At 42.3% G+C, this 288,358-nt stretch overlaps 1 protein-coding gene across 1 annotated transcript; it reads left to right on the top strand.

The window, feature by feature from the left end:
- Positions 1-89,447: 89,447 nt before the first annotated feature.
- On the top strand, positions 89,448-240,587 carry LOC124556700 (heat shock 70 kDa protein 14-like). Its single transcript, XM_047130673.1, has 10 exons — positions 89,448-89,622; positions 89,784-89,864; positions 90,010-90,244; positions 135,258-135,456; positions 181,992-182,153; positions 198,495-198,753; positions 208,941-209,156; positions 231,948-232,136; positions 240,112-240,170; positions 240,432-240,587. The coding sequence occupies exons 1-10, from the start codon at positions 89,563-89,565 to the stop codon at positions 240,520-240,522; spliced, it is 1,551 nt and encodes a 516-aa protein (XP_046986629.1). The 5' UTR covers positions 89,448-89,562; the 3' UTR covers positions 240,523-240,587.
- The last annotated feature ends 47,771 nt before the right edge of the window (positions 240,588-288,358 follow it).

The raw sequence follows: 288,358 nt of genomic DNA, 5'->3' as shown, positions 1-288,358 counted from the left end.
TCTGGCAATTAATGCCGGCTGCTGAGGTATGCAGTCGCACCACTCTGTACGAAATAGAAGCTTCTAAGTTCATGCAGTCGACATGTAAGGAGTAGTAAAAGTCATGTTTTAGCTATCGAAAATACAATTATTGGCCACATTACGTGCCTTGCAGTCGGCCCAGGACCTTACGATTTAGCATGTACCGAGGTATCTCGGCTAAAATACAGGAGAAAATGCGAGAAGTGTTACTGTGTAGTAAAAACCGAAGTAAACATAGCGTTTTGTCATTTGTTTTCATAAAGCTATGGATCGTAAAACATCTGAAATGTAACGTCCACTGTTCAAAGTGCCGTCAATGTGAACAAGAGGTGACCGAGACGTGTAACCAATGGCACCAAATACCATCACGCTGGGTGATACTCCAGTATGGCGATGACGAATACACGCTTCCAAAGTGCGTTCAGTGCGCTGTCGCCAGACACGGATGCGACCATCATGATGCTGTAAACATAGCCGGGATTCATCCGAAAAAATGACGTTTTGCCATTCGTGCACGCAGGTTCGACGACGAGTACACCATCGCAGGCGCTCCTGTCCATGATGCACCGTCAAGGGTAACCGCAACCGTGGTCTCCGAGCTGATAGCCCGTGCTACTGCAAACGTCGTCGAACTGTTCGTGCAGATGGTTGTTGTCTTGCAAACGTCCCCACCTGTTGACTCGGGGATCGAGACATGGCTGCACGATCGGTTACAGCCATGCGGATAAGATTCCTGTCATCTAGACTGCTAGTGATAAGAGGTCGTTGGGATCCAGCATGACGTTCCGTATTACCGTCATGAACCCACCGATTCCATATTCTGCTAACAGTCATTGGATCTCGACCAACGCGAGCTGCAATGACGCGCTCCGATAAATCGCAATTGCGATAGGCTACAATCTGACCTTTATCAAAGTCGGAAACATGATGGTACGCATTTCTCCTCCTTACACGAGGCATCACAACAACGTTTCACCACGCAACGCCGGTCAACTGCTGTTTGTGTATGAGAAATCTGTTGGAAAATTTCCTCATGTCAGCACGTTGTAGGTGTCGCCACCGGCGCTGATGTTGAGTGAATGTTCTGGGAATCTAATCATTTGTAAATCACAGCATCTTCTTCCTGTCGGTTAAATTTAGCGTTTGTAGCACGTCGTCTTCGTAAAGTAGCAATCTTAATGGCCAGTAGTGTATATAGGAGTCATTTTTTTCCAGTCACTTGGGACTTTGCGTTAGGCGAGAGATTCACGATAAATGCAATCTAAGTAAGGGGCCCATGCCGTAGAGTACTGTTTCTGAAACCGAATCGGTATTCCGTCAGGACCTGGCGACTTATTTGTTACCAAATCTTCCAGCTGCTTCTCTAGGCCATAATGTCCATTACCATGGTGTCGACACGAGAGTTGAACGACTGTATGTTTCTACGATCCTCCTGCGTGAAATATTTCTCAAACATGAAATTTAAAACTGCAGCATTCGTTTTGTTTTCTACTAGCACACCAGGCTGGTCGACGACTGGGCAAAAGCTTCGCCCTACTTAGCGGTTTTACGTAGGACCAGAATAGTCGCGCGATCTCTTCAAGATAATTTGTTGAGGTATAACGGTGACAGCTTTATGCTCGAGCATCGATCATTCCACAGACGCTCGAATCTGTACTAACCTTTACTTGTCGTTAGCCCGCTCTATTTTGAACTGAGAGTGCAACAGTCTTCGTTTCCTCATCATTTTCCGCAATGTATCTTTTCCATCCTTCATTCACTTACTAGGCACATACTTTTCCACAGTACGATTTACAATCTGTTCAAACTTGATCTATAATTACTCTACATCTATCATACTGGAACTAAATAATGTCCATTCGCTGTCTGAGATTCTACCAACCGCTTTTCTGCTCTTTCTAGCAAAACTACTCTCCTAGCTTTCTTGATTGATTTAATAACCTAAGTAACCATCGTCGCCACAATGACGTCATTATCACTAACGCCTGTCTCTGTAGTGACACCGTCGGTGAGTCCAGGCATCTTTGTAGCTACATGCTCTAAAATACTTACATCAAAAAAAGTTTTACATCATCTCGGTTCTTGGAGTTCCGGAACCTGCACAGAAAATTGGAATGTAGATCAACATAAACATAGTTTCCACCCTTTTTATTGCTCATAAAAACCACACATTGCATGTTGTACCACCATACAGCGAGACCTTCAGAGGTGGTTGCCCAGATTGGTGTACACACATGAACCTGTAATACCCACTATCACGTCCTCTTGAATTAATACACGCCTGTATTCGTCGTGGAATACTATCCACAAGTTCATCAAGGTAGATCGCCCCACTCCTAACGGTGATTCAGCGTAGATCACTGTGTGGTTGGAGGGTCACGTCGACCATGAACAGCCTTCTTCAGTCTATCCCAGGTATGTTCGATAGGGTACATGTCTGGAGAAAAATGGTTCAAATGGCTCTGAGCACAATGGGACTTGACTTCTGAGGTCGTGAATCGCCTAGAACTTAGAACTAATTAAACCTAACTAACCTAAGGACATCACACACATCCATGCCCAAGGCAGGATTCGAACCTGCGACCGTAGCGGTCGCCCGGCTCCAGACTGTAGCGCCTAGAACCGCACGGCCACTCCGGCCGGCACATGTCTGGAGAACATTCTGGCCACAGTAGTCGAGCGATGTCGTTATCCTGAAGGAAGTCAGCCACAAGACGATGGGGCCGCGAATTGTCGTCCATGAAGACGAATGCGTCGCCAGTATGCTGCCGATATCGTTGTACTAAAAATTAAAAAAAAAATTAAAAAAATCGGTCGGAGGATGGCATTCACGTATCGTACAGCCGCTACGGCGCCTTCCATGACCACCAGAGAATACATTGGCCCCACATAATGCCACCCCAAAACAGCAGGGAACCTCCATCTTGCTGCACTCGCTGGACAGTGTGTTTAAAGGGTTGAGCTTGACCGGGTTGCCTCCAAGCACGTCTCCGACGATTGTCTGGTTGAAGGTATATATGAGACTCATCGGTGAAGAGAACGTGATGCCAATGCTGAGAGGTCCATCCGGCATGTTGTTGGGCCCATCTGTACCGCGCTGCACGGTGTCGTGGTTGCAAAGATGGACCTCGCCACGGACGTTGGGAGTGAAGACGTGCAGGTTACTGTGCACAGTTTCAGTCGTAACACGACATCCTGCGGCTGCTCGAAAAGCATTATTCAACATGTTAGCGTTGCTGTCGGGCTTCCTCCGAGCCGTAGTAGCCCCCGGGCAGCTTGAGCGAGATATGTCATCGACAGTTCCCGTGTCTCTGTATCTACTCTGTCCGAACAACATCGCTTTCGTTTACTCCGAGTCGCCTCGACACTTCCCTTGTTGAGAGCCCTTCCTGGCACAAACTAACAATGCGGACCGCTGTATTGAAGGTCTAGGCACGGTTGAACTACAGACAACACGAGCCGTGTACCTCTTATGTGGTGGAATGACTGGAACGGATCGGCTGTCGGACACCGTCTGTGTAATAGGCGCTGCTCATACACGGTTGCTCACATCTTTGGTCGGGTTTAGTGACATCTTTAAACAGTCAAAGGGACTGTGATACGATATCCACAGTCAACGTTTATCTTCAGGAGTTCTGGGAACCGGGGTCATGCAGATTTTTTTTATGTGTGTATTTGCGTTGTATGTGCGCTTTAGAACAAGTTGCTCAAGACAGTTTTCGAAAAAACGTGTTCAACGGTACTTCGCAAGGCTACTTATGTGGAAACCTTGTAACGAATCCATAGGTGTCCTAGTCTACGCTCGAAACTAATACTGCACGATTTGGGTGCTTCCGCACTACTGAGCGTAGACTTTCTTTGAATAACTGTCTCGACGGAATCGGGAGGCCGGTAATAACATCCAACATCACCTTCTTTTCACCTACACCTGTCATACATTACCAGATAACTTCACAGCCACACTCAAATCCGACTGGAGTAGAAACAACGTTTTTGTCGCAATCGGTAAACGCTTCCCCCACAGTGGCATTGAATATGTCTTTTCGATACACGTTTCACGAATCGGTAAACATTTCAGAGCTTTATACTTGGAGTCTCAGACAGCTCTCGGTCTCGAGAATAATTTGAGTGTGACTTATTTCCGAGAGGGTAGTAAAGGCGAAATATTAGGGATACGCGATGTCTGTTCTTTCTGACATGTTTGAATAAAGACAACACGCTTTCATATAGCTGATTCGCCTCTACGAGCAATGAATCTACCACACTGAGTGCGGACGCACAGTTGCGTTCGACCTGCCGCGGGAATCTCAGAGTAGGGAGAGTGGAGGGCACAGCCGGGGACTGCCGGTAGGGGGTGTGGGCGGGCTCGGGGGTGCCGAGGCAGCACTCGGCGCCGCGTCCGGCTGCCAAAGTGGTTCACGCGGCGGCTAGTCAGCAGGAGACCCCGGGTTCGAGTCCCAGTGTGGCATACATTTTCCCGCATCGCCGCTGATTCCACGTAAGGTCCCAGGGCAGCTTACCTTAATAGGTCCTTCCGTTTCCTTTCTCCTCACTTCACCTTCAGTCTACATAAAAAGGCGACATAACGTGCGGCTGTTTGGCGTAGCGAAGACGAGCCGCAAGACACAGACGACCTCCTTATACAGGTTGCACGAGAAATATTAGGCACTGACATAGGTAAGGTAGACATTGGTAGGAGTTATTGGATGGTGCGTAGATTATAAGGTGCTTCGAAATCTCTTCTAATAATTGTCAAGTTTGTCTCACACCGAAAAAGGACGCAGATCTTCAGCCACAAGAAGAAAAAAAATAGCAAGGACAGGGCTTGCAATAAGACAAGATCTTACAAAGTACCGTCTAAGGATTTAAAACAGCGCCACACCCCATTTCGGCCTTGAGAATGTACGGACTCTGGACGGCAGCGTAATTAAGACAGCCCCTGAAAAGAATGCATTTACAAACGTGTCAGGACTGAACAACATTAAGAGAAACTAACGCGAGCCAAAGCGAAAACTTAACACCTCTCACCTTAATTTAAGACGAATCTTTTGCAACATCTCTCCTTCTCTGAATAATATCTTGAAATTGTATCAACTCTGCAACTATCTCTGTTTCTGTGCCTTTACCTATTGTTCTTGTAACTGTAACTCCGCAATTGTCTTCCTACTAGTGTCTTCGACTGTTACCATCAACTGTAGTATTACTTAATCTGACACTATCTGCCTGAAATTCTTTACATTGTATGCTATGGCACAACTGCAGTTGTTATTTTCCTGGTTACCTTACTCGCTCACCTACTTGGTTTAAACTGCCGACAGAAATATCGCAATCACTATTATTGTAGTAATTTCCAACTTGTTAACATTCTTCGTTAATTTTATACCGAACTGCTTTTCATCCCCTGTCATAGAGGACACGTCGTATCTGTAGTCGTCGTTATTCTCAACGGTACCCCTTCACGACGAATACTCTCTGCTCCCCGCTACTCCGTATTGTGACTGGGTTTTCTCTGTTGGCGCTGGTCAACTGTCAGGAAGAGAATTAATGGAAAGGGCATTTGATTCTAAAGCATTATGTCAGTGTGAAAAACACTAAATTACTTTTCCTCTCTTAACAACATTTGTGCAGGGTGGGTTCTCCCTTGGCTCAGGTATGAGATAGAATCAAAAAGCATTTTTACATAAGATAACTTTTATCGAAAGCTTTGTACAATGGTTTCCTTACTGGATTGTTTTGGCTGTGAGAGCGGCAGCTGTGTCGTTTGCAAAGCCTTCTGCTTGCGTGAGCGGCGGAGTCTGATTACGCACGGTGGTGTGTATCTCGTGTCGCCGTTTCGCCCAGTTGACTGGAGACGCGCATCGCGAGGTGGCCCGTTTAATTATTGAGGACGAAGTTGTGAATCGGACGGTGATACCTCGGATGTGGCGTCCCAGTGTTCCTCTTCTCTAAGCGGCCGCGTGTGTCGTGTGTCGTGTGTCGTGTGTCGGCCAGCGGAGCGGCGCGAGAAGGCCAGTGTCCCTGACTCGAACGACGGACTCCCGCTTGCCAGTCTTCGGCTGTCAGATCTTCGTCCCAGGTCACACGTGACTGCTGATGTGAGGCCGTCTCCTTCCCGTCCTCATGAGTCACTCGGGTACATAAAAATCAAGCCTCAAATACCTTCTAACTTCTGTCTTCTGGCGCCGAGGCTGCTGCTTGCTATTCCATTACAGCGGCGGACTCGGTGCTTCTGTGTACGATGTAGTCTCTTCCTGCATGACGGTCTTCAGCACCGACTGTACCGGAACTGAACTGAAAGCTACTACTGTCGGGCCCACTGCGTCTCGCGTATTCATTCACTTCAGTTCACTGGAGGTGAACGACTTCACGGTCATTGCCTCTTCTGTCACGCCGAAAAGCTTCGCGAAGAATCTTCTTAACGTCGGTCATTGGCTCTCGGAATGTAGGCGAGGGCCTTTGATCACATGTGACAACTGAGAAACACGTGAGCCGGACGGGCGACAGTTTCCGCTTCTGTGGGGAGGGCGATGGCTTCTCCTGAACGTGCTGACTTCACGGTCATTGCCTCTGCTGCTCTGCCTGCTGTTTGCCAGTGTGTAACTCTTCTAAGCTAAACAAAGTTTTTCATTTATTTTCTAATTTCCACTTCACATTGATTTCACTAATTTATTTACCTGTAGTATCTGTGGACGTGTTATAAGGCAGAAAGAGAAGTGTTAAGTCCAGTCAGAAAGGACATCAGCTTCTAAAAGTTTGGTAACAAATAGCGCGATTCAAAGTCTTATTTTACAACCGTTCCTATTCAGCAGCAGAATCTCCACAACATGTGAAATAAGAAAACTTATAACAAGAGTGTGAAATATCTCACTGCAAGTAGTGCAATCTGTCTTGTAGATTAAACCATTCGAACAAACTCCTTCCTCAGATGGAACGTACTTATACTTATGTAACATCGAATATTAGAGAATATACTTTTATTGCACCGAAGAGAAAGTATCAGATCCTAATAGAAAAAGGAAGACTAGTAATAAAAATATTCGGATCCGCTGAGGCGCAAACAAGAATCACATTACAAGCTACCTCGGCGCGCGCTTTAAATCGGTGGCGACCCCGTGTACATATACGGCCCGGCAGAGTTAATTTTTAGACAAATGTTTTAATACCGTAAAGAATACAAAAGACGATAGCTTCTTCCGAAACACAACGCTATAGAGTAAATAATATTAACATATGAACGTAAGTCAGGATTCTTCTGCAAACATGGGAACCGAATGCCTGTTCATGTGAATGTATGTTCCTCTACTGCTACCCCATAAAGCGCAATGAATCTGTAGAATTTAAGAATTATTCTCACTTTGTGTTTCTACTAAAGGATAGAAGTTTTCTTTAAGGACTGCGTTGATACTTAAAAAGTCTTGCAACACGATGAATGTTTAAAAAGTAACAAGGAATTTACAGTTTCGTATGTTGTACTAGTCCGATTTGCACTATATTTTTTGTCACTGCCTTCGTAAACGTGTCTGAAAAGTATGTGTACAATGTTATACACATTGGCTATTTGCTCTATTGTCTGCTGTCAAAAAGTATACATGTGTTTTGGTAGCATCAACGATTATTTGTTTTGTGTAAAAATAGATTAGAAAATCTTTAATAAAGTTTGTTTTAAGAATAAAGTGTATGGAATTTTAGAAAAGTTAAATACTCATTTGGTGAGTCTATTATGAGTAAAACTGGTTTAAACATGGAAAATGGATTTTTTGTTTCACGGCAATAAGTAGTTTCCGGAATGTCGGCACTATTTTTTGGTTTATGTAAAAGTCCTCCATCGTTTGTGGAAGGATCGATTTTATGAAATTGTCTAAGACGACGGGTTTCCTCCCAAAATTACTAGTTTGCCTTCGTGGCGATCCCTGTAAACCACGCGGTTTATTTTCGCGTTCCGTCCTTAAGCGTCCTATTGTGGCGAGGCTGACGTTTCCATAAATTGGAGCACTTTGCTTGGAACGGTTAACAGTAACCAACAGTTCTTTTCGTGTCACCTCCTTAACACACGCTGTAACATAACATTACAGACGATCGAACGCTCGTTAAATCTACACCTACATCCATACTCCACAAGCCACCTGACGGTGTGTGGCGGAGGGTACCTTGAGTACCTCTACCAGTTCTCCCTTCTATTCCAGTCTCGTATTGTTCGTGGAAAGAAAGATTGTCGGTATGCCTCTGTGTGGGCTCTAATCTCTCTGATTTTATCCTCACGGTCTCTTGGCGAGATATACGTAGGAGGGAGCAATATACTGCTTGACTCCTCGGTGAAGGTATGTTCTCGAAACTTCAACAAAAGCCCGTACCAAGCTACTGAGCGTCTCTCCTGCAGTCTTCCACTGGAGTTTATCTATCATCTCCGTAACGCTTTCGCGATTACTAAACCCCTCTCTCTCTCTCTCTCTCTCTCTCTCTCTCTCTCTCTCTCTCTCTCTCTCTCTCTCTCTCTCTCTCTCTCTCTTCTATCAACCCTATCTGGTACGGATCCCACACTGCTGAGCACTATTCAAGCAGTGGGCGAACAAGCGTACTGTAACCTACTTTCTTTGTTTTCGGATTGCATTTTCTTAGGATTCTTCCAATGAATCTGTCTAGCATCTGCTTTACCGACGATTAACTTTATATGATCATTCCATTTTAAATCACTCCTAATGCGTACTCCCAGATATTTTATGGAATTAACTGCTTCCAGTTGCTGACCTGCTATTTTGTAGCTAAATGATAAGGGATCTACCTTCCTATGCAGCACATTACACTTGTCTGCATTGAGATTCAATTGCCATTCCCTGCACAATGCTTCAATTCGCTGCAGATCCTCCGGCATTTCAGTACAACTTTCCATTGTTACAACCTCTCGATATACCACAGCATCATCCGGAAAAAGCCTCAGTGAACTTCCGGTGTCATCCACAAGGTCATTTATGTATATTGTGAATAGCAACGGTCCTACGACACTCCCTTGCGGCACAACTGAAATCACTCTTACTTCTGAAGACTTCTCTCCATTGAGAATGACATGCTGCGTTATGTTATCAAGGAACTCTTCAATCCAATCACACAATTGGTCTGATAGTCCATATGCTCTTACTTTGTTCATTAAACGACTGTAGGGAACTGTATCGAACACCTTGCGGAAGTCAAGAAACACAGCATCTACCTGGGAACCCGTGTCTATGGCCCTCTGAGTGTCGTGGACGAATAGCGCGAGCTGGGTTTCACACGATCGTCTTTTTCGAAACCCATGCTGATTCCTAGTCTCCAGAAAAGTCATACTCGAACATAATACGTGTTCCAAAATTCTACAACTGATCGACGTTAAAGATATAAGTCTATAGTTCTGCACATCTGTTCGACGTCCCTTCTTGGAAACGTGGATGACCTGTGCCCTTTTCCAATGGTTTGGAACGCTACGCTCTTCTAGAGACCTACGGTACATCGCTGCAAGAAGGGGGGCAAGTTCCTTCGCGTACCCTGTGTAAAATCGAACTGGTATCCCATCAGGTCCAGCGACCTTTCCTCTTTTGAGCGATTTTAATTGTTTCTCTATCCCTCTGCCGTTATTTCGATATTTACCATTTTGTCATCTGTGCGACAGTCTAGAGAAGGAACTACAATGCAGTCATCCTCTGTGAAAAAGCTTTGGAAAAAGACATTTAGTATTTCGGCCTTTAGTCTGTCATCCTCTATTTCAGTACCGTTTTGGTCACAGAGTGTCTGGACATTTTGTTTTGATCCACCTACCGCTTTGATATAAGACCAAAATTAGGATTTTCTGCCAATTAAGAACATAGAACTTTAGTTTCGAATTCATTGAACGCCTCTCGCATAGCCCTCCCTTCTCACACTACATTTCACTTAGCGTAATTTTTGTTTGTCTGTAAGGCTTTGGCTATGTTTGTTTGCTTCCGCAGCAGTTGCGGTACCACGGTGGCTCTTTTCCATCTCTTACGATCTTCCTTGGCACATACTCATCTAACGCATATTGTACGATGGTTTTGAACTTTTTCCACTGATCGTCAACACTATCTGTACTTGAGACAAAACTTTTGTGTTGAGCCGTCAGGTACTCTGAAATCTGCTTTTTGTCACTTTTGCTAAACAGAAAAATCTTCCTACCTTTTTTAATTTTTCTATTTACGGCAGAAATCATCGATGCAGTAACCGCTTTATGAACGCTGATTCCCTGTTCTGCGTTAACTGTTTCAAATAGTTCGGGTCTGTTTGTCACCAGAAGGTCTAATATGTTATCACCACGAGTCGGTTCTCTGTTTAACTGCTCAAGGTAGTTTTCAGATAAAGCACTAAAAAAATTTTCACTGGATTCTTTGACCCTGCCACCCGTTATGAATGTTTGTCTACCGGGTGATCAAAAAGTCAGTATAAATTTGAAAACGTAATAAACCACGGAATAATGTAGATAGAGAGGTAAAAATTGACACACATGCTTGGAATGACATGGTGTTTAATTAGAACAAAAAAAACGAAGCTCACATAATGTCCGACAGATCTCTTGCGCGCGTCGTTTGGTGATGATCGTGTGCTCAGCCACCACTTTCGTCATGCTTGGCCTCCCAGGTCCCCAGACCTCAGTCCGTGCAACTATTAGCTTTGGGGTTACCTGAAGTCGCAAGTGTATCGTGATCGGCCGACATCTCTAGGGATGCTGAAAGACAACATCCGACGGCAATTCCTCACCATAAACTCCGGACATGCTTTACAGTGCTGTCCACAACATTATTCCTTGATTAGAGCTATTGTTGAGTAATGATGGTGGACATATTGAGCATTTCCTGTAAAGAACATCACCTTCGCTTTGTTATGCTAATTATTGCTATTCTGATCAGATGAAGCGCCATCTGTCGGACATTTTTTGAACTTTTGTATTTTTTTTTTTTTGTTCTAATGAAATTCCATATCATTCTAAGCATGTGTGTCAATTTGTGCCTCCCTATCTACATTATTCCGTGATTTATTCAGTTCTCAAATTTATACTGACTTCTTGATCAAATGTCTGAGCACTATGGGACTTAACAGCTGAGGTCATCAGTCCCCTAGAATTTAGAACTACTTAAACCTAACAACACACACATCCATGCCCAAGGCAGGATTCGAACCTGCGACCGTAGCGGTCGCGCGGTTCCGGACTGTAGCGCCTAGAACCGCTCGGCCACCTCGGCCGGCTGACTTCTTGATCACCCGGTATATCTGGCAAATGAAAATCTCCACCCAGAACTATAACATGGTGGGGAAATGTAGTCCGCAAATAGCTCCTCTTGGTTTTCTGCAATTTTCTTGCAATGCAACGTGGTTGTCCAGCACTTCCGGATACAGAAGTATGTCAGTGAGTAGGGCCTACACAACGTTAACTGACTGACACTGGCAATTAAGACCTCACGAACAGAAACGACGTATTGTACATCACTGCACGCCGATCTGCGCCGCTAGACAGGTAACGGGCAACTGATTTTGGGTGCCCCTGTAGGCCAGTGGCAGGGTTCTTCCGGAAAATGCCACTTGCACTACGAAAAGCGCTGTTTGCTCTCGAGTTTACAGACAGACTATACCTTGAAACCAACATCAACTGAAAGCCAGTATGGCGTATGGCGAGTCTGTACTGAAGAAAGATGGCGTGCATGTGACGTACGCGGCGTTCTTCCATCTCGTTGGTCGACATTCACACACACTTTCAGAATATGTCTTGCTAGATATTGCTCCGCACGTTTGGAAAGACTCCCCAGCGTGCGTTTTCCATGCTATGACGGTAGAAACTCGGCATTCTGAATGCTCTACGTTCGAATGAACAGTCCGTGTGCCGACGGCATAACCGACACGTGCCCTTAGTGCCAGGATTTCACCCGGATTAAGTCCGGCCCAAAGGGCCTCCCCTAAACAGCCGCCAGTTCCGCAAACTGGAAGCCGTATCAAAGTTGTTACCGTATCGTCACAGTCCAACACATGTTAGACTGTGTTGAAATTCAGTAATGATAAGAAATTCAAGTTTTTCTGGATATTAATATAATATGAATGTGCCTGAAGGTCTCTCGGGCATGCAGTTATGATTAAGTTATGCTCTGTGCAAAATTCTACCAGGCGGCTTCCTCTTTCATTTCTTAACCCCAATCCATATTCACCTACTACGTTTCCTTCTCTTCCTTCTCTTCCTTTTCCTACTATCGTGTTCCAGTCACGGCGTAGCGTGCCATCATCGTCAGGTTACTCCTGTTGACCGACGTCCTAGGCTGGCGGGTGGTGTGGTATATATACCAGTCGCCTCTCCGCTCCACTGACTCCGCGTATGGACCGAGGGATGTGCAGGCTGCGGTGGTCTTTCAAATTTCAAAGCTTTTTGGTTCAGCTTTCATCAAAAGTGCAACAATGAAAACCGCTATCAAAGGTCTCGAAGCTACTAGAGTATGGCCCACGGACCCGTCCGTATTCACCGATGCAGACTTCCTCCTGGCAGACAAAACTGACATCGGACTTGATACAAATCCTGCTGTAACCGGTAAAGCTAGGATTGATCAAGACGATAGTATTAACCGACAAAATACCGCTAATATAGGTCATAGACAAAAAGAGGGAAGTACGGATAAGTACACCTGATCAAAAGTTCGACAAGCTACAAGATCTACTAAAATCCTTCCACAAAACTTTGTAAGACAAGCAGAAAGTGTCTGAGGCATTGTGGGTAGAGGGAATCGAACAAAACCGGGAAGAACAAGTCGATAATGGAGAGGAAAATAACAGAGCCAATATTTCGTCTGGATCGGAAAACGAACAAGATAGTAAAGTATGTGGTCTGATAACTCAGATCCAAATGTATACAATTTTGGGACATATGAGGACATAGTACGGTAGTATTACCCAGACTATGTAATCACCACACCAGACATAGAAAACAGCGTCGTAATAAATGACAACACAGCTGAAAATATGAATCTGCAACTCACAGTGGCCGATAACAAATATAACGAGTAGAATCAGGGTGCGAGTACACATACACTTAATATACAATGAGACGACTCCCCAGAATGTAAGCGTGAAGTACTGTCACACTTAAAGAATACTTGCCAAGTTCTAAAATCCAAATTAAACACGATTACACAGATGTGTGACGAGGAGACAAACCTAAAGGAAGTAGCAGGGTGGATTTTAATCTTGCAAGAGTATGATTTCTATGTAAAATACGTCCAGGGCCGACAAACACCTTAGCAAATCCTTTTGCCCGGTGTCCACATGGTGCAAACCCAAGTAAAACGAAGTTCGGGGCAGATGAAGACCAAATTGGTATGTACTACATAAGAGGACTTCCTTTTGAAAACTACATAAAACAGCTTTCTCAAAGATTTCAAACGAACAGAACAAAGACCCAGAGGTGTTAAGGGTCAAACATAAGTGGAAAGATAAAAACTCGGTTAACATTTGTCACCATTATTTGCTGAAGAATGACGTGATGTTCTACAGACGAGAGCTAAGTACAAGTTTATGGACATCATGTAGTCCAGAGGTTCCCAAACTTTTGTTTGTCATGCCCCCCTTCTGCTGAAAAGAAAACTTCCCTGCCCCCCCCCCCCCCAATAGAGATTTTTTTATTATCAAGAAACTATTGAAAAATTTGTGATGGTGACGTCAAGTAACATGGTGGGCTGTTCATGTATCGAGTCACAGTTATTACGTCATCAGTCTAGTCTAGTGATTATAAGCCACTCCTAAAGCAAAGAAAGTCCTTGGTAAACAAGGAAAAATAGTTGCGACCTTTGCAGACTAGTGGATGCGGGCCGTTATTTTAAGTTGAGTGTAGCTTATTACTTTCACTCATTATCAAAAATAGTCACTCAGTCACAGTGTTAACGAAAATCACTGATTTGTACACCTATAGCGCTCCCCATTGTCATTGCGCATAGGTTGGCATTTATGTCAACGACGACAGTTACCGAACAGCGACAAAGGCTCAGTTCCCAGAACCAAAAAAAATAAAAAATAAAAACAATATAAAAATAAGTTTTACGAAATAATTTTGCAGACTACACAGAACTTTAAAAAATATGAATATAACAACTTCCTTACCTTGATTATATTCCCTTGCTGCACACAATTTCTTCACCAGTATACGATTTTAGGACTACACTTGGTATATCTAGGATAAACTTTCGCTGTGTCTTCATCCAGAAGAAATACTATTGTTAGTTGAAATAATATACCACACGCTACATCAGAATCCATAGGGATGATACGCAGTATTTGTATTTAAATCAGAATCACTGTTTATTTTATATTGTTTCTTCGAAATACACTCCTGGAAATGGAAAAAAGAACACATTGACACCGGTGTGTCAGACCCACCATACTTGCTCCGGACACTGCGAGAGGGCTGTACAAGCAATGATCACACGCACGGCACAGCGGACACACCAGGAACCGCGGTGTTGGCCGTCGAATGGCGCTAGCTGCGCAGCATTTGTTCACCGCCGCCGTCAGTGTCAGCCAGTTTGCCGTGGCATACGGAGCTCCATCGCAGTCTTTAACACTGGTAGCATGCCGCGACAGCGTGGACGTGAACCGTATGTGCAGTTGACGGACTTTGAGCGAGGGCGTGTAGTGGGCATGCGGGAGGCCGGGTGGACGTACCGCCGAATTGCTCAACACGTGGGGCGTGAGGTCTCCACAGTACATCGATGTTGTCGCCAGTGGTCGGCGGAAGGTGCACGTGCCCGTCGACCTGGGACCGGACCGCAGCGACGCACGGATGCACGCCAAGACCGTAGGATCCTACGCAGTGCCGTAGGGGACCGCACCGCCACTTCCCAGCAAATTAGGGACACTGTTGCTCCTGGGGTATCGGCGAGGACCATTCGCAACCGTCTCCATAAAGCTGGGCTACGGTCCCGCACACCGTTAGGCCGTCTTCCGCTCACGCCCCAACATCGTGCAGCCCGCCTCCAGTGGTGTCGCGACAGGCGTGAATGGAGGGACGAATGGAGACGTGTCGTCTTCAGCGATGAGAGTCGCTTCTGCCTTGGTGCCAATGATGGTCGTATGCGTGTTTGGCGCCGTGCAGGTGAGCGCCACAATCAGGACTGCATACGACCGAGGCACACAGGGCCAACACCCGGCATCATGGTGTGGGGAGCGATCTCCTACACTGGCCGTACACCACTGGTGATCGTCGAGGGGACACTGAATAGTGCACGGTACATCCAAACCGTCATCGAACACACCGTTCTACCATTCCTAGACCGGCAAGGGAACTTGCTGTTCCAACAGGACAATGCACGTCCGCATGTATCCCGTGCCACCCAACGTGCTCTAGAAGGTGTAAGTCAACTACCCTGGCCAGCAAGATCTCCGGATCTGTCCCCCATTGAGCATGTTTGGGACTGGATGAAGCGGCGTCTCACGCGGTCTGCACGTCCAGCACGAACGCTGGTCCAACTGAGGCGCCAGGTGGAAATGGCATGGCAAGCCGTTCCACAGGACTACATCCAGCATCTCTACGATCGTCTCCATGGGAGAATAGCAGCCTGCATTGCTGCGAAAGGTGGATATACACTGTACTAGTGCCGACATTGTGCATGCTCTGTTGCCTGTGTCTATGTGCCTGTGGTTCTGTCAGTGTGATCATGTGATGTATCTGACCCCAGGAATGTGTCAATAAAGTTTCCCCTTCCTGGGACAATGAATTCACGGTGTTCTTATTTCAATTTCCAGGAGTGTAGTTTTTTGTAATTTTACAGTATTACCTATTTGTAAGGATAGTTAGGAGGAAAATAAGTTCTCTTATAATGTGACGTATTTATTATAAAAATATTATTTCCACACACATGGCAAGAAACAAACAAATAAATCAGTGTTAAGGATGAGCTTGCATATTTTTGACAAGATTTTCAATTCTTGGCTGAATAGCAGAAACTGTGCAACGTAAATCATTGGCAATACTGAGTTTGCTTCTAAGCTCATTTTTTATCGCCACTATCTCTGAAAATGCTCTTTTTCACAAATAAGTGCTTCAAAATGGTAAATACAAATGGTTCAAATGGCTCTGAGCACTATGGGACTCAACTGCTGTGGTCATAAGTCCCCTAGAACTTAGAACTACTTAAACCTAACTAACCTAAGGACAGCACACAACACCCAGCCATCACGAGGCAGAGAAAATCCCTGACCCCGCCGGGAATCTAACCCGGGGACCCGGGCGTGGGAAGTGAGAACGCTACCGCACGACCACGAGATGCGGGCCGGTAAATACAGTTTCAGTGCTTGTTCTGCTGTGCTGGGATACACCGTGAGATATTTCACCCAAAATAAAGGCTTATCCATCTTATTAAAGTCATACTTCGCTGTGGAATCATTTTTAATTTCTAAGACTTCCTCTTGTAGGCTGTCGGGCAACACATCCACGTCAACGTGAAATGGATCTGTCGCTAACCTATAATACATTTTATCATCACAACTGTTACGGAAGAGGAGCTGAACGATTGGAATTGCCTTCACCTAGCACACCAGCGAAAGACCACGCCAACAGGTTGGATGATCAAGCTGGCAGGTTTCAGAAAATTTTAACAATGAACTGCCGCCTAAGAATGACCAAGTTATTGAGGCTAATTTTCCTAGTCCTGCAACCGCTAGATCGTACATTTATGGGTGCACTTAAGACTCGCTACAGCGAGAATATTTGGCAGTGGATGCTCCATGAAAGCAAACCTGTTGGATCCTATGATATAGTGTGTCTCTTTGCCAAGGAAAGGAAATACAGTAAAAGAACAATGGGTAGCTTTAAAGGATGAAGTAGTGAAGGCAGCAGAGGGTCAAATAGGTAAAAAGGCAAGGGCTATTAGAAATCCTTGAGTAACAGAAGAGATATTGAATTTAATTGATAAAAGGAGAAAATATAAAAATGCAGTAAATGAAGCAGGCAACAAGGAACACAGACGTCTCAAACATGAGATCGACATGAAGTGCAAAATGGTTAAGCAGGCATGGCTAGAGGACAAATGTAAGGATGTAGAGGCTTATCTCACTAGGGGGTCTTTGGCAAAGTTCTTTTCCTCTTTTTTCTTAATAATGGCTTCTAACTCTTTTATTGTACAGCAAATCAGTTGAAACAATGGTCTCCCCTCTCTTCCGTTCTCGGGAATATGAACATCAGGGCAACATAAGGACCTCCTGCACTCAGCAAACAGATAACAGATGACCATTACTAGAGACCCACACTCTGCAGCAGTCAGAGAACAAATTTGGCGTTTACCTCTGCTCGCAATTACTTGTGGTATCTTAGTCTGAACTACACTAAGGCCTGTTTTGTCAACGTTCCATACACGATCTTCTGGATATTTATGTTTCCAGTATTCAGCTTATAGCAAGTCGTAGAATGGGAAAAGCCTTTTGCTCGAGCATATGATGTTCCAGATGGCTTTCTAATTGAAAGCTTATCTTGATGACGTCGAAGAAAATGGTCAAGACAAGCCCTTCCAGCAATTTCATTTCTGAGGTTTGTTGCAATTCCATTCCTAACTGCAAGTTGGTAGGCCATTTTTCTAACATCCATACTAGTAAAAAGCATAGAATTTTCGTCTCTATATACTGTAAGTAAACCACTAGTTCACTTTCTAGGGCTGCTGATAGAGCTGGTTTTCTTCCAAGCTATTTGGTTTCAACATCTGCCATCTGTGAGGTATTAGCCTCATAAACATACTGGCGCAGAGTTGTTTTTGGGACAGCAAAATGTTTCGATGCTTGCTTTTTTAACTCCCATCGTTTTTCCTACAACAGCAGACACTGCCTCTCACATTCTGTTTTCATCCCACACCTGCCTTTTGGGGGTTCATTTAGGTGCCAGACTAGTCCTAGGCATCTGAAAACAGAAATAAAAACATTTAATGGTCTGCTTATAATATGGACCCTGGGGTCCATATTACAGTCACTTACACCTTGTAAACTAGTGTAAACAGCTTAAAAATGCAATAATACCACACCTTTTACTCTATTTGAAACTGATGCCAATACTTACTAGGTTGTATGCATGGTGCTTGCATCTAAGTATTAACCAATAATGGTACATTAATAAAGTGAAATTCACATACCTCTCAAAATTTTGAACAGGAGCTTGAAAAATATAACCTCACAGTCACTCAACCACTGTACTGACCTGCTTCCAGCGCTCCTACAGGCCAGTGAGCATACTAGTACACTAGTTCCAGCTATCAACACTAGAGTTCAGCTAAATGTTATTAAGATATTAAGGGGGGCATATTTGTTGCAGGGTCCATTTTACCGCCACTTCCTCTACATGGTAATGCAAAGCCGGTGAATCATTTGGATAAAGGTATATTTGCATTCACGTTGCTTGTAACAGCAAATCTGTTTGGCAGGCTCATTGTCATTGTGAAAGAAAAACTAACAAGTAAAATGAAAAACATTCACCATAAGCACAAATTCAGTATTTTGATGAACAAGGACTCAGCTAGAAAGGTAGGCAGAGGTTGGGAAGTACCAGCCACAAAATCACTTGAAGTTTGCTTTTTGGAAGAAAATATTATCCACTGTAAGCCAAATTAGTGGGCACTGACTGTAAAGCAAGCATTCATAGATATTACTACGCATGTATTGATTATAGCATTAAGTTAAATATGTCCAAGCATATACATAATGTTTGCCATGTAGAGAGTACAGAAGAAAATCCGTTTGAAATTTCTGAATTACCAGATGTACTAGTTACAAATGTTGGAGGCATTTCTTTCATTAATGAGAGAGAAGAAAATTCTGAAGCCAGTCAGTTCCTGTGACACAGAGGTACTGGCAGAAATTGTTTCTGGTATGTCAGTTACTAAAGTTCAGCTGGCCAACAAAATGGTAACTTCATTGAAGGCTAGTGTAGGTGCTATTCATGCCAATAGTAGTATCTCTTTCATTAGCACACAAAGGAGTCACAAGAGAAAACGTGCACCACAGAAGAGACTGTTTTCAGCAAAGAAAACAAATTCCTCAAGCTGCCTACCCATGGCAGTTCCTGATACAGAATAAAAAGTTACTGAGAACACTTCTGGATGAAGGTTTACACCACATTATTCAGGAACATGATGGCTTTATTCCGTGTCCTGCCATCCAGTTTTAGGTTTTCCATTATTTCCCTAAATCAATCAAGGCAAATGCTGGAATGGTTCCTTTGAAAGGCCAAGGCCGATTTTCTTCCCCATCCTTGAAACCATCAGAGCTTTTGCTCTGTCTCTGACGACCTCACTGTTGACAGAATGTCAAATGTCGATATTCCTTCCTTCTTCACCAGCCTCTGATACGGCAGTTCTGCTGACACATGGGATCACCAGAAACTGTTCGGGGCTTGTGCCACCAACCTAGAATGCTAGCATCGCTGGGTCAATCCCCTCCCAAGCTGTTATGACTGTGATTGAGGCTCAGTGCACTGCTGGTGATGGCTGCACATTTGACAACCATCCCAAAATTACAACAGAGTGAGTTGCAATCATCAACTTGTTATATGTATTTATTTTTGATCTAGTAACACTAGTACAACTGTTAAACAGATTAAATATTTTCATATTCTAGCAAGGAATATACTAACACCTAATTGTTCACAATAAATTTTCCTGATAATGTAACTCATTTACCAAAAAATAAATTTTGCGAATAAATAATAATTTCAGTATCAGTATAAACACATGCAGTTGGAATTAGTAATGAGTAATTCTCAATGTAGCAATATAACTCAACTGAAAGCCTTTTTGGTTCCAGTTTGCAGTATAATTTTACTTTTTTTTTTTAAATCCCCCTATTTCAAAAGTTATCTGTAACCAAATAACTCTTATTCCAGAATGTTCTATTTTTAACTGGTCATTATTTCCTAAATTTGGGCATATAGTTTTGTAGTTCTAATTTATCAGGGAACAAAAATGCCTATTTGTATTTGGAAACAGGTAATAATTTCAAACTTGTCATTAATGCTAGTAACACCCTGACACAGATGCTAACAGATCAGATACCTAGTCTGCTTGCCTGCTGGCTGCAGATGCTGATTGTCTGAATGAGGAGAGGGACCAAACAGTGACACCATTAGTCCCAAGATCCAAAGTGGCAGAGACTGTGGGAGCAGCAAACCAACAGCACAATCCAGTCGATGGCAAAGCAAAACAGGCAAATGAAGATGCTGACGGAACACTTGGGTGGCAGGAAGAGTAAAGAACTGGAGGGCGGAAGGGGAAGATTATAAGACACCCCAATGGCGCTATGTGTGACATGGTGCTGGAATCGCTGCTAACCCACCCAAGTTTCCACTTCACACCATGACTGCGACACAATGGGGACAACACCAGGGGGAGACGACACAAGAAGAGTGGGTGGGGATGAAACAACTCAAAATGGAGAGGAAAACCTGACCAGCATGAAAGCAATGATGGCCTCCCAAACTGAGGCCCTCCAATTGTGGAAGAGAATTCATGTACTTAAATCTAGGGGACAAACCACTGTTACGATGAAAACCAAAGACAGATGTAAGTATGTAAGGTTGTCTGCTACCATCTGTGACAATGGAGAATGGAAGAGCGTATTTAGTGCAAAAGGCGAAATGATAGTGGAGTCTCGTAAAATATGGTTGACAGTGAGGGGTGGGGGAACAGATCATTATGGAGTAAGAGGCTATGATTCAACCTTGTATGACCAATACGAAGATAGCAGAGGATGGTAGATCCCCAGTGGGCCGTGCAGCAAGAGTCCCCTTATCGCAATAAGTTTATTGGGCAGGGGGTTGGCCTCCAAGAATCAGCTCAAGGCTGAGCAAAAAGGAATCTGACATGAAGCTGCAAACCCAGCACCAGAGAGGTCACAGAAAAGGGCTACGCCCCCAAGCCACAGGATCAGCAGCTCATTACCTGGGATACCCACATGAGTGGGAACCCAAAGAAAGTCAATTGAACAACCAGCATGGTCCTGGGGTCAGATACATCACATGATCACACTGACAGAACCACAGGCACATAGACACAGGCAACAGAGCATGCACAATGTCGGCACTAGTACAGTGTATATCCACCTTTTGCAGCAATGCAGGCTGCTATTCTCCCATGGAGATGATCGTAGAGATGCTGGATGTAGTCCTGTGGAACGGCTTGCCATGCCATTTCCACCTGGCGCTTCAGTTGGACCAGCGTTCGTGCTGGACGTGCAGACCGGGTGAGACGACGCTTCATCCAGTCCCAAACATGCTCAATTGGGGACAGATCCGGAGATCTTGCTGGCCAGGGTAGTTGACTTACACCTTCTAGAGCACGTTGGGTGGCACGGGATACATGCGGACGTGCATTGTCCTGTTGGAACAGCAAGTTCCCTTCCCGGTCTAGGAATGGTAGAACGATGGGTTCGATGATGGTTTGGATGTACCGTGCACTATTGTGTCCCCTCAACGATCACCAGTGGTGTACGGCCAGTGTAGGAGATCGCTCCCCACACCATGATGCCGGGTGTTGGCCCTGTGTGCCTCAGTCGTATGCAGTCCTGATTGTGGCGCTCACCTGCACGGCGCCAAACACGCATACGACCATCATTGGCACCAAGGCAGAAGCGACTCTCATCGCTGAAGACGACACGTCTCCATTCGTCCCTCCATTCACGTCTGTCGCGACACCACTGGAGGCGGGCTGCACGATGTTGGGGCGTGAGCGGAAGACGGCCTAACGGTGTGCAGGACCGTAGCCCAGCTTCATGGAGACGGTTGCGAATGGTCCTCGCCGATACCCCAGGAGCAACAGTGTCCCTAATTTGCTGGGAAGTGGTGGTGCGGTCCCCTACGGCACTGCGTAGGATCCTACGGTCTTGGCGTGCATCCGTGCGTCGCTGCGGTCCGGTCCCAGGTCGACGGGCACGTGCACCTTCCGCCGACCACTGGCGACAACATTGATGTACTGTGGAGACCTCACGCCCCACATGTTGAGCAATTTGGCGGTACGTCCACCCGGCCTCCCGCATGCCCACTATACGCCCTCGCTCAGTCCGTCAACTGCACATACGGTTCACGTCCACGCTGTCGCGGCGTGCTACCAGTGTTAAAGACTGCGATGGAGCTCTGTATGCCACGGCAAACTGGCTGACACTGACGGCGGCGGTGCACAAATGCTGCGCAGCTAGCGCCATTCGACGGCCAACACCGCGGTTCCTGGTGTGTCCGTTGTGCCGTGCATGTGATCATTGCTTGTACAGCCCTCTCGCAGTGTCCGGAGCAAGTATGGTGGGTCTGACACACCGGTGTCAATGTGTTCTTTTTTCCATTTCCAGGAGTGTAGAAACATGATTCCGTGATGTCAAAGATAAACAAATCTTCATATCTGAGTATTAATGGATTTGCTCCAAATACCCAATGGCCAACGTGCAAACCTGCGGTACTGAGGTCAGACTGGCCATCGTGACAACTCTATTTCTCATGCACCACCATCCAGTGAAGTAGACAACACTACCCAGTGCTGTTGACACCATTACAGTCGCATGCTGTATTGCCATGCTAGGGGTCACAATGGACCATAGTGCACACAACTACACACTGCTTACTCTAGAGCCTTGCAAATTAATATTAAACTGACTGAGCATATACTAATTCAGAGATGACTCGCAATGCATTTCAATAATGTGCATAACAGAGAATCAGTTTCATACCTAGCGTGAAATGAAATGACAGTATGGCATTTCTGGCCAGGAGATCGTATGCAGGAGCAATCGGCCGCCTACTGCAAGTCTACATCAGTTGATACTGCTTTTTTTTGCATCTAAATAAAAGGTAAAATGGTGATAAGCGCAACACAACACCCAACGTCTGAGAGGATAAATTCTCCAAATCGGCCAGGAATTGCCCAAAGAACTTATTTGAGAGGAAATAGTGTCAAATTTAAATTTCCTTTGTTTCGTATATTTGCTGTAGTGTCCATTCTTGGCACACAACTGTATATTTGCGTCCCCATAGAGCTTATTCTTGAAAAAAAAAAGCACCTTCGTGTAATCTGAAGTCCCGATAATTGCGACATAACGTGAAATTTTGCATGCCAAAACACAAAAAATTCTATTCAAGTTTTCTTGATAGTGCAAAATTCGTTTAAGAAAGACAGCTACTAGTTTCATCAGTGTCTATTGTCACAATAAAAGAATAATTAAAAGTTTTGAAATTGTATTAACTAACACATTTCATATTGTTAACTAGTTAGAGGTGATCAAGGCATACGTTTTTGGAGTTATAAACATTTAAAGCCTGACCAAACACTAAAGTAAATTCTCTAACAGCAACGTAATTACTAATACATTCTTCTGTCATTGTATCTCTAAATCAGTACAAAAACAATAACGGCACGTAAGACCTTCGTGTTGTTTTTGTTTACATATAGCCAATCTCGTGTCCTTGACAAATTTAAAACTTAATTATTCTTTCGAAACTGATCACGAGTGAGAAATTTCGAAGCTGTTATAGCGTTGTGAGTAGAGGGATTTGTTGCTAATCTTGTAGGAAATATTTTCACTGGGGGAGGGAGAGGTGGGGGGAGATGTAGTGGGGAGAATTTTGGGAGAACAGAAGAGGCTCTCTCCTGGAACTGCAGAGTATGCAAGGAACATATTGATTGGGGTACAGGAAAGGAAAATCTGTGCCCTTGAGGCACAGTTGAAGGAAGCAAGGATGGAACTGATAAGGATCAAGAGAGATAGGGAGGAGGAGGGTGGTTGCGAACTGGCAGCTTGTAGGAGGATAGGAAGAAAGAGAAAGTGATCTGATAGTTTTATCAACAACCCCAAAAACATGCGTCTACCACTGCCAGAGCCTCTGGTAGAAAGAGGAGCAAGAAATGTGCAGCACACTTCAAATGAGGCCAAGAAGCTTAGAAATATACAAAATGTTAGGAAGAAGAAAGTGCTGCTGCTAGGTAGTAGCCATGGGTGAGTTGTAGGCCCCGAGTTACAGGAAAGTTTAGGGGCAGCATACCAGGCCACCAGTATCTTCCAGCCAAATGCAGGGCTAAGTCATGCAGTAGAGGACTTAGGGTCTTTATGTAAGGACTTTACAAAAGAAGACCATGTAGTGATAGTGGGTGGGGCGAGAAACAGTTTGGACAGGGATGGGGCATATGACATAGGTGGTGACCTGGGAAAGATAGCTTCCCTGACTCGTGGCACCAACGTACACTTTGTTGAGGTGTTCCGGTGTCACAGTTGGCCACACCTTGATGGAGATGTGAGGCGAATCAATGTGGGGTTGGGGATTGCTCTGAGGGTAGCCAACTTTGCTCACATTTCTCTGGTGCCTGTCGGGACTATCGCCAGACGGGGTTTCACTAGGCGTGGCCTATACCTAAACAGGACTGGCAAGGAAAGATTGGTACAGCTGATTCGTGAAAGTATACGGGGTGGATCTCGGGCCACATATGGTCAAATACTTGTCATCAGTATGAGGAGTAGGACTTTTTTAGGATAAATCCAGACAACAGGTTCCCCTGCCTTAAGAGTATCTCCAGCAGTTTGAATTAACAGGGCTTGATATCACCTAGATATTAATAATTTTGTGTGTGTATAGATCTCCCAGTGATAGTGTGGACACTGTTTTTCAATAAATTAATAGAATTTCTAAATAATCTCAAGTACAAAGCTCAGCACAATTCTGTGTGGGGACATTAAAATCAACACGAATATCATAAATGAATCCAGCAGCACCCTCATAAATATACTTAAAAGTTTTGGCCTGTCCCTATTGGTCAATAGTGCAACAAGGGTTACTACAATGACTTCATCAGTAATTGACCATGTGGCCACAAATATGGACAGGGAAAAATGTGATGTAGCTGTAAAAGATCTCAGATTATCAGACCATCTCTGTCAAATAACAACAGTAAAATGAGACATCAAATCATTCCCTAAACTACAAGCCTACAAACAACATCCATCAGAAATGAAAATAAAAGATTTTTCAAAGGAACTAGCAAAACAATGCTGGGATGAAGTGTATAAGGAAACCAATGTGAATAAGAATCCACATTATTTAAATTGAACTTTGAAAAGGCATTTCCAAAAGTATGCATGTCTGTATCAATGTCACACAAAAGTAGATGGATAACAGCAGGTATTAAGAAGTCCTTCCAAACACTTAAATACCTCACTTCCATGAAAGAGTCACAATGATCCAGAATTCTTAAATTGCTATCATAGATACAAAAAGATCTATAGGAAGGTGCTGATAGCTGCAAAAAAGTCGTTTAATGACACAGTAATATATAACACAGGGAATAAAAGCAAGGCAGTCTGGGATGTTATAAAAATGGGAATGGGGAGAGGCGAGGAAACACAGAATAACATACTGCTAAGGGAGGGGGATAAGGTAATAAATAAGCCACAACACTTATCAAACTATGTAAATGAGCATTTTTCAAGTATGGCAGGGAAGTTACAACAAAAATTCCCCAAAACAAATATAACCCCTGTAAATGTTGCACTAAATACAATGATGTTACTTCAAATCAGAAATAATGAAGCCAGTAAAACTGTTCAAAAATTAAAAAATAAAAAGTCAGTAGGCTTACATGAAGTACCAATGTGTGTACTAAAACAATGCATAGAGGTTATACAAGGTCCCTTAACACACATAATAAATGAATCATTTACATCAGGGACATTTCCAGAGCAGTTAAAACAGGCAAGAGTTGTGCCTTTGGTTAAGAAAGGTAATGCAGAAAATTACCAGCTGGTTTTCCTGTTGTCACCATTCTCAAAAATAATAGAAGCAATTATGAAAAACAGATTAATGAATTACCTGAATAAATACAATCTTTTAAGTGAATCAAAGTTTCGTTTCTAATGTGGCAAACATATGGAGTCCGCTGTGGTAGAATGCACAAAAGTTGTACTTCATGCTCTTGATAAAGAAGAGTCTGTCAGAAGGTTCCTTCATGATCTTTCTAAGTCCTTTGATACAGTCGACCGCAAGATTCCATTAAATAAATTAGAAGCATTAGGAATAACAGTGGTAGCTAAGGACTGGTTTTGATCATACCTAGCAGATAGGGTACAAAGAATAGTGATAACACATACTTCAAATAGATCTAAACATTTAGTAAAACACTTATCAGAACAAACCTAAGGACATCACACACATCCATGCCCGAGGCAGGATTCGAACCTGCGACCGTAGCAGTCGTGCGGTTCCGGACTGAAGTGCCTAGAACCGCTCGGCCACAACGGCTGGCCAAAAATACTTTAATATGCGATTTCCGCAAGGTATCAAATTATGACCAATACTATTCCTGATATACATCAATGACTTCCCCAGTAGTGTTTCTCATGGCGAAAAAATTCTCTTCGCTGATGACAGCAATATTATAGTCACTGAGAAAACAAGAGAACTACTCTCGGAGAAAGCAAATGAAACTCTCATGGAAGTTTACAATCGATTGATTTTTATTGTCATAGAGACCTCAAAGGGCATTACAAAAGTCAATATTACATAGTATAAATGTTACACAAATAATTACAAAAACAAGAAAATATTACACAAATAATTATGGTACCTTCACACAAAAACAAAACAGAGAAACTTCCGGTACAAATTGATATTGCACAGTAAATTTAGCCAATTACAGACTTACTCATATATAGAAGCATATAAAAACTGATCACAAAGTGTAGTCATACCATATTCTTTGCCTCCCTTAAAAATTCATCAGTTTCATAAATGCTGAGCTCAAGAAGAAATTCTTTTTTTTGGTTGACACAAAGGGAATTAGCTTTACACCAATTTTCAACTTTGACAGTGCTCTGGTCTGCTTCATATTTCACCTTCTGTGCTGTTTCTGCAGTTATACAGACTGCAAGATCATCTGCAAATAAGAACGTCCTAGTTGACGGCCCAACTATGTTACATGGTAAGTCATTTATATAAATAATAAATAGAATTGGGCCAAGTACAGAACATGCCCACAGGTAAGTAATCTGATTCTGCACCATTAAAAACCACCTTCTGCACTCTATTACTTAGATAAGATTTTATCAATCCCAGAGCACTTCCTGTAAAGCCATAGAATTGCAGTTTGTTCAATAAGATTTCATGAGACACAGTGTTGAAAGCTTTTGATAAATCAAAGAGTTCATTCTGAACCACTAGCTTGCTTTCTAGTTGCTTCACACACTGTGTTAAAAGTGATAAGGCAGATTTAACAGTTCCTAACCCTAATCTGGAGCCAAATTGACTGTCAGTGAAGATTTTGTTTTCCTCAAAGTATTTTACTATTTGATTATTTAATATAGCTTCTATCACTTTAGACAAGATTGGCACAATTGAAACAGGCCTAAAATTATCACAACTTGAGAGGCTGCATTTTTTGTGTATTGGAGTGACTTTAACAAACTTTAGTGCCTTTGGGAACTGAGCCTCCAAAATACGTGTATTTACTACATGTGTTATCAATTCTGGCAGTTTAACTGAATCACACTATAACATGGCTGAACTTCAACCATAAACGTCATTACTAAAACTGTTCCTCATTTTCCTCAGTATATTAGTAACATCCTGTACCTTGACCAGTTTAAAGCTAAATATACTTTCAGGCTTTGTGGTGTTTCTCAGGTAGTATTTATGGTCAGTGGCTATGTTGGAAGTGCCAATCACCTTTATTATATCCTGCACGTTCTCAGTGAAGAATGTATTAAGTATTTAACTGTGCAGCATTCAGATTACTGCCTTCAGCCTGTGAAGTCATTTTCCTGTTGCACTGACTGTTAATGATATTCCACATCGCATGTGTCTTATTTTCAGATGTTAGTATTATATCTTCATTTTTTTTTACATCTAGCTTCCCTTAAAGCCTGTCTTAATCTTTTCTTTTTCACTGTGAGCATGTCTTTAAATACTTGAGAACCTATACTTCTATACCAGTCATAATATTCATCACACTCCCTCTTGATCTTCAACACCTTTCCATTCTTGACCTTATTTACTCTTAGTGCCTTTTTATTATTTAGTAACTTAATGGGAAAGGACATCTTAGAATATACAGAAAGAGTAGATATGAGTTCTTCCACCTTTCTATCTATTGCATGTTCTCGATAAACCTGCAACCAATTACTTTTATCAATATGAGACTTAAACATATTTAGATTATCATAATTGACCACACATACTTTCTTTCCTGCCATGTGCACTGAGTCAGTGTTACAATTTGTTATATCTGTTCTAAGAAGTAGTGGCCAGTGGTCAGATACTCAGGTCTTAATTATCCCTGACTTCAGATGCATTAACTCTTTGATACAAATACATTGTCAATACAGGTACTAGTACCTTTATAATGTGGCCTTGTTATTTCAGTGGTTGGAATATAAAGACCAAAAGAATTTAATAAATTATTTACATATGAGTTATAGATAGTGGACAACTGAAAATTCAAATTGAAATCTCCACAGATTACTTTCCTACACTTATACTTACAGACTGTCTCACATAAAGACACTAACTTGTTAATAAAATCATCTGTTGAATTGCCTCCAGTCTTAGTTGAGTACAAAGCTACAACTATTAAATTTAAATCTGTTAACCTAACAGCTGCAATTTCACATAACATTTCTGTAGATAATGCTTTAACTTTTGCTGTTGGTTCATATTTAATCCCTTTTTTAGAAATATAACACACCCACCATGATTTTTATTAGTTCTACGATATTTGTCAGCTAGGGTGTAGCCCTCAGGCCAGTATAGATCTATTTCATCAAGCTTTAACCAGTGTTCTACGAGACAGACTACATCTAAGTGATAAGTCTCCATGACATATTCCACTACTTCCAGCTTATTAGATAAACACTGTACATTCCAGTGAAGGACATTAAAATTGTCTAATCTGTGCCTTGGTCAATAAGCGACAGTGACATTTAACATAACGAAAATGAATGCCATGAATTTCAGTTTGAAGAGGGAAAATGACAATGTTAAATTAAATGTAGATTTCACTTCTATAGACTGTCTAACAAATGCAAAATTTCTAGGAATGAATATTGATTCTCAGTTGAAGTGATGAGAACACACAAAGATACTTGCAAACAAAATGTCATCAGCATGTTATGCCCTTAGAATCCCATCATCAGTGTATAACATGCCAAGTCTTCTAGTTACATACTATTCATAAGTACAGTCAGTTATTAGCTATGGCATTCTGTTTTGAGGAAAAAATGCACAAAATATGAACACAATTTTTGAACTTCAGAAAAGAGCCACAAGAATGATAACCAAAAATAGTAGTTGAGCTCATTGCAAAGATCTGTTCTAAACACTGTGGATTCTAACTGCACCATGTGATCACCTTTACCAGTCAGTTGTACATATCAAAAATAACATTGGTAATTACTGCACAAACCTTTCTGTCCATGACGATGGAACAAGAGCAAGACTCAAGTTGTATTTACCAAGAAAATACAAACATAAAACAAAAAATAGCATTCAATTAAACTTAAATCAAAATGCAGTCATTGTGAATTGGAACAGAAAAGTGACAATGAGGATATTTGAATTCGTAGACGTATCACAAGGCATTTCAGTTTTGTGCATAACACAGAATTAATCTCATACCTAGTGGGCTGTGTGGAAGCTCTTGCTGTCATGGTATGTCAAAAGCTTGCCCCCTCTTACTCAGTGACAGCCACTGTGAGTAAGCAATTAAACATTAAATCAAAATACAGGCATTGGGCATTGGCACAGAAAATTAACATTGAGTGTATTTAAATTCATTGATGTCTCACAAGGAATTTCACTACTGTGCACAAGGCAGAAATAATCGCATACCTGGTGTGATGTGTGGGAGCTGTTGCTGCTTTGGTTGACTCAGTTTGTTGCCCACATGTGCTGACACTTACAGGCTTTTAAATCATGTTCCATACATAGAACAGAAACATGGCACTGAGTATGTGTGAAATAAAAGATAAATTACATGCAGTGTGGTCCACTTCACAGAATTACATTCACATACCAGATGATAAACGTTGCATATCTCACTGCCATGTATGCCATTGAGTTTTCACCCAGTAATTCTATCAGTTCTGCTGGAACCTGCAAATACTTAATCTGCCATACTTAGAAAGCACTGGATTCTCCAAGCATTCACTCAATATGCTGAGTTGTGATAGGCACAACAAAAAGGATTCACACAATTATAGCTTTCGGCCAATGAGGCCTTTGTCAGCAGTGGATATATATACACGCACACGCGCACGCGTGCGCGCCTGCAGTCTCGGCAAACTGAAACCACACTGTGAGCAGCAGCACCAGTGGCAACTGGGTGGTTGTAAGGAGGAGGCTGGGGTGGGGAGGTGGAAGGATATTATGGTGGGAGTGGCAGACAGTAAAGTGTTGCAGTTTAGACAGAGAGCAGGAAAGAAGGTGAAGCGGGTAAGTACCGGAAAGGAGAGAAATTAAGAGAGACTGTCAAAGAGCTTTGCTGTTACAAGCAACATGTATGCAGGTATACCTTTATCCAAATGTTTTACCTGCTTTGCGTTACCATGTATGTATTTCAGTGTCTTATGCATACTAACCAGGTGCATGTCTGTGTTGAGCCGGTTCGCATCCTATGACAATATGCCCTACACTTCACAACTTTTTCATAATACATCTGGAAGTAGTGACTATATTGTGATGTTTCTGAATCACTGTCGAGTTTCTGAAGTGCTTTTATCAAAGATTCCTGAAACACGGCAATGTCTCTTACCTGCATTAACGTCTTAAGGAGTTTGTACACCTCATTTCTCTTGCCAAAATTTTGAATTTTGCTCTTAATATTGGTTCTCCAAGCTCTGTCGACATGCCAGGTACAGAAAAGTCTAATTTCAGGAGGTCCCATTGATTTGTTCCAAGCAATACTATACGATTCTGCCAGCACTGTCATGAATACTTTCGGGGAAATATGTTCAAACTGAAACTTGACACAATTGAAAAATATACTCAAAACATCAGTCATTCCTGTTAGATATGAGGAAAGCACACAGAAATCCTTGCCTCATATCACCCAGTACAAGTAATGTTGTAACTTCAAAATTGTAGCCATTTAGGCTATGAGTTCCATCAACACAAACACAATCACTTCCATATTTTGTTTTTATGTCATTCATTATAATTAACACAGTCTTCACTCGTCAGTGCAGGGTGTAGATCATTGTTTCTTGAGACTTATAGAACAATACACATGGATTATCACTTTGCTGCACTTCTTGCACACAAGCTTCAACACTGATCACATCATTTGTATGTCTGACTGACTTTGAAGACAGTTTATATGCGGCTGAAAATTATGCAAATCCTGCATCATTGTAAGATGCACTTTCTCCAAATTTGAATTGTGAACTATTTCTTCAATTGTTTGGAGGACAGTAGGAAATGAGATTCATGCAGCAATGTCTTCAGCTATCTTCATCCATTCTTTTTCTGTCAGATTCAGATGACCTAGGTCCAGATCGTGACCAACATGAGTTGACACAAAAGTAACCTGGCATTTTGTTTCCTTGTATTAGATTTTAATGTTTGCAGGGCACTTTTCACTGATTTTGTTGCTCCCTGTCAATTTTAGATGTCTGCTCCCATCACCTTCGGAGATAATGACCTGAGCGATGGCAAACATGACAACATTTGGTGCCATCATTGTAAAATTTAGTGCCACAGCTTTTAATGAATTTGGAATGTGTAGCACATTCCATTTCTTCTTTCCATTTTAAAAATTCTTCTTCACTGAAGAACTCTAAAGCTTCTGGTTTCACATATAAGGCATGTGCAGACTAGAAATGATCCATCCAGTACTTTTTAGAATCGGTTTCATAATGTACACATCATGCTGTACAGTGGTTCCACTCATATCTTACATGCCATCAGTAATGTGTAATGATTGAAACAGAGAAGTCACAGAGAAAGAGCTTAGTATCAAGGGACCCACAAGGATCTGTATTGGGCCCATTACTTTCCTCGTTATATATTAATGATGTGTCGAGTATTGTCTCCCACTGTGAATATGATTTATATGCTGATGACCTGCAGTTATACGTAAGTGCAAGCCGAACAAATCTTTGCTCAGCCATCCAGAAAGTAAATGCTGACCTACTTGCCTTATCATGATGGATGCAGAACACTTCATTCACTACAGAAATATAAAAAGATATTTCCTCTCTAACTTAAAAAGAAACTTGTAGAATCACTAACACTCCCCTCGTTGTTTACGGTGATCCTATTCTCTGAGGATTTTCGTGTGAGAGCTCATGTCAGTTGGAACTGACAGAAAAATGCTTCTGTGATACATTTGTGACTCACACTATTTTTACCATATGACTCCTATGAACAATTGCCATGCCTGTGTGCTGATAGACATACACTGTGTTGGCTGCATCGTTCAGATGTTCAAACGTGTGGGAATTCCTAAGGGACCAAACCTGTGAGTCATCAGTCCTTAGACTTACACACTACTTAAACTAACAATACACACACCCATGCCCAAGGGAGGACTCGCCCCTCCTGTGGGAGGGGCCGTGCAAACCATGCCACGGTGCCTCAAACTGTGTGGCCACTCCACGCGGTTTGCTGCATCATCTTCTCAATCATTGCACTCCTGCCTATTTATCTTCAAGTCTTACACTGCTGTCTGAATAGCACAGCAGATATACTCATTCTCAATAAAATAAACTCCTCTCTGCGTCACAACACAGCACTGCCATTTTCTGTAAATCATTTTCTGTATGAGGATCCTGACTTTGGAACAATCTTTCTCAAAAGATTAGAGAAATAAAATCATTTCAAACTTCAGAAGAGAGCTAATGACTCACTTTCTATCACAACAGTGAAGTATCTCTTCTTGCAACTCACTGTCGTCAACCCTCCCTCCCCCTCTACTTTTCCCTCCTTTTGTTTACAGAGTTCTCTGTTGATATTACCTTCTTTCCCACAAGCCATTGTCACTTTAATTTCAACCCTTTCCTCCTCCATTATTTCTTCCACTTCTTCTAATACCAAGGAAGGCTTCAAACTAATCAATATCATTCATAATGCCTCTGTTATTTTATTGTTCTTATTACTATAACTTTATTATTACTTTTTTCCTTTCTCAGACGTTATGTCTGGTTAAAAACGGAAAGTGACATGGACCTTGATCAACTGTGACTTCCTTTTAACTGTACGGTATATGTTACATTGCGTTTATGAACTTTTGGGTAATTGAACATGTATCAGTAATTACAGATTTCTGTAGTTGTATATATACGTTTGGATGTAGCTGTATTGCATTGATGTACTGGTGGATATTGTGTGGTATGACTCCTGTAGTTGACAGTATAATGTCAACTTTATCCTGATGCCACATGTCCTTGACTTCCTCAGTCAGTTGGATGTATTTTTCAATTTTTTTTTCCTGTTATCTTCTGTGTATTTGTTGTATTGGGTATGGATATTTCGATTAGTTGTGTTAATTTCTTCCTTTTATTGGTGAGTATGATGTCAGGTTTGTTATGTGGTGTTGTTTTATCTTTTATAATGGTTCTGTTCCAGTAAAGTGTATGTTGTATGGCAAGTTGTTGATGTATTATTTTTGCTACATTGTCATGTCTTCTGGGGTATTCTGTATTTGCTAGTATTGTACATCTGCTTGTGATGTGATCTACTGTTTCTATTTGTTGTTTGCAAAGTCTGCATTTATCTGTTGTGGTATTGGGATCTTTAATAATATGCTTGCTGTAATATCTGGTGTTTATTGTTTGATCCTGTATTGCAATCATGAATCCTTCCATCTCTCTATATATATATATTGCCTATTCTTAGCCATATGTTGGATGAATCTTGATCGATGTGTGGCTGTGTCAGATGATACGGGTGCTTGCCATGTAGTGTTTCCAATTTACTTTCCTTGTATCTGTTGACGTTATGTGATCTAAAGGGTTGTAGAAGTGGTTATGAAATTGCAGTGGTGTAGCCGATGTATTTATATGAGTGATTGCTTTGTGTATTTTGCTAGTTTCTGCTTGTTCTATAAAGAATTTCCTTAAATTGTCTACCTGTCCATAATATAGGTTCTTTTATGTCAATAAATCCCCTTCCTCCTTCCTTTCTGGTTAATGTGAATCTTTCTGTTGCTGAATGTATGTGATATATTCTATATTTGTGGTGTTGTGATCGTGTAAGTGTATTGAGTGCTTCTAAGTCTGTGTTACTCAATTTCACTACTCCAAAGGAGTAGGTAAATATTGGTATAGCATAAGTATTTATAGCTTTTGTCTTGTTTCTTGCTGTCGAATTTTTTCAGTATTTTTGTTAGTCTTTGACTATAATTTTCTTTTAGTTCTTCTTTAATATTTGTATTATCTATTCCTATTTTTTGTCTGTATCCTAGATATTTATAGGCATCTGTTTTTTCCATTGCTTCTATGCAGTCGCTGTGGTTATCAAACACGTAATCTTCTTGTTTGGTGTGTTTTCCCTTGACAATGCTATTTTTCTTAAATTTCTCCGTTCCAAAAGCCTTATTTACATCATTGCTGAACACGTCTGTTATCTCTGTTATCTTTAGTAATTGCTTGAGTTGTTGATTTGTTGCTGCGAGTCGTTTTACATCATCCATGTATAGCAAATGTGTTATTTTGTATGGGTATGTTCCAGTAATATTATATCCATAATTTGTATTATTTAGCATGTTGGATAGTGGGTTCAGAGCAAGCCAGAACGAGAAAGGGCTTAATGAGTCTCCTTGGTATACTCCACGCTTAATCTGTATTGGTTGTGATGTGATATTATTTGAATTTGTTTGGATATTGAGTGTGATTTTCCAGTTTTTCATTACTATGTTTAGGAACTGTATCAATTTAGGATCTACTTTGTATATTTCCAATACTTGTAGTAACCATGAGTGGGGTACACTATCAAAAGCTTTTTGGTAATCAATGTACGCACAGTGTAGTAACCTTTGTTTAGTTCTAGCTTGATATGTCACCTCTGCATCTATTATCAGTTGCTCTTTACAACCTCGTGCTCCTTTTCAGCAGCCTTTTTGTTCTTCATTTATAATTTTGTTCTGTGTTGTATGTGTCATTAATTTCTGTGTAATGACTGAAGTTAATATTTTGCATATTGGTAGGCATGTTATTGCTGGGTTTGCTGTGTGTGCTTTATCTTTAGGTTTCAGATAAGTTATTCCTTGTGTAAGTGTATGGGTCTGCAATGTAATTGTTAAATAATTTAGTTAGATGTGAATGTGTTGAGGTGGACTTCTTAAGCCAGAAATTTGCTATTTTATCTTTTCCAAGGGCTTTCCAGTTGTGCATAGAACTAATTGCTCGGGTGACTTCATGTTGCAACATGATCACTTCAGGCATTTGTGGTATCACCTTGTATGTGTCTGTTTCTGCTTGCGTCCACCATCCATGTCTGTTATGTTGTAGCAGGTTTGACCATATGTTGCTCCAGAAGTGTTCCATGTCTGTTATGTTTGGTGGATTGTCTATTTTAATGTGTGTGTTATCTATTGTCTGGTAAAATTTCTTTTGGTTTGTGTTGAATGTTTGGCTTTGTTTCCTTCTATTTTCACTTTTTTTGTATCTTCTAAGTCGTTTGGCCAATGCTTGTAATTTCTGCTTCTTTTCATCTAATTGCGCTATTGCTTCTTGTTGTGAGATTTTACCTAACCTTTTTCGTTTTTTTGCTGACATTTCATTTCTTATAAATTGTGTTAGCTGTCCGATGTCTTTTCTCAGTTTTTCTATTCTGATCTGTAGCCTGTGTTGCCATGCTGGTTTTGTGGGTTTCTTCTGTGTGTTGGTTGGTTCTGATCTCTGCCTAGTGTGTATATTTAGTGTAGTGAGTGCTCCTATATAAACCAGTAGTTGTATTTTCATCTATTTTGTTGGGTATGATTGTGTTGATAGTTTTTATTGTTGTTTCGACTTGTGGGTTATTTGGTGGTCTATGCAAGAATGGTCTGATGTCTGTATTTGTGTCTTTGTATTCTATATATGTCAGCTGAATTTTTTCTTCTATATCTAACATGTGTGTCACTTCGTGTTCTATTTGTGCTTGTTCTGGTGGCTGTCTTAAGATTTAGTTTTCCTCTGATTGTTTAATTGGTGCATGTTGTTCTTTGTTTGTTTGCTCTGCGATGTTTGAGTCCATTACTGTATTTTCTTCTTCTCCTGATTGCACATTATTTTGTTCCAGTATTTGTTGTACTTGTTGTTTGATGTTTTCTAATTCTGACTGGGGTATCCTGTTATTTTTTATTATTACACGGATCTGATCAGACAGTCGTTGATCTGTTAAAAATTTTAATTCTGGGTATCTGATTATAAATGTTGTGTATACTTGTGATCAGTATCCAGTTGTGTTGGTTCCTAGGTTTGTTGCTTGGTAATAACAGAGCATGAGGTGTCGATTAACTTCATCTGACCATCTCATCCTCTGTTTTTGTTTTCCTTCTAGGGTGGTTGCAGGAAGCATATCCTGCAAAACACCTGTATTTGGATTTGAATCATTTTCCAGTTGCCTAGCAGTGTCGTTACCATTGTGGGCGGGCATAGGGTTAAAGTGTCATCCCCGACCATGACAGCGCTTGTCCGAGGCTTCTTTAGTTCTGTCCTGAACCAACTAATCACACTAAAAGGGGGGTTGGCCCTATTAGTGGTTTGTTCTTTTTGTCATCTTTTACGACTGGCAGAACATACCGGAGGCCTATTCTTTTCCCAGACCTCCACGGGGTTTATTATTATTATAACTTATTGTTGTTGTTGTTGTTGTTGTTGTTGTTGTTGTTGTTGTGGTCTTCAGTCCTGAGACTGGTTTGATGCAGCTCTCCGTGCTACTCTATCCTGTGCAAGCTTCTTCATCTCCCAGTACCTACTGCAACTTAGATCCTTCCGAATCTGCTTAGTGTATTCATCTCTTGGTCTCCCTCTACGATTTTTACCCTCCACGGTGCCCTCCAATACTAAATTGGTGATCCCTTAATGTCTCAGAACATGTCCTACAAACCGATCCCTTCTTCTTGTCAAGTTATGCCACAAACGTCTCTTCTCCCCAATCCTATTCAATACCTCCTCATTAGTTATGTGATCTACCCATCTAATCTTCAGCATTCTTCTGTAGCACCACATTTTGAAAGCTTCTATTCTCTTCTTGTCCAAACTAGTTATCATCCATGTTTCACTTCCATACATGGCTAAACTCAATACAAATACTTTCAGAAATGACTTCCTGACACTTAAATCTATACTCGATGTTAACAAATTTTTCTTCTATAGAAACACTTTCCTTCCCATTGCCAGTCTACATTTTATATCCTCTCTACTTCGACCATCATCAGTTATTTTACTCCCCAAATAGCAAAACTCCTTTACTACTTTGAGTGGCTCATTTCCTAATCTAATTCACTCAGCATCACCCGACTTAATTCAACTACATTCCATTATCCTCGTTTTGCTTTTGTTGATGTTCATCTTATATCCTCCTTTCAAGACACCGTCCATTCCGTTAAACTGCTCTTCCAAGTTCTTTGCTGTCTCTGACAGAATTAAAATGTCATCGGTGAACATCAAAGTTTTTATTTCTTCTCCATGGATTTTAATTCCTACTCCAAACTTTTCTTTTGTTTCCTTTACTGCTTGCTCAATATACAGACTGAATAACATCGAAGAGAGGCTACAACCCTGTCTCACTCCCTTCCCAACCACTGCTTCCCTTTCATGTCCCTCAACTCTTTTAACTGCCATCTGGTCTCTGTACAAATTGTAAATAGCCTTTTGCTCCCTGTATTTTACCCCTGCCACCTTCAGGATTTGAAAGAGTATTCCACTCAACATTGTCAAAAGCTTTCTCTAAGTCCACAAATGCTAGAAACATAGGTTTGCCTTTCCTTAATCTAGCTTCTAAGATAAGTCGTAGGGTCAGTATTGCCTCACGTGTTCCAATATTTCTATGGAATCCAAACTGATCTTCCCCAAGGTCAGCTTCTACTAGTTTTCCCATTCGTCTGTAAAGAATTCACGTTAGTATTTTGCTGCAGTGACTTATTAAACTGATAGTTTGGTAATTTTCACATCTGTTAACACCTGCTTTCTTTGGGATTGGAATTATTATATTCTTCTTGAAGTCTGAGGGTATTTTGCCTGTCTCGTACATCTTGCTCACCAGATGGTAGAGTTTTGTCAGGACTAGCTCTCCCAAGGCTGTCAGTAGCTCTAATGGAATGTTGTCTACTCCGGGGGGGCCTTGTTTCGACTCAGGTCTTTCACTGCTCTGTCAAACTCTTCACACAGTATCATATCTCCCATTTCATCTTCATCTACATCCGCTTCCATTTCCGTAATATTGTCCTCAAGTAGACCCTCCATATACTCCTCCTACCTTTCTGCTTTCCCTTCTTTGCTTAGAACTGGGTTTCCATCTGAGCTCTTGATATTCATACAAGTGGCTCTCTTTTCTCCAAAGGTCTCTTTAATTTTCCTGTAGGCAGTATCTATCTTACCCATGGTGATATGCACCTCTACATCCTTACATTTGTCCTCTAGCCATCCCTGCTTAGCCATTTTATGCTTCCTGTCGATCTCATTTTTGAGACGTTTGTATTCCTGTTTGCCTGCTTCATTTACTGCATTTTTGTATTTTCTCATTTCAGCAATTAAGTTAAATATTTCTTCTGTTACCCAAGGATTTCTAGCAGCCCTCGTCTTTTTACCTACTTGATCCTGTGCTGCCTTCACTACTTCATCCCTCAAAGCTACCCATTCTTCTTCTACTGTATTTCTTTCCCCCTTTTGTGACAATTGTTCCCTTATGCTCTCCCTAAAACTGTAAACCAGAGGTTGTACAATCAGTTTATCCTCCCCCTGCGGGTCCCGGGATTAGAATAGGCCCGCGGTATTCCTGCCTGTCGTAAGAGGCGACTAAAAGGAGTCCATCCCCCTCACGGGGGTAGTTGGCGCCTGCGTCCGGAGACGGACGGTTCCACGACCTATCGTCGTGGTCCTTTTGGTTTTTTCACTTCTCGTTTCTTCCTTCCTTTTGTTGGTTCCTTTCTTTGCTCTTCTCCACCTCACTGTCTTCCTTACTCTTTCCCTTGCCTTCTCCTTGCCTTCTCATTGCCTTCTCATTGCCTTCTTCTCCTTGCCTTCTTATTGCCTTCTTCCCTTGCTTTCTCATTGCCTTCTTCTCCTTGCCTTCTCTGGTCTCCGCCTCGGCGTTTGAGACAGTCTGTCCTCTTTCTCCCTCTCTCTCTTCTTTTTCCTCTTCTTCCTTCCTCCCTGTGCGTGCCTGAAGGCCGACCCACGCGTTCGCACGCGTAGCCGGTGACGGGGTAACGCGTAAGTCCCCGCCCTGGGTAGACATGTAAGGCACGCGCGTACCACCTGGTAAAGGCCAGGCCCGGGGAGGGGTGATTGCCTGAGCTGATACCTTCTGACCATGCCGATTGGTCCCTCCGTCTGTTTCTCGGGAGGTGTGACCTGAGGTGTAAACATTCACCTAAGGCGGGAGTGCCCTCTGAGAGGGTCCCCACAAGGAAGGAGCGCGCCATCGGAGACGCTGGCAATCATGGGGGATTCCTCCGCAATGGATTCTACTCCATCTCTTTCGACTTTGACCCAAAAACGGAAACGTGACCAGCCAACAGTGACAAAAGTACTACCGCCTGCCCCACAGTTCCTCGTAGTTTCTCGAACTGAGGACGGAAAGGATTTTTCCTCTGTCAACCCTTTCGTTATTCAGAAGGGCGTAGATGCCATAGCCGGATCTGTCAAATCCTGTACCAGGTTGCGTAACGGCACCTTATTACTAGAAACTGAGAATGCCTTTCAGGCACAAAAACTGCTTCGGGCCACCCTCCTGTACACGTTCCCTGTCCGGGTGGAGGCCCACCGAACTTTGAATTCGTCTCGTGGTGTGGTCTATACTGGCTCCCTCGACGGATTGACTGACGAGGAGCTTCAATCATTCCTCGCTGAGCAGGGCGTGACGGCTGTCCATAGGGTCATGAAAAAGGTCAACAGTGACCTTGTACCGACCCGGACAATTTTCTTGACCTTCGATAGTGTTAAGCTGCCATCGCGCATCAAGGCGGGCTACGAGGTTATTTCTGTTCGCCCCTATATCCCGACACCTACGCGCTGCTACCAGTGTCAGCGTTTCAATCACACTCGACAGTCTTGTTCCAATGCGGCTAAATGTGTCACCTGTGGCAGGGATGCCCATGAGGGTGACTGTCCACCTCCGTCTCCTTGTTGTGTGAACTGTCAGGGTGACCATGCAGCATCCTCCCGCGACTGTCCTGTCTATAAGGAAGAACGCTGTATCCAGGAAATTCGGGTCAAAGAGAAAGTGTCCACCTCGGCTGCTCGCAAGCTATTGGCTAGTAGGAAGCCCACGCTGCTCCCAGCGGGGAAATACAGTACTGTCCTCGCCTCTCCTCGGACTACCCGGGAGGTAGCAACCCAGACATGCGATCTGACCTTCAGCACCACGGTCGTCCGTTCGGCCAGTGCTAAGATCGCGCGGTCGACGTCTCCTCTTCCTCCCATCACCCCACAGACACGAGCACCTTCTTCAGCTTCTGCTAAGACGAAGACACCGAAGTCAGATGCACGGGCCTTCAAGAAGGAACCATCCCGTGCAGACTTCCTCCGTACCTCGACCTCACAGCCTTCGACCGGTACTTCCACTACACGTCCTTCCAAAAAGGCGCATAGGAAGCACAGTTCTCCTTCCCCGCCACGGCGCATTTCTTCTCTTGCGCCACCCAGCGGCTGCCGCCCCAGGCCGTCATCCGTTTCGCCTGGCCGCACCGCTGGTCGCCGTACATCTGGCCGTTCACTGGCGGAGGAAGCTCCCCCTCCCGGCCATTCTCCTGAGATGGCCGATGACCCTATAGACCCAATGGACGATGACTGTCCGCCTACTGATAGCAGCGGCAGTGCTCGCTCGAAGCCAGGCCCTAAGCGGCCTTCGAGGTGACCACTTCTCTCATCTTTCTTTTCTTACGATGGCACTTATTCACTGGAATATTCGCAGCATTCGCTCCAACCGAGAGGACTTGAAGTTGCTGCTCCGCTTGCACCGTCCGCTTGTCGTAGCCCTCCAGGAAACGAAGCTACGCCCATGCGATCAAATTGCCTTGGCACACTACACCTCTGTGCGTTTTGACCTACCCCCTGTGGTAGGTATCCCAGCTCATGGAGGGGTTATGTTGCTGGTCCAGGATGATATTTACTACGATCCCATCACGTTGCACACCGGCCTGCAGGCAGTTGCCATCCGCATTACTCTCCCCACTTTTACGTTTTCCTTTTGTACCGTTTACACTCCATCGTCATCTGCCGTTACCAGGGCAGACGTGATGCAACTTATTGCTCAGCTACCTGCACCATTTTTGTTAACTGGAGTCTTCAATGCCCACCATCCCCTTTGGGGCTCTCCAGCATCCTGCCCGAGGGGCTCCTTGTTAGCTGACCTTTTCAACCAGCTCGACCTTGTCTGCCTCAATACTGGCGCCCCTACTTTTCTTTCGGACACATCTCACACCTATTCCCATTTAGACCTCTCTATATGTACTCCCCAACTTGCACGCCGGTTTGAGTGGTATGCACTTTCTGATACATATTCGAGCGACCACTTCCCGTGTGTTATCCATCTCCTGCAGCCTACCCCCTCTCCGTGCTTCTCTAATTGGACCATCTCCAAGGCAGACTGGGGGCTCTTCTCTTCCAGGGCGACCTTTCAGGATCAAACCTTTACAAGCTGCGATCGTCAGGTCGCACACCTCACGGAAGTCATTCTCGCTGCTGCTGAATATTCCATCCCTCACCCTCCTTCTTCTCCACGTCGCGTACCGGTCCCCTGGTGGACCGCAGCATGTAGAGACGCTTTACGTGCCCGTCGACGTGCTTTACGCACTTTTAAACGCCACCCTACAGTGGCGAATTGTATCAATTATAAACGATTACGTGCTCAGTGTCGTCGTATTATCAAAGAAAGCAAGAAAGCCAGCTGGGCTGCTTTCACAAGCACCTTCAACAGTTTTACTCCTTCTTCTGTTGTCTGGGGTAGCCTGCGCCGGCTATCTGGCACTAAGGTCCACTCACCAGTTTCTGGCTTGAAGGTCGCGAATGACGTCCTTGTGGCCCCTGAGGCTGTCTCCAATGCCTTCGGCCGCTTTTTCGCAGAGGTTTCGAGCTCCGCTCATTACCACCCTGCCTTCCTCCCCCGCAAACAGGCAGAGGAGGCTAGGCCACTTAACTTCCGCTCCTCGAATTGTGAAAGTTATAATGCCCCATTCACCATGCGGGAACTCGAAAACGCACTTGGCCGATCACGGTCCTCTGCTCCAGGGCCAGATTCTATTCATATTCAGATGCTGAAGAACCTTTCTCCTGCGGGTAAAGGTTTTCTTCTTCGTACATACAATCGCATCTGGATTGAGGGACATGTTCCCGCATGCTGGCGCGAGTCTATTGTTGTCCCGATTCCTAAGCCGGGGAAGGACAAGCACTTGCCTTCCAGTTATCGACCTATCTCGCTTACCAGCTGTGTCTGTAAAGTGATGGAGCGAATGGTTAACTCTCGATTGGTTTGGCTGCTCGAGTCTCGACGCCTACTTACCAATGTACAATGTGGATTTCGTAGGCGCCGCTCTGCTGTTGACCATCTGGTTACCTTGTCGACCTTCATTATGAATAACTTCTTGCGGAAGCGCCCGACCGCGGCTGTGTTCTTTGATTTGGAGAAGGCTTACGACACCTGTTGGAAGGCGGGCATCCTCCGCACCATGCATACATGGGGCCTTCGCGGTCGCCTCCCTCTTTTTATTCGTTCCTTTTTAATGGATCGACAGTTCAGGGTACGTGTGGGTTCTGTCCTGTCCGACACCTTTCGCCAGGAGAATGGGGTGCCACAGGGCTCAGTTTTGAGCGTCGCTCTCTTCGCCATCGCGATCAATCCAATAATGGATTGCCTCCCAGCTGATGTATCAGGCTCCCTTTTCGTGGACGATTTTACCATCTATTGCAGCGCGCAGTGTACACGTGTCCTGGAGCGCTGTCTTCAGCGTTCTCTTGACCGTCTTTACTCCTGGAGTGTCGCCAATGGCTTCCGTTTTTCTGCCGAGAAGACGGTCTGTATTAACTTCTGGCGATACAAAGAGTTTCTCCCACCGTCCTTAAGACTTGGTCCCGTTGCTCTCCCAATCGTGGAGACAACCAAATTTTTAGGCCTTACATTTGACAGGAAACTTAGCTGGTCTCCACATGTGTCATATTTGGCCGCCCGTTGTACCCGTTCTTTAAATGTCCTCCGTGTTCTCAGTGGTCTGTCGTGGGGAGCGGATCGAACCGTCCTACTTCGTCTATATCGGTTGATCGTCCGCTCCAAGCTGGATTATGGGAGCTTCGTATACTCCTCTGCACGGCCATCCATCTTACGCCGCCTCAACTCCATACAACATCGGGGTTTAGGACTTGCGATCGGAGCATTTTATACCAGTCCCGTAGAGAGTCTTCATGCTGACGCTGGCGAATTGCCACTCACCTACCGGCGCGATATACTGCTTTGTCGGTATGCCTGTCGGCTACTGTCAATGCCCGACCATTCGTCTTATCGTTCCTTTTTTGACGACTCTCTTGACCGTCAATACGGGTTGTATGTCTCTGCCCTGCTACCCCCTGGCGTTCGCTTTCGTCGCCTCCTTCAACACCTTACTTTTTCCCTCCCTGCAACCTTTCGAGTGGGCGAGAGCCGCACGCCACCTTGGCTCCAGGCTCAGGTCCGCGTTCACCTTGACCTCAGCTCGCTCCCAAAAGAGGTCACTCCCAGTTCGGTCTACCACTCCCGTTTTTTGGAACTTCGTTCGAAGTTCATCGACATGACTTTCATTTATACAGATGGCTCTAAGACCAATGACGGGGTCGGGCGTTCCTTTATTGTCGAGGCACAAAGTTTCAAATACCGGCTCCATGGCCATTGTTCGGTCTTCACAGCTGAGCTCTTTGCCCTCTACCAGGCTGTTCTTTATATCTGCCGCCACAGACATTCTGCTTATGTCATCTGCTCAGATTCCCTGAGCGCCATCCAGAGCCTCAGTGATCCGTACCCGGTTCACCCCTTCGTACACCGGATCCAATGCTCTCTTCAGCAGCTGGTGGACGTCGGTTCTCCAGTTAGCTTTATGTGGGTTCCTGGCCATGTCGGTATCCCTGGGAACGAAGCTGCAGATGCCGCGGCCAAGGCTGCGGTCCTCCAGCCTCAGACAGCTTCTTGTTGTGTCCCTTCGTCCGATTTTAGCAGGGTGATTTGTCGGCGCATCTTATCTCTGTGGCATGCCGATTGGGCTGCACTTACCGACAACAAGCTTCGGGCCTTAAAACCTCTTCCCGTGGCTTGGACGTCGTCCTCACGCCCTTCTCGTCGGGAGGAGGTCGATTTAGCCCGGTTAAGAATTGGACACTGCCGGTTCAGCCATCGCCATCTGCTGACGGCTGCGCCGGCGCCGTTCTGCCCATGTGGGCACTTGCTGACGGTTAGACACATTCTAATGTCCTGTCCAGATCTTAACACACTGCGCCTCGATCTTAACCTGCCAAATACTTTCGATGCCATTTTAGCGGATGACCCACGAGCAGCTGCTCGTGTTCTTCGTTTTATCAATTTGACAAACCTCGCTAAGGACATTTGATGATGCTGTTTTTTAATCCTATGCCTGTCAGTCTGTCTTTTATCGTGTTTTCCCTTTTAGTTGTTGTGGTCAACTTGTGCCTCGCGGTGCATTCTTAGAGTAGTCAGGGCGCTAATGACCATTGAAGTTGTGCGCCCTAAAACAAAAAAAAAAACAAAACAAAAAAAAAATCAGTTTATCCAGGTCCCAATCTCCTTAAATTCCCACCTTTTTGCAGTTTCTTCAGTTTTAATCTACAGTTCATAACCAATAGATTGTGGTCAGAGCCCACATCTGCCCCTGGAAATGTCTCACAATTTAAAACCTGGTTCCTAAATCTCTGTCTTACCATTATATAGTATATCTGAAACCTGTCAGTATCTCCAGGCTTCTTCCAGGTATACAACCTTCTTTTATGATTCTTAAACCAAGTGTTAGCTCCAATTAAGTTGTGCTCGGTGCAAAATTCTACCAGGTGGCTTCCTCTTTCATTCCTTACCCCCCATCCATTGTCACCTACTATATTTCCTTCTCTCCCTTTTCCTACTACTGAATTCCAGTCACCCATGACTATTAAATTTTCATCTCCCTTCACTACCTGAATTTCTTTTACTTCATCATACACTTCTTCAATATCGGCAGAGCTAGTTGGCATATAAACTTGTACTACTGTAGTAGGTGTGGGCTTCGTGTCTATCTTGGCCACAATAATGCGTTCACTATGCTGTTTGTAGTAGCTAACCCGCACTCCTATTTTTTTTATTCATTATTAAACCTACTCCTGCATTACCCCTGTTTGATTTTGTATTTATAACCCTGTATTCACCTGACCAAAAGTCTTGTTCCTCTTGCCACTGAACTTCACTAATTCCCACTGTATCTAACTTTAACCTATCCATTTCTCTTTTTAAATTTTCTAACATACCTGCCCAGTTAAGGGATCTGACATTCCACACTCCGATCCGTAGAATGCCAGTTTTCTTTCTCCTTCTAACGATGTCTTCTTGAGTAGTCCCCGCCCGGAGATCCGAATGGGGGACTATTTTCCTCCAGAATATTTTAACCAAGAGGATGCTATCATCATTTAACCATATGGTAAAGCTGCATGCCCTCAGGAAAATTTACGGCTGTAGTTTCCCCTTGCTTTCAACCGTTCACAGTACCAGCACAGCAGGACCATTTTGGTTACAAGGCCAGATCAGTTGCCCCTGCAACTACTGAAAAGGCTGCTGCCCCTCTTCAGGAACCACACGTTCGTCGGGCCTCTCAACAGATACCACACCATTGTGGTTGCACCTACGGTACGGCTATCTGTATTGCTGAGGCACGCAAGCCTCCCCACCAACGGCAAGGCCCATGGAGGGGGGAGGGGGGTTGCTTTTTATTAATATCCAAATTATTAGCATTGAGTTTTTTGTGTCTTAACTTATTGTTATAATATATTATTTTATCATCATTATTAATGTTACTGTTATTATCATCAGTTATTATTTTTCATTAATAATGCAAATTATTATTATTGTGTTTTCTGTGTAATATTGTTTGTATGTGTTGTTCCTGGTCATACATAAGTTAGGGCCTTGAGAATCTAATCTAGTCAGGCTAAATAAGCCATAAGTAAATAAATAAATAAATTTGGGAATTTTCTTGCAAATACTTCAACAATTAACTGATAAAATTTTTCAAAGTGTCTTCACTCTGAATGCAGTCTGATTTTGTTCTCTGCATGTCAACTGATGAGTGTTCATCAGAGTATCTCAGACTACCATCTAGCCTAAAAACCACCATTTGCACCCCGCAAGTACTTACCCGAGTAGCTGCTCCCTTTGTGTAGTGCACCCGGACTTGTCAAGGAGAGTCCTACAATTATCCACCCAATAATGCAGGTCCAGCCAAGACTGTCAGACTGAACAAAGCCTCTGGCAGAGATTGTCCACTGGGCTCCAGACCGTAGGACCCCAGTCAACTCTGGAAACTATACTGCACATCACGAGCTGTGCTTGCACTCCATATGTGAGGCTAGCAGCCTCCACCACCTACACCAGTCATCTGTACGAACTGAGGATGACCTCGGAACCCTTGCAAAAGGCATCGTCGGAACTGATGCCACTCCTCGCAGATGACTGCACCCTGCAAGCTTGATAGCCACAGGCAAAGCCACCTCATCGGGTATGACGCTCCCTGACAGACATACCGAGAGCATATTGGCTATCTTTCTGGCTCTGAACAATATTTCCCTAAGGATCTCCCTAATGTGTCCAACACTAGTGGTCCCAATAAGTAGTAAACCCCTCCCCCTGTGTGCTTGCTCAGATGCCGTCGGAGGAGCGACTCAGAGGAATGGGCGAGGCCGGACAGCCAGCCTCCACATTGACGGTCCACATGCCTAACCGACCAGTGTAGTTAGTCGTTCAAGAGAAATGATGACTTTGCTATACACTGCCTGAATTTACACTTTAAAGTTACAAAAATGTGAGACTGCACCTCTTAAATAGAAGAAAACTAATGGAATTTAAGAATTAATCTACGAAGAAAACAGAAAAATCTAAAGACATAACTAGCTGTTCTCCTCATCTTTCACAGGTAACATCTGTAACCTGTATGTAACTCAGCTTGGTATGGCGGCCACAATACAGGAGAAAATGTGAGACGTGCTACTGTGTAGTAAAAACCGAAGTAAAAATAGCGTTTTGGTCATTTGTTTTCATAATGACGTAATGACAGATGGTCTCATTGGTCGCTTTTCTCAGGGTAACATTTGCATAAATCGTCTGGCAATTAATGTTGCCTGCTGAGCTATGCAGTCGCACCACTCTGTACGAAGTAGAAGCATCTAAGTTTATGCAGTCGACAAGTAAGGAGTAGTACAAGTCTTGTTTTAGTTATCGAAAATACAATTATAGGCCGCATTAGGTGCCTTGCAGTTGACCTACGACCTTAAGATTATCATGAACCGAGGTATGGCGGCCACATTACAGGAGAAAATGCGAGAAGTGTGTTTTTTCTCTTCATGATCTTTACTGTGTGCAGTAAAGTTGTTCTGTGGTCTGTCACAGGGGCTTATTATCCAATTTTTTTCAATAGGTGTTTCATGACAAGGACATAATCTTCCCTCCAGAAAATTGCCAGCACTGAGGATATGAATTCCAAAAGTAATTGGAAGTCACATGCAGAAATACTGAGCCATCCTGCCTCTATACCCATTCTTAATTGTAAAAGAGTTGCTGATCCAGGATTTTTGTACATGAACTGACCTCTCAATTACATCCCATAAATGTTTGACAGGATTCATGTCAGGCAGTCTGGGTGGCCAAATCATCTGGTCATATCATCCAGAATGTTCTTAAAATACAAACTACTGTGGCCCAGTGACATGGTGCATTTTCATCCATAAAAATTTTATCATTGTTTGGGAACATGAACTCCATCTATGGCTGCAAATGGTCTCCAAATAGCCAAAAAAAACCATTTACATTCAATAATTAGTTAAGTTGTACCAGAGGACCCAGTTCGTTCCATGTATGCCGAGCCCACACCATTATGGAGCCGCCAACAGCTTGCACAGTGGCTTGTTGACAACATGGTCCATGGCTTCGAGGGGTCTGTGACACACTCGATCCCTACCATCAGCTCTTACAAAGTGAAACTGGGACTCATCTGACCAGGCCTTGGTATTCCAGCCATCTAGTGTTGAAGAAGACGCACTGCAGGTGATTTAGTGCTGTCAGCAAAGGTATTCGCATTTGTCATCTCTCCCACAGCCCAATAATAGCAAATTTCATCACACTGTCCTAACAGATACGTTCGTCATATATTCCACATTGATTTCTGCGGTTGTTTTTTTTATGCAGTTTTGCTTGTCTGATTAGCACTGACACACTACACAAATGCCACTGCTCTCCATCATTAAGTGAAGGCCATTGGAAACTGTATTGTCTGTCATGAAAGGTGATGCCTGAAATTTGGTATTGCCAGAAAACGCTTGACACTGTGGATCTTGTAATACTGGAGTCCACAATGATTTCTGAAATGGAATATCCCATGAGTCCAGCTCCAACCACTGTTCTATGTTCAGTCTCTTAAATCCAGTCATTCAGCCATAATCATGTCGGAACCTTTTCATTTGAATTACATATGACAGCTCCATCAATACACTGCCCTTTTATACCTTGTGTACACAATTCTACTGCCATCTTTACATTTTCATGTATTACTATCCCATGACTTCAGTCACCTCAATGTACAACACAATATATTCACTGATCTAACACAAACTGTTATCTACTACCCACGATATGCTCAGATGTTGTGATATGAATGTACACCTACATCATATTTTTTACATGATGTTCTTACTGCTCATATTTCATTAATTTTAATGTTATTACGGCAATGTCAAAGAGAAACTCCCTGTCGGTTAATAAGATGAAATAAGTATGATTATGTGAATTTGCAGCTGCAGAATTTTTCAGTGTGAGCAGTAGAAAGATTTCCACCCTGGACCATTAATTAACAGTTAGTCTCACTTTTTCTTCCTGTTAAATTCAAGCAGCAAAAAGTAATATCTCTTACAAAAATTTCACATAAAAACTTTTGTACATTAATGGTATTCCTAAATTTTTCTCTCAGTTCTTGATCTACTTGTTTGAGGGGTATCCAAAGTTCATTCTAGAACCACTACAGAGCTCCAGGTGTGCCATCATGAGAAATATTGCAGTGTGCAGAGTAGCCTGATAGGCACTGGAAATCACAGGTTTTGTGTGTAGGTCTATGCCATAATCTATGGTGGGTATGTTTCAAAAATTTGGCCTGACAAGATTTATAATTTAACGGAACATCGAGTTCTCAAATGTTGTTAAATTAAGTGTTACTCATGAATGTAATACAATGCCGTAAGAAAAGAAAATGTTTACATTTTTTTTTATAGTAGGGAAGAGGGAGTGGTGCGTAAGCTACTATTATTACCATCAAATAATTTGATTTCCAATTCCATGAAAATAAGGATAAATTTGAAGAATTCCATATGAACTAGGAGATAAGTGATACTTCTACTGTGGTTCTCCCTCATGCTTGCTCCTTATGTGACACCTTTGACTATTCTTGTCAGCTCTCTCAAGAGACTGATAATGCTACTGATCTGGTCCAACCAAACCAGAAGATGAATAACAGCTATTCTCCAGGAATCTTTTTCAGTCTAAACCACTATTTTTTAGACTGTGCCTTACATGCTGCCCTGCAAGACAGGCATGTTGTGTAGGGGTAATTTTGGCCTGTGTTATGAAGATAATTTTCATGGCAGGCTATAAGTAAGAGGCAAGAAAAGGTTTCCCAAGCCTCAGATATGTAGGCTGCCTCACTCACACATGATACGTGTGTTGTGGGAGTAGTATTGACCTGCTCTTTTGACCTGTTAGACAGCAGCCATACATGCGGATGGGACCACATACGGGAATGTCGAAATGAATAGAGGAGGAGATGGACAGAGATAGATAGCAGGAGAGAATAGGTAAGGACAGAGGGAGCAGGAAGGGGGAATGAGGTGGACACAAAGACAGGAGGACAAAAAGTTAGAGATGGGAAGGGGGGTGGAGGAAATGTGTAAAATCCGAACATGTTAAAGGCCACAGGGGAAAGCCTATTCATAAAATACTTTCATTATATTGCTGCAGCTAAAAATCTAAATTTTTAGCAAGTATCGAGTGCAAATGGTGCACCAGAGTAACGTTTACATAACCTTAACACTGATTAGCCAGAACACTATGACCAATAACCCACCATCGATATAAACCCTTCCAGGTGACAGCAGAGTGACGTGTGTGGAATGACTACTAGTCAGTCATATACATGGTGCATGTGGTATCAGTGAGTGTGCTGTCCATGTGCAGAATGAGTAAGGCACACCACCTGTCTGAGTTTGACCAAGGGCAGATTGTGATAGCCTGGAAGCTCAGCATGAGCATTTCAGAAACTGCATAACTTTCAGGTGTTTGAGGAGTGCTGTGGTGAGAGTCTTCAACATGTTGCAAAACCAAGGTAAAACCACATCCAGACACTGCGCAGTTGTGCAACCACCCCTCATTACAGGTGTCAGATGTCATAGGCTGGGCATACTGGTAAATTAGGACACATGGTGGACTGGGGCAGAACTAACATCAGACTTTAATACTGGTCAGAATACAAGTGTGACTGAACGCTCCTTATGATGGGAGTCTGCACCCGACAACAGATACATGTGCTAATGTTAACATCATGATGTTGACAACTGAAACTGAAATAGATACGTGATCATTGGTACTGGAAGGTGGGACAGTGTCAGAGTGGCACAAGGTCTGATGCTGATGAATCCTGATACCTTCTTGATCATGCCAATGGGAGGGCGCAAATCAGTCATCTTCCAGGAGAACAGCTTCTTGACAGCTGTACCGCAGAATCAAGACAGGGCGGTGACAGCTCCATTATGCTCTGCGGAACATTCACGTGGGCATCCATGGGTCCAGTTGAGCTGGTGCAAACCATCAAGATGGGCAAGGATTATCGTACACTGGTTGCAGACCGTGCGCACTGCTTGATGAGGATAATGTTTCCAGACAGCAGTGGCATTTTCCAGCAAGATAATGTACCATGTCACAATGCCAGAAGTGTGACAGAGCTGTCTGAAGAACACAGCAGCAATTTCCAGTTAGCACGCTGGCCCCCCCAACTTGCCAGATGTGAGCCCGAACAAACACATCCAGGATGTGATTGAACGTGGCGTCGGAGGACATCGCCCCATCCCAGTAATTTACGGGAATTAGATGACTTGCGTGTGCAGATGTGGTGCCAGCTCCCTCCAGCGATCTAGCAAGGCCCCGCTGATTCCCTACCATAACGCATCATTGTTGTTATCAATGCCAAAGGTGGACATACAGGCTTTTAGGTAGGTGGTCATAATGTTCTGACTGATCAGTATATGTCAGTAATGTCAATTTACTTCCAAAATGGGTGCCTAACAAAATTCACCACTGTAAAAGTAACTTCCATCATAGGGTGCACTTCAACTGAACACTTCATAAAAGTGACTCTCAATTTGGAGTACCAATAAAAACGAAATAACTTACTGAAAGTTGACACATAAAGTTGGTTTTCTAAGTTCAGTCACAGTTAAAAGAAATGATTAAAACCTATGCACTTGTGAAAGTTTGCAAGAATCTACAGCAATTTCTACACTCTCAAATTAGTCATGTTCGTATTAAAAGATGTAAAGCAGTTTTCATTTACTTTAACATCTTTCATTAGAAAAATTTCTAAGGAAATGATAATAAAGCCTCTACCAGATTAATGCACTGTGTACATTGTATCCACATGAGGCTAATAATGGATAGATGAAATGGGAAACAAGGTTGTTTTAGTGGTGATGCTTTTGTCTCCCTGCAAAAAAAATCATGTCTAGTAGTAGATGCATGAAAATGCAATTACCTGTCTATAATCTGTTTTAGTAAATTTAAAAAATAATTTTCACTCAATATGCCAAGAACATACTAAAGTTCCTCACATTACACATCAGTGGGGGATGCGAACATAAAATTATTTCAATTAAACTTTGAACTGATGCGTATTATCATTCGTTTCTTTCATAATCTGCCCTAGGCTGGATAAAGGACGACATGTATCGTTACGAAGATATTCAGATGTCATAATTCATACAGTGAAGTGTTGAAATCCACACCAATAAAAGAACAATGCCACACCCATATGTAAACAGCACATAACTGTGTCACAGCAATAGTTTATTTAGAAAGGACCACTTAAGGAACATGTATCAGCATGAATGTAACATAACTGCAGTGAAATCTCCATTTACAGGGTTTAATTAATCTGTCTCTTCAAAAATAAATAAGTTAAAACTGTTGATAATTAAATAAACTGACAAAGATTCTGAACATTTCCTTGGGCAGTGTCATGAACACATTGCATTACTTGCTTGAGCAGCACCTACACTAGGTCAGAAGTGCACTTGTTCAATAGTAGATAAGAATGGGGTTTGATTACACGCTACTTACAGCTGAAATTGGTTAGAATTCTCTCACTCCCACTCCTATTAGTGTTGAAAGTAGCCTTTATCATTAACATTGGGCCAATAAAGTCAATTATGAAGACACAAATTAGACAGCATCTGATTTTCCATCAGCTTTGAGTGGCATAAAATGGCATTTCTAGCATTCATTTTCCCACATCCATAGGTTAAAATGGGACTGAACATGTAACTGTGGCAAAACTTAGTGGGAAACTTCTATGTCAGTATCTCACACTGAGAAATCCTTCATCCAAGCTATAGTTGATCTCTTTCTCCACGCTTTTACAACTAAGCTGACTCCTTTTCTAATGAACTCGATGACAGTGTGATGCTAAATTAGCTTCTCAGTGTTAGCTGAAACGCTGTTGAAGATGATTTTAGCAATGTTTTGAAGTAAATGACAAATATCAGATTATTAAAATGGAGAGTTACGAGTCTGCAAGGTATGGTGCTTCATATTAGAGATGGTGTCTGCCAGGGAGTTATCACGTAAAAGTGTATTTCTTAAACAGGAATGAATGTGTGTTTGTTTGTAAGTGTGTGGGACTGGATTGTTCAAAAATAGTTCAAATGGTTCTGAGCGCTATGGGACTTAACATATGAGGCCATCAGTCCCCTAAACTTAGAACTACTTAAATCTAACTAACCTAAGGACATTACACACATCCATGCCCGAGACCGGATTCGAACCTGTGACCGTAGCAGCATCGCGGTTCCGGGTGGAAGTGCTTAGAACCACTCGGCAGCAGCTGCCAGCTGGGACAGGGTGAGTGGTGGTAGTATGTGGTGAGAGAAATCTTTATACACCATTTATCCCCTCAATGAAGGTAGATTCTCATGATATTAAAATAACTCATAAATTGATCTGGATGATCAATATTTGCTCTAACTCCATTGGCTACCTCTGTAAAGCTCACACACTGCTTGGAGAGTAAATAAGTGACGAAATATCATAACAGATATTGGACACCAATAATAAATTAATACTTTTCAAGGCATTTAAAGTAAATCATAATTTTAAACAATAATGGCAGCAGAATCCTGGTTTGTTGGTATCAGTACTATTATGACAAGAAGTGGCCATTGACATGATCAAATAGTATTAACTTCCATGTCAGAGACAGTAATGAAAAGAATTTTTTTATATTACTGAACAATTAAACAAATAAGTGTAAAAACATCTGCATGATGCTCTCTCCTGCTTTTGATGCACTGCAGCTTACTGGCTGTGAGCCTGGCGTTGCATAGTATTTAATATCTGTAGTTAGATTAAAATTTGCGCCTATACATGGGCAGCGGAATTATATGGTACTAAAATCTATATTCATACTCTGTAAACCACTGCTAACTGCATGGCAAAGGGTATGTCCCATGATACCAACACCAGTTACTACGGCTTTTGACTGTTCCACTCACACATGTGGGAAGAATGACTCTTGAAATGCCACTGTGTGTGCCGTACTTAATCGATAAGTTTGTCCTCATGATCACTATATGAGTGATAAATAAGAGATTGTAGTACATTCTTCAGGCCATCATTTAAAGCCTCTTCTCAAAACTTCGTAAGCAGACTTCTGTGGGCTAGTTGATGTCTATCCTCAAGGATCTGCCAGTTCAGTTCTTTCAACATCTCTGTGACATTCATTCAGAGATAAAACAAATCTGTGACCATTCCTGCTGCCATCACCTGTATACATTCATTACTGCCTGTTAGTCCCATTTGGTATACAGGCTCCATACACATGAGTAATATTCTATGATGGGCTACACAAGTGATTTATAAGCTATTAGTGTCTCCTTAGTAGACTGACTGCATTTCCCTAGTATTCTACCAATAACCAAAAGTCTGCCACCCTCTTTGCCCATGATTGAGCTTATGTGATCGTTTAATTTCATGTACCTACAGAGTTACACCCAACTATTTGTATGATTTCACGGATTCCAACTTTGACTCATGAATGTTAGTGTCATAAACAGTTTCCAAGATCATGACGAATACATGATGAGACTACACATAAACATCTGCAGTAAACAGAAATCCCATAAATACATATCCTTGACGCTTCTGCAACTAGGTGAACGTACCTGGCCCTATTTCAAATAGGAAGAGTACTTGAATGTGGGTGAGAAGTACAGCAGAGAATGCTTTACTGACAGGACTGTGTGAATTGTGCGGTTTTTTTATAGACCTACGTACCTTGCATTGCATAGTAGTAAAAGAAAAACTCATTCCCTTTTTTTTTTCTTCATTTGGATGTGTGTCTTCTTGAGGCTTTTGGTCCCTTGGCTGACCCAAGAAATATTGAAGAATGATTTTAAATCTTCTGCACGAAAAGAGAACTCCCCAAGCAGTGACAAACAAAGCCATTGCGTACATAGTTATTTCCATAAACATCATTCTACGTTACGTAAGTAGCACCTGTCCCAGCACGAGTACCTTAGGCCTACCACTGGAGTGGTGAATGTCGGTTGGAATTTTGAAACAGTTGACAGCAGTCTGCGATAGTAAAGGATCAGAGAAGTAAAAACATTTTGCGCGATCGTTGGACTCGACAGAAAATACTGTTTTCTTATTAATTTAATGAAAACCACTCCAGATGCTGTTCGAAACTACTGCGTCCACGTTGTCCCTCTGCACAGAATTTTTCCGAAGAACTTAAAAATGGCCTGACGCAAAATACGAAACCGGTAGTGGACGCAATAAAGTTCTCAATGCAACTTGAGCGATATTCATTAAAAAAGGAAGAGGGTTGCGGATTCAGCACATCTTCCGAACATGGAGCACATGATTTTATTAGTGCAGACGTTTATTAGTGCAAACTTTTGATGTACCGGTAACATAGTAATTGTAGCCATTTTCCTGAAGCAGCTGTTTTGTCCATACAGCTTGCTTCCATGGCTATTCAGCTCGAGTTCATGCACAATTGTCCCACATGAATATGATTCAAATGTCACATACAGCACTGTAGCCGTAATTCATGAAACAAGAATAGTCACAAATGTATAAGTACATGGTATAACATAACAATCCGCCAGTGTGAACGGTATTTGCTTCGTGATACATTACCCGCGTTGAAATGGACCGTTTACCAATTGCAGAAAAGGTAGATATCGTGTATGGCTATTATGAACAAAATGCTCAACGGGCGTGTGCTGTGTATACTGCTCAGTATCCTGGACGACTTCATCCAAGTGTCCGGAGCGTTCGCCGGATAGTTACGTTATTTAAGGATACAGGAAGTGTTCAGCCACATGTGAAACGTCAGTCACGACCTGCAATAAATGATGATGCCCAAGTAGGTGTTTTAGCTGCTGTTGTGGCTAATCCGCGCCGGCCGGAGTGGCCGAGAGGTTCTAGGCGCTACAGTCTGGAGCCGCGCAACCGCTACGGTTGCAGCTTCGAATCCTGCTTCAGGCATGGATATGTGTGGTGTCCTTAGGTTAGTTAGGTTTAAGTAGTTCTAAGTTCCAGGAGACTGATGACCTCAGAAGTCCCATAGTGCTCAGAGCCATTTTGCTAATCCGCACATCAGCAGCAGACAAATTGCACGAGAATCGGGAATCTCAAAAACGTCGGTGTTGAGAATGCTACATCAACATCGATTGCACCAGTACCATATTTCTACGCACCAGGAATTGCATGGTGACGACTTTGAACTTCGTGTACAGTTTTGCCACTGGGCAGAAGAGAAATTACAGGACGATGACAGATTTTTTGCACGCGTTCTGTTTAGCGACGAAGCTTCATTCACCAACAGTGGTAACGTAAATCGCCATAATATACACTATTGGGCAACGGAAAATCCACATTGGCTGCGACAAGTGGAACATCAGTGACCTTGGCGGGTTTATGTATGGTGCAGCATTATGGGAGGAAGGACAATTGGCCCCTATTTTATCGATGGCAATCTAAATGGTACAATGTATGCTGATTTCCTACATAATGTTCTACCGATGTTACGACAAGATGTTTCACTGCATGACAGAATGACGATGTACTTCCAACACGATGGATGTCTGGCAGATAGCTTGCGTGCGGTTGAAGCGGTATTCAGTAGCATATTTCATGACAGGTGAATTGGTCGTCGAAGCACCATACCATGGCCCGCACGTTCAACGGTTCTGACGGCCCCTGATTTCTTTCTGTGGGGAAAGTTGAAGGATATTTACTATCGTGAACTACCGACAACGTCTGACAACATGCGTCAGCGCATTGTAAATGCATGTGCGAAAATTACGGAAGGCGAACTACTCGCTGTTGAGAGGAATGTCGTTACACGTATTGCCAAGTGCATTGAGGTTTATGGACACCATTTTGAGCATTTATTGCATTAATCTGGTATTTACAGGTAATCACGCTGCAACAGCATGCATTCTCAGAAATGATAAGTTAACAAAGGTACATGGATCACATTGGAACAATCGAAATAAAATGTTCAAACGTACCTACGTTCTGTATTTTAATTTAAAAAACCTTCCTGTTATCATCTTCAGCTTTTGTAGTCCTGTCTTCCTCAGTTGCATGTGATATTACGGTATATCGGTAATTTTTACTTATGGACCGTCTTACAGCTGTCAAGCATTCCCTGTCAACGTGCACAACAGGTTCAAGAAAATACATCTGAAACTCCATAAGACGATACAGCACATAAAATTCAACAAAACATGCAAAAAGAACGATTTAATTCCAAGTTACATTAATTTAAAGGTTAAAAACAGTTCTACAGTGGCACAAAAGTCGAAATCATTTGCAGGACGATATTGGTTACTACATGAAATTAAGATGCTCTTTTCGAAAAAACAGCACCTAAACATGATGCTCTGAGACTCATCTAGAATTGGCAAAAAACGTAGCTAACGCCGCAGTTTTCATGGCAATAGCAGAAAAAACTGAACACAACACATACACAGCAATGAAACATTTACAAAACAAACATAAACAGAAGATAATGAAACGAACAGTAAAAAAAGACGCAAAATACATTAACATTTTAAATGTGAAACCACATGAACACCAACACACATTCCATCCACGCTTAGTTAACCTAACAGACACAGAATTATACGAAAATGAAAAAAATGCTCCTGGAAAAAGTTTTGAAACACTGCACCAATAGCAAAGTGAACAATCATTACATAGAAAATCTCATAGTAGAAACTGAACACATCCTTACACGTGAAGAACAACAAAATAATTATGAAATAAACATAGGATTGACAAGAGAACTAGTAAAAGAAGAAATAAAATGCGTAATTAAACACACAGCAGACACCCAATAAGAACAACCAAACAGAAGCAGCCACTATGAAAAGGTTAAAACAAAAGTTAACAAACGATAACATATTAATAACAAGAGCAGACAAGGGAAATGTAACAGTACTCATGGATAAAGAGCAATTCATCACAAAAACCAAGGAATACATAAATACCAATGCCATACAAAAACTGAAGTCGGATCCAACTGAACGATTACAGGCAAATGTGAAACGAACACTGAAAACCATTGAACACACACTCACAGACAAACAGAAATACTACTTAACACAGAAAAACCCACAAGCACCAACCCTCCGCAGTCAACTGAAAGTACATAAAGACAGAATGCCAATGAGAGCTGTTGTCAACTTCAAGAAAGCCCCAACATACCGCAGAGCCAAACATCTCCAAAAGTTAGTTACAAAACACTATAAAGCAGAAAACAACAGAACAGTGATAAACACAGGAAACCTAATAGAAAACATACAGAACATACAGGTACCACATACAGCATCACTGATTTCATTCGATATAGAAAATATGTATACCTCCATCCCTATCAACGAAACAATAGGAATCATAGAACAAAATCTCTCATCCCACAGCAACCTCACCACAGACGCAATAAAGAAAATAACAGATATGCTCAGACAGACAACTGAACAAAACTACTCTGTTTGAGAAAGAATATTATCTACAAACTGATGGACTGCCCATGGGATCCCCAGTATCAGGAACACTAGCAAACATTTTCATCAGTCACCTAGAAAATCAGATATTTGAAAAGATAACCACAAATGAAAGTTTCAAAATCACATATTGGTACAGATATGTGGATGACATTATTTGTCTGGTAGATAAGCCAAGTGAAAAAATAGATGAACTCCATTCAGAAATAAACAAAGCTCATCAGAACATAAAATTCACACTTGAAAAAGAAAAAGAAAATCAAAAAAATTTTCTTGACATTACAATTAAAAAATAAAATGGCAAACATACATTTAACATCTTTAGAAAACCAACAGCCACAGGCACAATAATACATTCCACATCTGACCACCCCCACAGCCAAAAACTTGCAGCACTAAGACACATGTTACATAGATTACACAGAATCCCACTCAGCAAGAGAAACTATGAACAAGATATGAGTACAATCATACAAATAGCTAGGAACAATGGGTATAACACACATGTGGTACACACGATCAATCAAAAAATAAAAACACAAATACAAAACAAACACAACATTTCCAGAATACAAATGAACTCACAAGCTGAAAACTTACAAACACACTCAACAAACACACACAATGACAACACCACATGGAAAAGAACCAGATGATACACCATGACCTAAACACATAAACTAACACACAGAGGTGCAAACATCCGAAAGAGACAGGGTTTCAAAATAGCATATAAGCCTGGGCAAACCCTTCAATCACACCTAAGCCAGCCAGCTACCAAGAGGGACAAATTCCAACAATCAGGAATATATAAACTTGACTGTCAAAGTTGTGATGCAGTATACATAGGCATGACATGCAGGAATTTTGAAACAAGATACAAAGAACATATCAGATGTTGGAAGTATGAAACAAACCATTCCACTTTTGCAGAGCATTTAAAACATTATAACCATAATCCTACAAACATGGAACAACAAATGAAAATAATGAGAATAAGCAACCATGACAAACATCTTATACAAATGCAAGAAAACTTCCACATCCAGAAAGCCATAGCAGAAAACAAACATGTGATAAATGAACAAATTCACATCAGCACAGGCTCCCTACTACACTTAGTAAAGGAAATAACATAAAACAAAAAACTCTTCCCCACACCATCTGGACACACACACACACACACACACACACACACACACACACACACACGAACAGACTACAGATACTTCAGTATATACACCAATAGGGTTGGCAATAACATTCGATCTTTGGCAAAAACATTTGACAGTCGGCAACAGAAACTAAAACATTGCATTAAAACAAGCGTTCAGTTCACAGTGCTGTGGAATGTGGGGAAAAAACCGCAAATAGGCGTTCATAAGAAGAAGAACAACACACAAAATGCAACAGGAGCGTAATATGTAAGAAATTGTCCACGCAACCTGTAAGTACAGTTCAAAACATTACTACTTAATAGGAAATACCAACCACCAGAACTGTTTATAACCTATAGGCACAGTGACAAAAATGTAAATTAAATAGCTAACATATGTACATATTCCAGGCCACTGATGCCTTGCAGAAAATAAAGGCGAAACGCTTATGGCACTAAAATTGTGTTTTATTCAGTTGCTGTCAGACGGTCCATAAGTAAAAGTTACCAATATACCGTAACTTCCTGTTATCAACTAGTGACTATTACAGCACCATCTATCACAAAGCGAAAAAAGTGGTCCAACTAAAACATTCATATTTCTTTCCATACTACACGAATATGCAATAAAAAATGGGGGTTCCTATTTTTAAAAAAACGCAGTTGAGATCCTTTTGACCTGTGGCAGCGCCACCTAGTGGGCCAACCATAGTGCCATCTGGTTTTCCCCTTCAAGCTAGACAAGTTTCGTACTTCGAAGTTTTCTTCGTTTGACGCTTATTTCGTGAGATATTTTGACCGGTCACGATCAGTGGAACACCCTGTATATATATTTTTATTTTCTTTCACTTATTTACTTTTTAAATTTTTAAAATTAAATTAGTCTATGTACCAGAATTCCAGGAGTCAATAACGCCTCTGATTGGCGGAACGTCCAAATGTGTCTTCTTGAAAATTTAATGGAGATTCTGTTTGTAGTGGCTTCAGAATATCATGTCGAGAAAAAGGTATCGGCATCTCATGGCTGGAAGGCGGGTCATGAAAGGCGCATTGTGCCTTTAGTATTCCATCCCGATGCAATTTCTCTGTTTCAAGGTCAATGTGAAACTCCAAGGGTTACAGTAACCCTGCAGTGGTGCATCGGAATGTACTACTGGTCTGCCAGGAAAGTTTCATATCACAGGCTGTATGAAGCGTTACTAACAATTTCTGTGTTTCATTGTCAATGTGAAGGCGCAAGGGTTACAATAAACACGTCGTGGTGAATCATAATCTAATACTGGGCACCCAGGAAAATTTTTAACACAGATTGCTTGAGGCGTTACTCCCGCTGGACACAAGTGTGTATTGTATTCAATCCTAATGCAGTTTCTTTGTTTCATCGTCAGTATGAAGGTCCAAGGTTTACAGTAAACCTGCAGTGGTGCATCGGAATCTAATACTGGACTCCCAGTAAGGTTTCAAAGCACACGCTGTTAGAAGAGTTACTCCCATGACCAGAAGTCCTCATTGTGCCTTTTGAATTCAATTCCGATGCAATTTGTGTGTTACATCATCAGTGTGGACGTCCAAGCGAGACAGTAAGCCTGCCGTGGTGTATCGGAATCTAATACTGGTCTCCCAGGGAAGTTTTTAACTCAGACTGTTTGAAGCGTAACTCCCCTGGTCACAAGTTTGTATTGTGCCTTTCGTATTCAATCATAATGCAATTTCAGTCTTTCATCGTCAATCTGAAGGTCGAAGGGTTACAGTAAGCCTGCAGTGGTCCATAGGAATGTACTACTGGACTCCCAATAAATGTTCAAAGAGCAGACTGTTTGAAGCGTTACTCCCCCTTGACAGAAGCCGGAATTACGCCTTTTGTATTCAATCCTGATGCTATTTGTGTGTTTCATAGTCAATGTGAAGGTACAAGGGCTACAGTAAACCTGTAGTGGTGCATCGGAATCTACTACTGGACTCCCAGTAAAGGTTTAAAGGACAGACTGTTTAAAGCGTTACTACACCTGGACAAAAGTTCGCATTGTCCCTTTTGTATTCAATCCGGATGCAGATTGTGTGTTTGATCGTCAATGTGAAGGCCCTAAGGTAACAGTAAAGCTGCAGTTGTGCTTCGGAATCTACTGTTGTACTCCCAGGAAAAAACACAGACTGTTTGATGCGTTACGTCCCTTGGACAAAAGTCGGCATTGTGTTATTTTGTATTCAATCCCGATGGAATTTCTGTGTTTCATTGTCTGCATGAGTGTAGAAGGTATACAGTTAACTTGCAGTGGGCATCGGAATTTAATACTGGACTCCCTGGAAAGTTTCGAATTACATACTGTTTGAAGCGTTACTCCTCCTGGACAGAAGTCGGCATTGTGTATTTTGTAGTCACTCCAAATGCAAATTCCTGTGCTTCATCGTCAATATGACGATCTAAGGACTACTGTAAACCTTACAGTGGTATATCGGAATCTACTACCAAACTCCCAGATAAGGTTCCAAGCGCACACTGTTTAAAGCGTTACTCCCCCTGGACAAAAGTTGGCATTGTCCCTTTTGAATTCAATATGGATGCAGTTTGTGTGTTTCATCGTCAATGTGAAGGTCCAATTGATACAGAAATGCTACAGAAGTTTATCAGAATCTAATTCTGAACTCCCGGAAAAGGTTCAAAGCACAGACTGTTAGAAGAGTTACTCTTCAGGACAGAACTTGGCATTGTGCCTTTTCCATTCAATGCAACGGAATCTACTATTGTACTCAAAGGGAAGGTTCAAAGCACCGACAGTTTGAAGTGTTCCTATTTTAAAAAACGCAGTTGAGGTCCTTTTGACCTATGGCAGCGCCATCTAGCGGGCCAACCATAGTGCCATCTGGTTTTCCCCTTCAAGCTAGACAAGTTTCGTTCTTTGTAGTTTACTTCGTTTGACGCTTATTTCGTGAGATATTTGGCCCGGTCACGATCAATGGACCATCCTGTATATGAGTATCTGTTAGTACTGACTTAAGGGTTAACGACCATATAAACTCGAGCCTTGGGAAGAAAGATGCAAGACTAGTATTTAAAGGAAGAGTTTCATCGATGCATGGGCGTCTGTAGAAATTTACCTAAGTATGAATGTAAGGAGGGGCGAGTTCAGTTAATAGACGTTTCAGTTTAGAAGCGAAGAATACTATCTTCTCTGTGAGAAAATACCGGTGATGAGAGAGTCGAAACAAGGCACTCGATTGTGGAGGGCTGATTTCTTTCCTTTGAGGATCTTTCCTCTTCATTGTTTTTAAACTGACTGCTGTTTAGCTTAAGGCTAAGGGTAAGGCTATATGGGCGTTTTTAACTGTAGCAGTTTTAGGAAAAATGCCGCAACGTTTTCTTACTGCAGATACGTGGCTATACCATACGTTAAATAACGAGTTTTGTGTAATAAAGGACACAGGTTAGGGAGCATACCGGCTACACCATGTATTGTTGACGTACCGGGTGGTTATAATTAACCTTTCCCTACTTAAAACGTTATAACACGGAACTAACTATCAATCTTGGCAGCATTAATGTCAAGTACATGGGAAAGAGAAATAATACAGATTCACTTCAACTGAAACACTTTTAATGTGCTGCTATGCAACGTCATAACATTCGTACCTGTACCATTACTGCTACAAAAGGATCTCAATATTTCACTATTTCACTGTCACACTTCCCACAATTTGCATTTTGTACGACAAAACTGTAACTTTTTTCGCTTGATCACTATGAACGACCACACTAGACGCCATCTTGCCTGAGTATGTTGTCAACTAATTTCCAAGTGATTTATTTAATTATTCTGGAGTTTGAGATAAAATATCTCTCAAGTTCATTGTCTATTATATATAAAACTTTATCATATACTAAATATTTGAAACCAGTTGGTTATACAGGTTCCAGAATGTCTTTATTCAGCAAATCACAAACCTATTAATCACCATGTTTTGGCAGCTTTCGAATTCTACCAAGAAAAGCAGAGTCTTTGGGAACGTCAGCACCTAGTTTTGTTGCCATATCTACACTCTTTTTCCATACACAAGTGAAACCTAAGCCTGATCCATGCATTTGGTTGAAATGATCACTTGTAGCTTCTACTAAGTTGATTGCAGCAACAATATCACAGTCTTTGCCCTGAAGGAAACCATATACTGATGCACTTTTCTAGCAAACTTGAGAACAGACATAAAAGAAAAAGAAAATAAAAATTGAACTTTGCACAAAACCCTAATGCTTCTAAATCTCGTTCTGAATTTTCTGCCAGAATGTGTATTAGGGTTACAACGGTACCTTCAACTGTCTTATTCGTAGCCAAACATAAGCCATAGTAATAAGTCCATCTAGTGTCACAAACTTTTTAATTTCATTTCTCCCCTCTTCAGTTTTCTTGTGCATCAATAAACATTTTCTGCACTGCTCCCCTACTCATAAAAGTTCCTGCAGTGTCATACAAAAAAAATCTGCTGTGTCTTGATCCCTCCACATGTTGCTACTATGATGAAATTCAACTTATGGTTCATACAGCATGTATATATGGCTTGTGTGACTTCACTGCTTAAGAGCTTGAACAACTACACAAGAACCACTCAGAACTGTAGTTTGTGCAACACAGTAATTTAAATTATCTTCACAGTGTGCTACTTTTTTTTATATGCAGACTATCAAAGGAGACGCGTGTAGTTATTTTGATGGTTCAAAGCCTAGATACCTTCGAGCGTGTTACCATGTAAATAGTATTCAAAAATGGCTCAAATAGCTCTGAGCGCTATAGGACTTAACATCTGAGGTCATAAGCCCCCTAGAACTTAGAACTCCTTACACCTAACTAACCTAAGGACATCACACACATCCATGCCCGAGGCAGGATTCGAACCTGCGACCGTAGCAGTTGCGCGGTTCTGCACTGAAGCACCTAGAACCTCTCAGCCACCGCGGCTGGCAAACATTATTCAATTACAGTTGATAGTTACTCAGTTTTTGAACAGTCTTTTGACTCATCAACTCAGAATACTGGGCTTGTTTTGCTTCATCTGGGATATGTTCTAGCACGATCATGATTATGGTGCTAAGAATTTCATTTTGTAATACGATGACCGGAGCGAGTGTTGTGGTTGGGGTTGTAAGGCGTGGCTGGGTAGAAGAAGGTGGCTGTTATTAGCTATCTTCCTCTTTATTTTTGGTTCTCCCAATACATTTTCCGATAGCTCAACCCCACCGCTCGTGTCGTGGTGGAGACATGCTGATGCGCGCAGTCCGGGGAATGCGACGCCGCGCTGGGTCAGTGGCTGCGCAGGCGTTCTCATGCTACTTATAGGGAGAATTAGACCCAGTTGCTCTTTCGCAAATACTGAAACACTCACTCATAAAACTAACCAATTCTGTTTTTCTGTCTTCAGATTGGGCATGCAATAATCGATACATACAACAAAATGCAGCATCACGTATGATACTATATTCCAGCCATGGGCGAATTTCGTACCAACCTGGCTGGAATTTTCATTTGTCTCAGTACAAATGAAAAGGAAAATGCCATAATAGAGGTTGTTTTGATTCATCAGTAGGTTTTGTGGATGTATCACAAACTCAAGCAGATGCTGGGGCTATTGCTAGGAATAGAAAATAAATCGTTAATTTTATTTTCATTCAGATTTTCATTTTACAACTGTTTTAATTCTTCTGCTACTGTTTCATGATCATAAAAAGGTTTCTATATACTTCATTTCCTGGATCGTGAAATTTAAACTCTTCAGTTACAGACAAAGAGATTGTAATGTCCTAATTTGGTTTAGTAACTTTTCGTTGGCGACTCAAGAAAACTGATATGCTAAGCTGTTCTGTCATGTTACTATGATCACATACAATTCACTACAATAAACAAATCACACACCATGATGATACTAAATATTATTATATTGTTCACAATTAATGCAAACTATAAAACTTACGTGCCAATAGAAAACAAAAACTGGGGAAGAACTGTTGGTTCGATAGATCGATCGACTGGTTTGTTCACTTGTAGCTCAGCATGTAGGCATCAATATATAGGTTGACGTTAGCTTTTCTCATAAAATTCACTTCAAATATATTTGTTTCGGTTTACAGCTATAATACGGGACAATACAAATCTGTTTGACAAATTGATGGCGTGCTTTACCTGATGCCTATAAATATGAAGGGCTCGGAGAGATATAGTCATAAGCCACAACTTTCACAAAATTGAGTTTTTCATGTTGCGGCATGTTAACAATGTCTTCTTCACAATGTGTTGAAAAAGTTCTGTGTTACTGCAACAGATGGTAGGCTATGGTGGAGTGTAGTTCTATGCTGTGCCATCTGGTGGTATTTTCAGAAGATACATAGTCACAAGCCACGGCTAAATGGCAGGTGGGTCAGGAACGTCTGAAGCGTCTTCGGGTCTTCAACGCATATTTGACACAGAGTAGAGGAAGTGAAGAGCTTTACCCTTTGGATCCTAACAGTGATGAATCTTGGCATCCATCAACCAGCTCTCTCAACATTGCCAACGCATTTGACAGCCATCGTGTGTGTTAATGATGAAACTTGTTGGGCACATTTATATTACTGCTTAATGGTGCAATAATGTAGTTTTAAAGGCAAAGGATGTGTAAAAAATATTTTCTCATTAATGTGATTTTAGCGAAATTTAGTATTTTGTGTGGCTTATGACTATATCTCACGCAAATTCTTAGACTATTTTGCTCTTCATATTATAGCTTGAAATAAGTGGAATAAATGAAGAATCACCCGAAAAACCAAAGCCTTCACGAAAAAGAAAGCGAAATATTGATCAGTGGAAGAAAAATAAAGCAAAACGTCGACAAAATGCTGGTCAGCAATATAAGTCTTTAAAAACCCCCAAGACTGTTAAGGCTGCTACTATAGGAAGTCCCTGTACTTGTTTAAATAAATGCTTCGCAAAACTGCTTGGAGAGGAAAAAAACATTGTTCATTCATTTTGGGACATAAGAAACTTTAACGCCCAGAATACTTACCTCATGAGCTGTATGAAAGTGGAACCGAAAAAGCGGATGTCTGTTCACTATTTAAATACAAATGGTTTAATATTTTGTATATTTATTTCAGTTTGTTATATTTGTCATAATTTCTTTCAAAGCTATCCAAAAAAGACTTCCAAGAAAATATCATCCAGGGATGTTACATTTTCTTATAATGTGAGGGTATGCAGAATAGAAATCATGATCTGCAAGGAAGCTTTCCTAAGGGTTCATGGCTTACAGATACAAGCACGAAGAATGAGGAATTTGCAACATCAAATGATGCAGCGATTTTCAGTGCCAAAAGAAGATGGAAGAGGTTTTCATGTTCCTCTGTGCTATAAGTTAGGAATGTACTCAAACTGAGTGCTATACGAATATTCCTGTTAGGAAGAGAATATAAGCTCATCTTTTTTCTCTTTCAGGAAAACATGGAAACTACCCACATAAATTTCAAGACGAGGCTGTACAAAGTGTTAGAGAATTTCTCAACGCCATACCGAAATATAAGTCATTACAGTAGGCAACAGAACCTCAATAAAGTGTATTTGAGAACCTTCAACATCGCAGCGCGTCAGCAATCGTTAATTAATATATTAAAAAACTAGAAACCCGCCTCGAGGTGCTATTTTCGCAATCGAGGTGGGTTTCTAGTTCTTTAATAAAGTGTATTTGGATTGTGATTTCACAATTGCTTCCTTATTTCGAGATAAATACTCAGAATGCTGCAAGGAAAAGCAGGTTCCTGCAGTATCTGAAAGTAAATTCAGAGAAATTATCGTATCTGAATCTAACATTGGGTTCAAACTACCAAAAAGTGACACCTGTTCAGAACTGATGGATTTCTAATTGCAATAAATAACCCAGAACTATGTGCAGAAGAAGTCACAGAAAAGAAACAACAATATGAGCTGCATCTCAAAAAGGCTGACAGAGGACAGAATATGATTGCATTTTTAACTGCTCTGGCTAAAGAAAATTCGAAAGAGCATCATGTGATAGCAATGGACATGGAGCAAACGTTCCCCACACCTAAACTAACAGTTGGTCGAGCATTTTACAAGAGGAAAATATGGACATACGATTATGGTATCAAGGACTGTGGATCAAATAAGGTTATACGTTTCTGTGGAGCGAGAAAGATGGAGGACGAGGTTCAGATGAGGCTGGGAGCTGCTTATTGAAGTACTTGAAGATAATTAATCATCAGACAAAACATCTCCACATAATCACAGACAACTGCAAGGGTCAGGCAAAGAACTGGATTATTATTGCTTTGGAAAGATCCATTGTTGCTACCAAAAGATTTGATTCTCTACAGCATTACTTCCCTGTGGTAGGTCACACCATGCTATCTTGCGATCGTGATTTTGGTCGCATTGAACGGTATGCAAGAAACAGACGTCCAACAGTGTACACTCCAGGTGAATGGGCAGAAGTAATAAAATCTGCGAGTCCAAAACTTTTCATTGTAACTAAAATGGAAATAGAAGACTTCAGAAGTTTGGAAAGCCTGGAGACATTGATCTCAAAACGTACAGAATCGACGTCTGGAGATCCCAACCATTTCCGTGAAGCTACTCACTTTAAGTTTGAGTCTGAAGATCCCTTCAAGCTAAGTGTAAAGCACTCTTATTCAGACATAGGAGCTTTCATGTCAGTGGATATTCGTGTCAAAAAGAAAGGAAGGCTGGTTGAACCAAATCCATATCAGCTGCCAATAAAGTACAGAAAGTCACTACCAATTAACCAGAAAAAAATTGGTGATGTACTGTCTCTTATGATATACATACCTGCAGCAAATCGAGATTTCTTTCCTTCATCTGCTGGAAATAACGTGTACAATGATGAGGTAGAGGAACTTCCTTGATGTAACTGTATTAATGAAAAAGTAATTTATACGTCTCAGATGCCTGATATGTGTATATTAATGTGTAAAAATTATATATTCTGCTTGCTGTGTAAGAGCAGTTAAAATAAATCCTTACAAATTCATACTTTATGTTTTAAACAATTTTTTGGGAGATACAGTCATAAGCCACCGTTGACTAAATCTTAATTAGAATCATTCTAAAATTAATATTTTATAGCATGTAGAGAGTTGACTATTTAACAACATGCTTCGCAATTATTAAGCAAGTGTTTGCAGTAGAAATAAGGTTTCTATTTTGTATCAAACATTTTCAGACCTCCGTGGAACTTTAAATTCGCTGTATCACAAAACTAGTTCGATGTGGCTTGTGACTATCTCTTCGACCCCTTCATATATACAGTTTATTTTAATTTTAGCTTTAGTCTTTTATTCTGAAATTTGACCATCTTTTTTGTGTACATCAGAAGGTGGGCCAAGAAAATTATAAGTGAGCCTGGGCCCACCCTGTTTAAAGTCCAAACAACACAAATCACCACTTGGGGCACCATCATGAGAGAGGTGCCAATGTGGAAGGGGCATCAGAGGCGTCACAACCAAATATTTCTATACACGAAATATCACAATTAGTCCTTTTGCTGTTGCAGACATGCTCTCTCCATTATATGGCGAGGGTGGCTTTTTTATGGCTCTACTACTCACTAAATGTTGGAATGCCCGTGCTGAGAGGTAGCGTTCTGGCCGATACGAAATAGTTACTCTGGTGTCACCGCCAGACGCCACAGTTGCTAGGTGGTAGCCTTTAAATCGGCCGCGGTCCGTTAGTATACGTCGGACTCGCGTGTCGCCACTATCAGTGATTGAAGACCGAGCGCCGCCACACGGCAGGTCTAGTCTAGAGAGACTCCTTAGCACTCGCCCCAGTTGTACAGCCGACTTTGCTAGCGACGGTTCACTGACTACATACGCTCTCATTTGCAGAGACGACAGTTTAGCACAGCCTTCAGTTACGTCATTTGCTACGACCTAGCAAGGCGCCATATTCAGTCACTATAATTACTGTCTTCAAGTATGTATTCTGAACAGATAATATTGTGAATCATGTAAGTCAAGAGCGACGTTCATCATTAATGGATTAAAGTTAAGTATCAAACTAATTACGTCCGCTTTCTGAATTCTCATTCCTTGTCATGTTCCAGACCTCACGTCAGTATAGTTCTTACCTCCTCACGCCAGCCTGCGTGAGCTAAAACGCGTGCATTTCGGCCTCCACTCGTAACACGGTGTTGGCTCTTCTGCTAACACAAAAGTTACCATTCGATATTTCGAAAACAATCAGATGAAAAAAATTGATGTTTGCGCATGTTATAGTCGGATATCTTCACTCAATAAGGATCTGAATTTCTTTTCGCTATCCATCATACTTACTGCGCGACGTCAAATTAAGTAAAACATTGCACAAAGTTTTTAAGAGTCTGCAGAGGTAAAAGTGCATTGCGTCAACGTTGTATGTGGTTAATTTTAGCCCTAAAATTGCTGAGAATGAAATGTATGTAGGATATCGAAATTTTATTTAAAATTGAGAGGAGAACAATATCTCATTTCGTTCACTAGTTATTGGCTTTTATATCCGACGGACGGTCGGGCGCAATGAACTCATTCACATCCTTGCACACCGGGAATCACGTAGTCGTAACAATAGTCATACCTCATAAACGATACAAGATATCGAAACGACGTTTTTTGCGAATAACAACACGCACTAAGGCACATACGTTGTATAATAAATACACCAAACATTTTTATTCAGCAAGACGTGTAAATAACTCGTCCACAGCAGCGGGAACTCAACAGGTCAGGACGCAGAAGTCCACAGCGCAATAGGAAAGCCCAAACGGCAAGCTTATACACGTCCACAGCACCTCGAGATCGGCATAGCAGGATGTGTATACACGTCCTCAGCAGAGAACGGGTTAGTAACGAAAACTAACATGGTCAGATGAGTATGAGAGAAAAGGGGAAGTGAGGTGGGGCACCAAATCATGAGTCACTTGTGTGAAAAAATATTCTCAAACCAGAGATGGGTGAGACACACTCATCACGAAGTATCACTACAAGTAAGAATTTTCAAATTACTAACATATGATAAAGATCATAGCATTTATGAGTAAATGATTTCTATTCGAAATATTGGTCTTTCTTCAATGTGACTGACTCCGTACATATTTTTGTAGTTTATCAACAAAACATTCGTTTCCAGACTAAGTTGTTCCTACAAAATTGATAGGTGCAATTCTCTAATACAAGACAGCGATTGTTGAACACTGACACTGTATTGAGCTAATAGTGCTAGGGACATCAAAAGTGGAAGTAGGTCACTGCATCCACATTCCTGCTCCCCATAGTGGGAATGCAAATTTTGACAGGGACAGGGATTCCGAACAAGGCAACTGCAGTATGTAAAGAGGCATCTCACACCCTCTTGGTAGGAAGTTCAAAATAATCCTATAGACCAAATTAGCAACTGTGGATAAAATTTTGGCAGGGGCAGGAAAACTCGAAACTAGTTCATGCGTACTTAGTTACAATGGAAGATGACCAATCTCACCAAAACTTATGCCAATGCCTGGGAGGCCCTTGTTCAGTATTAGGTGATAGTATTTTTAAAAATTTTAATTTTTCCTCTATTACCCTATTTCTGGTATTTAACGAATCGTTACGAATGTCTTCTTATCTCTAACCTATCAGGATTGTTTCTCAAATGATAGATTAGAGTCTCAGTAATGGTATTCTACCTAAATGCTATTGGTGGTCTCAAATTGTAGAGCAAAGCAATTTCTGGGACAAAATTTTTCTTTGTATGTTACATCGCGGTCCAAGAAATTGGTAAGCCACTTCCTCTTCCTAAGCCATGTCCAGCTCCCTCCCCCCTCCAATCCCTATCCTTCTCCTCCAACCACTGCCCAGTATTATACTGGCTATTAAAATGGAACAGCCAATGATATCCTAGTATTTTACCAACCATTGTAACGAAATAGCTAGTCCTTATCTTTATTCCCTGTACCTCACAGTGGTCAGTGAGCATAGTTCAATCTTTATACTACTCTTATTGCAGGGTATACTGAATGCTAAAGTTAAATATTCTCACATCTAAAATATCTTTATAATATATCAAAATGCTTCTGACACTACCACTGATCAAACTTGCAGATTAAGCTACACTTCTCAAAGACCATATTTCGATCACTGCACCTCACTTGGTGTAAGGCACAATGGACCCCCAAATTAAATATTTACACATCTAAATTGTCACCAAATGAGGTAGCGCAGTGGTTAGCACACTGGATTCACATTCGGGAGGATGATGGTTCAAACCTGTTTAAGGCCATACTGATATAGGTTCTTCATGATTTCCCTAAATCGCTTCAGGAAAATGCCGGAATTTTTCCTTTGAAAGGGCACAGCCAACTTCCTTCCCCATTCTTCCCTAATTTGATGGGACTGATGACCTCGTTCTTTAGTCCCTTCTCACCAAATCAAACAACCAATCTAAATTGTCAGTATTATTATTCTGTAGATGTACAAATCACATGTTAGTTAAAATAATATGCCTATCAAAGGTCATAATGTTAATTTCAAGTCTAAAATATATCTCAAAAATACATAAGCTTCATTAGCAACATAATGTTTATGATAATGTTATTTCCATATCCAAAATGTCTGTCAAAAATACATAAAGTGTGTAACTTGCAGTACTTCCATGTCTTGTAGTATTTATCAATAATTTCTAAGCACAAACAATGATAATGTCAATATTGTTTCCACGTTTATATCATCTGTATTATTGATCTATAAACACATGTTAGTTAAAATGATGTCAGTTACTGAAAGAGTGCAGTTATTGTATAACTTACACTTGACACTTAAAAAATGATTATGGTCTCTCAAATTAAGTGTCACAGTGCTATTTCCAAGTCTAAATTGTCTATATTATTAGTCTACAAAACACGTGCTAGCTATTATAATGTGTCAGCTACTGCAAGAGAGCAGTTACTGAGTAACTTGGACCTGACGCATAAAACACGACTGTTGGCTCTAAAATTAAGTTTGCAATGCTATTTCTATGTCTAAATTTTTCGATAATAGTACAAAACACATGTGGCTGAAAATAAAATGCTGCAGTAGCCGTTGACGCTTCATCCTACACCTAATTGAGGCTGTGTTGCAAGTATAAACTGAGCAAGCATCAGTTTAGGAGAAAAGAAAATGATGCACCAAGAAAAATACAATTAATGTTATTACCTGGCTACTATAGCTTTTTCAATTACTTTAGCTTTTCAATTACTTTTGATCTGGGATCTATCTTTGGTAGCATGTTTAGCCACCATTACGTTTTCTGACCCTTGAACATACCATACTGTATCAAAAATGGCACAGTTTAATGAGCTCTTTAATGCGTTGTATAGCTTAAACTGCAACACAAATATAACTGTGAAAACTAGATAAGGTTCCATACAGAGCGGAAATTTCGATACCCCAAAAATTCGATTATTGCACCAAAATAAAATGACTTATGAAAATATGTAAAGATTTTTTGTACAAAACAGACATGGACTGTATATCATAATATGCAAGTATAAGTGCAGGTCACTGAGCATGGTCGAAAATTCAGTCTTTGGACCAAAATAAAATCGTCTGTTTTATTTATCAAAATATGTAAAGGTTTCACTTACCAAACATACATGTCAGTACTGTCAAACTTTGTTCTATAACATTTTAAAAAATCACATGGTTCACTTATTTGGACTACTGACATTAAGTTATAGGCAAAACTGCACTTGGCAATGAGACTAAATCGATTGTTGTACCACACTTTAAAAACATTAAAAATTGTCTATATTATTTATCAACAATATTAGGGTTTGTTCCATAATATTACAAAACACACTGTCACTGTTGCTGATCTAACTTATAGCTTAAAGTGTGTACTTGTTGAAAACTGCTGTCTCACAGTGGAAAATACATGACACTTTGATGAACTAGCACACTGAACAGTAATAATAGACATTCATATAGGTAAAAAAATGAGGGTTGTTAAGCTGTTGACTACCCACTTTCAACAACTTTTGAGTCATCCAAATATTATAGTGACTCCAAGTTAGTGTATCAACTTCATTTTGCAGTACAAAATGTTTGGCATCTTCTGCTGATAATGCTAACTTATGATACTGCACAATGGAGAGTATATGACAATTTGCCCCATACATCGCCATTTTACAGTAAAATAGCAACAAATTGACCCCCTACACTGCTGCGCAGTCGAGGGCGTCTTGCCATGGTTTGCACTGCTCCCTCCGTTGCAGGTTCGAGTCCTCCCTCGGGCATGGGTGCATGTGTTGTCCTTAGCATAAGTTAGAGTAAGTAGTGTGTAAGGCTAGGGACTCCCCCCATGAACGATAGACCTTGCCGTTAGTGGGGAAGCTCGTGTGCCTCAGCGACACAGATAGCCGTACTGTAGGTGCAACCGCAACGGAAGGGTACCTGTTGAGAGGCCAGACAAACGTATGGTTCCTGAAGAGGGGCAACAGCCTTTTCAGTAGTTGCAGGGGCAGCAGTCTGGATGATTGACTGATCTGGCCTTGTAACATTAACCAAAACGGCCTTGCTGTGCTGGTACTGCGAACGGCTGAAAGCAAGGGGAAACTACGGCCGTAATTTTTCCCGAGGGCATGTGGCTCTACTGTAAGATTAAATGATGATGGCGTCCTCTTGGGTAAAATATTCCGGCGGTAAAATAGTCCCCCATTCGGATCTCCGGGCGGGGACTACTCAAGAGGACGTTGTTATCAGGAGAAAGAAAACTGGCGTTCTACGGATCGGAGTGTGGAATGTCAGATCCCTTAACTGGGCAGGTATGTTAGAAAATTTAAAAAGAGAAATGGATAGGTTAAAGTTAGATACAGTGGGAATTAGTGAAGTTCAGTGGCAAGAGGAACAAGATTTTTGGTCAGGTGAATACAGGGTTATAAATACAAAATCAAATAGGGGTAATGCAGGAGTAGGTTTAATAATGAATAAAAAAATAAGAGCACAGGTAAGCTACTACAAACAGCATAGTGAACGCATTATTGTGGCCAAGACAGGCACGAAGGCCACGCCTAACACAGTAGTACAAGTTTATATGGTAACCAGCTCCGCAGATTATGAAGAGATTGATGAAATGTATGATGAGATAAAAGAAATTATTCAGGTAGTGAAGGAAGATGAAAATTTAATAGTCATGGGTGATTGGAATTCGAGAGTAGGAAAAGGGAGAGAAGGAAACATAGTAGGTGAATATGGATTGGGGCTAAGAAATGAAAGAGGAAGCCGCCTGGTAGAATTTTGCGCAGAGCATAACTTAATCATAGCTAACACTTGGTTCAAGAATCATGAAAGAAGGTTGTATACATGGAAGAACCCTGGAGATACTAGAAGATATCAGATAGATTATATAATGGTAAGACAGAGATTTAGGAAACAGGTTTTAAATTGTAAGACATTTCCAGGGGCAGATGTGGACTCTGACCACAATCTATTGGTTATGAACTGTAGATTAAAACTGATGAAACTGCAAAAAGGTGGGAATTTGAGGAGGTGGGATCTGGATAAACTGAAAGAACCAGAGGTTGTAGAGAGTTTCAGGAAGAGCATAAAGGAACAATTGACAAGAATGGGGGAAAGAAATACAGTAGACGAAGAATGGATAGCTTTGAGGGATGAAGTGGTGAAGGCAGCAGAGGATCAAGTCGGTAAAAAGACGAGGGCTAGTAGAAATCCTTGGGTGACAGAAGAAATACTGAATTTAATTGATGAAAGGAGAAAATATAAAAATGCAGTAAATGAAGCAGGAAAAAAGGAATACAAACGTCTCAAAAATGAGATCGACAGGAAGTGCAAAATGGCTAAGCAGGCATGGCTAGATGACAAATGTAAGGATGTAGAGGCTTACCTCACTAGGGGTAAGATAATACTGCCTACAGGAAAATTAAAGAGACCTTTGGAGAAAAGAGAACCACTTGTATGAATATCAAGGGCTCAGATGGAAACCCAGTTCTAAGCAAAGAAGGGAAAGCAGAAAGGTGGAAGGAGTATATAGAGGGACTATAAAAGGGTGATGTTCTTGAGGACAATTTTATGGAAATCCCCCTGCAGGTCCGGGGTAAGAGTAGGCCCGAGGTATTCCTGCCTGTCGTAAGAGGCGACTAAAAGGAGTTTCAACCGTTTCGGCCTTTCATGCAATGGCCCCCTTTGGGTTTGACCTCCATTTTTCAAAATTCTACGCAAGTACGAGCCTTTTGGGGAAGGACGCCTTACATGGTGTCTCACTGGTCCTCAGTGCACTAAGACCTTGGCACTCAGCATTGTAACGGCGTTGCAACCACACCCACTATTCCTCAAATTGGGCCTAAACGCCTGATGGGTTGCATAAATTACGCCCATAGTGCGTCCCCATCTGCACCTACGATCATGATGGACTTTCCATGGCACCCGAAATCCAGCACGGTAGCCAGCCCGTTGTGGTGGGGTCGTCATGTACCCTCTAGGTTGTAGCCCCCCTGACAACACAGGGATCGTACTGCCGATAACTGAGCTGCACCCTCCCCACGTCAGCCAAGGAGTAGATGCCCGTCTCCTTGGGGCATCAGGACTCCCGGCAACGGTCATCCTGCCAGGTGGCCCTTGCTGAGGCTGGGTGGCGTCTGTGGGGAGAGCCCCGGGTCGGAGTGGGTGGTATCGGGGCGGACGTTTCGCAGATGAAATGTCAACATGTATCAGGTTGCTCTGTGGCCGAGTCTTTTAAAAAGAAAGGTACTGTCTCTGGTTCTGGTTCTCCTGCCCTTTCCCTCTTGGCCACTCCCTGGGAGGAAGGACAGGCCCGCCGGCTTGGGGCGAAGTACTTCGCCCGCTATTGAGTCTGTTCTCGGACCGATGGGGGGACGTTCGCCACCTCCAAGCCCATGTTCTTTGTTCAGCACATAGAGAACATCTTCGGGGAAGTCGAGGCTCTCAGTAAAATGCGTTCGGGGTCCGTTCTTATAAAGACCACCTCCGCCACTCAGTCGGCGGCGATCCAGGCGTGCGACCGACTAGGGGACATCCCAGTGTCCATTGTCCCGCATCTGGCACTGAATAGGACGCAGGGGGTTACTTTTCATCGGGACCTCCTGCTGCAATCTGATGAGGAGCTCAGGGCCAACCTGGAGCGCCGAGGTGTGCATTTCTTCCGGCGAGTCCAGCGCGGCCCCAAAGACCGTCGCATCGACACCGGGACCTTTATCCTCGCCTTCGAGGGGGACGTTCTCCTGGAGAAGGTAAAGGTGATGTGCTACCGGTGCGACGTGCGACCTTACGTCCCACCTCCTATGCGCTGCTTTCGGTGTTTGCGCTTTGGGCACATGTCGCCACGGTGTGAGGCTGAGCCCCTTTGTGGCGATTGTGGACGTCCTCTTCGTGAGGAACATACATGCACCCCATCACCTCGGTGCATCAATTGTCCTGGCATCCACTCGCCTAGATCTTTAGACTGCCCTGCGTATCAGATGGAGAAGAAGATTCAAGAATTAAAAACTTTGGATCGCCTCTCTTATTCTGAGGCCAGGAAGAAGTATGACTGCCTCCATCCCATGACGTTGACAACCTCGTTTGCCTCAGTCGCGTCCACTCCTTCCACAGTATCCTCACCCCTATCCTGTCCCCACTCTACCTCCTCACCCCATCCGGGGTCTATGCCTCCGCCTCCCAAATCCCTCCCTTCCAAATCCTCCTCCCTCGTGGCCCCCGCCCCCTCTGCCCCAGGGGCCACCCTTCCTCCTCCTCCCCCTCCACCGCCTGAGGAGCGATCTTCTTCTCAGGCGTCCACGTTCTGGACCCCGGCTTCGTAGGTCAGGCGTTCCAAAACGGACCCCGCGCGTGAGGACCTCCTTTGGGTCCAGCCCACCATCTCCGTGCGTCATCAGACTTCCCAGAAGGCCTCCAAGAAGAAGTCTTTATGCACCTCTCCACCCCGGCGCGTTTCGTCTGACGCTCCATCCGTGAGTCGCTGCTCCCGGCCGTCCTCAGTTTCGCCGGGACGCTCTGCTGCCAGGTGCTTAGCTGGCCTCTCGTCGGCGAATGATGCTGCCCCTCCTACGCAACCCGGGAAAGCGGCCGCAGCTGGCGACGACTCGATGGAACAGGATCCGCCTCCCCCCGGTTGCAGCGTTGTTCCCTCGAAACCTGGCCCTCCGTGGCCGTCGAGGTGGCCAGCTCTTCCCCCGTTCCATTCCCCCTTTTTTCTGACTAGCGATGGCTTTGTTACATTGGAACATAAGAGGTATTCGATCTAATCGGGAGGAATTACAACTGCCCTCCGCCTGCACTGTCCGCTCGTCCTTGGTCTCCAGGAAACCAAGTTGCGCCCAACTGACCGTATTGCTTTTCCCCACTATACTTCGGAGCGGTCTGACCTCACCCCTGTGGACGGTATTCCAGCTCATGGTGGGGTCATGTTGCTCGTTCGGGACAATGTCTATTACCATCCCATCCCATTGACCACCCCACTCCAAGCAATAGCTGTCCGCATTACTCTTTCTGCCTTTACTTTTTCCGTTTGTACCGTCTACACTCCATCGTCATCCGCAGTTAGTCGGGCTGACATGATGCACCTGATCGTTCAGCTTCCCTCGCCGTTTTTATTGTTTGGCGACTTCAATGCCCATCATCCCCTTTGGGGCTCTCCTGCATCCTGTCAAAGAGGCTCACTCTTGGCGAATGTCTTCAACCATCTCCATCTTGTCTGCCTCAATACCGGCGCCCCGACTTTCCTCTTGGACTCTACTCATACCTACTCCCACTTGGACCTCTCGATCTGTTCTACCACTCTTGCCCGTCGGTTCGAGTGGTATGTCCTTTCTGACACCTATTCGAGCGACCACTTCCCCTGTGTCGTTCGTCTCCTGCACCACACCCCATCCCCACGTCCTTCGAGCTGGAACATACCGAAAGCTGACTGGGGACTTTACTCCTCCCTGCCGACCTTTCCGGACCATGACCTTCTCAGTTGTGACAGTCAGGTCGAATAACTCACGGCTGTTTTCATCCATGTTGCCGAACGTTCCATTCCTCGTACTACCTCTTCTTCACGTCGCATTCCCGTCCCCTGGTGGAATGAGGCTTGTAGAGACGCTATCCGTGCTCGACGACGTGCTTTACGCACCTTTCGCCGCCATCCTACGTTGGCGAATTGTATTGAATACAAAAGACTCCGAGCGCAATGCCGTAGAGTCATCAAAGACAGCAAAAAAGCTTGTTGGGCTTCTTTCACCAGCTCCTTTAACAGTTTTACTCCCTCTTCTGTCGTCTGGGGTGGCCTGCGCCGGCTGTCGGGCATTAAGGCCCACTCCTCGGTACCTGGCCTGACTTCAGGTAATGAGGTCCTTGTTGATCCTGTGGATGTCTCCAACGCCTTCGGCCGCTTTTTCGCGGAAGTTTCAAGCTCCGCACATTATCACCCTGCCTTCCTTCCCAGGAAAGAGGCAGAAGAGGCTCGGCGACCTTCCTTCCACTCGCTGAATCTGGAAAATTATAATGCCCCCTTTACTATGCGGGAACTCGAACGTGCACTTGCACTGTCCCGGTCCTCTGCTCTGGGGCCAGATGCCATTCACGTTCAGATGCTGGCCCACCTTTCTCCGGCAGGCAAAAGCTTCCTTCTTCGTACCTACAATCGCGTCTGGACCGAAGGTCAAGTCCCCATGCATTGGCGTGGCGCCGTCGTTGTTCCTATACCCAAACCCGGGAAGGATAGACACCTTCCTTCTAGTTACCGCCCCATTTCTCTTACAAGCTGTGTCTGTAAGGTGATGGAGCGCATGGTTAACGCTCGGTTAGTTTGGATTCTTGAATCTCGATGGCTACTAACCAATGTTCAATGCGGCTTTCGTCACCGCCACTCCGCTGTTGACCACCTTGTGACCTTGTCGACATTCATCATGAACAACTTTTTGCGAAAGCGCCAAACGGTAGCCGTGTTCTTCGATTTGGAGAAGGCTTATGATACCTTTTGGAGGGGAGGTATCCTCCGCACTACGCACAGGTGGGGTCTACGCGGTCGCCTGCCTCTTTTTATTGATTCCTTTTTAACAGATCGAAAGTTCAGGGTACGTGTGGGTTCCGTATTGTCCGACGTCTTCCTCCAGGAGAACGGAGTGCCTCAGGGCTCCGTCTTGAGCGTAGCCCTTTTTGCCATCGCGATCAATCCAATTATGGATTGCATTCCACCTAATATCTCAGGCTCTCTCTTTGTCGATGACTTCACGATCTACTGCAGTGCCCAGAGAACATGCCTCCTGGAGCGCTGCCTTCAGCGTTGTCTAGACAGCCTATACTCATGGAGTGTGGCAAATGGCTTCCGGTTCTCTGAAGAGAAGACGGTTTGCATCAACTTTTGGCGATATAAAGCGTTCCTTCCGCCATCCTTACATCTCGGTCCCGTTGTTCTTCCATTCGTGGACACAACTAAGTTTCTAGTGCTCACACTGGACAGGAAACTTTGTTGGTCTCTGCACATCTCTTATTTGGCTGCCCTTTGTACACATTCCCTTAATGTCCTTAGAGTTCTTAGCGGTTCATCTTGGGGAGCGGATCGCACTGTTCTGCTTCGCTTGTATCGGTCCATAGTCCGATCAAAGCTGGATTATGGGAGCCTCGTCTACTCGTCTGCTTGGCCATCCCTCTTACGCCGTCTCAACTCCATCCACCATTGGGGGTTACGTCTTGCGACTGGAGCATTCTACACTAGTCCCATCGAGAGTCTCTATGCTGAAGCTGCCGAATTACCATTGACCTACCGACATGACGTACTGCTTTGTCGGTATGCCTGCCAGCTGTTGTCAATGCCCGACCACCCCTCTTATCAGTCCTTCTTCGCCGATTCTCTCGACCGTCAGTATGGGTTGTATGTGTCTGGCCTGCTGCCCCCTGGAGTCCGCTTTCGTCGCCTGCTTCGACAATTGGATTTTGCCCTCCCTACCACCTTCAGAGAGGGTGAGAGCCCGACACCACCATGGCTCCAGGCTCCGGTTCATATTTATCTCGACCTCAGCTCGCTCCCGAAGGAGGGTACTCTGGCTGCAGTGTATTGCTCACGGTTTGTCGAACTTCGTGTGTGACTTGCCAGTCACACCTTTATTTACACTGATGGCTCCAAAACTGACGATGGTGTCGGCTGTGCCTTTGTTGTCGGGGCCGGCACCTTTAAATACCGGCTCCTCGACCAGTGTTCCAGCTTTACGGCCGAGCTTTTTGCTCTCCATCAGGCCATTCAGTATGCCCGCCGCCACCGCCATTCATCGTATGTACTCTGCTCTGATTCACTCAGTGCTCTTCAGAGCCTTGGAGCTCCATATCCGGTCCATCCCTTGGTGCAACGGATCCAGCAGTCCCTCCATTCTTCTGCTGCTGATGGCTCTCCTGTCAGCTTTCTGTGGGTTCCCGGCCATGTAGGAGTGCCTGGGAATGAGGCTGCTGATACTGCAGCCAAGGCTTCAGTCCTCCTGCCTCGGCCAGCCTCCCATTGTGTCCCATCATCTGACATTAGTGGGGTTGTTTGTAAGAGGCTTGTGTCTTTGCGGTGGGATACTTGGTCATCACTTCAAGGAAACAAGCTCCGGGCAGTAAAACCGTTCCCAACTGCTTGGACAAACTCCTCCTGACAATCTCGGCGAGAGGAGGTCCTTCTGACCAGGTTGCGTATTGGGCATTGCCGGTTTAGCCTACCTGCTCTCCGGTGACCCAGCCCCGCAGTGCCCTTGTGGTCATGCATTAACAGTGCGCCATGTTTTATTGTCGTGTCCCCATTTTAGTCAGTCTCATGTTGTCCTGTCTCTGCCATCTACTTTACAGGATATTTTAGCTGATGACGCTCGAGCAGCTGCTCGTGTTCTTCGTTTCATTGCTTTGACTGGCTTGTCCAAAGACATCTAACTCCTTCACTTATTTTATCTGCATCTTTGTAAGAACTTTCTGGGGGTCCCCCCCCCCCCCCTTGAGTTTTACTAGATTCTATGTGCTCTAACACTTGTGACTGGGCGCTAATGACCTCAGTAGTTGAGCGCCCTTAAACCCCAAACAAAAAAAAAAAAAAAAACAAAAAAAAGTTATGGAAATGGAAGAGAATGTAGATGAAGATGAAATGGGAGATATGATACTGCGTGAAGAATTTGATAGAGCTCTGAAAGACCTAAGTCGAAACAAGGCCCCGGGAGTAGACAACATTCCATTAGAACAACTGACAGCCTTGGGAGAGCCAGTCCTGAACAAAACTCTACCATCTGCTGAGCAAAATGTATGAGACAGGCGAAATACCCTCAGACTTCAAGAAGAATATAATAATTCCAATCCCAATGAAAGCACACGTTGACAGATGTGAAAATTACTGAACTGTCAGTTTAATAAGTCACGGATGCAAAATACTAACGCAAATTCTGTACAGACGAATGGAAAAACTGGTAGAAGCTGACCTCGGGGAAGATCAGTTTGGATTTCGTAGAAATATGGGAACACGTGAGGCAATACTGACCCTACGACTTATCTTAGAAGAAAGATTAAGGAAAGGCAAACCTACGTTTGTAGCATTTGTAGACTTGGAGAAAGCTTTTGACAATGTTGACTGGAATAATCTCTTTCAAATTCTGAAGGTGGCAGGGGTAAAATACAGGGAGCAAAAGGCTATGTACAATTTGTACAGAAACCAGATGGCAGTTATAAGAGTCGAGGGCCATGAAAGGGAAGCAGTGGTTGGGAAGGGAGTGAGACAGGGTTGTAGCCTCTCCCCAATGTTATTCAATCTGTATATTGAGCAAGCAGTAAAGGAAACAAAAGAAAAATTCGGAGTAGGTATTAAAATCCATGGAGAAGAAATAAAAACTTTGAGGTTCGCTGATGACATTGAAATTCTGTCAGAGACAGCAAAGGACTTGGAAGAGCAGTTGAACGCAATGGACAGTGTCTTGAAAGGATATCAGATGAACATCAACAAAAGCAAAATGAGGATAATGGAATGTAGTCGAATTAATTCGGGTGATGCTGAGGGAATTAGATTAGGAAATGAGACACTTAAAGTAGTAAACGAGTTTTGCTATTCGGGGAGCAAAGTAACTGATGATGGTCGAAGTAGAGAGGATATAATATGTAGACTGGCAATGGCAAGGAAAGCGTTTCTGAAGAAGAGAAATTTGTTAACATCGAGTATAGATTAAAGTGTCAGGAAGTCGTTTCTGAAAGTATTTGTATGGAGTGTAGCCATGTATAGAAGTGAAACATGGACGATAAATAGTTTAGACAAGAAGAGAATAGAAGCTTTTGAAATGTGGTGCTACAGAAGAATGCTGAAGATTAGATGGGTAGATCATGTAACTAATGAGGAAGTATTGAATAGGATTGGGGAGAAGAGCAGTTTGTGGCACAACTTGACAAGAAGAAGGGATCGGTTGGCAGGACATGTTCTGAGACATCAAGGGATCACCAATTTAGTATTGGAGGGCAGTGTGGAGGGTAAAAATCGTAGAGGGAGACCAAGAGATGAATACACTAAGCAGATTCAGAAGGGTGTAGGCTGCAGTACGTATCGGGAGGTGAAGAAGCTTGCACAGGATAGAGTAGCATGGAGAGCTGCATCAAACCGGTCTCTGGACTGAAGACCACAACAACAACAACAAAGCTAGGGACCGATGACCTCTGCAGTTTAGTCCCATAGAACTTGACACAAATTTCCAAATCCACCCCATACACAGGCCTGTTACAGCAAAATGGCAATTGCCCTATGCATCGTTATGTTACAGCACATTTGTAGCTGATTGCCACAATACATCACCATGTTACATAAAATTGTAACAAATTCCACCATACCCCAAATCAATGGTGACAGTGTGTGTATGTGATATAACCAGAGAGTGGGTGTCAGCTACTGAATCCCAAATAGTATTCTTAACACTGGCGGCTGCCATAATCCCAATTAAGGTGTCTACCATGAGCTGAAACGCATGTTGGATAGTACTAGTGTCATGATAGAAAGTTTACATGATGATTGCTATTATCCTGATCAGTACAACTACCATTACTTGTAATGTATGATTTTACTCAACAATTAAAAAAATAATGCCCTGTCAGTTGGTCCCAGCTACTGGATCTCAAAACTGTATTCTAATTCCAAAAGCTTGTAGTGTATGTGGCATAACCTCACAGTGAGTGTCAGCTACTGGGTCTCAGCTATTGGATCTGGATCTTAAATAGTATCCCAAACACCAAACAAAATTCAAAAAAATGGGTCAATTCATTAGCACTACTTTACAAAATTGTAACAAATTGCCCCATACATCTACGTTGTTGCACGAAAGTGCAAGATAACACAACTCTTACACCAAATTATCAAAAATAGCCACATACATCAACATTCTTGCACAAAACTGTAGTAGACAGCCCTTTTCATTGTCATTGTTACACAAACTGCTAAGAAATTGTTTCATACATTGTCATTTATGCTGATGTCATTTATACATATTCTTAGTTAGCAACATATGGTGCAATGTGTTACAATTTCATGTCATAATGATGACGTACGATACAATTTGTTAGTTTTGTGAAACACGAGGTGTATTGGGGCAATTTGTTATAATTTCGTGTACCAATGACAATGTATGGGGCAATTTGTACAATTACATTTTTGCCTAATCTATAACTGTCTGCCTACGTAAGTGACTGGTCAGCATAAATGGTTGGCACACGGAGGACCTGGGTTCAAGTCCTCCATACTGCCAAGGATTTTTCATTGGTGGAGGACTTGTATGGGATGTACTCAGCCTTGTGATTGCAACTGAGGAGCTACTTGACTGACTAGTAGTGGCTCCACTGTCCAGAAAATCTGCCAAAAGGCCAAGATAGCAGTGTGCTGATCACATGTCCCTCAATAACACATCTGCTTGTATGTAAAATGGGAGAACTGGTTACAATTTTGCTGTATCATGGTGACATACAGGGTATTACAAAAAGATACGGCCAAACTTTCAGGAAACATTCCTCACACAGAAAGAAAGAAAATATGTTACGTGGTCATGTGTCCGGAAACACTTACTTTCCATGTTAGAGCTCATTTTATTACTTCTCTTCAAATCACATTAATCATGGAATGGAAACGCATAGCAACAGAATGTACCAGCATGACTTCAAACACTTTGTTACAGGAAATGTTCTAAATGTCCTCCGTTAGCATGGATACATGCATCCACCCTCCGTCGCATGGAATCCCTGATGCACCGATGCAGCCCTGGAGAATGGCGTATTGTACCACAGCCGTCCACAATACGAGCATGAAGAGTCTCTACATTTGGTACCGGGGTTGTGTAGACAAGAGCTTTCAAATGCCCCCATAAATGAATGTCAAGAGGGTTGAGGTCAGGACAGCATGGAGGCCATGTAATTGGTCTGCCTCTACCAATCCATCGGTCACTGAATCTGTTGCTGAGAAGCGTACTTATACTTCATCTGAAATGTGCAGGAGCTCCATCGTGCATGAACCACATGTTGTGTCGTACTTGTAAAGGCGCATGTTCTAGCAGCACAGGTAGAGTATCCCGTATGAAATCATGATAACGTGCTCCATTGAGCGTAGGTGGAAGAAACTAAAATGAGCTCTAACATGGAAATTAAGCGTTTCCGGACACATGTCCACATAAAATCTTTTCTTTATTTGTGTGTGAGGAATGTTTCCTGAAAGTTTGACCATACCTTTTTGTAACACCCTGTATAGGGGCAAAGTGTCAAGTAGCCTCATACCCTAACAGTACCCATCATACATTCAGGGTAATGGTAGTCACAATGTCAAATGACCATCATTACGTTCAGTAGTATCAACCATGGCAGTCACCATAATTAAGGTTGTGGCAGTCGCAGTCTACTGTTCAGCATGTTATTTCATCAAAGATTCTTGTAGTCTCCACTATGTAATAGCATAAGTTAGCAATGTCAGCAGAAGATCAAGGGGGGGGGGGGGGGGGGGAGTCAAATGGGGGCTGAACTGCACAATAAATCTGGGTTTGGTGTGGGGCGGCAGTGGGGTGGGTGGTCTGCTGTGGTCTGTTGTGGGGTTGTGAACTGTTAGGGCTATGGCAGGACGAAGCCTCTCCATCGTTTCCTGACTGCCAACTCTGGCAGCACAGGCTGGAGTGCAACTATACTGTGAGATAGAAGCAGTAATTTGAATGGGGTGAGGGAAGGGGAAGTGCTAGCAATGTATAGGTTAGGGAAGAAAGGAGTATCATCTTGCGAGGTGTGCAGGTACTAAAACACTATCAGGCACAGCGTCAGGAGGTTGTGGAGCAGGGAGGTGGGGAAAATGGAATGAAAAAGAGAGGAGCAGAGAAAGATGGGCAGGTGCATTAGCAGAGGATGACAAAGAAAGAGTGTGGGTGATGAGAATGGGGAGGAGGTAATAGGACAGAGAGGGTGGGAAATGTTGGGTGGAGGGTGTGGGGACAGAATGTTACCATAGGTTGAGTCCGGGATAATTACAGGATCACAGAATGTGTTGTAAGGGTAACTCCCATCTGTGCAGTTTAGAAAATCTGGTGGTGGATGGCTTGGTTGGTGAAGCAGCCATTGAAATCAGGCATGTTGTGTTCAGCTGCATGTTGTGCCACAGGGTGGTCTACTTTCCTCTTGGCTATAGTTTGGTAGTGGCCATTCATCCAGGTGGACAGCTGGTAGGTAATCTTCATGTAGATTGTTCTTATTCCTATGACATTTAACTGGTGAATAAATAATGCTGAAACTTGTAGTGCAATGAAAGATAGATAGCTCCATGTCATGCATTTAAAAAATGTATTAGTCATTTACAATAAAATTCAGGTACAATGTGAGATATACAATCATAGCACATTACGATGTGTAAATACACCGATTTCCTAACCATATACAAATTACAGGGTGATATTTCTGTTGTCACAATAAACTGCCAGCACATACAAAAATAAGAACTTGGAAAAAATATATATAAACCAGGCCAAAGATATAGCTTGTTAGCCACGCTTTAAAGTTTTCTGTAGAACATTGTGTGTGAATTCCCAGTTGTAATTTAGTTATCAGAGGAAGACTAAATTATTTTTATTTTTGGATGTATCTACTTTTGCATGGATGGGTACACATACAGCAACCTAGAGCACTTAATACATTACATTACATTACCTGAAATGTCAGCAGCTGTTTCCAAAGTGGTAGCTTCAATGTGAGCAATGTTTGACATTCAAGTAAATCAGTTTCCAGAGGATTAGATCAGATGAGGGGAGGAAGGCGGGAAGTATTTGCTTGATTCTGTGAAGAATGTAATGAAAAAGGACATTAGTGGATCATTCTATGTAAACAACACAAAGCAATCCTTTCAAGTTAAACATCTCTGATTTCTGCCACATTTTCTATGTTCAATCATCTTGGTAAGAGATGAACAGCTACCGATCTCTGCCATACACTGTCAGATGGCTTGCGGAGTATGGATGTAGATGTATATGAGAACCCTGTGGAAATTACAGGCCTGCAAACTGAAACTAAAATTTACTAGAATTGTGATTCTAATCTACATAGAGCAATGGACTTACCACCAGAAAATTAATTTAGTAGGCCCTTGCATTAATATGCAGTATGACTTCACATCCTCCAATTAATCTTTTCCCTTCCTATCCCAGACTGTCACCAGCCAGCAGTCAAGGTGACCCTGGGTGTAGAGGAACCTTTCTTAACTTAAATGTGTTGTCTCCTAGAGACTTCCATAGAATAACATGAAAGTGTGTATATGTGCCACTTCCATTTTCATTTATCAGTGCAATATAATGAAACTATCAGGTTTCTTTCCATGCGGAAGGAGGTGCGCTTAGTAACTGTACTAATTTCAAGTAGTAAAGGGTACCCCTTACTACTTGACATTGAAACTAAATAACTCAAAATATACCACACACAGAATATATAAATATACTTTTATAAGGATTGGATAGGAAATTTACGCTTGTATTATAGATTTTAATTAAAATTGTACCAACCATCTACACCTCACACATTATCATTGGCACTTTCGTCAGTGAAATTAATTTCATAATTACGATCTTGAATGCGTAGTGACAGAACAAGCAGTGGCAATGGCCAACCTAAAGTAGTTTTTTTGTTTTGTTTTGTTTATGCCTTCTGGCTGGATCAACGGAAGCGTTCGATTCCACCCGTCTGCTTTGACCCGTGACGTAATGGTATTGTGGTGTGTGACGTCACGACGATGTGGAGTTTTTGAGTTGGTTGTGTTTCTAGGTGCCATGTTGTTATATTTGCTGGTGCCCTCTGCTGGTAAAAATAGACGTGCTGAGTTTAACGGGTAACATTGTGTTCATTTGAGTTTGGGTTGTCATCGTGCTAAAGTAGTTTTGAGTTTCTGTAGTTAATGCGATAACGTGGGTTGTGAAGTATTTTCAGTGAATTATTTAGGCGAATAGCCTAGGAAGAAATTGACTCCTTGCGAGAAAACGTAAAAACTGAAAATTGCGACCGGAGTGTTGCGGCATTTTTTGTAACACAACTAGAAAAAAAAAAGGAAGACCTTAAAGAATATGGTACCATTGTCTAGGTGAAAGATACGTATGCATGAGACAATACAAATTAAGGCTGAAGTTCTGTAGTTCTGTTATTGTTGCCAGTGCCACATAAGCTTTCTGTGTATGTAATTCACACACTTTTAACTTTTGCTGCAGAGTTTTAAAGGTGGAAAGAGAATGTAGCAACGCATCAGGAACATTCGTTATGGTCATACAGTGCAGTATTTGTTTCATGCAGTCCCGCACTGCTAGTATGTTCTTACATCCATGTCTCAATTATTAAAGCACGATAAGATGGGTTGGAATGACACTGACGAAATTACATACAAAGAGTGTTTAACAACAGAGATCAAGGTACTGCGGTGTTTGCTATGACTTTAAACAGCTTCTACAACACTAATTTATCACCCAGCAGGAGCTGGAAATCTTTCGGATACTAAAGACGAACGCAAAGTAAAATGATCTCGCGTTCGTAATACGCAGGTATCACAACAGTTCACAGGGAAAAATTCACCCATTACAAATGCAAATACTAATTAAGTCTGTCATATATGGAAATATCCGACTTATTTCATTACACATTTCTACATGATCCCACTCTTTTGTTCTTTAATTTTGGTGAGATGATAACAAATAAATAGGCAAAACGATTTTGGCTTATTTATGCACAGCCTTGACTTATCCGCGTTATTACCGACAGACGTTCCTTCACACAATTAATTATACTAAACGAGTTGATGGAAAATTGCGCTCATTGCAATTAACAAATATCAGGTTTTTAAGCTACACAGAAAAAACACCATGAAACGCGAAAGATAATATGGATCACAATTTCATTTTGGTTTTTTATGAAAATGTTTTCAATTAACAATTCAGTATTGATATTTTTATTTCTTTAATAATGCGCTATTTCGCTAGTGGCATCTGGAAAAATGAAATTCGTACTAATTACTGAATATTTTCGTATTTCTTATTTTTATGACTGACATATCTCCCCTTCTAACATCCTTGATTACGTCTTTGACAGCAGAATACTTCTTTGAACGCTATGCAGAGAAAAACAAAGACGCGTGAATATTTGAGTTTTGGCGGCAGTAGTGTGTTGTTCGCGCATCGTGTACAGTTTGTTGTCGTCGAAGACTAGCAAAATGGCTGGTGTTTTTGGCATTCACGTGGGGAATTCTTCAGCCTGCTTGGCGTATTGTAAGGTTGGTAATGTTTTTCACATTTGTTGTTCACTGAGAACTTCTAATGTGCCAGAAGTGAAGTCATGAACGATTATTCTTCTAGCTCGAATGTATTCTTGAGAAACGTTCTAATAAGATCATATCAATGTAACTTTGACATTATTTTACGTTTTGTTTCTCAGGATGGGAAAGTTGATATTATAGCCGACGACAGTGGCAACAGAATAATGCCTGCAATAGTCGCGTTTGTAGACGGTGAAGAGGTAAGGAAATTATGTACTAAGCAGCAGTTTATTTGAATAGTGCCCTCTAAGCTGAAATTGCCTGTTACTTCTTAATTTAGTTGGTTTACCACTGTTCCGTAATTCCGCTTCGTGATCAAAATTTAAGAGATCGAATGTGTTTCAGACTGTTGGACTCCCAGCGAAGGCAGCTCTTGTTAGAAATGCCACATGTACAATCGTTCGCAATAAGAAACTCTTAAATGACAGTATTCCTGACGACGAACTTGAGCATCATATCAAGTCAGTGAAATGTAAAATAGTGACTGAAGGAGGCCTGAAATATGAAATCCGAGATGAAGACAAGATTGCTGTGTATACCCCAGAAGGAGCCATGACGTGCATTTACAAAAAGCTGTTCGGTATGTAGAAATGTTTTTATGCGTATCGCCCCGATCTCATATTCCTACGAGTAGCTAGTATGGTTCATTCCGTGTAATCTCGCAGGGGGTGAAAATGTGGCTATTTCAGAATTCAGTCATATTTGGAACATGGATGCCCACATGTCTCAGTAGTAAAACTGCCAAATAGCACTGTTCTAACTCTTGCCATTTTTGATAAATTCAGGTTTGAAGATTCATGGGTGGGTACCCAGTCATTAGTCAGGAACCGGTTTCCGTATTCTCAGACACTTGCTATTCAGTAATGAGGTGACCTACAGACATCAAGTATTTTAGTCATGTACTGTGTGAGTCATTAAGTTGATATATTGCATAAAAAGTAGGATACATCTCTGTTTTTTATGAATACCGTTGAGAATAGCTCTTTCTCCGTGATGTGCATTACATGTGTGATTTTTTACAAATTATAACTTCACAGAGGGAAAAAATGCAGACTTCATCGTACGCACTATAACTCTTTAGTACTAGCATTAAGTATAAATAACAATGACAAGCTTTTGGCACTGAAATTAGTAGTTCTTACCTTCACTTAAAGATGACTCCATCACAAAAAAAGGCCAAATTTGACGAATTTCAAAGTCCTGTGGGGTACATAGACAATTGAATCACAATATTATTTTTTGCTGAAATGTTTATATATCTGTCAGCAATCTTATCTGCAAAGAATACAGGGCATTAATAATAAAAACGTGTATTCCTTGAAAAATTGACCTGTAGGTCAGAACTGTAAACAATTTAGAGCTGAAAACAGTTATGAATCATTTTTCTCAGTGTGTATGTTGTATTTCTCTGTTAAGTGTCTTTCCTGTGTAAAGAATTAAGGGACAATGTGGGTGCACAAATGAGGTGATACATTCATATTCTGTCACTGCAACTTAAAAAGACAAGTTAAATGAAACATAAGAAATGGTGTAAGCAGTAATGAGACACAGTAATAACTTTAAATATGTACTTATATGTACAGTATTAAAAATTTTACAAAGAACATTTTAATAAACAAATTCAAATATAAAGAAGGAAACTAACTTTAAAACCCTTCCACTTTGCATATAACTGTTTTCCTCGACATCTTGATGCAGAAGCAAAATGAGTTCACTTAAATGTGAGAGATATTATTTTTTTCCGAAACACTTGTTGTCATGTTTATACAACTCCTCACTGTGTCTTTGTAATGATGGGAATCTGCCTGACATGTAGTAGCATTGGATAAGGGGACCCAAACAGCATCATTCCAAGCTAGCCATGAAGGGAATTGTAAATCAGTAGTAGGCATGCAGTTAATCTCAACATCTTTAAACTCATGTGATGCCTGGGAAATGGGTCCTGTGTGCCAGATTTTGTTGTATTTGAAAGCCACGTTCTGCCTGACTTGCAACCTTTTCTGCAAACCATTTCATGAGCTCCCATTGCGACACTGCTCCTTTTTTATATGTTGGAAGTCTCTTTATTATAAAGGTGTTAATTGCAGTGAGTAGTAATGTGTGGTGCAATCACATTACTGGAAATGTCATTGCTATACTGTACCTGTGTTCTGAGAAACCTTAATGTTACTTGATCTGTGAAGAAGCAGAGCGTATTAGTGCCCTGTGAACAATGCAACCAATTTTCCGATATAAGGAGCTCCTAACTCAGAAATGTAGAATTCAGCTCGTAATGGACAGTTTCAAGTTTTTATTATCTGCTCCACCTTTATTGAGTATTGTCAGAGTAACTTCTACTGTTGGTGTCCTAGAGCACATCGGACTTGGAGAAAGAACAATTAAAGAGATTCATGGTTTAATTGCTGCTCCAGAATGCAGGAGTGGTCAAAAGATGTTACCTGGAATTGTCAGAGAAGAAGTAGTGATATCTTACGAAAATGATAATATTTCAAGACTTTGTGCAAGGAATTAAAGACTCCTTCCACCATGGTTCATAACAAGAAGATTCACATAAAATTGCATGAAGGTTTCTTGAAATACAGGTACAGCACAGTGACAGTTTCAGAAACCCAATTGAAACAAGCATTTCTAGTCATTGCTACTATCACCTTTCTAATGAAGAGGCTTCCAATGAATGCAAATGGGAGCACTGTTGCTATGGAAATTCGTGAAAATGCTTTTTGGGAACGATTGCAAGTTGAGCAGAATGTGGCTTTCAAATTCTACAAAATCTGGTACACAAGACACATTTTCCACCAATCACGTGAATTTAAAGATGTTGAGATTAACTATATGCCCCCTACAGATTCACAATTCCTTTCATGGTCCAGTTGGAATGATGCTGTTTGGCTACCCTTTGCCATTGTGACGTCTAAGGCAGATGTCCTATAATTACAAAGACATGGTGCACAGTTTTATAAACATGACAATAAGTGCTTTGGAGAAAAATCATATCTCTCACCGTTAAGTGAACTCATTTCATTTTTGCATCAAGATATCAAGGAAAACAGTTATATGCAAGTTGTGTGTGTTTTAAAAATGCAGTTTCCATCTTTGTATTTGATTTTTTTTATTTTTTTTATGAAATTTTTCTTTGTGGAGGTTTTATACCAGCATATACTGGTATATATTCAAAGTTCTTAACGTCTCTCATTATTGCTTGCTGCTTTTCTTACTTTTCACTGAAGTTTGTTTTTAATTTACAGTAACAGAATAAAAATATATCACCTCATTTGTGCACCAGAGTTATCTATTGTAATTCTTTACACTGAAAAGACAACTAACAGTGAAATAATAATAAAAAATCCCGTGGAGGCCCGGGAAAAGAATAGGCCTCTGGTATGTTCTGCCAGCATTGGCCAAACGACTTAGAAGATACAAAAAAAGTGAAAATAGAAGGAAACAAAACTAAACATTCAACACAAACCAAAAGAAATTTTACCAGACAATAGATACCACACACATTAAAACAGACAATCCACCAAACATAACAGACATGGAACACTTCTGGAGCAACATATGGTCAAACCCGGTACAACATAACAGGCATGCACGGTGGATACAAGCAGAAACAGACACATACAAGATGATACCACAAATGCCTGAAGTGATAATTTTGCAACATGAAGTCACCCAAGCAATTAATTCTACTCACAATTGGAAAGCCCCTGGAAAAGATAAAATAGCAAATTTCTGGCTAAAGAAGTTCACCTCAACACATTCACATCTAACTAAATTATTTAACAGTTACATTGCAGACCCATACACATTCCCTGATACACTTGCACATGGAATAACTTATCTGAAACCTAAAGATCAAGCAGACACAGCAAACCCAGGTAAATATCGCCCCATAACATGCCTACCAACAATATACAAAATATTAATTTCAGTCATTACACAGAAATTAATGACACATACAACACAGAACAAAATTATAAATGAAGAACAAAAAGGCTGTTGCAAAGGAGCACGAGGATGTAAAGAGCAACTGATAATAGATGCAGAGGTGACATATCAAGCTAAAACTAAACAAAGGTCGCTACACTCCGCATACATTGATTACCAAAAAGCCTTTGATAGTGTACCCCAGTCATGGTTACTACAAATATTGGAAATATACAAAGTAGATCCTAAATTGATACAGTTCCTAAACATAGTAATGAAAAATTGGAAAACCACACTTAATATCCAAACAAATTCAAATATTATCACATCACAGCCAATACAGATTAAGCGTGGAATATACCAAGGAAACTCATTAAGTCCTTTCTGGTTCTGCCTTGCTCTGAACCCACTATCCAACATGCTAAATAATACAAATTATGGATACAATATTACTGGAACATACCCACACAAAATCACACATTTGCTATACATGGATGATCTAAAACTACTGGCAGCAACAAATCAACAACTCAACCAATTACTAAAGATAACAGAAGTATTCAGCAATGATATAAATATGGCTTTTGGAACAGACAAATGTAACAAAAATAGCATTCTCAAGGGAAAACACACTAAACAAGAAGATTACATATTGGATAACCACAGCGACTGCATAGAAGTGACGGAAAAAACAGATGCCTATAAATATCTAGGATACAGACAAAAAATAGGAATAGATAATACAAATATTAAAGAAGAACTAAAAGAAAATTATAGTCAAAGACTAATAAAAATACTGAAAACAGAATTGACAGCAAGAAACAAGACAAAAGCTATAAATACTTATGCTATACCAATATTGACCTACTCCTTTGGAGTAGTGAAATGGAGTAACACAGACCTAGAAGCACTCAATACACTTACACGATCACAATGCCACAAATATAGAATACATCACATACATTCAGCAACTGAAAGATTCACATTAAGCAGAAAGAAAGGGGATTTATCGATATAAAAAACCTACATTATGGACAGGTAGACAATTTAAGAAAATTCTTTCTAGAACGAGCAGAAACTAGCAAAATACACAAAGCGATCACTCCTATAAATACATTGGCTACACCACTGCAATTTCATAACCACTTCTACAACCCTTTAGATCATGTAACATCGGCAGATACGAAGAAAGTAAATTGGAAAAAGAAAACACTACATGGCAAGCACCCGTATCATCTAACACAGCCACACATCGATCAAGACACATCCAACACATGGCTAAGAAAAGGCAATATATACAGTGAGACGGAAGGATTCATGATTGCAATACAGGATCAAACAATAAACACCAGATATTACAGCAAGCATATTATTAAAGATCCCAATACCACAACAAATAAATGCAGACCTTGCAAACAACAAATAGAAACAGTAGATCACATCACAAGCGGATGTAAAATACTAGCAAATACAGAATACCCCAGAAGACATGACAATGTAGCAAAAATAATACATCAACAGCTTGCCTTACAACATAAACTTATAAAACAACACGTTCCCACATACAAGTATGCACCACAAAATGTACTGGAGAATGATGAATACAAATTATGCTGGAACAGAACCATTATAACATACAAACAACAACACATAACAAACCTGACATCATACCCACCACTAAAAGAAGAAATTAACACAACTAATTGAAATATCCATACCCAATACAACAAATATACAAAAGAAAACCGGAGAAAAAATTGAAAAATACATCCAACTGGCTGAGGAAGTCAAGGACATGTGGCACCAGGATAAAGTTGACATTATACCAATTATACTATCAACTACAGGAGTCATACCACACAATATCCACCAGTACGTCAATGCAATACAGCTACATCCAGACTTGTATATACAACTACAGAAATCCATAATTATTGATACATGTTCAATTACCCGAAAGTTCCTAAATGCAATATAACATATACAACACAGTTAAAAGGAAGCCACGCTTGATGAAGGTCCGCGTCACTTTTCATTTTTGACCAGACATAACGTCTGAGAAAAGAAAGAAAGAAATAAATAATAATAACAATAATAATAGTAATTATAATGATAATAATAATTTATTGTCATTGAGCTCTTACAGCAATAGACGGTCATAGGCGTACATTTCTATATGAACTACTATATCAATGTAATTTAGTTTACATGAAATAGGTAAAACTAGAAATTATATGTTAGAGAGCAGCATTTTCATTTCCAAAACATTTGTCAAGTGGGTAAAGAGGTTGTTTACTAGTAGCTTATACAGAAGCGTCTGACTCCACCCGTCTGCTTTGACCCATGACGTCACAAGTATGGCGGAAACGACCGTCCACTATGACTCCAATATGGCGCCTATGACTTCATTACGTAAACATAACAAACATGAAAATACATCGAAAAACACACACACACACCTTCCACGAAAAACTTAATCAAACTAATGGGACAAGTGTAGGAAATTGGGGGTTTTTGGGTGGGGACAATTAAATCAATTAAATATAAACACACGCCACTAACCCAAACGACAAAAAACACTAAAATGACAAGAACCCACAACTTCCACTACACACAAAATCCACTGGAATCGATCACTTCCCTTGGTCGACAGAAACAACTGCTACCACACTATAAATCTCAGAAATTTCACCACCACCACACCTAATCCTACCACACAAAAAAGACACACACACACACACACACACACACACACACACACACACACACACACACACACACACACACACACACTCTTGGAAATCAAAATTGCAATCAAACACTTCCCTTGACCTGTTATCCTTACGACACATCCACATATAGCCATCCCTGGTCAGAGACGCCAGAACTTTAGTAAGTCTCATTGCTTCACGACACACTGAACACTTCACGACTTCAGCCAACAGCCCGCATTGCCGAAGAAATTGTATTGGAGACAACGCACTGTCCCCCATCATCGCAGACAACCAAAAACTGTTGACCTTGTCAGTCATATCCATACCTACCAAAGACATAAGCAAAGAAATTTACCAAAATTTACACATGAACAGAAAAGAAACTACAGTAACGTCAACATAACAAAACCAAAATCATTAATTCATTGAAATATATTCCACTGAAGGCACAGTCACCACTGATACTACACACATGAAATGCTACAAGTGAACCCCATATGCCACATAACACGCTACCCATAAACACACCACCAGAGAGAACCACCGACCGCAACAATACGCCACCTATAAACACGCCACACACACACACTGAACCAAAAACATCACCTAACATACAAATACACCACTGGAGACCACCACCGATCACATCAAAACAACACCTACAAACACGCCACTCTCACAAACTAAACTCCGCGCCGTGGTGACATCACACACCACAACAGCCTTACGTCACGAGTCAAAGCCGATGGGTGGGATCGAACGCTTCCGTCGACCCGCTTATACAATTTAGCTTTAAAAATATTTATAGGCGATTCTGTAAAATCTACCCTTGGCCTATTAAACATCCTTAATCCAAAGGCTAGGTAGGAGTTACGTGATTTAGATGATGTGTGGTATGGTATGTCTACATATGTGCTGTTTCTAGTGTCAAAACTATGTACATCAGTTCTCAGTGTGAAATTAGAAACATTGTTTCTAACATAGAATAAAACATTATAGATGAATAAGTTTACTGTTGTCAGACATTCCAGTTTAATGAACAGAAGTTTACAATGTTCTGTTTTATCAGAATCTGTCATTATTCTTATTACTTTCTTCTGCAACAATAAAATGTCATTTGCTTAACAACTGCTACCCCATGAAAAAATTCCGTATGATATGATACATTGGAAGAAAGCAAAATTTTGTGATCTTGCATAGTTATTTGGAACATATCTTTTTAAATTTGTAGTTATGAATATAATAGAGGGAAACATTCCACGTGGGAAAAATATATCTAAAAACACAGATGATGTGACTTTCCAAACGAAAGTGCTGGCAGGTCGATAGACACACAAACATACACATGAAATTAAAGCTTTCACAACAAACTGTTGCCTCATCAGGAAAGAGGGAAGGAGAGGGAAAGACGAAAGGATGTGGGTTTTTCCCCCTAAGGTAAGTCTTTCCGCTCCCGGGATTGGAATGACTCCTTACTCTCTCCCTTAAAACCCACATCCTTTCATCTTTCCCTCTCCTTCCCTCTTTCCTGACGAAGCAACCGTGGGTTGCGAAAGCTCGAAATTTTGTGTGTGTGTTTGTGTGTGTTTTTTATTGTGCCTATTTACCAGCGTTTTCCCGCTTGGTAAGTCATGGAATCTTTGTTTTTAATATATTTTTCCCATGTGGAATGTTTCTTTCTATTTTATTTATACTTGCATATACCCTTATACCTATATATACCTTTAGCATACAATACTTTATGCAGTTCAGGATAATTTTTATATTTGCACCAGAATACATTATGACAGTATTTTTCAATTGCCCTAACTCTGGAGTACACCAATCCTTTTTTTTTTTTAAGCTGCTACTAATATTCCTGTAATTTTTCCAGAGGAACGTTGCTTTCAAACATATTTAAAAATGCAGAGAAAAACTCAGTGAAAACAATATCAGAGGAACAACGTTGAAGCCTACTGAAAAGGGAGTCCCAGTTTTAACAAGTGAGGGCATGTCTAAACCTATCAATCTCCTCTTTACTAATTGCTCTAGTAGTCACAGTTTTAGATTTTGGTTTGGAGGTGTTGGAAGTTACAATACTACGTCTAATAAATACTGCATCATGATTGAGAAAGAGACACTAATTACATTAGAGGACATAAAAGTTCTCTTAATATTTGTAAATATATTACCAAGACAGGTAGGGCCTCTTGTAGGTTTACAGTTAACATACAAAAGGTTAAATTGTTGAAGCACATGTTTGAGCTCAGTCACAGTTTTTTTGTGCTGCAGTATGTCAAAACTTGAACTGACATCCCCACTGATGAGAATTTGTCTGTTTCCCATTTTGGTATAGTACAGATGTACATTAAGAGGTCATCAGTGGCCTGTACACTACTCTTACATCTAGCTCAAGACTCTGTTACTAGATGTGATATTTCCAATTGCATTAATGCATTTCAGCACAAAGGGTGTTGAGATATGACCTACCACAGTTTGGCCCAAGAGATGTTTTTATGTGTATTGCTACCTCCTTTCCCCCCCCCCCCCCCCCCCCCCCCCCCCCTCGCCCATGCAAGTGATGAAGACGAGTCCTCTATTATACCAACTAGGTAATGTGTAATCATTCAGTACTTTGTACCTAAGCCCTTCCTTTTTACACCAATGTTCACTTAAATATAAAATGTCCAACATGTTTTCATTTGAAAAATCATTAACTATTAGATTTGTATCTGCCATACCTTGAACATTGAGGTAGCCTGTCCTAAACTCTACTTTTGGCATTACTTTTTTCATATATACTTAATTGACGTAGGCCAATGTTACTATGTAAAAGTTGATCAGGTTGTGTTCATGTGGCACTGGAACATCCAACCTGGTCTAAGCCTGTAAGTTTTTTATCATCTCAGTTGAAACATAACCCAGAGTATTGATCTGTCTTCCTACCTAAGTTTATCCAATAATATTCTTAGACTTGCATCACTTAAAACACATTTACCTAGTTTGTTGAGATGTTGGCCATGCTTGGTATGCCAAACTCTGCGGTAACTACTAGTGTTAGGTAAGGAAACATTCCTAAAGTGTTTACAGATAGCTTTGTACTTCTTCTTGGTTTGCTCCACTTCCTTAGTCACACATGACTACTGAGGCAAATCATGTTGATGAAGCACATCGATGATAATCATATTGGTGTGGGTTAACACTTAGTGTCTTCTTCAGTGTCAATGTAGCTGTCTTCCTCTCATTTCCGCTGATGTTATTCGCTCCAGCCATTACAACTACAAAGTCTTTGTACTAGGGGGCTGTGCTGTCTTTCTTAATAGATGTTGAAACATCTTGCAAACCAGCCCCTAATTTAACAATTCCTTCTATTTTAAACTCTTCCGGCACAGAAGGTCCACTTCCCATTAACATAACTGATAATCCTCGTGCATAACTGTCTGTGTTAATCTTGATTTTACATTTCTTCTTATATACTAGTTTGCTATTTACTAAGTATTGAGTGTCTTGCATTGCCTTATCAGATGAGCGTGCTGATGCGATTTCAATATCATCCATGTTTTGGAATGAATTGTGTTTGTTGTTAATTGATAGAACAAAATCCTTCTCATGTTAATGGGTTTGTAAGGACTCCTCTTTGATTTCATAGTTTCGCATGCTCTGCTGGACCTGTTATTGTGAGTTATTAAAGTCCTACCCTTGCTTTCTGCCAATCCTTCTGGTTTAGATATATTGAGACATATTTGATGATTACTCTCTTCCAAGGTATGCTGGAGTCTTAGGTTTTCATCACTCAGTATTTTTAAGTACTCTTGTAGCTCAGCAATAATTCATAACAAAGAATTTTTATCTTCATCAGATAAGTTTTACAGTGTTACCTAGGACAAATCCACTCTGTGCTTTCTTCAGGTTGGTCATTTGTGGTAATGTTTGCACAAGTGAAGTGATTCCAATGATCCCTCAAATCACCCAAGATACCATTTCTTACATTTCTGTTACATTTTACACACATTTTGGATCAACCTGTTTTTTACGGTAGCTGAATCACTACCTACTACTTCGATCAGTGCCATGTTGTGCAACATATGTACTGAGAAAAAGACTGATAACTGTTTTCAGCTCTGAAGTGTTTACAGTTCTTATCCACAGGTGAACCACACATATATTTAGGAAAAAAAAAATCAAAGAATACACGTTTTTATTTATCGGTGCCCTGTAGTGTTGAATGTGGATGGCATGTGTAAGTGGCATTTTCATTTTCTTCTTTGCACCTAACGTTGTTACCCGATATGTAAAAATTTCAGCAAAAAATAAAGTTGTGATACAGTTGTCTATGTAACCCACAGGACTTTGAAATTCGTCAAATTTGACCTTTTTTGTGATGGAGTCATCTTTAAGTGAAGGTAAGAACTACCAGTTTCAATTGCCATTTATACTTGATACTAGCACTAAAGAGTTACAGTGCATAAGATGAAGTCTGTACTGTTCCACTCTGGAATGTTATGATTTTAAGAAATCACAAATGTAAAGCACATCATGGAAAAGTGTGTTTCTCAACATTTTTAATAAAAAACTGAAGATGTATCCTACTTTTTATGCAATATATCAACTTACTGACTGGCGTAGTAGATGCCTAAAAAACTCGAGGTCTGTAGGTCACCTCATTAGTGAGTAGCAAGTGTGTGAAAATACAAAAATTGGTTCTTTACTAATGACCAGTACACACCATTGTGTCTTCAAACCTGAATTTATCAAAAATGGTTAGAGTTATAACAGTGCTATTTGGCAGTTTTCTATTAAGATATGTAGGTACCCATGTACTGAATATGACTAAATCCTGTCATGGTCGCCTTAGGAGCTACCAAAATATAATTTTAAAGGAATGACCCGTACTGCTCTTGGATCACAGAGATGTATTAGTTTTCTCATCTTTACATTAAGATTTATAAGAAATGTAATTATCAGCTTGAGCTAAATTTTCTTCTAGGTATGGCTGCTTCACACTATTTAAAATTAGATCACCAGCTGCTGGCTGGAGTATGGTAGTGCCACCTATCCCGAAACAGTGATTTTCATGACAGGTTTACATTAATTTGGAAGGCTGCAATTTGATCGTGAGCAGGCAAAGTCAACAAATGTGTATCAAACATAAAGATTTTGATAACAGATTGATATACGGTGTAGCCTGATGTGTACATTTCCACCATATCTAATGCACTTTGGTATATTTGACCTTTCTTGTCATGCAAACTAGAACTGGCGGCTGAAGTCTAGATACCTTTATTGAGTAATAGACATATCTTCTCCTAGCATTCTGGTATGTACAGTGTGGGGCAAATAAAAGTAGCTCGGGCAAGAATATATGATTAGACGACCATTTGTGGCAGCATTGACAGAGAGGGAAAAGACGTACAGTTACTTCCAGCACGATGGAGCAACTCCCCATACAGCCGGCTGAACCTTTAGAGCACATTTACACAGTCTACATGCCTTACTGAGTTGTTAGGAGAGGTCAGTCTTGTTGTGGCCCTGGCTGGCCAAGCAGGTCACTTGATCTATCATTGTGTGATTAATTTGTGTGGGGAGCCCTCAAGTCTAAGGTGTATTGCCACAACCCTCGTTGTCTTCAAGAACTGCAGCAGAACATATCAGATGATATTGCAGTAATTCCAGCAGATCACCTTCGATCCATCTTCAGCACCTTGCTGATAAGGGCCCAAAAGTGCCAAGAGATAAATGGTGGTTACTTTCAAGATCTGCTGTTTTCTGTTAGTACTGTATTTCCTTTTCTCTGCTGTGTTTCATTGTACACTGGAACTATGTTCCCAGTGCTACTTCTGTTTGCCTCACCCCGTAGATTGTAAATGAAATTTTTAAAAAAATGCAAGAGAAGGGGTAAGTTATTTTTCCTGAAAATTTTTGATCCAGTTTAATTCTAATGCACAGGAAAGGGGGGGAGGGAGGGAGGGAGGGAGGGTGGGTATGGGTAATGCCTGACACTGCAAATTTTGTTATACTAGTGATGCCAGTTAAGGGAGATTTGGCGAAGAAAGTTTGATCATAACCAAATCTCTCAAAACTAACTGAAGCTTCCCCACATTTGATGGTTAATCAACTGATTCAAAACCATGTGGTGTTCTGGATAATGTATCACTACCACTCCAGTGTCCGCCAGAAAAGTCTTCTATAGTAGCATAGCTAAGTTGGTGGTGAGGAGGAGGAGGTCAGTTCTCCCTGTGCTAATGTCCTCTTCTACATGAATTGCCAATTAGTCGTTTGCTCATCCTCTGACTATGTATGCACACTGTTGCCGCAACTTCATTTTTACAGTGATTGCTATTCAAATATCGCCATAAGGAGACCATGCCTTTCAGTGGCATACTTATGTGACACTACTTCATCTGATTCATACAGCTGTTAGTGGTACAGTTTTAATTATCTGTTGTTGGTGATTCAGTCATATGTGTGTAGACTGTTTGCAAGTGTTCTTTTGCTGTGATAGACCAAGTGATTTGAACCACCATCCTCCTGAATGCAGGTCCAGTATTTATTACTGGGAAAGACCAAGTGGAAGTTGAACTTTCTTTCTGAAAGATTGTGGTTCACACAATCATCCAATCATTCAGATACAGATCTTCTGGGGTTTCCCTAAATTGTTAAAGACAGATGCTTGGGTTGGTCCCTGTAAAAAGGATGTAGCCAACTTCCTTCCCCACCCTTCTACTTCCAAGCTTGTGCTTCATCTCTTCCAAGCTTGTGCTTCATCTCTAATGACATTTTATTGTGAGACTAAATCCTACTATTTGCACAGAGAGAAAAATGTGTTCCCTCTCTCAATGTCCCAAATTCTCGGTTGAGTACAGTTTGCTGCACTTTCTTAAGAGAAAGCTAACTTTCCAAACTTGTTCACGTATTCTATACTGTTTCTTAATTTTGAGTCAGCTTGAATCAGTCCCAAGATAAATGTACACAAAGGGGGAATCACATAGGAAGTGTATGAATTTATTTATTTATTTTTTATTTTCACCTCAAGCTCCGTATGACCAAATTGAGGAGGAAATCTCCAAGGTCATGGAACATGTCAGTACATGAAATTAAAACATAAAAGTAATAACAGATAAAAATAAATGCTTATGAACCCGAAAAAAGTTAGTCCGTAAATTTGAGTAAACGCAATCAACAATACAACAAGAAGCAGCTTAAGTTTTCAAGGAACTCCTCGACAGAATAGGAGTAGTGACCCACAAGGAAACTCTTCAGTTTTGACTTGAAAGCTCGTGGATCACTGCTAAGATTCTTGAATTCGAGTGGTAGGTTATTGAAAATGGATGCAGCAATATACTGCACACCCTTCTGCACGACAGTTAAGGAAGTCTGATCCAAATGCAGGTTTGATTTCTGCCAAGTATTAACTGAGTGAAAGCTACTTATTCTTGGGAATAAGCTAATATTGTTAACAAGAAATGACTTTAAGGAATATATATATTGAGAGGCCAATGTCAAAATACCCAGACTCGTGAACAGGGTTCGACAAGAGGTTCATGAACCTACACCACTTATTGCCTGAACTGCCCATTTCTGAGCCAAAAATATCCTCTTAGAATGTGAAGAGTTACCCCAAAATATAACATCATACGGCATGAGTGAATGAAAATAAGCAAAGTAGACCAATTTTCGTGTCGAATGATCACTCACTTCAGATACAATTCGAATAGTAAAAATGGCAGCATTAAGTCTTTTAGCAAGATCCTGAGTGTGGGCTTTCCACGACAGCTTACTATCTATCTGAACACTTAGAAGTTTGAACTTTTCAGTTTCACTAATCATATGCCGATTCTGTGAAATTAAAACATCAGGTTTAGTTGTATTGTGTGAGTCTTACTGTGATTTGGAGATAGCTTATTTTCTACAAGCCATGAACTTACGTCATGAACTGCTCTATTTGAAACCAAGCCAATGTTGCACACAACATCTTTTACTACCAAGCTAGTGTCATCAGCAAACAGAATTATTTTAGAGTTACTCGCAATATTAGAGGACGTATCATTTATATGAATAAGGAACTAGAGTGGCCCCGACACTGATCCCTGGGGCATCCCCACTGAGACCCCACATCACAGCCATTCTCAACATTATGAATAATGACCTTTTACTCTCTGTTGCTAAAGTAAGAGGTGAACCAATTGTGAGTAAATCACCGTATTCCATAATGGGCCAACTTCTGGAGCAATATTTTGTGATCAACACAGTCAAATGCCGGAGTTAAATAAAAAAAATATGCCTGGCATTCGAGACATTCTGTTGAACCCATCCAGTACCTCATAGAGGAAAGAGAATATAGCATTTTCAGTTGTTAAACAACTTCTAAAGCCGAACTCTACATTTGATAGCAAATCGTGTGATATAAAATGATCAATTATCCTTACATACACAGCCTTTTCAATAACTGTAGCAAACACTGATGGCATAGAAATAGCTCTAAAATTATCTACATTATCCCTTTCTCCCTTCTTATAAAGTGGCTTTACTACTGAGTACTTTAATCGTTCAGGAAACTGACCATTCCTAAAGGAAAAATTACGAATATGGCTAAATACAAGGCTAACACGTGCAGCACCTTATGGAATTGCTGTCCGTTCCTCCCCCACTCATCCTTCCTTTCCTGTTCTGTTCCCAGACCAAGGACGTTGCCCACCTGATTCCCGCCCTCAGGCGGGTTTACCAGTTGGGCTCTGCCTTGCGTCTCTTCGCCATGATTTTAATGGTGTTCCATTGTGCTTTCGACCAAATTTTATGGGAGTTTTGGGGTGCTGTTGTTTTTTACACTGATGGCTCTAAATCTGCTGATTGTGTGGGATATGCCTTGACGTCCTCTGTTGGCATGGAAAATCATCTCCTGCCAACTACATGTGCCGTGTTTACTGTGGAATTGATGGCAATTTCCCAGGCCCTTACCTTTATTAAACAGTTCCAACTCCACCGTGTTTTGCTATGTACGGACTCGAGTGGCCTTCTCGCTATTGACCGGGGTTTTTCCCGCCATCTCTTGGTCTCGACCATCCACAACTGTCTCGCTTATCTTCACTGTGCTGTTGTTCCGTTGACTTCCATTGGGTCCCTGGTCATGTGGGTATACCAGGTAATGAGCTTGCTGATTGTTTAGCTCTGTGAGCAGTCACTGACGCTCCCCTTCTCTGTAACCCCTCATGGGGCGGATTTACGGCTTCACATCAAATCCCACTTCACACAATCATGGGCCAACTCTTGGGAGGCTACCTCCCTATCTATTAAACTTCATGCAATTAAGGTGACACCTGTCCTGTGGCGTTTTTCCTTCCATCTCTCCCAAAAGGACTAGACCACCCTGTGTCATCTCCACATTGGCCATACCAGGCTGACCCATGGTTTTCTTTTGCGTAATGAGCCACCCCCACTTTGTGATTGTGGAGCCTTCCAGTCAGTAGCCCACTTTTGGTGGAATGCCCCCTTCTTTTGGCTCTGCGTACTAAGTACAGACTTCCCCACACTTTACCTTTAATGTTGGCAAAAGATTTGCGGATGGTCGAACTGGTTCTCTGTTTCCTCCATGAAAGTGGTTTTTATTCTCAGTTTTAAGGTTTTTAATCTCGCTCTGGAGTACCGATCGAGGTGGCACAGTGGTTAGCACACTGGACTCGCATTCGGGAGGACGACGGTTCAAACCCGTCTCCGGCCATCCTGATTTAGGTTTTCCGTGATTTCCCTAAATCGCTTCAGGCAAATGCCGGGATGGTTCCTTTGAAAGGGCACGGCCGATTTCCTTCCCAATCCTTCCCTCACCCGAGCTTGCGCTCCGTCTCTAATGACCTCGTTGTCGACGGGACGTTAAACACTAATATCCTCCTCCTCCTCTCGCTCTGGAGTAGGGGCAGGGTGATGAGGGTTGGGTTGTCTCCCACTGTAAGCTGTGTTTGGAGATCCCTGACTCCCCTCCTTGGCCAAGATCCTCTTTTCTTTCCCTTTTACTCTGTTTTTATCACTTTTTAGAATTGGTTAGTCTCCTTTTACAATACACACTTCTACATTCTAGCAGTTGAACGCTTTTGAATAGCAGGTGGTCTTGCCTGTACTGCATCAGAGGTGGAATATTTCCTGCCTCTAGCATAGCCTTAGAGTTGCTCACTTCTTGACTTCCCTCATTTTGTTTTCACCATTGACAACACGACTGCACTTCTATGTTTTTTAGCCTTTTAGCTTTTCTTGTTTTGACTTTTCTGAGATGTCAGTCTGTCTCAATGGACCGCATTTGAAACAAGGGACTGATAATCTTGCTGTTTGGTCCCTTCAACCCCAATCAAACAACCAACCATTTTTTGCATAGTTTTCTGCTTGTTGAGTTCCTTCCCAGAGGTGAAATCCTCAGTGCAGTACAGTACAGTACAGTACTGTGTAACATGGAGGAAACTTTGACGTGCAATTCAAAACAAAAGGCGTGGAATGCTCAGTCCAGGCATTGTGTTGCTTCATTAAATGCATGTCCCCATTTGCTGGTTTCACACAAAACCTTGTTCAGAAATTCGGTTGGGAGCGGTTCGATCACCTTACTGTACAGCCCTGACCTTGCACCTTCTGGCTATCATTTGTTCTTGAATGTAAAGCTCAAGTTTGGAGGAAGGTGCTTTGACAGCGTTCATACTCAGAAAAACTCTGTTCATCATTGGCTGTCTTCACTGGCAACATCTTTCTATGAACTGGACATAGAAAAGTTGGTTTCCCTCTATGACAAATGTCTGAACAATGGTGGCAACTATGTAGAAAAATAGTCTAAGAAATGCTCTTTCTTGTAAAAATAAATTTTAGTTTGAAAAAAATGTTTTATGAGGTTTTTTATTTTTTCCCCGAAACAATACTTACATTCTGGACATGCCTCATAAATTAATTTATTTATGCAATAATATATCTTTAATAGTATAATTGATATTACCTATCCCATGTGCGAGTTTGTCCTCCGCTATAGCTTTGTGCTCTATTCTGTAAGTTAAACAGCCAGATTAAAAAGGGGTGATTTCCAGTGTACTGATATTTCAGTGAGTGTGACCACCTTATTGCAGCAACTTTCCCAATTTCTTATTCTACTTGGGTACTTCAATCCACACTACCTCCTTTACGGGCATACCACTTCTTCTGGTAGGAGTCTTCTGACTGACCAACTTCTTACTGAGCGTGAGCTGTGCGTCGACAGTGAACCCACTTCTGTGCCCCCCCATGACATCTTTTCGCCTGTCGATCTACCATCTCTTCCCCAATCTCATGGCTTTTCTGTGTTGGTCACTACATGATACTGCCAGATAGATTGACTACCACAGCGGCTGCTTTGAACAGCCAACTGGCAGATGTATAACTATACTGTTACCTTCGCCCCCTCTCTATTAGACTGCATTGATGAGGATGTGCAAGATCTCTGATGCGATCACCCATGCTGCTGGAGCTGCTGTTCCCCATTTTACGGGTCCCCTCCATCACCGACTGGTGCCGTGGTGGACTAAAGACATTGCAATAGCTGTTCAGGATTGCCAAAGTATGTTGCAACATTTCTAGCAACATCTTTCGCAGACGATCTGTACCACCTTTAAGTGACTTCATGCTAAGGCTTACGATCTAATTAAACACAATAGTAAAAAATTCTAGGAGTGCTAAGTCTCCTCCCTGGGAACGTATGCCTCTGTACCTCAGGTGTGGGCCAAGCTCTGTGGTTGACTGGACTGCCAAAGATTTACAACTTTCCATCCCCCTTCATGACGATGGTGGTGACCTCTTCTTATGCGACTGCTTTCAAGATGCGTAAGCGACGAAATGAAAACATCCCCTTATTGTTCACATCTTGGCATGCCGAATTATGTAATGAACCTTTCACTGATAAAAGTCTGACTGTTACTCAACTGCTGCCTTTTCTCGGGATATTAAGCCGTATTTGGCTCAATGGTGTCTTCCCTTCACAGTGGCAAGTTAGTGTCATTGTTCCATCATTAAGCTGATCAAAATCCAATTTCCATTGATAGTTACTATCTGTTTAGATGGACCGATGGTCTCTGCAATCTGGTTGAAAGGTTGGTTGCCTGCCAGTTATGCTGGGATCTTGAATGTTATAACAGCTCTTTCCGTGTGCCGCTCTTTCCGTGTGCCGCTCTTTCCGTGTGCCGCTCTTTCCGTGTGCCGCTCTTTCCGTGTGCCGCTCTTTCCGTGTGCCGCTCTTTCCGTGTGCCGCTCTTTCCGTGTGCCGCTCTTTCCGTGTGCCGCTCTTTCCGTGTGCCGCTCTTTCCGTGTGCCGCCCTCTTTTTCCTCTGCTGCGGTGTTTGGGGCCATTCTTTCTTTCCTCCTTTCCTTCATATCTTTTTTTCTCCTCCCTGTGTGTGCCTGATGGCCACCCATGCGTTTGTCGCATTGCAAGAGACTGAGTAATTGGTAATTCCCAGCCCTGAGTTGGAATATAGGCCCCCCATGTACCCCCTGGTACAGGCCACGCCCAGGGAGGGGTGATTGCTTGAGCTGTTACCTTCCTCCTCTGCCGATTGGTCCCTCTGTCTGTCGTTCGGGAGGTGTGACCTGAGGTGAGGACAATCACCTGAGGCGGGGAGTTCCCCTTTGGAGGGCCCCTGGCTGGAAGGAGCGCACAATCGGAGACGCTGGCAATCGTGGGCGACTTTCTCCCAATGACTGACTTTCCTTCTCTTTGTCTGAGTGTTTCCCGTAAACGAAAGTGGAATGAGGCTCCTGCCTCAATGTCTCTTCCTGTTGCGCCTCGATATCTAGTGGTCTCACGTTTAGACGAAAACCAGACTTTCACTACTGAAAACCTCTTTGTTATACAGAAAGGCGTTGATGGCATCATCGGCCCGGTGAAGTCATGCTCTCGACTCCGTAGTGGTACTCTGCTTTTGGAAATTGATAGTGCTCTCCAGGCCCAGAAACTATTCAAGGCCCAAATCATCCACAAATATCGTTTAAAAGTGGAGGCTCACAAGGACACTTAACTCGTCCCGTGGTGTTATCTACAACTGGCTGTTGGATGGTTTGACAGAGTGTGAAATAACTAATTCTCTATCGGATCAGGGTGTTAATGCTGTTCATCGAGTTATGAAAAAGGAAGCTGCCTCGCACATTGTTCCTGACTTTAGTTCAGTTAACGCTTCCTACCAAGATAAATACAGGCCCCGTGCGCCTGTAAATTCCCAATCTGTTCAGATGTTATAAATGCCACCAGTTCAATCATACCAGAACGTCATGTAGAAATGCAGCCAAATGTGTCACTTGCAGCAGGGATGCACACGAAGGCACCTGTCCACCTCCTTCCCCCCACTGCGTTAATTGTCATGGAGACCATGCTGCTTCTTCTTGTCTTGTCCCGTCTATCAAGACAAGCGGGCTGTTCAGGTGATAAGGGTGAAGGAGAAGGTACCTTTTCCTGTTGCCCGGAAACTGTCGGCAAGCCGTAAATTGACTGTCCCTTTGTCTGGAAGCTACAGCACCGTGTTAGCCTCACCCCATCCCATTAAAAACACGGCTACGCAAACTTGTAACTTACAGTTCAGTTCGATGGTGGCCTTCAAGCTGACACTCCATCTCCCGCTTCCCTGGCTGCGGATTCTGCTACCCGTTCTTCACCCTCACCGACGAAGACAGTTGCAATGCAGCCAGTGAACCGTCAATTCATAAAGGAATATTCCCAGGAAGATTTCTTGCGTACCTCGAGTTTGCAGCTGTCTGGCCATTCTGCCAATTGCCAAAAGCTAAAACAATCATCTAAAGGCAAACAGTCTTCCCCCTCTTTGACTCGTCGGCCCTTTTCAACTGATCGACACCGGGGAAGCTCCATTGATCCTGCTGAATTGATGGACAAAGATCCTCTACCCGTGGATTCCAGTGGCCATCCTCCCTCGACGGCTCACCCTAAGCGGCCGTCGAGGTGAGTGTTTCTTCTTCATTCTCCGGTGTTCCTAAATTTTATGGCCCTTTTACAATGAAATATCCATGGCCTTCAGTCTAACAGGGTGTACCTCCAGCTGCTCCTGCGATCGCAATGTTCACTTGTAGTTAGGGTCATGCTGCTTCTACGAGGTGATGTTTGTCATCATCCTATCCCATTGCACACCCACCTGCAAGCAGTTGCTGTCCGAGTTTTCCTTCCCGAATTTACCTTTTCCCTCTGCACTATTTACATCCCTTCGTTTTCTGCTGTCACTAGGGCAGACCTGATGTAGCTTGTTGCTCAGCTTCCTCCACCCTTTCTACTCCTCGTTGACACCAGTGCCCATCATCCTCTTTGAGGCTTGCCTGTCGCCTGCCCGAGAGGTTCTTTTTTTGGCAGTTCTTCTTAATCATCTTAATCTTGTGTGCCTTAACGCTGGCAAAGTCATGTTTCTCCCTGATTTCACGCACACTTATTCCCACTTAGACCTTTTGATCTGCTGTGCCCAGCTCGCTCGACTTCTCAAGTGGTGTGCGCTTTCCGATACTTAATCGAGTGACCACTTCCCTTGTGTGACTCGCCTGTACACTCATACCCCACCACAGCTGCCCGTTCATTGGTAATTCTCTCTTGCTGACTGGAGGTTATATTTCTCCTTGGCAGTCTTTGACAAACGGCCAATTCCAGCTGTGATTATCAGGTCGAGCACCTCATGGATGTTATTCTCTCAGCTGCCAAATCCTCTAGCCCTCATACTACTACTTCTCTCCATTGGGTCCGGGTCCCTTGGTGGATTGTGGAGTGCGGCAATGCGATTCGTGTCCGACGACATGCGCTTCGTGTCTTTCACTGTCGTCCTATGTTAACGAACTGCATCCGCTACAAGCAACTACGTGCACAGTGCCGTTGCACTATTAAGGAAAGCAGGAAGGCATGCTGGGTTTCCTTTACCAGCTCGTTCAACAGATTTACTTTACTTTACTTGGGGTGTCCTGCACTGGCTTTTCGGGACTACCACCCCCTCCCTGATTCCTGGTCTGACTGTGGCGGGAAACGTCATAGTCGACCCTGTTGATATTTCCAGTGCTTTGGGCCGGTACTTTGCGGAGGTTTCTAGCTCCACCCACTACCATCCTGCCTGCCTTCCTCGGAAACAGGCGGAGGAGGCTCGTGCAACCTCTTTTCTCTCTTTGAATCGAGAATGCTACAATACTCCTTTTATCATGAGGGAGCTCGAGCGTGTTCTCTCCTCATCCTGGTCTTCTGCTCCTGGGCTCGATACAATCCAAGTCCTCATGCTGCAGAATCTTCCTCCTGTGGGAAAACGCTTTCTCCTGAATACCTACAACTGTATTTTGACTGACAGTGTATTTCCCACGCTTTGGCATGAAGCTACTATTGTTCCCCTACCTAAGCCTGGTAAAGATAAAATCTCTTCCTTCCAGCTATCGTCCAATTTCCCTTAGCAGCAGCGTTTGTAAGGTGATGGAATGCATGATACATGGTCGATTAGTGTGGTGGCTCTAGTCACACCATCTTCTCACTAATGTTCAGTGTGGGTTCCGAAAGCGGTGCTCAGTGGTTGATCATCTCGTCACCCTGTTGATGTTCATCATGAATAATTTTCTGCAGAAGCGATAAACAGTGGCCGTTTCCTTTGATTTGGAGAAAGCCTATGATACGTGTTGCCAGACAGGCATTCTACGTTCTACGTACTATGCACACATGGAGCCTGTGTGGTCGTCTTCCCACTTTCATCTTGGAATTTTTAACGGGTATGTGTAGGTTCCTCCTCATCTCACACCTTTTCACAAGTAACAGGGTGCCTCAGGGCTCCTTACTGAGTGTCGTCCTCTTTGCCGTAGCCATCAATCCTATTATGGACTGCCTTCCAGCTGGCATTTTTGGCTCTCTTTTTGTTGAAGACTTTGCTATCTATTGCAGCTCCCAGTGGCTGTCTCTCCTGCAATGCTGTCTTCAGTGTTGTCTGGACCATCTCTATTCGTGGAGTGTCATAAATGGTTTCCGCTTTTCTACTACCAAATCCATTTGCGTCAACTTCTGGTGGAACAAGGCATTTCTTCCACCGTCCTTGTGACTGGGCCAAAATGCTCTCCCGTTCGTGGATGCAATAAAGTTCTTAGGGCTTACGTTCGATAGGAAACTCAGTTGGTCTCCCCACATGTCCTACCTGGCCTCACGCTCCACCCGATCCCTCAATGTCCTTCATGTATTGAGTGGTACCTCTTGGGGAGCTGACTGGACTGCCCTCCTCCGCCTCTATCAATCTCTTGTCCACTCCAAGTTGAATTATGGATGCATTGTCTACTCCTCTGCACGGCCTTCTATCTTAGGCCGTCCGAATACACCATTCGGGGATCTCTCTCTCCGCCAGTGCCTTCTGTACTAGCTCTGTGGAAAGTCTCTACGCAGAAGCTGGTGAACTACCACTGTCATACCAGCATGACATCATACTCGGTAGGTATGCGTATCGGCTTTCTTCCATGCTGCCAGGCCACCCAACCTTTGACCTTTTCTTGACCGCCAGTACGAGATATATGTTTCTTTTCTGTGGCCTCCCGGCGTCTGCTTTCGTCACCTGCTTCAGCAGCTGCAGTTCACACTTACTGCCACTTTCCGAATGGGGGAGAGCCCTTCACCACCTTGGCTTCAGACACAGGTTTGTTTCCATTTTGACCTCAGCTTGTTCCCGAAGAATTTGACTCCCCAGCTGACCTATCGCTCACAACTTGCCGATAGCATATTTTTGTACAATGATGGTAGAACGGGCCACAACAAGAAAAAAATTGTCAGGTAAACGTGGACTCTAAATTGCACATCTTTAATAGCTTTGCTACTGTGAAAGACATCTTTTCTACTAAACAAGGGTTCACAGCTCTTAAGGTATGAATTTTAGAGCCTATGTTTACTACACAATTTTTTTTTTTTGGTTTGGTCCATGCTACCCCCTACCAAAATATGGAAAGCAAAGAGCTCATGGTAGAAGAGATTTGGTTCACAGTATCGAATATGAGGTGTTCATAGCTCTTACGACATGCGTTTTGGAGTCCATCTTTACCAGATTATTTTGCTTCGAATGATCGTTCCTTTAATATTCCTGAATATAGACCATTCAGTGTTGGCTGTGCTTTTGTCGTCGGGACCAATAAGTTTCAATACCGGCTTCTTGACCAGTTCACAATTTTTACAGCAGAGCTTTGTGCCCTCTATCAGGCTGTTCACTGCGTCAGTAGGCACCAGCTCACTCGTTGTGTGATCTGCTCCGACTCTCTCAGTACCCTTCAGAGTCTAGACGATCCCGATCCTTTCAACCCCATCGTCCGGCGGATGCAGGACTGCCTCCATTTGTTCCCGGATGGGAGAGCCCAAGTGATGTTCATGTGGGTTCCTGGTCATGTTAGTTTGCCTGGGAATGACGCAGCTGATGCTGCAGCCAGGGCCGCCGTCCATCGTGGTCAGCCCGCCTCTTACTCTGTTCCCTCCCAAGATATTTGTACTTTCCTCTATTGGCGCATCATCTCACTTTGGCATGTGGTGCTCCCTTCATGGGAACAAACTAAGAGAAGCCAAAGCTCACCCACCAGCCTGGTCGACTTCGTTCTGGCTGTCTCGCCGTACTGTTAGCTTGGTTACGAGCAGGGCACTGCCGCTTTAGTCACCACCATTTGTTGAGTGGTGACCCTGCAACCAGCTGTCCTTTCTGTAGCCAGCCATTAACGGTCAGACATTTCCTGGTCCTCTGCCCATATTTTAGCCACGTACATCTCAGGGTTGCGCTACCACCGCTTTGCCAGACATTTTGGCAGATGACGTGCGAGCTGTGGCTTGCATTTTAAGTTTTTTAAAAAGCAGTAATACGACAAGAGATTTGATTTCGACCTGGTGACTCCAGTGTCTTGTCGATGTCTTTCAGATACTCTTCTGTAACGTCTTGATGTTTCAGATTTTTTTTTTCACCTCGCAACGATTTTTTACCCTTGCGGTCCCAGCATTCTGTGGTTCTCTGCTGGGTGCCCATGACCTAAGATGTTTTGTGCCCTAAAACCCCACAAAAAAGAAAAAAAAAAGACAAATTGGTTAACTTCTGCAGAAATTGTTTTCTTACCACCACAAACAACAAAGCAGTTTAAATCATTTTTAGGACTCTGTAATTACTATAGGGAATTTGTTGAGGAGGTTGCCAAAATTGCTAAGCTGTTGAATCATTTGTTGAAAAACGATGTGGAATTTCCGTAGTCACCTTTCAGACAGCATTTGAAAAATTGAAGGGAGCATTGACAACGAACCTGGTACCAGTGTTCCCAAACTATGAGTGGGAATTTATTATGTCGTGTGACATGAGCAGTCAGGTGATTGAATGTATTCCCAGTTACGATGTAGATGGCAACGAACACTTGGAAGAATATGCATTGACACAGATGAATAAGCAGAACAGAACTATTCAACCACAGAGATGGAAATGTTGGCTGTTATTTATGCTATTACGTATTTCCATTGTTATTTGTACATGAAAAAGTTTAAATTTGTGAAGTGATTGCTGGGACCACAAGAGGCTCGCAAGTATGTCAACGTATTGTGCTCTGAAATCAAGTGAATTCAACTATGAAGTCATACACCAATCAGGAAAGAAAAACAGAATTCTGAGAGCCCAAGAAGGAAGATTTGATTTAAAGCATTTAGGGCACAGCTGCAGTCCGCAAAGCACTTAGGCCTGTTGTGTAGGAAGATGAAATACAGCCCCAGTGTGGTGCCAACTGCGCTTGACATGATTAACGACTATCATATGACCTTATACATGGTATTTCATTACGAATGGTCTATATTCAGGGATATTAAAGGAACGATCACTCGAAGCAAAAAAATCTGGTAAAGATGGACTCCAAAACGCATGTCGTAAGAGCTATGAACACCTCATATTCGATACTGTGAACCAAATCTCTTCTACCATGAGCTCTTTGCTTTCCATATTTTGGTAGGGGGTAGTATGGACCAAACCAAGAAAGAATTGTGTAGTAAACATAGACTCTAAAATGCATACCTTAAGAGCTATGAACCCTTGTTCAGTAGAAAAGATGTCTTTCACAGTAGCAAAGCTATTAAGGATATGCATTTTTGAGTCCACATTTACCTGACAATTTTTTCTTGTTGTGGTCCATTCTACCTTATCCCAAAATATGGAAAGCATGTTTCATAGAATCAAAGATGAAGAAAGCTCATAACTGTTACAGTATGCATTTTAGGGCAAGTACAGTGGCAAAGACAATGGTGAAAAGCTGGTTGCTGAAGTCTAGTGTTCCTGATACAATAATTACAGATCTACATCTACATTTATACTCCGCAAGCCACCCAACAGTGTGTGGCGGAGGGCACTTTACGTGCCACTGTCATTACCTCCCTTTTCTGTTCCAGTCGCGTATGGTTCGCGGGAAGAACCACTGTCTGAAAGCCTCTGTGCGCACTCGAATCTCTCTAATTTTACATTCGTGATCTCCTCAGGAGGTATAAGTAGGGGGAAGCAATCCAGAAATGCACCCTCTCGAAACCTGGCGAGCAAGCTACAGCGCGATGCAGAGCGCCTCTCTTGCAGAGTCTGCCACTTGAGTTTGCAAAACATCTGTGTAACACTATCACGGTTACCAAATAACCCTGTGACGAAATGCGCCACTCTTCTTTGGATCTTCTCTATCTCCTCCGTCAATCTGATCTGGTACGGATCCCACACTGATGAGCAATACTCAAGTATAGGTTGAACGAGTGTTTTGTAAGCCACCTCCTTTGTTGATGGGCTACATTTTCTAAGGACTCTCCCAATGAATCTCAACCTGGTACCCGCCTTACCAACAATTAATTTTATATGATCATTCCACTTCAAATCGTTCAGCACGCATACTCCCAGATATGTTACAGAAGTAACTGCTACCGGTGTTTGTTCTGCTATCATATAATCATACAACAAAGCATCCTTCTTTCTATGTATTCGCAATACATTACATTTGTCTATGTTGCCACTTCCTGCACCAAGTACCTATCCGCTGCAGATCTTGCTGTATTTCGCTACAATTTTCTAATGCTGCAACTTCTCTGTATACTACAGCATCATCTGCGAAAAGCCGCATGGAACTTCCGACACTATCTACTAGGTCATTTATATATATTGTGAAAAGCAGTGGTCCCATAGCACTCCCCTGTGGTACGCCAGAGGTTACTTTAACGTCTGTAGACGTCTCTCCATTGATAACAACATGCTGTGTTCTGTTTGCTAAAAACTCTTCAATCCAGCCACACAGCTGGTCTGATATTCCGTAGGCTCTTACTTTGTTTATCAGGCGACAGTGCGGAACTGTATCGAACGCCTTCTGGAAGTCAAGGAAAATAGCATCTACCTGGGAGCCTGTATCTAATATTTTCTGGGTCTCGTGAACAAATAAAGCGAGTTGGGTCTCACACGATCGCTGTTTCCGGAATCCATGTTGATTCCTACAGAGTAGATTCTGGGTTTCCAAAACCGACATGATACGCGAGCAAAAAACATGTTCTAAAATTCTACAGCAGATAGACGTCAGAGATATAGGTCTATAGTTTTGCGCATCTGCTCGACGACCCTTCTTGAAGTCTGGGACTACCTGTGCTCTTTTCCAGTCATTTGGAACCTTCCATTCCTCTAGAGACTTGCGGTACATGGCTGTTAGAAGGGGGGCAAGTTCTTTCTCGTACTCTGTGTAGAATCGAATTGGTATCCCGTCAGGTCCAGTGGACTTTCCTCTGTCAAGTGATTCCAGTTGCTTTTCTATTCCTTGGACACTTATTTCGATGTCAGGGCACTAATTTTATATCCAGTATGATTAAGCACCTATGTCATTTACTAAGCACTCACAAGCTCAGGACTAGCCCTTGGCTCCCTCAGTCTATCAGGAAAACAGAATACATTCACTGTACAGTTGGTAAGATGTTGAGTAGTTGTTGTGAACTTCCATCACAATGATTGGTACATTTACCTTCCATATGTGTCAGCTTACAATTCTGATGTCCAGTGTAGTGTTGGTCTATCACCATGTGAGGTAATATATGGTACAAACCTGCCTTCTCTTTTTGAGGTGATTAAGCCTAAAATTGGAAAAACTGGGAATCAGTTACGAAGTTTGCAAAGACGTTACATGATGTTTGTAAGAAGTTAAAGAAAGCAAACACAGAAGCACTCGACCGTCAAGAGCAAGCAGGATGACATATTGGCCAATTACTGCAGTTTGGAGCTGGCCAGTGGGTCTTAGTGACGAATCCCTGGTCACCTAAGGACAAAGCAAAGAAATTCCTGACAACACTACGGACCATAGCAGATCATAAAAATGAATTCACTCATTAATGTAAAGTTGTAATTACCAACAAAGACCCCCTCATTGTTCGCGTTGGACATGTTAAGCCATTTAAGGGAACTGTGATGCTCCGCTGCGGATGCTGACATCACCGCCAATAGAGGGCACTAAATCTAAGAAAGCAATGAAGGAAGGATCAGCAAAGTGTTCATTAAGTGCCTTACGCAATTAGATCACAGTGAGGAGTAATAATGATTGTTTTGTTTTGTTTTGTTTTAAGGTGCTAAAACAACTAAGGTCATACACGCCCATGTCAGAAGAGGAAAAAGGAGTTAAATGCAACTACAAGCCCAATTGATGGACAGCCATTCCCTTGGAGAAACAGCCATAAAATATGGAGGTCCTAAACTAAAGATTAACTGTCCTTCACCATACTGCTACAACAGATAAAAAGTAAAACACGGTTGACAGCTCTCTCGCTGCTCACTAATATGGCCGATAATTCAGACAGCAAACATACAGTAGAACATAGGTGGTTAAAAAATAGGGACATTCCATCCGGAAATGGCGAACCATAAAAGTTTGATGACAATGAGCATACAGTGGTGAGGGATTCCACTTAACAAATGGTGATGGTTAAAAAGACAATGCCCAACATGCAACCTAGCTAAAATGACCTTATCATGGTGAGATGACCAAGAGGAGGTCGGCCAAGCTGCTGGGAGAGTTTTAATTCCCCGGATCTTGTTCGCATGAAGGGAAGACCAATGGTCTTACCAAAGTGACACAACTTGCTGACAGATGGCAATAAGGAGATCATCAGAAGGAATGGAAGAACTAGCTAGTCAAGATAGGAGGACTGCAGCCTTGGCAGCAGTAACAGCAGCCTCATTTCCCATCAGACTGACGTGACCAGAAACCTGCATAAACATCACAGTGGCCCCATCAAAAGTGAGGAAGTGAAAGCGTTCCTGGACCCACTGCACTAAGGGATGGATGGTGTGCAGCACGCAAGAGGCTCTGACCCACCCAGGGGGTCCACAACTGTTTTGTGGATGTGTGTGTGGCAAGCACGGGACCCTGAGCTAGTGTAGCTCTTCTTCCTTTCTGGGCTGCATACTTTCCCTTTCTGCATCCTCCCCCCACCCCACCCCGCCCCTTCCCTTCCTCTTCCCCTTCTCCCTCTCTTTGGAAGTATGTTTCTTATTTACATCTGGAGACGGACGCTTGTAATTCTATGACGTGGTTTCTCTTCTTTCATCTCTATAATGGAAAGTCTCTGTCCCTACTTTGTCCTTTTCTTTTCCATGATTCTCCTCTTTATCTTCTTCTCCACTTGGGCTTTTGAGAATTCTTCTCTTCTATCCTTTTTCTTTGTTCCTCCCTTCCTGTTTCTTTCCTCCCTGTGGGTGTCTGAAGGCCGACCAATGTGTTCTCACGTGTAGCCAGTGATGGGGTAATGCGTAATTCCCCATCCCGGGTAGACAAGTAGGACATGTACGTACCCCCTGGTAAAGGTCAGGCCCAGGGAGGGGTGATTAGCCGAGCTGGTACCTTCCGAACATGCCCATTGGACCCTCTGTCAGTTCTTCGGAAGGTGTGATCTGAGGTGTGGACAATAACCTAAGGTGGGAGTGCCCTCAGAGAGGGCCCCCACTTGGAAGGACTGCGCCATCAGAGACGCCAGTAATCATGGGTGATACTTTCGCAATGGTTTCTTCTACTTCTACAAAAGAAAGCTAGTGAGTCTCAGCCACAGAAAACTCTTCCCTCACTGAGAAAGTTCCTAGTTGTTTCTTGATCTTGTGAAGGTAAAGACTTCTCAACAGTAAACCCTTTGATTATTCAGAAAGGTGTCCTGTAAAGTCTTGTTCCCAGTTATGCAATTGGGACCTTGTGGTTAGAAACAGACAGTGCCCTCCAAGCACACAAATTGCTTCGAACTACACTGCTACACACCTTTCCTGTCCGGGTGGAAGCACACCATACATTAAACTCATCGCGTGGGGTGGTTTATACCCGATCACTTGACGGATTATCAAATGAGGACATTCAAAATTACCTGTCTGATCAGGGAGTAATGGTAGTAAATCGAGTAATGAAAAGAGTTGAAAAGGAATTGGTACCAACCCACACTCTCTTCTTGATGTTTGACAGAGTTCAACTTCCATCGAACATTAAAATGGGATATGAGGTAATTTCACTTCACCCGTACATCCCCAACCCTACATGTTGCTATTGGTGTCAGAGGTTTAATCATACCACCCAGTCGTGTTCCAATGTGGCCAAATGCGTTACCTGTGGCAGGGATGCCCATGAGGGCGATTGTCCACCCCCCATCCTCTCACTGTGGCATTCCTCTGGATCCCAGTGCATGTTGGTATCTGCGGAAATGAGGCAGCCAATATATTGGCAAAGGCTGCTGTCTCTCTTCCTCGGCCCACTGTTCGCACGGTTCCCTTTGCCGATCTACAGAGCATTTTGTGTCATCGTGTTGCTCTTTTATGGCACACACATTGGTCTGCACTTCAGGATAATAAATCACGGGACATAACACCTATTCCCTGCGCTTGGACCTCTTCCTCCCAGCCTTGCTGTTGGGAGGAGGTAATTTTAGCTAGACTCCGGATTGGGCACTGTCTTTTTAGCCACTGACATCTTTTAAGTTGCGATCATCCCCCATTTTGTCCCCACTGCTCTCAATTGTGTACGGTGAGACACCTTTCACTTATGATGCAAGCTCACCTTATCGCATCCTTGAGTTTATCAGTGTTAGTGAGAAGACATCGGTTATTTGAAGCTTTCTTTTGGAGAAAACAACTCCCGTCAGTTGCAATTTTCTAAGATTTCCTTCCGTTTTTAGTTTCCCTCCTACTTGAGTTTTGCTCCCATTGCTGCTGATTTGACATACGGTTTTTTACCCTTCACTAAGCCACATAATGGGTGCTTATGACTGTAGCAGTTTTGTGCCCTCAAAGATGATGTGACTTACCAAACGAAAGCGCTGGCAGGTCGATAGACACACAAACATACACACAAAATTCAAGCTTTCGCAACAAACTGTTGCCTCATCAGGAAAGAGGGAAGGAGAGGGAAAGACGAAAGGATGTGGGTTTTGAGGGAGAGGGTAAGGAGTCATTCCAATCCCGGGAGCGGAAAGACTTACCTTAGGGGGAAAAAAGGACAGGTATACACTCGCACACACACGCATATACATCCACACATATACAGACACAAGCAGACATATTTAAAATATATATATAGGGCCAGCTCTGTTGTAAATACTGAGTAGTGTTCTGAAAGCTGATATCAAAAATGTTTAGTGCCAGTGATGAAGGCATACCCAATATCGTGGTCAGTCAGAGAGCCATCAGTGTACACCAATGTACTACCATGAAGTTCCGTGCGAATATCAAGAAACTTATGGGGACAGAGCAAGTCCTTAGGAATCCAATGAAGTAAAAGGTGAACACAGACCACTGCACGAAGCCAAGGTGGTGAAGGGTTCACACCCAAAGAAAAAGTAGCAGGTAGCATGAAGTTAAGCTGCTGTGCATTAGCCGAAAGCAAACTCCAGGAGGTATTAGAGAAGAGGGGCATGCCCCATGCAGGTGGTCAAAGGAGTTATTGGAGGAGGCATAGGATGAGTGGCCAGGTATGGCAGACAAACAGCATGCATATCAGCTGAGGAGAACATGATGTCGGAATGACAGTGGTAGTTTGGCAGTTTCAGCATAAAGACTCTCAACCAGGATAGTGTAAAAGGCGCCAGTGGCCAAACGGATGCCACAGTGATGGATTGTACTCGGACAGCATAAGATGGACGGACGTGCAGATGCGCAAACAAAAGACCCATAGTCTAGTTTGAAATGGACAAGGGACCGGTATAAGCAGAGGAGGGTGGTCCAATCCGTTCCCCAGGAAGTGCCACAGAGAACACACAGTATACCGAGGGACAGGGTACAGCAGGCGGTCAGGTAAGACACATGGGAGGACCAAGAAAGTTTCCAATGGAGCACGAGTCCTAGTAATTTCATAGTTTCAACGAACGGAAGAGCAACAGGCCCAAGATATAAAGATGGTGGAAGAAACTCGTTGTGCCACCAGAAATTCATACAAACTGTTTTGTCAGTGGAAAACTGAAAGCCATTGTCGATGTTCCATGAGTAAATAAGATCGAGACAGTGCTGAAGACACTGCTCAAGCGGACAAGTCCATGGAGAATAACAATTGATGGCAAAGTCGTCAGTGAAAATGGTGCCGTAAACAGTCGGGGGCACAGTGTCATCGGCTTCTTCGGGACAGCAAAAATACTAGCTAGATTCCATTTACTTGTTTTCTCTCTTGGACCTAGGTCCATTCCCCAATTTCCGGCCTAACAGTAGCAGATGGTGTCGTCTTGGACCCCACAGCTGTCTCCAACACCTTAGGTCGCTATTTTCTGGAGATTTTGAGCTTTATCGACTATTGCCCTGCCATCTTCCATCCGAAATGAGTGGAGACGGCTCGGGTGATACCCTTCTCCTTTCATAATTGTGAATCCTGACACCTTTACTGTGAGGGAGCTAGATCACACTCTCGCTTCATCCCGGGCTGGACAATGTTCACATTCAGATGTTGCAGTACCTTTCTCTTGTGGGTAAGGCATTTTCTCCTCCAAACATACAATGGCATCTGAGCAGATTTCCAGCGACTGCCCCATTTCTCTCACCAGCTGTGTTTGCAAGCTGATGGAATGTATCATTAATGCCCGGCTGGTATGATGGCGTGAGTCTCGCAGTTACTAACTACTGCACAGTGTGGATTCCTAGCCTGCCGTTCGGCAGTTGACCATCTCATGGCTTTGTCAATCCATGTCGTGAATGGTTTTCTGCAGAAGTACCAGACTGTGGGATGTGTTTTTTGATTTGGAGAAAACTTATAACACCTGCTGGAGGACGGGTATCCTTCATACTCTCCATACGAAGAGCTTCAGAGGCTGCTTGCCCCATTTCCTTCAGGAATTTTTACAAGACAGAGTTCTCAATGTAACTGTGGTTTCTGCCTTGTTGGACACTTTTAACCAGGAAATTGGAGTGCCTCAGGGCTCCATCCTGAGTGTCATCCTTTTTTGCTATAGCCATTAACTCTATAATGGCTTGTCTCCCGCCAGGCATCTCTGGCTCCTGTTTCAGTGATGATTTTGTGATTTATTGCCTTCAGAGGCATCTTCAGCGATGTTTCAATCGTCTTACTTATGGCACATTGACAATGGCTTCTGATTTTCCACTAACAAATCCGTTTGTATGAATTTGTAGTAGCGCATTGGGTTTCTTCCACCATCTTTACATCTTGGGCCTGTTGCTCATCCGTTCACTGTAACAATGGAATTCCTCAGGCTCGCACTTAATGGAAAACTTTCATGGTTCTCCCATGTGTCTTGCCTTGCTGCATGCTGCACCTGGTCCCTCAGTGTCCTGTGTGTCCTCAGTGGTACTTCCTGGGGAGGGGATCGGACGTTTGTACTGATCCCTTGTCCATTCAAAACTAGGCTATGGGTGTTCTGTTTATGCATCTGCATGTCCATCCTTCTTACACTGTCTAAAAACTCCCCTGCGGGTCCGGGGGTTAGAATAGGCCTGAGGTATTCCTGCCTGTCGTAAGAGGTGACTAAAAGGAGTCTCACATGTTTCAGCCTTTGTGATGGTCCCCTGTTGGATTTGACCCCCATTTTTCAAAATTTTCCTGAAGTGCCCCTTACATGGTGCATCGTGTCCATTGTGCGCTGATACCTATCACATCCTTAGTTGACGTGGATTTGCACTTCGGCTCATTCTTCAACTGTTGGGCGAGGTCACCCTCCTGGGTACGTATTTTTCCATCAACTGTGTAGTATCATTTCTACGCTGACAATGATGATGGACTTGTTTGCTTGGTTGCACCTGATGTCCAGCACCATAGCCAGTCAATTGCGGTGGGGCCACCATGTTCCCTGTTGGTTGTAGCCCCCTGACCACACAGGGATCTCTCTGCTGATCCCTGCGCCATTAACTCTCCTCATATGCCAGGGGTAGATACCCATCCTCCTGGGGTATCGGGACTCCTGGCAATGGCCATCCTGCCAGGTGGCCTATGCTGTGGCTGGATGGCACCCGTGGGGAGCCCCCCTGGTCGGAGTGTGTGGCATCAGGGCGGATGACACCCGATGAAGCGTAGTACATCATCTCTTACTGGTGGTCAAACACCAGTAGTCTTTCAGCGTTCACAGGCTCAATTCAACACACAGAATTAAGACCCCAAATTGTTCCCCTCCCTGACCACACCATGGGAGGGACATCAGGTTAAGGATGGCAGCAGCTCTTATTCGCCCCGCTACTTTATATGTTTGAGAGCTGATCGGGAATCTTTCTTGATAATGAAGCCTCAGTTTTCTGTTGAGCATTTAGAGGAGAAGTTTGGGGGGGGGGGGGGGGTTGAGGGATTGTCCAAGATGGAATCTGAGATCTAGGTCAGTCTTGATCAAAACGGCATCCTCTGCCCCGTCACGGGTGTTACTCACTTGTGACAATCTGGGGGATGTTTCTGTAATCATCGTGCCCCATAAGCGCTTAAATATGGTCCAGGGTATCATAATTCACAGGGACCTTCTTTTGCAGTCCGACGATGAGCTGTGCAGCAGGTTAGAACGGCGAAGTGTACATTTCGTTCGGCGTGTCCATCAGGGTCCGAGGGATAAGCAGGTTGCCACCGGTGCCTTCATCTTGGCCTTCGAGGGAGATACATTACCTGAGAAGATCAAGGTGATGGTCTACTGCTGTGATGTGAAGCCCTATATCCCTCCCCCAATGTGGTGCTTTCAATGTTGGAAGTTCCGTCGTATGTCCATCCAGGGGGCCGACAGTCCCTTTGTGGGTACGTGTGTGGCGTGCACGGGGCTCCGAGCTATTTGCAGTCTCCTTCCTTTTCCCAGACCTGCATTACCGTCCCTGTTCCTCTCCTTTCCTTTCCTGTTCTTGCTCCTTTCCCCCTGCCCCCTCCTTTCCCTCCTGGTGGAATTCATGTCGACTTGGCTTTCCTCCTGGCTTTGTTTTGGTATGTGCTATTGTTTAGTTTGCTGTTTCCATCTCCTTTTCAGCGTTTTGGTCCCCTTGGAGTTTGACCTCCATTTCCAACATTTTCCGTCAGTGTGAGCCATTTGGGGATGAACTCCCTACCTAGTTTCCATGTTGGAGGCTCATCTCACCCTCCCCACCCCTCCATTTTCCCCCTTGCACCCTGGCCCCCCTACATGCTATGTCACCAGCATGGTAGCCAGTCCGTGTGGTGGGGCTGTTAAGTACCCAACTGGCTGAGCCCCCTGACAACACAGGGATCACACTGCTAGTACCTGAGCTGTTAACGGCTTGTGTATGCCAAGGAGTTGATGCTCATCACTTTGGGGCATCAGAACTCCCAGCAATGGCTGCCGTGCCAGACGGCCCTCGCTATGGCGGGGTGGTGCCCACAGGGCGAGCCCCTGGTCAGGGTGGGTGGTACTAGGGCAGACGCCTTGCATATGAAGTGGGAAAGGCTTCAATATCCTGGCCATTCTTTGGCCATTTCTAAGAGTGATAGTAGACATGATAGTCCTTCTGATCCTTTGGCCTTCCCCTCCCTCGCCACCCCATGGGAAGAAGGTCAAGCTTGCCGACTTGGGTTGAAACCTTTCCCTCGGTACCTGGTTTGTATCAGGACAGGTGGTGAGAGTTTTGCCACGACCAAGCCTTTGTTTTTTTGTTGAGGCGATTGAAGATAAGTATCATGAAGTGGAATCCACGAGTAAAATGCAGTCCGGTTCTTTGCTCATAAAGACATCTTCTCCTGCCCGGTCTGCAGAGGCCGGCCGGAGTGGCCGAGCGGTTAAAGGCGCTACAGTCTGGAACCGCACGACCGCTACAGTCGCAGGTTCGAATCCTGCCTCGGGCATAGATGTGTGTGATGTCCTTAGGTTAGTTAGGTTTGAGTAGTTCTAAGTTCTAGGGGACTTACGACCACAGCACAGTCTCCGTGGCACCCCACCAATCTTTGAACTCAGTACAAGGTATCATTTTCTACTGGGATCTTCTTCTCCAAACTGACAAGGAGCTCCATGCAAACCTCGAGCAGCAAGGAGTCCGATTTATCCACATTGTACAGCGAGGCCTTAAAAACAATCACACTGATAGAGACTCCTTTTTTCTGACCTTCGAGGGGGATATCCTCCCAGAGAAGGGAAAGGTGGTGGTGTATCGGTGTGATGTAAAACGTTACATTCCACCACCAATGAGATGCTTTAAATGCTTACAGTTTGGACACGGGTCTTCCCGCTCCACCAGTTATCACCTCTGTGGTGACTGTGGGCGCCCCCTCCATGAGGGGAGTGCCTGTGGTCCCCCGCCTGTGTGCATCAGTTGTGATGCGCAGCTTCCTCCGCACTCGCCAGCATGCCTGGTGTATGTGAAAGAATGACGGATTCAAGAGTACAAGACTTTAGATCGACTTACCTACACCGAGGCTTGTCGAAAGTATGACCGGCTCCATCCTGTGCCTCTAACTTCTGCTTTTGCTTCAGTTACGTCCACTCCCCTTCGTACCCCCTCCTCTTCCAAGCCGCGCCCAAATTCCCCCTCACCCTCACCCTCCCCCTCCCCCTCACCCTCACCCCTTTGGGTGCTAATCCCCCTCCCCCGCCAGAGAAGCGCTCCCCTTCTTCGGCAGCCGATGGTACTGGAGCTCCCTCCCGGGACTCCTCTTCCCGGCACCCCCTGAAAGGCGATCTGCAGCTCCACATAGGCCGCACGATCTGCGGCCGGTGGGGGCCGCTATTGTCAGGTGTAATTCTGTGTCCTACCACACTGCAGTCTGCCCTTCTGTTCCATCACAAGAGAAGCAGCAGAAACACAAGAACAAGGGAACAAGCGCAAGGCCCCTCAGGTACCCCCCTGATGTGCCACCTTCCCCTCCTCCAGCCAATGAACCAACAGTCTGACCCCACCTATATGGACATTATTCCATCCTTATCGGTGATGGATGGCGACTCGGTGGCGTGACCGGCTCCGGTCCGTTCGCTTGCCATTTGGACTCCAGCTTGAGAATCCTCCAGTGGAATTGTAATGGCTATTTGCGTCACCTCCTGGAGTTGCAGCCCCTTCTTTCCTCCTACTCTGCTGCTTGTATTGTTCTCCAAGAGACCCATTTTGTCAATTCTTACTCACCCACCCTTCATGGGTTCCATGCTTTCTGTTGAAACCAGATTGGCCCTGTGCAGGCTTCTGGTGGTGTTTGCACCTTGGTGCATAAAGACATTTTTAGTAAATGGGTTCCCCTCCATACCACTCTGGAAGCAATTGCTGTCAGGGTCGATCTGACCACTCCAATCACAATCTGTAATCTCTACCTCCTGCCTGACAGGCCACCCACATCCCTTGCCCTAACCACCCTTCTTCAACAACTCCCTTCTCCCTCCCTGCTTGTAGGGGACCACAACCCTCTTTGGGGTAGTCACCCGACTATTGCCCTGGGCAGGACAGTTGAATCTGTTCTGGCAGCGCTTGACCTCTGTAACACCGGTACTCCCACAGACTTAAGTGTGGCACACGGCACTTTCTCTTCCATTGGCCTCATCATCTGCAGTCCCAGCCTTCTTCCCTCCATTCAGTGGGGTGTCCACGATGACTTATGTGACAGCGATCATTACCCGATTGTTTTGACCTTCCTTCAGTATGTCTTGCTCCGTCACCCTCCCAGGTGGGCCTTCTCTAAAGCTGATTGGAGTGCCTTCTCCTCTGCTACCATCCCCCCCCATACTACCACACCGTAGTATTGATGAGTCTACACAGACTTTAACTGCCGCCATTCTTGCCACAGCTGTTTCAGCCATCCCTTCTTCCTCGGGGTTCCCCCCTCCCCTGTCAAATGATGGTATGATGGTCCCATAGTGGACTCTGGAAATTGCTGCAATCAAATTTCAGAAACGGATTTGCTGGTAATGGTATGTATCTGCCATAGGACCACACACCTGCTCTTCACAAGACTGGGCAAAACTCAGGCAAATTTTTGGCTATTGTCCCGTTGCAGGAATTTCTGTGCATGGTGTTGTCCTTCCCATCTGTACTCTGTTGCAGAGTGTTTCGCTCAACACTTTGCCCAAGCCTCTGCGTCGACTCAGTATCCGCCCTTGTTCCTCCTCCTCCTCCTCCTCCTCCTCAAACAGCGCTCGTAACGACTGCCTTTGTCTTTCATTTCTCGCTGCTTGGAGCCTTGTAATGCCCCATTTAGCGAGTGGGAATTTGCCAGCACCCTCACCCTTCGTCCTGACACGTCTCCTGGACCGGGTTGGATACATAACCAAATGCTCCATCACTTATCGGTGGCTGGCCACCATCGTGTACAGACCCTTTTCAACCATCTGTGGAGTGAGGGGGTATTTCCTACCCAGTGGCAGGAAAGCATTGTTATTCCGGTGTTGAAGCCTGGGCAGCCACCTCTTCAGTTGGGTAGCTACTGTCCAATTAGCCTTACCAACACCCTCTGCAAGCTCGTTGAACGCCTGGTGAGTTGGCGGCTGTTTTGGATCCTCGAATTCTGCGACCTTTTGTCATCGACTCAAGGTGGTTTCTGCCGTGGCCACTCTACATTGGATAACTTATTCCACCTGGAGTCTGCTATCTGGTCGGCTTTTGCCCATTGGCAACACCTCATTGCAGTCTTCTTTGACCTGCATAAAGCCTACGGCACCAACTGGTGTCACCACATCCTCACCACCCTTCACGACTGGGGCCTTTGTGGTGCTCTGCCCATTTTTATCCATAACTTTCTTTCATGTCGCTCTTTCCGGGTCCAAGTTGGTTCCTCCTACAGCACTTCCCGTCGGTAAGAAAATGGGGTTCCACAGAGTTCTGTACTGAGCGTCCCTCTTTTTTTCATCGCCATTAATGGACTGGTAGTGGCTGCTGGGCCGACAGTGTTCGCGTCTTTGTATGTTGACGATTTTTGTACGTATGTCGCTTCCTCTGTCGTGGGCGCTGCAGAAAGCCGTCTACAGGGGGGCAATCTACCGGGTGCAATCTTGGGCTCTCTCCCATGGCTTTCAGTTTTCGGTGACCAAATTGTACGTCACGCATTTCTGCCGTCGCCATATAGTCCATCCTCATCCGGACCTGTTCCTCGATGGCCAATCCCTCGAGGTGGTGGACACCCGTCTCTTCTTGGGTCTGGTCTTCGATGTCCGGTTGACACGGCTCCCTCGTCTTCGCCAGCTGAAGAGGATGTGCTGGTTACGTCTCAATGTTCTCAGATGTCTGTGCGATACCACCTGAGGTGCAGACCACTCTATTCTCCTGCGATTGTACAAAGCACTGGCCCAGTCTCGTTTAGACTACGGGAGTCTTGTCAATGGTTTTGTGTCACCTTCAACATTGCAGATACTAGATCCCATCCACTATTGTGGGGTCCGACTTGCGACTGGTGCCTTCCGGACTAGCCCTGTGATTAGTATTCTCACAGAGGCAGGGGATTCCACTTCTGCAAGTTTTGCACCAACAACAGCTGATATCTTATGCGCTCTGCATTTGCTGCACCCCAAAACACCCTAATTATGGTATCCTTTATCCAGACACTCCAGTGCTGTAATTCAAGAAAAATAAAATACACTATACCTGTCCATCCCTGGCCAGCACCACTGCTTCCACAACCCACCACTTCACAGCCTCTGTACCTTAGAGGCCCCAGTGACCCCAGGTCGCTATAGTATCGTGCACATGTGTGACCACATTGACGTAATCACTAATATGTTGGCCACTACTGACCTTAAGCAGCTAGTTGTTTCTGGGTAGAATCATGTTCTGTGCCAAGTTTATTCCGTAGGTGGCACAAATCACAGTTCCCCTAGATCGACTATGCAAGAAGGGTGTCAAATTTGTGTGGTTGACCACCTGCCAATTGGCATATCAGAACATTAAGTACAGTTTCAAGGTGGCATTGTGACTGACACTATATGCATTGGACCTGCCCTTGACACTTCCCGATATGGTATAGCGGTTGTTTTGTCTCATAAGGTGTCGGGTAGTAGTGAATGGCCAGTTGCTTTCACCTCTGGAATGTAGACTGTATGGCAGCAAATTACACCTGTTGAGCGACTGCAAAGCTCAAAGCCTTGATTTTGTTGTTTGTGCATTGTTCTAAACTCCTGGAAAAGATGATGCATTGTCTGCAGAATTGGGCATTGTTTTTGATTGGGTATCAATTAAAATCCACTTTCACCCAACTCACCAACGTGAACACCCTACCCCCAATTCCTCTTGGTGCCAATGTGCAGTTCAACCACAAGGAAACAGTTTGTTTCCCCTGGACCAACATCCACAATAAATCCTGGTTCAATTCCTTCTGACTGCACGTGAGGTATCCACTGTGTTGTTTCACGATCCTGTCCTGTTGAAAGTTTTGTCTGAGGTACTGGAGAGGTGTCCAGAGAATGTTTTGAGCCTTACTGATCTAGCCTTTCACAATTATTTCATGTTATGCTACTGATTCAATGCTACAAATGATGTTTTAATGATGGCTGCAGAGGACTCTCGAAAACCTGACCATCATTCTATCCTCGCTCTGTCCCCGCATCCTCCAGCTCCTTTGTGCTTGTCATTGGTGGAGGACATGTATGGAGGCACTAGCCCCACAGCACGTGTACTGGCCCAACATCAATGCAGACATTGAATGCGCATACGGCTCGTGTCATGCCTGATCTCTCAATCACTTGTCCCACGGTCAAGGTTCCTCGTCATGGCCCCATCCTGATAACTTGTCGGAGAAGGTCCTCGTTGATTTTACCGTGACATTTCAGGTTGTTATGTGGCTTTTGATGGTGGCCACCCTCTCAAAACTTCCCTTACGTGGCGTGGATGCTGTTCATTACCACCATTTCTACCGCTTGTGACCTCATGATGGTATTCTACCTTGAGGGAGTGCCACTTATTCCCTGGTGTTGGATAATTAGCCCCCATTTACGTAGATGCAGCTTTAGGCTGTCTGTGGCTGTAATGCGATCACCACCCTGTTTCACCGTGCTCCTAATGGGGAGATTGAGCAGATGGTCCATACATTTAAAACACAGCTGCTGAAGACCTTGCAGACATCATCTGGCTGAAATACTGCATTTGAGTTGGTATTGTACACCATTAGACCTCCTGCATCCTGTGCTGTGTGCCAAACCTGCCTATAGGCCTGCATGTGGGTGGAATGTCTGTCTGGGCATGCATATGCAGTTGGTGTATGGGGTGGACCCAAGGGGTCATCATTGTTGACAGAGAGCATCAGTGGCTTGATGTTAAGGCCAGACATGACTGTCTGACCCACCAACACGAAACAGCTCTGGCTGTGACCACAGTCGCATTTGGCACCCTGTCGTCACTTCCGATGCTCAGGCTGGAACTAAGATGACCCCCACCTGTGCCTTGTGTCCCTTCTCACTGGAGGATGGTTGAGAGGATCACAGTGTGTGTGCCTGTGGAGGTGGGGGACCAGTCCCTCTGTCCTGACCTTCCATCACTCTTGTTGTAACTGTGCAATCTGCTGGCCTCTGCTACCCATGCAGTCCTCAGGCCTGGGTTTGTGTCATAAGAATGAACAAGAAGTAATAATTGCCTTTTGCTACTTTTTTTCCATTTGAAATGGCTGATATGATTACATGTGTTTAATAAAAATGAATCTTTCACTTTACGTTGGAGTGTACATGTAATGAAATTTTCCTTCAGAATAAAACTTTTCACTTGACTGAATCTCAGACTTGAACCTATGCCTTTCGTAGTGAATACTTCTACTCCCTGAGCTGTATGACCACAGGTGCAGTGTGGCTCTCACAGTTTGTCTGCAAATACCCATCCACTCATTCACATGCTGTAATAGTTTAATTTCTGTACCTCGTGCTATTTCTGTTGAATTTATTTAAATTTACGTAATACACATTTATGGGAAGAAATGTGGAGAACTGCGGGATGAACCACTTAAAGTTTCCAATATTCATTTTCATCAATTTGTTGACATATTTCTCACAATGTCTGCCAGATCACATGTGTAGCCTCTGACTTTATCAGAGCTTCAGTCACTCACCCCAGATGGTTGAGGAATATTCCATAGTAAATTTGTAAGGATACCACAGTTTTCCAATATTTTACTAATAAACTGAAGCCCACCATGGACTATGATCATGATGGGACCTTCAGATTATTGCTTTGCTTTGCAGTTGTTATCCCCCATGTGAGTTGCCGTGAAATGCTTGTTACTGACATAACTCTGGTTAAATATCTGAGATGAATCTGTCTTTTTAAGTATGAGTACAGTAATGAATCAAATAATTACCTTGGGAACTTACTGAATTCAAGCATAATTTATCTGTTCAACAAACAGTTATGATCAGGAGTGGTTTTAGATTTGTACATCAAAAACTGTATAGGGAGTGTAAAGAATAAGATGGAGTTTTACCAAAAGTGCGTGTAGACTTCTTTAGGCTTCACTGATGGAATGTGGTGGTTAGTGATCAAGAATGCTGTTCTTGTATTTTGGAGGAAAGTTGTTTGGATCCCAGTCCAGCCAGCCTGACTTAGGTTTCCTGTGGTCCCCCAAATTCATTTTAGTTGTATACATCCAAGTGTACCGTGGAATGGTTGTTGACAACATCTTTGGCCAAATAAACTAATACTTCACCTTTTATGACACAGAGGGATGATAACTTTTTAAACTTTCCATTCTTTACAGTAGAGCTCACCAATGCCGCTACTAAACTAAATTAACAGAGATTGTTCTTTTGTAAGAAAGTAGTGCAAACTTGGTTTTCAGTTAGCAAATTTGTTTCTTGATTAAATGTATTAAGCTACTCTAAGAAATGTATCAAACTGCTTTGCTCCAAAGTAGAAAAATTGTAGTTACATTTTATACTGTCTAGTGTTGTAAGAGTTGTAACTTGTGTGTGTGTGTGTGTGTGTGTGTGTGTGTGTGTGTGTGTGTGTGTGTGTGTGTGTGTGTGTACACAACTTGAGTAGGCAATACAGCTTACTCAGACATCACTGATCACTGTCCACCTTACCTTAGACATTTTTCCTTCTTTTCTTTATCTTTGTCTGAAAACATGGTTGACTGGATTTCCATTATTCACTAATTGCTAGTGTAAGCATAAAAACTACAGACAGAAGCTACAGACATTATTAAGAAAAGATACTAAGAGCACTGACCTTCAGGCACTTATATATGTCGTCTGATAGTTGTTTTCAGAAATCTGTAGCAGTATATTTACTCATACTATTATGATTCTTTGTTTGTCAGTTATGTATTAATACTGTCTGTTTCATGTTTTTCTTATAATACAACTAGTTTATAAACTGACAGTAGGATCTTAACTACTTAATGATCCATTTGGGCATCATAGGAGATATTCCTCAGAGTATAAATTGTATCATTCGACACTCCATTCTTAATACTATACCCGCATTGTTAGATTGTGAGTAGTAATTACTTAAAATGATTCTGTTGTTCAACACACTAGCTGGAAAAAATTGCAACATATCTCTGTTGTAATTAATCCAGAGACTGACAAAGGTGTTATGCACAATCCAGTAACAACAGTGTGACCACTGCCTATGTCTGGAATCAGCATGAATAACCACTCACAAACAGCAGGTGGCAGCGCCAGCGGGGGAGGGTATATAAAGTGTGTTGGGGAACATGGAAAACATTGCAGTCGTTATAATGTGGAAACAGAGCGGTTTATCTGACTTCCAGAAGGACATGATCATTGACTTTCAGGCCAAGGGTGGAAGAATTTCCAAAACAGCTAAGTTATGAAACTGTTTGTGTGCCACTGTGTTTAAAGTATACCGTGCATGGTAAAATAGGTGCTATACAAAACCAGCACAACGGTAGCTATAATGCACTACGGGCCAGAGATGACGGGGTGAACAACGGCTGTGTAGATATGTATGGGTGAGCATCAGACTGCCCAGATAAACCCATGGCTACCAAAAATGTCTCCTCAATGACCGTTCAGCAAACATTGCTGTGTATGGTTCTCTGCAGCAGGTGCCTGGTTTGTGCACTCTTGCTAACTGGTGTTCATCGGCAACAAAGACTGGAATTAGCTCGCCAGCACTGCAGCTGGGTGTCCACTGAGTGGTGACAGGTTGCCTTTTCAGATGAATCACGTTTTATGCTCCATTGGACAGCTGGCCATTGGTGTGCACAGTGTGAATCATCTGAAAGCAAAGGGGTCCAGGCTGGAGGAGGGAGCTTTATGGTCTGGGGAATATATTCAAGGCATTACCCGAGTTATTTTGTCATTCTGAAAGGCACAGATGATTGATATAAGTATGGATCTAGCCTTGGTTACCATGTTCACTCATACATGCAGTTCGTTTTTTCCTTCACACAATGGCATTTACCAGCAGGACAATGTAATGTGTCACAGAGCTCACTGTGTGTGTGTGTGTGTGTGTGTGTGTGTGTGTGTGTGTGTGTGTGTGTGTGTGTGTGTGTGTGTGGTATGAAGAGCACCAGGATGAATTTACTGTACCCCCCTGGCCACCAGACCCTCTGGATTTAAACCCGGTTGATAATCTGTGGGACCACCTCGATCGAGCTGTTCTCGCGGTGGATTCTCAAGAGAAACCCGTCACATTCTGGCCATGGCACTGGAGTCTGCATGGCTCCATATCCGTGTCGTCACCCTCCAGAACTTCACTATCACTATTCCTGCATGTCTCGCAGTGGTCTATGCAGCAAAAGGTGGTTATTCAGGCTTTCGACTGATGGTCACATTAATGTGACTGGACAGTGTATATGTAACATGTCAAAATTACAGTCTTACTTTGGTTGCTATCTTTGCGAGCAATCTGTACAGAATTGGATCCTGACAAGGCAGCCAATTTGAAGAAGTTTTGGGCTTTAAAATTTTATACACATTTTTTGTGCAGGATAAAAAGACATAGCCACCAAAGAGTGGCTACAGATTTTATCAGGTAGTGCAATGGTTAAATACATCCATCCTGTATTATCACAGATATACTTCTATCTTCTAAATGCTGACTTCCTTTGGTGTAGTGCTTTGACATGTTTTGCTTGTAGAAGCTGTCAAGTGGGAATATGATTGCTGAAATAGAGAGAATGATTTGGTCTCGGTGACTTTTCACTCATTTTTTCACACTGTCCTATTACACAAAATGATTAAACTATTAGAGTTTTCCTTTTGAACATGTAACTAATAAGTACTCTCACAGTGGAATCAATACTTTGCAGTAACAAAACTCTTTGGCCCATTCCCAAAATGTTCCTGCCCCTAAAAAAAATGAATTACAAATTTTTGATGCAGGTACCGAACTAATCTATGGGTAGCTTTTCTGATTCTGTAACTTTCGAGGAATTTGGTGGTAGAACAAAGCAATTTACAGGAATACTTATGTTGCGAATGCAAGATCCTGCTTTTAATGGGGTCGCATGTAAATTTAACAAGTTTTCCAGTGCTGCATCATATTTGTACTGTGAGTTTTTTAAGTGTTTCAAATTATTTGATGGAAAAGAATAAGCTGTAGGCATTGACTCTACTGACGACCAGCCAGCTAGCTGTCAATCAACAATAAATATAGTGTTTGTATACAAATATGAAGCTTGTGGTTTGGTAGTAATGTAAAGCATTTCTTTATTTTTTGTTATTTGTTTCAGGCTTTGCTTCCACATGTGTACCTCCAGATACAGATCTGCGCACAGTCCTGTGTGTCCCCTTAAATTTTTCGAAGTGTAGTCGTCGGGCACTGGCACATGCTGCGGAAGATGCAGGATTCGATGTTCTGCAAGTAATTAGTGAACCTATAGCAGCCTTGCTTGCTCAAGGCTATGGTGTTGAGTCCCCAGATGAGAGAGGGTGAGTGCTGTAATGCAGTATGTTATTCTTGGTGTTCGTGATAAGTTATGAAACAATCTGCATGATCTTCAGCTACTAAATGAGGTGTTCAACATTGTTAACATATATTTTAGGGCGAATATGCTGCTCATTATTGAAATTGTTGTTTCCACTATTGACTAGCCTACATAAGATTGGAGGAATGCATGTTTTCTCCTTAGACTTTACTCTGAGGGCTTTGGCCCCAAAACACTGCATAGCATGTGCACATAGGCTGATGTTTTCATCAATAGAGCTGATAAACATTCCACAGTGATACGTTTCAGTGCTGTGTTTTGTGGGTTACATTTCTCCAAATAAATTACTAATTTCTTATTAACAGATGAAACTTTTATGTTAAGATGTCAGTGGTTCAGTTTGTTGAGGAAATCTGCATAAATAGCAGTAAAATATTATTTTATAGTGAAGTGTATATGAGAAAGACATGTTTACTGTTGATACATGAGCCCACATCAGTTGCTTTATCTTTTGACCCTGAGGTCAATGATCCTGCATGATCTAGACTACGGTCAGATTGCTCATTATTAGGTTTCCAATTTAACGCAGATGATGGATCTCCTCGGGGAATAACAATCAGATCATAAAGGAAGTCCTTTGGATATCCCATATGTTTACTGTGGGAAGGTCTCATCTGAGGTACAGAAGCAGCTCTGCAGCCATCTGTTTAGTGCAATGGTTACAGCTGGTTGTAAGTAATGCTTGTCATCATCTTAGTTCCTTTTGGTGGTGAACAGGGTTACTGTCACTCGTCCAATGGAATCACAGTTCACAATTTGTTCTTTCATGCCCAGTATTGATTGGAATCCTTGGTTTGGAGCCAGGTGGATTTAAACTAGAGGCTCCATTGATTTTTTGGTGATCTTGGGTGCAGATTCCTTGACTTAATCTGTATTGGATGTAGAATTTTAAAGTGCCTCCCTGAATTGGTTAGGCATGCAGTACCCGCAGAAAGGATTTCCTTCAATAGCGCAATATGTTTAGTTTGCAGTATAGTTTGCATCCTTTTTTTAGATAAATTACTTTGTAAGCCTGTTTACCTTTAGATGTTGAACACCAAAGAGCCATGATCACTCCACATGTATTTCATATTGAGTTGATCAAATAGCCATATAAGTCAACTGTGAAAATGAAAACTGAAGATTAGGTAACTGGACAAGTATTCAAGGCAAGATCACTGAATTACTGTGACTTGCTTAAACAGCATTGCTTGTGTAGCAAATGGAACAGAAAATTGGGTAAAACTAGAAACAAAATCTTAAATTCTGACTGGAATATATATGTGACAAGTCTCTCTTTGTGTAATGAGATAAATGCAGTCAACAATAGATAATTTGGGTAAAGTTAAGCCTTAAAGGTGGGCCAAAATTTCTTACTAAAACTATCTATTGGTGACACACTACATCAGTTGAGATGGCATGGAATGCTACGGAAGATTTGTGGGAAAAATATTTCTGATAAATTACCTGATCGTGTTTTAGCCATAGGAGAGGTTCCTGTTAGCCAGCCATGCATGACACAGATGGCAGGGATGGTGGTTCAAGTGAAATTGTACTAAATATCTTATCTGAAAATTATCTTGGACAGCCAACTAAGTAGAATACATACGATGTAAGTATACAATTTATGCTGTCAATAAAAAAATGTGAACTTTTCAATTCAGTGAAAATAAATGGATGAATCAACAAACACAGAGCTACAGCAGCATCATTGATCAGTGGTGTTGAATGAAAAGTTGTGCATGATGTGTCAATAAAATGACAACAAACTATCTGAGCAACTATTTACATCTGGGAAGGAGAATATTGATTAATGGGAGAAATTCACAAGCCTTGTCAGAAACATGCTGGTTGAGTTTGTGTGATGGGATGTAGTGAGATGTGGGGAAGGACCCACCAAGGTTCAATGACAATATTACTCATTTAGCCCCTGAGGGCTCACAACTCTCGTGTCAGTACCTACCTGCTTGGCTACCATGGGGCCCCATGCTTTGCAGCATTACTTCGTTTCTGTCCTGCAAGCTTATACTTCCACTGTCCCTTTTTCCCTCTGCCTCTCCATTGTATGGTTTTCTTGATGCAGACCCAGCTCAGATCTCGTTTGTGACTGGGATTAGAGTTTCCGCTTTTTTTTGTTTTCTACAACTTTTCATTAAGTAAAGACGTAGTCCCCGTTGTTAGGTTTGACCTGCCATCAGTTTTCAGATTCTCCAGAGATGTTTACCATGCAGGGAAGGTCACCCAATGCAGTGTAAGCTCCAGCATGGTGGCCATCCTGTCATGGTGGTCATCAAATAGCTGCACAGTGGTAGCCCCCTGGCCATGTGGGTATTGTATTGTTGGTGTCTGAGCTGAAAACTTCCCATGTATGCCAAGGTTTATGTGCATGTGCCCATTGTGACTGGGACACGGGGACTCCGAGCAATGGATTACTGGCCACGTAGCCATTTTCTGAGGCTGGGTGGCGCACATGGCAAGAGCCCCCATTCGAAGTGGGTGGCACCATGGCCGATGAGCCGCAAATGAATCTGATGAAGTTATCTTCCGCCGGGAGCTGTAAGATCCCAGCAGTCTCTATGGAAGGAAAGTACTATTTAAGTGCAGAGAGATATGACCATAAAATGTTTCCTTCCATAGGGCTAAGCGGCAAGCAGAGAAATATCCCCCCCCCTGTCCCCCCAATAATTAGTTTGCTCAAGGATTGATGGGGATTCCTTCTTGGCCACAGAACCCTTCTTCTTTGTGGAGAACATAGAAGTCAAGCTTGGGGAAGTGGCAGCCATTTCTAAAATGAAAAGTGGGTCAGTTTTGATCAAAACAGTATCCTCTGCCCAATCACGGGTGCTACTAGCTCTTAACAAGGTGGGTGACATACCGATGACTGTCACTCCCCATAATAGTCTAAATATGGTTCAGGGCATTATTTTCACAGAGACCTGCTCTTACAATCTGATGCTGAGCTATGCACCAACTTGGAGTGCCAGGGTGCGCACTTTGTTAGTCATGTACATTGGGGACCAAAGGACAACAGTGTCGCTACCAGTGCCTTCATGTTGGCCTTTGATGGTGATTCATTACCTGAAAAGGTCAGGGTGACATTATACCGAAGTGATGTGAAAGAAAGCGTCACTCCCATGGACGCCTGCCCAGATGGACTCTCAGCCGTGTTGACTGGGATGCTTTTGCCTCTTTTGTTGCCCTTGGCTCCCCACTGCATGGAGATATTGATGAGGCAGTCCAGAATACAACTACAACCATTATTTGAGCAGCTGATTTTGGCGATTCCCTGTTCCTTCTGTGCACACCGACAGAAGACAATACCTGGATGGTCATCAGAAATTGCAGAGGCCATTAGAGATCGAAGGCAAGCTCTCCAGCACCATAAGTGGCACCCATCGATGGAGCACGTTATTGCCTTTCAGTGGCTCCATGCCTGGGTCTGCCATCCAATAAAACGATGGAAACAAGAATGCAAGGAACAGTACGCTTCAACCATCAGACCGTGAACCTTCCCTTCATAGGTTTGAGCCAAGGTCAGATGTATCTACAGATACCAGACACCTGCAGGTGTACCTGGTGGTGTTCCGTTGAATGGTGCCATCTACACTAACACAGATGCCACATTTTTCTCTGTATTATGCTAGAGCCTCTGAGTCTGAGAACTGTCAACCCTTTTTTGTGTCCTAAAAAAGTGGGTAGAGCAAAAGCAGTTATCTTTTACTGCACAACACCTGGATCAGTATAATGCTCCATTCAGTGAGTGGGGATTTGTCAGTGTCCTAGCCCACTGCCCCAGGATCGGACCACATCCTCAACCAGATGATCAAGCACCTATCTGTGGATTGTCAGTGTCATATCCTTGCCATCTTTAACTGCATCCTGGAGTGAGGGCGACTTCCCATTGCAACAGCGACAAATCATCATCATCCCAGTACTGAAACAGGGCAAGCACCCTCTAGAGATGAATAGTTATTACCCAGTTAATCTCACCAGTGTTCTCTACAAGTTGTTTGAATGCATGGTGAGCTGGCGGCTGTGTTGGCTCCTTGAGTCTCGGGGTCTTCTGCCTCCATCCCAGGGCGGTTTTTGCCGAGGTGACTCTATACTGAAAATCTGGATTGCCTGGAGTCTGCCATCCAAACAGCTTTTGTCCAATATCAACACCTTATAGCCATCTTCTTCGACCTGAAAAAGGCTTAAGACACCACATCCTAGCTACTGTACACATCTTCTTATCCCACCATACTTTGCAGGTTCAAGTTGCTGCTTCCCACAGTACCACCCCCCACCCCCCTCCCCTCCTCCCCCAATCCGACGAGAGAATGGGGTACCACAGGGCTCTGTTAGTATGGATGTCGCTGAACATCGACTGCAAGGTGCCATAGGAAAGGCGCAGTCATGGGACCTCACCCATGGCTTTCACTTTACAGTGTCGAAACTCATGTTATGCACTTCTGTCAACATTGTAGTGTTCACCCACAACCAGAACTTTACCTCAACAGCCAACTACTCAATGTGGTGGGAACATTTTGGTTTTTTGGACTGGTCTTAGATCCTAAGTTGACGTGGATTCCCCATCTATGCTAGATTGATCGAAAGTGTTAGCTGCACCTTAATAGTCTTCACTGCCTGAGTAACACCAGCTGGGATGCAGATCGTACTACCTTTCCACAGCTTTACAAAGCCCTGATACAATCCCGTCGAAACACCGGAATCCATCCGCCGCAACAGCAGTCCAGATCAAGGATTACAATCGCAATCCACATCCTGTCTCTCCTCTCTGAACTCCAGTTGTTTCCTCTATGACCTCTCCTCCAGGCCCATTCACTACACATTCGTGGTGCATCCCTTGGCCACAGCGTTGTCTTGACCTATCACCAGATCTGAAAGACTCGGTTCCTTCTGAGGCCGTCTGCCACCAATTTTTAGCAATTCTTGTCATATCTTGGGGTTCAGAAGTAGTCTGTACTGGTGACTTAATGGGTGCTGGTCACGTGGGCTTTGCTTATACTCGCATGTGACACTGAACTGTGCTCCCTGCCAAATGGTTGTAATGTTTTCACTGCGGAGTTGGTAGCCATCTCTCGTGCTCTTGAACATATTAGTTTCTGCACCGGTGGATCCTCTCTCATCTTCAGCAACTCCTTGTGCAGTTTGCATCTCTTGACCAATGTTACCTTCACCGTCCCTTGGTAATTGCTATCCAGGGTTCCCTGTATGTCTGGACCCCAGGCCACATCAGGATCCTGGGAAATGAACTTGCTGGTAGCCTGGCCAAACTGGCTACCTGTAAACTGATTTGTGATGTTGGTATTCCAGTAATGAACCTCTGATCGGTATTATGCCGTGAAGCTTAGCGAATCTGGAATGGCTCACTCTGACTTTGCCAAACAAAGTAGGGTGATGAAGGAGACTACAAATCTGTGGAGGTCCTTCATGTGGGCGTCTCTCAAAGACTTGATCGTCCTTTTGCCGGCTGCGTATTGGCCATACTTGGCTAACTCTTGGTCATCTCTTCTGTCGCAAAGACCCACCTCTCTGTCATTGTGGTTCCCATTTGCTGGTGGTCCACATTTTGCTGGACTGTCCGAACTTAGCCACCATGCAGTGGTCTCTTAATCTCCCTCACGCGCTGTCTCTGGTGTTAGGAGACAGTGCCTCAGTGGCTGACTTAGTTTTACGTTTTATTCTTGAAGGGAGCTTTCACCGCTCTCTGCAAGGTAGGTCCACTTACCCATATTGGCCCATTGATGGGTTGGCAGAACACTCTTTGCCTCCTCTGCCAAGTCCGTGCTGTGGCTATCTGGGCATTGTGGTGCAGCCTGGTCCTCACCTTACCTGCTCTTTTACTCCCCACCCCCCCCCCCCCCCCCCCCAATGGTCTGTTAGACTTGCTCGTCTTTTGTCTCTCTGTACTTCTCTCGTCGTGTCCATGTTGCTAGTCTTTCCTAGGTGATTTCTGAGTGGGCTACATCTGGTAAGGGGGGGGGGGGGGACTTGGATGTATGTTCCCTCATTGCATTGCACTGTGCTTTAGGAGGCTTCTGGCTGCTCCCTAGAGGGAACACCTTTCTTGTGCTCTCTCTCTGTCTTTCTTTCTTTCTTTCTTCTTCTTGTCCATTATCTCACCTTCATAGACCTTGGGGTTTTCCTCCCCTGGGTTTTGTGTGGTAGGCTATCTGATCTACAGGCATGTAGACCTGTCTGTCTGAGGAAAAAGGGACTGATGACCTAGTAGTTTGGTCCCTTTAATCATCCAGTCAACCAACCAACAACTCTTAAGAATGTTATATTCTGAAATATAAACTGCCGATTGAATAGGTCATCATCATGAGTCAGAAATTGTGAATCTAGCATACCTAAAATACATAAAACCATGTCAGTATTATGAAAGGGATAGAGTGCTACTCTCCATGTAGCAGAAATGTTGAATTGCAGATAGGCATAATTAAAAGACGGTCAAACAAGTAAGTTTACACACACACACACACACACACACACACACACACACACACACACACACAGACAGACAGACAGACAGACACACACACAGAGAGAGAGAGAGAGAGAGAGAGAGAGAGAGAGAGAGAGAGAGAGAGAGAGAGACAGTCACACACAGTCTCTGGTTGTCGAGACCAGATTGCGACTCAAAATCTCTGCTATATGGTGATTGGCAATCTATCTTTTTCATAATATTGACATTATTCCATCCTGGATTTTCCATTGTTAGATGTTATAATGTCATCATTAATTAAATAAGAATGGTGGTGTTTTTATTGTAGTCATAGTTAAGAACAGATTATTTAGAATAGTAATCCACCAGTCACAAGCTGTGAACAGCTGTTACAAACTACTTGCAAAAAGAGAAAAAAGAAATAATTTCTGTTGGCACTCCTGTCCCACATACAAACTGTAACTTCAACAACACACTAAAGTCATACACGCCCATGTCAGAACCTTTGAACACCAAGATGAAAAAGGAGTTAAATGTGACTGCACGTTAAGCCCAATCAACGGAAGGAAAGGCAGGCGAAACAAGGACTTACTCTTGGAGAAAGGTACATGAAATATGTCATAGAGACTATGAAGACCATGAATTAAATATTAAATGTCGTTCGCTATATTGCTATGATGGATAAAAAGTAAAACGCGATCAACATCCAATGTGCCGTTTGCTAAAACGACCGATACCTCAGACAGCAAACATACAGTAGAACGTAAGTGGTTAAAAGAGAGACATTTGGTCAGGAAACAGCTAATGGTCAAAGGTTGATGACAGTTAGCGCAAAGTGATGGTGGGTCACCACTTGACAAATGACGATGGCTAAAAAGACAGTACCCAGTACGTAACCTAGCTAAAATCAGCTCCTTGTGGCGAAAGGGCTGAGAGAGGAGATCGGCCAAGCTTCTGGGAGATGTTTCATTCCCTGGAGTTTGTTCCCATGAATGGAAGACCAATTTTAATGTCAAAGTGACACCACTTTCTGATAAAAGACAACATGGAGATCATCGGAAGGAATGGAAGAACTAGCTGGATGATGTAGGAGGACTGCAGACTTGGCAACAGTGTCAGCAGCCTTGGCAACAGTGTCAGCAGCTTTGTTTCCTGTCAGACCATCCATCAAGACAGAGCAAGTGGAAGCTTTCTTTGACCTGTTGCACTAAGGGATAGACAGTGTACAGCATACAGAGGCTCTGAAAATCACTGAGAGAATCCGAGCAGATGACGAAATTGAAAAGCCTGTGTCGCTGGATGTACCGTGTGGCCTGATACAGAGCAAAGAGCTCTGCTGTTAATACTGAGCAGTGTTCTGGAAGCAGATATCGAAAATGGTCGGTGGCAATGATCAGGCATACCAGACACCATGGTCATTCAGAGAGCCAACAGTGTACACAAAGGTAGTATCACTAAGTTCCGTGCAAAGGTTGAGAAACTTACACCGATAGATCGAATCTGGAGAAGTTTCCTAAGGAAGCGAATCAAGTTCAAGGTGAACATGGGCCACCACAGAAAGTCAGGGTGGTGAAGGGTACACATCCATCGGGAAAGTGGCAGATAGCGTGAAGTGAGGCTGCTGGAGCAGTAACCAAAAGTGAACTCCAGGAGGTAACGGAGAAGAGGGACACACCTACTGGCGGTCAAATGAGCCGTTGAAGGAGGCGACATAAGATGAGTGGCCAGGTATGGCAGACAAATGGCATGTGTATCTGCTGAGGAGAACATCATGTCGTTATGACCGCAGTAGTGAGGCAGCTTCTGCATAGAGACTTTCAACTGGGCTGGTGTAAAAGGTGCCAGTGGCCACATGGATTCGATGGTGGTAGATTGTATTTAGACAGTGTAAGATGGATGGATGTGCAGATGCATAAACGGAGCATCCATAGTCTACTTTCAAAAGGCCAAGGGATCTGTACAAACGGAGGAGGGTGGTCCAGACCACTCCCCAGGAAGTACCACTGAGGACCCGTAGAACACTGACGGACAGGGTACAGCGGGCAGCCAGGTAAGACATGTGGGAGGACCAAGAAAGTTTCTATCAATCATGAGCCGCAGGAATTTCGTAGTTTCAACAAACGGTAGAGCAACAGGCCCAAGACCGGGTGATCAAAAAGTCGGTATAAATTTGAGAACTGAATAAATCACGGAATAATGTAGGTAGAGAGGTACAAATTGACACACATACTTGGAATGACATGGGGTTTTATTAGAACAAAAAAATATCCAAAAGTTCAAAAAATTTCAGACAGATGGCACTTCATCTGATCAGAATAGCAATAATTAGTATAACAAAGTAAGACAAATCATAGATGATGTTCTTTACAGGAAATGCTCAATATGTCCACCATCATTCCTCAACAATAGCTGTAGTCGAGGAATAATGTGAACAGCACTACAAAGCATGTCCGGAGTTATGGCGGGGCATTGGCGTCGGATGTGGTCTTTCAGCATCCCTAGAGATGTCAGTCGATCACGATACACTTGCGACTTCAGGTAACCCCAAAGCCAATAATCGCATGGACTGAGGTCTGGGGACCTGGGAGGCCAAGCATGACGAAAGTGGCAGCTGAGCAAATGATCACCACCAAACGACGCGCACAAGAGATCTTTCACGCATCTAGCAAAATGGTTTTTTTTTTCCTTCAGTTCTAATAAAACCCCATGTCATTCCAAGCATGTGTGTCAATTTTTACCTCTCTATCCACATTATTTAATGGTTTATTAAGTTTTCAAATTTATACTGACTTTTTGATCACCCGGTATAAAGAAGGTGGAAGAAACCCATTGTGCAGCCAGAAATTCATACAAATGGTTTTGTCAGTGGAAAAGCGAAAGCCATTGTTGATGCTGCATGAGTGAAGACAATGAGACAATGCTGAAGACTTCGCTCAAGGAGACAAGTCCATGGGGAACTGCAATAGGTGGCAAAATCGTCAACAAAAAGGGACCCGGAAATACCCAGCGGGAGACAGGCCATAATAGGGTCAATGGCAATAGCAAGGACAACGAATGTCAGGATGGACCCCTGAGGCATCCAATTTTCATGGATAAAAGTGTCCTACAAGTCACATTCCACACGTGCTTTGAGAAGTCTGTCTTTTAAAAATTCCTGAAGTAAACGTGGCAGGCAGACTGGAAAGCCCCACATGTAAAGAGTACAGAGGGTACCGGTCCTCTAGCTGGTGCCGAAGGATTTCTCCAGATCAAAAAGCACGTCCACAGTCAGTTATTGTTGCAGAAAGCTGTTCATGACATGGGTTGCCAAAGTGGTGAGATGGTCAACTTCAGAATGGCACTACTGAAATCCACACTGTGCAGTCGTTAGTAATTTGCGAGACTTGAGTCACCATACCACCCGGGCATTAATCATATGTTCTAAACCTTGCAAACATAGCTAGTGAGGGAAATGGGGTGGTAGCTAGAAGGAAGGTCTTTGTCCTTACTGGGCTGAGGAATGGGTATGATGAAGGCTTCATACCAGCGTCTGGGGAGCATGCCATCTGCCCAGATGTGGTTGTATGTATTAAGCAGAAAATGTTTGCCCGCAAGAGGAAGGTGCTGCAACATCTGAATGCGACCATCATCCGGCTGTGGGGTGAAAGATAGGGATACAGTGAGAGTGATCAGCTCCCACATAGGAAAGGCTGCATTGTAGCATTTAAAATTCTAAGAGGAGAAGGGTATTACCCAAGCCTCCTCCATTTGTTTCCAATGGAGGAAGGTAGGGCGGTAATGAGTGGAGCTTGAAATATTTGCAAAATAGTGGCCCTAGGTGGTGGATATAGCAGTGGGTTCCACAATGACATCATCGGCTCCGATCAGGCAAGAAATTGGTGAATTGACCTTGGGCCCAGAGAGTCGTTGGAATTTAGCCCACACAATGGAAGACAGAGCGGAACTGTTAAAAGAATTAGTAAATGAAATCCAGCTAGCTCCTTTGGCATCCCAAAGAGGGTGATGACACTGCGCACGCGACTGTTCACATCAAATGCAGTTCTCCAGTGTTAAAAACACTGAGAGTGTCTCTCTGCACATGAATTGTCATGGTACGCGTCAGTCCACCAAAGACTGTGACATGATGTGGTAAAGTGGAAGTGTGAGGAATGGAACAGTCTGCAGCGGTAAGGATAACGTTTGTAAGGTCATCACAACTGGGGAAATGTCGTTTGTCAAAGGTCACCAGGGAGGAGTAAAGCCTCCAGTCTGCCTTTGAAAGCTGCCAATTAATTTAGTAAGTAGATGAGAGAGGAGTCGGCAGATAGGATGTGGTGAAATGGTTGCTCAAGTATGTCTAAAAGGGAACACACCACTCGAGACGACGGGCAAGCTGGGCAGTGCAGAATGAGAGGTCCAAATGGGAATAAGAGTGTGTCGAGTCTGAAAGGAACGTTGGTACTCCAGTGTTAAGGCAGAAGAGGTTGAGTTGATCGAGAAGGTCAGCCGAGAGGGCACTTTACGGACAGGTTCACAAAGAGCTGCAAAGGGGGTGATGCGCATCAAAGTCACTGAGCAGCAAAAAGATTTGGGAATTTCCCAATGAGCTAGAGGAAGTCTGCCCTGCTGAAACCGAATGACAGGGATTTAGGCGGTACAAAGAGAAAAGGTGAAGCGAGGAAGGAGAATGCGGACTGCAACAGCTTGCAGCCGGATGTTGAGTGAGATGGTTTGACTACGAATGGCATCACAAATAAGCAGCACGACTCCACCACGAGATGGATTGCCGTCCTTGGCCATATGTTCCTTTTTTCATAAACATTTTCTTCTCCGGAGAACAAAAAAAAAAAAAATTACTGATAGAAAGAAAATTGGCTTGATATTGTCTACATTGTCTCCATAAGTTATAAAGTGATTGGGTCCCCTGTTCAGCATGTCTTTGAGACAGAGTACCTCTAACATAATTTGTACAGGTCATTTCCAGCCTAATTGATACTTTTTATTTACAGATGAGTCTTTCCACTATTTTAATAACTGATTAAATGTTCATGGTTTTGTTGGGTAGCTGCAGAAAAGAAGGCTGTCTCAAAACACGAACCATGATGAGATGTAATATGATGAGCAGCCACCTACTACTGTCAAACTTCTTTCACTACTTGCATTATAGTTTTAATTTTGTTTAGAGGTCTACTTACTGTGTTGATGCAATGAATTGTTTTATCCTGTATTTTTGTAGAGCTCTTGCCAGATATGCTCTGCAGTATTAGATTTAAATGCCTATGTTGCAATAGGACCCATATCTCTAAATCTGTTGTTTGCTGTTGTGGATGTGAGTGTGTTTCAGTGTTGGGGCCACTCCTGTTCCTTATTTATATAAATGATACGCTGTCTAGTATTATGGGTAACTCTAAAATATTTCTGTTTGCTGATCACGCTAGCTTGGTAGTAAAGGATGTTGTGTCCAACATTGACCTAACTTCATGGCTTGTAGAAAATAAATTAACTCCAAATCACAGTAAGACTCAGTTTTTACAGTTTCTAACACACAATTCAACAAAACCTGACATTTTAATTTCACAGAGTGGGCATATTTAGTGAAACTGAACAGTTAAAATTTCTAGGTGCTCAGATAGATAGTAAACTGTCGTGGGAAGCCCACATTTAAGATCTTGTTCAAAGACTTAATGCTGCCATTTTTACTATTGGAACAATATCTGAAGTGAGTGATCATTCGACACAAAAATTAGTCTACTTTGCTTATTTTCATTCGCTTGTATCATATGGTGGTATATTTTGGGGTAAGTTCTTGTTGTATTGTAGATTGCATTTACTTAAATTTATGGATTGACTTTTTTTGGGTTCATATACATTTTATTTTTATCTATTATTACTTTTATGTTGTAATTTCATGTACTGACATGTTCCATGACCTGGGAGATTTTCTCCTCAATTTGGTCCTATGGAACTTGACATGTAAATAAAATAAATAAAATTAATTTGAATGTTGATTTTTGTGCATCATTATCTGACAGGCCATTACTAAATTTGATCACAATGTGCTTCTCAATTTGAAGACAAGCTATTGAAAATAATATGTATGATCCTGCGACTATTTCCCCACGCTCTAGTTGCAAAGTGTGACATCTTTATCAGATTGGAAGTTTATTAATGTTATTTTTGCTGTAAATTAGTCAATAATATAATATTGAAATCTTTACCAAATTAATGTGATGTGTATCTTATAAACTGAGATTGACAAAGTCCTAAGTCTGGAAAGTAAAGTCATCTCACCGAACTGAGAGGTGAAGTGAAAACTATACTTAAAAATAACCCATCTTTAATCCAGTTTCTAAAAATATGGATTGTACCTAGTAAGATGTCCTAGGTCTTTGAGGCATGTGGTTTACAATATATCATGTGAGTTTGGTGTGAATTATTACAACAGTGTAATCACATTAATAATGAACAGTGCAAGAAACACTCCAAAATGTATAACTAAGACGTTGTGAGAAACCATTCATTGCAAAGCATGGTGTTACCAACACACACAAATTATTATTTGACAACACTGAAATCCTGGCACACACCTTGTGTTACTGGGATTCATTTATCAAGAAAGCAGTGGAGATCCACAAGTGTCCTAAATTTTTTAATGGAGTTGATGGCGTCACCTGAATACCAACATGGAGGAAAGATCTAGAAAACAATATAAACCCCATACTAATGTGAGTGGCTGATCTGTTTCCTTATCATTGTTGTGGTATTATTGGTAAAGCGAGCATAAGCATGAGCATGAGCAGTACTAAAGAAAGCACGAGAGCTTTAAATCTGACAGATATGTGTTGACTAGAGTTTGTTTACATCTTACAGTTTGTCATACCAAGGTATTAAGGAGACATTTTGGGAACTTGCTTACCTGTTTTACCTGTTTTGGTGAATTTCAGTAGTTGTTTCTGTTCGAGTGAGTGTATGTTCAGTGAATTTTGGAAGTAGTCAAAGTTACAGGTTTTTAGTTATTCCAAGATAGATACCAGAGACTTTATGCTCATTTCATTAATAATATATCAAGTTACATCTTCATTTTAATCTTTGGTGGCTAAAATCTGCTTCATTTTAAATGATCAAGACTTTTTATTTAAAAAAAAAAAAAAATTACACGGACTTGATCAAATCTGGTAGAAGTAATATTACTGAATATATTGCTGTGTTAGTCTAGAACAAAATTAGGTAAGTAGAACCCAACAACATACAGATACTAACTTTATATAAATTAATCCATTGAGTAGGAGGAGTTGTCAACAGAAATTATTTCAGTTGTTTTTAAAACTTTTATTATGTGCCTGCACCCTTAATTTGTAGGTGATGTTTTCAAATATTTTTACAGCTGAGTAAGTTAAGTTGTGAATAGTGGAGGCAATTTTTGTTCCAAGTGTTAGACTTACAAACAATACTACTATTTTTAAATTGTGCCTGATGCCTCACAACAAACTTCATAAGAGAGGTTGTTAGGATGCCTTAATTTTTAAACAATTGCCTTCATGAAGTTTGAGGATGACCACCAGATATCCTTACAGAATATTTCTGTGTGATGAATACTTAGTGTCTGTGTGTAGAATTGCCTCAAAAAACTATTTCCAGTCACATCAATGAATGACAGTGTGCAAAGTAAGCTGGTTTTTTAATGCTTTCATTAAAAAAATCTGCAATTACATGTAGAGAAAATGTTGCTGAATTCAAGCATTTTAAGAAATCTGTAATATGTGATTTTCTGTTCACGTTTTGGTCTATATGTGCACCTAGGAATTTTGAACAATTGATTTTACATGCTTCCCATCTCCCAGTGCTCTATTATTGTTGCTGGTGATATATCTTGCCTTGTACAGATTTCAGTGAAGTGTATGTTTTCTAAGTAATATTCCGAGAATCAATATTTTTTAGCATTTCTTTTATTGATCAGTCTGTTGTCACACCTCTGAAGGTCTTGATTTTGATTGTTGCATTATCATCAAAGAACACCATTTCTGCTTTATTACTGTAAGGTGGAAGATCATTTATACATATCATGAACAGGAGTTTTCCCAGAATTGAACTCTATGGAATGCCTGTAATAATTTGTCCACACTCAGGGGGAGATTGATCATTAAAACTTCATGAGCTATCTAACATGGCCATTTTCTTCCTGTCAGTGCAGTATAAATTCAACCACTTAAAGCATTGTACCTTGAAAACTGAACTTTTTAAGTTTATTCAAAACAATGTTGTGATTTACAAAATCGAATGTCATACATACATCACAAGAACGTCTTGGTAGGTATTGACTCGCCAGTTAGATATTTCAGTATGTGGTCAGTGAAACGGTAGATGCCACGTTTAGTGGAGAGACTCATCTGGCATTCAAATTTTGACTGACAGTATATTTGTAGATAGGCATGACCATTCTTCAATACATTACCTTTTGCAGCAACTTTGGAAAATGAAGTTCATAGTGAAATTAGTCATTAGTTATTAACGTCTGTCCTATTACCTTTCTTAAAAAGTGTTATAATATTGTTGGGCTTTGGCTGGTCTCGAAAGATACCTTGTGAAAGTGATGCATTAAAAATATGGATGTAAACATCAGCTGTAACTGAAGTACATGCTTTTAATATTTTGCTTGAAATACTATCATCCTTATGAAAAATTCTTACTCTTGAGAGTTAAAATCCTGGTATCTATTGAAGAAGTTGGAGTGATCTGAAATTTATGCTTTTGATACTGGTTATTGCATATGCTGCAATGCTTTTTCCTTTCTTGAATTTTATGTGATTGGCTGTTCGAGAACTGACAATAGTACTGATGATGTATAGGATAGGTGGGCAACCAGTTGCCTGCAGGCCGGATTCGGCCCATCATTGGTTTCAGTTTGACCTGCAGAAGAAATTTTTGGGGAGAGTGTGAGGCGCTCACATTGTACTCCATCCAAGACCTATTTTTGGATATTTCTGCTGACGCTCACCTTGCCTCGGGTTTGCAACTCGTGACACAGACCACTGTCAGTTTTGCTTACTCTGCACATGCATAATGCAATTATACCACCGCTGACTCCCCCCACATGTTACTTATTGCGTACTGCCTACATCTGTGTTACACATTGATGGATTGTAAACATTGGTAACAGGTGACAATGACATGAAAACTACTGACTACTCAGGAATGTGCTGATTTAAATGGCAGCAGGGTGCCATTCAAAGTGGTGTGTCACTCCCATAAACATTGTCACAGGTGCTACAGTTTTCACTTCCTGCACCTGAAGCACTACCATTGCATCACTTGAAAAGTGGTCTGTGAGCTTAAGTAATTATGTGAATTAGGCCCGCAGGTACCCGTGCCTATCCTACAGCAATGTAGGAGTGTCTGGGGGTGGCACCTAGTAGCTCGAATTCGATTTCCAGGTCTATATGGATGAGAAAATTGAAAGCATGAGTTTCGACTTTTGATTTGTCACAATTAAATAATTTTCATTTCAGGAAAACCTTGTGATCAGATGTGCTGTGCAGTTCTACACTGTTGCATAGTAAATAAGCTATATGCTTTATAAATATCGGAACAGGCATGAAGCAGGATTGAAGACTTGCTTGCAAATAAGAGTCCACTATGTTGTTAGTAAAGGGATCCACAGATAGAAATAAAGTAGCATCCTGTGTACTGAACGGAAGTGCAGTAGGAATATTATTAGAACTGTGGGGGGGGGGGGGGGGGGGGGTGTTGCAAGTCGTTTCTGGATAACTCCCTTGGTAGAGCATTTACACATAAAAGGCAAAGGTTCAGATCTTAATTTGGCACACAGTTTTAATCCACCAAGAAGTTTCAGTAAGATTACTGTTCACTTTATTGTGTTATGTTGTGCCAGATAATACTGACATTAGAAAATTGTTACAAATTCCAGAAAGACTTGTAATTTATCAGTACTTGGTGCAAAGACTGATTACTGACTGTCAGTATAAATAAATCTAATATTGTGCTTCTAGATAAATGAAAAGTATAATAATATTTGAGTACCCAATCAGTGATCAGTCATAGAAATCAGGATGTAGAGTTCATGTGCTTAGTGATATAAGGTGGAATAGACACAAAAATCTGACTTTGGGGAAATCAGATGCCAGCCAGGCTTTTATTTGTTGAAAGGATTTGTAGGAAGTGCAATTTATTCACAAAGGAGCTCACCTATGAAACCTTCATTTGACCAATTCTTTGGCAATTTGGTATCCTTACCAAGTTGGGTTAATGGATGAGATTCAAATAAGAGGTTTACAATTTACATTTGTTTAACCATACCAAGAACATCACAGAAGTGCTTAATAAATTGTTCCAATACAGGGTTGCCCTCAGGAAGTAGTACTTTTTCATTTGGTTATTACAAAGTTTAGCGTATATTTAGACCAGTATAACTTATAGGTAACTGTTCTACACACGTTACCATTATTGAAAAGCCAAACAAAAGTTTATTTCATAAAATGTACATCATTGGTGATACATTGCTAAAGAGGTTTGTGGAAGGTCCTTGTTGAATTCTCAACTATTTCTTGAAGAATTTTCTCTGTGTCTTTATGTATCATGGCTTTCAATTGATCAGTATTGTGGAGCCATGAAAAATGCTTTTTTCTTAAGATGATCCCACAGAAAAAAATTTGCTGCCGAAAGATCAGGTGCTCTCACTAGCCATGGGATAACACTGAATCATAATAGTAATCGATGTGGAAAGTGGCACCTCAGTTTAGTAATTGAGTTAAAAGCCCCATCTTTCTCAAACCATATTGTGTTTATATGAAAACTTCCCTGCACTGTGTGGACTGAAGAAATTATTGATAAAGGCCGCATACTGCTCAGAACTGACACGTACTGACTTCCCATTGTTGTTGTCTTCAAAAAAAAATATGGCCCAATGATTCCAGTGAACTGTCAAAAAGCACACCAGATGATGACATGTGAGCTATCCTGCAACTTTTCATGAATGAGCTACAGATTTGTGTCTAGAGTAATATTGAAAGATTGATTTATTGATAAAACCTATTCATATGAAAGTTTGCTTCATCAAACATCACGAGATTCATCAGAAATACCTCTTACTGGTCAATTCTATCCAGTAACATTGCGTGGAAATTGTACCAACTCACTTTTATCTCCCCGCTGTAACTGTTGAGCCACTTGCAACTTATAAGGAGAAAACTTCAAATCCTATTTCACAATCCCCAGCAAAGACGTGTGAAGGATCTGTGATGGTCTGGAATGGTGACAGACTGATCACTGTGGGCTTTGTTGCAGAGCTGCATGAAATCATTGGATATTTACTGGCATTCAGATTGTCATTTCAGGTCCCTTATGTTTCACACTGGCTCCACAGTCTGTCTTACACCATTGTTTCATCTGTCTGGAACATGGAAAAGGCAGACTCTACCATGGAGCATAGACTGCTGCAATGCTCTGCACGTGACGTAACTCCCCTATTGCCTCAGTATGCATATGCACTGGCCAGCGTTCCTTACTGAACTGAATGGCATATGATGTGGACCTGATTAGATGCAGTAGATGGTGTGAATAATCTACACCTTTGCAGGGTGGCCAATTGAAGATATACTATTTCCTGTGGGCCAACCTTTATAAGTATTTCATAGAAAAAAGAAGTTAAACGAATTTTCTTTAAATATCTGAGCTAGCAGGGGGAAAAAAGTGGCTAATATGGTGGTCTGACATTCAAGAGGTCAGTTTTTCAAATCCCCATATGGCCATCCAGAGTTTTATTTTCTGTGGCTTCCCTAAATCTCTTAAGATAAATCTCAGGATGGTTCCTTTGAAAAGGACACTGCTGATTGCTGATTTCCTCCCCCCCCCCCCCCCCCCCCCCCCCCCAACCAATCAAAGCTTTCGTTCCTACTCTGATGAGATGACTTTGCCCTTGAGAGGACATTAAATCATAATTTTTGGTCCTTTTAAGTATCTTCACAGAGATTAAAAAATGTTACTTGCTCTTTTCATGTCAAAAATTGTGCAGTGGTTGTAGGTTGTGGCACTTGAATAGATGGCATATTTCTTGATTTTTGGAAACTACAATATATTAACAATTTTGCATGTAATGAATAGATGAGATCATGGAATGTGTTTCCAACAATTGTCTTTTCACTTTTCCTTCCTTACGGACATTTCAGCATATTGTACATTTGATGAGTTTATTGGAACATCATTTATTTTTTTCTGTGTGTTTGGTATATGTGATAGACTGTTTCTGTTTATACTGCACATGAGAATCTCAATAAACAATTTAAGCAGCACTTACAGACAGTCCCTTGCTTTGTAGTTTATCAATAAATACTTTCCTTAGAAAACAGAAGGGAAATTGTGTATCTATAGAAGATTATTATTATACACAATGTCTTACGATAGTCTGTAAATGAGGATGAATGGACTGCCTTGAAACATATTGTTGATAAATTCCTGAGTTCAGTTTCCAAATACTGATCTAAGAAGCAGTTTCAGGTAAAAGGGCATATGAAACTACTAGTGTATAAAACAAATTACAGATTGCTATTCATTGAGAGAATATTGAAAGTGTTGATTCGCCAATGGTGAGGCTGGATTTGAAATCCCAGTGCTGCCCATGTCCCATTCTAACCAGCTCTGATAAATGTTTGACAAATTTAGTAATTACTGCCATGTTACAGTATTTGAAGTGGTTGTACAGTTTGCTTATACTGTAATACAGTGCTAAAATTTGGAGATGTTTTGCTATTGCTTTGTTGAAATTGTCGTGAAATGTACTGCTTTCTCATCCAATACTGTTTAGGGGGAAAAAAATTGGAACACACCAGAAAGCAGGTATCTTACTGTGAATGGTCAGTCCAGTGGAACTATAGAAAGGAACTAAAAATTATCTGCATTCTCAGCCAGTTCATAATGAATCATTTGGTTTTGTTTACCTGGGCTTATAACCTGGGAATGCATGTTCGATTGTTGCTGTTTACGCTAGGTATTATCAGAAATAATTGGTAGGCTTTGCTGTATTGTTGAAATTTGCAATACTGCCTGTATTTACTGTGTGGCTTTAAAAGTGATAACTGCACAAACAGTCATGTTGTATATTGCCACAGTTAGTTACTTTAAATTTGCTCACACTTTTCTCAGTCCACAGTTGTGGAGAATATTATATGGGAGGATCAATGCAAAACTGGATGAGCCAAGTATTAAACAATGCATGGTCTTTTGTGTGACTTTACTTCTTGACGCAGTCTCTTAAATCTCTTAAATTCAGTGAATATTTCCTGCACTGCTCTTGAACTTCAAATTTTTTGAAAGGAAGCTCTTCAAAAGAGTGATGTGCAACAGTCACCAAATTGTAATATGGCCGAAATGTTTTTAGGAGCTGGGATTTTGTGCAGATTGTGGCACATAACAGGCAAAGGTGAAATTGAATTCAGCATAATGTTGATGCTATAATGTGTCTGTAAACTGAACAGTAACAAAGTGAGTCCCCACTCTGTGTACACAGCTACATCATAAGTCTGTTTTGCAAAATCATACTGCTCCTGCCAGATTGTCCCTTTGAATTAGTGGTGATGCAGATGGACCCAAGGAGTGTTCATTTTATATTAACACTATATGTTTTTTTGTTGTTGTTGTGGTCTTCAGTCCAGAGACTGGTTTGATGCAGCTCTCCATGCTATTCTATCCTGCGCAAGCTTAATCTCCCAGTACCTACTGCAACCTACATTCTTAACACTATATAGAGTATAGAAATTAATAACTAATATAACTAACACAAGGAACACACACAAGTAGAATATACATTAATCACAGCGAACTTCACTGCACTACTAGGATTCAAATGTCACTGCACTACTGGGATTCCAATACAATTCTAGCATTTTCCGACATTAGCACCCCCCCCCCCCCCCCCCCAAAAATTGAGAGTTGAAATAATGGTAACAATGATTGTAATGGCTCAACAGCATCCAAGGGAAATATCTGTAGAGTTTTAAGTGGGCAGTACCAGTGCATATTGTAATGACCACATTGGTCGACTGTTGAGGTCCCTGTCAGTGATGGGTAGATAAAGGTCAGAAGGTCATTATTAGTCACCCAGGTCAGGGTGAGCAGCTGTGAGGTGAGTGGATACCTGGCAGATTCCTTTTGGGATGTTACGTAAACAGTATTGACAACGTTAACATTTGTTATTCAGAGAACAACAGTAGTCGGGACTGTGCTCCAGCCCAATAGTGCTTGTAGGTCGAGCAGTACGCGCCCAGTCGAGGGATGCTATTGTCAGCTCATGGCCAGTATTGTCGTGGTGATTGATGTCAGAAGCAGCAGGTCATTCTCCTGCTTGTCTGCTGCACTGCCTAGTTGTAGCAGAACATCTCGGCACAGGGTTCGCAGAGGCGTACCAGACCACGTTGCGGCTCCCAAAACAGGAGATGCAACCCCCAGCATTGGAGTCTGCCAACAGAAGCAGAAGTGGGTAACAGGAAGCCCACTTACCCTTGCAATGGTGGAAGTCTGGCTGCAAGTCTCCACGCTCATACTGTAGGCAACCAGGAAACCCGCCGGAAGAGAGGCACTAATATTGTTACATCAGACACGGCACGAATAGTGACACTGTGACTAGCAGTAGTAGAGTTCCCAGGATGGGATTTGTGATTCTGTAGAAGCTTGCAGACTGTTAGATGAGTAGACAGCAGATCAACATAGGTTGCTCTTCGTAGCTGGGTGTCAGTAGACTTAGCATGTCTGGGAACATCTGAGAATAGGGATCCGATACAGGGGCGGTGAAGGGACTACGAGAGTCTGCTGGTCACTTCAGACAGCGGCACCCCAAGCCTGGAAAAGGCAACAAACCGTAGTAGCCTGACACCACTTTCGACTGGTGATAAATAAATTCGTTCTGCCGTTCTTGTTTTGTCATCTCCTGAAGGAACATAACCAGAGAGGTAATATTAACCAACTTCACTCTTTGGAGGCACTGGCTAACATCTTCTGCTTTGTCAGATCCCTGAATGAATGTTCTTACACTCTGAACAAGTTTTTTTTTCTTCATAGTTTGTGATCAACAGAGTGCTGCCACGTCTCTCCATATGTTGCCGTTTTACAGAATTGGCGTCGGACTAGGGCATTGCTTAACACTCATGCTTTCTATGGCTTCTTGCAATACCAGGGAAGGTGTCTTAATTTTTACCTGGCTACACCAAGTAAAATATTTTGTGGTGCCACACACACCTCTCCTTTAAAAAGTATGCCCCAGATTTTGTTTAAAGTGCTTCTGTAACTCTTGATGTATATTCACAAAATGACCTTTGTATATGGGACGCTTTGTTTCTTCCTTATTCTAGTCTGGTCTAAATCACAAGTTCATTGACCATATTCTTAATGGTGAAACATCTTAACTAAGGTCAGTCCTCTGGACAATCTTGTGCCCCCACGAAAATGTCTTCCCACTGAGTTATTTACAAAATAGTACAATCATTTGATCCCTTTCTCGCATCTTAACACATTCTCTCAAACATTTTACAATTATCAATCACACTTATTCCTTGTCATTTAAAAAGTAGGTTGTACTTCTATCTTACTTGGGTAATCCTTAATATCTACCAGTTATCCAGTTGATTGGTGTTTGATGTACTTCTCAGTTCAAGGTTGGTCTTTGGGTTTCTATTTAAGGTAGATATAGAGAACAGAAAATGCTGTCAGAATCAATACAACACTAGAAACTGATGTAGTTAAAACACTGTGGTGTTGCTTATTGCGATGCTCCCATACGTACTGTGCCATGTGTTCAGTGGCTGTCTGTCCCCCTTGTGATGCTGTCAACTCATCTAATGAATTGAGGAGATCCTGGGTGTTTCATTCAGAAAGATTAGGTTCTTAGTAGTCAACATGTCTGGCTGTATCTCCAGCCAATACAATAAATGCTGGGTCAGATTTCTCATCGTTATTCCAGTGATAGTAGCTGGAAGCCGAAACATTGTCCCTGCTACATACCATTGACTAGCATTCCGTCGTCCTGTAACTCTAACCTTGTGATTCCCTTCGGCCTTTCTTGCTCTTAGCAGTTCACTGTTGCCACCTGTGGGGGAAAATACATAGTGAACCTAATTTTGGAAAATATGGGTGCAATGTTAGTGCTCCCTTCTGACATCTGGCTACTTCTGGCTCCTCTGAAAGTAGTTGTATTTCACATGCCAGCACACTAGCCTGAACCCACCTCTTCAGACATACTGTACCGTTCCCTCTTCGGCACGATCGTATGCCAACATCAGTACGTAGGTTTCCTTCCGGTCTAAGACTAGTGACACTTCCTCTGCTTTACCAATACAAATTGTCCTATGGCTCTCCATTTCACTGAGCGCAGATGAACCGTGTATCCCCACTCAACAGTGGGAACTACCCTGATATTTGAACCGTTACCCCATCCTTGTTAATCTCACCAATGCTCGTCGTGCTAAGTCCGTTACCTAATATAACTGTTCCCTCTGTCTCTCGTACAAAAGTCATAACCGCTGGTATTCTCCCTGTATTTTTGTTAATACTCCTTTTTCTGCTTCCCAATGCAATTCCACAAATGTTTCCTGCAGTCTTTGTATTTTGTTCCTTATCTCTTGTGCATCACGTCTCAACTTCAGTGGCAAGAGGTTAAAACTCTTGTTTTGAATTGTCAGTTTTGTAATGTGTCCACTACACCTCCCGTGAAGGGATGTGGAATCACGAGGGTTATTGCACCCGTTTGAATGTTTGTGAAGGAAGCCCCAAAACACAATGCGCCCCCACCCACCCCCCAGGAGTGTCGTCATTCTTTGGCGAGTTCATGCTTGGCTACCACGAAGCCCCAGCCTTTGCAGCATCTTTTCTCTTTCGTGCAGCACGTCTATCCTCTTGCTATTCTTTTCCCCTCCCTTGCGGAGCATGTACGGGATATTTTTGGGAATGTATCCTGCATTTTCAGTAGCCCGATATCATAACAGTCATTCCACTGTGTTTTTTTCCCCATTCTCCTATCTTTCCTCCACTTCAGTGTTTGAGAATCCTCTTTTTCTTCTTCCTCTCTGCGCTCTCCTGAAGGCTGGCCCATGCATCTGATGCATAACAGATGACTGGCTAATGTGTAATTCCCATCCCCGGGTCGACAGGTAGGGTTCACACCTATCCCTTGGTACAGGCCGGGCACAGGGAGGGTTGATAGCCTGAGCTGTCACAATCTCAAATTGCCAATTGGTCCCCCTGTCAGGCATTTGGGGGTGTGAACAATCACCTAAGGTGGACGTGCCCCCCCTCTGAGGAGGGCCACCACAATTGGAAGGAGCGTGCCATCAGAGACGCTGGCAATCATGGGGTATTTCCTTCAGTTAGCCAACGTCATCATCTCAGTACACAAAACATAAACTGAAAGAATCTAACGATTCAATGACCCTCCCAGCTGCACTGCAGTTCCTTGTGGTTTCGTGTACTGAAGACGTCAGTCTTTTGCTACGATTAATTCAGTCATCATTCAGAAAGGTATTGATGCAACCACTGGCCCTGTAAAACCCTGCTCTTGTTTACATAGTGGCACTGTACTTTTGAAGACTACTTGTGATTGTTAAGCACAACTGTGACGAGGCCCGTGGAACACTGAATTCTTCGTTGGTGTTATTTACAGTAGGCTGATCGATGGTCTGTCTGAGGCAGAAATCCAAACTTACCTCTTTGATTAAGGCTTCATTGAAGTCCATTGGGTGATGAAAAAGGGAGATGCATCTTTAGTGCCCGCCCGCTCTCTTTTCCTCGCATTTGGTAGGGTTGTGGTTCTATCAAAGATCAAAGCAGGCTATGAAGTTATCACAGTCTGACTGTACATTCCAAACCCAATGCGCTGCTGCCTGTGTCATCGTTACAACCACACTCGACTGTCCTATCGACACCTGGCCAAATGTTTAACCTGTGGTATGGATGCTCACAAGAACAAGTGTCTGCCTCCTCCTCCTCCTCCTCCTCCTCCTCGCTGTATCATTCCAATGGCTACCACGCAGCCTCCTTCCTTGATTGTCCCACGTATCTTGATGAGTGGGCTGTCCAGGAGATCTGGGTGATGGAAAAAGTACCTTACCCAGTCAGTCGTAAGTTGTTGGCTAGTCAGAAACCCTGCATTTTACCATCCGGCAGTTAACGATACCATTCCTGCTGCATCTCGTTCCACAAAAGATGTTGTAAAATCGCCCTGTCATGGTAGCATCACAATCTCTTTCTGCTCCAACTGTGCAACCGGCCACCAAATTTTCACCTCACTCGGCGAAATCACCTGTTCCACAACCAGCAGGCTGGAAAGAACAGAAGGAATACTCCTACAAAGACTTTTCACGTCCCTCCAGCCAACAAACACCTGAATCATCATCTGCCAACCACAAAGACTCCAAGAAGTAAAACAGAGGTAAACGGTCTTCTCCTTCGCCTGCATGGAGATCCTCATCAATGGTTTAACCATGTGGTACCCTCACCTGGCTGACCTCCGTGTCACCAGTGCGCAACACCAAATGTTTTTCTGCCCTGGACTCCACAGAGTGACTGTGGGAGAATGTCGATGCCTCTGTAGATCTCGTGGAGCAAGATCCTCCAGCCTCTGCACCATTCCCTGTAGCAGAGTATCTTCGAAGGCTGGCACTTGGCAGCTGCCTAGGTGACACCCCTTCACTTATTCTCCCCTCCCCTTTCCCCGTTAAGACCTCTCATCCAGTGGAACATTCACGGCCTTAGATCCAACAAGTAGGAATTATGGATGCTCTTGGAATAGCAGTGTCTTCTTATTCTGTGCTTCCAGGAAACAAAATTGTGTCCTCACAATCACTTTGACCTTTTGCATTTCTTTCTGGTCCACTTTGACCTCCCCCATGAGGATGCCATTCCATCTCGTAGGAGAGTCATGCTGCTCATCTGGGATGACCTTCATAGTCACATCGTCTCCCTGAACACCTAGCTGCAAGCTGTTGCAGTCCGCATTTTCCTTCCTTGCTTCACCTTTTCCCTTCGTACTGTTTACATTCCTCCATCTTTCGGTGTCACCAGGGCAGACTACCTCCAGCTGATTGGGCAACTCCCTCACCCCTTTTTGCTGCTCGATGACTTTAATGCACATCATCGCCTTTTGGGCTCTTTGCAAACCTGTCCTTGACATGCCATCTTGGCTGACCTCAATTAACTCAACCTCATCTGCCTTAATGCTGGAACACCCATGTTCCTGTCAGACTCGACACCCACTGATTCCCATTTGGACCTCTTATTCCGCACTGCCCAGTTTGCCCGTAGCCTCGAGTGGTCTATTCTCTGTGATAAATACTTGAGTGACCATTTACTACTGTGCACTATCCATTTGCTGACTCCTACACACTCCCCCCCCCCCCCACCCTCCCCCCCTCCCACCCCCCCCCCCCCCAATGTGCAAACCAAAATGGCTGCTTTCTAAAGCCGACTGGCGGCTTTACTCCTCCCTAGTGACCTTTGGCAAACAACTTTTCCACAATTGTGATGACCAGGTAGAATCCCTTGCCAAAGTTATCCTAACCACCACAAAATATTCCATTCCTCGCACTTCGTCTTCACCACACGATGTCCCTGTCCCATGGTTGACTGAGGTATACTGTGATCCAATTCGCACACGGAGACATGGGCTCCTCGTTTTTGACCATCATCCTATGATGCAGAACTGTAATTGTTATAAACACTTGCATGTGCAGTGTTGTGTTCTTTGGGATGGCAAAAAAGACAGCTGAATACTAGTTCTTTTAACAGTTCCACTCCCTCTTCCATCGTGTGGGCCAAACTCGGGCAGCTCTCTGGGACCAAGGTCCACTCCCCAGTTTCCGTCCTGACCATAGCAGATGATGATGTAGTGGATCCTATTGCTATCTTCCAACACCACAATTTTGCGGAGGTGTTGAGCTCCACCCACTGTCACCCTGCCTCCGTCCATCGGAAACGAGGGGATGAGGCTCAGGTGATACCCTTCTGTTCCCAGAATTGAGTGTTACAACACTACTTTTACTATGAGGGAGCTAAATCATGTTCACATTTCATCCCACTCCTCCACCCCAGGGCTGGACGATGTTCACCTTTCTATTTCGGGCAACCACTTTCTCCTTCATATGTACAATCGTATCTGGACAGTGGGCATGTTTCCCAGATGCTTACGTGAAGCCACTGTCATACACGTACCTAAGCCCAGTTAGGACAGACGCCTTCCTTCTCTCTATTGACCTATTTCTCTCACCAGCTTTGTTTGCAATGTGATGGATTGTATGAGTCATGACAGGCTGGTATGGTGGCTTGAGTCTCGCAATTTACTAACCACTGTACAATGTGGATTTTGAGCACGCCGTTCTGCAATTGACCATCTTATCACTATGTGAACTCATACGATAATGGTTTTCTGTGGAAATATCAGACTGTGGCCGTGTTTTTTGATTTGGGCGAAGCCTGGGACACCTGCTGGAGGACTGTTATTGTCTCTACTCAATACGTGTTGGGCTTCCAAGGCCACTTGCCCCATTTCCTTCAGGAATTTTCAAAAGGCAGGGTTTTCAAGGTATGTGTGGGTTCTGCCTTGTCGGAGAACTTTATCCAGGAAAACGGCGTGCCTCACTATTCCATCCTGTCGTTCTCATTGCTGTCGCCATTAACCCTGTTACGGCGTGTCTCCCAACAGGCATTTCCAGCTCCCTTTTCGTTGACAATTTTGCCATCTATTGTTATTTTCCATGGACTTGTCTGCTTGCGCAGTGTCTTCAGGACTGTCTCGATCTTCTTTAATCATTGAGTATCGACAATGGCTTTCAGTTTTCCACTGACAAAACTGTTTGTATGAATTTCTGGTGGCACAATGGGTTTCTTCCACCATCTTTATATCTTGGGGCTGTTGCTCTTCCATTTGTTGAAACTACGAAATTCTGGGGCTCATGCTCAATTGGAAACTTTCTTGGTCCCCCCCCACATGACGTACCGGGCTGCCCACTGTACTCTGTCCCTCAGTATCCTGTGTGTTCTCTGTGGTACTTCCTGGGGAACAGATTGGATCACCCTCCTCCATTTGCACCGGTCCCTTGTCCTTTTGAAAGTAGACTATGAATGTTTCATTTATGCATCTGTACATCCATCCATCTTACACCGTCTAAGCACAATCCATCATGGTGGCATCCGTTTGGCCACTGGCGCCTTTCTCACTACCCTGGTTGAGAGTCTCTATGCAGAAGCTGCCAAACTGTGACTGTCTCACAATACATGACGCTCTCCTCAGTGCCCCCAGGGGCTCGGCATTCATGTGCCTGGTACGGGCTTGACGACCCTGGGGTTCCTGAGCTGGGAACTGGTAAATGCCGCCAGTCCCGTCACCGTAAGCTGTGGGCATATTTCAGCGACCACCATGCTGTGCGGCAGTGGAATGTTGTGTGTCTCAGGGAATGGGGATCTCTGCTTGACCGCCCTGATCGTGAGGATGGAATGAACCTCTTAAAAACAACCCCTCAGTCTCAAGGTGTGCTGCGCGCTGATAAGATGCATGGCTGTTGAGATGGAACACTCGTTAGTGGACAACCTCTGGGGAACCTGCTGCACCTCAGTTCTATAAGGCTTACCTAGGCACGCGGGGCTCTGTCTAGGTGGACTTCTAGTGCCCTAGCTGCTCATGGGGCCGAAATGGATCCTTCGAAATCCTCTTTTCCTCCTCCCAGCAGAAAGGGTGGGCTGCTGGAAGGTTCTAACACCCACTCTCGTAAGATGGCTTGTGCACGCAGTCCCCCTGACTCTGGCACTTCTTTGACACGTAAAGTCTTTGGTAACAGAATGCATTCTGGTAATCAGAACGTGTTTCTCATTGTGAAACAGGAGGAGGGTAGTTTCGAGAAGGTTTCACCCTTTTATATACAAAAAAGATTGAAGGAAATCTGTGGCTCCTTAAAATAGATAAAGCGTTTCCGTAATGGAACCTTGCTAGTGGAAACTTCCACTTCCTAGCAAGCAACTAACCTCTAATCTGCTAAATGCCTTGGGGAGTATGCCGTAGACACTGAAATGCACAGCGCCTTGAATTATAGCAAAGATGTTGTGACATGCCGGGATCTAGTCAACATTCCCAGGGAAGAACTGCAACGTGAGTGGCCTTCAGAAGGTATCATTGATGTACAACATATCATGAAGAGAATTGATGGCAATCTTAGCAAATCCAACTCCTTTATTCTGACCTTCAGTAGCACGAAACTTCCTGCCCATGTTGAAGCTGGCTTTCTTTGCCTTAGTGTGAGACCTTATTTCCCAACCCCAATGCACTGTTTTAAATGCCAGCGTTTTGGGCATACCACCTTAGGGTGTAAAGGCGAAGCGACATAGGCAACTGCGGTAAGGCTGCTCATGAAGGAGTTGGGTGCTCGTCTCCAACCAAATGTATAAATTGCTCTGGAACCACCCTGTTTGGAGTAGGGACTGCCGAATATTTTTAGAGGAATGCAAAGTCCAGGAAATGAAACAACCGAGCATATCTGCTGTGGTGAGGCCAAGAAGATGTAAAAGTCAATGCAACCTGCCACATTTGCTACATCTTTTGCATCCATGGTTCAGAAGTCTACTCCAATGGCCGATGCCTCTACGCAGACAGAGGTGGTGAGTGTTAGCACTAACACCAACACCTGCAGATGTCAGTGCACGTGCAACGCAGCCAGTGTTTGAGCCTGTAGCCCCTACTCGAACGGCAGACACAGGTACAGTGGTGAACTTCGGCCAGCCCTTGGCGCCTCCGACAGCTGAGGCTGTTCCAAAGCTCAGTACGTCCATTACCATTCCCACGTCGGCTCCCCCCAAAGCCCACCAAACCGCAGAAAGCTCCTATACAGCAGCAACAGCGGGTCAGATCATGCGGTAAACCGTCCGACCATGCAGATGTCGTTTTATGTGATGCTTCTTCTGTCTCTTCCCCAGAGCTGATGGAGTACAACGTATGTTCATCATCTCGCCTCACTCCTGCTGCTCCACCTGATGCAGTCTCCCCACCCCATCGGAGAGACAGGATGAAGGTGCTACCACCGTCATAGGTAGCTCCCATACTTCAGTGGAACTTGCCGGGGTTCAGGACGCATGTGGAGGAACATTGTCTACTCTCTCAGGGTAGACCACTATGTGTGTGTGTCCCCAGGATACTTATTTCCATCCATCATACTCCCTTGAGCTATGAGGCTATACACTCTACGAAAAGGACAGCCTTTGTGGAGAGAGAGTTGGTGGAGGCGTAGGTATTTTCGTCAGGATGGACTACCACTCCTCGCCTCTGTCTCATACGACGACTTTACAGGCCGTCACTGTGTCTGTGCACGTGCGTCATCCATTGACCGTATGTTCTCTGTACTTGCCTCCACATGATGCACTTGATGAAGCAGCCCTCACTGACCTTCTTACACAGCTCCCCCAGCCGTTCATTATTTGTGGTGATTTTAATGCCCACAATGCACTTTGGGGCTCTGCCATTACCTGTCCCAGGGGTAGAGCAGTTGAGAGGCTTCTACTGTCATCCTGTGCCTACTTGCTCAATGGAGGACAGAGCACTCACTTCTGCACAGTGACTGGGTCATTCTCTGCCATTGACCTCTCGCTTCGCTCTCCAGCTCTTGCCGCCAGTGCTCAATGGGAAATGGTCACTGACTTGCATGGCAGTGATCATGTCCCAATCTGGATTCACCTGCCAGATGGCGTGGGCCCCAAATGGAGACCACCACGATGGGTGCTCAGTGGGGCCGACTGGACACTTTATAGCCAGTTGGCCCAGTTCGAACACTGTGTGAATGTTGAGGCGTGGGTGGATCATATTACAAAAATGGTCCACCATGCCACTGCAGCATCCATTCCACAGTCCACAGGCCACCGGAAGAGGCAACCAGTCCTTTGGTGGAGTGCCGAATGCTGCTCTGCAATCAGGACCAGGCGTGCGGCTCTGCGCCAGTTCCAGTGTCGGCCGACTGCTGAGAATCTTGCAACCTTTCAGGTGGCGAGGGCAAAATGTCGCCGCATTATTAGAGAGAGCAAGGCGAGGTGGTGGCAACAGTGCCTGAACGCCATTAATCGTTCCACCAAAAGTTCCATTGTGTGGGAGACCATCAGGAGAACTTCTGGGAGAGGAGGGAGGTGACCCATGGCTGCTGTAATGAATAATGGCACTCTCCACACGGATCCACGAGACATTGCCCACACTATGGCAGCGTATTTTGCCACGGTTACTGCAACAGCCAGTCAGGATCCGGGTTTCCAGTGCCATAGAGTGTTTGCTGAGAGGTATACTCTGGACTTCCAGTCCACTTCTAATGAAGTTTACAATTGCCCATTTTCCATGTGGGGGTTGGATTCTGCATTATCGTGACACATCACCTGGTCACGACAGGATCCATTACAGTATGCTACAGCACCTCACAAGGCGCAACAAAGAAATTCTCCTCGCACTTTTTAATGCCATTTGGGCGTCATGTCACTTTCCTGACTCGTGGCATGAGGCAGTTTTAATTCCCTTTTTAAAACCTGGAAAGACCACACGAGCCCAAGTAGCTACCATAGTGTTGCCCTCACTAGTTGCACAAGAAAGACCTGGGAGCGGATGGTCAACCGGCGCCTTGTCTGGATGTTAGAATCCCGGCAAGTCCTTAGTCGCTTTCAGTGTCGCTTTCAGTGTGGGTTCAGGAGGGTTTGTTCCACCTTCGATAACCTTGCCCTCCTGGAGGCGGCTATACAGCAAGTTTTCCACCACCATCATCACCTTCTAGGTGCATTTTTTGACATCGAGAAGGCCTACGGTACCACTTGGAGGCGTCTCATCCTGGAGCAGCTTCATGAATGGGATTTTCGTGGTTGTCTTCCTCTTTTTATTCAGTCTTTCCTCTCGCCACGATATTTTAGATACCAAATTGGTGACGTCCTGTTTGACTGCTTTGAGCAGGAGAACGGTGTCCCTCAGGGTAGTGTTTTAAGTGTGACTGTCTTTGCCATCACTACTAATAGCATTACCTCCATAGTGAAAATTCCTGTCCAGTGTTCCTTGTTTGTGGATGATTTCTCTTTGTTTTGCTCTTCTTCAAGCCTTGCAACAACAACGCATCAGTTGCAACTTACTCTTAGACATTTGGATGACTGGGCGCAGAAGAGTGGTTTTAAGTTTTCCACTGAGAAGTCCACCTGTATTCTTTTTCACTGTTCTCGTTTGTTTGTAACCTTTTACTGAGTTGAGGATGAGGGACACTGTCCTTGCTTTTAAAGACACGGTGAGATTTGTGGGGCCCGTTTTTTGCTCGAAGTTTACGTGGTTACCTCATCTTAAAGACCTAAAACGACTGTCACTTAGGCTTTAAGTATTTTAAAATATCTTAGCCACAGTACATGGGTAGCCGACAGGACTTGTCTGCTCCAGTTTTACAGGGCGTTTGTGCTATCTCAGCTCGATTATGGGTGCATGGTGTATGGGTCTTAAAGGCCTTCTTACTTAAAGATGTTGAACGTTGTGCACCATGAAGGGCTTCGGTTGGGCACTGGGGCATTCAGAACTAGCCCCATACCAAGCCTCTGTGCAGAGGCTGGTGAACCGCCACTTCATATGCGGTGGCGGCTACTTATGGTGCGCCAGGTGTGTAAAACTTTGTCCACATCATACACACCTGCATGCCATACCATTGCTCAGCTTCCTCTGGCACGGCTATTTCATAACCGGCAACGAGCGATGCGGCCCTAGGGGATTCATGCACGGGATTGCCTCTCTGCGATGGATATGGCTTGTCTTCATGTTTTCCGTCACGGTTGGAGCAGATTTCCACCTTGACTCCTCCGGAGACCCAGACTTATTTTAGATTTGACTAACTTTAAGAAAGATAGTACACCAGATTTTACATTCCAATCTCTGTTTTTTGACGTTTTAGGTGTGCGTCACGGTTTTACCATCGTTTACACTGATGGCTCCAAACAGGAGAATTTCATTGGCTGTTCTGTAATGTTACCTGATATGTTACCCGGATTCGCCTCCCTGATGAATATACTGTTTTCGCAGCGGAGCTCCATGCGATCCTGAAGGCAATGGAGTGGATGGATCATGTTCGGGGCAATCGATTTCTCCTCTGCTCTGATTCTCTTAGTGCCTTACAATCACTGCAGAATCTGTACCCAACTGAGGAGATGGTTCAGCTGATATATGACCAACTGTACTTGCTCCAACGGCAGGGTAAGGAGGTGTCCTTCTGCTGGGTGCCTGGTCATGTAGGAATATGGGCCAGTCGGGCTGCCAAGGAGGCCTGCAGAGAGCAGTCAGTCATTTCTGCACTCCACAAGAAGTGCGTGGAGTTGTGAGAGGAAGAATTGCTGGCGGTGACTGCCAATAAACTGCTGTTGGTGAAGTCAACAACTCGGCTGTGGTGTTCCTCCTGCCGGTTGCTGAGGTGGGAAGAAGTGACCCTCGTGCGTCTTCGGATTGGGCGCTGTCCTCTCACACATAGCTTTCTATTACGGGGGGGGAGGATCCCCCGTTTTGTGATGCTTGTGGTGCGCACGTCTCTGTCTGGCACGTTTTAACACTGCATTTCATACTGTGATGCAAGGGCAGAAGCACAAGTTGATGGGGATCTGCCCTGTGTTTTAGCTAATGATGAGATGTATGTGTCTAGGATTTTAAAGTTTTGTGAGGTGTCTGGACTCTGGTCTAAACTTCTAGGCTGGAGGTTTTTGTGTCTTGCAAAGTGGCTGGCTCCTCCCTTTTTTCCTTGTGGTCGGCTAGCCACTCCCATCTGCTATATTGTTTTAGGTCCCTCTACCACTTCCTTCCTGTGTTGTCCAAGTTTTACTGCTGACAGCATGCTTCGTCCCACACTTCGGTGTGGGTAGGCACATATTTTTCCAAGCTTGTTACCTGTATTTTACGTTCTGTTTTATCTTACTATTCTGAGTATTTTCTTGGCACCCATCTCAATCTGTTACTGGGAGTGGCCGTTGAAGACCTTGCTGTCGTGCACCCAAACAACCCACTACATACTGTACATACATGCTCTCCTCAGCAGGTATGCATGCCGTTTGTCTGCCGTGCCTGGCTACTCGTCCTATGCCTCCTCCTTTGACCGTCAGTATGGTGCATGTCCCTCTTCTCTGTTATCTCCTGGAGTTTGCTTTCGGTTATTGCACCAGCAGATTAACTTAAAACTACCTGCCACTTTTCCTTTGGGTGTGAACCCTTCACCACCTTGGCTTCGTGCAGCGGCTCACGTTCACCTTGTACTTCATTTGATTCATAAGGAGACTACTCCAGACTCGCTCTATCCCCATAAGATTTTTCGATCTTCGTACGGAACTTCACGGTAGTACCTTTTTGAATGCTGATGGCTCTCCGACTGACCATAGTATTGGGTGTGCTTTCGTTATTTCCACAGAGCATTTTTGGTGTCAGCTTTTGGAAGACTGCTCAGTATTTACAGCAGAGCGGTACCCTGTATCAGGCCACATCATACATCCAGTGACACAGGCTGTTCGATTGTGTCATTTGCTGTGACTCTATACCCTCAGAGCCTGTGTGTGATGCACATCATCCATCCCTTAGTGCAGTGGGTCCAGGAAAGCTTTCACTTCCTCACTCTTGATGGGGCCACAGTGATGTTTATGTGGGTTCCTGGTCACATTGGTCTGATGCAAAACGAGGCTGCTGATGCTGCTGCCAAGGTTGCAGTCCTCCTACCTCAGCCAGCTAGTTCTTCCATTCCTTCCGATGATCTGCTTATCGCCATCTGTCAGCAAGTGGTGTCACTTTGGCATCACCACTAGTCTTCCCTTCACAGTAATAAGCTCCAGGGAATTAAACCTCTCCCAGTAGCTTGGACAACCTTCTCTTGGCCCCCTTGCCATGAGGAGATCATTTTAGCTAGGTTGAGTGTTGGGCACTGTCTTTTTAGCCATCATTTGTTAAGTGGTGTTTCCCACCACTTTCTTAATGCTCATTGTCATCAATGTTTAACTGTTCGGCATTTCCTTATGGGATGCCCTTTTTTAACAACTTAAGTTGTACTGTATGTTTGCTGTCCAATTTATCGGCCATTTTAGTGAACAGTGAGAGAGCTGATGACCGTGTTTTGCTTTTTATCCGTTGTAGCAGTATGGCGAAAGATATTTAATCTTTAGTTCGGGACCTCCATTGTCTTTATGGCTGTTTCTCCAAGAGAGGCTGTACGTTGATTGTAGTTGCTTTTAACTCCTTTCTCATCTTTGTGTTCTACTGTTCTGACATGGACGCATATGACCTTAGTTGTTTTAATGTCTTAAAACAAAACAAAACAATCATTGTTACTCCTCATTGTGATCTAATTGCGTAAGGCACATAATGCACACTTTGCTCATCCTCCTTCCCTTGCTTTCTTAGATTTAGTGCTCTCTACTGGCAGTGATGTCAGCACTTGCAGTAGAGCATCACAGTTCCCTTAAATGGCTTAACATGTCCATCATGAACAATGGGAGTCTTTGTTCGTAATTATAACTTTACATTAATGAGTGACTTCATTTTTATGACCTGCTATGGTCTGTGGCGTCATCAGAAATTTCATTGTTTTGTTCGTAGGTGAGCAGGGATTCATCACTAAGACCCATTGACCAATTCTGAACTGTGGTAATTGGTCTATATGTGATTCTATTTGCTATTGACTCTCTAGTGCATCTGTGTTTGCTTTCTTTACCTTCTTCCAAACATTGTGTAATGTCATTGCAAACTTCGTAACTGATTCCCAGTTTTTCCAATTTTAGGCTTAATCACCACAAAAACAGAAGTCAGTTTTGTACCATATATTACCTCATATGGTGATGGACCAACACTACACTGGACATCAGAATTGTAAGCTGACATGACATACAGAAGGTAAATGTACCAATCATTGTGATCGAAGTTCACAACTACTACTCAACATCTTACCAACTGTACAGTGAATGTATTCTGTTTTCCTGATAGACTGAGGGAGCCAAGGGCTAGTCCTGAGCTTGTGAGTGCTTAGTACATGACATAGGTGCTTAATCATACTGGATATAAAATTAGTGCCCTGATCTGTAATTATTGTATCAGGAACACTAAACTTCAGCAACCAGCTTTTCACCATTGTCTTTGCCACTGTACTTGCTTTAAAATGCATACTGTAACAGTTATGAGCTTTCTTCATCTTTGATTCTATGAAACATGCTTTCCATATTTTGGGATGAGGTAGAATGGACCACAACAAGAAAAAATTGTCAGGTAAATGTGGACTCAAAAATGCATGTCTTTAATAGCTTTGCTACTGTGAAAGACATCTTTTCTACTGAACAAGGGTTCATAGCTCTTAAGGTATGCATTTTAGAGCCTATGTTTACTACACAATTTTTTCTTGGTTTGGCCCATACTACCCACCTACCAAAATATGGAAAGCAAAGAGCTCATGGTAGAAGAGATTTGGTTCACAGTATCGAATATGAGGTGTTCATAGCTCTTACGACATGCGTTTTGGAGTCCATCTTTACCAGATTTTTTCGCTTCGAATGATCGTTCCTGTAATATCCTTGAATATAGACCATTCGTAATGAAATCCCATGTATAAGGTCATATGATAGTCATTAATCATTTCAAGCGCAGTTGGCACCACACTGGGGCTGTATTTCATATTCCTACACAACAGGCCATAGTGCTTTGTGGACTGCAGCTGTGCCCTAAATACTTGAAATCAAATCTTCCTTCTTGGGCTCTCAGAATTCTGTTTTTCTTTCCTGATTGGTATATGCCTTCATAGTTAAATTCACTTGATTTCAGAGCACAATACGTTAACATACTTGGAGCCTCTTGTGGTCCCAGCAATCACTTCAACACAGCATGGTCTGTCACAACTTTAAACTTTTTCGTGTACGAATAACAGTGGAAATACATAATAGCATAAATAACAGCCAACATTTCCATCTCTGTGGTTGAATAGTTCTGTTCTACTTATTCATCTGTATCAATGCATATTCTGTCAGGTGTTCCTTGCCATCTACATCCTAACTGGGAATATATTCAATCACCTGACTGTTCATGTCTCTTTATTTTATTTTATTTATTTATTTACTTACATGTCAGGTTCTGTAGGACCAAATTGGAGAGCAAATCTCCAAGGTCATGGAACGTGTCAGTACATGAAATTAAAACATAAGTTATAACAGATAAAAATAAATGTTTATGAACCCGAAAGTCAGTCAGTGCATACGTTTAAGTAAATGCAATCAACCATACAAAAAGTATCAACTTAACTTTTCAAGGAACTCCTTGACAGAATAGGAGTGAGTTATGAGGAAACTCTTCGGTTTCGATTTGAAAGAGTTTTGAATTTTTGTGGTAGCTTATTGAAAATGGATGCAGCAGTATACTGCACACCCTTCTGCACAACAGTTAAGGAAGTCTGATCCAAATGCAGGTTTGATTTCTGGCAAGTATTAACTGAGTGAAAGCTACTTATTCTTGGGAATAAGCTAATATTGTTAACAAGAAATGACTTTAAGGAATATATATATTGAGAGGCCAATGTCAAAATACCCAGACTCGTGAACAGGGTTCGACAAGAGGTTCATGAACCTACACCACTTATTGCCTGAACTGCCTCTTTCTGAGCCAAAAATATTGTTTTAGAGTGGGATGAGTTACCCCAAAATATAATACCATATGATATAAGCGAATGAAAATAAGCAAAGTAGGCTAATTTTCATGTCGAATGATCACTCACTTCAGATATCATTCGAATAGTAAAAGTGGCAGAACAAAGTCTTTGAACAAGATCCTGAACTAGGCTTTTCCACAACAGTTTACTATCTATCTGAACACCTAGAAATTTGAACTTTACAGTTTCACTAATCATATGCCCATTCTTTGCAATTAAAACGTCAGGTTTTGTTGAATTGTGTGCTAGAGACTAAAAACTTAGTCTTACTGTGATTTAGCGTTAGTTTATTTTCTACAAGCCACAAACTTAGGTCATGAACTGCACTATTTGAATCCGAGCCAATGTTGCACACAACATCCTTTACCACCAAGATATTCATCATACAGAAATATTCTGTAAGGATATCTGGTGGTCATCCTCAAACTTCATGAAGGCAATTGTTTAAAAATTTAGGCATCCTAACAACCTCTCTTATGAAGTTTGTTGTGAGGCATCAGGCACAATTTAAAAATAGTAGTATTGTTTGTAAGTCTAACACTTGGAACAAAAATTGCCTCCACTATTCACAACTTAACTTACTCAGCTGTAAAAATATTTGAAAACATCACCTACAAATTAAGGGTGCAGGCACATAATAAAAGTTTTAAAAACAACTGAAATAATTTCTGTTGACAACTCCTCCTACTCAATGGATTAATTTATATAAAGTTAGTATCTGTATGTTGTTGGGTTCTACTTACCTAATTTTGTTCTAGACTAACACAGCAATATATTCAGTAATATTACATCTACCAGATTTGATCATGTCCGTGTATTTTTTTTTTTAAATAAAAAGTCTTGATCATTTAAAATGAAGCAGATTTTAGCCACCAAATATTAAAATGAAGATGGAACTTGATACATTATTAATGAAATGAGCATAAAGTCTCTGGTATCTATCTTGGAATAACTAAAAACCTGTAACTTTGACTACTTCCAGAATTAACTGAACATACACTCACTCGAACAGAAACAACTACTGAAATTCACCAAAACAGGTAAAACAGGTAAGCAAGTTCCCAAAATGTCTCCTTAATACCTTGGTATGACAAACTGTAAGATGTAAACAAACTCTAGTCAACACATATCTGTCAGATTTAAAGCTCTCGTGCTTTCTTTAGTACTGCTCATGCTCATGCTTATGCTCGCTTTACCAATAATACCACAACAATGATAAGGAAACAGATCAACCACTCACATTAGTATGGGGTTTATATTGTTTTCTAGATCTTTCCTCCATGTTGGGATTCAGGTGACGCCATCAACTCCATTAAAAAAATTTAGGACACTTGTGGATCTCCACTGCTTTCTAGATAAATGAATCCCAGTAACACAAGGTGTGTGCCAGGATTTCAGTGTTGTCAAATAATAATTTGTGTGTGTTGGTAACACCATGCTTTGCAATGAATGGTTTCTCACAACGTCTTAGTTATACATTTTGGAGTGTTTCTTGCACTGTTCATTATTAATGTGATTACACTGTTGTAATAATTCACACCAAACTCACATGATATATTGTAAACCACATGCCTCAAAGACCTAGGACATCTTACTAGGTACAATCCATATTTTTAGAAACTGGATTAAAGATGGGTTATTTTTAAGTATAGTTTTCACTTCACCTCTCAGTTCGGTGAGATGACTTTACTTTCCAGACTTAGGGCTTTGTCAATCTCAGTTTATAAGATACACATCACATTAATTTGGTAAAGATTTCAATATTATATTATTGACTAATTTACAGCAAAAATAACATTAATAAACTTCCAATCTGATAAAGATGTCACACTTTGCAACTAGAGCGTGGGGAAATAGTCGCAGGATCATACGTATTGTTTTCAATAGCTTGTCTTCAAATTGAGAAGCACATTGTGATCAAATTTAGTAATGGCCTGTCAGATAATGATGCACAAAAATCAACATTCAAATTAATTTTATTTATTTTATTTACATGTCAAGTTCCATAGGACCAAATTGAGGAGAAAATCTCCCAGGTCATGGAACGTGTCAGTACATGAAATTACAACATAAAAGTAATAATAGATAAAAATAAAATGTATATGAACCCAAAAAAAGTCAATCCATAAATTTAAGTAAATGCAATCTACAATACAACAAGAACTTACCCCAAAATATACCACCATATGATACAAGCGAATGAAAATAAGCAAAGTAGACTAATTTTTGTGTCGAATGATCACTCACTTCAGATATTGTTCCAATAGTAAAAATGGCAGCATTAAGTCTTTGAACAAGATCTTAAATGTGGGCTTCCCACGACAGTTTACTATCTATCTGAGCACCTAGAAATTTTAACTGTTCAGTTTCACTAAATATGCCCACTCTGTGAAATTAAAATGTCAGGTTTTGTTGAATTGTGTGTTAGAAACTGTGTTACTGTGATTTGGTGTTAGTTTATTTTCTACTAGCCATGAACTTAGGTCATGAACTGCACTATTTGAAACCAAGCCAATATTGGACACAACATCCTTTACTACCAAGCTAGTGTCATCGGGAACCAGAAATATTTTAGTCACCCGTAATACTAGAGGGCATATCATTTATATAAATAAGGAACAGGAGTGGCACCAACACCGATCCCTGGGTCTGCCCCCACTTGACTGTACCCCACTGAGACCCCCACATCACAGCCATTCTCAACATTGTGAATAATAACCTCTTGCTCTCTGTTGCTAAAATAAGAGGTGAACCAATTGTGAGCTACTCCCCGTATTCCGTAATGGTCCAATTTCTGGAGCAGTATTTTGTGATCTACACAATCAAATGCCTTAGTTAATTTAAAATACATGCCTACTACAGTAGTACAAGTTTATATGCCAGCTAGCTCTGCAGATGACGAAGAAATTTAAGAAATGTATGATGAAATAAAAGAAATTATTCAGATAGTGAAGGGAGACGAAAATTTAATAGCCATGGGTGACTGGAATTCGGTAGTAGGAAAAGGGAGAGAAGGAAACGTAGTAGGTAAACATGGATTGGTGCTAAGAAATGAAAGAGGAAGCCGCCTGGTAGAATTTTGCGCAGAGCACAACTTAATCATAGCTAACACTTGGTTCAAGAATCATAAAAGAAGGTTGTATACATGGAAGAAGCCTGGAGAAACTGACAGATTTCAGATAGATTATATAATGGTAGGACAGAGATTTAGGAACCAGGTTTTAAATTGTAAGACCTCAGGGGCAGATGTGGGCTCTGACCACAATGTATTGGTTATGAACTGTAGATTAAAACTGAAAAAACTGCAAAAAGGTGAGAATTTAAGGAGATGGGACCTGGATAAACTGACTAAACCAGAGGTTGTACAGAGTTTCAGGGAGAGCAGAAGGGAACAATTGACAGGAATGGGGGAAAGAAATACAGTAGAAGAAGAATGGGTAGCTTTGAGGGATGAAGTAGTGAAGGCAGCAAAGGATCAAGTAGGTAAAAAGACGAGGGCTAGTAGAAATCCTTGGGTAACAGAAGAAATATTGAATTTAATTGATGAAAGGCGAAAATATAAAACTGCAGTAAATGAAGCAGGCAAAAAGGAATACAAACGTCTCAAAAATGAGATCGACAGGAAGTGCAAAATGGCTAAGCAGTGGTGGCTAGAGGACAAATGTAAGGATATAGAGGCTTATCTCACTAGGGGTAAGATAGATACTGCCTACAGGAAAATTAAAGAGACCTTCGGAGAAAAGAGAACCACTTGTATGAATATTGAGATCTCAGATGGTAACCCAGTTCTAAGCAAAGAAGGGAAAGCAGAAAGGTGGAAGGAGTATATAGAGGGTCTATACAAGGGCGATGTACTTGAGGATAATATTATGGAAATGGAAGAGGATGTAGATGAAGATCAAATGGGAGATATGATACTGCATAAAGAGTTTGACAGAGCACTGAAAGACCTAAGTCGAAACAAGGCCCCAGGAGTAGATAACATTCCATTAGAACTACTGACAACCTTAGGAGAGTCAGTCCTGACAAAGCTCTACCATCTGGTGAGCAAGATGTATGAGACAGGCGAAATACCCTCAGACTTCAAGAAGAATATAATAATTCCAATCCCAAAGAAAGCAGGTGTTGACAGATGTGAAAATTACCGAACTATCAGTTTAATAAGTCACAGTTGCAAAATACTAATGCGAATTTTTTACAGACGAATGAAAAAAACTAGTAGAAGCCAACCTAGGGGAAGATCAGTTTGGATTCCGTAGAAATATTGGAACACGTGAGGCAGTACTGACCCTACGACTTATCTTAAAAGAAAGATTAAGGAAAGGCAAACGTACGTTTCTAGCATTTGTAGACTTAGAAAAAGCTTTTGACAATGTTGACTGGAATACTCTCTTTCAAATTCTAAAGGTGGCGGGGGTAAAATATAGGGAGCGAATGGCTATTCTCAATTTGTACAGAAACCAGATGGCAGTTGTAAGAGTTGAGGGGCATGAAAGGGAAGCAGTGGTTGGGAAAGGAGTGAGACAGGGTTGTAGCCTCTCCCCGATGTTATTCAATCTGTATATTGAGGAAGCAATGAAGGAAACAAAAGAAAAATTTGGAGTAGGTATTAAAATCCATGGAGAAGTAATAAAAACTTTGAGGTTCGCCGATGACATTGTAATTCTGTCACAGACAGCAAAGGACTTGGAAGAGCAGTTGAACGGAATGGATAGTGTCTTGAAAGGAGGATATAAGATGAATATCAAAAATACCAATTTGAGGATAATGGAATGTAGTCGAATTAAGTGGGGTGATGCTGAGGGTATTAGATTAGGAAATGAGACACTTAAAGTAGTAAAGGAGTTTTGCTATTTAGGGAGTAAAATAACTGATGATGGTCGAAGTAGAGAAGATATAAAATGTAGACTGGCAATGGCAAGGAAATCGTTTCTGAAGAAGAGAAATTTGTTAACATCGAGTATAGATTTAAGTGTCAGGAAGTCGTTTCTGAAAGTATTTGTGTGGAGTGTAGCCATGTAAAGAAGTGAAACATGGACGATAAACAGTTTGGACAAGAAGAGAACAGAAGCTTTCGAAATGTGGTGCTACAGAAGAATGCTTATGATTAGATGGGTAGATCACATAACTAATGAGGAGGTGTTGAGTAGGATTGGGGGGAAGAGAAGTTTGTGGCACAACTTGACTAGAAGAAGGGATTGGTTGGTAGGACATGTTCTTAGGCATCAAGGGATCACCAATTTAGTATTGGAGGGCAGCGTGGAGGGTAAAAATCATAGAGGGAGACCAAGAGATGAATACACTAAGCAAATTGACAAGGATGTAGGTTGCAGTAGGTACTGGGAGATGAAGATGCTTGCACAGGATAGAGTAGCACGGAGAGCTGCATCAAACCAGTCTCAGGACTGAAGACCACAACAACAAGAAGCAACTTCCCCACCCCACAAAGAACTCCTTGAAAAACTGCCAGCTAATCTGTATCATGGTAAAGGAAGCCCCTGAATTGTCAAATTATTATGTGGTACTCCAATATACCAATAATTCCAGAATCACATCTGTAAGCAGTTCACTAACTTTACCTCTAATACCTTTTATATTTTGATGAAATATGCTAATTCCTTCTCTTCTTGGAAACATGACTTCCTCTAAATATAAGCCTTTAGTTAGAGGGACTTCCTTTTAGCAGGTATACATATCAGCTGTCTTCACTCTAAAGTAGGTGCAGCTTCAACATCAACTACTACAGGAATTTTTCCATGAGTGATCCTACCAACACCCACTACACTGTTGTCTATAAGCTTTGCCAGCTTCCCCTTCCCATACCTTCTGAGGTGGAGGCCATGCCTAGTGAAACATGACAGAATAAATTGTCCCTCATAGTTTGGGAATATCAGTACCAGGTTTGTTGTCAATGCTCCCTTCAATTTTTCAAATGCTGTCTAAAAGTTGACTATGGAAATTCCACACCTTTTTTCAACAAATGATTCAATAACTTAGCAATTTTGGCAAACTCTTCAATGAATTCCCATTATTAATTACAGAACCATAAATATGATTGAAACTGCTATGTAGTTTGTGGTGGTAAGAAAACACATTCTGCAGAAGTTAGGCGTGCGTCAATTTTCACATCTTCCTCTCATTACAGAGTGTTAACTGTGCTGGATTTAGCCTCTTAAAGAATTCCTCTGACCATTGCATGTGCTCTTCCATATCCTTAGAAAATGCAATTATGTTGTTGAGATAAAAAACAGTCTTGATTTTAATCCTCTGAGCACTCCATCGGATACTAATAGCCTCAGAGATAGCTGGCACATTCTTCAGACCAAATGGCAGCCTAAAATATTGATAGTGACTCAAAGGGACAGTAAATGTGGTCTTTGGCCGCCCTTCCAGAACCACTTCCAACAGTGATAACCACTCCTCATACACATTGTGAAGTATTTACATTGACTTAAGTTCTCTCTAATCTCCATTATATTTAGTACAGTATGTCTGTCCATCACCGCTCATGCAGCAAAATCTATGCTTTTTTGTTCCATTCTATGATTTTTTTCAGGACTATTACAATGGTAGCTGCCCATGGACTGTAACTTGATTCAGTATTGCCCTCAGCCAGCAGTTGATCAATAAATTCTTCCAGTGTAGGTTATAGGTGCCTAGGTATCCTGTACGGCTTCTTATACACTAGAGCATTGTTAACCGTTGGTATGGTATGGCGAGTTACCAGTATTGCAGGTAATGATTGACCGGGATTGAACAGGTTGACAAATCATATTAACAAGACTTTCATTGTTGACTTATCTCTTCCCTCCAAATTGCTTTGCCTTCTCGCATAATGCAATTGTGTTGATGGTCTGGTTGTGGCAAAGGTCCTCACACGACCTACCCAGATTATACTCGTCCATGATCTCCAAGTTTGCAATCTATAAGCTCAACTTATCAGAGCTAAAATCATCCACACTTTCCAAAACCATACAATCCCCATCTATTTCCTTCACATGTACCAGGCTTCAGTGCACAATATAGTGCAACATGTCCATCTTGTTATTGCATTCCAGTACCTCTGCAACACGCATCATCTGAAGGTCAGTACCCACCCACATTTGTAACACTGAAGTTTTCTGCATTGCTTTTTAACATGGTCCATATGTCCACAGCTGTAGCATTTCACCTTTGTGTGGAAAAAGAAACACACAACCCTTATCTTGTCCTCAGGCCACAATATTGATCTCTTCCACTTGCTTAGCAGCCATAATGGTGGCAGCAAAATCCTTCAGGTTTTCCGTTGTCGCTCTCCTTGACATGTCTGCTGGAAGTCCTTTTAAAAACACATCTGATTCCTGTTCTCCTCTTCTTGTGGAGTAATTCTGTCTGCTTCTACTTTCTGTGTAAGCTCGTACAAGTTGGCATTGATTTTCCTAATTCTGCCTATGAATGCCTCTACCAACTCACTTCACTTTTGAGACAACCCATTAAGCTGTTCTCTAAAAAAACCTTGCAATATTCTGCTTGCGATAACGTGGTTAGTGGGCCTTCTTAAGCTGCTTAAATGTCTGTGCTTTATCCAGCACTTGATGGTACTGATGTATGCTGCTTGCATCGCAACCAACTGTAATTTAGACACATCCAAGGATGTCTCGTCTGACCAACTGCCCAACCTAGCGGCAGCTTCCAGGTCATCACTGAACATTGAGACATCCTCGGTTGCCCTATCCGAAAAAGGAGTTGCTAGATTAGCTGTGACAGGATCCAGAGAAGGGATAGGTGAACTAACCAAAGCTTTTGCTTCCACTACATCCACTTGTTTATGCTCATTCTCGCTATTAAAAGTCTCCCTCTCTTTGCAAAGCTTCATTTATCTCCTTTAGCTCGGCAAACTGCCTTGCCAAGAGTTCATCCATTTCCTGGATTGTCATTGTTTCTGTTTTTGGCATTTGTGCAAACTGTTAACACACCACTCTAATGAAAGCATCAACCATAATACACACAGACACGGTTACAAGAACAAACTACACTATTCCTTATGAAGGATAATAGCTGCCATCCTTTATTGTGGATAATAGCCCAGTGTTATTCAGAACACTGATGCACTTTGTGGCCATTGCTTCGTCTTGTGCTGCACACAGCTGGCACCACTCACATGCATAGGAAGTCATTCCCAGCCAAATTACAATACTGGCACCTCACTGGTTGTAAGTAACATTCCTTATAATTACCCCTATACAACAGAATCCCAATCCCTGAAAAGGCAGCAGGTCATAGTTATCGGGCAGTGCCATTGGCTGGTGATGACTTCATTCATTTCTGGTTGTTTGGTTTAGTTGGCTCCGGAAGTAACAGTTTAGAATCGCAGACAGTCTAGTACTGGCTGTACAGCTGTTCTACATTCTGAAGCTCTGTCTCTTTTGCATTTTATGCTAAGGAAAATTCAGTAACAGGGTGTAATTTTTCAGAACTGTAAAATGCAGATATTTGGTTATGTTATTTATGTGAACCAAAGTGTGTTTGCAGACACTGTGGTAGATGTTATAGATCTTGATAATGATCTTAAACCTATAAATTATATAAATATAATTTAGGTGCAAATCCCCATGTCCTGTATGGGAATCCATTGTTCAGTGTGTTTATGGTGGTGAGGTATGTGGATGCTTCAGACTTTTATTGAGAGAGAGAGAGAGAGAGAGAGAGAGAGAGAGAGAGAGAGAGAGCTGCAAAAAGGGACATGATTACATTCAATTATCAAATGATTCCCTTAAATTTTTTTCAAATTGAGTTGATATAACAAACCAAAATCTGAACTCGCTTTCAAGATGAGTGAGGTTCAAATCTCCACCTGGCCATTTTAATTTAAGTTTTCTGTGATTTCCTCTTCTCACTTCAAAGAAATGCAATAATAATTTGATTCCAGTGCCATTTCCTTCACATCTCCTCATGAGCTAATGTTCTGTTCCTAATGTTCTGGGTTGACAAAATGTTAAACTTTTATATTTCTTCCTTTTTATCTGATAAAATAAAGAAACCACATACAGAAATATGTGCATGTGCTATTCAGTTGTTTCTGCTTGGACTGTGTTATAATGAAATATGTTGTTTTAATGGTGACAGCATCTTTCAAGAACCTAGAGGACAGATGTCATGTGAGAAAATTTATGTATTCTCCTTGTTATTTTGTGTAATCCTTAATTTGGATGGTAGGATGTGGAATCAAACCTGTATACTCCCATATATAAATTAGTCAGTTCTTGTAAATAATTACTGGGTTTAATTTTTTGTGTTTTTTTTTATCCAGAAATTGAGTAATCATTGTTTAGTATAACATTGTTTGTAATTATATAATTTGTATTTATAAATAATTTATGAATAATGATTACATACCTCCTGCAGGATGTGCCTCGTTTATCGCCTGGGGGGAGCTACAATGGATGTTACAGTTGTATTGTGCTGTGCAGGAATGTACACAGTGAAAGGCCATGTGTATAAAGCAAACTTCGGAGGGGACAAGTTCACAGAAATACTTGCCAACTTCCTCGCCGAAATATTTCACCAGTGAGTTCAATTGGTCTCTGTTATTACAAGATGTCTCTCTTCTTGACACTGTGTTATTGTAATATTGTTGATAATTACCCTATGTATGATTTGTGATCAAAAAGTAATGGAAATTTTTATTTTCCTAAAGAATCTTTGTTTATTCATAATCATCAGCCTTTTCCGCTTCAAAGTAATCCCCCTCAGATATGATACACTTACGCCAGCACTTTTTCCAATCTTGAAAGTGCTTCTGAAATTCACTTTTCGTTATGATGTTCAGCTCCTTCAGTGATTCTGTTTTTATCTCATCAGGGGTGCCAAAACAACGTTCTCTCATTGTTCTCATCAACCTCAGGTATAGGAAGAGGTTGCATTTGGCCATGTTTGGTGAGTATGGTGGCTGAGGCGACATAACGTTTTTGGCTTTTGCCAAAAAATCATGATCAAGCATTGAGATGTGAACGGGAGCATTATCGTGGTGCAATTTCCACGAGTAGTTTTGCCACAGTTCTGGCAGGTTTTTTTTTTTTTTTTTTTTTTTTTTTTTTTTTTTTTTTTTTTTTTTTTTTTTTTTTTTTTAGGACTGCTTCATGCAAACAGCACTTAACTGACTGTACAACCATAAGACAAGAACTCTTGATGCACTATCCAATTGTCATTGAAGAAAACAGTGAGAAGAACCTTGGCATGTGATCGAATTTGTTGAATTTTTTTCAGTCCTGGCTCTTCAGGCAGTTTCCATTGGGATGATTGGGCCTTGGTGTTGGTGTCATACCCGTATACCCATGTTTTGTCACCTGTTTTAATCTTATTTAGAAGTTCTGGATTGTTGTCAACTTTGTTCAGCATTTCCTGAGTGAAGTCTAGGTGGCGACGTTTTTGGTCAAAATTCCATGATTTTGGAGCAAACTTTACTGCTGGTTCACGTTTAATTCCCAAAACACCCACAAAAAAAAAAAAAAAAAAAACTTGGCATGAGCCAAATGATATGCTGACATCATCAGCAACATCTCTGATGGTGATTTGGTGGTTTTCCAGAGCCATTTTCTTTACTACTTCCACTTTATAAGTAATGATGTGCTAGGGCATCCAGAACAGTTACTGTCTTTGTCTTCTCAACCCTCTTTGGAATGTTCATACCCCTCATAAATTCTTGTCTTACTCATAGTAGAGTTGCCAAAAGCCACAGTCAGTATTTCAAATGTTGTGCTACACTTTATTCAATTTTTCAAGCAAAATTTAGTGCAACAATGTGGGGAAAACATAGATTGCTACTTACTGTAAAGATAACACACTAAATTGGAGACAGGCACAGTTAAAAGACTCAAATAAGCTTTTAGCAATGGCCTTCATTGGAAAAATAGAAACGCACACCATTCATTCACGCAAGCAAGCACACCTCACGCACACATGACCACCAACTCCAGCATCTTAGGTCTGACCCCAGCTGCCGGAGTTGGCGGTCAGTAGTTCATGAGGTGTGCTTGCTTGTGTGAATGAATGGAGTGTGTGTCTCTTTTTGCAATGAAGGCTGTTGCTGAAAGCGTATTTGTAAGCATCTTTTAATTGTGCCTGTCTGCAACTAACAGTAAGTAGCAGTCTATCTTCTCCTATGTTGGATATTCCTGCCTGGAGTTTCCATTGTTTAAAATTTAGTGTAAATTCTTTGATCCACCTTTTTCGAAAGTAAAACGTATTCCAGGGACTCTGAAAACACGTATAACCTTTTCGACTGTGAACAATAAAATAAATATTTAAAACAGCTGAAAATCCCAAACATATATCAGGAACATGTGTATCAACAAGAGAAAAAAAGGAAAGAAATTGAAGATCAGATGTATGAAGCCCACAAAATAAAAAAATTCCCATTACTTTCTTTATCACACTTTGTATTATGTGTAGTGATAATTGTTGTCCCGCTCCTAGTAGTTGGTCATTTTGACAATATGTGCAAAATGCACCTGTCTCCTTTGAAAATATAATATTTTACTGTTAATTCTTTTCCAAGCACTACAGAAGACTGCCAGTGGTGTATGAAATACAGTAATATTGTTGTTGTTGTTGTTGTTGTTGTCTTCAGTCCTGAGACTGGTTTGATGCAGCTCTCCATGCTACTCTATCCTGTGCAAGCTTCTTCATCTCCCAGTACCTACTGCAGCCTACATCCTTCTGAATCTGTTTAGTGTATTCATCTCTTGGTCTCCCTCTACGATTTTTACCCTCCACACTGCCCTCCAATACTAAATTGGTGATCCCTCGATGTCTCAGAACATGTCCTACCAATCGATCCCTTCTTCTAGTCAAGTTGTGCCACAAGCTCCTCTTCTCCCCAATTCTATTCAGTACCTCCTCATTAGATATGTGATCTACCCATCTAATCTTCAGCATTCTTCTGTAGCACCACATTTCTAAAGCTTCTATTCTCTTCTTGTCTGAACTATTTATCGTCCACGTTTCACTTCCATACATGGCTACACTCCACACAGTAATATTAAGAACAGTAAATTGTCTTGGGTTTATTAATGAGTTTTCAGTGATGATGAAAAGTATAAATTGCCTTGAAATAGAATACATGTATGATGCAATTTGAAACAGTATTGAGATGTATTCATAGTCTTGCGTTTGTTGTGTAAACTGTGTTACTAAACATCTAACCCACTATTTGGCATATGGTTCATGATTCCAGTTACAGATTGCATATCTGATGGCTTCCAAGGGCAACAAAAGTTTGACTTTCAGTATTTCATTTAATTATTGGCCAAATTTAAAACATTAAAATTCTGTCATAATTTACTCATTAAGAGGTATAAATCTTATGCTAAAAGTCGGGCACAGTAATAAAAGTCTTATAGTTAGAAATGATGTACGTATCTTGAGGCAGCGTAACTCAGGGCGTGCAAGTTGTCCAGGCTATATTCACCCAGAATTTGAGAATGAGAGCACTTAGCAACTTCCAACTAACTTTACACGTAATTTCAAATCTTTTCTAAACTTTTCTCACTTACATGTTTAATGTCAAATATATTTAACACATTAACTCGTTTGTAGAGTAATCATACGGTCTGAAACTGTTTTATACATGAGTGTTAGATTCTTTAAAGAATCTTCACTGAGGTTTACTGTTAATCACTAGGATGTGATCAGAAAATTGGCTATAGCAGTTGTCAATGCTAGTATTGCAAACCCATGCAAGGTTGCATTTATATGGTGAAATGTATTATAATGTGAGATAATGTAATGGAGAAAAACTGTGTAGCTTTAATACAGGGTGTACATAAAGTCCGGGAACACTTTCAATTATTTATTGCGTAAGAACCAAACATTGTACAGATATCATACATGTCGTCTTGAAGAGAAACCCTGTAGGTTTTTTTCCATGTATACCATGTAGTTTGGTAATTTGCCGATAGTCAGGGCTAGTCACAAACGTGGCAGGTTTTCTGTGTGTTGGAGTTCGACAAAAACGAGTGTACTACAGCTGTTCAATGGATGCTTAGAACCAAGTATGGTAAGAAGCCACCAACAAGGAAGGCCATTTAGCACTGTTACAAAAAATTCATTAGGATGGGTTGCTTGTGCCCAGAAAAGAGAAGCATGTATGAGAGACTGGGAAGGCAATTTAATCAACCAAGATAGCATAACTCTTGTTACAGATCCTTACCATTTTGAAATGATGGGAAATATTAGCTCAGAAAATAACTGGATATGTAACCAAATATTTGCTAAGTAAATGTTGATAAATATAAATTTAAAGATAGAAGGAACCAGGGCATAAACAGTGGAATTATATCTTGATAGCAAAACGGACAGTGTGTGACATAAACTTGAGCCCTGTGCATGATTACCCGTTAACACTATTTCTAAGTTTTTCTTTGGTTTCCTTCACTGCTTGCTCATTGTACCAGTTGAATAACACCAAGGATAGGCTAGAGCCCTGTCTCTTTCCCTTCTCAATCACTTCTTCTTTTTCATGCCCTTCAACCCTTATAATTGCTATTAATCTTTCCTGGTGTTGGCTTCTACCAGTTTTTCCCTTTTGTAAATAATTTCAGTATTTTGCAACCGTGAATTACTATACTGATATTTTGGTAATAGTCACACCTGTCAGCAACTGCTTCCTTTGGAATTGGAATTATTCTTCTTGAAGTTTGAAGGTATTTTGCCTGTTGTCTCATATATTTTGCACACCAGGGTGCGTAGTTTTGTCATGACTGGTTCTCAAAAGGACATCAGCAGATGTTACTGATAAAAATGTACCTCAGGGGCCTTGTTTTGGCATAGATCTTTTGGTCCTAGGTCAAATTACTCTTGCAGTATCATAGCTCCCATCTCATCTTCATATACTTCCTTTTCCCCTTTCTATAATATTGCCCTCAACTTAATTTCCCTTCTATAGCTCATCTATATATTTCTTCCACATTTCTGCTTTCCCCCGTTTGCTTGGTACTGGTTCTCCATCTAAGCTCATGATATTCATACAGCTGCTTCTCTTTTTTTCCCAAATCCCTCTTGATTTACCCGTAGGCAGTATCATTCCCTTGCAAACATTTGCTCATGTCCTGGTGGAATGTCCGCCTTATAAAAATATCGTAATCTAGTCAGTTACTTTATATTTTAAGATTAAAAAAGAAATATTTATAGATTTTAATGAATTCTTCTACCAGATTCTGCAAATGCTTTAAAATTTTCAGTTAAACTTACCCCAAAAATTTAAATCTTAGGATTAGATGTTACTTTCCCAGTGAATGTCATACTACATATTTTCAGGTTTAGGTCCATACTTGCACATCAGTAACTATTTAAGTAGTATGTTGTAAATAAAAATCTTGATGAAATTTCCATTTCTTAAATTATTTTTATGGCGGGCTTAAAGTAGCACTCATTGATAGCCCACATTACTGAAAGTGCGTTGATATTACTAAGAGTTCAGTAAAAGATATTTTTAGGTTCTGGACCCTACTTACATATTAGTATGTATTTAAAAAGTATGTTGTTGATGCAAGTAAAGAACAAATAATGAATATTTCTGTTTTAAAAAAAATTTTTTTAGGGCAACTGTCGGGAAAAATGTGTTGGTATTGCTAGAGTTAAACAAATGTCTTCAAGATGATCATGAGTGAACATTACATAATATTCTGGCCCCACATTTTTGAGCAACGAAGACTTACAAAAGAAAGATGAGTTACCCTAGGACATTATTCCATATGACATTATTGAATTAAAGTATGCAAAATATGTCACCTTACTGATTTGTCTCCCCAAGGTTTACAATGATTCTAAGTGTAAATGCAGCTGAACTAAGCTGTTTTAAGAGTTCCAAAATTAAATCCCTGGAATATATTGCTAGACTTACTAAGTACAACATTCTGCAGTCTTTTGTGTAGCTATGGCATTGATTGGTTGGTTATACCATCAATCCCACCAAACTTCAATTTATCTAAGAGAATGCTGCGATTCACATAATCGGATGCCTTAGATAAGTTGCAGAAAATACCAGATGGCGCTATTTTATTATTTAGTGCTCGTAAAATTTGGCAAGGGAATATGTAAATGGCATTCTCAGTAGAGCAACTCTTCTGAAACCCAAACTGTGGTTCGTTGAGGATATCAGTGCTGCTAAGGTGAGATAATATTCTAGAATACATCACTTTCTCAAACGTTTTGGAAAATGGTGTCAGCAGTGAAGCTGGTCAGTAGTTATTGAACTGACATCTCTTTTTATCACCTTTCTTAAAGAGAGGTTTGACAACAGAATATTTCAGCCTCTTTGGAAAAATGAGTTATGTTAGTGATACATCACATATTTCAGATAAGACCATGCTTTTTATATTGGAACAAAACTTTATAATATTGTATTGGAAACACTATCTAAACCAGATGAGCTTTTATTTTCAAGAGTATGGATAATTTTCTGAATTTCAGAAGGAGAAGTTGGTAATACATTCATATGATTGAATTTTATGAGAGTTTCAACACACTGCTGTGATTTTCCCCTTTAACTGTTTGTCCCTATACTTTCTACCAGTTATTAAATGTACTTACTACCTGTGACTCATCATTACATCACTGCCATTCAGTTCAGTAGTGGTGATACCCTGTGCCTCGTTGTCCTGTCTCTCGTTTCACTGCATTCCATAAAGCCCCAAGTCTGTTGTCAGAATTACTGATTTCTGACGTGATGTGAAGGTTTCTTGAATTTTTAATAATTTTTCTTAGTAATTTTGAGTAGTTTTGTTGTGTGCAACTACAGCTGGATCAATACTTGTTCTTGCTAATAGGTAAATTTTCCTTTTCCTTGAAGATGATATTTTAATCGCTGTAGTGATCCGTGGTTTTCATATGGCCATTTAATATTCTCTCTAATTAGCATATATGGAAAGGTATTTTCAAATAATTAAATGAATTTATCATGGAATAGATAAAATTTAATTTAGCATTTGGTTCAGCATAAATTTCGTCTCAGGTTATCTCTTGTAAGCTGTTCTTAAAAACATGTGTTGTGGAGGCATTAATTATTCTGATTTCCACTTAAGTGTATCCATACTGTAAGGCACTAGGTAATTTATCCTAACAAACAGTGCATCATGTTCAGAGAGAGCATTTGTTACTGGGTAAACGGTATTTTTCTGGCTTTGAGCTTTAAAACCAATTAGGGTCCTACAGTCTTTATCCATCTGTGTTGGAAAGTTAATTACTGGAATCAAATTGTGTGATCCAAATAAAGTTCCCTATTTTTCCTATCAGGATCCTTTAGAATATGTGCATTGAAGTCACCACAGACCATTAACTGCTTGCTGCTGCCTGACAGATAGCACAGTAAGGAATCCAGATTCCTTATAAATAGTTTAAAATTTCCTTGTGGGTATCTATATAATTCACAGATACACTTCTCTGTATGCTGATCACTTCAAAAACTACTTGCCTTAATGTTTTTGAACTTGTGTTCTGTCTTAATATATGTAACAAATCTTCCTTTTCATATATTATTTCTGCATGAGTAAGCTGCTGGAGTTAATGTTTTATACATAATAATAACAAGGAGCATATTAAGAGTATTAGAAAATAGTCTTGCTGCATATAATGTTAATTTATAGCAGTGCACTTTAGTAGTATCTTTACACACCTTGTGATCACATGGTTTCTTTGTCAATGAAAGTCTCTCTATTGTATAACAGATTTGTTTTCGTGACCACTCACACCATTAATCCTCACATAAATTCATATTTTATGATTTTAGTCTCATTTTCCATTTCTTAATAGCTGTACTTTATTTACATGTATCATCTTGAACATGCAAATCTGAAGTGTCCTCCAGTTAACCCCGTTCGTGTTCTGTGAAAGCCTACACTCATCTACTTTGTCTTATTTGTTGCTGACAGCCACCTTTACCTGTGCACTCTAATATGCATAACAAGAAGTTACAAGCAGAGGATTTGAATGTAATTTTTAAAATATTAAATGTAAATCACACCATTTCACATAGTTTTACACTTCCAATTTTTATCTCTCTTATTCCGTCGTCATTCTATCATTTACAAAATTCAAACGAATAAAGAAATGTGTTGATGAACTGCTATGATAAAAATGTGTCTTTGCTTACAGTATGAACGTTACAACAGCTACTAGTGATAGTTAGCGCTCTAATCGACCTACCGTATGCGGCCGATCACTACACACACTCCCCCCTGCAGGTCCAGGGATTACAATAGGCCTGAGGTATTCCTGTCTGTCCTAAGAGGTGACAAAAATGAGTCTCATACGTTTGGGCCTCTATGGGGTGGTCCCCTGTAGCGTTTGACCTCCATTTTTCAAAATTTTCCCAAAGAGTGAGCGAATTGGGGAAGGGCGCCTTACACGGTTTATCCTGTCCATTGTCTATAGAGATCTTTACCCCACTTCCTCACCGTTGCATTGCAGTCCAGCTCATCCTCCATCTCTTGGGCAAGGAACCTTCCTGAATGTGTTTTCCACCATGCACTGTGCAGTGTCGCTTTCTGCACCAACGATGACCATGGACTTCTTTGCACCTCATATCCAGCATGGCAGCCAGTTCGTTGTGGTGGGGCCACCATGTACCCTGTTGGTTGTAGCCCCCTCACAAAACGGGGATGGCTCTGCTGATGCCTGCGCTGTTAACTCCCAACATATGCCAAGGATATGCCTGTCACTCTGGGGCATCAGGACTCCCGGCAATGGCCATCGTGCCAGGTGGCCTTTGCTGTGGCTGGGTGGCGCCCGTGGGGAGGGCCCCTGGTCAGAGTGGGTGGCATCGGGGCAGATGATGCGCAATGAAGTGTACCACATCATCACTTGGCGGTGATGAGCCACCAGCAGTCTCTAAGAGTTCCATGTCTCAGTACAATGCAAGAAATTCTGACCCTAAATCATTCCCCTCCCAGGCCACACCATGGGGGAACGCCAGGCTAAGGATGGCAGCGAACCTTATTCACCCCGGTACCTCGTACGTAAGAGAGCTGATGGGGACTCCTTTGTTTCGATGAAGTCACAGTTTTTTGTAGAGCATTTACAGGACAAGTTTAGGGAGGTGGAGGGCTTGTCCAAAATGCCTTCTGGGTCAGTCTTGAATTCCCACCTGTTGCTCGCGCATCGCCTACCTCGGGAGCACTGCCCCACCAACCATCGGGGACACCAGCCCCACTTCTCAGCTGGAGAAGTGTAAGTCTTCTTCGGCTCCTCTCGCCAGGAAGGGATCCCTTGGGTCACTCCCTTCCCAGCTTTCTGCTAGTGGGAAAGATGATGCTGCCAGTGGCCAAAGTGCCCAAAAGTAGCTGGTTGTAGGGTTTCACAATCATCCTGAGTCCCGGAGACTGAATTAGTGAAACCCTCTCAGCCAGAGAGACCCAAGGAGCAGAGAGAAAAGTCCAAAAAGAAGACCTCTATGACCAAGGAAATTGTGGTGGCACCCACACCACCGCTACCTACAAGGTCTGCATCTGGGGATGAGGTGGAGATGCTCGCATCTGCTGAGGACTTACAGTACTGGCCATAAAAATTGCTACACCACGAAGATGACGTCCTACAGACCCGAAATTCAACTGACAGGAAGAAGGTGTTGTGATACGCAAATGATATGCTTTTCAGAGCATTCACACAAGGTTGGCGCCGGTGGTGACACCTACAACGTGCTGACATGAGGAAAGTTTCCAACCAATTTCTCATTCACAAACAGCAGTAGACCGGCGTTGCCTGGTGAAACGTTGTTGTGATGCCTCGTGTAAGGAGGAGAAATGCGTACCATCACTTTTCCGACTTTGATAAAGGTCGGATTGTAGCCTATCACGCTTGCAGTTTAGCATATTACTACATTGCTGCTCGCGTTGGTCGAGATCCAATGACTGTTAGCAGAATATGGATTCGGTGGGTTCAGGAGTGTAATATGGAACGCCGTGCTGGATCCCAGTGGCCTCGTATCACTAGCAATCGAGAAGACGGGCATCTTATCCGCATGGCAGTAATGGATCATGCAGCCATGTCTCGATCCCTAAGTCAACGGATGGGGACGTTTGCAAGACAACAACCATCTGCATGAAAAGTTCGACGATGTTTGCAGCAGCATGGACTATCAGCTCGGAGACCATGACTGCGGTTACCCTTGACGCTGCATCACAGACTGGAGCGCCTGCGAATGTGTACTCAATGACAAACCTTGGTGCAGGAATCGCAAAACATCATTTTATCGAATGAATTCAGGATCTGTTTACAGCATCATGATGGTCGCATCCGTGTTTGGCGACATCATGCTGAAAGCACATTGGAAGCGTGTATTCGTCATCGCCATACTGGCGTATCACCCGGCGTGATGGTACGGGCTGCACGTCTCGGTCACACCTTGTTCGCATTGACGGCACTTTGAACAGTGGACGTTACATCTCAGATGTGTTACGACCCGTGGCTCTCCCCTTCATTCGATCCCTGCAAAACCCTACATTTCAGCTGTATAATGCACAACCGCATGTTGCAGGTCCTGTACAGGCCTTTCTGGATACAGAAAATGTTCGACTGCTGCCCTGGCCAGCACATTCTCCAGATCTCTCATCAATTGAAAACGTCTGGTCAATGGTGGCCAAGCAACTGGCTCGTCACAATACACCAGTCACTACTCTTGATGAACTGTGGTATTGTGTTGAAGCTGCATTGGCAGCTGTACCTGTACATGCCATCCAAGCTCTGTTTGACTTAATGCCCAGGCATATCAAGGCCGTTATAACGGCCAGAGGTGATTGTTCTGGGTACTGATTTCCCAGTCTCATGATGTCATCCTTCAGTGGAATCACGGTGACTTTTTCCACCGCCTGGCTGAGCTACGGCAACTGTTAAGCTTGACACCTGCTATCTGCATTGCACTTCAGGAAACCTGGTTCCCGGCAGTGCGGATCCCATCCCTCCATGGCTATAAGGGATATTACAGGAACTGTAGCAACTATAATAGTGTGTCAGCTGGAGTTTGCATTTATGTCCTAAACTCAGTCTGTAGTGTAACAGTGCCGCTTCAAACCCCTCTTGAAGCAGTGGCCATCAGCATAAGGGCGACACAGGAAATAACTGTCTGCAATGTTTATCTTCCTCCAGATGGTGCAATACCCCTGAATGTATTAGCTGCACTGATTAATCAACTCCCTAAACCTTTCCTACTTTTTGGATATTTTAACACCCATAACCCCCTTGTGGGGTGGCACCGTACTTAGTGGCCAAGGCAGTGATGTCGAAGCTTTACTGTCTCAGTTCGACCTCTTCCTCGTAAATACTGGGGCCACCACACATTTTATTGTGGCTCATGGTAGTTACTCAGCCATTGATTTATCCATTTGCAGCCCAGGACGTCTCCCATATATCCACTGGAGAGCACATGACGACCTGTGCAGTTGTGACCACTTCCCCATCTTCCTGTCACTGCCCTGGCATCAGGCCAACGGTCACTTAGCCAGGTGGGTTTTTAAACAAGGTGGACTGGGAAACTTTCACCTCTGCGGGCACCATTGACTCTCCCCCACAGGGTAACATGGGTGTGATGGTTGAGCAGGTGACTACAACAGTCGTTAATGCAGAGGAAAATGCAATCCCTCGCTCTTTTAGATGCCCCCTTGGTGGTTGACAGAAGTCACTGAGGCAATTAAGGAGCATCAGCGAGCTCTACAGCAGCATAAGTGGCACCCTTCCCTGGATCACCTCATAGCCTTTAAGCGGCTCCTTGTCGGCGTTCGCCAGATTATCAAATTACGGATGGAGGAGTGTTGGGAGAGATAAGTCTCATCCATTGGATGCCGTACGTCACTTTCCCAAGTCTGGACAAAGATAAGACGTCTTTTTTTGTACCAGATCCCAACAGGTGTCCCTGGCATTAACATCAATGGTGTGTTGTCAACCGGCGCTGACGCGATTGCTGAGCACTATGCTTGAGGCTCTTCTTCGGCGATCTAACCACCCCCCCCCCCCCCCACCCCCCCTTGCACATTGCCCTGACACAGCTCCTGGGCCAGATCAGATCCATGGTCAGATGATTAAACATCTCTCATCTGACTACAAGTGACATCTCCTTGTCATCTTCAATCGGATCTGGTGCGTCTCGTCTTTCCATCCCAGTGGTGGGAGAGCACCATCATTCCAATGCTTAAACTCGGTAAAAACCCGCTTGAAGTGGATAGCTATCGGACGATCAGCCTCACCAATGTTCTTTGTAAGCTCCTGGAGTGTATGGTGTGTCTGTGGTTGTGTTGGCTCCTGGAGTCACGTGGTCTACTGACTCCATGCCAGGGCGGCTTCTGCCAGGGTTGCTCTAACACTGATAATCTTGTGTCCCAAGAGTCTGCCATCCGAACAGCCTTTTCCAGATGCCAACACCTAGGTGCCGTCTTGTTTGATTTACAAAAAGCGTATGACACCACCTGGCAACATCATATCCTTGCCACACTATACAAGTGTGGTCTCAGAGGCCCACTCCTGTTTTTTTTTTTTTTTATCCAAAATTTCCTGTTACTTCATACTTTGCGTTCGCCCCATTTCCAGGAGAGAGGGGTCCTGCAGGGCTCCGTATTGAGTGTATCTCTATTTTTAGTGGCCATTAATGGTGTAGCAGCAGCTGTAGGGCCATCCGTCCCACTGTCTCTGTATGCAGACAACTTCTGAATTTCACACTGTTCCACCAGTATTGGTGTTGCTGAGTGGTGCCTATAGGGCGCCATCCACAAGTCGCTGTCATGGGCTCTAGCCCACGGTTTCCAGTTTTCGGCCGCAAAGTCGTGTATAATGCACTTCTGTTGGTGTTGTATTGTTTATCTGGAACCAGAACTTCACCTTAATGTCGATCCACTCACTGTAGTGGAGACATATCGATTCTTGGAACTGTTTTTTGACACCCGATTGACTTGGCTTTCTCACCTCAGTCACCTTAAGCAGAAATGCTGGCAGCACCTCAATGCCCTTCGCTGCCTGAGCAACACCAATTGGGGTGCAGATCGCTGTACGCTACTGCAGCTCTACAGAGCCCTTGTTCAATCCCGCCTTGAGTATGGGAGTCTGGTTTATGGTTCGGCTGCACCCTCAGCATTGCGTTTGCTCGACCCAGTGCACCACTGTGGCGTTTGCCTAGTGACAGACGCTGTTAGGATGAGTCTGGTGAATAGGGTCCTGGTGGAGGCCGGAGTCCCTCCATTGCAGGTTAGGCGTGCACAGTTGCTCTCCAGTTACATTGCATACGTTTGTAGTTCTCTTGCGTATCTGAATTTCGGTCTCCTTTTCCTGCCCGTGGCGGTTCATCTCCTGCATCGGCGGCCCAGGTCAGGGCTTACACTTGCAGTTCGTGTTCAAACCCTTCTGTCTGAACTTCAGTTGTTGCCTTCACCACCTACACTTGAGGTTCATTCACAAACACCTCAGTCGTGTACATCTAGGCTGCAGCTTCGATTCTCGTCACGTACCGGGGCCACAAAGTGGTTTACACCGATGGCTCGATGGCTAATGGTCATGTTGGCTTTGCCTATGATCACGGAGGACATATAGAGCAGCATTCCTTGGGTGATGGCTGCAGTGTTTTCACTGCAGAGCTGGCGGCCATATCTCGTGCTCTTGAGCACATCCACTCATGCCCAAGTGAGTCATTTATCCTGTGTACTGATTCCTTGAGCAGCCTACAAGCTACTGACCAGTGCTACCCTCATCATCCTTTGGTAGCGACCATCCAGGAGTCGGTCTATGCCCTGGAATAGTCCAGTCATTTAGTGGTGTTTGACCGGACCCCAGGTAAAGTAGGAATCCCAGGCAATGAATTTGCCGACAGGTTGGCTAAACGGGCTATGCAGAAACCGCTTATGGAGATCGGCTTCTCTGAAACTGACCTGAGCTCAGTATTACGCTGCAAGGTTTTGTGGCTTTGGGAGACAGAATGGCATAACCTCAGTATGCACAGCAAGATGCGTGCCCTTGAGGAAACTACAAATGTGTGGAAGACCTCTGTGCGTGCCTCTGCGTGCCCTTAAGGAAACTACGAATGTGTGGAAGACCTCTGTGCGTGCCTCTCACAGGGACTCTGTGTTTCTCTGTCGGCTCCGCATTGGCCATACGTGGCTGTCTCATGGTTACCTCCTCCTTCGTGATGACCCACCTCAGTGTCACTGTGGCTCACGAATGACAGTCGCCCATCTCTTGCCGGACTGCTCACTTTCCGCCGCTCTGCAGCGGACTTTTAACCTTCCCAGCACCCTACCTTCAGTGTTGGGCAATAATGCCTCAACAGCAGCTTTAGTTTTACATTTTATTCTTGAGGGTGTGTTTTATCATTTTCTCCAAGTTTTAGCACATGTCCTTCATCCCTGTGTGTCCTCCACCCTCGTGCTTTCAGGGTGGGGGTTTTAATGTGTTGCAGAGTGGCTGGCTTTTCCTTTTTATCCTCATTGTCAGCCAGCCATGGTAACGTGCTTTTTTGATTTAAGATCTTCTACCTGTTTTTTGCGTCTTTGTGGTTTTCTTGTCCCCATTTGTCCATTTAAGTGTGTTGACCTTCAGTCGTTGTCATTTTTCCTTTCATTCTGTTTGGTCTTGTCCCATTGTCTTACTCTCACCCTTGTGGCATTGTTTCCTTTGGAACAGTGGACAGATGACATAGTTTGGTCCCTTCCTCACTCTTTTAAACCAACCAACTAGGCCACTCTTTGTGCAGTCTCTTGATTACTGGCTTGCCCAGCATTATTTGTGCCAGGTTTACTTAATTGGTACACTACATGGCTATAACAATTGAAACATGATGTCCTCCCTCTCTCTAAAAAAAAAGAAAAAAAAAGAAGAAGAAGAAGAAGAAAAGACCTTATAGATGTGTGCTGATAGGATGGATGACCATTGAGGCGAAATGGTCGTTAGTGGTAACCTCAGGTGAACCTGCCACACCGTAGTTTTATAACACCTACATAGGCAGTCACTGCTCTCTATCTGGGTGGACTGTACAGAACCCAAGCTGTTTGTGGGAATGCATGTGGATCCCAACTAAGACGAAAGAAATATCTCCATGTTAAGGGTGGGTCATTAGCAGTCACCAAAACCCTCTGGAACTGCACCAGGAAATTGAACTTTGATCATTGTTGAAAGGCACAATCTTGTCAGAATGTCTTTGTTGTGGAGTAGAAAAACACGATACCCTCAGCTACCATAAGGCCTTGTAAGTTGCAGGGACGTCATGGACATTGACACTGCTGAACTGAAAAAGTAGTGGGGAATCGGAAGCATAACAGAAGAGAGGAATTTGATGATGTAAGTGAATGGTGAACTGTAGAGAACTGTTGCCTTCACCGTAACATTCAGTTGGCTATCCTAGAACTCATCAAGGTTTTATTTATTATACTAAAAGTAAAACTTTAGGTACCCAATCTAATGTTGTGCTACAAACGCCAATGGTGTGGTAACACCACAGGAAAGACACCTTCAAAGCGACGACATTATGTTCAGTGCCAGACTTCTGTCTAAATTGCTCAGATAGTCAGCTGCTAGGAGCAGGCATTGCGTGGTATTTTTAGAAGAAACGAAAATTAAAAAAATTATGTTGGTCATTAAAATTTCCTGTACTGAGAAAGAAATAACATAATACCTTGCAACCTCCTCTGTTCTGCATCTACATACATACTCTGCAGGCCACCTAATGGTGCCCGACAGAGGGTAACTTGTACGAATGTTAGTCATTTTCTTTCCTGTTCCACTTGCAAACAGAGTGAGGGGAAAATGACTGTTCATATGCTACCATACGAGTCCTAATTTCTTTTAAATTGTCTGTGCAGTCCATATGTGATGCTATGTTGGTGGCAGTAGAATTGTTCTGCAGTTGGCTGCAGATGCTGATTCTCTAAGTTCTCTCAGTAGTGTTTCGGGAAAAGAATGCCAGCTTTCCTCCGGGGATTACCATGTGGGTTCACGAAGTATCTCTGCGATACTTTCATGTTGATTGAACCTACTGGTAACAAATCTACCGACACGCTTTTGAATTGCTTTGATGTCTTCCTTTAATCCATCCTGATGTGGATCCCAAACACTCTAGCAGTACTCAATAATGGGTCTCACAAGGGGACCGTAGCCCAGCTTCATGGAGACGGTTGCGAATGGTCCTCGCTGATACCCCATGAGCAACAGTGTCCCTAATTTGCTGGGAAGTGGCGGTGCAGTCCCCTACGGCACTGCGTAGGATCCTACAGTCTTGGCGTGCATCCGTGCGTCGCTGCGGTCCGGTCCCAGGTCGATGGGCACGTGCACCTTCCGCCGACCACTGGCGCCAACATCGATGTACTGTGGAGACCTCACGCCCCACGTGTTGAGCAATTCGGCGGTACGTCCACCCGGCCTCCCGCATGCCCACTATACGCCCTCGCTCAAAGTCCGTCAACTGCACATACGGTTCACGTCCACGCTGTCGCGGCATGCTACCAGTGTTAAAGACTGTGATGGAGCTCCGTATGCCACGGCAAACTGGCTGACACTGACGGCGGCGGTGCACAAATGCTGCGCAGCTGGCGCCATTCGACGGCCAACACCGCGGTTCCTGGTGTGTCCGCTGTGCCGTGCGTGTGATCATTGCTTGTACAGCCCTCTCGCAGTGTCCAGAGCAAGTATGGTGGGTCTGACACACCGGTGTCAATGTGTTCTTTTTTCCATTTCCAGGAGTGTATTTATCAGTTCCCTTAATTCTACTATAGAGTTTCTTATTGGAACACATCAAAAACTGAGCAGTTGTTGTGGTGAAAAACTACTATAACAACCTTAACTGTTTGCTTTCCAATTTTTTAATAAAAGAAGGAAGACTGACTAGTGATACCATTATTCAATATGTGTGGGCCATTTAAACATAATACTTTCTTCTTATTGCAGGAAATGGAAGTTGGATCCAAATGATAGTCGGCGTGCTATGGCTAAATTGTACAATGCTGCAGAGCAGTGCAAACACATTTTGTCCACAATGAGTACAGCTCATTGTTTTATTGAGTCTTTGTGTGAAGGAACAGACTTTAGCTACAATGTTACAAGAGCACGATTTGAAAATTTGATTAGTGCAGCTGTGAAAATGTGCACTGCCGCCACAGAAGAAGCACTGAGCCAAGCAGGTATCGATTGCAGAGACATAAACAAGGTGAGTCATCTGGTAGAGTTACTACCATTTTACAACATTACCCTTTCTCCATCCCTTCCCCAGTCCCTCATACCCTTCCATGCCCCCAACCCTCCCTTTTACCATTCCCTTTTCCACTGTGTAACAATTCTGAGTCAGGTGTTTCTTCTTGTGATAATGCTCATGTTCTATTTCTTATTTTTTATATTTTTTATTTTATTACACTGTATTGCTCTTCTGTGTCAGTGATTCAAGGCTATGACCATAGCGTCATACTTTCAGGTGAATTTTCAAGCTCTATGTCTACATATGTACTCGGTAAGCCATCTTATGGTGCATGACAGAAGGTACCTTGTACCAACACTAATCATTTCCTTTCCTGTCCACTTGCAAATAGAGCAAGGGAAAAAGCAACTGTCTATGTGCCTCCATATGAACTGTAATATCTCTTATCTTATTGTCATGGTACTTAAGCAAAATGTACTACATTGATGGCAGTAGAATCATTCTTCAGTCAGCAGCAAATGCTGATTCTCTGACTTTTCTCAATAGTATTTCACAAAAAGAATGTGGTCTTCCCTCCAGGGATTTCCATTTCAGTTCACGAAGCACCTTAGTTTTAATCATTTGTTGATCGAACCTACTGGTAACAAACCAAGCAGCCTGCCTGTGAATTGCTTCGATGCTTCCTTTATGCAACCTGGTGGGGATCCCAAACACTCGAGCAGTACTTCAGAATGGGTTGTACTAGTATTCTATACTTCGTCTCCTTTATGGATGAAGCACACATTCCACTCGATATTAGGCAAGTGTACTAGTTTCTTTGGCTCTTCATTGTATGTCACAGATGCAAGGTGGTGGTGGTGGTGATGGTGGTGGTGATGATGATGATGATGATGATGATGATTTTACATTATTCTCCAGTTCTTTTCACTTACCTATGTTTCCTGTTAGGAAACACTGTGTGTGTGTGTGTGTGTGTGTGTGTGTGTGTGTGTGTGTGTGTGTGTGTAAATTCTCAAAATATGTGAATGCATAATGTTTGCCTAAAAGAACAGACACCACGGTGCAGAATCTGCAGCTATGAAATATTATATGTAAATTGAAGGGGGATAACTGCTGTCAGCTGCCGCAGGACATTAAGTGGAATTGGTGGCGGTGAGCGAAAATGTGTACTGGACAGAGACTCAAATCTGGGCTCTCCTGCATACTAGACAGGTGCAGTAACCACTGAACCATCCGGGACTCAGTGTGAAATTTAAACTTCTGTGATTTCTCCAAATAAATGTAGGCAAATGCCAGAACGTTTCCCTTGAAAAGGATGTGGGCGATTTCGTTCCCGATACCTGCATACACTGAGCTCGTACTCTCACTTCCTTGTCATTGGTGGGCTATAAGACCCTAATCTTCACTTCTTCTTTTATTTATCATGAGTATTGCTGTCTAGTGTATACCAGCAGCAAGTGCAAGGCAAATAAATGAGAATATTAGTTCATATGTCTTAGCTGCTTCAGTTCAATTGTCAAGATTTTCAGCTCCGATTAGTCTGTTGCAGGCTGTGCTGCTGTATGTAAGAAAGCAAAATGAGTGAACTCTGGAAGCACTCAGTATTTTTAGATATGTTGGTCACAGAATATGGGAAGTAGGCAGAACTTAAGAGCTCTTTTTTTTTATAGTGCATTTTGCCGGTCTCAAGTTGATTATAGTTGTGTGATGTGTCAGTATGCTCCGTCGTTCTAGATGAAAACCTGTGAAGCAGTCAATCATGCGGAAATAGTGTTAGCCACCAAACCTTTTATGATCAGCTCCACTGTATGCTCTGGGGTTAGCAAACCACCTCTTGTAATTGCATAGCAGCTCATCATGGTGTGAGAAGATTATAAAGTTTCCTCAGTGCAGAAGACACAGGCACACCATATCGTCGGTCACCCATTGACAGAAAAACACACTGAATAACAATTTGTGAGCACGTATCGAGCCTTTGGAATACATAGAAGTCAGGGGAAAGCTCATGGAGGCCAGACGGATTGAACTTTAAAAAGGTAAGTAGGTTATTAGTAAATGTTACTACATGCGACATAAGAGGGTGAACCTTCCATCTACTAGCCACAATTACAAGAATTGTGCAGTTGAACATCTCACAGACAAAGTTGTAATTGCCGCATGTGCCTTTAGAGTTGTTACCAATGCAGAATGTAAAATTTATTAATCAAACTCTAGAACCTGACCTAATCCATTCCCTGGAATGATTTATTGCTGTGCAGGAAGGGGTCATTTCAGCCAAGCACTTAATGCAACACGTAGAGCATTTCAGAGAAGGATGACGACACATGACAATGATTGTGAGTGCTGCAGTACCAAGTGCTACAGTGGCTCTGACTCTGGTGCGTGTAGCTTTTATTCTTTTGAGGTGGAGAGCCAGTCATCAGCATAAACCACAAATACTCCAGGTTTTAGTAGACTAGATCCATAGAGCATAAGAGAGAGTGAGAGTATAACTTTGTAGTGTGAATGTAGAGTAGGTGTAAATTTAGGATTAAGAGAAAAGGAAGCACTGGGACAAGCCATGAAGGTTTAAATTGCCAGAAGTGAAAACAAGTGCAAAAAGAAGACTTCTAAGCAAATAGCAATAAGCAGCTTAGTAAGAAAGATTTGATGCCGTATCTAACACGTCAGCAACTTGCTAGTTGTTTTGGGTATAAAATTTATTTGTAACTTGTACAAACAAGTAGTGTGATATGAAAATGGTGCATCTTGTTCGTGTGTGTGTGTGTGTGTGTGTGTGTGTGTGTGTGTGTGTGTGTGTGTGTGTGTGTGTGTGTGTGTGTAAGGGGGGGGGGGGGCGCTTGTAAAGTAGTATAACACAATAAGTTAGCCTTACTCAAATTCAAAGAAGCCATCGTATGTAGTAAAGGCAACTGTTTAATATCGGAAGAATTTTTTAATTAATATTGTATTTAACTTTTCTTGCAATATAAGACACACAGATAAATAACATTTACACTACCAGAAAAAAACTTTAATAATGAATGTAAAGTACATTCTTTTTGAAGCATGCAGAAATTTTTTAGATCTTCACTAATTTGTCAGGTCCTTTCTCTCCTAAATTATTTCTTAATTTTGACCAAACAAGCCAGTAGGTGGAGAAGATCCTCTCAATGGATGCAGTGCTAGCATGGCAAGAAAAGGGGCCTAATAAAGTAATTGTAAGAATGGGTTACATTTTGAATAAGTTAATAATAGGAATTTTAATTGAACTATCGTCAGTGTGAAAAATAGAAAAAACAATAAAACCCACAAAAACTAAATTTGACCCACTGGGTTGGATTTTTTTTTTTTTTTTTTTTAAATACCCAAGTTTATCTCAACTCTCATGTATGGCCATATTAGAGTAAATCTGAGCAGTGCTTTGCCACAGCTATGAAAGCAGGCGAGCACGGGATGTTGTCACTGTAATAATTCAACAAGGCCAGTGCAGTGTTTTGATGTAGGTTAGCTTGTTGAAACAGTGAACTCAGCAGTACTGCATATACTAATGCAGCAAAGGGCAAGGCAGTTGTCCAAACTGACAGTGGCAGTGGATTTTTTGGATACGTAACTGATAGTGCTGCATATGCATGAATGAATGGTGCACTGCTATTGACAATAAGTACAAGTAATTTTTGTAATGGATTTATTCTTAGTCTTGCAGCCGAATTGGGGCGACAGGGTTTTGCCAAATGAGAATACCACGTGGACCTGCCAATAAAAAGTCACTGGTTTGAGGCCACAGATGGACAACAGCTCTATACACTAAGTCCCTCCCCACAATTAGTCCCAATTTGCAGTGGACTACACCAGGTCATCTCCAGTAGCATGGCTGACCACTGCTCAGAGTGCAGCAGGTATCCACACTAGGCATCTTCACATGGTAGGCATCCCCTACTGTGACTCAGCTGGGTGTCAGCCGGGGCCACACAGCATCGTCAAGAACATGCTGCAAACGCTCGGGGCAGAAGCCGCATCAGTATTGTGTGGAATGTGAGCAACCAGCACAGTGGAATTCAGTGGCCAGCTGGCCACTGATAGTCTATCGAGCAGCTGAGATGCCTCAATGTAAGAACTTGTTAGATTTGCAGCTGCCTTTCCCTGGAACCTCTCGGGCTCCCACCTCGCCTCCGTCGCCTGTTTGCGCCGTGCTGGCTCGTAGCCACTCCACCCTGCACCAGGGAACACTGTAGTTAGCACACTGGATTCATATTCAGAAGGACCAGAATTCAAATCGACTTCGAGCCATTCACATTTAGGGTTGTCATAGTCCCTCCCTCTCCCCCTCTGAAATAGATATAGCATTTGCTGGGATTGTTCGTTACAGAAAAGCTTGTCCTATTTCCTTCCTCATTTTGATCATATCTGTGCTTGTGTTCTCTCTCTCTAATTACAATGAACGGTACATTGCAATCTATTATCTTCCTTTTCCTTTCTTTGTGGTTTTTGAGAAGGACAATGAGTGCTATTGCATCCGTTGTCACTTTGATTCCATACTAAACTGCAAGCACAAGGTTTCATTTCATATCAGTGTGATTCAAAGGAAGAATTACACAGTAATTAAACTTCCAGAGATTTCCATATCTGCTTGCCATCTTCTTCCAGGGCAATGATGTGGAGCACATTTGGTAATGCACAATTCATCAGTTGTCATTTATAGAATCTACTTTTCACAAATTTTTAATCCTGAAAGTGGTTCTTCATGTCAGAAGGTGGCACTGGCATTGACAGAGAGAGTCTGTCACTCCCTTGCCATTCCTAAAGCAGTTGACCTGATCTTAAACATATTTTATGTTGGCATCTTCTATACTGTTGCTGTTTTCCCCAATCTGTAAGACATGGTGTATACGACCCGGGACAACCGGGAGATCTGGGAAAAACCCGGGAATTTGTTCATCCGGGAGAAAACCAGGAAAAACCAGGGAATTTTTTAGAATTCTGGAAATTTTTCGTTGTTTTAGTTTCCAGTTAAATTTGTGTAACTTTGACTGGTAAGAACCAATACTCTAACAAAGGATATTAGTGTATCCCGCTACTCCAGAATAATACTGCAGCATTAAAACATGACCGAGAGAAAAAAATGAAAATAAAACTTAAATTGCAAAGGAAATGCGCCATATAAAATAACACAGTGCACGTACAAGTGTCTGTCAACAGCAAAATGTGTTAAAGGCTGTAGGAAGACTATGCAATGCTTCATAACAACGAATTGCCTGCGATGAGTGTGGCATCACAACTGTTTAAATTAGATTCATTTAAGCAGTTACGAGCGGGCTCATGCACACGCGTATGAGTGATACCTTCTCCCGCTTCTGGCTACAGAAATGTGGCTGTTGGCTGTGCAAGCAGCAGTAGCAGCAACCAGCCACATGGGGTACCTTGAAAAATTTTACTGGCGCGCCCAAGCTGCCACATTCACGCGTGCGCAGCAGTCCTGGATCTAGTGGAGGGGGGGGGGGGGGGGCAAACAGTTGTATCTGAACCGGGCAACAATTGCGGGGGGAGAGGGCAGATTCATATTCATGAGGGGGAAAAAACCTTCTTTTACAAAGCACCTAGCATCCGGCGCACGTCGGTCTGTCGATTGTTCATATGATTTTGAAATGCACCTCTGCTGGTTTTTGGACATTTTTGAACACATTCTAAGTTGATTTTTGAATGCGTGCATAGTGTACATGATATCTCTGCCAGGGGAATCCTCATCACATCTAGACATGAACTTTCCTCCAGACAAAACGGGACGGGGCTATACGAGCTGAGCGGAATGAAGCCGAAGCGGTGAATGCCAACTGCTGCTTGTTTATGTGGTTGATTTGGTTTGCAAATGTTCAGCGTTATTATAATTACTAGCGAAATCCATAGATTCAGATTACCATAGTTGAAATAAATGACTAACAGGAATAACAGGTAAGAAAGATTATGTATTATCTTCTCGGTGTATCCAAGAAAGTGAATTTTGACGCAAAATTTTTGGCCACATCGCTACATTAGACACGGCCAGTTGTAGTCACGAGCTAGCAGCTGCTTGAGTTCCATTCTGGGAGTAGTGCGGAAAATGCATTGTACGAACACATACTAACACCTAACCGGAGAATAATCGCTGGATAACTAAACCAGTGATTGTGGCAGGGTTAGTAAAGTTAAACGGAGAATGAGTTTTGACAGTAGTAGGAATAGTTACAGAGTTAGTGATGACAAGATTGTTTGTTAGTACGAGGAAGGAGAAGAAATGGGGACATCACACAAATTATGGAAGAATATGACTATTCCAAATTCATACAAAAATTTTATTCTCGTGCATGAAACTGGAGCATATGAATGAAATTTGAAACTAGTTCCTAACATAAAGCTTTTTGATTGTAGCAGGAAAATAGATATTTTGTGCTGCTACTTCGTGAATTATATTGCTGTAATATAAAAATGATCATTATTGCCAAAACAGTCTTCCTTATTTAGTGTGTGTTACAATTGTTGCAGTATTGGAATGGCCTATTTCATTTTATCCAGGAAACAGTGACAAAACAGATGTAGTTAGATTGAGAAACCACACCATTCTTGGGTACTATTTGTATTAACAGCTTTTTCAGTATTAGACGACATTTCGATTTATCATGTAGCAAAATGTTTGACAAACTTTGATGAGGTAATAGCTCTTTCGCAGAAAGGAAAGCACACCATGTAAAGCTGTAGCAAGATTAGAGAGAGAAATCACTAGGACCTAAGGATTGAAGAAATGTGTACTGTCTTACATGTCTCTTGTCTTTACTGGTTTTAGGTATCCTATATTTAATTTTATGTCACACAGAAGAGCAAGTTATTAGCTAATAGGTAATAAAGAGTCTTGATTTTGTGAATAGTTCCCGTTCTCCTTTCCCATCCAGTATTAATTGCATGTTTTTTAAAAATAAGAGGGGCAGAATGTCAAACCGGCTGACTGGGAGAAGGAGAGACACTACAGGAATTTTAATTTCCACAGTCCTGAAATAGTTTGATGGGATCCGTTACAAAATATACACCTTAGAGTTACACAGAGCGAAATACAGTGATGTGTGGTATAAGAATGTTGTTTGAAGAGGCGTGGCACTGCACTTTGGCACACTTAAGACCAAATAACATCTCTTACATTTCCTCTCAGATATATGTTTTATGTATCAGACTCTTCAGAAAGATGTGCGCTACAAAATGAACTTTTTTGAAAAAATTTTTTTTTTGTGTGTGTGCAGAGCAGTCTGAGCTATAGTGGAGGGTCTCCACGTGACACGTGTTTACGTTTAGTGATTTTTGTGTTTCCTCTTCGTTTACTGCTCTCACTTCAAATGAAAACAAGACAGATTTCTGTGGTTGGGAGCTACCAAGTGAATTAAAATACATTCACATAATTATGGTAGGCTAAAATGTGTTACTAGTTTCAGAATTTATTTTATTTCCACCTTTCTGACAGTCAAGCATTAATCACCTTGCAGAACAGTGTAGTTATTTTTGTCGGTTTTCTAAAGAAATTTGGCTTTTATTAAGCTTTCCTGCTGAGGCAGTAAATTTGACACGCAGTGTTTAATTCCACTCCATTGGCTAGTTTCAACTGTTCACTGCATTTCAAGTGCACGATTCCATCTTCTAGCACGTACGGAATTATGCCATAATAAAGATCCAAACATGAGATAATACAGTACTGGTACACCAAGAAAATTTACATCCTGAAAACCACACTGAAAAGCTTAATATGAGGTTGAGGCCTACATCATTGGGAATCTGGACATGCGAATGTGCGCTTTAAGTCAAACTATGCTTTTTAGTATGGTTCACGAACTTCTGATGCTCTTGGCGTGTCCTCTGATGTCTTGTTTCTCTTATGACATAATGTAAGAAAGATCTTTTAATGTTTTACATGTACGAACATACGGGCTTCCTACGTCACCGTAGCTGTGCAAGCGTGGTGACGCCTCTTATCTGGTGCTCTCTGGCAACTGCTGAAATGAATCTATTTTTAACAGGTCGCAGGAAAATATTGAGAATTGCGGTTCGAAAAGCGATATTTTCAAAGTAAATTTCCTTTTACGCAAAAGGAACTACGTGCAAGAATGTACAATGAATTTCTTAAATCGCAGAGTGTTTGCTCTCATTTAAAAATCAACTCTTTGATGACGAGCCATTTAGAAGAATTTTGAGCCCAGAAGATCAGAGATTTATGTCGGTATTAAAAATTTTACTGGTGTATTTGTGTGATGTATCTTAAAGTGGAACATGCACTAAACAGATCAACATTATATGTGAAAGCTTAGCTTCTCCTGTAGCTTATTAATATTCGAGACAAATATTCTATGTGAAAGCTTTGCTTTTCGTGTAGCAACACTATGGATATTAACTTAAGCCATCAACTTTTCCTTTGGTGGAATTCGAATTTATACTTTCTTAATACAAAAATATGCAGCATACATGTTGCTGCCCATCAAAGATCTTCCCAGAACGTGTTTTTTCCCCCTGAGTTTCATTTTGTAAAGTGCTGAGAAATTCTATGCTGCTGTATAAAACCATATCCGTTCAAAGGATTGATAAGTTTTACAGTTCTGACGGAAAGTATAATGTCACTTAACAGGGAAAAAGTGTATTTTCACATGGGAGAAAATGTATTTTTCACTGGGAGATCCAGGAATGTTTTCTCCTTGTCCCCGTATACACCCTGTAAGAGATATGTGTGTTCCATAATTGTTCTATTCCAATGTTATAAGACTTATTCCACTGTCTACAGTAGATACCCTGTGGAGAGTTTGCTGTGTGAATGCCATGACATGACATGTATCAAAATGGTCATGTGCACTGATGTACATCCAGCACACATTGACACAGATATAAAGGAAAATTGGCTGCTCTTTTGGCTAGGCCATGTACCTTTTGTAGCTCATACAGTATATTCTGTATATTGCGTCTTTTGTGATGTACGTAGATTGCTGGGCTTCGTTTAGAAGGAAGATATCAACTCAAACTAACATTTATTTGTCTTGTAAAGTAGTTTTTTTCTGTCAGATTTATACCTTTTGTGTTTATATTTTGAGATGTCTTACACATGAAGCTGTTCTCATCCTTATTGGTAACAGGTATAGTTGATTTGAAATAAATTTGTGGTTGACTGTTCAGTGAGTCAAAATATGGGGAAGAGGCATCATACAATTGTTGTTCTTTGTTGCACTGCACATGCTTATTGTGATGCTGTCTCTAGAGAGCATGAGGATTTATAAGTGATACCATACTGCAAATTGTCTAGCATTGCTGCTGCTCCTCCATTGACTCACTTGTGAAACACAAAGCTGTTTCTGTCAAACAAAGTGTGCTACTTTACATATCATTTCACCTCTGTTATGATCTCTTCAGATACTAGTGTCTCCGTTTTCTTGTAATGAAGACGAAATACAAATTCAAGCAAACCGTTCTCTTATTTTTGTACAGCAAGTAAATGAACGATCTCTCATCATCCATTTGCACGTTTTGTACATCATCCACCTTTAATATACGTCCATGATTCTGCCTGAGATTTTGTATAATGTTTGTATGAGATTTGTCTTAGTGGATGGCGCGCTATTGTTTTCCAGCATTTGTATACAAGAATTCGTTTCCTGACGGATGCATCATTGTAGCACCTGGTTATTGAAATATATTGTTCTGCGTCAGTTTTGGGACAGAATGATCCATAAAGTGAAACAGCATTACTCTGTTATAGTTATGCTAAATAGCTTACAAATTACTGACAGATTGCTACTTACCGTAAGCATTTTGGCCCGAGATGCTGGAAATGGTGGCTATGTGTGTGTGTGTGTGTGTGTGTGTGTGTGTGTGTGTGTGTGTGTGTGTGTGTGTGTGTGTGTGTGTGTGTTTTGCCTTCTACTTATGAAGCTGTGGCCAAAAGCTATAAGTGAGTGTCTTTTAATTGTGTTGTCTGCAACTTTTTGTTTCTTCTTCACAGTAAGTAGCAATCTGTCTTTTCCTACATTGCTGATATTCTTTTCTGGAGTTTCCATTGTTTGATTACACATTACTGAATTGTTTAAGAATTACTATATTGAGCAGAGTAAGATTTATGTTACTAGTTACATAAGCTCCCTCTTGTATGTCTATTTAACTTTTCAGACCTTTTCTTATTTCTACTAATGTTATGAGTGTACTACAGAATTCTGAAATATTTCTTTTAGGTGCTCCTGTGCGGTGGATCTGCGAAAATCCCGATAATTCAGCAATCTGTCTCAGAAATGTTTCCCAGTTCAGAGTTATTATGTAGTGTAAATCCCGATGAACTGATTGCCCTGGGTGCTGCGAAGCATGGTAGTTATCTGAAAGAACCATTTGACCCAGGTTGTGATCATCTATCATATGATATCCCAGTTGTAACAAAATCAATTTTTATGAAGGTAAGGAACTCAGTTAGTGTAGTTCTGATTTAGTCCTATATCATCACATGATCTCCTTGTGAAGATCAGCAGTTAGGAACTTCTTGAGTGGCTTTGAATGGTTGGTGTGCGTAAATACTTTTATTATTATTATTATTTCTTTACTTTCTCAGACGTTAAGTCTGGTTAAAAATGGGACGTGACGCGGACCTTGATCAAGCATCACTTCCTTTTAACTGTACGGTATATGTTATATTGCATTTAGGAACTTTCGGGTAATTGAACATGTATCAATAATTACGGATTTCTGTAGTTGTATATACAAGTCTGGATGTAGCTGTATTGCATTGATGTAATGGTGGATATTGTGTGGTATGACTCCTGTAGTTGATAGTATGATTGGTATAATGTCAACTTTATCCTGATGCCACATGTCCTCGACTTCCTCAGCCAGTTGGATGTATTTTTCAATTTTTTCTCCTGTTTTCTTTTGTATATTTGTTGTATTGGGTATGGATATTTCGATTAGTTGTGTTAATTTCTTCTTTTTATTGGTGAGTATGATGTCAGGTTTGTTATGTGGTGTTGTTTTATCTTTTATAATGGTTCTGTTCCAGTAAAGTGTATGTTGTAAGGCAAGCTGTTGATGTATTATTTTTGCGACATTGTCATGTCTTCTGGGGTATTCTGTATTTGCTAGTATTGTACATCCGCTTGTGATGTGATCTACTGTTTCTGTTTGTTGTTTACAAAGTCTGCATTTATCCGTTGTGGTATTGGGATCTTTAATAATATGCTTGCTGTAATACCTGGTGTTTATTGTTTGATCCTGTATTGCAATCATGAATCCTTCTGTCTCACTGTATATATTGCCTTTTCTCAGCCATGTGTTGGATGCGTCTTGATCGATGTGTGGCTGTGTTAGATGATACGGGTGCTTGCCATGTAGTGTTTTCATTTTCCAATTTACTTTCTTCATGTCTGTTGATGTTATGTGATCTAAAGGGTTGTAGAAGTGGTTATGAAATTGCAGTGGTGTAGCCGATGTATTTATATGAGTGATTGCCTTATGTATTTTGCTAGTTTCTGCTCGTTCTAGAAAGAATTTTCTTAAATTGTCTACCTGTCCATAATGTAGGTTTTTTATGTCGATAAATCCCCTTCCTGCTTCCTTTCTGCTTAATGTGAATCTTTCTGTTGCTGAATGTATGTGATGTATTCTATATTTGTGGCATTGTGATCGTGTTACTGTATTGAGTGCTTCTAGGTCTGTGTTACTCCATTTCACTACTCCAAATGAGTAGGTCAATATTGGTATGGCATAGGTATTTATAGCTTTTGTCTTGTTTCTTGCTGTCAATTCTGTTTTCAGTATTTTTGTTAGTCTTTGTCTATATTTTTCTTTTAGTTCTTCTTTGATATTTGTATTATCTATTCCTATTTTTTGTCTGTATCCTAGATATTTATAGGCATCCGTTTTTTCCATCGCTTCTATGCAGTCGCTGTGGTTATCCAATATGTAATCTGCTTGTTTAGTATGTTTTCCCTTGACTATGCTATTTTTCTTACATTTGTCTGTTCCAAAAGCCATATTTATATCATTGCTGAATCCTTCTGTTATCTTTAGTAATTGGTTGAGTTGTTGATTTGTTGCTGCCAGTAGTTTTAGATCATCCGTGTATAGCAAATGTGTGATTTTGTGTGGGTATGTTCCAGTAATATTGTATCCATAATTTGTATTATTTAGCATGTTGGATAGTGGGTTCAGAGCAAGGCAGAACCAGAAAGGACTTAATGAGTTTCCTTGGTATATTCCACGCTTAATCTGTATTGGCTGTGATGTGATATTATTTGAATTTGTTTGGATTTTAAGTGTGGTTTTCCAATTTTTCATTACTATGTTTAGGAACTGTATCAATTTAGGATCTACTTTGTATATTTCCAATATTTGTAGTAACCATGAGTGGGGTACACTATCAAAAGCTTTTTGGTAATCAATGTATGCGTAGTGTAGCGACCTTTGTTTAGTTTTAGCTTGGTATGTCACCTCTGTATCTATTATCAGTTGCTCTTTACATCCTCGTGCTCCTTTGCAACAGCCCTTTTGTTCTTCATTTATAATTTTGTTCTGTGTTGTATGTGTCATTAATTTCTGTTTAATGACTGAAGTTAATATTTTGTATATTGTTGGTAGGCATGTTATGGGGCGATATTTAGCTGGGTTTGCTGTGTCTGCTTGATCTTTAGGTTTCAGATAGGTTATTGCATGTGCAAGTGTATCAGGGAATGTGTATGGGTCTGCAATGTAACTGTTAAATAATTTAGTTAGATGTGAATGTGTTGAGGTGAACTTCTTTAACCAGAAATTTGCTATTTTGTCATTTCCAGGGGCTTTCCAATTGTGAGTAGAATTAATTGCTTGGGTGACTTCATGTTGCAAAATTATCACTTCAGGCATTTGTGGTATCATCATGTATGTGTCTGTTTCTGCTTGTATCCACCGTGCATGCCTGTTATGTTGTACCGGGTTTGACCATATGTTGCTCCAGAAGTGTTCCATGTCTTTTATGTTTGGTGGATTGTTTATTTTAATGTGTGTGTTATCTATTGTGTGGTAAAATTTCTTTTGGTTTGTGTTGAATGTTTGGTTTTGTTTCCTTCTATTTTCACTTTTTTTGTATCTTCTAAGTCGTTTGGCCAATGCTTGTAATTTCTGCTTCTTTTCATCTAATTGCTCTATTGCTTCTTGTTGTGAGATTTTACCTAACCTTTTCCGTTTTTTTTCCGAGATTTCATTTCTTATAAATTGTGTTAGCTGTCCGATGTCTTTTCTCAGTTTTTCTATTTTGATCTGTAGCCTGTGTTGCCATGCTGGTTGTGTGGGTTTCTTCTGTGTGTTGGTTGGTTCTGATCTCTGCCTAGTGTGTATATTTAGTGTAGTGAGTCCTCCTATATAAACCAGTAGTTGTAACTCTTCCATAGTTGTATTTTCATTTATTTTGTTGTGTATGATTGTGTTGATAGTTTTTATTGTTGTTTCGACTTGTGGGTTATTTGGTGGTCTACGCAAGAATGGTCTAATGTCTGTATTTGTGTCTTTGTATTCTATATATGTTAGCTGAAATTTTTCTTCTATATCTAACATCTGTGTCACTTCGTGTTCTATTTGTGCTTGTTCTGGTGGCTGTCTTAAGATTTCGTTTTCCTCTGATTGTTTAATTGGTGCATGTTGTTCTTTGTTTGTTTGCTCTGGGATGTTTGAGTCCATTACTGTATTTTCTTCTTCTTCTGATTGCACATTATTTTGTTCCAGTATTTGTTGTACTTGATGTTTGATGTTTTCTAATTCTGACTGGGGTATCCTGTTATTTTTTATTATTACACGGATCTGATCAGCTAATCGTTGTTCTGTTAAAAATTTTAATTCTGGGTATCTGGTAATAAATGTTGTGTATACTTGTGATCTGTATCCAGTTGTGTTGGTTCCTAGGTTTGTTGCTTGGTAATAACAGAACATGAGGTGTCGATTAACTTCATCTGACCATCTCATCCTCTGTCTTTGTTTTCCTTCTAGGGTGGTTGCAGGAAGCATATCCTGCAAAACACCTCTATTTGGATTTAAATCATTTTCCAGTTGGCTAGCAGTGTAGTTACCATTGTGGGCGGGCATAGGGTTCAAGCGTCGTCCCCGACCATGACGGCGCTTGTCCGAGGCTTCTTTAGTTCTGTCCTGAACCAACTAATCACACTAAAAGGGGGGTTAGCCCTATTAGTGGTTTGTTCTTTTCGTCGCCTTTTACGACTGGCAGAACATACCGGAGGCCGATTCTTTTCCCGGGCCTCATTATTATTATTATTATTATTATTATTATTATTATTATTATTATTATTTCTTGTGTTGGTGTCAGTTCAGATCATGTTAAGCTTTGTTGGCAGTGAGCTTCATTTTCTTCTTTTCTCAAAATTTCTTCATTCAGTTTCTTCCAATTTTGTTGTTATAAAAATTAATTTCCACACAGTTGTGGAAATTAAAATTAATCTCCAGTTAGCAGCAACATAGAGTGGTTGATATAATGCTTGCAGGCTTCTTCCTTGTTATACTTTCTGTTTCCTGATAACAACGGTTTTTCAGATATTAGCATGCTTCACCAAAACCAGTTTCAGATTCAGGATAAGTTGTATAATTTAAATGAAAACTGTGATCCATTTAACGTAAACTGAATTTTAAAACTATTGCTCTGGTTCATCATGTAAAGAACATACTGAATTTTGTTCTTTAAGTCAGATAATTTCGAAAGCGTTACGGAGATGATAGATAAACTCCAGTGGAAGACTCTGCAAGAGAGACGCTCAGTAGCTCGGTACAGGCTTTTGTTGAAGTTGGGAGAACAAACCTTCACCAAGGAGTCAAAAAGTATATTGCTCCCTCCTACGTATATCTCGCGAAGAGACCATGAGGATAAAATCAGAGAGATTAGAGCCCACACAGAGGCATACTGACAATCTTTCTTTCCACGAACAATAAGAGACTGGAATGGAAGGGAGAACCCGATAGAGGTACTCAAGGTACCCCCCGCCACACACAATCAGGTGTCTTGCAGAGTATGGATGTAGATGTAGATATTACTATATAACTAATTCCTTGAATATAATAGAGGGAAACATTCCACGTGGGAAAAATATATTTAAAAACAAAGATGATGTGACTTACCAAACGAAAGCGCTGGCACGTCGATAGACACAAACACACACAAACATGCACACAAAATTCTAGCTTTCGCAACCAGCGGTTGCTTCGTCGGGAAAGAGGGAAGGAGAGGGAAAGACGAAAGGATGTGGGTTTTAAGGGAGAGGGTAAGGAGTCATTCCAATCCCAGGAGCGGAAAGATTTACCTTAGGGGGAAAAAAAAGGACAGGCACACACTCGCGCGCGCGCGCACACACACACATATCCATCCGCACATACACAGTCACAAAACTGTGAGACTGTGTATGTGCGGGTGGATATGTGTGTGTGTGTGTGTGAGTGTATACCCCTTTTTTCCCCCTAAGGTAAGTCCTTCTGCTTCCGGGATTGGAATGACTCCTTACCCTCTCCCTTAAAACCCACATCCTTTCATCTTTCCCTCTCCTTCCCTCTTTCCTGATGAAGCAACCGCTGGTTGCGAAAGCTAGAATTTTGTGTGCATGTTTGTGTTTGTTTGTGTGTCTATCGACGTGCCAGCGCTTTCGTTCGGTAAGTCACATCATCTTTGTTTTTAAATATAACTAATTCCTTGATGTGATAACAATCCATTTTTATATTTCAAGAAGAAAACTTAAGTTCACATTGTCATAAACAAGGGTATTTCATATAAGGAGGTAAAAAGCTAATAATTATAGTGGAAAACTAGTTGAAATGGAATTGTTGAAATTTACATCACATAAAGAACTTAAACTTTATGATTAAAGACCACTCGATGAAAAGCAGAAGTGTTGGGATGTTGACAGGCACAGACAAAAGAAAGAACACTTGCAGACTTTTGTAGTTATCCATTGAAGAGTTAGAGTATAACACACACACACACACACACACACACACACACACACACACACACACACACACACACACACACAAAAATAGACTAATGGTGCCAATGCTGTTTTGCGGCAGATGCAGTGGTTGTGATGGGGGTAGAACGTGCTGGGTGCTTGGATTGGGCCTTGGTCTGCCACAGGGATATAATCCCTGTGTCATGGGGTTGGGAGTTAGGGTTGGCATAGGGATGGGCTAGGCTGTTCTGTAGTTTGGGTGAGCGACAGAACACCACTTTAGGAGGGATGGGAAGGATCCCTGGTAGGATGTCCCTCATTTCAGAGCAGGATGAGATATAATCATAGCCCTGGCGATGGATATGGTTCCATTGTTCCAGCCAGGGTGATGCAGGTTCACAAGGGAAGTGCTGCTTTGTAACTGACTTGTAGGGATTGTGGTAGGATTGGGGATGTGTGAGGCAATGGCACAGTAAATATGTTTGTGGACTAGGTTTGGGGATGGGGGTTGTATCATGTGTCTGTGAAAACCGTTGTGAAGGCTTCAGCATGTTGAGCAAGGGGGTTCTCACCACTGCAGATATGTCATCCTTGGGTGGCTATGCATCATGCGAGGGATTTTTTCTTGTGAAAGGGATAACAGCTGTTGAAATACAAGTATCGTTGGTGGTTAGTCAGTTTAATGTGGACAGAAGTGTGGATGGAGCCATCAGAGAGGTGGATGTCAGCATGCAGGAAGGGTACACGTTTGGTAGAGAAGGACCAGGTGAAACGTAGGGGAGGAAAAGGCGTTAAGGTTGTGAAGGAATGTAGATAAGTTTCAACCCCATCCCCACCCCACTGAACCTAGTCAATGAACAGATTTCCTGTGCCATATCCTCACACACCCTCAATCCTTCCACCACCCCAAAAATCAGTTACAAAGAACCGCCCCCTTTGTCACCCAGTATCACCTTGGACTGGAACAACTGAAATATACCTTTCCCCGGAGCTTTGATTATCTCTCATCCTACGCTGAAATGAGGGACATTCTATCCAAGATCTTTCCTACCCCTCCTAAAGTAGTGTTCTGTCACCTATCCACCCTACACAACATGCTAGTCCATCCCTATGCCACTGCCAACCACTTGACACAGGGATTATATCCGTGTAGCAGACAAAGCTGCAAAACCTGCCCAATCCATCCACCCTGCACCACCTCCTCCAGTCCTGTCACAGGCATTTCCTACCCCATCAGAAGCCAGGCAACCTGTGAAAGCAGCCATTACTCTGCTGCAAATGCAGGACAATCCTTTATGTCAGTATGACTACCAAGCAATAGTTGCAGATGAGTCATCTTGAAAACACATCATCCAGTCCCATAATCATCCTGGCCTCATTATTTGGTAACCCACTGCCCCTGCACACTTCAACTAACTTGCCCCAGGGGGCTCAGAATTCTTCCATGAGTTCGTGCATGGTGCTCACAGGGCCCCAAGTTACTGCAGACCATTCTTCCTTCCTGGGCTGCATTTCCTTCCCCGTGTCCTTTCACTGCCTTCTCTCCTTCCCCGCTGCCACCTCCTCCCCCTTCCTCAATTATCTTATTTACGTCGACCTGGCTATCCATCTGGTTTCCTGTATTCCTTGCAGTTTTGTTTCCCTCGCTTTTTCTCTTTCATCCTTTTTGGCGTTATTGGTCCCTCTTTGTGGTTTGACCCCACTTCTAAATTTTCTTATATGAATGTGTAGTGTCTGTTCTTTTGAAGCAACAGACACCACACAGATCCCACAGCTGTGAACACTATATGTAATTGGAAGGGGACATTAAGTGGAATCAGCGCCATCAAGCGAAAATGTGTACTGGATCGGTATTTCAGCCCGGGATCTCCTGCTTACTAGGGAGGTGCGATAACCATTGGGACATCCAGGACACAGCATTATCGCAACTGGGTGAACTACTTTGGTACGTCTCATGGCCAATCCACACTCCCGCCAAGTGGTACCTATCTGCAGTCCCTGTCAATTATACTCCCGTCGCTACTCAGTTTCCCACAGGAGGTCAGATGTATTTCGTGCATTCACACTGAAGAAAGTGGATCCATTGCCCGTCCAGACTTACGTGAATACTTAGTGTTTGTTCCTTCAAAAGGACACTCACCACGTAGCTACTGCAACTGTGAACACTATTTGTAAATGGAAGGGCGGTCACTGCTGTCAGCTACACAGGGACATTAAGATGATTCCACTTAATGTCCCACTGCAGCTGACTGCAGTTATCCTCCTTCCATTTACATCTAAATTTTCTGTTTGTAGTATGAGCCATTTGGGAAAGAACTCCCTCCTTAGTGTCTATGGCATGGATTCCTCTGCCCACTTCCCTCCTCTCTTCCCTCCCTGCCGTAGCCCCCCTCCACTTCGATCACCAGCACGTCTAGCCAGCGTGTGTGGTGGGACTGTTATGTACCCATCTGACTGACCCCCTTGACAACACAGGACACATTTCTGATGCCTGAGCTGTTTCCTCCTCATATGTGCCTAGGAGTGGTTGCTTGTTATTCTGGAGAATCAGAACTCACTGCTATGGCCACCATACCAGATGCTTCTTGTTATGGCTGGGTGGCATCCATGGGGAGAGCCCCTGATCGAAGTGAGTGGTATCGAGGTGAATACTTTGCACAAGAGGCATATCGAGCTCCAAAAACCTGGCCGTTCTCCTATGGCCGTGTCTTAAAGTAGTAATGTATCATTGAATGCTGCTTCTTATGATTCTGCCACCTTCCCTTCCCTGGCCACACCCTGGGAGGAGGTCCAGGCTCGCCGGCTTGGACTGAAACACCTTCCCTGCTACTGGGTCTGCACTAGGATGGACAGGGACACATTCACCCCCACAAATCCGCTATTTTTTGTGGAAAATGCAGTTGGGTTCCCTGTCGATCAAAGGTTCTTCTTCCACCCAATCTGCAGCTATTCTTGCTTGTGATCATCTTGGCAATGTCCCGCTGTCTGTTACACATCACCAGTCTCTGAATATGGTCCAGGGAGTCATTTTCCATAGGGGCCTCATCCTAAAAACTGATTAGGAACTGCAGGCTAATCTGGAACAATGGTTTGTTCATTTTGTTTAACATGTGCAGAAAGCTCTTAAAAATGCCCACACCAATATCGCCGCCTTTATTCTGGCTTTTTGGGGAGATACCCTCTCAAGAGGTCAAGGTTATGTGAGATTGGTGTGACGTGAGCCTGTATAGCCTGCCACCCACGAGTTGCTTTTGGTTCTTGGGTTTCAGGCACATGCCTTCCCAATGTACAGCAGACCCTCTATGTGGTGGCTGTGGCCACCCACTTCATGGGGGGAGCCCCTGTGTTCTGCTACCTGTGTCCGTAAATTGTCATGACCATCACACTTCGTGCTCACTAGATTGCCCAGCTTACAAGAAAGAAAGGAAGATACAAGACTATAAGTTCCTGGATCGACGATGTGTTGATGTCTTCAATTTTTGCCTCTGTTATATCCTTTCGCCCTCTTATGTGTCTCTTATCAGAGTCCTGCCCCCTCTGCTTGGCCCCTCCCCTGTGGTTCTCACGCTCTGCCTTCTGGGTGCCACTCCACCCCTCGGTCATAGAAGTGCCTCCCTTCTTCAGCACCCAAGAGTGACGGGTGTCCCTCCCGTGACCCCTCCTATCAGCATCAGCTACCACAACTCGGCTACAGGACATACAGTCTGTGTGCCCCAAGGTTGCCTCCTCTTTCTCAGTTCTGGATCTTTCAAATCGTGCTCTCCCTCTGTGCTCTGCCCTCCTCAACCTATGAAAGAGAAGAAGAGAAAACATAAAGACCAGGACAAGGCCCCCTCCTACAATGTCTCCTGTAGGTGTCATCTCCCCCGCTCACAACCTGAGTCTGACATCTAATTTATGTGACGTGACTGGCTCCAGCCCATTCAACTCCCATTTCGATACCCGCTCAGTGAGGAACTGTAACGAATACTACCTTCACCTCCCAGAGTTGCAATCCCGTATTGCCTTTCACTCATCAGCTTGTGTTGTTCTTGAGGAATCTCATTTTAATAATGCTCACTCACTGTCCCTTACTGAGTTCTGTGCTTTCTGTCAGAACCAGGTTGGCCCATTGAGGGCTTCTGAGGGTGTCTGCATGTTGGTCTGTATGGATATTGTTAGTACATGGGTCTCATTCATACCACATTGGAAGCGGTTGCCGTTTGGGTCCACTTGGACTCTGCCATCACAGTTTGCAATCTCTATCTCGCTCCCTGCCAGGCCACCTATATCTGCTGCCCTAAATGCTCTCTGGCAACTCACCCCTCCCTTCCTCCTCCTTGGGATTTTAGTGCCTATCACCCTTTGTGGGGCAGTGCTTCTTCATCTAGTCAGGGGTTCCTCCTCAACCAGTTTCTTGCAGACCATGACCTGTGTCATCTTCATTATGGTTCCCCTACTCTTTTAGTGCTGCATGTGGCACCTCTGCCACTGATTTCCTCTCTTCCCCTCTCCTCCTTCGTTCCTGGCCGCCACATGATGACCTCTGTGTAGTGACAATTTCCCGTTGGTTCTCTCATTCCCTCCCCACCTCCTGATGACCAGGTTTCCTTGCTGAGATTTCTGTCATTGTCCTCTGTATACCTCCCGTGTCATGTTTCCACTTTCTTTGTCAGGTTGTCGTCCGTGATGTGTCAGATGAGAAAGTCTGTGCTGCGGGCATTGCTGTTCCCACTTGATGGGCACCAGTCACCATTGGCCAGTTCCATGGCAGAGCATGGCTATTGCCACCACTGTTTGCAATTGTTGTAGCACCTTGCAACATCTGAAGCGGCGCCTGTCCTCCGTATTACCTTTGCGCCAAAGCCCGTTACTTACACAACCTGAGCAAACGGGTGTTTTGGGAATGCTCTCTGTACCCTCTGTGTTCTTCTGGCTCTTCATCGTGGGTGTGGGCTACACACCGCACCCTTCAAGGTTATCAGTGGCAGCCTTCCATTCCGTCCTTGCCCTTAAAGTTGGCCTTTCTACAGATCCATCATATTTAGCTCTGAGGCATTTTCTCCTCTCAGTGGAGAGACTATTGAGGTTTCTGTCCTTAAGCGTAGCAAGGATATATCATCCCTTGATACTTACCGGCCCAGCAGTCTGACCAGTGTCCCCTGCAAGTTACTAGAATGGATGGTGGCTCCTCAGCTCAATTGGGTCCTTGAATCTTGGAACATTTTATCTCCCACCAGTGCTAGTTTTGGGAGAGATGGTCTCATCTGCTTCGATTGGAAGCCACAGTTTTGGAGGCCTTTTCTGAGTGCCTTCATCTTGTTGCAGTTTTCTATAATCTTCATAAGGCCTCTGACACAGGTTGGTGCCATCACATCATCCTTACTCTCCATGAGTGGGACCTTTGGGCCTCCCTTCTGATTTTTATTCGTTAGTTCCTGTCCCACTGGTCATTCAGAGTCCGTGTTGACACTGTTCTCAGCTCTCTGCGGACTCAGGAGAATGGCGTTCCACTGGTCTTAATATAAGGTGTCTTTCTTGTAATTGCTATTAATGGACTTGTGGCTTCTGCCAGACCATTGCTCACCCCTGCCCTTCATGTGGACGTTTTCTGTATTTGGGCTAACTCCCACTCAGTGGCCTTTGCAGAATGGCAGTTGCTGGGGGCCATCCAGCGTGCTTTCATATGGACACACCTACATTGTTTTCAATTATCTCTCCTTAAGTCAAGGGTGGTGCATTCCTGTCATCCTACTATGGTCCGTCGTGATCCAGAACTCTACATCAATGTACAACACCTGACCATGATCCCCCAGTTCCATTTCTTGAGTCTTCTTTTCGATAACGAGCTTACTTGGTTGCCCCATAGTCATCATCTGAAGGTTGGCTCTTTTCGTAAACTCAATGTTCTTCGCTTACTTGCCCATGCCTTTTGTGGCATTGATTGTTTTATCCTTCTCCGCCTTTACTAGGCATTAGTTCTGTCTTGTCAGGACTATGGTTGTCAAGCTTACGGATCAACTGCCCCTTCCATGGTGCTCCACTTGGACACGGTTCACTGCCGTGGTATCCATTTAGCCACTGGTGTCTTTCGCATTAGCTCTGTCGATAGTTTTCTGGTTGATGCTGGGATCCCTCCCCTTTCGATTTGGCAGTCCCAGCCCCTGGTTTCCTATGCCGTCACTATCTGCTCTTACCCTGCTCATCCTTCTTATTCTGTTCGTTTCACTGAATCAGGCAGTCGCCCGCCCTCGGGTGGGTTTACAGGTTGGACTCCATCTCGCTTCGCTCCACTGTAACTTCCATCTCCCTTCCTTGTTTTCTTCCCCATGTTTCCTTGTGACCACACCCCCTTGGTTAGTTCCTCTGTCATGGATTCAGATGAATCTCTTCCAGGGACTGAAAGCCTCCATCATTCCAGTGGTGTCTGACTGTTTGTTCTGAAGGCTCTTGTGGGTGTTTCAGGATGCCATGGTTTTTTACACAGATGGCTCTAAATCCACTGATCATATTGGATATGCCTTCAAATCTTTTTTGACGCTGAATACCATCTCTTGACTGCCAAGTATGGGATGTTTACTGCGGAATTGATGGCCACCTATTAGGTCTTCTGCTTTATTAAATGGTCCTCCCTCAGCCGAGTTTTGTTATGTAAGGACTGAAAGAGTGGCCTTCAGGCTATTGGTCGGTGTTTTTCCTGCCACCTCTTGGTCTCTGCCATCCCCAATCTTCTCGTGATCATGGTGATGCTGCTAATTTGGTTGATTTTCGTTGGGTTCCTGGCAACATAGTTATTCCGAGTAATAAGCTTGCTTATCATTTGGCTGGGTGGCCGAGGGGGGGGGGGGGGGGAGACTACGTACACACATACACACACATAACAGTATCGAAATTGAAGGAAAATTGCAATATATTTAAAAAAATTACACTTTATAAAATATGGAGCAACTTGTACAGTACATGACATATGAACACTTTCTTACCTCTGTCACAACCAAATTAACTCAATGTAGAAATACATAGCATTTTGTTTATAATATTTAAACATTTTGTCAAAAACCAATATTGTCAATACTGCACAAAATGCTGGTGCTGCAATCTGCATTCAAGTTGATTCAGAACTACACGTGATGAGACCTTTCAATGCTTAGATAATATTTTTTTGTATTAGAACCCCTTTTCTTCCACCAACTTTGAGGACTCTTTGCTCGGAGAATAAGTACGGCATGTTGCTGTGGGGATATCAACTTCACACAGAATATGAGAGAAAGAAACATCACAAATATCATTATCAGGCCAATAGGACGACGGTGATGCATGAACCTTACTGTAACATATCCTTCACAAATAACCTTCTCAACAATTCCCAAATACCAAGAAGAGTCTCATGCACATGCAGTATAGCAGTTGGGCTGAACAGTGCATTCTGGCCTTAGTGGCAGAAGTGCATCTGAGAAATCATCCACAATACTAAAATCTGTATCACAGCTCAGCCTTTTTGCTCCAATCTCGGTTGGTGATATTGGTACAATGTGGTGCATAGATCGTGTTCCAGCAATTGTTTTTGCACTTGGGAAGTGCTGAGAAAGATAATGTCTTGCTTGTACCATTTCATTTTTTGAAACAAAGAGAATTGAAATGCCTTGCAGGTTCTCGTGACAGAATTCAAATACCTGTGAAGCTGTAAGTATTTGATCTTTATAAACTCTTTGCAAACTTGTTTTTGTGACAAGTCTTTCAACACTGCCACCAGTACAATCACGGGGAGATTTGCCATGGTGGGTAGCAAAAAATGACCCACTGCACTTTACGTTGAAGTTGTGTTCGTGGTAGCAGATATTTCTGAAATCCTTACCATTTTTGTATTGTGTAGTACAACCATCAGTGAAATATTCAACATACACAAGATGAATTTCAGGGAATTCACTCTTAAAAAAATTCAATACAGTTTCTGAGGCTGGTAAACCAAGGCAACATCATGTTCTAGGTCATCAGAAACAATACAAATACTTTTTGCATGCAACTGTTTGTCCTTTTTGTAATATACGTGGACAGTGTGAAGAGTGCAGCTGCCATTGATCCAATGGTACCCCTGTACTTCATCTTTAACAACAAAATTGAGAGTTTCACTGAAATCCATTAAAGTTAACACTGATCCTTCTTCATTTTCATATAATCAGACTGTGATTGAGAAATAAGAGTGTGGAGTAATTTCTCAATTTTCTTAGTTTGTCGCAGGATTCTGATAGAGAAGTGATGTGAACAGTTAGTCATTCTATGAGTTGATACCCATTGACTGTATTGAACCATCTCATCAGGAGCATAGTCTTCTATTTCATTTTCTAGGTGAGTTTGAAGCAATGAACTGGTGGGGCATTTTTCACACAGATGAAGCATAAAGACTGTTATTTATATCACATGTTATTATTTTAATTAGATCTTGGTATGTTTCCTAATAGAAATGGAATTTAGAAGCAATTTAACATTTTGGTGGTAAATGTACAAACATACGGTATGTGTTTCTGATGATCCTGCAAGCATACATTGTTTTGGTCGAAGAGAAGCAAATTTTGAGAATCATACTTTGCTTTCAGGATAGTTTTTTTTTTTAAATAGAGAGAATACAGCAAATTTTCTTATGTAGAGAGAATCTGTGCAGGTACTTGTCTTTGTGTTTAACACACGCGCGCGCGCGCGCCCACACACACACACACACACACACACACACACACACACACACACACAAACACAAACACACACACACACACACACACACACACACACTCGCGCGCGCGCGCGTAACACTTAAATCACAGTACGAATGACCATTGCTTCGCCATAATAGAAGCTCTTATTCTTCACTAGTCAGTTCATTCACACAAGTTAGGGCATTATCACATATATCTTGCAGATACTGTCCAAGAAAAGACTGCCTACTTGTACTTTCCATAATGCTTCAGTCATAATACCAATATTTGTCATAAATAATTCAAAAGATGATTGGTGTAACCTAAAAAGTAATTAATTAATGAAAAATCATTCTATCCCATTGTTTCATTACAAAAGTATTTCACATTATTATTGTAACATTAGGGGACTTACTTTTGTTTTGGAATGAATAGTTAAAAACTGCAACAATCGAATTTTTAACCAATAATTGTCTGTGTGTACAGCTCGGTACAAGAGCTCAGAACTGCATGCTCAGTGGACACGTGACCCAAAATCAAAGGAACTGGATGATGCAATACATATAGTGGCAGCAAAACGGTGTTCTCAGATATGATTTGTTCCCAGGGAAATCCAGCGTAGCCAACTCCAGCAATTTAGTGGTGACATGGTAGTCATCAATTAGCAACTTAAGTGTTTCTTTTACAGTAATGTTGTTTTTTACACTTCGCATTATTTCTACAAACTGATTCGTTTTGCATGACATAATGGAATATGTAGTGTGTTCATGGTGTTTGTAAATTTTTCAAAAGTATCTGTGAGGAGGCAATACCTTAAAAAAAAGCTATAATGTCCATGCATGGATTTTGTTTAAAAGAAATTATTTACAATTTTTTCTGAGATGTAGATGATGGATATGTACTACAGGAAACATGACTATAAAACTATAAACATTCCTCCTTAACCCTTTAACTGCTCTGGACATGTTAATGCGTGTGCCTTTGTACCTGTCGCTGTGTGCTCTGAATGTGTTTACACGCGCCACCAGTCCTTCTATCTGGTACTGTGAACGTGTCTACGCGTAGACATGTTCAGAGTACCAGGTAGGAGGACTGGTGGCGCACATAAACGCGTCCAGAGCAGTTAAAGGCTTAACTAAAAAAAAATATCAAGTTTCCACTGCAAAAACTGTACAAACTATTGCATTTTTAAATTATAAAGGAGCTCGTTTATGAAAGCCTGAATTCCTGAATCTATACAACTTCTTTTTGTGATAAGTGAAAAAGTAATTTACCTACAACATTTACATTTTGAAAATGTGAATATATCTAGGTAAACTTCTGCTACCCAAAATTTCAAGGATTTGCTTGTCAATGGGTGTCATTTCCTAAAATTTCTGGATGATTTGATGGGGAATGACCCCTATGCAATATTGGGACATGCGTTACCATGAAGTAACAGCACCCTTTGTCACACACCATTAGACAACAGTGGTTTTTGACGGACATGCTGCTTCATAAATATTCTTCATTCTCCGATGTGATGTCTACCGGTATGTGTTTACTGGTATGTTTTTCCGTTGCTAAGAAAAGAACACCACCACGTTGATCCTGTTTGGACACATTGGGTAATAATGTCGCCATTGTTTACCTTTCTGCATTTACTGCACGAATGTCAGAAAGACACGAATGCCACACTAATACCTTGCCAACAAATTGGTACTTATATGTCCGCATCAGACTCACCACACACAATTCAACAAAAACTGACATTTTGATTACACAGAATGGGCATATGATTAGTGAGTCTGGACAATTTAAATCTGTAGGTATTCAGATAGATGGTAAGTTGTCATGGAATGCCCGTGGGTAGGATTTTGTTCAAAAATTGAATGCTACTACTGATTAAGTTCAACCATTAAAGATGTTTTAGAACCTGTGACTGTTTGTTCAATGTAAACACACAGAACTGGAACCAATCACTGTTTTGCAATAGTTATTTATTCATTCCATGCACCAGTTTTCAAGCCTTTTCAGGCTCATCTTCAGATGGTTTTCAGAAGTTGCATAGCTATTTCAAGCATAATGCTGGATGCTGGTTTGCAACAGTATGGGCCGCTTTTGTTGTTAGTATCCATCTGTTTGCTTCCATTGTGATGACCAGTTGGTACCACAACACTCACTTTCCCACAATATGTATGCACATGCTAGATGCTGGCAAGGTTTCATTATCACAGTGTATATGTGCAATATTGTGTAAAACTGAGTGATGTGGGATGAACTGGTCATCACAATGGAAGCAGTCAAATAGATACTAACAACAAAAGCTGCCCATACTGTTGCAAACTAGCGCCCAGCATTATGCTTGAAATAGTTATGTGACTTCTGGAAAACCATCTGAAGATGAGCCTCAAAAGTTTTGGAAACCAGTTCATGGAATGAATAAATAAATATTTCAAAAAAGTGACTGGTTGCAGTTTTATGTATTTACTTTCAATGCTGCTATATTCTCCATTAGAACAGTATCTGAAGTAAGTGATAGCCCAACATGAAAATTAGTCTACGTTGCTTATTTCCATTCACTTGTGACCTATGACATTGTATTGTAGAGTATTTTTGGCTTAGAAAAGAGAGTTCAATCAATATGTTGTGTAAGTTTGAGAATCTCTTGTCGACCCTGTTCAGGAGCCTTGAAACTTTGACATTGGCATCTCAATATATACACTCATCATAAAAAGTTAAGCATATTTGCAAATTACTTACCAATAATCACTATGAGCATTACTTTTGTGTTTATGTAGGAAGGTGGTTGTGTAAATGTTGTGAACTCATTTGTCGTTGCCACTTTCCCTCATGGGCGTTCCTTTTATGTGTATGTATGAACGTGGTTGTGTACATAATGTGAACTCATTTGTCGTTGCCACTTTGCCTCATCAGGGGCAGTGCAATCACGGCTTGTAAACAAATACAGTACACCAGAGCTATGAAAGCACAGTTGTCCGTGTACTACAGCAGCTCAGGACCGGTATGTAATGATATCTGCACAGAGACACCCTATAAGGAGAGTGACTACTCCGTGTCATGAGCTTCAAGAAGCCACGGGGGTTACCGCAAAGACCCAATCTGTGCACAACAGACTTTATGATAGGGGTTCGTACAGCTGAAGACCTCTCAAGACTCTAGCACTTCGTCCACATCACAGGGGTGCTTGCGTAAGAGGGGCTAGAGCACGTGAACCTTGGATACGACTCCAATGGACCAAACTGCTGTTAACAGGTGAATTGCAAATAGGCTTGCATCCTGACAACAACTCTATTTGCATATGGAGGCGAAAAGGGGAATATAGACATCTCTAAATGACTGTGGAATGTCACCAACAATCCGGTGGCTCAATTTTATTATGGCCAGGTATCGTGTAGGGCCACCGCACACCACTCATTCCAATTGAAGGCAACATGACTACTGCAGTGTATGAAAACAACATTCTACAACCCATAGTCAGTTGCTTTGCAGAGACTTCACAGTATGTGTTGGTATCTGACAGGATGTGAGATCTGAGGAATGGATTGGTTAGCATGCTCCCCTGATACAACTGCATAGAGCATACATGTAGCGTGCTCAAAAGAGCGATTTCTAGTCGTCAGTATCCTCCATTAATGACTGAAGCTCTCAGGAATGCTGCCATTGAGGAGTGGGACAAACGTCCCAAGAGGCCTGCAATGATTTGGTACTGAGCGCGCCCTGTCCCATTCAAGAGTGCCTGAGGGTTCGTTGAGGACCTACGCATTACTGAACAGTGTGCTATACAAACCATTTAATGTTTTTTGATGTTGGAGGTCATTGCAACTTTTTTTCTCAAATGTTCCTTTTTCATTTCATAATTGGTTCCAAGAGAATGTATAGCTTTCATTTGCATAATACTCCGTGACATCAAAAAATACAGTATAAGATATCTATCTTATTTTGAGATGCGAGAACCAATTATGTGCTTAACTTTTTTTAATGGGTGTATATTTTCTTTAGTGTCGTTTGTTGTTAACAATATGAGCGTATTCCGAGAATTAGCAACTAGTAGGCAGAAATCGAATCTGCATTTGTATTGCGCCTTGACTCTTGTACAGAAAGGCATGCAGTATTCTGCTGGATTCATTTTCAGTAAGCTGCCACAAGAATTAAAAAACCGTTGCAGTAATCTTTGCACTGTCAAGTCTAAACTGGAGACTTTCCTCATGGCTCCCTCTTTTCAATTTTTCAGGGAGTTCCTGGAAAACAATTAAGTTAATTCTGTATTATATTGTTGATTATGCTAGTATATACTCGCAGCTTGTCATCTGCATGGGATTTGTGTGTATTTTATTTTTTGTGTTATTACTTTTCTGAAGTCAATTTCATATACTGACTTCATTCCATGACCATGGAGATTTGCTACTTAATATGGTCCTATGTAGTACATGTAAAATACATTATAAATAAATAAATAAAACAAAGAAGATGAGCTCAATACCAGGGATGAATTTCAGGCTGAACTGAAAGAAACTTTTGGTGACAATCAACAGAATGTTACAACAACAGAAGAATTCATCAAGTGGTACAAGCACATCAAGGAAAAGCAATAGAAAGGAAGAGGGTTGATTCCTGAAAGTAGTCCCTGTGGAAGTTAAAGAAGACCACCATGATCTCACTACTCTCATATACCAGATTGTAAGAGAAGAGAGACAGCATTTTGTGGCAGCCAGAACTGTCAGACCAAGTACACTCAAGAATTGGTGACCAGTAATGTAGACCCCATACGTCAGGAGGTAATAGAAAATGTTGAAGGAGAAGTGTATTGTTCTTTGACACTAATCTCCACCACCTGTGGGATGTGCCATGAAAAATGGACTTGGACTTACGTTGCTGTTGTCAGATGATAACCCAGCATCCAACTAACACAGGTACAACCAACTAATCCACCATGTAAAATGCCCTGCAGAAGAACAGACATTTGAGGGTGGAGGACAACAAACAGTTTGTTTTCACTGTTGGTGGCGTGGATACTTTGTACGCTACTGCAGCGGAAGAAGACTATTAGATGACTATTATGCCACAAGACATCAGCAATCACAACAGTGCTATTCGTACCAGTCAACTGCAAACAATTACAGTCGATCTGTGGACCGAAGCTAATCACTGTATCCACAATGGGTCACTCCCCAACACGCCATAGGCATTTCCTGTCACTGTACGGAGGTACTGGCCACTCGGCTAACCACCGAAAGGCTGCCACAGATGAAAATCGTCTGCGGACAACAGTTATCGAGATGTCAGGAAAACTCACTGACATCATTCACGGCCGACTGCGTCAGGTGCTAGTGAACTCTGGGGCTTCTTTTTCTGTTATGTCAAATGCTTATTGCTAGCTAAAGAATACTGCATTCTGTGATATGAAAATAATTGTGTGGAAGTCACAAAAAGGAAATATGTGTAGCTGACAGGAACACGTATTGCAGGAATAACTATCGATAACAGAACACAGCCTTTAAAATTTGTCATTTAAACAGAACAAAGTCACGATATTATTTTCAGGGGAAACTTGCTGCAGGCATCACAGTGTGGAAGATCAGAGCTCCAGACTGATAAAGCTATTTCAACAACCACAGATAACAAAGATTGCTTCCGGGCATTTGTTCGCCACCGAAGTCGTCGTTACCCCTTCCTCGACGTCGAGACATCTCCGGAAAGAAATCTACAAACCGGTAGTGACAATAAGCATTCTAGATGGGCGAGGAGTGTCACGAGCAGCCACAACTCGTCCCTAAAGGTACATGATCAGAGATAGCCGAACCAGTCCAGGAGGGTCAGCTTAGTGACACCGGTGAAGAAACGTGCTCTACTACCACTACAGACGACACAGGGAAGGAAGCTAGTATCAAACTGCCGATAGGACCTGACGTCACCGAGGGACAGTGTCAGTTGTGGTCCTTCTGCATCAGTTTTCGGACGCTTTCAAATCCCGAGTGAAGAGCAGCCAGGGAAGCAGCCTATGGTAAAACACCGTATCGACACTAAGGATAATTCACCGATTGGCCAGCACTCGTATAAAGTTTCTCTGGTAGAATGACGGATGATCCTGGAGGAAGTGGAGATGATGCTGCGAGGTAACATCATTGAATGTTTAGTGTGTCCTCGGTCCTCTTCGATGGTCTTCTCTGACAGTCCTTGTGAAGAGCAAAGATGGCACATGGCATTTCTGTGTCAGATCTCGGGTACTGAACAATATCACAAAGGAAGATGTCTGTCCGTTGTTGTGTGTCGATGACACCCTGGACTTCTTCAACGGAGCAAAGTATTTCTCAGTTACGGACGTGCTGACAGAACATTAGAAAATCGAGGCTGACCGGGAAAATACTGCACGCCTTCCACACGCGAATGGCCTCGCAGTACACTTTAGTAACAGGCTGGCAGGTACGGTCTCGATGTACGTCAACACGGAACAGAGAGAGTGGGATCGGTAGTGCCTGTAGTGACATTCGCACACGACTGAGCGAAGCGAGAAACTGAAAGCTTCTCACTTTTCTTTCTGTTCTGTGGTTGGGAGGCCAAAATGACTGTGGATACTCTATTCCTGTTTCGGCTGGACGATACTCGGGATGACTAAATGAAACGCATTACAAAGACCGAAGGAGCAAAGCAGCTGGCTCGAATATGAACCCTGTATGCCCAGATTAAATACCGAATGCACTCTTAACGCCGAGCACCGACCGGTGAAGTACAGCCGAGGGGAGTCGGTACGGAGTTTTATACCTGTGCGGATAGTGAGACTATTGAAAATGTTACTGTCGTCCTAGTTTGGGTCTCGTCGTATCCTTAATTGTGTGTCGCATAATAACGTACGACATTGAGGACTGTAACCCTTTGTCACGAAGATGCAAGCACGAGTCCTCTGTGTGAAGCCCTGTTACAGTCCAGAGACTCACACTGACGGTGGGATGTTCGAGAAAACTGAAGACCGACTCGAGGATCCTGGAGCTTTGAAGGGAGGGGTTACTTTCAATGCTTGTACTAGTGAAGAGGATATAATGACGTGACCACAACGTGAGAATCCACCAGCACTGCCATACGGAGGACCGTTGACGAGATCTAGATCTAGGGTGCTGTAGTCTGCTCCAGCGAGAACTAATGATGAAGCGAGCTGTGGCACGTGAAGTGTAGTGGTGTAGTGTAGTGGTTAGCATCATCAGCGGGTGTGCTGTTGGTCACGAGTTCAGATCCGACCACCAGCAATTATTTGTTATTTAGTGTTTATCATTTCTGGGAGGTTCTAGAAATATCTTACGTTTGTAATGTTTGAATAATCTGGAGTATTAAATGTCTGTATAAATAGCTGTAGTCTCTATGCAGGAGGTCAGTTCTGGTCTGGGTACTTTGGTGTCGATAATAAACATGCTTTGAGTTCTAAGTGTCGTGTTTTTGTTTGATGTGACAATATTTCTCACAGACAGCAGCAGTGATCCACTACAATTCCAAACTAATGGTGATGGTATGCTTTCTTATATTTAATGAGGTAAGAGTCGCATTCTGTTATCACAGTACATTTACTTGCTTATGAGATGTACAGTTGGCACCATAGCATTGTTTAAAATGAAATGCACCATCCATGCAGACAGGGGAAAGTTGTGGATGTATTTTTTAATGTTCTATGACTGCGTGTCATTGACAGAAAAACTGGTTTTTCTGGAAACAGCTGCCGGTCATCTTGCAGGAAAATTGTTGGTTCCTGTTTTGAATGCTGACACTAATGACTGAGTTTGCATATTCTTCCAGTAGTTTCATTCAATGATGTTTTAGGCAGTAGGTGAAACAGTGAAGGGTTGGCATTGTGTGGTCACCTAGGGCTGATGTCTTATCAGGTTTTTTTTTTTTTCTGAGATAAAGAACAGTGTGCAGTAGTACAAACATCAGATATTAATCTATAAAATTTCTAAACTATGAGCAGTTATATAGGCTTATGACCAAGGAATAATGGATAAAAATGATAATGTCCTAATTTCTTCTCATGTATATGATGCCTTTTGTTAATACATTTGTGCTTAATAGATTTAGTGATAGTGGCTGTGTTGGAGAGACAGCATGATTGTAATCAAAACAAATGGAATAATTAGGTATAATGTGATAAGGATGCTGTGAGATCTTCTATTGGTTGTTGGAGTAACAGTTATGTGCCCTATTACAAGAACAGACAATTTTGCCAGAAAATGCTTCAAAAAGTAATAGAGAGAGAGAATCCTAATTAATAACTGATTTTTAAGTAGACCAAAATAATAATATTTAAATCAATTGAACAAAAAGTGTGAGAATACCTTGAATGCACCACATTTCCTGTATTGCTATTTTCAAGTTCAATTCATTGTGACGTAACCTTCATCCACTTTCATGTGAGATAACATAAAACTATATAAAACCAACAAGAAATCAAATTTTTTTAAACTTTTGTCATATTTTTCTGTCAGTTTTCTTCCTAACTTCTTTTGTGTGTTTCATTTTTATCTACTAATTCACTTTGCTGTGGTTCTTATTTCTTTACTGAAATAAATATTAAAAATGTTGAATACTTTAATATGTCATTTGGCAGTTTCATGTGGTCTGTGCATTTCAGGCAAACGATGATAAAGTGTTGGTTATACCAGCACAGACACCTGTTCCGGTCAAGGTCACAAAGAGTCTTCCATTGACACTCTCAGGAGAGAGTATAGTAGTTCAGGTTCTTGAAGCTGATGATGATGATGATGATGATGATGATGATGATGATACAGACAAAGAACAGGGAGCTGTAGTTTTGGGAAATGTAAGTAAAAGTTTGTACACATTCCGTCTAATAATTTTAGTAGATTTTTTTGTAAAAATTTAGCAGACAATTTAATTTTAATTTATAAAAGTGATAACTTGCATGAGAATATTCCTTAGTGCACCTATAGGCAGTGCCGAACCCCTCCCCTCCCCTCCCCTCCAGTCACACACACACACACACACACACACACACACACACACACACACACCCCAATCATAGTCGAAGTAATGAAAAAACCCTCTGTTTCAAAATATGAAACTGTGGGTACTAGCAGAGATCACCCATGAATTTCAACTACCTTAGTTCTATGAGGAGGACACTTGATTCCAAGATGATTGTGTCCCAATTCAAAGAGTGGCATTCTTAAAGAATGGTTTAATCAATATGTGAATAATTTGTTACTCTGCTAAGTTCAACAGGCACCATATTTCAACATTATTGAACACCTTTTGTGACGGGGCCCTCACACACTTAATATGTATGCGCAGTAGTATTGTGCCAATATATTGCAGGAAAGTGCAAGGCCAAGGACAGCACAATACAATTGCGCAATATTCATGCCTTTGTAGTGAACATGTTGGTGCGCAAAAATGTGGAACTCATATGTATTGTTGCTTGCCTTGCAAAACACAAGCAGAAATTATGCAGAATAGATGAAATTAGCCTGAAAATCTTCCAGTACATGTTTCAATGGGCCACTGGCTCATTCACTGTGTCGTAGCTTCATAAACAACAAAAACTAATTAAAAATTAAACAAGGAAATTGTAAATTATTGTGTACACATGCTGTGTTTTCTGTGTGTCCTCTACTGTAACAACTGTTGCAAAAAAAAAAAAAAAAAAAAAAATATAAATAAATAAATAAATAAATAAAAGAAAACAATTATTTACTGATTACTAATTGAAAGCTTATGTGATCTGATGTCTGTGGAGTGCAAGGAAGAAAAACATTTATGCTGACAGGACAGCTGCCCTGATCCTATTTGCCAATTCTGAAAACTACTATAAGTAAAATAAACTTTTCTGCTGACTATCATGACACATGGGCTTCAGTTCCCTCTGCCATTTTGGACAATGAGGTATATGGCATCTGAGAAATGAAGTTTGTGCCTGTTTACAAAGTACTGCATGATGCTTTAATATACATACTCCAGCACACGCCCTGATCTTTTGTCATCTAATTTTTTTCATTTCTCTGCAGAAATTCATTCAGTGTGAATTGAATTTCTCTTGATCTCAGTAGGAACTGCTGTTCATTGCACATCACTGCCCTTACATGGTACAATATACATTGCCATATAGTGAATGTGTGTCAGAATTGTTTAAAGCTCTCTAGTCTCCTTCAATATATTGTACAGACTGTCAATACTGCTCATAGAGGGTCAGTATTATTGCAAAATAAATATTGAGCATGGGAGGGCTTCTCAAGTTTTTGAGCAGATAATTCAGTACGTGCTTCCTCCTCAGTTAAAGGTTGTGAAATCCCTCTGTGGGTCCGGGGTTTAGAATAGGCCCGAAGTACTCCTGCCTGTCGTACGAAGTGACTGAAAGGAGTTTCACACGTTTCGGCCTTTATGTGATGGTCCTCTGTAGGGTTTGATCTCCATTCTTCGGATTTTCCCGAAGAGCGAGCCAACTGGGGAAGGGTGCCTTATAAGGTGGATCGTGTCCATCGTGCATTGAGATCTTTAGCCTACTTTCTTGTTGCTGCATTGCAGTCCTGCCCATTCTCCATCTCTTGGGCGAGCACACCTTCCTGGGTTCATTTTCGACCATGCACTACGCAGTGTCAATTTCTACGTCGACGATGACCATGGACTTCTTTGCACCTGATATCCAGCTCCGTAGCCAGTCCGTTGTGGTGGGGCTGCCACATACCCTGTTGGTTGTAGCCCCCCGACCACACAGGGATCGCTCTGCTGATGCCTGCACCATTATCTCCCTATGTATGCCAAGGGGTAGATGCCCATCCTCTGGGGTATCGGGACTCCCGGCAATGGCCATCCTGCCAGGTGGCCTTTGCTACGGCTGGGTTGCGCCTGTGGGAAGCGCCCCTGGTCAGAGTGGGTGGCATCAGGGCGGATGGCACATGATGAAGCGTAGTCCATCATCTCTTACTGGTGGTGAAACACCAGCAGTCTCTAAGCGATCATGAGCTCAATTCAACGCACAGAAGTATGACCCCAAATTATTCCCCTCCCTGGCCACACCATGGGAAGAACGTCATGCTAAGGATGGCAGCGGATCTTATTCGCGCCAGTACCTTAGATGTTCGAGAGCTGATGGGGAATCTTTCATGACAATGAAGCCTCAGTTTTTTGTTGAGCATTTAGAGGACAAGTTTGGGAAGGTGGAGGGCTTGTCCAAAATGAGATCTGGGTCAGTCTTGATCAAAACAGCATCTTCTGCCCAGTCACGGGAGTTACTTGCTTGTGACAAGCTGGGGGATATTTCTGTAACCATCACTTACATGGTCCAGGGTATCATATTTCACAGAGACCTTCTTTTGCAGTCCGATGATGAGCTGCGCACCAATTTAGAGCGGTGAGGTGTAAATTTCGTGTGGCGTGTCGACTGGAGTCCGAAGGATAATCAGGTTGCCACCGGTGCCTTCATCTTGGCCTTTGAGGGTGATACATTGCCCGAGAAGGTCAACGTGATGGTCTACCGGTGTGATGTAAAGCCCTATATCCCTCCCCTGTGCTGGAAGTTCGGCCATATGTTTTCCCGCTGTACTTCTAGCGTCACATGCCGAGATTGCGGACGCCCATCACTTCCCAATACTCCATGTGCCCTGCCTCCCATCTGTGTCAGCTGTGGAGAGCACCATTCGCTTTGCTCGCCTGACTGCAGGATTCTCCAGAACGAAAGGAAAATCGTGGAGTACAAGACGCTAGACAGACTGACCTACACTGAAGCTAAGAGAAAATTTGAATGCCTGCATCCTGTGTGTATGACATAGTCTTAAGCCGCTGCTACAGCAGTTCTGGCACCGTCAGCTCAGTGGTGAAGGCTGGAATTTGCATGCCAATACCACAATTGGACATTCACTGAGTGACGATAAATGGCCTTTCCAGATTAATTGGTCAGGTGACCGTTGGTGTGTATGGCATGAAACATCTGAAAGCAAGGGGTATCAGGCTGGAGGTGGGAATGGGGGTGTGGGACATTCCAGCAGAAATGCGATCTATTGGCTGGAGCCCGCTGACATCACGGTGAGGCAGCACAGCATAGCATAGCACAGCAGTTTGATAATTCAGTAGATGTACTGCACCACACTTGCTTTGGGGTGTTATTCATTCATTTTACTTTCAATTTGGTTCAATACATAGTTGAACAAATTAAATAAAGTGGCATGACAGATGTATTACACATTAGGAAATGATAATTAAGATGAAACGTAACTCACTTGTTTGGTGTAGAAACAGATGGTAGTGTAGACTGTTCCACATTTCTGTTGCTGTTTATCAGATGAAGGTGAAATCCATAGCAGCTTCCTCCTTGTGCATATCTCTTTATAGTTTCCAATTTTGCTTATTGATTCAGAGACCTAATCCTTAAATGAATGTTCTTGTTCCTACATAAAGAGCAATAACTGTGTGGAAACTGTTTCAAAATAGAGCACAGAGACTTTACAACCTTTTTTTTTTTTTTTTTTTTTTGCGCACTCCGTTTCCATTAAAATCAACAAATTCTCCTTCAAACTGCAACATGTTGTTTTTCCGTGCTCGTATTGGAGAGTAATGATAATCGTGAGATGTAATTGATATCCAGTCTGCAATCGACTCTTCTAATTCACTTTTTGCTACTGGAATACCTAACAATTTATCATTGTTTTGGTACTTAAATGCAGTATAACTTGCAATGTATTTCACTGCATCTGGAAGAACATCCAGAATTGCTGCACAACCACCTCATCCATACAAATTATAAAAGTGGGTGTGCGTATATATGTATGCATGTATGGGGCATTCAGAAGCCAAGCTGACTGACTCCATCAAATGAAAATGTTCAGTACAAACAATTAGTTATTGAGTTATTTTAAAAAAAAGCTCTAAAATTTTTCAGCATATGTAGAATAAACTGATGTTAAGGTTATGTTTTCAGCACTTTATAAATATATAAAAAAATTCAATGGCTGTCTCTCCCATAAGAAAAACTGCTTTGTATGGAGTGAGTCACATTGCCGACTGAAAGGTGTTGACAAAATATTGTGTGGTTTGAATACAGGCAATTGTATGAAACAAAGAAACACAAGCAGGACCATTTTACATGAAAAAATCACAAGTATTAATGTAAGTAATTAAATAGTACTTAATGTACAAGTAGAAAATGCGGTCTCCCCCCCCCTCTCGCACACCATGGAGATCAGTCTTCATGTACTATAAAGAAGACCATGTGGAACATCAGCTAGACTTTCTAAAGGTCAGTTTCCATTTTTTGTGGGGATATTAATTTTTCCAAATGGCATTTCTGGTGAGAAAGTAGTTTTATATTGGATAGCAAATGGTTCAGCCTTCTCAGTATTGATCCATCTCATTGTCAGCTAGTTAATTGTTTCACCTTCAACATTTCTTTTCCTATGGGTGATACATTTTTCTAAGTTTGCTGTTGAATGGAAGTTTTCGTGGTTCATTTCTGTTAGGTAATCAGTGTTACTTTCCTTGCAGCTAAGAACATCATCATACTGATCTCTTAGACAAAAGATGTGATGACTAGTTTTTAGTCTCTTTTTAATAAAAGAAAAATCTGTATCATTTGGAAGGTAACTGTGTCCTGGCGGAAGGAACTTTTAAGACAATAGTTTGTGTTACCTCTCGTATTTTGCAGGTATTTTATAAGACGGAGAAAAACATTTGTGTTGCAGTTTTGATTGCTGCATGAGCGAGAGTATGTGAAAATATGTTTGCCATTACTGCCATGGAGAGTCAGGTGTTCTATTAGACAAGAGCTTATTTCTTGCAAACCTCTCGAACCACCAGTTTGGGACCATACATACATACATGTAATCTATTTTGTAATTAAACATGAACACCAAAATCATGGACATAAGAGATATGTACGACATTTAGTTTGGGAGGTATGAGGTCATAAACAGTGAATGCGTGAAAAACTACTGCATCAAGCATGATGGTTAAATTTATTACTTCTTTGCTGCTAACTCAATTTGCAACACATTTCGGAAACAGTAATCGCATGTGCCACTGAATGTACCTAAAAGACTGTATCATTACATGACATACAGTACAGGAGATGTGACATTACAAACACAGAGATGCTTGAGAAACGGCCACACCATGTATGATTTTTTAATTTATTACTTCATTACTACTAACTCTATTCACAACACATTTTGCAGACTGTATCACAAATGCCACTTTATGTACCTGCAAAATTATATCATTATACAGCGTGTAGTTCAGGAGATACGATATAAACATTAAGATGCCTGAAAATGAAACTGCAGGTTGAAATTCGCTAGACATATAGTCGAAATATATGTACAAATATGCATGAAATATGTTAAATATGTGTGAAATAAATTTGACATGTAGATATACGAGCAAAGCCGTCTGTAAACAACTCATCGTAAACCCCTGGAAAAATTTCTGATTTGGTACACACACTGGTTACAATTTGGAAAGAAATACTGATGGGGTAAGAACTGCCAGTCTCTTGTTTGGATGACTGTGATAATGTGGGGAGAGAAAGGAGGAGGAGGGCAGATACTGAGGGGGGGGAGGAGGAGAGAGGCACAGATAGGAGGAGACGGACAGAGCTAGGGGACAGAAAGGGGAGAGGAGGAGATTGACACAGAAAGGAAATGGCAGGAGATGAACATAGAGGGGTGGGGGGGGAGGAGACTCATAGATAGAGGGGGAGGAGGAAATGGACAGAGAAAGGAAAAAGGATGAGATGAGATGAACAGAGAGAGGTGGAGGAGGAGAGGGAATGAGCAGATGGATGGAGGAGGAAGCAGCATATTGACAGGGAGGTGGGGGGGGGGGGGGGGAGAGGAGGAGGATGATATGGACAGAAAGAGGAATGGGAGGAGGTGGTTAGACAGAGACAGGGGGAAGGAGGTGGACTAATAGAAGATTGGAATAAATACGTACCATGGCAATTCCAAATACTCAGCTAGCATGTTAATAAATTTTCTTAGACATTCACAGCTTCTGGGATTTCTCGCATTGGTGATCCCTCGACAACATTTATACAGAGTTAATTTGTAATAAAACTTAGGGATACAGAATCTGAGTCGACATTACACTGAAAAAGACTCTGCATTTAATTCTTCAGTAATTGGTGTGTTTCCAGAGAAGGAAGTATCACTTGCATTACCTGGAAATTTAAGGAGACACACCTCATTTCTCTCTTCAAATACAAAATATTTCTAATCCTCATACCCTAGGAGAAAATTTTTCCAAGCGATCTTCATTTAGTCTGGAAGTTAATATGTAGCTGACTTTCATACTTTTTAGACTTTCAAAAAGTCCAAAGAGAGATCTTGTTGACGTAATGAAACCTTTTTCGAAAGGCAACAAACTGTCTCTATCACCACCTTGCACTCGGGAACAAATGTCTAGGAGTCTCTTTAGAGTATTCTCCTCAATTGTGACATTCATTCCACATCCCCGTTGCAGAGGTGAGCATTCATCTTTTGGAACTCTTAGAGCTCGAGAAATCAAAGACACCAATAACGAATTCATTCTGCTTTGCACGTCGTCTTAGATTTAAGTGTGCTTCAGTAATGTGGTGTGTTGTCATCAGGTCACTTTTTTATGTTTAAAAATTTATTTTAAGATAATTTTTTAGCTATAATTAATTGGAGTGTTATTTATGCTCTTGCTTCTTACCTCTTTGCTTACATCCTGGCTTTGTGTAGTTTATTCTCCATGTCAGTTTGTGCTGGGGATTGCTTTGGGTAGTAGCTTCCTTCTGGAAAGTAACCCTAGAAGTTTGTTTCTTGAATCTCATTCATAATCTTCAGGCCAAAATTGAATTGAACGTGCATGTACAGTTACCACATTCACTTTGGCTGCATGTTTGTGTCGAACTGTTGCTCATCTTTGGGAAATGCGTGATAAATAATGTTTGTTATCTTTTGAGCAATATTAATGCATTGTGCCACAGCCCAATTTCAGTGACCCTTGCTCACGATTGACACAAAACAAGTTATTTTCTTTACACGCACAGCCACAACAGTTCTCAAAGCGACATCAAGGCGTACAGAGGCGTCGAAGAACTTCTTGCTCACCAGGAGCCAGAATGGTTTACCTCCTTATTCTGTTGTCCGTAGGAGGAGGGAACATTATGGTCTGGGGAATGTTTTCATGGCATTCCCTTGATGATCTTATCATTGTGGAAGAGAGAGTGCAGCAATGAAAGTATGCATCTATTCTTGGGGACCATGTTCGCCCTTACTTGCAATTTGTTTTTCCTAGGCACGTTCACATGTACCAGCAGGACAAGGAGCATGTCGCACAGCTCACTTTACACATGTGTAGTTCGAAGAGGGCCAGGATGAGTTGACTGTGCTCTCCTGGCCACCAAACTCCCCAGATTTAAACCCGATCAAGAATCTCTGGGACAACCTCGATCAGGCTGTTTGTGCCATGGTCCTCGACCATGAAACCTAGCCTAGCTGGCCACAGCACTGGAGCTGGCATGGCTCCACATCCCTGTTGGCACCTTCCAGAACCTTATTGACACTTTTCCTGCATGTCCTGCAGTGGTCCGACACTGTGTGTGTGTGTGTGTGTGTGTGTGTGTGTGTGTGTGTGTGTGTGTGTGTGTGTGTGTGTGTTCTTGCAATAATTATATCAGTTATCAGCATCACTCAGTTCAGTTTGTGTATATATTGTTATTTTTGCAATTTGTTTAAACATTATGTTGAAGTCGAAGAATGTTTTTAATAAAGCAAGCAGTAGCTTTAAATGTCCTATACAGTAAATGCAATAAATTGTTTCAGCTGACGCTTGATGATGTGTCGGCTTCCAGCAGTTTAACTGCTGAAATAAATGTAAACAGGTATGTAAATTTCATATTTTTGATTGTGAAGAGGGAGGTGGTTGTTGTTATTTTAATGTATGAATAGTCAGCAAATAAATGTATGCCTACCACATATTTGACCAGTTGACTGACCCGCATTTTTTTCTTTTTTATTTATTTTTTTAAATTTTTATTATTTGCTGATGTTCAAAGTTTAAAAATTTAATTTTATGGTATGTGTTGCAAATTTGCTTTGCTACTCTGTTGCCTTTGATATTCATTCACTTTTCTCCCTTTTAGTATTGGAAGTTTGCATGCAAGCATAACTGATACTGTAACACAGAAGAAATCTTCCTTTCGACGAGGTCCTCCGGCATCAGATGGACAATAATTCATTTGAAAAATTGTATGTTGATATTGCCTGTGATATTAAAATAAAATGTTTTCATATACTTATTGAGCATTCAGCCATCCTCTCCCCTTTCTCTCCTTACTGTTAACAGTAGTAATTAGAGACTGGTTTATATGCATTTGGATGTTGCTTATGCATTGGCATATTTGGCTCCTTCTCACTGGTTACTGCATATTTTGACTAAAAACTAGTGACGATGCATATTTGCACCTATGTTTACAATATTTTAAAAATTTAGATGGGCAGTCTCTAGCTCGATCTAGTTTTGATGTCTTACAGATTGACCGCAACCTAGAACTGCATGCAATCACTAACCGAGAGGCCACTGCATAGTGAAATCATTACAGAAGAGGAACAGAAACAGGCAGACAGTCAATGCTCCTGCACTGGCTAATCCAGGTTAATCCCCTCCACTGTCATACCGTACGCGTCGGTAACAGTTGAATTAAACTAATCAAGCTTTCAGTCGCATGTCCGTGGTTTCAGTTTAGCTTTCCATTTACACACAGTTGAATGTGTTCACAACATGTTGTGTGCCATGTTGCCTGAAAAAAGAAACGTCATTTCGTGGATAGCTGACCATCCTGAAACATTTACATATGACGAAATTGCTTTATATTGTCAAGTTTGTGAGAGAAACGTTCCGTGCAAAAAAAAAAAAAAAAAAAAAAAAAAGTTTCAAATAGACCAGCATGTCAAGACAAGTCGTCGTATCACAGGAATGCAGAAGAAAGGACCAGCAAGTTGCAGTACCAGGGATTTGTCCAAAGGAAAACAAAAAGTTGGTTGAACATGGATGTGTGTGTGAAGCATTCACTGCAAGCAACATTCCTCTTCACAAACATACAAACCCTATCCTCAAAGGCTTCCTGCACAAATAATGCTTAAATCATAATATATACCAGATGAATCAACACTGCATAAAAATTACATACTGACAATTTACGTAAATGTTCTGGAAGAAATACACTATGAACTCGAGGACAGCATTATCTGGATTTCAGTTGATGAAACTACAGACACTTGTGGCCTTTACAATGCAAACTTAATTGTTGGTGCTTTAAAAGAAGAGCCTTCTTCTACCTATTTAGCAGCCTGCAAAGAACTTGAAAAAGTAGATCATCCTATGATTGCCAGATTTGTGAATGAGGGTATTAGAAAAATATTTCCAGAATCTTTTGCAGATGAAAGGGTGTTTGTGTTTATTTCAGATGCTGCTCCCTATATGATCAAAACAGGAAAAGCCCTCAGAGTGTTTTATCCCAATTTGATTAATGGGACGTGCTTTGCTCATTGAGTACATCACCTTGCTGAAGAAGTACGTTCCACATTTGTGAATGTCAATAAACTGATTTCATCCTCAAAGACAGTGTTTCTAAAGGCTCCTGCTTGCATCAAGACGTACAAAGAAAAAAACACCAAACGTGCCTTGACCTCCCAAACCAGTGGCAACTTGTTGGGGTATGTGGGTTGAAGCTGTGTTTTTTTTAAATGAACATTTTGAGGCCATTAGAGGGATAGTAAACAATTTCGATAGTGCAGAGACGTTGGCAGTTTGCCAGTGCAAGGAAGCTTTTAATGATTCCTATATTAAAAAAGACATTGCTGTGATTAGTACTCATTTTTCCCATATACCTGCAAGTATTAAAAAGCTTGAAACTCAAGGTTTGGCATTGAATGAATCTATTCAGTTAATGAATAAAATTATTCTAGTGAACTCCTCAGTACCGGAGGTATTCCCAAGAAAAGTTCGAAAACATTTTAAACAATAATCCAGGCTTTGAACCCTTGTGCCAATTTGATAGTTTTATTAATGCAACAGGTGAACTTTTACCAGAAACAATAAGTGCCAACATATTGTAACTGTGGGCATGTATAGTGTCAGTATAAGTGGGTATCATTTAGCATCTTACACTTGTAGATATAGGATGGATGAAGGAGTTTCAATTTTCATAAAACAAGGGTTAAATGCAAAACTGTAGAAGTAAGCAAATTTTGTGTTGATCTGCACTTTGAGTTTTGTGCATGTGAACTTCAGCTAGATAATGTAGTATTGATATTAGCAACAGTCTACAGGTCCCCATTAGGAGACTGGGAGCTATTCGTGAAAAAGTCTGTCGGACAAAAAGTAGTAGTTATTAATCTGTGGTGATTTCAATGTAAACTTTCTAACTAATTCTGATAGGGAAAGTGAACTATAAGTGTTATTAACAACATATAACTTAGAATCAGTGATCAGTTTCCCTATATGTATAGCGCAGGACAGTAGCTCGCTAATAGATAATGTATTTGTACAGAAAGAGGATGTATAACACACGCTTTCCCTGTGGTATATGGATTGTTAGATCATGATGCACAAGTGATTAACTTACAGAACCTAACAGGGTGTAGAGTCCAGAAACCATTAAGTAAAAGTGTGAGCTCGCTCAACCCGGTATCTATAGAGCACTTCAGAGAAAGCTTAAGAAATGTTAATTGGGGAGATGTATATAATGAGCCAAATGCTAATGATAAATGCAACACATTTCTTGATAAATTTATATCCCTTTTTGAACATTGATTCCCAAAGAAAATTACTAAATGTAACACCACACACTTTTCAAAGAAACCTTGGATTACTACAGGTATTAAAGTGTCTTCATAAGGGAAAGAAAACTGTGCGAGACAGCAAGAACTAGCAAAGATCCAGCAGTAGTTTTACACTATAAAAATTATTGTAACATACTAAGAAAAGTTGTAAGGGAATCAAGAAATATATATGTTAGAGAAGAAATTAACAACTCCGTAATAAAATCAAATCGATATGGAATGTTGTTAGGAGGGAGACACGAAAAGTAACTAATGGGGTAGAATGAGAGCATCCTAACCAACAGTACAAAAGTAGCTAATGTATTTAACAACCATTTCTTAAGTGTAGGAGAAAAAATTGGTGAGAGCAGTTCAAAAGAAAAAGCCAGACAGTACATGGAAGAGTCTGTTTTGAAAAAATGTAGTCACATTAACTTTCACCTAACAGCCTCTTGTGAAATAAGTAAAATTATTAAATCTTTGAAAAATAAATGTTCTGTTGGTGTAGATGAATCTCTAATAAGATATTAAAACAATTGGAGCAATTACAGCTGATGTTCTGATTCACACATGTAATGCATCACTAACTCAAGGTATTTTCCCAGACAGGTTAAAATATGCCATTGTCAGGCCTCTCTACAAAAGGGGGACACCACAGATGACAATAATTATCGGTCAGTATCCTTGCTTAGAGCATTTTCAAAAATCTTTGAGAAAGTAATGTACTCGAGTGGTTAGCCATCTCAACAGTAATGGGATACTTAGTAAATCACAGTTTGGATTTCAAAAATGCTGTTCCACTGAGACAGCAATATACAATTTCATTGTCCACATAATATAGTCTTTAAATAGTAAAATGTCACCAATAGGAATTTTCTGTGACTTTTCCAAAGCATTTGATTGTATGAACCATGACATTATGTTACAGAAATTACAACTATACGGTATAAATGGAATAGCATACGAGTCATACCTACGGAACAGGAAGCAAAAAGTTTCCTTACATAGGTCCAGTGATTTAAATAAGTTTGCCACTTCATCTAACTGGGATGAAATTACATTAGGTGTTCCACATGGTTCAATCATGGGTCCCCTTCTGTTCTTGATATATGTGAACGACCTCCCTTCCTATCTGAAACAGGAAGCTGAACTTACACTGTTTGCTGATGATACAGGCATAATTATTAATCCAGTTAAAGAAACTCCAATTGAAAATTATACAAATAAGGTCTTTGGAAAAGTCATTAATTGGTTTTCTGCGAATGGGCTTGCTCTAAACTTTGAAAAAACACAGTAAATCCAATTTTCTGCTGCAAAAAGTACAGTTTCTTCAATAAATATAACACATCAACAGAAGTCAGTAGACAGGGTAGAGCATACTAAGTTTTTGGGTGTACATATAGATGAGAATCTTAATTGGAAAATTCATATTTTGGATCTTCTAAAGCGACCAGGCTCAGCAACTTTTGCAATCAGAATAATTGCCTATTTTGAGGATATAGAAATTAGTAAGCTAACATGCTTTGCATACTTTCACTTTCTGATGTCATACGGAATAATATTTTGGGGTAACTAAACATTTAGACAAAAAGTATTCACTGCTCAAAAGAAAGTGGTTAGAATAACTTATGGGGTTCATAGTCGCACATAATGTAGGCATCTTTTTAGAAGATTGGGAATTCTTACAACAGCCTTGCAGTACATTTACTTACTAATGAAATTTGTTCTCAACAACATGGACCACTTTAAAAACTACAGTGACATTCATGATTATAATACCATAAAAAAGAAAGACTTACACTATCCTTTACTCAACCTATCTTTGCCACAGAAAGGGGTAAAATATGCTGCTATGAAAATTTTCGACAAATTACCAGATGAAATAAAATGTCTGACAGACTGCAGTAATAGCTTCAAAAATAAATTGAAATCATATCTCCTTGACAACTCCTCCTATACCATAGATGAATTCTTGAAGAGGAGTAAATAAATACATAAGTATAGTATATCCATTTTGTGCAATTTAAAGGAATGGGGTAAATAATAGAAATATTACTCTTTAACTTAGTATTGTGTTAAAAAATCTTATTTCATATGTGCATTGCTTGTGGACTTGACACGTTCCACATGATAACGGCTACTGTACCGTGCGATTGATCAATGGAACATGTAAAAAAAAAAAAAGAACAACAACCCAAATTCAAATACTGCTCGGTTATCTCAGTTGATGTAGAAAGGTCCTTTTCTGCTTATAAAAATGCTCTGAGTGATCAAAGACACAATCTTACTACCGAACATTTGGAACAGTACGTGGTTGTTTATGTTTACAGTAGTAGAAAAATGTAAAATAAATTGTGAATGATTTGGTCCAATAGTATTAACTAAAAGTTAATGCTGTTCAAAAAAATTTGTGATTGTATGTTGTTTTTTAAATAAAATATTTCGGAGTTTTTGAGCATGCCCCTCTGCATGCGATATATCTCGAAGTTGGTCCAGTACATATCGATTTTTTCGCTGCGACTCACTCGTACCACATCTGCTTGTTACCGACAACAATAGCAAAGAAGAAACAGTTCTTGAAACATGGTATGCATCCCCATTTTGCAAATTTTTATAAAATAATTCCAGAAAGGTCTCCTTCCTAACCTCTACCAGAAAGTATTCGGAAAATGATGTCAGCTTTCTAAATGTACAGATTTTTCGTGTGGCCAGTGCTCTTCCTCATAATTGATAGGCACAGGTTCGACTTTGAGATATAATGCACACAGTAACCATGTTTTTTTTATTATTTGTTCTTGCATATTTCATCAATTTTCATACATTTTTAAGCATGTTTCATGCATATTTTAAGGTTTTTATTATGCATATAATCCGGTCTCTAGAAATAATACTTTAAATTGCAAATTATGTATCAAGAAAACATAGGTGTGTGTTTGTTGATTCATAGGGTTTTGGTATAAATGTAATGTACCATTGATCATGTTTCTTGAACACTAGTAAGTGTTACACATAACATGGATTTATTTCAGGATGCGTCAGGATGAGTAGTTATGGGGTGTGGGAACATTAATGCCAATATACGTAATTCAGTTTGTTGTAAAAGTCTTTACTCCTTACCGCTATTACATGTATGTGTGATCACATTGAGCAGAGTGCTGGAAGAATGACTGATAATTACAAGCCTATACATGCTTCCACACTTCTAGTCATTTGCTTGCTATGTCTCTGACATGTTCATTGCTGCTGCCTCTTGCTGATGTTGCAAAGTCAAACTGCGAGGTCATTCACACACTGTAGATAGTTTCACAAGAGCTGAGTGGCAGTATGAACCTTCATGTTGTAAACACAGGATGTATTGTGTGTCCCACAAATCATGCCCACTGACAACATAATAACTTCCAATTTTTGCAGTGGTTCAATGAACTGTTTCGAGCTGTACATTCCCCTCAGCGAATTTGCGCCACCATTAGCTCATTAATTATCAGCAATCTGCGTACTTGCTGTAACAAGTTGGAAGTAAAATTGGAAACTTGGTTGCTACTTGTAGAAGACTGTGAGCTCTATTGGAAGATCCAGTGTAACTAATAATACACACCACTTTGGTCCAGAATTGGTACCATAATCTTGAAAAGTGATCTAGAATGGTCAAAATATAATGATTCTCATTTTTTTTGATTTTGCTAAGGAACAAGTAATATCCAAATCCACACATTCAAAAAGTTTCTGGGAGTTCTTGTAGAGATCATTTTGTTTTGCCCATATCATTCTGCTTATTCCATAATCATAACATGGAACATAACTGTAAGCATCTGCTTTCCGGTTTGACTGCCAGTAGAGTTGCACTACTCATAGGTTACTTGCTCTTTCACGTCTGTTTTGGGAATGGACTGCCATGACTTTCTGTTAACACTTGTTCTCATAGGCTTTCAGGTACAACAATAAGGTTACATTTATCACTGCTCTTGTAAGGTGTTATGCCATCTACTTCAAATTTAGGATCTTGTTTCCAGGATTGAAAATACATTTTGACCTATCACATGTTCATCAATTGTTGTTCTCTGCCTTTTGGGGAACACACTCTGACGCTCTTACTTAATTAGTTCACATTACTGTGTAGTTTTCAATGTCGATGAAATACTGTGAATTGGTACTCACCTAAATGTGATGCCCACCTAGGTAATCTACTTCTGGGATCCTTCAGTTTTAGTAGCCAATTCAGTTCTGCATGATACGTGAAGGCAGTGAATTCTTTTCTCACTGTTGTTGTTGTTGTTGTTGTGGTGGTGGTGGTGGTGGTGGTGGTGGTGGTGGTGGAGGTCTTCAGTCTTGAGACTGGTTTGATGCAGATCTCCATGCTACTCTAGGCTGTGCAAGCTTCATCTCCTACTACCTACTGCAGCCTACATCCTTTTGAATCTGCTTAGTGTATTCATCTCTTGGTCTCCCTCTACGATTTTTACCCTCCACGCTGCTCTCCAGTACAGAATTGGTGATCCTTTGATGCCTTAGAACATGTCCTACCAACCGATCCCTTCTTCTAGTCAAGTTGTGCCACAAACTTCTCTTCTCCCCAATCCTACTCAACACCTCTTCATTAGTTATGTGATCTACCCATCTAATCTTCAGCATTCTTCTGTAGCACCACATTTTGAAAGCTTCTATTCTCTTCTTGTCCAAACTATTTATCATCCATATTTCACTTCCACACATGGCTACACTTCATACAATTACTATCAGAAACGTCTTCCTGACACTTAAATCGATACTCGATGGTAACAAATTTCTCTTCTTCAGAAACGCTTTCCTTGCCATTGCCAGTCTACATTTTACATCCTCTCCACTTCGACCATCATCAGTTATTTTGCTCCCCAAATAGCAAAACTCCTTTACTACTTTAAGTGTCTCATTTCCTAATCTAATTCCCTCAGCATCACCCGACTTAATTCGACCACATTCCATTATCCTCGTTTTGCTTTTGTTGATGTTCATCTTATATCCTCCTTTCAAGACACTGTCCATTCCGTTCAACTGCTCTTCCAAGTCCTTTGCTGTCTCTGACAGAATTACAATGTCATTGGCGAACCTCAAAGTTTTTATCTCTTCTCCATGGATTTTAATACCTACTCCAAATTTTTCTTTTGTTTCCTTTACTGCTTGCTCAATATACTGATTGAATAGCATCGGGGAGAGGCTACAACCCTGTCTCACTCCCTTACCAACCGCTGCTTCTCTTTCATGCCCCTCGACTCTTACAACTGCCATCTGCTTTCTGTACAAATCGTAAATAGCCTTTCGCTCCCTGTATTTTACGCCTGCCACCTTCAGAATTTGAAAGAGAGTATTCCAGTCAACATTGTCAATAGCTTTCTCTAAGTCTACAAATGCTAGAAACATATATTTGCCCTTCCTTAATGTTTCTTCTAAGATAAGTCGTAGGGTCAGTATAGCCTCATGTGTTCCAACATTTCTGCAGAATCCAAAAGTGATCTTCCCCGAGGTCGGCTTCTACCAGTTTTTCCATTCGTCTATAAAGTATCTGCGTTAGTATTTTGCAGCTGTGACTTATTAAGCTGATAGTTCGGCAATTTTCACATCTGTCAACACCTGCTTTCTTTGGGATTGGAATTATTATATTCTTCTTGAAGTCTGAGGGAGTTTCGCCTGTCTCATACATCTTGCTCACCAGATGGTAGAGTTTTGTCAGGACTGGCTCTCCCAAGGCTATCAGTAGTTCTAATGGAATGTTATCTACTCCCGGGGCCTTGTTTCTACTTAGGTCTTTCAGTGCTCTGTCAAACTCTTCACGCAGTATCACATTTCCCATTTCATCTTCATCTACCTCCTCTTCCATTTCCATAATATTGTCCTCAAGATCATCGCCCCTGTATAGACCCTCTATATACTCCTTCCACGTTTCTGCTTTCCCTTCTTTGCTTAGAACTGGGTTTCCATCTGAGCTCTTGATATTCATGCAAGTGGTTCTCTTTTCTCCAAAGGTCTCTTTAATTTTCCTGTAGGCAGTATCTATCTTACCCCTCGTGAGATAAGCCTCTACATCCTTACATTTGTCCTCTAGCCATCCCTGCTTAGCCATTTTATGCTTCCTGTCGATCTCATTTTTGAGACGTTTGTATTCCTTTTTGCCTGCTTCACTTACTGCAGTTTTGTATTTTCGCCTTTCATCAATTAAATTCAATATTTCTTCTGTTATCCAAGGATTTCTACTAGCCCTCGTCTTTTTACCTACTTGATCCTTTGCTGCCTTTACTACTTCATCCCTCAAAGCTACCCATTCTTCTTCTATTGTATTTCTTTCCCCCATTCCTGTCAATTGTTCCCTTCTGCTCTCCCTGAAACTCTGTACAACCTCTGGTTCTTTCAGTTTATCCAGGTCCCATCTCCTTAAATTCCCACCTTTTTGCAGTTTCTTCAGTTTTAATCTACGGTTCATAACCAATAGATTGTGGTCAGAGTCCACATCTGCCCCTGGAAATGTCTTACAATTTAAAATCTGGTTCCTAAATCTCTGTCTTACCATTATATAATCTATCTGAAACCTTCTAGTATCTCCAGGGTTCTTCCATGTATACAACCTTCTTTCATTATTCTTGAACCAAGTGTTAGCTACGATTAAATTACGCTCTGTGCAAAATTTTACCAGGTGACTTCCTCTTGCGTTTCTTACCCCCAATCCATATTCACCTACTACGTTTCCTTCTCTTCCTTTTCCTACTGTCAAATTCCAGTCACCCATGACTATTAAATTTTCGTTTCCGTTCACTACCTGAATAAGTTATTTTATCTCATCATACATTTCATCAATTTCTTCATCTGCAAAGCTAGTTGGCATATAAACTTGTACTACTGTAGTAGGCGTGGGCTTCGTGTCTATCTTGGCCACAATAATGTGTTCACTATGCTGTTTGTAGTAGCTTAGCCGCATTCCTATTTTTTTTATTCATTATTAAACCTACTCCTGCATTACCCCTATTTGATTTTGTATTTATAACCCTGTATTCACCTGACCAAAAGTCTTGTTCATCCTGCCACCCAACTTCACTAATTCCCACTATATCTAACTTTAACCTATCCATTTCCCTTTTTAAATTTTCTAACCTACCTGCTCGATTAAGGGATCTGACATTCCACGCTCCGATCCGTAGAACGCCAGTTTTCTTTCTCCTGATGACGACGTCCACTTGAGTAGTCCTCACCTGGAGGTCCGAATGGGGGACTATTTTACCTCTGGAATATTTTACCCAAGAGGATACCATCATCATTTTTTTTTCCCCTCACTAGAAAATGTCAATTGTAATTTATTGCATAGAGGAGCTCACATAGTTCCTTTTTCCATTGTCATTCCGCTCTGTTCAGAAGGTGAGAAGCAAATGCGCTCACATTCAGTCAAACGTGTGTCAATTTGGTATAGCATAACTGTGTTGTTTCACAATTTTGGTATTACCTCACAGACACTAGCATTCGTTTGAGTCTGATTTTTAGAATTTCCGTTGCAGCCATAATTGGGAAGACCAAATTGGATTTCTCATTGTGCTACATTGATCTGAGCATGGTTAGATACTGGGAAATCTAACATCAACATGTACTTTTCCCATGTTTTTCTCTGTTTATCACTTTTCTGAAGCATATTCATCTTGGTCTGTCAGGAAGTCAAATCACAACTTCCCTTCAGTTGTGCACCCAGGTGCCATTTAACCCTTTAGCTGTACAACTTTGCTGCCACCAACTTTCTTCCTTGATTACACAGAACATATCACAGAAATCTGATCCCCTGTGTTTTCACCATGATAAATTGGATTAATCAGCAGACCTTTGTGCGGTCATTAGTTGAGCTCACAGTAACTTTTGCTTTTTGGTAGGCTGAAGTAATGTTGGTCCTTCCTTTCCCTCTATCATTTAACGTACTCCTACCAAAGCCCCCCCCCCCTCCTCATTTGTGGCCATGTCTTCTGTGTTCCCCTTCTTGTAGTTTTGTGAAATGTGTCCTCCACTCTACAGGCAAAACATTGAATTTTGTCTTACATGAAGTTGTACTTTGTTGGCTGCTCCAACAATAGTTTGTTTCTGGTTATGGTTTGTAAACAGGATGATCCAGTTTCTCATTAAGTTGAGGCCTCCATAGCTCTTCTATGAATTGAGCTGCCATTTGTATTGTTTCTTCTAATGTCTTGCAGTGTTCCAGTCTAACCGTGCGACCAGCTTTACTATGTAGACCATTCAAAAATGTATGTTATGCCCTTTGTTCAGCTTCAAACAGTTCTGCCTCATTGCGTGAATTGTTCTCTCTATGGTTCTGTGTGTTAACATTAATTTTCCTATTGATGCTCAGTGGCATCTCTGTCCAAAATATGCATATTTTGGAGTAGCTCCCGTGCTTTTCTTCTTGTTCTGTTGCACAAGTGACTGTTTAAATTGGTCCTATATAGCTTAACAACTGTGTATATTATCACATGTGACAAGACAGATTGCACCATCGTGGATTCAAAGCTTTGCCATGGTCCGTTTCTGAGAGTCACTCCAGAATCCTAGGCTGCTGCATTCTAGAATTTACCAAAAAGCAGGTGAACATCCCGATCTTATCTTCAGAAAAAAATCGGAACTGTAGGGATCAAAGAAATGTTCTCCAGATCTATAGTGGTGCACAGTGGCGTGCTTTTGCGACCCAGTCCACCACATACGACACGGCCATTCAGTGCTACGGAGGGGCACAAGCGCTGAGTGACGTGTGGAAGCAGCACGTGTGTCCTGCCATCAGCTACCCTTACTTTTTTGTTCTCAGGCACTATGCTCATATTTATGAGATATATTTTAAATGACTACAGTGAGTGTTTCATGATGGCTTCATGTGTTACTTTTGAAACAACATTCTTGATTTTTTGTTCTGATTATTACTCATTGCAGTGGGTCATCAGGCACATTTTTTCTTTTATTTTCAGCAGGTATTTGCAGTTTCGTTCTTGCAATGTGTAGATGGGGTCGACCTGAACAAATACTTCTCATTAAGTCTCTCGTGCAACGAGGTCCTGTCAGAAAGTGTCGGCTTCTTTTCTTTTGCAAAGAAAATTATTTCTAAATCAGAATTTTACATGCCCATTCAACAGAGTGGTCCCAAATTAGCCTAATGCAATATTCACTGTATAGATATGTATTATTTCTGCTGCATGGTGTTAGCAGTAAGTGGGAATCAGGACGGTGCTGTCACTGCTGGAGTACTGGCTATCTTGTTTTGCTGTCCTTGTTAGCACATATTGGTAAAACGAATATCCCACTATACTAATTTGTCATCAGTCTGTCAAATGGGCATGTAAAATTCATTTTGTTTGTAATGGGAAACAAAGCGACGCTTTCCATCGAAGCTGGACATTGCTTGAAAGACGTGACGGGTACCAAAATATATGCAGAAACAATAGAGAAAATGTGCCTGCTGACTCTCGGGTGAGACACCCTTACAAAAATTACAATCAAGACACTTGTGATTAAAGACATATATTGTTCAAAATACTAACTTCAAAACACAACTCCCCCTGCAGGTCCGGGGGTTAGAATAGGCCCGAGGTATCCCTGCCCATCGTAAGATACGACTAAAAGGAGTGTCTCATTGTTCAGCCCTATAAGTCCAGGGCCCATGTTACGGGTTGACCTGCCACTTTCCAAATTCTACAGAAGTGTGGGCCATATGGGGAAGGACACCTTAAGTGGCGCGTGAGTGCCCTTAGATTCAATCTCCTGAACCTCTTGTCATGGCTCTGCATCTTCACCTGCCATTCAACTATTTGGGTGAGGACACTTTCTGGGATATGTCATCTTCTTCCATTGTTTCCTGTCCTCTTTCACCCCCATGACAGGATTGGATTTCTCTGTATCCAATATCCAGCACGGTAACCAGTCCGTTGTGGTGGGGTCATCATGTATCCATTTGGTGGTGCCCACCTGACAACACAGGGATTGCACTACTGATGCCTGAGCTGGAAACGCCCCACGTATGCCAAGGAGTAGATGCCTGTCTTCCTGGGGCATAAGGACTCCCAGCAATGGCCATCATGCTAGGTGGCCTTTGCTGTGGCTGGATGGCGCCCGTGGGGAAAGCCCTTGGTCGGAGTGGGTGGCATCAGGGTGGATGACCCGCAATGAACCGGACTAAGTCATCTCTTTCTGGTGACTGTATTGTGCTGGCAGTCTCCAAGAAGGACAAGATTGAGTACAATGCTGACAGATATGACCCTAAATCGTTCCCGTCCCTCGCTATGCCGTGGGAGGAACGTAGGGCTACAGTAAGAAGAGAGCCATATTCACCTCAGTATTTAGTCTGTAGCAGAATGGTCGGGGACTCCTTTCTATCACTGAAGCCTCAATTTTTTGTTGAACATCTTGAGGATAAGTTTGGGGAAGTGACAGCACTGTCCAAGATCAGAAGTGGTGCAGTCTTGATTCGGATTTGTGACCGGCTGGGTGATATTCCTGTTTCTGTCACTCCCCATAAAAGCCTCAACATGGTCCAGGGGATTATTTTCCATCGTGATTACCTCTTGCAGTCTGACAACAAGCTCCGTGCCAATTTAGAACGTCAGGGTGTTCATTTCATCTGGCGCATTTACAGGGGACCCAGAGACAACAGGGTTGCTACCGATTCCTTCATCTTGGCCCTCGAGGGTGATTCATTGCCAGAAAAGGTCAAGGTGATGGTTTACCGCTGTGACGTTTAACCATACGTCCCTCCCCCTTTGCGGTGCTTTAAGTGCTGGAAATTTGGGCACGTCTTCCTGCGGCACTTCCAACGCCACATGTTGAGACTGTGGACGTCCACTGCATCCAGATATTCCCTGTGCACCTCCTCCCACTTGTATCAACTGCGGAGAGCAGCACTCCCCCTGCCCACCAGACTGCACAGTACTCCGAAAGGAGCAGAAAGTCGTGAAGTACAATACTTTGGACTGGTTGACTTACCAAGAGGCTGAACATAAATTTGAACGATTACACCCCGTTTGGTTGACATCCACGTACGCTGCAGCTACGTAAACATCACCATCACAAATAACAGTCGTGCCACACTCTGTGCCATGAACAGTTGGCCCTCTGGGCCTCCAGACTACATCTGCCCCCCTTGATGGTAGGGGGAAAAAATCTCCTTCCGTTGCTCCCAAAGTACCTTCTTTGGGAGCAAGGCCCTTCCAAATGCAGGGGACATTGGTCCCCTCCACCCAGCTGGAGGAGCAACAGCCTTCTCCGGCACCTGTCATGTGGAAGGGGTCCCTTGGTATCCTCCCTCCCAAGTTGTCCACTAATGCCACAGTGGACACTCGCCAGTGACTAAAGGAGCCAAAAGCTGCTGGATGAAGAGCTTCTCGGTCTTCCTCCATGCCTGAAGCTACTTCAGAGAAGTCCTCCCAGCAAGCCCCTAACGAGAACGGAGAGGCTAAGCAAACAAAGAAGTCTGCTAAGAAAAAGGACCCTCTGGTGGCCCCAACACCACAACTTCCTACCAATTCTGCACCTGCAGATGAGGTGGAGATCTCACTATCCCCTGTGGACCTGGATCTCACTGATGGCTCATCCACAATAGGAATGGATACAAATACTTAATCGGTGGCAGCAGGTGACCCTGAGGCGCAACCTGCCTCATTGCATGCTTCATGCCTTCCGAGCCTCACGATAATGTCATCCTCCAGTGGAATTGCTGCGGTTTTCTTCACCACCTGGCTGAGCTATGGCAACTGTTAAGCTTCACACCTGCTTTCTGCATTGCCCTCAAGGAAACCTGGTTCCTGGCAATGTAGACCCCTGCCCTTTGCAGCTATAGGGGATATTACAATAACTGTAGCGACTTTAATAGTGTGTCAGGTGGAGTTTATGTCTATGTCCTAAACTCAGTATGCAGTGAACCTGTGCCCCTTCAAACCCCTCTTGAAGCTGTGGCTGTCAGGATAAGGATGATGTGGGAAATAATTGTCTGCAACGTATATCTTCCTCCAGATGGTGCAGTACCCCTGAATGTGTTGGCTGCACTGATTCATCAACTCCCTAAAACTTTCCTACTTTTTGGAGATTTGAATGCCCATAATCCCTTGTGGGGTGGCACTGTGCTTGCTGACCGACGTAGAGATGTCAGAACTTTCCTATCTCAACTTGACATCTGCCTCTTATATACTGGGGTCCCTACACATTTCAGTGTGCCCTTAACTCGGCCATTGATTTACCCCTCTGCAGCGCAGGACATCTCCCATCTGTCCACCGGAGAGCCCACGATGACGTGTGGTAGTGACCACTTTCACATCTTCCCGTCACTCCCCCAGTGTCATTGCCCTGGACATCTACCAAGATGGGCTTTAAACAAGGCAGACTGGGAAGCTTTCACCTCTGCTGTCACTGTTGAATCTCCTCCACATGATACCATCGATGTGATAGTTGAGCAGGTCACTAGAACAATTGTGTCTGCGGCAGAAAACACGATCCCTTGTTCCTTAGGGTGGCCCCCCCCCCCCCTCCCCCGTGAAAGTCAGTACCTAGAGCACCTAATAACTTTTAAACGGCTCCGTGCCTGCATTTGCCAGCTCATAAAAAGATGGAAACGGGCATGTTGGGAGAGGTATGTCTCGACCATTGGGTGCCATATGTCACCTTCCCAAGTCTGTACGAAGATCAGGGTACTAGACCCCGACAGGTGTTAGTGGCATTAACATCAATGGCGTCTTATCTGCCGATGCAACCGCTGTTGCCGAGTGCTTTGTTGAGCACTATGCTCCAGCCTCTTCATCAGAGAATTATCCCCCAGCATTTTACACCCTCAAACGGCGGATGAAAAAGAAAGCCATCTCGTTCACTGAACGTCACAGTGAACCCTATAATGCTCCATTTACAGGGTGGGAGCTCCTCAACGTACTCGCACATTGCCCCAACACAGCTCCTGGGCCAGATCAGATCCACAGTCAGATGATCAAACATCTCTCATTGGACTACAAGTGGCATCACCTTGTAATCTTCAACTGGACCTGGTGCGATGGTGTCTTTCCATTGCAGTGGCGGGAGATAACCATCATTCCTGTGCTCAAACCTGGTAAAAACCTACTTGGTCTGGATAGCTATTGGCCCATCAGTCTCACCAACGTTCTTTGTAAGCTGCTAGAATGTATGATAAGTCGGTGGTTGTGTAGGGTCCTGGAGTCAAGGGGCCTCCTGGCTCCATGCCAGGGCGGTTTCCGCCAGTATCGCTTTACCATTAATAATCTAGTTTCCCTCTAGTCTGTCATCTGAACAGCCTTTTCCAGTGCCAACAGCTGGTAGCTGTCTCTTTTTATTTACGAAAAGCTTAAGACACAACCTGGCAACACCATATTCTTGCCACATTATATGAATGGTATCTCCAGGTGCCTCCGGCTGATTTTTATCCAAAATTTCCTATCGCTCCGTACTTTCTGTGTCAAAGTTGGCGCCTCCCACAGTTCTCCCCATATCCAGGAGAATGGGGTCTCGCAGGGTTCTGTATTGAGTGTCTCTCTATTTTTAGTGGCCATTAACGGTCTAGCAGCAGCTGTCGAGCCATCAGTCTCACCTTCTCTGTATGCAGACGACTTCTGTATTTCGTACTGCTCCTCCAGTACTGTTGTTGGTAAGCGGCGTCTACAGGGAGCCATCCACAAGGCGCAATCATGTGCCCCAGCCCACGGCTTCCAGTTTTCAGCTGTGAAGTCATGTATCATGCACTTCTGTCGGCATCTTACTGTTCATCCAGAACAAAAACTTTATCTTAATGATGATCCACTTACTGTAGTGGGACATATTGATTCTTACGACTGGTTTTCGATGCCCGATTGACATGGCTTCCTCACCTTCGTCAGCTCAAGTGGAAGTGCTGGCAGCACCTCAATGCCCTATGCTGCCTGAACAACACCAACTGGGGTGCGTATTACTCTATGCTGCTGCAGTTCTACAGAGCCCTTGTTCAATCCCACCTTGGCTATGGGAGTCTGGTTTGTGGTTCGGCGGTGCCCTCAGTGTTGCGTTTACTCGACCCAGTACACCACTGTGGCAATCGACTGGCAACAGGACCATTTAGGACTAGTCCGGTGACCAGCATCCTGGTGGAGGCCCAAGTCCCTCCATTAAAGGTTAGGGGTGCACAACTGCTCGCCAGCTATGTTCCGCACATTCATAGTTCTCCTGAGCATCCGAATTAGCATCTCATTTTCCCATCCACGGCAGTTCATCTCCTGCATCGGAGGCCCAGATCTGGGCTTAAGATATCGGTTTGCGTCCAATCTCTTCTGTCTGAAGTGGAGTCCTTGCCTTTACCACCTGTTCTCAGGGTCAATTCACGTACACCTCCATGTACACCTAGGCCAAAGCTATGCCTGGCTCTTTCACATGGTCCTAAGGACTCAGTTAACCCCAGAGCTCTCTGCTGTCACTTCCTCTCAATTCTTGACATGTACCGGGACCATGAAGTGGTTTATACTGACAGCTCAATGCCTGATGGTCCCGTTGGCTTCGCATTTGTCCATGGAGGACATACTGAACAGCACTCCTTGCAAGATGGCTGCAGTGGTTTCACTGCGGAGCTGGTGGCCATTTTTCTTGCTCTTGAGTGCATCTGCTTGTGCCCTTACGAGTTGTTTCTTCTCTGTACTGACTCTTTGAAAAGCCTGCAAGCTATTGACCATCCAGGAATCCATCTATGACCTGGAATAGTCCAGTCGTCCTGTGGTGTTGTGGACCCCAGGCCATGTCGGAATCCCAGGAAATGAACTTGCCAACATGCTACATGGAAACGGCTTCTGGAAATCGGCATCCCTGTAACTGACCTGTGATCATTATTACACCGCAAGGTGTTTCACCTATGGGAGGGGGAATGGCATTGTCTAGGTATGCACAACAAACTGCGTGCGATTAAGGAGACTACGAATGTGTGGAAGACCTCCATGCGGGCCTCTTGCAGGGACTCTGTGGCTCTCTGCCGACTCCGCATTGGCCATACGTGAGTAACACATGGCTACCTCCTCCCTCGCGTGGACCTCACTTTGGTATCACAGTGGCTCACATATGACTGTCGTCCACATTTTACTGGATTGCCCACTTTTATCCACTCTGTGGCAGACTTGTAACCTTCCCAGTGCCCTACCTTCGGTGTTGGGTGACAATGTCTCAGCAGCAGATTTAGTTTTGCGTTTCATTCGTGAGGGGGGTTTTTATCGTACCATCTAAGGGTGGGCATTTAGCCTTCTCTCTAAGGTCGCCACCCTCCCTCCATTTTAACTCTTTCGCACTTTCTTTGCATTTGTTTGTCTTGGTGGTCATGTTTTCCCTATATATGTTTATCTTGCCTTGTCTTTTTGGGATGGACATTTTAATGTGTTGCAGAGTGGCTGGCGCCTTCTCTTTCATTATTGTGATCAGCCAGCCCAGACTATATGCTCTAAGGTTTTAAGACTTTCTTCTTCTTTTCCTTGTGGTGTATGTTTCCCCTGTTTTTTGTTCGTTCCATTCGTTTTCTTTTTAGGTGTGGGGTTGGGTGTTTTTATACCCCAAACAAACAAAGCAACCAATCAACCAAAACATGATAAGCTAAGGCTGATGTAAAGCTCCCAACATTGGCCCTGTTGCTCAACAATATTTTGGAAACAAGCTAAGTTTTATTTCATACCAAATAACAAAAGTAATATGAAAAACTGCATATGTAACTCAGAAATATGCAGCAAAATGTGCAGTAAACAAAAACCTTTCACCACTACATACAGCAGAAACTGAAGATTAATGTCTGAAAAGAGTTCCAGCATATATATCACTCATTTGTCTCTGACAGAATTATTATGAATAAAAAGAAGAGCATAAGCACTGTGCGGGTGTAAAAGCGACTGTGGTGTTGAAAATGAAACCAGCAGCAGTAAAATTTCTTTCAGAGTCAGAGGTAGATGCTGGTACGCACAATATTGTGCTGGCGATCTTCCGAAGAGTGAGAAAATTTTAACTGTTCATTTTCCAATAAGAAGCCACATTTTCTTCAATTTTGCAGCTTTGATTTAAATAGTACGCGTCGACACATTTAGAGTACCAGGTAGGACGAGTGGTGGCACACATAAAGACATTCCTAGCATACACGGACAGGTACAAAGGCACGTGCATTAACACATCCAGAGCAGTTAAATGGTTAATGTATGAGTACGCAAATGCAGAACAGTCATTGGAAGCAATCTTTTCATAAAATATTTAGGTGTATGTGAATGGAGCAATTTAAAGTGAAACAACCACATAAAAGTAATCGCAGGAAATGCAGATGTGAGACCGATTCATTGGAAGAATCTTGGGAAATTTTGTCCGTCAACAAATGAAGTAGTATTTCAAATCCTTTGTTCGAAGAATACTTGAATATTACTCGTCAGTGTGGGATCTGTACCAGATAGGATTGATAAAGGAAATACAGAAGATCCATTGGAGGACAGCACGCTTTGTTACAGGTTCATTTACTGAGCATGAAAGCATCCTGGAGATGGTCAACTGGCTCCAGTGGCAGATGCTGCTGGAGAGGTGTGGTCTACTGTTGAAGTTCCGAGAGTGTACATTCCTAGAAGAGTCGAGAAATAGATTGCTTCCTCATACATATATCTCGTGAAAATACTGTGAAGAAAAAATTAGATGGATTCGGGCCATGTGGAGGCTTACTGGCAGTCATTGTTCCTGTGAACCATTCCTAACTGGAGACAGGAAAAGGGGGAAGTGACAGTGGTACACAAAGCCCTGAGACTTGTGCTACATAGATGTATAATGAACACGGGTAGCAGTACAGGAGTATTTGCATTTGATTGTTGTGTCTACTAAAAATAAAAAAAAGAACCATTGCTGTAAACATTGTGAAGGCATTTCTTGTAATCAAGTTTTGGAGCTGAAGGCAACTGTTAATGGATTATGGTTGATGAAAAGAAACAGCTGTGTGTTGTAAAAGTACGAGGTGCTACCCAAAATATCTGGGATTAGTGCTGCCATCTGTTGAAAACCTTACCTTTGGACTAATGGTCACCATCACCCTCGAAGTAGTTCCCGTTGGCACGTACACACCAGTCCCTGTGCTTCTGCCACTGGTCAAATGTTTCCTGGAAGTCCTGTTCTTTGAGAGTGTTTATCACTGCCAGAGATGCTTCTCAAATCCTCTCTAGAGTGTCGAACCGACGGTCTTTCAACTTGAGTTTCAGTTTTGGCAATAGTGCGAAGTCGCAAGGTGCAAAATCTGGCGAGTACGGTGGGTGCCGTAAAACCACCGTGTTGTTTTTTGCCAAAAAAGTTCCTGGTGAGCAAGGACGTGTGACAGGGTGCGTTGTCATGATGCAGCAGCCTGTTCCCTCGACATCAGAATTTGGGCCATCGTCACCGTACGTTTCCACGGAGGCATCGCAAAATGTACCAGTAGTACACGGAATTCACTGATTTGTTGGATGTGACGAATACTTTGTGCACAATTCCCTCGGTATCAAAGTAAACAATGATCACACTCCTCACCTGTCTCACTTTTTTGTGTCTTGGAGAGCCTGGGCTCTTCCCCCAAACACTTGTTGAATCATTGCAAAGGTCTCCGTAGCACTTTTCCTGAGATTCACACAGAATTTGATACACATGTGCTGTTCTGTTCACGGATCCATCATAAAATCACCACACACCAAACGCATAGTATTATGGAAATCACTGTGGGCACACAACACATCCCCCCAGCTTAATGCCACTCCGCACCGACTCATCAGATATCCAGCTGTTGCCACTTAGCAGTGCAAAGATCTACTACTATTACTTTCCAGATGGTAGCACCAGTCCCAAAAATTTTGGATTCCACCCCATGTAGTTTTAAATTACATAGGTTATCACTAATGTCTATTTTTCAATACATGTATAATTTTATTCCACCATCATTACCATTCTTCATGCATAAGGAGGTCTGTCTATGGATAGTCATTCCCTGATGACAGAAATCTGGACTGCATGTGGATGTGCCTGTTGGATGATTTGTTGTTACATCACATATATATATATATATATATATATATATATATATATATATATATATATATATATATATATATATATAATCTGTGCACGTGCACGTACACGTGGGCGTGGGCACCCTGGCAAGGGCATAGCAGCCTGGACCCTCACGTTGTACTTCAGGATAACAGCAAACTGTGAGCCTGCCCTTGGTGCCCGGCACTTAGGTGGGATGCAGTGGTTCGTGTGGCAGTGGAGGCAAAGGTGTCTGCGTCATCAGCACAGCATGGAGCAGTGGAGTGGTGGCATCACATAACTGCCTAGCTGTTCAGTGATGACAAGCTGGTTCGTGCACCCTTAAATACCGCAGCCCCATGCTGATTTCACACTAGTAGTGGAATTAGTGTGTTATAAAGAATAGTCTAGAACAGGCAATGGCCCAGTTGTTGCTGTCAGGCTGCAATACTCCCTGCAGGCTGGTGCACTGTCAGCACACGTGACCTATCATCATGGAGGCGTTGCAAAGCTGCCAACCACGCTGTCCACTGGCAATCACTGACTGACCTTGGAGGTGTCCATATTTTCATTCTGCACTTCAAAGTCTCGTTTATAGTTGTACCCATTACATTTTCTCCCACCTACAGAGAAAATTTGTCCTCAGATTTTGCAGAAACACAGGTACTGGTTTATTTACAACTATTCACAATTCCACCTCCACTCTCAGTATCCCTTTGTCCTTTGCACTATTTACATTACCTGTCTGACTTCACTAGCATTTGGCTCTACATTGAGGTCTTCATTTATGGTTAACTTTGTCCCATGTCAAGTTGCTTCTGGTTGTGACTGGTTTGAACCCATAAGTTGAAGGTTGACAGAGATAGGATTTGCTTTTTGTTTGAATTTGTGGTATATGATTCCTGTTTCTGTGAAAATCAGACTTCTGGGGCTGACGATCCCATAACCAGTAATTACAGCTCCCAGAATGAGACTTTCACTGTGCAACGGAGTGTGCGCCATTATGAAACTTCCTGGCATATTAAAACTGTGTGCCGTACTGAGACTCGAACTCGGGACCTTTGCCTTTCGCAGGCAAGTGCTCTACCGACTGAGCCACCCAAGCACGACTCACGCCCCATTCTCACAGCTTTACTTTTGCCAGTACCTCGTCTTCTACTTTCCAAACTTTACAGAAGCTCTCCTGCAAACCTTGCAGGTCCTGAGTTCAAGTCTCGGTTCGGCACACAGTTTTAATCTGCCAGGAAGTTTCAGTAATTACAGCTGATTTTTGGTGTTGTATTTCTGTTATATGCTCTAAAAGATGTTCCATCAACATGCGGCCGTGCTACTTGGTTAACATTCAATTAAGGAGGCAAGCAGGGTGAGGTCTAACATGTTATTAAGGAAGGTTGGATTTCCGTGGATAAAACATCAAAGGCAAGATCAGGTACATAAATCAATGTGTGGGTTGTATTCAGGGTGATGGTTCCTGTCACAATGGTGGATAATCAGAACATTGGTCCATTATGTCCCATTGGGTACCATTGATTAACAGTTCTTGACCTTGTAGTTCTGTCTGCTGTCTGCCACTCTGTCGACCCTGCTTGTAATGAGCACAGACGCCAGCTGCTTGGTTTGCTATGTAGTACAACCAGTGTAGACCCACTCTTTGGAAACATACTGTTTTTTTTCTGGCATTACTTCTTTTGGGCATTCTGTAGCAGAATTTGAGAGGGGAACAACAAAAAGCCACAGGACCTCAGAATGTCCCAGGCCATCGGGACTCGCAGCAGTGGCAGCATACTGGGATCCTGTCACGCACCTGGTCAGCTTGATGGAGCAGGACAATCAGCTGTTATTGTCGGTTGAAGACACCCAGCCAGCCCCTGACTCGCTGAAGTGCACCGGGGGTCCTAATCAGCATGAGGCAGGTCGGTACTGGCCTCTATCATACGCGCCATCGCAGAATATTCCAGTGGTACTGGATGGACAGAGTGAGGATGTAGTGGATGAGAAGATACCAATTAAGTCCTGTGCACCACTACTCTTCTTTTCAGTGTATAATTTAATCGCTAGCGGTTCGAAACGCTTACATATTGGTACAGAAGCAACCACAGACAGAGAGTGGCGTATTCTGATAGAGATTGAGAATGCAGCTAAAAGGATTAAGAGTTCGGTTTATGGAGGTGGAATGGGATGAACTCTGTCGTGCAAAAGCGTATATCATGCAGCAGTTGACAGCCGGCTATCACCCTAGCCGTCCTCCTCCGGACACTTACAATACTGCTCTAACCCTATCCATCACAACAGATACAATGAGTCTGCACTCCGTGTGAAATCAGGCAACACATCCATTTATCTACAGCATTCCACCAATCAAAACTTTTTCGATCTACAGATGGTACTATCCAGTGTGTTGGAAAGACTGAACAGATGGCTGCCTTGTGTTAAAGCTGTTTACAGAGATATTGCAGAGTATCTAAGTATGAACAGTGTGCATGTAGACGACTTCGAACAGTGGGTCAGTATGGTGCCGGCGAAAGCTAATGTACCGGCAATAAGTTTGAGAGAAAACCGTGCTGAATTCTATGCTTACAAGAAGGCTTTATTTTTTATACCCTGTAATGGCGTTAAGATAAAGAAAGAACCAGTTGATGTAGTGCATCCTGTGTACGATTACTGAATAAGTAAATGTATATGACCATGTATGTGTTTTTCATTTCTTACCTCTTATTATATTGCAAGTACTAAAGCTATTGCCCCACTATTTTCACTGGAAACATGCAACAGCAGAAAGTTATGTCATTTAACTAAATTCTCATTAAAACCCCATTGCACGCCAGTACTTGAAATGGTCGGCATCATAGAAAGGGCATAGTGTTCATTATCTTCTGTAAAAATGCATTGCACGCCAGTACCTGACGTAGTAGGTATCATGGCAGAGTGGGTGAAGCATCAAGACTTAGTTGTAAGCGACTGGAGCTGTGACGGTGCACAAGAAGACCGGATGGAGAAGAATGGCGCACTCCTTCCCCACAACATAGTGCAATACAGTAGAGACCCATTAATCCGAACTAATTGGGACTGGACCTTGTTCGGATTACCGATTTGTTCGGATTAGCCGGAATTATGGTGACGAGTTTCTAGAATGAAGTATACCAAGCAGGTAATAGGTACACCATGGTAACAAATGGGAACAAGTGTGGGAACAATGGCTCACTCTCACTCCCTGCCCTTGTTGTTGTGCATTGTTGAGACCTTTGTAGTGTCTGAGGTCAGTGCACTGGCAGCTGGCTCGCAAAGTGCTTGGTTATGTTAGTTATCGATCGCTGGCACGCGTAGCAGTTGTATTGTATTCATTCAGGTGTAGTGGTGTACGTATTTTCGTCATGAGTAAACGGAAACATACAACATTAGCTCTCAAAGAAGAACTGAATGCTTTGAAGCGGATAGACAAAGGTGATAATGTATCTAAACTGGCAACGGAGGAGTGGCCGAGCGGTTCTAGGCGCTTCAGTCTGGAACCGCGCGACCGCTACGGTCGCAGGTTCGAATCCTGCCTCGGTCATGGATGTGTGTGTTGTCCTTAGGTTAGTTAGGTTTAAGTAGTTCTAAGTTCTACGGGACTTATGACCTCAGATGTTGAGTCCCATAGTGCTCAGAGCCATTTGAACCATTTTGGCAACGGAACTGGGTGTTGGTAAAGCAACCATTTGTGATTGGAAGAAGAACCGAGTGAAGCTTGAACAGTCCTGTGCAACGTCTTCGAGAAAAACACTCCACATTCGGCAGACTTTGAAACAGTCCCAGTACGATAAAGTGGATGAAGCTCTTTTCCTTTGGCTTACGCAGGAAAGAGAAACGACAACTCCGTTGAGAGGAGAAGGCTGTTTACCTGAACAAGTTAATGAAAGGTGATGAGTCTTTTAGTGCGAGTACAGGTTGGCTGGACGGATTCAAAAAACGTCATTGAATCCGCCAGCTAACAATTAGTGGAGAGAAGCTTTCTTCTGACCATGATGCAGTGAATGAATACTTGGGTGAGTTTGAAAAAATGATAAGAGAAGGAAAGTATTCTCCCCAACAAATTTATAACGCTGACGAGACTGGCCTTAATTTTAGGGCATTGCCAATAAAAAGCCTCGCATCAAAAGCAGAAGACCATGCTCCTGGTTTTAAAATGTACAAAGATCGTGTGACTTTATTAGCGTGCAGCAACGCTGCTGGTAATCACAAACTGCCTTTAATACTGATCGGCAAATCTGCTTGGCCCCGAGCTTTCAAAAACTGCCACATGAAGTTCTTGCCGTATACAACCAGAAAAAAGCACGGATGGATGGTAAGCTGTTCAAAGGATGGTTTCGCGGTCAGTTTGTTCCCTCTGTTCGACGGTTTTCTAAGGAAAATCGTTTGTCTCCCTGTGCAGTTATTTTGATTGATCGAGTGCCATCTCACCCCAGCACTGAAGAACTATGTGATGGAGAAATTGTGGCGAAGTTTTTGCCGCCGAATGTTACACCACTTCTACAGCCGATGGACCAGGGCGTACTGCTAGCATTAAAACTGATTTACAGAAAACAATTTTTAAGAGTGCTGATCCAAGATGATAGCACTCCTTTACTGGACAAAATTAAAAAGACCAATATGAAGGATGTTGTTTATTGGGCCGCTGAGGCATGGCAGAATATTTCAGAAAATACTCTGAGAAAATCGTGGAGAAAACTGTGGACATCTCTCGAATTTCAGGACAACCTAGTTGAAAATGAAGAGGAAGATGTACTACAAATGATACAGACAATGCCTGGATGTGAAGAAGCTAGTGAAGGAGACGTAGATGACTGGATGGCAGCGGATGGGGCACAACCTTACTGACGCTGATTTAGCTGCTGTTGTGACTCATGACCAGGAAGTAGTGGACTACTGTGACGGAAGTGACAACGAGCCTGAAAGTGATAAAGGAGAGCCGGTGCCACACAGTGACGCAGCAGAAGTTCTCGACCTCGCGTTACGTTATTTGGAGCACCAGCCCACTGCTACACCTGCTGATTTGATGTTTAACAGACGATGGCGCAACTATGTGTCATACAACAAACTGTCTTCATTACGCCAAAGAACAATGAGTTTTTGTCATCTAAAAAGTAGGGATAAAGTGTCCGCTGCATTTTAGTAAGTTTGATAGCTTTCCGTTCATTGTTATGCATTGTTTAAACCTAATGTTTTCTTGCCAATTTTTCTAATACATATTTACTATACTGTGTAAATTACAATAGTGTGTATGTACAGCAGTTTGCTATACTTAGACTAACATTCTTAATGTTCGGATTAAACGAACGTTCGGATTACCAGGGTTCGGATTAGCGGGACTCTGCTGTAATTGTAGGCCCATCCAACTGTGGCAAGACACATGTTCTCATGTCGCTGCTAACACATCCAGATGGAGTCCGCTTTGAGCATGTATGGGTATTTTCAAAAACACTGTTTCAGCCCAAATACCATCTATTACAGGAGATTCTGCAGGGTGTGACATACGCGACATTCAATGAGAGCAGAGATATCCCTCCACCGGAAAAAGTAAAGCCAAATACAGTGTTCATATTTGACGATGTTGTTGTGGGAAACCAAGATCAAGGTAGGCGATATTTCTGTTTCTGTCGCCATATGGCTGTTGATGTATCTTATCTGAGTAAGACATATTCCAGAATCCCAAAACAGCTGGTGAGGGATAATGCAAACATAATTATAGCATTCAAAGAGGACAATCTGAATTTCAAACACATTTACCAGGCTCATGTAGGAACCGACATGTCGTTCAATGATTTTGTAAAGACATGCGCAGATTGCTGGAACCACAGTATGGGTTTCTCCTTACTGATAAAACAAGAGAACTGAATGATGGTAGGTACAGACGGAACTTCCAGGAGTTGCTATATATACAGCCATGCAAAGACTTTAGTACATCAGTACACGCATCACCATGGATAAATTCGCACGCATGCCGGGAGCTCAGTTTGGTAGGAAGGGTGTACCTAGACAAAACATTCGCTTTTACGTGGACGCGAAAATTCAAACTCTCGAACATAAGGTTGGAGCTGTACGCAAGGTACTAGAGACGTATTGTCAAACTCTTCTGAGGCTGAACAATACACTGAATGATCGGGTTAATGTAACCGAGAAGAGAGAAGAAAGTAAACAGTTTAACTGGAGGGGGAATAGCTGTCATTGAGAACGGCACAGTGTACGAACGGGTTAACGCAATTGAAAAGAAGATAGGCAACTTAACTGAAGGGAAAATAGCTGTTGCCGAGAACAGTGACTAGCATAAGAAGAAGAAGAGCGGATATATACAACCTCACGCTGCACAGAAGTCCGATTAGTATACACCGAGAAGTTCACTAAGCATAAAGTCATCGATGCACGGAAGGCCGTTCGCGGCAAGTTACGGTTGCTGAGGTTAGGCCATTTGAAGCAAGAGCTGACACTGCGATAAACCTTTAAATCAGTTACTGAATCCGTCGATGAACCCTCAGCGAAATTCCGCTACGACGACGATGTCGCTATTGCCGATTCCATTAACCGTCACAGCGACGCTAGGATAGACAAAACATTCGGTATTAGTGGTGAGAAACCATACATGTTCGGCACACAGCCTATAACTTTAAATGAAAAAACGATACAAATCGGCGATAAACAATTTCAAAGAACACCCAGTCTACTGAACCTTATTTTCCTAAGACCCACAAAAACTGTAAATTATTCGCCTTAGATCTGGAAATGTTTCGCGAAATAATGCTTTTAACTGATTTACATAAGAATACAAAAACCCGAAGCAATGTGAAATACAGATCCCTTTAAGAACTATTTTGGATTGTGAAAAAATAGCAGTGGTGATGATACTGACATGCAGCATAAAAGAGTGAGCAATCGACGCCCGCAGTGTATGTATATTACGACGACGCCATTGAGCTAATAGACAGCCTACGACTGCTCATGGCATCAACTGCCGCTGGTAATATAGCTCATTCGAATGAAGTTTTTTCAATAATTTCTGAGCTTAAAGAGACAGGCATCATCGAATAAGTAGCTAGACAACTGCACAAACCAGCAAACGACCTGTGGCAGGCGGATCTTGTCGACATGAGGGAATATTCAAGTGTGAATAACGGATTCAAATATATTTTAATGGTCATTGATACTTAATATAAATATGCCTGGGCATTACCTGTGACAGCGAAAACAGGAAAGGAAGTCGCGCATGTGTTTGATGGAGTGCTGCAGATGGGGACAAATCGAAGCCCAGTCAACCTTCCAACAGATCACGGCGCTGAGTTTTTCAATAAATATGTCAAGGCTGTGATGGAATGGTATGGAATACATCACTACTCGACGTTCATCCACCTGAAGGCGAGTATCGTGGAACGTCTGAACATAACAGTGAAAACCCAGATGTGGATGCAATTCATCTTTGTGTTTCACGCAGATGGATCGATATCCACCCGCAAATAATTGCACAGTATAATTGAACCAAACATCGCACAATAACAATGAGACCAATCGATGTTCGTGATATTTTCATATTTATTTCATATTTATTTGGTTGCCTGTAGACAACTGTTGTGTTGTATAGGCGTCGTTAGATGGTTATACAAATGGTTATACATAAGGTCAGTAGTTACATAGTTATACAGATTCTGGTACAAATGATTACACAAAAGTTAACATATGGAATATGATTATATAAAAGGTCAGTATGGTTGTATGACACAAATTACAGTTTCTTTGATCACATTCACATTTATAATAATAGAGAATCATATTTTTTCATTATGTAGGAATTCACTTATGCTATAGAATGTTTTCTCTTTCAACCATGTCTGTACCACCATTTTAAATCTATTCTCATGCAATTCCCTCGTTCCATGTGATGTATTGTTGTAAAATGTTTTGCCACCATGTAAAAAATTATTCTGGATTTTACTCAAACGTGTCCAAGGAATGTCTAATAAGTTCCTATTTCTGGTTTCATATGAGTGCACATCTGACCTGCTTTCATACATGTGGGCATTCTCTTTGGCATGCATAATAGCTTTAAGTATGTGTAGACTGGGAACTGTAAGAATTTTGTGCTCCATGAAATACTGTCTGCAAGAAGTTAAATTGCTCACACCAAAAATACATCTAATGGCTTTCTTCTTCCAGAGGGAAACATCTTTTGCCCCAGCAGAGTTTCCCCAAAGAGGTATTCCATAATACAGATGAGTACGGAAAAAGGCATGGTATGCCATAAGTATGCACTCCTTACCGACACAATCCTTCAGTTTTCTAAGGAGATATACAGGGTGATACAAAAAGGTACGGCCAAACTTTCAGGAAACATTCCTCACACACAAAGAAAGAAAATATGTTATGTGGTCATGTGTCCGGAAACACTTACTTTCCATGTTAGAGCTCATTTTATTACTTCTCTTCAAATCACATTAATCATGGAATGGAAACACAGAGCAACAGAACGTACCAGCGTGACTTCAAACACTTTGTTACAGGAAATGTTCAAAATGTCCTCCGTTAGCGAGGATACATGCATCCACCCTCTGTCGCATGGAATTCCTGATGCGCTGATGCAGCCTTGGAGAATGGCGTATTGTATCACAGCTGTCCACAATACGAGCACGAAGACTCTCTACATTTGGTACCGGGTGTGCGTAGACAAGAGCTTTCAAATGCCCCCATAAATGAAAGTCAAGAGGATTGAGGTCAGGAGAGCGTGGAGGCCATGGAATTGGTCCGCCTCTACCAATCCATCGATCACCGAATCTGTTGTTGAGAAGCGTACAAACACTTTGACTGAAATGTGCAGGAGCTCCATCGTGCATGAACCACATGTTGTGTCGTACTTGTAAAGGCACATGTTCTAGCAGCACAGGTAGAGTATCCCGTATGAAATCATGGTAATGTGCTCCATTGAGCGTAGGTGGAAGAACATACTGACGAAACTAAAATGAGCTCTAACATGGAAATTAAGCGTTTCCGGACACATGTCCACATAATGTCTTTTCTTTATTTGTGTGTGAGGAATGTTTCCTGAAAGTTTGGCCGTACCTTTTTGCAACACCCTGTAGAACTCTTGCCAACTTACTGCACAGCTTTTCTGTGTGCGTATTCCAGCACAGTTTGGTATCAAGATGAATGCCTAGCAGTTTTACTGAATGTCTGAGTTCATTAGGTCCATCATTAATATCTCTAAGGGAAAAAGAGGATGTGTTCAGTGTTATTGCTATACTATTTTAAGAACTATAAATAAATAATACTACAAATGCTTACCTATTTCATTTCTTTCTTCTGCTTCCACATTTCTTTGTCGGTCTCCGACAAGCGTTTAACATACACTCGTCGATGCATCTTGTTTCTTATAACGATTTTTATAATCAGTGTGGCGAACATCATAAAACACTTCAGCTTTTCAACCTCCATTATAAGCACTTGACTGTGAATAAACTCCATTGTGAGTATCGGACTACCCACGCGTACTAATGGGAAGGTAAAGCAACCCTCAACAACTGTGGCCACTGGTAGTCGATGGCCACAACACTGTGGTATTTAACGCACATGTAGCCGCTGCAAGTTGCATCTTCAGACGTAAGAAAATGGGCCCGGACCCATCCGTCTGCGGTACGACCTTGGGAACACGCCTATCCTTATAGTAAACGCTCTGAGTAACCGGATATCACCCACTGGGATTTTTTGTGATCTCTCAAAGACTTTTGATTGTGTAAATCATGGAATACTTCTAGATAAGCTCAAGTATTAATGGGGCAGCGCTCAAATCGTTTAAATCATACCTAACTGGAAGAGTGAAGAAAGTCCAAATAAGCAGTTCACATAATATGCAAAAAACAGGTGATTTCTCAAACTGGGGAACAGTCAAGAATGGGGTGCCTCAAGGTTCGGTCTTGGGTCATCTGCTGTTCTTAATATATATTAATGACTTGCCATTCTATATTCACGAAGATGCAAAGCTGGTACTTTTTGCCGATGATACAATATAGCTATCACACCCAACAGACAAGAATTAACTGGTGAAATTGTAAACGATGTTTTTCAGAAAATCATTAAGTGGTTCTCTGCAAATTGGCTCCATTAAACTTTGACAAAACACAGTATATACAGTTCCATACAGTAAATGGAATGACACCAGTAATAAATATAGACTTCGATCAGAAATCGGTAGCTAAGGTAGAATATTCAAAATTTCTAGCTGTATGCATTGATGAGGGGTTGAACTGGAAAAAGGTCTGCTGAAACGTTTGAGTTCAGCTACTTATGCTATTAGGGTCATTGCAAATTTTTGCGATATACATCTCAGTAAATTAGCTTGTTGTTGTTGTTGTGGTCTTCAGTCCTGAGACTGGTTTGATGCAGCTCTCCATGCTACCCTATCCTGTGCAAGCTTCTTCATCTCCCAGTACTTACTGCAACCTACATTTTTCTATATCTGCTTAGTGTATTCATCTCTTGGTCTCCCTCTACCATTTTTACCCTCCACGCTGACCTCCAATGCTAAATGTGTGATCCCTTGATGCCTCAGAACATGTCCTACTAACTGTTCCCTTCTTTTTGTCAAGTTGTGCACAAACTCCTCTTCTCCCCAACTCTATTCAATACTTCATCATTCGTTATGTGATCTACCCATCTAATCTTCAGCATTCTTCTGTAGCACCACATTTCGAAAGCTTCTATTCTCTTCTTGTCCAAACTATTTATCGTCCATGTTTCACTTCCACACATGGCTACACTCCATACAAGTACTTTCAGAAACGACTTCCTGACACTTAAATCTATACTCGATGTTAACAAATTCCTCTTCTTCAGAAACGCTTTCCTTGCCATTGCCAGTCTACATTTTATATCCTCTCTACTTCGACCATCATCAGTTATTTTGCTCCCCAAATAGCAAAACTCCTTTACTACTTTAAGTGTCTCATTTCCTAATCTAATTCCCTCAGCATCACGCGACTTAATTCGACTACATTCCATTATCCTCGTTTTGCTTCTGTTTATGTTCATCTTATATCCTCCTTTCAAGAGACTGTCCATTCCGTTCAACTGCTCTTGCAAGTCCTTTGCTGTCTCTGATAGAATTACAATGTCATCGGCAAACCTCAAAGTTTTTATTTCTTCTCAATGGATTTTAATACCTACCCCGAATTTTTCTTTTGTTTCCTTTACTGCTTCCTCAATACACAGATTGAATAACATTGGGGAGAGGCTACAACACTGTCTCACTCCCTTCCCAACCACTGCTTCCCTTTCATGGCCCTCGACTCTTACAACTGCCATCTGGTTTCTGTACAAATTGTAAATAGCCTTTCGCTCCCTGTATTTTACCCCTGCCACCTTTAGAATTTGAAAGAGAGTATTCCAGTCAACATTATCAAAAGCTTTCTCTAAGTCTACAAATGCTAGAAATGTCGGTTTGCCTTTCCTTAATCTTTCTTCTAAGATAAGTCGTAAGGTCAGTATTGCCTCACGTGTTCCAATATTTCTACGGAATCCAAACTGATCTTCCCCGAGGTCGGCTTCTACCAGTTTTTCCGTTCGTCTGTAAAGAATTCGTGTTAGTATTTTGCATCTGTGACTTATTAAACTGATTGCTCGGTAATTTTCACATCTGTCAACACCTGCTTTCTTTGGGATTGCAATTATTATATTCTTCTTGAAGTCTGAGGGTATTTCGCCTGTCTCATACATCTTGCTCACCAGATGGTAGAGTTTTGTCAGGACTGGCTCTCCCAAGGCCGTCAGTAGTTCTAATGGAATGTTGTCTACTCCCGGGGCCTTGTTTTGACTCAGGTCTTTCAGTGCTGTGTGAAACTCTTCACGCAGTATCGTATCTCCCATTTCATCTTCATTTTCATCCTCTTCCATTTCAATAATATTGTCCTCAAGTACATCGCCCCTGTATAGACCCTCTATATACTCCTTCCACCTTTCTGCTTTCCTTTCTTTGCTTATAACTGTGTTTCGATCTGAGCTGTTGATATTCATACAAGCGGTTCTCTTTTCTCCAAAGGTCTCTTTAAATTTCCTGTAGGCAGTATTTATCTTACCCCTTGTGAGATAAGCATCTATATCCTTACATTTGTCCTCTAGCCACCTCTGCTTAGCCATTTTGCACTTCCTGTCGATCTCATTTTTGAGACGTTTGTATTCCTTTTTCCCTGCTTCATTTACTGCATTTTTATATTTTCTCCTTTCATCAATTAAACTCAATATTTCTTCTCTTACCCAAGGATTTCTACTAGCCCTCGTCTTTTTACCTACTTGATCCTTTGCTGCCTTCACTACTTCATCCCTCAGAGCTACCCATTCTTCTTCTACTGTACTTCTTTCCCCCATTCCTGTCAATTGTTCCCCTATGCTCTCCCTGAAACTTTCTACAACCTTTGGTTCTTTCAGTTTATCCAGGTCCCATCTCCTTAAATTCCCACCTTTTTGCAGTTTCTTCAGTTTTAATCTACAGTTCATAACCAATAGATTGTGGTCAGAGTCCACATCTGCCCCTGAGATGTCTTACAATTTAAAACCTGGTTCCTAAATCTCTGTCTCACCATTATATAATCTATCTGATACCTTCTAGTATCTCCAGAATTCTTCCATGTATACAACCTTCTTTCATGATTCTTGAACCAAGTGTTAGCTGTGATTAAGTTATGCTCTGTGCAAAACTCTATGAGGCGGCTTCCTCTTTCATATCTTAGCCCCAACCCATATTCACCTACTACGTTTACTTCTCTTCCTTTTCCTACTCTCGAATTCCAGTCACCCATGACTATTAAATTTTCGTCTCCCTTCACTACCTGAATAATTTCTTTTATCTCATCATACATTTCATCAATTTCTTCATGATCTGCAGAGCTAGTTGGCATGTAAACTTGTACTACTGTAGTAGGCGTGGGCTTCTTGTCTATCTTGGCCACAATAATGCGTTCACTATGCTGTTTATAGTAGCTTACCCGCACTCCAATTTTTTTTATTCATTATTAAAGCTACTCCTGATTTACCCCTATTTCATTTTGTATTTATCACCCTGTATTCACCTGACCAAAAGTCTTGTTCGTCCTGCCACCGAATTTCACTAATTCCCACAATATCTAACTTTAACCTATATATTTCCCATTTTAAATTTTCTAACCTACCTGCCCGATTAAGGGATCTGACATTCCACGCTCCGATCCGTAGAACGCCAGTTTTCTTTTTCCTGATAATGACGTCCTCTTGAGTAGTCCCCGCCCAGAGATCCGAATGGGGGACTATTTTACCTCCGGAATATTTTACCCAAGAGGACGCCATCATCATTTAACCATACAGCAAAGCTGGATGCCCTCGGGAAAAATTACGGCCGTAGTTTCCCCTTGCTTTCAGCCGTTCTCAGTACCATCACAGCAAGACCGTTTTGGTTAGTGTTACAAGGCCAGATTAGTCAATCATCCAGACTGTTGCCCTGCAACTACTGAAAAGGCTGCTGCCCCTCTTCAGGAACCACACGTTTGTCTGGCCTCTCAGCAAATACCCCTCTGTTGTGGTTGCACCTACGGTACGGCCATCTGTATCGCTGAGGCACGCAAGACTCTCCACCAACGGCAAGGTCTATGGTTCATGGGGGGTAAATTAGCTTACCACGCCTATTTTCATTCTCTGCTTTCGTATGGCATCATATTCTGGGGTAAAAGAGTGTTCATTGCACAAAAGCGTGTAACCAGAATAATTGCTGGAGCGCATCCAAGATCATCCTGCAGACAATTATTTAAAGAGCTAGAGATCCTCACTGTAGCCTCACAATATATATATATATATATATATATATATATATATATATATTCACTTACGAAATTTGTTATTAACAGTCCGAACGAATTCAAAAGTAATAGCAGTGTACATGGCTACAACACTAGGACAAAGGATGATCTTCACTACTCAAGGTTAAATCTAACTTTGGCTCAGAAGGAGGTAAATTATGCTGCCACAAAAGTCTTTGGTCACTTACCATTGCATCATAAGTCTGACAGATAGCCATATAGCAATTAAAAGGAAATTAAAAGAATTTCTTAATGGCAACTCCTTATACTCATTAGATGAATTTATGGGTATAGTAAGTGGGTAATTCCCCCCTCCCAAAAAAAAAAAATTAAAAATATTAAGTGTCATGTAATATTTTGTGTAATGTAATATCTTGTATGGATACCTTTTATTAACCTGACACGTTCCACATCATTACGAAGTGTCGTATTCATGATCTATGGAACAAGTACTCATCTAATCTACAATGTGCATTAATATCCGTACCATGTAATCACGTCATATACCACAGCGCTGGGTCCGTATTTCTTGCATTATTTATCGCACGAAAGTTGCGTTAACAATCGCCGATGTACCTGAGCCTAAGGTTACGTTCACAGTGGCAGCGACAACGGTCGTCAGATGCCACGGCCAGAGGTCGCCCGATAACATCGGCCGACAGCTTGGCCACAGCGCGTCCGATCTCCCTCTTCAGTGTTTGATGGGGCCAAGGAGAGGTTTGATTTTAACCTTCAAGGATGAGATGAATAACACAACGTCTCTGTGTGCTTGGAGACGAGTGCTACAATGCAGCTTTTGCTATTAGAAAGATGCCGAATGCATGTGCATGAGCTATATATCTGTCTTGAAAAGAACGTGGCGAGTACTGTATCCTCTGTCTTTAGTTTCTGGAATTAACAGACACGTTTTACAAACATATTACATGAATGAGAAATCTTCTGTTACTTACTCCAGACGATTCGTAGTAGCCTTGAAAAGCATAATTAAAACACCCTGTTTTGCTGAATTTATTTTAAGTTGTGCAGACATACGTTAATTAACCTTCAGCGGCTGTCATTCAGAATACTCGTGAAAGACAAACATAAAACTTCGAATAAGATACTCTGAACACCTAAAACACTGAAAAGTGGAAACGGATATGCCACATTTGCAAACCACTTCATGTAAGAGAATCACCATCCTACTGGCGCAAAAACACCACTAAGCTGAAGTAATAATTTCTAGGCAATTAATGTACACCTATTACAACCCACAACAGTTTCACTGCAGCGACTTTAAGACACCATCCCTTTCAAGTGAACAAATTATTTTTGAGGTTAAATTTCCAACAAAAATTTTGCCTGCTTGTGATTCGCAATAAACCTGCGATTTCAGTCCATATATTCTGAATTATATCCAGATTATATATGTCATCCTCAGGATAACACAATCTCCTTCTTTGAATGAAATTGTCAGTTTTCACAGTCTATATTTCGTGTTACGTCAGCCAGTATTACTTAAGAAAACGAACTGATTTGAATTTAGGCCGGCCGGAGTGGCCGAGCGGTTCTAGGCGCTACAGTCTGAAACCGCGCGACGCTACGGTCGCAGGTTCGCATCCTGCCTCGGGCATGTATGTGTGTGATGTCCTTAGGTTAGTTAGGTTTAAGTAGTTCTACGTTCAAGGGGACTGATGACATCAGAAGTTAAGTCCCATAGTGCTCATAGCCATTTGAACCATTTTTTTGATTTGTATTTCATCGGTTTTCGTCCTAAGTCTGTACGTTCGATCAGCTACATTGTGATTGTGCACATAGTAGCGTACTCATTTTAAAAATGGCTCTGAGCACTATGGGACTTAACTTCTGAGGTAATCAGTCTCAGCCGGCCGGAGTGGACGAGCGGTTAAAGGCGCTATAGTGTGGAACCGCATGGCCGCTACAGTCGCAGGTTCGAATCCTGCCTCGGGCATGGATGTGTGTGCTGTCCTTAGGTTAGTTAGGTTTAAGTAGTTCTAAGTTCTAGGGGACTTATGACCACAGCAGTTGAGTCCCATAGTGCTCAGAGCCATTTGAACCATTTTTTTCATCAGTCTCCTAGAACTTAGAATTACTTAAACCTAACTAACCTAAGGACATCACACACATCCATGCCCGAGGCAGAATTCGAACCTGCGACCGTAGCGGTAACGCGGTTCCAGACTGTAGCGCCTAGAACCGCACGGCCACCCCGGCCGGCTAATTTTAAAAGATCAGACATATTCGTCCGATGTCGGTAGCCAGCGGAATCCACCGATATCGGCGCCACTGTGATCGCAGCCTAAGGCTAAATGTTCGTCTTTTAATGCAAATTTTGTGCAACAAATAAGGCAAAGCATATGGACCCAGTGTTGTAGTATATGACGTGGCTACACGGTGGGGAAATTAACGCAGAACAGAAATAATCCAGACAGTAATAGGCGGAAGATGAGCTGACCTGAACAGTATATTGACAGTCTTTCAAATATGTACGTGTAAGTTCATGGACACTGTGGAAGTTGGAAGTGCATCCAGAAGAGCCAGGAAAGTATATATTTTTATAACTTAGCGAGAAGAGTCAGAAATATTTTAACCACTTGTGGCAGATGTCAACATGTAAAAGTCAACAACAAAACTAGCAGAGGACTCAACAGAATACCATCCCAAAGTAAGAGATGGAACTAATAGACATTGATTTATATGGGCAAATACCAAATGCAAAATGAGGGTACAGTCATGTCTTTGTTAGGGTAGATCTCTTTTTCAGAATTCATAAACGTCTAATCTATAAGAGAGCAGCCATAAAAGTGTGGGGGGTAGAAACTCCGTGGAGTTGTCCGGAACAGTATCACTGCCCTGAGTTAGCTCATCTAACGTCAACAGACCTTCAATTAGTTCACTCTGATGAGTGTTTGTGACAACATGCTTTGTACCTTGTAGAACAATAAAATATATTTAAATGGAATCATACGACCTGTTAATTGTTATTATATTTTACTACTATCATCATTGCTGTACTTCCTACGTAGTGCCCCAGAAATTTCAACCACGCTGCATTTAAAATGTAAAATTCCCCACACCAGTCTGTTGTCCTACAATGCAGCAGCTCCCTTCAGCTCAACCATTTCCTACTCTGAGGGACATCAATCTCGCCTCATTGTCAAGCCTGTGAATTCCATGAACTTTCCGTGCTTCAGTATGGTACAATTTCGCCAAAATCTGGGCAAAGTATCCAATTCAGCAGTGTGTAGTGAACCGATGACAATGCTTCCATTGTTTCCACATCTACCACGCCAAACTCACGTCACTTCACACCAAACTGGCCAATTAAATATTTTGATTTGCCTGTGTGCCTTATCAGGGACAGCACTGTAATGATGCCAGGTTACTATTTGCCTAGAAATTCGGCTATGACAATGAATGTGATTCCAGCTGAACAATGGCTTCCTGCTGTACCATTTCTTAGTAGAAATAGTACTTGAGCTCCCATGTGGGAAATAATGACACTTATCCCCATATACACTCTTTAAGTCCAAACCAATTTACAACAATTTACTGCCTCATGGACAAAATAATATGGGTTCAAGTGATCTTCCTGGACATAAAAGCAAACTACCCGACACATACTATGTTTTCATGCAGCATTCGCCCATATCATCTGCATCGCAATTGCTGCCACGTCACCTAAGTAACATCACATCTACACCCCTCACCCACGTTCACATGTATCCACTAGCACTACACATGATGCTCACACACTGCAACTACTCTATGCATGTGTAACGTCCAAATTCAACAAACTGCCTCAATAGATTCATTACCTCATGAGCATACCATGTACTCACAGCATCCAGCAGCTCCCGTGCAGCTGCCGGTCACGCCCACCTCCACACTTGGCTCATGTCTATTGCAACGCATATTCATTTATCTCCTCATGACACAATCCGTCCGAACGCTTCCATACCTGCTACGCATATTGTGTCACATTTCTCTTTCCCATGTTATGAGTGTATCTCTTTGCCACTTTATGATGCGCTACTCCATGACACCTCTGCTCATGCTGCATCTACCGTGTCAGGCAGTGCTTACCTCTTGTTGCTGCCAGCCTCACATAACCATGACCCTTATCATTCTGCATATCCTCAGCAAGACTCCATCTGTTGAACATGGACTCGCCTATGCTGTGGTTCACTCTTAGTGAGTGCATAATGCAGTCCACAGGCATCACTGAGGACATTGACAAATTTGCAGTACTTCTTAAGCACCTCAGTGATAACGCCGATCCCATTAGTGACTTTCTGCTTGATGTCCACACACAAACAAACAAATACAAGTCTGTCAAGGCCCTACTGTTTCAACGCCTATCCCACTCAGCAGAGGAACAACTTCATCTAGTGATAACTGAACCTCACTCTATCGCAGAAGGCCTTTCACACTGTGGCACGAGCTTCACCTGCAAACTGATATGAGCCTACCCTGGATTATCCCCTGTGGAATTTGTGACTATTAAAACTGCTAAAGAGCATTCAATCAGCGATGCTCATGTACAAGGATGCTTCACCATATTTCAAACTATGCATGGCTGACAGAATGTTAGCGCTTGCACAGAGTTGCCTCTTCATTAATTCTCATTGTAAATGCGCTACAGCTGACAGCATCCCCACCTAAATTGTGGCAACAAAAGAACCCAGCTGAGCCTAGCCAACACACTGCCTGTGATCTTGGTCACCACTGTGCACTTCCTACCACGCAGAAGCCAGCCACCCAACGTCTACTGGACTCGCTGAACCTTACATTCACTACTGCTCCATGAGGTTTTCTGGGTACCAAACATAAAAAAATGCCTACAGTGCAGACTATCACTGGTGCGCCTCCGCCCAGTCGCTGATCCTTACCTGCCAGTAAAAACAGTGCGGGTCGGCTGGGCACTACACCCGCTAGCATGCTCTGCCTCTGCTGGTTCCACCCTCACTTTAGCTCTGACACACTACGTTGCATACAGCCTTGTTCATACCCAAACTGATCTCACGGCCTGGTACCAGTGCATCAGGTCACTCGTCCACTTCAGGTCTCCACAAATAATCACTTTTAACACCATCTGCTGGTCTCATCTACTACCAGATGGCTCTCGCCTCTTTGTTTAAGATGCACAACTAAATTCTTTCCTTCTAATCAACAGAGCTATTGTCAGCTGATTACACAATCTCTCACTCTTGCTACATTTTCACCTTCACCCATGCAACTTTGCACAGCTAATGACTGGGATACTGGTGGTTGGCACCACCTCCATCACCTATGCCCTGGAAGTTCTTGGTGGCTGAAATGGTGGAACCCATCTTAGTAGTTGTCTTCCTCAGGCCTTACTGTTTACTCCCAGACCTGAACTGTGCTCTGCTCCTGCACCACGATGGCCAACAGCTGATCAGCAGCAAGTCCAGTGACTCACTTCCTGCGAATTATATGCCATCATGTCCTACTTCGCAGTCAGAGACGCCCCTCGATGTTATCTTGAAATGCCAAATGCTTACTGGTGAGCTCCACATGACATCTGTCATGCACTCTGAATTGTGGTATTCCAACTGAGATATGCGAGCAGCCAATGACATTCTCCATTTATGCATCGTCAAGACATTTAGTGAGCATCATACAGCACAACAACAACTCACTGTTCTGCCACATCTACACCCATTGCCTGATGATGAAGACATTGCGTCGGCCTCGAAACAGTTCATTCAAGTTCCATTACCTAAATGTTCTCACCCAACCACACCCAGTGTTACTGACAGTGCCTCTGCGACCAGGTTGTCTGTTGATGATGGTGTTACAATAACACCTATCACTATGTCCTCAGATCCCACATCACGCCGGACCATCTGGCCACAGACTATTTGTACCATCTCCGACAGGATAGTTCACTGCATCAACAACAACCCCAGCCTGCTAGTCTGCCATCATCTTCGTTTCCTACCTCCCAACAAACTGAAAGCGGCAAAAGCCACCATGGACAAACTCTTGCATGCTGGTATTGTACAGAGCCATCCAAAATGCCTGGGCTTCTCCTATCAAGCTCGCTGATCGTTTTTGGAATACAACCTACGACCAGCTTAGAGACAGAAGTGATGACACTTTCTGCAGTACGTGGCCATCATTTTGCAGGACAATGCTCAAGCACATACAGTGCAAGCTGTTTCTGATTTGTTTGACTGATGGGGCTGCTAAGTGCTGTGCCACCTACTGCATGCCCCTGACTTAAGCCCTCGTAAGTTCAACTCAATTTCTAAACTGGAGGAAACACTTCATAGCATTCACTTCAGAACTGCGACAAATTCGTCAGGCAATAGACTGTGTCGCTCGAGCAGTTAACACAACTGGCACGGCTAAGAGTCTCCTACGACTTCCACATCGCTGGCAATGGGTTATACACAATTCTGGTGACTACTCTGAAGGTCAGTAAAACTTTGAAACACGTATCTATTTTGCGCGAGCTGTAAATAAATAATTGCCATTATTAAAGTGCCGACCCTCGTACTTGGCGACTGTTTGGCAATTATCTGTACTTCAACGCCCTGATTGTAATAGACAGCTGCCCTGTACTGAACTTACAAGACTTCGCATATGAACTTGCTGGTTCAAAAAATGGTTCAAATGGCTCTGAGCACTATGCGACTTAACCTCTGAGGTCACACGTCGCCTAGAACTTAGAACTAATTAAACCTAACTAACGTAAGTACATCACACACATCCATGACCGAGGCAGGATTCAAACCTGCGACCGTAGCGGTCGCGCGGTTCCTGAGTTTAGCGCCTAGAACCGCACGGCCACTCCAGCCGGCCGAACTTGCTGGTACTACCACAGTCAGTGTTACTGAATGTAAAAGGATCTATTTTCGGATACCTATGGCTGATGAGGATATACCAAAAATTACAATAATCACGTCATTCGGTCGTTTTTATTTTTTATTTATGACTTAAAGGTTAAAAAAAGCGGCTCGGACCTGGCAGAGGTTTACTGACAGCCTGCTATTTAATATCTGTTATGATTACCTAGTTGACGTGATAATTTTCTCGCAGTTTCCTGATGAACATGAGATTCATTTACGTACCATGTTGGGCAAGTTAGTGGCACAATTAATAACAACATATGACAACTACAGTAACTGTGTCAACTTCGTTGGACATTTGGTTGACACTTTGGGGATATGCCCCACGCTGGAGAAAAGAAACAAATTCGCCTCCTCCCTCATCCCTTGGACCATCAACACCTACAAAGTTTCCTCGGAGTCATTAATTTTTACAGGCATCCCGGCAAACGAGCATGACGTGGACGCCTGAAATGAAAACTGCCTTCGAAAAGTTTAAATCTGACCTCACACAAATTGTCACCCTCGCCCTTCCGTCGCTGGACGCACACCTCGTCATCTACATCTACATCTACATCTACATGGAGACTTTGCAAATCACATTTAAGTGCCTGGCAGGGGGTTCATCGAACCACCTATACAATTCTTTAGTATTCCAACGTCGTACATTGCGTGGAAAGAACGAACACCTATATCTTTCCGTACGGGCTCTGATTTCCCTTATTTTATCGTGGTGATCGTTTCTCTCTATGTAGGTCGGTGTCAACAAAATATTTTCGCGTTCGGAGGAGAAAGTTGGTGATTGGAATTTCGTGAAAAGATTCCGTCGCAACGAAAAACGCCTTTCTTTTAATGGTGTCCAGCCCAAATCCTGCATCATTTCAGTCACGCTCTCTCCAATATTTCTTGATAATACAAAACGTGCTGCCCTCTTTGAACTTTTTCGATGTACTCCGTCAGTCCTATCTGGTAAGGATCCCACACCGTGCAGCAGTATTCTAAAAGAGGAGCGACAAGCGTAGTGTAGGCAGTCTCCTTAGTAGATCTGTTACATTTTCTAAGTGTCCTGCCAATAAAACTCAGTCTTTGGTTAGCCTACCCCACACATTTTCTATGTGTTCCTTCCAATTGAAGTTGTTCGTAATTGTAATGCCTTGGTATTTAGTTGAATGTACGGCCTTTAGATTTGGCTGATTTATCGTGTAACCGAAGTTTAACGAATTTCTTTTAGCACTAATGTGGATGACCTCACACTTTTCGTTATTTAAGGTCAACTGCCAATTTTCGCACCGTTCAGATATCTTTTCTAAATCGTTTCGCAATTTGTTTTGATCTTCTGATGACTTTATTAGTCGATAAACGACAGCGTCATCTACAAACAACCGAAGACGGCTGCTCAGATTGTCTCCCAAACCGTTTATATAGATAAGTAACAGCAAAGGGCCTATAACACAACCTTGTTCAACGCCAGAAATCACTTCTGCTTTACTCGATGACTTTTCGTCAGTTACTACGAACTGTGACCTTTCTGACAGGAAGTCACAAATCCAATCTCATAACTGAGACGATATTCCATAAGAACGCAATTTCACTACAACCTGCTTGTGTGGTACAGTGTCAAAAGCCTTCCGGAAATTCAGAAATACGGAATCGATCTGAAATCCCTTGTCAATAGCACACAACAATTCATGCGAATAAAGAGCTAGTTGTACTTCACAAGAACGCTGTTTTCTAAACCCGTGTTGACTGTGTGTCAATAGACCGTTTTCTTCCAAGTATTCATAATGTTCGAACACAATATATGTTCCAAATCCTGCTGCATATCGACGGTGATGATATGGGCCAGTAATTATGTGGATTACTCCTATTACCTTTCTTGCATATTAGTGTGACCTGTGCAACTTTCCAGTCTTGGGTACTGATCTTTCGTCAAGCGACCGGTTGTGAATGCTTGTTGAGTATGGAGCTAATGCATACTCTGAAAGGAACCTAACTGGTATGCAGTCTGGACCAGAAGACTTGCCTTTATTGAGTGATTAAAGTTGCTTCACTATTCCGAGGATATTTACTTCTACGTTACTCATGTTGGCAGCTGTTCTTGATTCGAATTCTGGAATATTTACTTCGCCTTCTTTTGTGAAGGCATTTTGGAAGGTTTTGTGAAGGCATTTAGGAAGGCTGTGTTTAGTAACCCTGCTTTGGCAGCACTGTCTTCGATAGTATCTCCATGGGTATTGCGCAGAGAAGGCTTTGATTGTTTCTTGCCCCTAACATACTTCACATACGAGCAGAATCCCTTTGGATTTTCTGCCAGCTTTCGAGACAAAGTTTCGTTGTGGAAAATGTTATAAGCATCTCGCATTGAAGTCCGCGCTAAATTTCGAGCTTCTGTAAAAGATCGCCAATATTGAGGACTTTGCGTCTGTTTAAATTTGACATGTTTGTTTCGTTGTTTCTTCAACAGTATTCTGACCGGTTTTGTGTACTAATTAGGATCAACTCCGTCGTTTGTTAATTTATTTGGTATAAATCTCTCAACTGCTGCAGATACTATTTCTTTGAATTCAAGCCACATCTGGTCTACACTTACATTATTAATTTGGAAGGAGTGGACATTGTCTCTCAGGAAGGCGTGAAGTGAATTCTTATCTGCTTTTTTGAATAGGTATATTTTTCGTTTATTTTTGGAGGATTTGGGGGTTACAATATTCAATCTCGCTACGACAACCCTGTGTTCGCTAATCCCTGTATCGGTTTTGATCCTCGTTTTTAGGATTGTTTGTTGCTAAGTGGTCAAGTGTGTTTTCACAACCGTTTACTGTTCGTGTGGGCTCAGGAACTAACTGCTCGAAATAATTTTCAGAGATTGCGTCTAGCACAATTTCCGATGATGTTTTATGTGTACCTCCGGAATTAAAAACGTATTTTCGCCAACATATCGAAGGTAAATTAAAGCCACCACCAACTATAACCGTATGAGTCAGGTGCGAGTTGAAATCCAACTCAAGTTTTCTTTGAATCTTTCAGCAACTGTATCATCTGAATTGGGAGGTCGGTAAAAGGATCCAATTATCATTTCACTCCGGTTGCCAACTCACAGGAACTATCTACTTCAATTCCGCGACAAGATAATCTACTTCTAACGGCAACAAACACGCCACCGCCAATCGTGTTTAGCATATCCTTTCGGAACACCGTTAGGTTCTTCGCAAAAATTTCGGCTGAGCTTCTTCTCCCGCTTTCAGTGCCTATAACGATTTGAGCATCAGTGCTTTCTATTAGCACTTGGAGCTCTGGTACTTTCCCAACACAGCTACAACAATTTACAACTGTTATACCTATGGCTCCTGTATCTACGTTCTTCCTGTGTTCACCGTGCACCCTCTGCGACTGACGCCCATCTTGTGTCTTCCCGAGACCCTCTAACCTAAAAGACCGCCCAATCCACTCCACACAACCCCTGCTACCCTGTAGCCGCCTCCTGCGTATAGTGGACAACTGACCTATTCAGTGGAACACAAAACCCAACCACCCTTTGGCGCAAGTCGAGGAATCTGCAGCCTACATGGTCGCAGAACCGCCTGAGTCTCTGATTCAGACCCTCCACTCGGCTCTGTACCAGAGGTCCGCAATCGGTCTTGTCGACTATGCTGCAAATGTGAGCTCTGCTTTCATCTTTCAAGCAAGACTGGCAGCCTTTACCACTTCTGTCAGCCGCTCGAAACCAGAGAGAATCTCTTCTGATCCAAAATGACAAGCATCTTTGGTACTGACGTGAGCAACCACCTGTAGTTTGCTGCATCCTGTGCTCTTCATGTCATCCGGAAATATCCTTTCCACATCTGGAGTCACTCTACCCGGTATGCACACGGAGTGCACATTGGTTCTTTCCCTTCTTGGCAGCCATGTCCCTAAAGGACCCCATAACATGCCTAAAGCCGTCGGCACACGGGCCGTGCATTCCAACGTTGAGCGTTGAGTGTGCCGAGTCCACCGTGCTGCTGAACGCTCAGAAACGATGCGACTCGTGCATACGGTACGCGCGACCCAGCGTTCTCACATGCGACGGCAGCGCGCTCCAGCGGCAGTTGTTGACTGCAGTTGACGCGCGCGAGCTAAATAACATATAGACAAGTGTTTACGAAACGAAGACGCCTAAACTGGCTGCTTTAGCTTTACTAGCAACTATCGATGACGAGAGGAGAGGTAGTTGCATTAACCACTGCACCAACCAGACACACTGTTTACCACAATTGCATGGACTGTCTCGCCATGCCTCCCATCTGACCAAAACCCCCGCCCATGTCTGAAAGAACAGACCATGCGGAATATGCCGCTATGATACATATTATGTAAACTGAAGGTAGATGGAGAGGAAAGGAAAGAAAAGGGAAGGAACCATTGATGGCAGCTGTATCGGGAGTTCATGCAGAATCAGCAGCAACAAGTGAAAACGTGTGTCACACAGAGATTCGATCAGGGATCTACTGTTTACTAGGAAATTGCATTAACCACTGCACCACCTGTACACAGTGTTTCTGGCAACTGGGCGAACTATCTTGCCCCCCTGCCCCTCCACCATGGCTGACCCACACTCCCACCAGAACCAGCCTATCAGCAGTCACTGTTCGTGTCCTCCACACTCTCCATCTCTACTTTGAGATTTCTGCAGGACAAATGTAATTGTGCATCCACACTGAAGATGTGGATTCATTCTCTATTGAGGTAAATAAGTTAAATGAATGTATGGTGTCTGTTCTTTTGACATCTGTATAATTTATTCACCTTGATGGGCAACCAATTCACCACAGTCAGAGCAGATGCACAATTATGTTCAAGCTTCTGCGCAATCTCGAGATAATGAGCATGGAGGATATGATGGGGACTGTGGATAGGTGGTACTAGATGGGTGAGTAGCTTGGCTATGAGATACTGTGAGATAGTCATGCAACTGCAATAAACACTGTGATAAACACTTTGTCCAGGTGTTCAGCGGCAACCAGTAGTAGACGTCTCCCCTAAATGATCAGGGTTAACCGTGTTTACCACTGGTCTACATCCCTCGACATTGTACAGCATGGGCAGTAAGTAAATGTTTACCACGCCTCACACATCCCCTATGTCGCACAAGTTTCTGGTCCCGATTACCCTCACACGTCATAAGTTGATGACGATGGAATCCTTTGTCTGTACCGGGATGTTATTTAAAGTTCAGTATTCATCCTTGCCCTCCCACAGGAGGATGGTGGAGTGGGCTTATTCCATGTGCCAGACAGAGTTATGGCACTTTTTGTTAACTCCCGACTGAAAGTCTGGCGTCGCTGCCTGACGAACCTGATCGGACTGTTTTTGCATGAATGCACGCCAGTCTCCATGTCAGTCCCAGTCATGTTGTAAGACATTACAACCCCCTTTTATCACTTTCGACACTTCTTTCTTGAATTAAGTTACATCCTGCACTCCTTCCCCCTTTATGTATACTCTGGACAAAGACTGTAGATGACACATTACAACTTTGTCGATCCCCCAACTTCATTGAACACGTTTCCCCAGATCACATGGCGTCGTGTGTGATAAGCGCAACCCGCTGGTTATATTGATATCAGCGTCCAGTCCACCTGGCATATCACCATCAATGGCAAACAGGTCAACCAGTTTCATTTGCGCCACATCCGCCTCACTGCACACCCACCTGCGTTTACTGTGGTGTGGAGGACACAGACGCTCCTCAGTTCTCATGTGGTCCATTGTCTGACGTCTGGAGGCTCGTGCAGCATATCTTAGCTTTCCTTACCCAACAGACACCTGCTCAGATCATTTTCCTGTTGCTTTTATTCCTGGATGTGATTCACTACCCTGCACCAAAAGCTATTGCTGTGAATTGGATACGCTGCCATACGGTCCGCTACATTTTTGGCCCTGACGAGAATTCAGAACTAGGTTACTGGACCTACCCTAACGATCGACACTGTACACTTGTTCACAACCCCAGATACAACATGTTCTTTTCCAGTTTTCTACGGAGCGCCTTTCATGACCCGCCCTCCAGCCGAAACGCCCAAGCCATGAGATGCTGATACCTTTTTCCCGACATTATGTTCTGAAGCCACTACAAACAGAATCTCCATTAAATTTTCGGGAAAACACATTTGGACGTTCCGCCAATCAGAAGGCGTTAGTGACTCCTGGAATTCTGGTACATAGACTAATTTAATTTAAAACATTTGAAAATTAAAAAAAAGTAAATAAGTAAAAGAAAATAAAAATATATATACAGGGTATTCCATTGATTGTGACCGGTCCAAATATCTCACGAAATAAGCGTCAAACGAAAAAACTGCAAAGAACGAAGCTTGTCTTGCTTGAAGGGGGAAACCAGATGGCACTATGGTTGGCCCGCTAGATGGCGCTGCCATAGGTCAAACGGATATCAGCTGCGTTTGTTTAAATAGGAACCCCCATTTTTTATTACATATTCGTGTAATATGTAAAGAAATATGAATGTTTTAGTTGAACCACTTTTTTCGCTTTGTGATAGATGGTGCTGTAATGTCACAAACATAT

The sequence above is a fragment of the Schistocerca americana genome, chromosome X (genome assembly GCF_021461395.2).
Source record: "Schistocerca americana isolate TAMUIC-IGC-003095 chromosome X, iqSchAmer2.1, whole genome shotgun sequence".
Classification (NCBI taxonomy): Eukaryota; Metazoa; Arthropoda; class Insecta; order Orthoptera; family Acrididae; genus Schistocerca; species Schistocerca americana.
The sequence above is the reverse complement of the archived record's forward strand: the minus strand, read 5'-3'. Positions and strand labels throughout refer to the sequence as shown.

Coding starts and splice junctions, on each gene's coding strand:
- LOC124556700 (XM_047130673.1), top strand. CDS start 89,563: ATGGCTGGTGTTTTTGGCATTCACGTGGGGAATTCTTCAGCCTGCTTG. Junction 135,457..181,991: donor GAGTCCCCAGATGAGAGAGG/GTGAGTGCTGTA, acceptor TACCTCCTGCAG/GATGTGCCTCGTTTATCGCC. Junction 209,157..231,947: donor CAAAATCAATTTTTATGAAG/GTAAGGAACTCA, acceptor TGTGCATTTCAG/GCAAACGATGATAAAGTGTT.